We start from the raw sequence: 288,358 nt of genomic DNA, 5'->3' as shown, positions 1-288,358 counted from the left end.
TTCATTTTTTGGTTGAGGGTCATCTAGGTTGTTTCCAGGTTCTGGCTATTACAAATAATTCTGCTATGAACAAAGTTGAGCAAGTGTCCTTATGGTATGATTGAGCAGTTGAAGAGAGGGTGAAGGGATTATATGAGCAAGGGGCATCAAGATCATGATGGGGAAACCTACAGAGACAACCAAACCAAGCTAGTGGGCACTCATGAACTTTAGACCAACAGCTGTGGAGCATCCATGGGACTAGACTAGGCCCTCTGAATAAACAAAACAGTTGTGTAGCTTGATCTGCTTAAGGACCCCCTGGCAGTAGTATCTGGATCAATCCCTGATGCATGAGTTGGCTTTTTGGAGCTTACTACTTATAGTGGGACATCTTGCACAGCCTTGATGCAGGGGACTTGGACTTGCCTCTACTGAATGTCCCATGCTCTGCTGACTCCCAATGGGAGGCCATACCTTGTTGGGGGAGGAAATGGGGATGGATTGGGGGGGGGGGAGACTGGAGGTGTGGGAGGAGGGAAGAGTGGAGGATCTGTGGTTGGTATGTAAAATTCCTTAAAAAATAATAAAAAAGAAGCCTTAATTCTTTTTTTTTTTTTTTTACAAAGATTGGCTTCTGTAAATGGGACAGTATCAGATGCAGAAAGTTAAAATAATATTAATTGAATCTTTGCCATTTGAAACTGCTAATTCAAATGCAAAAGGGTGATTAGGTATTTAAATGTAAAATTCAGCACCAATAGATGAATTGATTAGAAATATACTTAATATTGAATCTAATGCTTATGATACTGCTTTGGTAGGAGAAGTAATTTCGAGAAACTTCAAGAACAATCAAAGGTCAGATGATTTAATTGTGATAAACAATACCATCTGATAAGGGATTGTAGGCAAGGAATTCCTAAAAATAATGTTTTGTTTTGTTTTGTTTTTTTATAGAGATGATACTAACAGAAGGACACAACCTTTTGAAGTATACCAGAAGGTGAGGTGAGGCAAAGGCCAGCATTGGACTGAGAAGGACTGGAATCAAACAGTATGTCTTGGACATGACAGGATTGCTACATATAAACTCACAGAAGTTGTGGTTACTTGCTTAAGATTTGCACAAGATCAACCAGTTAATATTCTAGTGTTGAGAACAAGATGTTAATTCACCTCCACCCCAACAGAGGATCTGATGACAACTGAAGACTTCAGTAGGATGGAGAGTCAGTTTTCTTTGATGGTATGGCCCTTGGTAGGTCAACCATGCTGCAGTGAATGGTCTCAAACCCAGAAGTTTGTGAGCACCAGAAATTAAATGTATTAAAGAAAAATGAAAGCAAGGTGTTGGGGATGTAATTGGAAAGGTGTGGATCTAAGAAGAGTTATGGGGAGGAGAGAAACTCAAAAGTATTAATAATATATATATTTTAAATCATTAACAGTTACCATTCTTTCACATAATAATTTTGAGCTCACAAATATTCTAAAAGGATAATAATTGCTAGATACTGAAGAAGTAGTAATTTATACTTACTTTTGAAAGGTTAAGATTTGGGTATTGTGAAAATTAGTCTGTCTTCAGTATAGGTGGAAATGGTAATTCAGACAAATTTCAAGCCACTGCAGACAGAAAAAAAGCCAACTGTGTGTGGACTGCAGAGGAAGCCTTGACTGAATGTGTAAGGAATATATGAATATATGAATACAAGAAAGTAAACTGTCTTTGACGCCACTTTTCCCCACTTGCTCCTCTGGCTACAGCTGTTTTCTGGTGGGGAGGAGGACATACACTCGGTTGCTAGTGAATTGGTATGGTTGACACAGGCACAGTCATTTGAAGGACCTTAATGATTCAGACCTATGGGAATGACAAAGCCTTCCTGTGGTCCATGTAAGAATGTTGAAAGACTGTACAGAAGGTATTGACTACAGTTTCCTCCTGAATCCTGATGACTGTATCCTGAGACTGTTCATCTACAGAGATCCCTTACTGAGATTAGCAAGACCTGCCTTTTTATTTAGCTACATACTACTAAATTCCCCCCAAATGCCTGCCTTGAGGAGATTTCTACCAGGGTCCAGAACAGAAGCTATAAGTGGCTAAGAATTCTAATCTGAGGGATATTCAATGAATCTAAGCACACTGAGTTTGTTAGTCCATTCACTTTATTCTTCTAAGTAAAATTCTATCTACACAGTTTCTTTTCTATTCTCATACTTAGCTACTCTCAGTCCCTCTTGCTCTTAGTCCCTTCTGCTGTTCTCTCATATCTATCTAATTCTTTTCAACTCTGTCCTCAACTTTGTTCTTCTCCATCAATTACTCAAGTGCTTTGAGGGAACAAGTATATATACCCAAGCAGTAATTCTTTGACAAAGCAATGAGAGGCTTTTAGTTTTCAGGGTCGCAGAGACAGGTGATAAGGATCCACACATAAAGCAATAATTGTCAGCTTTCAATTACAACCCAAAAGGGGAGTGATTAAAGGGGAGTTCTCTGGTAAGGTCAACTAAAGGCTAAGATCAATTAGGGAATTTATGTGCTCAAACTATAATCTAGAAATGGCTAGGTACAATGTTAGGGGTGAATAAGTCACAAGAAAGTAAACTGTCTTTGATGCCACTTTTCCCCACTTGCTCCTCTGGCTACAGCTGTTTTCTGGTGGGGAGGGGGACATACACTCGGTTGCTAGGCAACCTATGTCAGCGCATGTAGCATTTGGTTAATAAAAACACTTTCGCTCAGAGTAATTGTTGAGGAGAAAATCTAGGAATAGCACCCGGCTGTGGTGGAATTAAAATTTGCACAAGTAATGAAGCTTGACACCTACTGCTCACCTGGCCTTGTCAGAAATCTACTTAAGTCAGTGGAAAATAACTACCTTAACTCAGTAACTAGCAAGTGGCTAAAACATCATCCCAGGAATGTGAACAGTAAATCTCTTAAATTAGGGTATTGTATAAATAACCCAGGGTGAAGGTAAGGAGTTGAGAATTTAATTGCTAGTGGTTATTTTCTCTTAGCTGTAAGTGAGATAAGTTAATGTTTATCTGCATTTGTCCTTGGAAAAAGGGTATCTTAGCTGAAATACTCTCATCCAAAAAATGGCTCTGGCCAGATTTATGTTAATGTAAAAATAAACACAGCTGGGACAGTTATCCAATTATCCCAAATGTATAGGGAAAGTTGTGCCTAAGATTGAGAAGCAATGGTGAGATTACATGTACACATAACATAGAAATGCACAGTAAATGGGGAGAATCATAGCTGTTATTCCACAAGAAGTTTACAACAAGAGGCAGCCAATTCATTCAAAAGGCAGTAATCCCATAACACCTTGCATGATTGTTTCCTCTAACAGAACCCTAGTCCTTATAGGTAGACCTTCTGAGCACTAGTTGTCATTAGTATATACTCCCATGGAGTTTTGCTACCAGTGACTCTCAATAACATACAATAAACCTGCCTCCTGGATTCAGATGTATATCAGTGACTATTCCTGGTTTGTTGCTCTTGGTGGTGTTTTTTTCATCAGAGCTAAAACACAGATTGATTACATCTGATAGATACTTTCTAGATTATATTACCAAATGTTATTTTCTTGGTGATAGTGACCATCGACATTAGTGCCTGTTTTCCAACACCTGGTACTCTTTGTTCCTAATGGATGAACTAGTCTATTTCTTTCATTCCCTGTGATTGTCATTCTTTCCCTAAAATGCTTCTGTTGTTGGTTTTTTTGTTGTTTTTTCCTCCTCTTTTGGAGAGCCTGCCACCCAGCTCCCAAATAAATCACATATGGAGGCTTATCCTTATTTATGAATGCCTGATCTTAGCTTGACTTGCTTCTTGTCAGTTTTTCTTAACCTAAATTAGCCCATCTACATTTTGCCTCTGGGCTTTTACCTTTTTCTATTTCTGTATATCTTTCTTTCTTATTCCATTGCTGGCTGTATAGCTGGGTGGCTGGCCCCTTGCATCCTCCTCCTTCTCTGGCTACTTTTTTTTTCTCTACAATTTCTCCTATATATTCTCTCTGCCTGCTTTCCCTGCCTATCCTTTCTCTAGCCTTTCTATTGACTGTTCAGTTCTTTATTAGACCATCAGGTGTCTTAAACAGGCACAGTAACACAGCTTCACAGAGTTAAACAAATGAAACATAAACAAAAGTAACACATCTTAAAATAATATTCCCCAACATGCTTCTAAAGCCTTCTATGATTTATAGCCCTACTTCGCTATGACAGGCCACTAATGGCAACTAATATTTCCTCCATACTTCCATTCATATCTGAGGCAGCTCCAAATTATGATACTAGTCTCTTGGTTGTAATTATACTTTGCAGATTTTTCACAAGGTAAGTGTAGAGACAAGAAGGACAAAGTTAAAGGAAGAAGTCCTCATACTTTATTAATCAAATAGTTGCTTCTCACAATTCATGAAACCTCATCCCAAATGGCCATTTTTAGCAAGGTCAAATGGTGTTATAAAATTTGTTACTAACAAGGTAGTGAAGTACTCACTTTTATCTACTCAAATAAGACCAAAAAAAAAAATCCAAAGACAAAAACAAACTAACAGCAAAAAGAAAAAAACATCCTGGGAGTTTAGAGCAAGACATTTTTCACAAGGTAAATCTGTAATCTGTTGGAGTCATGGGGAATATTCTCTCTTCAACTTGGCTTGCTATGTTTCTGCCTCTTCTAGAGTTTATAAATTTATTTAAACTTTCATAGTGATTCTAGTCTCAATCCTCCTTGGGTGTGCTGTTCTTGGCCTAATAGGCAACACACTGATAACTCAAGAGTCCCAAATCACATGGAGAATAACCTAGTAATCTTGAGCAACACATGAGTATAGAAACCTCATGGAAATTTTTAATGCACTTTTAAATTAATGAAGAAAAAATTTAATATTGAAATCCTACAGGAAAATTTACACTTATTTGGAACAGACTAGAAGACACTATTTTTAATGTAATACATATTAATAGAAAACATGATGCAAATTGCTGCAGGCCGCAGGAATATATCATAAGAACTCAGCTGGTTATGGCAAAGTCACTACCTGGAGGAATCAGGGAATTCCCAAGGAGTTTTTGGTGTTACTTGGCTTGTTATATATCAGCTGTCTTCTGTTATGAAAATCATGTGTGCCTTCATAGTTTTCCCAATTGACTTTTCCCTAAGAAGGGCTAACAGTGTAGACTGATCACTCTCTGGACATACACATTCCAGGTATTTGGAGAACAGCCTCAGGAAAGGCTTTCTCTGGAATCAGATTATCTCCCTTGGCCACTTTCAAGGACTACAGGAAACACCACCCAGGTGGGTACCCATTGTTAGTCCCAGGTGGACTAACAGTGATAACAGCCCACATGCAAGTCTCCTGACTTACGGTAAATTCCACAAGGAGACACCGCCTAGGAGAGGTGGACGTTAAATAATAGCTTTACACAATTTAGCTCGGACCCTCCCTTTATATACCGAGACTTCCAGGGCACGGGAGGAGAAGAGAGAAGAGAATGGAAGAACTAGATGCCTAAGAACTTGAGAGGAACAAACTGAGATGGGGAAGAAGTAGATTGAAGGCCTACAGGAGAGTACTAGAGGAACAAGATGGAAGATGAGGAACAGTCATATGGGGAAGAACAAGATGAGGAAGAGCCAGATGAGAGAGAAGGAGACGGGAGAAGAGCTGATAGGAGAAAGAACTAGATAGATGAGAACCTAGAAGGGACAGAACTAGATGAAGGAATTAAGATAGAACATAGAGGGGATTGCAGACAAGTGTAGAGAGAAAACAGGCTAAAGATGACCTAAATATGAGAGCAGAATATAAGCTTATAACTGTGACAGAATAATAAAGTATATGGACTAAGGAGTTTCGTGTACATAGATTCATTTCTTCCCATTAAAGATTAATCATCAGCTGGTTGTAGATTCTTCCCAGACCCTGGGAGGGGACTTTCGAGGGGCTGGACCCTCATAGTCCCCAATAGCAAATCATCTAAAGGTTGGCTCAGAAATGGAAGTCTTTTGAGAGAGTTCTTTGTTTAAATATTTTGACCTTAGAAACCATTAAATTTAAAGGCTCATTGAATCAAACTTCCTTGTCACTGTGATCCATGTGCTTTTGTTTCCTTTTTAATTTGTTGGTACATGGTCCACATATCAAATTCCTCAGTCTGTGACATTTAAAAACCTATTCCAATAGATCATCCAAAAGAACATCACATGGGTATCCAAATTTCTAGTTGGTACTACTCTTTTACATAGACTTGTTTTTTAAATTATCACAATGATCTTCTTCATTCTCTAGTTAAGGTATTTACAAAGGAGATTCACTGGATGTTTAAAAATCTCCCCCTTTCTAGTTATGAGTTATGAAACAAAAACTTCAGAGCAAGATTTAGGATAAACTCTCAGTTTTGGTCAAGGAGGTCCTAGAGGCTCTTATCATACCTCTTGAATGTGTACCAGAACTATACAATGTAGATGTAACCAGCTGTCATATTAAATAAGAAACACAGAACCAATGCAAAGAAGAAAGCCAAGAGATCAGAGCTAAGAGCCTTACCCGCCTGCTGCAGCTAGCTTCTTAAGCCAAGAGACCTCTCTGAAAGAGACCTACTTCCTGTCTGTTTGTCTTTATATAGACTTTCTGTTCTTCCTTCTCATTGGTTGTAAAACCAACCACATGACTGCCTCATCACTGTCTGTTGTACAGCCCTCCAGGTCTTCTATGGTATTGAGATTAAAGGCATGTGTCTCCAATGCTGCCTGTATCCTTGAACACACAGAGATCTACCTAGCTCTGCCTATCAAGTGCTGGGATTAAAGGCGTGCACCATGAATGCCCAGCTCTGCTCTGGCTTGCTATTAGCTCTGACCCCCAGGCAACTTTATTTATTAACATAAAATTAAAATCACATTTCAGTACAAATAAAATATCACCATATTTCCCCTTTTCTATTTAATAAAAAGAAAAAAGGGAAAAGCTTATAACTAACATAATAAAAACTATATACAAAAGTACAATAACTATATACAATATATACAAGTAATAAATACCTAAACAATGTCTAGTCCATCTGTATTTGACAAATTCAGAGAAAATAATTCCATTATCTATCCTATTTTGGTAAGTCCAAAATGTATCTAATTCAGTTTCTACCCTAATTAATCTTCAACTAGAACTAACTAATCTTCAACTATAACTAACTAATCTTCAACTCCCTCAGAGACCCAAGAAGGAAATAATATTACCTAACAAAAATAAAAACAGGAAGTGCATGCAAGCAACTTCCAAAAAATTTGTGAGTACAGAAACAGCCAGTTGCCTGGACAGTCACCTGAGGTTTTTTCCGCAGTGCTGGGGCATCATCTTCAGCCTCTAGGCTTAGTGTATCTGACAGACTCATTTGTGAAGTAGGATGTACACAAGATCAGCAGGTCAACCTCACATTGAGTGAGAGCAATCCATGTACCAGAAACACCTGAATTCCACTAGTGTCACGTCATGATTCAGGATTTTAAATTCTGGAACTTGTTGATGGTTTTTGAATTCAGTTGTCCATTCTTCTTGGTTGTGTATATATGGCTTCATCTCAGCATCCCGTTCTTCTCCACATCTTTCTATTAAATGCCAGTCTACTATTGAGAGGCATGATCTTAGTTACTCTTCAAGAATAACTGTTTCAGCAGCTGTTCCATTGCACACCAGAAGCCATCGACCCACTGCCTGTTCAGCTGCCTTCAAAGAAAAGGGCATTGTACCTTTTCTGGGTTGTGAAGGCCACTTCAGGGATGGTGCCATATTGTCCTGGCCTCAGAAGATGCCTTTTGAAAAAGCCATAACAACACTTGTTTTGGCAAGAATCAGTAGTCCTTTGTTTCATGTCCTGTCTGTCCATTCTGTCCTGTTGATTTGAGGATACTTTGTTGTCCAAAGGCTAACTTTTGCCACAATGGAAGTTAACTCCATATGCAGTTTCTTCAATGGCCATATTTTCTCTGAAGTGGATTGGTACTGCCAGGAGCCGACATGTCTCATAGTCATAACAAAAAAGAAAAATTTTCTAAGTTATTAAAACATTTTAAATACCATATTCTGTAGATCTCTGAAGGGTTTGAAGATGACCTGTCTATCTAAAATATATCTGCTCAATTTTTAAAACATATCTAATATGACTGCAAGTTCTATTGTAATGTCTAACTACTAACTTTCATTTCTTTATATCCTAATAGTTGGTAATAATAACATTCAAGGATCAGAAAATTGCATTACATTGTTAAATGAATGGTGTAAGTACAATTAGAAATATACATATAGCATTTTCTAACAATATCAATTTCAATATATATAATTTGTATACAATATAAAACAATACAATCCAATGTAAAGTATTTAAAACTAGTAATTGTCATTTTCTTTTCTTTTCTTTTTTTAAAAACAAGAACCTTAAATCTAATCTCCTTTGCTTAGCCTTTTACCTAACCCTTGATAACAACTTGTAACCAACCCCCCTAAACAATGAAAATTATCCCAGACCCAAAACTCATTAAAAAGACCAAAAAATCACCCGCCCCATACCACCTCTTTGGGGATGTGGGCGTAGTATTCTTAAAATTTCTTCCTGCTGGATATGGGCGAAGTTATCTTTATCCTGAAAGAAAAATTTTAAGTTAATTGTCAAATTCTAGGAAAGGTAACTATATCCTTCGTTATCTAGTCTGTGTATAATGCCAAAGTTCAGGGTTTATCTCAAGTCCTTATTCAAGTAGTCTTTGAGACTGGATCATCTCAGCTAGCCATCTCAAAATTGCTCTGAGCACTTTGTAGTCCAAAGCTGATCTGTAGATGATGTTTGTCAGCTTAATGATATTATCATTGTCCACATGGAATTGTTGTTGTTGTGGAGCCTCATCTTCTTTCTGGAGACTTCAGTTGATGTTAGGCCTGGCTGTGATTTCCTGCAGAAAGCTGATAAGAGACTCGAACATGAAGACATATATATGCAGCTAATTGAAGCCTTTTTTCTAGAATTAGTTAGTACTCTATATGACCATTCATATTTTAATAAAGTTTAAAATGTATATATATATTAATCTTGTAAATTTTGATATAAAATTTATACTTTAAGAAAAGTTTAAAGAATCAGAATAGAATCAAAGAGTTGAGATTAGTAATAGAATAGTCCCTTAATTAATTTGGCTTTTGTCCTGTCCCATCGCAGAAGATGGCTCTTTTCTTCTGACATGATACAGGGAGTTTGCATTTTTCTTTTAAGGACATGCTTGAGTTTAAAGAAGGAGAGAGCCATTTTCCAACTCCAAAGTCAACTTTAAATTTTAATTGAATTGGGACTATTAGAAGACCAAAAGTGTTATATTTCTTTAGAGAACAGCAGAAACAAACATTTAGGAAGACTTATAAAAATTTTTAGATGATATACCCATACGCCATACCCATACGTTTCACTCTGTTTTCCTGGGATAGATGATTTGTCCCTTTTCTTCAGTTGTCTCATTTGTCCAGTGTTCTTCAGATTCCTTAACCTTCATTCTCCTAAAAGACAAAAACAAAAACCTTTCCCCAAGACTAATTTTGGGGATGTTCCTTTTTGACAAGTTATTATCTGATTAAATGAAAAGGCATATGTTACTGGTATAAGTTAGTTAAAATTGGATGTTCATGCTGGTTGATGAACTATCACCTCCTTTAATTAAGAGGTCTCTCATGTTCAAATCAAACCTTTATCAATTTTGGTGGTACCCACAGCTTATCTTCTCTTGTAGAAACAAAAGCAAAACCTCGTCCCCAACGTAACACATATCCTGGTTTCCATTCTGAGGTCAGCACATCCTTAAAGTATATAGGCTGATTTAATTCTGTAGTTTTTTCTATTATCCAATGTCTCTCTGCAGCTGTTGTTCCTTTCTCATTGACATTGAGAAAATTCAAAGTTAATAGAGCATTATGCAGTCTATTTCTATTACTGCTGAAGCCAGTCTGTGTAAAAAACCTGTGAAAGATTCTTTTGGGCCTTGTATAACCTTTGTAAATGACCCAGTTTTTTTCCTGGTTCCTCAACTCTGTCCCATGCATTCAAGGCTGCCATTCGACATCATATAAACATTGTGTTTGTACTGAAGCATATTGGTCTTCTCCAATAAGCTGATCCTGGCAGACTTGTATTCCTTTATCCCTCCATTGTTTTTCTATGTTTTTAGCCTCATCCTTGAAGCAAGTTAGCCACTGGAGCATTTGACTGGGTTCAAGAACAGCTTGTGCCAGCTCCTGCCAGCCCTGTGGTATAATTCTATTATATGTTGACCAAGAGTTTAACATTTGCTTTACATATGGGGAATGCATGCCATAAGATACTATTGCCTCCTTAAACCTTCATAAATCTAACATTTCAATTGGAGCCCAAATATTTTGTGTAGTCATTTGATTAGGCAACTGCTGTACAGTTACCAGATAAATTAAGGGTGACTGTGTGAAAACAGGCTTTCTTTCTGTAACCTTATGATCCAATCTTGAAACAACTTCACTGTTAATTTCTTCAGTCTGAATTTGAATTTCTCTATGATTCATTTTTACAGGTTTAGCAATTTTTCTAAAACTGTTATCCTGGCACTTAAATTGACTATCTTTTTAAATAGTAAAATGAGGATAAGCATAGTAATAAACTGCATAATTCAATCAACATTAATCTTTTCATATAGTTGTTCCATTGTCAGACTGCCTAAAATTTCGAACAAAGCCCAATTTTTTTTCCCAATGTACACATAAAACCCATTCTTTTTCAATGTGGAAAAAATTCTCTTTTAAATAGTTTCCTTTAAAATATCTGATATGTTAAGTGACTTACCAAGTCTGTGTAGAACAGTAGAAATTCAAGGGAATTTCAAAACAGCCACCTAGTGTCCGAGGTGTGAATCCAGAGATAGATAGATAGATAGATAGATAGATAGATAGATAGATAGATAGATAGATGATAGATGATAGATAGATAGATGATAGATATATAGATATATAGATGATGATAGATAGATAGATAGATAGATAGATAGATAGATAGATAGATGATAGATGATAGATGATTGATAGATAGATGATAGATAGAAGCCACAAATTCTGGCTAAGAGCTTAAATCCAGCCATGTGTTCCTGCTTGATCGGTGTCAAGCCTTGGCTCTGGCTTCCTTAAGATCTGACCACGTGCGTTGGCTTTACAGGCAGGGGCCCTGTTCAGCAGGGCAGGCCTGAGTTGTTTGTAGCACTAGCTTTAACCAAGTAGCTCCAGCTACGTATAACCATTTGGGGCTACAGTCAGTCCAGCCTGAGACCAAGCCGACCTGGGCCCAGGCTAGGGATCCGGCTGCCCAGGCGGGAAACTGGACCTGCCACCAAGCCAAGTCAAGCAGTTTTTAATGGATTCTTGTCACGTTGAGCACCAAATGTTGATGTAACCAACCATCTTATTTAATAAGAAACACAGAACTAATGCAAAGAAGAAAGCCAAGATATCAGAGCTAAGAGCCTTACCCGCCTGCTGCAGCTAGCTTCTTAAGCCAAGAGATCTCTCTGAAAGAGACCTACTTCCTGTCTGTTTGCCTTTATATAGACTTTCTGTTCTGCCTTCTCATTGGTTGTAAAACCAACCACATGACTGCCTCATCACTGTCTGTTGTACAGGTCTTATTGTTAAAGGCATCATGCATCATGCTTTCATGGACAAAGAAATCAAGCTGGAAATGAGAAGGAATTCTCCTCCATTCTTACTAGATTTCATATCAAAGATAGGTTCTATACAGTCTAAGGAATAAAAGATAATACTCTTACATGTTTGAGAGCACTATAAGCCACAATACCAACTTGTCAGACAAGATATGTCCACGTGTATAAGCATATCCTGATTTTGATGGGGGTATCTAACTGCTCTTAGGTTGGACTTAAGGCTTGTTCCACAGGAGGAAATTATACCTGTCACAGTTTAGTTGCTCAAGAGCTATGGCAGGGGCAGTCATAGGACTTCAGTGAGAACTTAATTCTGTTGCTGAGATATAATGGTGTTCCATCAATACATATTTTAAATACATATATGTTTATTTCCATGGACAATTGCTACTCTCAACCTTAATCACAGAAGCCTTTCTTTCCAGTGAAGTGTGATGAATGGAGATATGTATGGCTATACACAGTGTTGAAAATAAGTGATGGCTCAATGTTTATACCTAAAAAAGACACTCCCTTCAAGGTTCAGGGATCATCAGAAGACATGGAGAGTAAAGAAAAAAGACTTTTCAGAGCTTTTAAATCAAGAAAAAAAAGGCTTAAAATATCATCTTCTGAAGAATACACAGCCATTGTAATCAGGAAGTACTCTATATCAAAACTTAAAATAGACAGCAGTGTATTTGTACAAAAATAGACCTGTAAATACCTAAGGAAAGATGAAAGAAAGACATAGGACCCCTAGACCTTGCTGTTGAACTATTTCTTACAGAAAAATTTGGCAAAAAGCTAAGCCATTGACTTCAGTTGTGTACATAACAGATTCACATAGAGGCTTCAGTGGAGAGATTCCATTGATAGTCAAAGAGATGGTTCGGGTAAATGAAAGAAGTTATACCTCCAAACCAAAAGGTATAAGTCTAGGAAAGGGATAGGTAAGGATAGCGGATAAACATGGTTGGGAGATGGAGAAACAGACAGTGAGGTGGGGAGTAAGCAACAGAAGACTGCATTAAATATAGTTAAAAATGTCCAAGAACTAAATTTTTAACATACTTCCTGATTGATAATTTATATTGTTCTGGGAATCATTTGGACTACTCTATTTAACCATTTCAAAGAAGGTTTCTCATGCTTGGTACTGGGTATTTGTTATTCATTCTTCAACATGGAGTTCACTTTCCTAGTTTCTACCCCTCTTGAACCTGCTTCTCAGCATTTTTTCTTTGTGCCACTTGCTTAGGTAACCTTCCTTTGTGATGGGTATTTTCCAGATTATATCACCAAATGTTATTGTCTTGGTGATAGTGATAATTACCATCAATTTTTGGCTGTTTTCCAACACCTGGGACCCTTTGATCCTAAATGATAGTCTATTTTACTTTTATTTCCTATGATTATCATTCCTCCATTTCCTCCAATATGCTTCTAAAGCATTCTATTATTTATAGCCCCACTATGCTATGACAGGCCATCAATGGGAGCTACTATTTTCCCCATAATTCTATTCATCTCTGAGGAAGCTCTAAATTATAATGTTTTTGCCTGGCTGTAATTATACTTTGTTGATCTGTCACTGGGTAAGTGTAGAGACAAGAAGGACAAAGGTAAAGAAGAAGTCCCCATACTTTATTAATCAAATACTGTCTTCTCACAGTGCATGGCACATCACCCCAAATTACAATTTTTTTAATAATTTATTTAACTTTATTTTTTTTATGTGCATTGGTGTGAAGGTATCAGACCCCCTTGGAACTGGAGTTACAGACAGTTGTGAGCTGACATGTGGGTGCTGAAAATTGAATGAACCAGGGCCCTCAGGGTTAGCCATCTCTCCAAATTACCATTTTTAGGAAGGGGAAATTTGCTACTAACAAGACAGTGAAGTGCTCACTTCTTTTCTATTCAAATAATACCACAAAACAAAAACAAACTAATAACAAAAAGAAAAAAATATCCTGGAATTTTAGAACAAGAAACTTTTCAGAAGGGACATTGGTAATCTTTTGGGGAGATGAAGAATTTTCTCCCTGGAATTGGCTTGTTATGTTTCTGCCTCTTCCACAGTTGATAAACTTTATTAAACCTTTCATATAAATTCTAGTCTCAATGTCCCTTGGGCTTTCTGGTCTTGACACAATTAGCAGCACACTGATAACTCAAAAGTCCCAAATCACATGGAGATTAAGCAACATAACCTTCAGCAATACATGAGTACAGAAACCTCAAGGGAAATTTTAAAGAACTTTTAAGCAGATGAAGAGAAATAAATTTAATATTAAAATCCTACAGGAAAATTTACACTTATTTGGAAAATACCAGAAGAACCTAATCTTGAATGCAAATAATAATAATGGAAATATGATAAAAATCATCTAAAGATTAGCTCAGTAATAAAAGTCCTTTGAGAGAGTTCTTTCTTTATACATTTTGGCCTTAGAAAACTTTTAAATTTAAAGGCTCATTGAAGCAAACATCCTTGACATGGTAGCAAAGGCTCTTTTATTTCCTTAGTTGTGTTTAATCTGTTGATGCATTGTTCACATTTCAGATTTCTCAATCTGTGACATTTAAAAGCCAGTTCCAATAGATCATCCAAAAGAACATCACACAGATATCCAAGTTGTTTGTTTTCTAGTTGGCACTGCTTTTTTTTTTTTTTTTGGTTTTTCAAGACAGGATTTCTCTGTGTAGTTTTGCGCCTTTCCTGGAACTCACTTTGTAGACCAGGCTGGCCTTGAACTCACAGAGATCCGCCTGTCTTTGCCTCCCGAGTACTGGGATTAAGGTACCACTTTTTTACATAGACTTGTTTTTCAATTCATGGCAATGATTTTATTCATTCTTTTTTCTCTTGTGTTGACCTCATAGTTAATGGCATTGTATCACATCTCTCTGATAGAAAAAGTGTTATGGGACTAAGAGCAAATGGGTTTAAATAGGCTACTTATGAACAGTTTTCATTCTGAGACTAAGCATATATCATTCATAATCATGATATATAGATAGAAACATATGACTGTGCTGAGAAGCCTTTCTGTTATTGTCAACCACTTTGTGTCCATGGGAAGAAGATATATGATTAAAGTCTTATTGTGGTTCTTTTATAGTGAGATCAAAATATTTTTAATTAACATAAGATCTGTTACTTAATATTATTTTCATTGTCTTAATTATATTATTCTGTTTTCCATATGTAACACAGTTTAAACAATTTAAATTTATCTCAGTTGGGGGAAATTATATGGCAAGCTATCCAATCACAATGTTAATAATTTCTTATTTTTCTCATTAATAATTTTTTTCTGAAGTGTTTACAAGTTTTGGGGTTGAAACTAGAACCTGGTACATATGAACAAACCATTCTACTCTTGAGATACTTCTTTTTTCTTATAAGAATTAATTATTTTTTCTCAACTAGATCAGTTTACCCTTCTTTCCTCATTTCCTCCTCTCCTCCCAATCCCTCCCTCCCAACATCCCCTCTGGCCCCCGTCCACTCCTTCTCCTTTCTCTTCAGAAAAGTGCAGGCCTCCTATGTACATCGCCAGCCATGGCATATCAAGTTACAGTAAGACTAGGCATTTTCTCTCCTATTAAGGCTGGAGGAAAGGGTTGCAAAAGCTTGTATCAGAGAATATATATTGCCATTTATAGGTACTGATTACAGGCTGGTAACATGTAGCTAAAAAAGAATGTACCTAAAACAGAAAAAGGCAAAAATAAAAAGTTAATTAGATCCAAAGTGGTACAATAGTGGACAAGATTTTAGATAAGGATCTTTGTACCTGATAGAGTTAGAGGAAATTTTTTACTCCATCTGAATTGAAGTAATTTAATATTGTTTCATGAGTTCTCCATAAGGGTCCTTATCAGCATGTACAGGTTGATTTCTTGCTGTGTTGTTAATTATTAAATTTATAGTATCTAACATTAAATCTAAAACTCCTTAAAGTTATATTTTATTATGGGGACAAATATGAGTGAACATGGTTAAGGAATATAGATTAAGATTATGTCAATTACTAATGCTCCAAGAGTTTCAAAAACTTTTCATTGTAAAAGCAGAAAGATTCATAAATTAAGGCACATTCAAATACATTGGTGGAGATATGTCCTCCATATTTTATTACATTCTACACTATCCAAATCCATTTAAGAAATCTATCCTAGACCTGTTCAGAGAGGCTTCTGGACTATTAATGGACTTGGGTAATCACTTATTCTAGTGCTGTTTACTGTCTTGAGCCTCTTATAACACCATTGCTGGGATTCTGTATAAATGTGAAGACAATTTCATGATTAAAGTTAAAGTTTATCCTCCCAGCCAATTCCTTTGTGTAAATGTTATTAAGGGAAAAAAATAATTTCTGCAGAAATTAGTCTTATTTTAGACACTATGAATTGACTCTAGTTTTACATTGTTGTATGAAATTTGACCACAGAAAATCCTTCATACAAATTTACATTTTCAAATATCTTTCAAAATGATTTTTAAAATTTAATAACCATAAATAGGCACCACCTGGCTCATGAATGTTTCTCACAAATAATGCACTTATTTAAACAGTGCTGTAAAGTAGACATTTAAATATTTCACCATAAACAGAAGTATCAATGAGCCTCAATTCTTAGAAAAGTCACACAAAATTAACATGACAAATACTATAATCAGTCTTTTTAAGTTAACCATTTTAAATTTACTAAAAGTAGTTCATTCAATGAAATTCTAAAACTATTAACATTAAAAAAATACCCTACAGACTACATTTCAATTATGATCAATGGTCACATGTAAACTGTATTCTTATAATATTGGTTTTTCTGAACTGTGTCAAATCTCTTCCTACAAGACAAGTTTGTCCTCTGACTGGAACCAAGATTTCAGCCTTTCTTTTCTCCATCATGCAATTCCTATGAAGATTTCTCTTTCTTTGGGTCTATTATTAATGAAACAGCTAAATCATGGGTGTATGTGTTTTTCTTTAGAATGTTTTTGCTTGTGCTAGGATGGTTACAGGTTGATTGATTGTCAGGGAAGTGATTTTGAATTTGGACTTCTTTTACTGGTCAAGATTGTGCTGGTCAGTGAATTTTATGAATGTAAAAAAACTCTGGTAAATTCTGCTAAGCCTGACTTTGCTTTCCCTTTGTGGCCTGTGTATTAGTTTGAAAAGAGGTTTGAGACTCAAATAGATACATTTCAAAACTGTCACTCTCCAGATATTAATTTCCTGAAGTTATTTGGTTATGTGACAGGAATTCATATTCTGCTTGGAACAGGGCTCACTCACTCATCTCTATAATTTGGCTTAAACAGTAACTCCCTGTTTGTCATATGAAAGACATTTAAGCGCACCTTAGTTCCCTTTGCAATACGAGAAGTGATGATATAAACTATCTCCACTCTCTAAGGCTTGAAAAGTTATTTTATGCCATTTTGATTTCATTGTAGGATAAAGGTCTCAAGCACAATATTTCCCATGAACTTGTTTGCTTACATTTCTGCTCATTTAGGATGTTAAAATTATTACCTTCATAATCATGGAACATATCATCTAAACTAGATCACCAACATAAGGTGCATTCAGCCTTCAAACCTCAGATGGAGTTGATGATAGTTCAAACATTTGTTTGTGTAGAAACAATTCTTGGTTATATCAACCATGGTTTTCATCAGAAAATGTAATATTTCTTCCTAGTATTTGCATTTCATTTATGCTGACAAAACTGTGAAATTGTTTAGGATCTCAATATTTCACTTTTCCTTCCACAAGTAAGTTGTCCTGCCTAGCACACTATGAAGCTCCAATTCCTCTTGATATTAATTACTACAGTATGTGTCTTTATCATAAGCCATGAGGTCAAGTCATAATTACAGAGTATTTCATTATAGAATCAAGTATGTATTCCAGTACATGTTTTCTAGAAAGTGTCACTCTGTTCACAGGTGGTAGTCAAGATTTATTTTTCCTCAATCTAAGAATAACTCACAAACATGGAAATTGGCTTTTGATTATAATGTGAGAAAACAGCCCATGACTATAAACATTCTAAGAACAAAGGTTTATTTTGTGGATACCCAATTTTCTTTCTTGTGAAAAAAGTTGTGTGTGTGTGTGGGTATATTCACTGAGTAATAGAGCATATTATGCCAATGTTTTTACAGTGTGCTCTACTATAAAATGAAACACTTTCTTCTGCTTCTTTAGAGCATCAACTTTCCATCAAATCCAAGAAATATTTAATTTGGTGAGTCTGAATAGTTTCAACATTTTACTACTTTAGCTTTACAAATCAAGCTTTCTTCATCTAGCCTCTAACACTTTTCATTTCTTTAGCATTTTTAAACTGTAAACTGAATAAGACAATGATTTGATAACAAGATATGCATACTACAGGCTGCATCATATTCCTACCACCTTAACATAACAACAATATTCTAACTGCTATCTGATGCTTGAAGACAATATTTCCATGAAGTTTAAAGTAATTAATTTAATCACTGATATTAAAAGTGTGAGTAAATAGCTTTATCAATGTTTTAAACCATGAAATCTTAAAAGTATGTCATTTCAAACATCTAAGTATTTCCAAGACAAAACAGGAAAAAAAGAATGTGTTCTAAATCATGTCTAGGAAGATAGAATAAATATTAATTATGAGCATTTCCAAAACATTAATATTAATGTGATCTTCTTACCTTTGCAATTTGGGTAGCTCAATCTGCCACCCAAATAGAGTAGTAAAAAAAGATAAAGTGTCAAGGCAACCAACAATACAGAGGATCTCTCCAGCAAATTCTCCATAAGAAAATGCATCAAATGAATGTCTAGAATCAGGATGTTTTATTTGAGGTGATTATCCCACTTTCTATTTCTTGTGGAATTGAAAAATTGTATAAAAAAGATACTCTGTCTCTCACTATTGTCAACAGGATAAGCTTCTTGAAGAGACAGTTGTTCATTCATGAATGATTGTTTTAACAGTAAATTCATATTTGTAGTTATTGAATCATAACCAATATTTTTAAGTTTTTCTTTTCTAAGTAATATAGTGTCAATAAAAATGAGAAAAAATTCTATCTATAGTTTGGGTACATTGGATTTGTTTGAAAATGAATTACTGTAAACAGTGTGATAATGAAATATATGCACACCTCTCACCTTGGCAATGTCTTTCACCATGTCTTTGAATGAAACCATAAAATACATAAGGATTGGTTACTGGGTTTTGAAAGTTAATAAAATTTTTAATATATGTAGGACAGTTGTGTAGGAGCAGAGAAAATTTTTATATAGTGTTCATTGAATGTAATGCTAGGAGCAAAGGACAGATCCAACAGCAACACAGAAGAAAGCTTGGGGAAACAATGAAATGACTCATGTAGGAACACTGAACTCATTATAGTTAAATACAAGAACATCTATTCTCCCATTCAAGCTGAGGTCTAGATTCTGGACTATCTTTCCCAAGGAAGCAGAAAGTTACAGTGAGAAATTGTCTAGTCTCAAAGGGAATTTTATCCAGGTACTGAATTTTGTAAGGTGGAGGAAAAAAAAAAACAGAAATAATGAGAAAATTTTTGTTTTGCTCTCACTCAGTATCTTCAGATTTGTTTCTTGCATAAACTTTTATCAGAATTTGTGTAATGATGGAATATAAGTTGGAGACTTAACCTTTGTATTAGTGATTAAAGAAGATTCTGAGATGCCAAGTCAAGGTGTCTATAATTTTAATAGTAATCAAATGACTGAGGAAATGTGATGAAATCATATTATGGTAGCAAAGAGTTTGGGTTTTCAGTATAAATCAGAAGATAATATGAATGACCTTTAGAGAGCAAATGCATGTACACTGTGTGTACATGTATATGAAAGTGTATATATATATATATATTTATAATGTATATACATAAGTAACATATATAAAGTCATGTGCTTTCATATACTCTGATGTTCCCATATGCATATTTAAATGTATTTCTAGATATATGTACTCATACAAGGAAGATATTTTAGGAATACTATAGGATAATCAGTAGGGTGTGAGAAACATTGTCTAACTACAGTCAAAAACTCATCTACTATGCAAGCACTGCAGAGAGATGATTTAGAACAAGTGCCTGGCTCACGGACATGTGCTCAACTCATAGTACCAACATTTATTTATGATTTCACGTGTGATACAATCCAACACTCACATTTTTGTGGTTTTAATTAAAATATTGGTAAGTAACTTTGTGTCTGAATATGGAATTAACAGTATTGAGGTGGCTTACTAGTATAGATAATGTACAAACCCCTTAATTTATACTTAAACGATAATGAGGAACAGAAATATCATGGATCTACACTTGTTTCTTTCTTTCTTGCAGGTAGAGTCTCCATTGTTTTATGACATATACATTCCAAGAAATCTAGAGCTACTTGACCAAGCTCATTCTGTACTCGAGTTGTGCCCATGTTCTACAATCAAAAGTATTTACTACTTTGCACAATAACATTTCAACTTGTCTTTGTATTCTTTTCCAACATCCCTACAAATGGTCATGGAATAGTTGGTCTATCCCTCCATGAATTTTGTAACTGATTTTAAAATAAAATGAAATTAGGCAAACCATTGAAAATTATCAACTTGAAATGTGTTGCTGTGCATAAAGAAACCTTATGAAGAAATGTACCTATGAACATGTATTTACATGGAAGCTTGAGGTTCACTTACACTCCTTACAGTGAGATGAAGGAACTGTCACAGCTAGTAAAACAGGGACAAGATTTGGTTCTTAACATGAAAATGAAGCCTCCCAGGATATGGGCACTTAAGATGTGAAATGTCCAATATCTTATTTTAGAAAGAAGACTCTTCTACAGAGAAGGTGATGTCTTACAGTAAACTATTTTGTGCCTGCTGTTTACTTTACTTGTGTACATAGAGGTAGATCTCCTTTTACAAAGGACAGTTTTCATGTCCCTGACTGTGTCTTCAGCAGTCTGTAGTCTGTTAAGAAATGTCTTCTGGGCCAGGCGGTGGTGGTGGTGGTGGCAGCAGTGGCGGCGGCACACACCTTTAATCCCAGCACTCTGGGAGGCAGAGCCAGGCAGATCTCTGCCAGTTCAAGGCCAGCCTGGTCCACAGAGCGAGATCCAGGACAGGCACCTTATTTCTCCAGCTAGTATTTTGAGCAAATTGTTGAAAAGGAGTGGGTCATTCCCTACTTTGGTGTGATTGCTTGTAGCTTTTATCTATTTAGAATGATGTCACATTAGTTTTCTCATATATAGATTTCATTTTTTGGGGGGGATGTCCCCCCTAACTCTAGATTATAGGGGATGTTCATTGTGAAAGCATGTTGGATCTTGCCAAAGTCTTTTTTAATAACATGTTGAGATAGATGATCATGTATTTTTCTGTCTTTAAGTGCATTTATATGGTTCATTACATTTACTGATGTTTTTAAATTAATTTATTTTTATTTTATGTGCATTGCTGTTTTTCATGCATATCTGTGTGAGGGTGTTAGATACGCTGGTACTGAACTTACATACAGTTTTGAGCTGCCATGCAGGTGTGGGAATTGAACCAGGGTCCTCTGGAAGAACAGCCAGTCTTCTTAACTACTGGCTTTTAAAGCTCCAAGGGTAAAGTCAAATTGTTCATGATGTATAACATTTTTGGAGTGTATCTATATTCTACTTACAATTATTTTTTGAATATTTTGGAATCTTTGTACATCAAAAATATTGCCCTTTAGATTTTTTGTTTCTGTGCATATGTAAGTGTGTGTGTGTGTGTGTGTGTGTGGTAGGAGGGTAGTTTTTGTCTGAATCAGGTATTAGAGTAATACTGGCTTTGTAGGAGTTTGAGAGTGCCCCTTCAGTTTAGGGAGGTTTGGCTATAGGACTTCTTTGAAAGTGTGGCAGAATTCTGCTGGGAAGCCATGTGGCCCTGAGTTTATTTAAGCTGTAAGAATTTTTATTAGATTTCAAAGTCCATTTTTATTACAGATCTATTTTGAAAGTTTATCTCTTTTTGGTTTCATTTTTGTGGTTTGGCTGAATCTAAAAATATGTCCCTTTATTTATTATTTAATAAGTTTTCTTGCTTATTGGAGTAGAAGTTTTTTTGTTGTAATATTGTGAATTTCTTTGATGTCTGTTGACTGTTCCCCTGTTTATTTCTAATTCTATTAATTTTGGTTCTCTCTCTCTCTCTCTCTCTCTCTCTCTCTCTCTCTCTCTCTCTCTCTCACTAGTTGGTCCAAGGGTCTGTTTATCTTGTCTATAATCTCAAAGAACCAGCTCTTAGATTTTTTATTTTGTTTGATTTCTGCTTTAAAAATTTAAACCTTGCTCTTGAATGGGTTTGGATTTACTTGTTTTTCCAAATATGTGGTCTATTATTTAAAAAATTATGTTTGTTCTTTCTAATTTTTATCCCTTTTTTAGTTTTTGAGACAGGACTTCTCTGTATAGCCTTGGCTGTCCTGGAACTCACTCTGTAGACCAGGCCGGCCTTAAATTCAGAGATCTGCCTGCCTCTGCCTCCTGAGTATTGGGACTAAAAACAGATGCCACCACTGCCTAACTTTTTTTCTTATTTTTTTAAATGAATACACATAGTTCTATAAATTTCCCTTGTACAGGAACATATCTAAACATAATAAAGGCAACTTACAGCAATCCGACAGCCAACATCAAATTTAATGGAGAGAAACTCAAAGTGATTCCACTAAAATTAGGAACAAGACAAGGCTGTCCACTCTCCCCATACTTATTCAATATAGTACTTGAAGGTCTAGCTAGAGCAATAAGACAACAAAAGGAGATCAAGGAGATACAAATTGGAAAGGGAAGAAATCAAACTTTCACTATTTGCAGACGATATGGTAGTATACATAAGTGACCCCAAAATTCTACCAGGGAACTCCCACAGCTGATAAAATCCTTCAATAAGGTGGCAGTATACAAGATTAACTCAAAAAAATCAGTAGCCCTCCTATATACAAATGAAAAAGGGGCTGAGAAAGAAATCAGAGAAACATCACCCTTTACAATAGCCATACATAATATAAAATACCTTGGGAGTAACTCTAACAAAACAAGTGAAAGACCTGTATAAGAACTTTAAGTCTCTGAAGAAAGAAATTGAAGAAGATACCAGAAAATGGAAATATCTCTCATGCTCATGGATAGGTAGAATCAACATAGTAAAAATGGCAATCTTACCAAAAGCAATATACAGATTCAATGCAATCCCCATCAAAATCCCAATACAATTCTTTACAGACTTGGAAAGAAAAACACTTAACTTTATATGGAAAAACAAAAAACCTAGGGTAGCTAAAAGAATCCTGTATAATAAAGCAAACTCTTGAGGCATCATGATCCCTGACCTCAAGCTCTGCTATAGAGCTATAGTAATAAAAACAGCTTGGTACTAGCATAAAAATCAACATGTGGACCAATGAAATCAAATTGAAGACCCTGACATTAATCCACACACCTATGAACATATGATTTTCAACAAAGAAGCCAAAACTGTGCCATGGAAAAAAGAAAGCATCTTCAAAAAATGGTGCTGGCATAACTGAATGTCAACATGCAGAAGATTGCAAATAGATCCATATCTGTCACCATGCACAAAACTCAAGTCCAAGTGGATCAGAGACCTCAATATAAATCTAGTTACACTGAATTTGATAGAAGAGAAAGTAGGAAGTAGCCAAACGAATTGGCACAGGAGACCACTTCCTAAATATAACACCAGTAGCACAGACATTGAGAGCGACAATTAATAAATGGGACCTCCTGAAACTGAGAAGCTTTTGAAGAGCAAAGGACATGGTCAATAAGACCAAACGACATCCTACAGAATGGGAAAAGATCTTCACCAACCCCACATCTGACAGAGGGCTGATCTCCAAAATATATAAAGAACTCAAAAAGCTAGACATCAAAATACTGAACAATCCAATTAAAAAATGGGCTACAGAGCTTAACAGAGAATTCTCAATAGAAGAATCTCAAATGGCTGAAAGGCATTTAAGGAATTGCTCAACAACCTTAGTCATCAGGGAAATGCAAATCAAAACAACTCTGAGATACCATCTTACACCTGTCAGAATGGCTAAGATCAAAAACACTAAAGACAGCTGTGATGGAGAGGATGTGGAGAAAGGGGAACACTCCTCCACTGCTGGTGGGAATGCAAGCTTGTACAGCCACTCTGGAAATCAGTATGGTGGTTTCTCAGAAAATTGGGAATAAGTCTTCCTCAAGACCCAGTTATACCACTCTTGGGCATATACCCAAGGAATGCTCAATCTTACTACAAGGACACATGCTCAACTATGTTTATATCAGCATTATTCATAATAGCAAGAACCTGGAAACAACCTAGATGTCCCTCAACTGAAGAATGGATAAAGAAAATATGGCACATATACACAATGGAGTACTACTCAGCAGTAAGAAACAATGATATTATGAAATTTGCAGGCAAATGGATGGATCTAGAAAATATCTTAAGTGATGTAACCCAGACTCAGAAGGACAAACATAGTATGTACTCACTCATAAGTGTTTACTAAATGGGAGGGAAGGGATGGCCAGACTGTAACCATCAACTCCAGAGAGGCTAACTAACAGGAAAAGACCCTAGGAGGGACACATGGATGATCCTGTGAAGGAGAAGTGGATTAGATCTACATGAGTGGACTGGGCGGGGGATGGCAGAGGGCAAGGAGTGGGGGATAAGAACATAGGGAAATTGGGAGGTTCAAGCTGGTACAGAGACAGAGTGGGAAGGCAGAGAGGAAGATACTATGATAGATGAGGACATCATGGGAATAGGAAGAGGCAGGGTGCTGGGGAGGCTCTCAGGAATCCACCAGTTTGACCCCACCTTGGTCTGCTGGCAGTGGTCCAGAGGGTGCCTGGACTGGTCTACTCTGGTGACCAGCCTAGCAAATAACCTAGCTATCATCATAGAGCCTTTGTCCAGTGACAGATGGAGGCAGATACAGAGGTCCATGGCCAGGCACCAGGCTGAGCTCCAGGAATCCATTTGATGAGAGAGAGAAGGGATACTGCAGGTGAGGGACGTTGAGATCATGATGGGAGGACATGCAGAGATGACTGGCCACACTAGTGGAAGCCCATAAACTGTGGACTGGTGGCTATGTAGCCCCCATGGGACTGGACTAGGCCCTCTGGATATGGAAGATGGTTGTTTGGCTTGAACTGTTTGGGGGGTACTCAGGCAGGGGGATTGGGATCTGTCCCTGGTCTATGGGCAGGCTTCTGGAACCTGGTGCCTGTGGTGTGACACCTTGCACAGCCTTGGTGCAGTGGGAAGGGGCTTGGACCTGCCTGGGCTCAGTGTGCTGGGCTTGCTGACTCCCCATGGGAGACTTTGATTTGGGGGATGTGGGGATGTGGGGTGGCTTGGGAAAGAGGGCTGTGGGGGGTGGGAGGAGGGAGGAGGGTGGGTCTGTGGATAGCATGTGGAGTGAGTAGAAAATTTCTTAATAAATAAAAAGGAAAAAATTCCCTTGTATTACTGCATTTAATGTTTCAAAATTAAAATATTAACAGTGTTTTTGTCATGCTGTGTTTTTAATCATCATTTGGTTTTGGAGTTTTGTTTTTGTTCATTTATTTTTGAGCAACTCATCATTCAGCAATGAATCAACTGTGTAATCTCCATGGGTTTGTCTATTTAGAGATTTTACTGCTGTCCATCTTAAGTTTTATCACTTTGTGGTCAGATATGATATAAAGAGGAATTTCAATCTATTTTGAATTTGTAGTGTTTCAATGTGTGTCCCTGGATGTGGTTTATTGAGCAATAACTTCCATGTGCTACTGAGTAGTGTTTGGGTAGAATATTCTGTAGACATTTGTTAAGTCAGTTTGATATGTGATGTTAACTAATTCTGATATTTCTCTTCTTATTCTTTGTTCAGATATCCTGTTTATTGGAGAATTTAGGATATCAAAATCATCTACTATTAATGGATTGATGTTAATATCTCTTTTTGTTCCAGTAACATATGTTTTATAAAATTGGCAACCAAGTATTTGGAATATGTATGTTTAGTATAGTAATGTCTTCTTGGCTAACTGTTTGCTTTATTAGAATAAAGTGTCTCTATCTTTCCTGATAAGTTTTAGTTTGAAGACTCTATTATCAGATATTTGTATAGTGACTCCTCTTTCCTTCCTAGTCCCATTTGATTTGAATATTTTCATTCAGCCTTTTACTATGAGTCAGTGCCTATATTTAAAACTGAGATGTTCGGGAGGCAGAGCCAGGTGGATCTCTATGAGTTTGAGGCCAGCCTGGTTTACAGAGCGAGATCCAGGAAGGGCACAAAGCTACACAGAAAAACCCTGTCTTGAAAAACAAAACAAAACAAAAAGGAAAGAAAGAAAGAAAAAAGAAGAAAAAAAAACAAGATGTAATTCATGTAGACAACTGACAGATGGATTTTGCCTTTTGATCCATTCAGTCAATCTATGTTTTTGATTGAAGAATTGAGGCCATTGAAATTTAAAATTATGAATGTGTGTGTGTGTGTGTGTGTGTGTGTGTGTGTGTTAGTAGTGTTTATTATGTTTTTGATTTTTGGTGTTATTCCTTATAGTCTCAATGGTAATTTCTGTTTTAATTTTGTGTTATGGTTTCATATTTCTTTCTGTACTCCCTTGGCTATGCTCATTTTTCCTTAAGCCTGAAATAATGCTTCCTGTATTTTCTTTACATTTTGTTTGTTGAATATAATTTTATTTAGTTTTTATTTCTCCTTCAATTGTTTCAGATAGTTTTGTTGGATGTTAGTGTAGGTTGGTCATCATAGTCTTTGAGGGTATGAAATGCCTTGTTCTAGGATCTTCTGGCTTTCAACCTTTTCTTTTCTTTTCTTTTCTTTTATTTTACAATAAAATTCAGTTCTACATATCAGCCATGGATTCCCTTGTTCTCCCCCCTCCAGCTGCCCTCCCATTCCCCCCAGCCCACCTGTAATTCCCAACTCCTCCAGGGAAAAGCTTCCCTCAAGGACTGAGATCAACCTGTAGATTCAGTCCAGGTAGGTCCGTCCAGTCCCCTCCTCCCAGGCTGAGCCAAGAGACCCTGCATAAGCCCCAGGTTTTAAACAGCCAACTCATGCAATGAGCACAGGATCCGGTCCCACTGCCTGGATGCCTCCCAAACAGATCAAGCCACTAGACTGTCTCACCGGTTCAGAGGGCCTGATCCAGTTGGGGGCCCCTCCGCCATTGGTTCATAGTTCATGTGTTTCCATTTATTTGGCTATTTGTCCCTGTGCTTTATCCACCCTTGGTCTCAACAATTCTCACTCATATAAACCCTCCTCTTTCTCACTAATTGGACTCCCAGAGTTCCACCAGGACCTAGCCATGGATCTCTACATCCAGTTCCCTCAGTCATTGGATGATGTTTCTAGCATGACAATTAGGGTGTTTGGCCATCCCATCACCAGAGTAGCTCAGATCGGGCTGTCTCTTGACCATTGCCAGCAGTCTATTGTGGGGGTATCTTTGTGGATTTCTGTGGGCCTCTCTAGCACTTTGCTTCTTCCTATTCTCATGTGGTCTTCATTTACCATGGTCTCCTATTCCTTGTTCTCCCTTTCTGTTCTTGATCCAGCTGGGATCTCCTGCTCCCCAAGCTCTCTTTCCCTTGACCCTCACCCTTCATTACCCCCACTCATGTCCAGGTTGTTCATGTAGATCTCATCCATTTCTCCATCATTGGGTGATCCCCGTGTCTTTCTTGGTGTCCTGTTCACCAGGTAGCCTCCTTGGTGATGTGAGTAGCAGTCCAGTCATTCTTGTTCCACATCTAGTATCCTCCTATGAGTGAGTACGTACCATGTTTGTCGTTCTGAATCTGGGTTATTTCATTCAGGATGATTTTTTCTAGATCCATCCATTTGCCTACAAACCTCATGATGTCATTGTTTTTCTCTGCTGAGTAGTATTCCATTGTTTATATGTACCACATTTTTTTATCCATTCTTCAGTTGAAGGTCACCTAGGTTGTTTCCAGGTTTTGGCTATTACAAACAATGCTGATATGAACATAGCTGAGCAAGTGCTCTTGTGGTATGATTGAGCATTTCTTGGGTATATGCCCAAGAGTGGTATAGCTGGATCTTGGTTCCCAATTTTCTAAGAAAGCGCCATATTGATTTCCAAAGTGGTTGTACAAGCTTGCATTCCCAGCAGCAGTGGAGGAGAGTTCCCCTAGCTCCACATCCTCTCCAGCATAAGATGTCTTCAGTGTTTTTGATCTTAGCCATTCTGACAGGTGTAAGGTGGTATCTCAGAGTTGTTTTGATTTGCATTTCCCTGATAATTAGGGATGTTGAGCAATTCCTTAAATTTTCAGCCATTTGAGTTTCCTCTGTTGAGAATTCTCTGTTTAGTTCTATAGTCCACTTCTTAATTGGACTGTTGGGCATTATGATGTCTAATTTCTTGAGTTCCTTATATATTCTGGATATCAGTACTCTGTCAGATGTGGGGTTGGTGAAGACCTTTTCCATTCTGTAGGATGTCGCTTTGCCTTGTTGACCGTATCCTTTGCTCTACAAAAGCTTCTCAGTTTCAAGAGGTCCCATTGATTGATTGTTTCTCTCAGTGTCTGTGCTATTGGTGTTATAGTTAGGAAGTGATCTCCTATGCCAATGCGTTCAAGACTACTTCCTACTTTCTCTTCTAGCAGGTTTAGAGTAGCTGGATTTATGTTGAGATCTTTAATCCACTTGGACTTAAGTTTTGTGCATGGTAATAGATATGGATCTATTTGCAGCCTTCTACACATTGATATCCAGTTATGCCAGCACCATTTGTTGAAGATGCTTTCTTTTTTCCATTGTACACTTTTGGCTTCTTTGTCAAAAATTATATGTTCATAGGTGTGCGGATTAATGTCTTCAATTTGATTCCATTGGTTCACATGTCAGTTTTTATGCCAGTACCAAGCTGTTTTTATTACTGTAGCTCTATAGTAGAGCTTGAAGTCAGGGATCATGATGCCTCCAGAGGTTGTGTTATTGTACAGGATTCTTTTGGCTATCCTGGGTTTTTGTTTTTCTATACAAAGTTGAGTATTATTGTTTCCAGGTCTGTGAAGAATTGTGTTGGTATTTTGATGGGGATTGCATTTAATCTGTAGATTACTTTTTGTAAAATTGTCATTTTTTACTATGTTAGTCCTGCCTATCCATGAGCATGGGAGATCTTTCCATTTTCTGAAATCATCTTCAATTTCTTTTTTCAAGGACTTAAATTCTTGTCATATAGGTCCTTTACTTGCTTGTTTAGTGTTACCCCAAGGTATTTTATGTCATTTGTGGCTATTGTAAAGGGTGATGTATCTCTGATTTCCTTCTCAGCGTCTTTGTCAATTGTATATAGGAGGGCTACTGATTTTTTTTTTACTTGATCTTGTATGCTGCTATGTTGCTGAAGGTGTTTATAAGCTGTATCAGTTCCTTGGTTGAATCTTTGGGGTCACTCAAGTATACTATCATGTCATCTGCAAATAGGGAAAGCTTGACTTCTTACTTTCCAATTTGTATCCCCTTAATCTCCTTATGTTGTCTTATTGTTCTGGCTAGAACTTCAAGTACTATATTGAATAAGTATGGGGAGAGTGGACAGCCTTGCCTCATTCCTGATTTTAGTGGAATTGCTTTGAGTTTCTTTCCATTTAATTTGATGTTGACTGTTAGCTTGCTATAAATTGCCTTTATTGTGTTTAGGTATTGTTCCTTGTATTCCTGATTGCTCCAAGACCTTTATCATGAAGGGGTGTTGGATTTTGTCAAATGCCTTTTCTGCATCTAGTGAGATGTTCATGTGTTTTTTTTTCTTTGAGTTTGTTTATATGGTGTATTACATTAACAGACTTTTGTATGTTGAACCACCCTTGCATCCCTGGGTGGATTAATTGATCATGGTGGATAATTGTTTTGATGTGTTCTTGGAGTCTGTTTGCCAGTATTTTACTGAGTATTTTTGCATCAATGTTCATGAGGGAGATCGGTCTGTAGTTCTCTTTCTTTGTTGTATCCTTGTTTGGTTTAGGAATCAAGGTAATTGTAGCCTCATAGAAGGAGTTTGGTAATGTTCCTTCTGTTTCTATTGTGTGGAACAATTTAGAGAGTATTGGTATTAACTCTTCTTTGAAGATCTGGTAGAATTCTGTGCTGAAACCATCTGGTCCTGGGCTTTTTTTGCTTGGGAGACTTTTAATGACTGTTTCTATTTCCTTAGGGGTTATTGGACAATTTAAATAGTTTATCTTGTCTTGATTTAACTTAGGTATGTGGTACCTATCCAGAAAATTATCCATTTCTTTTAGGTTTTCCAGTTTTGTGGAGTGGAGGTTTTTGAAGTATGACCTGATGGTTCTCTGGATTTCCTCAATGTCTGTTGTTATTTCCCCCTTTTCATTTCTGATTTTGTTGATTTGGATTCTCTCTCTCTGTCTTTTGGTTAGTTTGGATAAGGGCTTGTCTATCTTGCTGATTTTCTCAAAGAACCAACTCTTTGTTTCATTAATTTTTGTATTGTTCTCTTTGTTTCTATTTTATTGATTTCAGCTCTCACTTTGATAATTCCCTGGTTTATATTCTTCCTGGGAGACTTTGTTTCTTCTTGTTCTAGAGCTTTCAGGTGTGCTGTTAAGTCACTAGTGTGAGATTTCTCCAACTTCTTTATGTGGGCATTTAGTGCTATGATTTGATTCCGCTCTTAGCACTGCTTTCATAGTGTCCCATAAGTTTCAGTATGTGGTGTCTTCATTTTCGTTGATCTCTAGGAAGTCTTTAATTTCTTTCTTTATTTCTTCCTTAACCCATTGATGATTCAGTTGAGCATTATTCAGTTTCCAGGAGATTGTAGATTTTCTGTAGTTTTTGTTGTTGTTGAAATTTAACTTTAAACCATGGTGGTCTGATAGAACACAGGAGGTTATTCCAATTGTTTTGTATCTGTTGAGATTTGCTTTGTGGCCAAGAGAAGGTTCCATGGGGTGCTGAGAAGTTACATTCTTTTTTGTTAGGATGGAATGTTCTGGAGATATCTATTAAGTCCATTTGAGTCATGACATCAGTTAAGTCCTTTATTTCTCTGTTAAGTTTCGATTTGGGAGATCTGTCTAGTGCTGAAAGTGGGGTGTTGAAGTCTCCCACTATTCATATGTGGTGTTTTATATGTGGTTTAAGCTTTAGTAATGTTTCTTTTACATATGTGGGTGCCCTTGTGTTTGGGGCATAAATGTTCAGAATTGAAACTTCATCTTGGTGGATCTTTCCTGTGATGAGGATGAAGTCTATTTTGCTGGATATCAGGGTGGCTACACCCACTTGTTTCTTAAGACCGTTTGATTGGAAAATCTTTTCCCAGCCTTTTATTCTTAGGTAGTGTCTATCTTTGAATTTGAGATGTGTTTCTTGTATGTAGCAGAAAGATGGGTCCTGCTTTCGTATCCATTCTGTAAGCCTATGTCTTTTTATAGGTGAATTAATTTCATTGATATTAAGGGATATTAATGACCAGTGATTGTTCATTCCTGTTATTTTTTGGTGGTAGTATGTGTGTACTTCTCTTCTTTGGGGTTTACTTCTGTGGTTTTATCTATTGCCTGTGTTTTCGAGGGTGTATCTGACTTCCTTAGGTTGGAATTTTCCTTCTAGTGCTTTCTGTAGGGCTAGGTTTGTGGATAAGTATTGTTTAAGTATGACTTTGGCTTGGAATGTCTTGTTCACTCCATCTATGATGATTGAATGTTTTGCTGGGTATATTAGTCTAGGCTGGCATCCATTGTCTCTTAGTGTCTGCATTACATCTGTCCAGGTCCTTCTGGCTTTCAAAGTCTCCATTGAGAAATTGCGTGTTATTCTGATGGGTTTGCCTTTATAAGTCACTTGGCCTTTTCCCTTAGCTGCTCTTAATATTCTTTCTTTATTCTGTAGATTTAGTTGTTTAATTATTATGTGTCAAGGGGACTTTTTTGGGGGTCTAGTCTGTTTGATGTTCTATAGGCTTCTTGTATCTTCATAGGCATTTCCTTCTTTAATTTGGGAAAGTTTTCTTCTATGATCTTGTTGAATATATTTTCTGTGCCTTTGAGTTGGTATTCATAGGTATGGTCTTTTCATGGTGTCCCAAATTTCTTGGACATTTTGGTTCATGACTTTGTTAGCTTTAGTGTTTTCTTGGACTGGTGAATCTATTTCTTCTACTGTATCTTCAATGCCAGAGATCCTCTCTTCCATCCCTTGCATTCTGTTGGTTATACTTGCATCTAAAATTCCTGAACTTTTACTCAGATTTTCTATTTCCAGCATTCCCTCTCTTTGTGTCTTCTTCATTTTTTCTATTTCCCTTTTCAGGTCTTGGACTGTTTCCTTCATTTGTTTCATTGCTTTTTCATGATTTTCTTTCAGTGCTTTATTGTTTTCTTCCAGGACTTTATTGTTTTCTTCTACTTTATTTGTCCTTTCCTCTAGTTTTTTTATAGCGTTCTTCCCATTTTTTTTTGTCTTTTCCTCTATATAAGCCTCTACCTTCTTCATGATGTTATTCATAAGGTTTTTTTTTCTGCTTCTCCAAATTTTTGATGTTCAGGTCTAGATGTTGGAGGAGAGCTAGGTTCTGGTGATGCTGTATTGCTCTTCATTTTGTTGTATGTACTTCTTCCTTGATGTCTGCCCATCTCATTGTGGTTCGTTCTTGGTCTTATCAGCGCACTTGGTTCAGACAGAGCTGACAGATGCAGCAAGTCTCTCTCTTTTGTCCAGATTGGAGCTCTCTTGTCCTAATGGAGAAGTCTGGGGCAGAATAGGAGCTCTTGTCCAGGAGGGAAGTCTGGGCCAGGATGGGAGCTGGGGGCCAGTTTCTAAGTCTCAAGAAGTGGCTGGGATCTCTCTTGTCCAGAAGGGAAGTCCAGGGGCAGGATGGGAGCTGGGGGCCAGTCTCTAAGTCTCAGGAAGTGGCTGGGGTCTCTTGCAGATGGGCATGGGGGCAGGGCATGGAGATTGTAGGGTCTGCCCTTGGTCTTGGAGAAGGGGAGCCTTCCTGTTAGGGCTAGAAGGGAACCTGCCCAGTGGCCAGATCCTGGGGCCAAGTTGAGCAGGTTTCCCCGGAGTGGCTGGTGCCCAGGGATGGGGTCTAGGCTGAGCCCGGACACTCACTTCTGGTCCAGAAGGGAAGTCCGGGGCAGGATGGGAGCTGGGGGCCGGTCTCTAACTCTCGGGAAGTGGCTGGAGTCTCTCTTGTCCAGAAGGCTTTCAACTCTTTCAACACTCAATTTTTGTTAACATTTCCACTGGGAAATCAATTGCTGTTCTGAAAGAAGAATTTTCTGCCTATGGTGTCTCGCCTGACTGCTTTTAAAGACATAACTGAGACCATTAATGGCAAGTCCATATGAAAGGGACAAAACAAATAATTAACATGACGAAAGAGTTTAGAAACAATGAATGACATGTTTTCTTTGCAATCAAGTTAGAAAAATATGTTTGAATTGGGAAATGATAGAAATCATGTGTGACCACAGTATCAGTCATGATTGTCTACAGTCTATCACATTAGTACTTGAATTATGGTATTCAAAGATATTACTGAGACCTGTTCCATTCCTGTGAAGTTCTTGTAAAATGGAATGGGTATCAGTGTCTCAAATAGAAAAGACATCTCATCTCCTTTTCACTTTCATATGGTTGAACCTGGGTTTGATCCACATAAGTTAAAGTGTCACTAGTAAATCATAATGGTAACTTCGTGTTTCAATTTTCTGTATTTCCTAGCCTTGATTTTCCTGTCTTAATAGGACTTTGTTGTAACATAAATCTTAAATGGTCTTACAATAAAAAACCCAGAGCTAGATATTTGGGTGAAAGCTGAAAGATCAGAGAAGCAGAACAAGCCAGCCACAAGTTCTTACCTCTAGGAAATGCTCAGTCTCAAGAAAGTGAGTTCATATTTCCTCATGCCTTATATACCTTTCTGTGTCTTGCCATATTACTTCCTGGGATTAAAGGCATGAGTCACCACTGCCTGGTTCTGTTTCTCTCATGTAGCCTAGAACTCACAGAGATCCAGATAGATCTTTGCCTCCTGAGTGACAGAAATAAAGGTGTGTGCCACCACTGCCTGACCTCTATGTCTAATTTAGTGGCTGGTGTAGATGTAACCTTCTTATTAAGTAAGAAACACAGAGCCAAATGAAGAGTTAAAAGCCCAAGAGGTCAGAGCAGTAGCTAAGAGGTGATACTAAAAATCCTTTCCTATCCTTCGCTGCTGCTGTCATCCTTCCCCTGAGCAAGAGGCCTACTTCCCGTATGTCTGTCTTTTTTTTTGGTTTTTCGAGACAGGGTTTCTCTGTGTAGCTTTGTGCCTTTCCTGGAACTCACTTGGTAGCCCAGGCTGGCCTCAAACTCAGAGATCTGCCTGCCTCTGCCTCCCGAGTGCTGGGATTAAAGGCGTGTGCCACCACCGCCCGGCTCTGTCTTTTTATTGACTTTCTGTTCAGCCTTCTTATTGGTTGTAAACCCAACCACATGACCTCCTCATCACTGCCTGTCTATATAGACCTCTAGGTCTCCATGGTTGGTATTGAGATTAAAGACGTGTGTCTCCATGCTGGCTGTAACCTTGAACACACAGAGATCTGTCTGTCATGTGATCAGGATTAAAGGTGTGCACCACCACCACTTGGCTTCTGCTATGGCTTGCTATTAGCTCTGACCCTTTTCCCTCCAGGCAACTTTATTTATTAACATACAAATAAAATCACATTTCAGCACAAATAAAACATCACCATAGGCTGGCTCTGTCCTCTGATTGCCAGGTAAGCTTTACTGGGATACACAATATATCACCACACTTTGTCTCCCAGTTTAAAGGAGTATTAAAAAGCCCCATATTAGAATCTTGTTCTAGATGAAGCAAGACAGTAATAGAATCAAGTTCAAAGTTGATTGTGCAGCTGCACAGAATATTAATTTTGTTTCACGTACTACAGGCAGGAAATTATCCTCATTTTTGAAATCTGAATGGATCTCCATAGATAATTCCATAAGGGTTCAAATGTAGAAAAGTCTGGGGAGCCCCCCTTATGATGCAAATGCAACAAGCAAACCATGTTTCTAGGATATTCTAGACCATCAATCTGCAGCATGGCTAGAATAATTGTTAAAGTATGATTGAATCAGATACATTACTCACTACTGCAATAAAATACATGAAAAAAAAAAATCCAAGTCAGGAACTGTTAATTTATGATGAAATCTGAGTGAAGAGTTCATCAGCATATGGAAATCTGGTGGAAGGAGCTTGGGGGAGTTGGTTAAAATGCATCCACAATAAGGAAGAAAGAAAATAAATATTTTTTTCTTTGTATGCATTATGGTAATCTAGCTCATGGAATGGTGCCACCCTCCATTAGGGAACCCTTTCTTATCTTGATTATCCTAATCTAGTTAATGCATCACAAGCAAGCTATGATGGTTAACACTGACTGACAACTTTAAAGGACCTATACTCATTTAGTGAGCAATGCTAATGACTTTATTTTCATGGATTATCTACATTAATTTTTTCTCATGTAATGCCTGTACATATAGTAATTACATAAATAAACACACTCAAAAGTTTAAAAAGGTACCGTTTTGGAAAAAAGTAGGTATATATTGTTACAAGTAGATTTCTTCCCTTTCTCACTGTACTTTGGGTAAAGTCACAGAGCACTTGCTATTCCTGACTAAAATCCTGTTGAAGTTTTCTTTCTGGACACTCATCATAATTTGTTCTGATTGACTTTTGAAGATCATAATATGGATTCTTAATAATAGATGTCATGTGTATAGTTTGACCTTGTGAGTTTGCCACATTTCATTTGTGTTCTGTGACAAGCTATGTAAATTAATGTTCCAGTTTTTCAACTTCTACCTAAATCACTGTTGATTGATATTCATGGTATTATCTATTAATTTTATACCTGAATTTTTAAAATGATGACAACTGTGTAGGGCATTGGTGGTGCACGCCTTTTATCCCAGCACCCAAGAGGCAGATGCAAGCAGATCTCTGGGAGTTTGAGGCCAGCATGGTCTACAGAGCTAATTCCAGGACAGCCAGGGCTACACAGAGGAATTCTATCTCAGAAAAAAAATTATGATAATTTTAATCTTCTTCAATATCAAGATTTGGTCACATTAATTGGATGGAATGTCTGAGACAATATTTTCTGGGATGGAAATGGGCCTGGCCAGAGTCCATCAACCTCACCAGTATTTAATTAAAGCTTGCTTCAAATTTGACTTTAAATTGTTGTAGTGGTCTTGTTTTTGATCAGTGGGATTGACACTGCCTACACCATGTAGTACAACCAGGCTCAAAATGAATGATCAGTGTGTTTCTTTAACATTCCTCAGGGATAATATTTAACTATCTGAGATGTTATTTTGATATCTATTACTCAGGAATGATTCTCTTCTTGATAACACTCTTTCTTGAAAAGTACTTCTCACAGCCATTGTGGGATGACTCATCCCTAACCGGCTTGAGGGCCAGAAGGCCCAAACAAGTAAAAAAGATACTTTCTGAGAGCCAGCCTGGGTCTGCCTGATGGTCTTAGCAACAGCAGCTGAAACATGATCTGGAGATGATCTGGACCAATGAGAGGCAGCCATGTCACACCAGCAGATGCATATTTATCAGACCTCCCCCAAGGGTGGTGTGGGGAGTATATAAGGCTTGCCTCTTCCTGAATAAACTGAGCTTGTTGTTTCGACATTCTCCTGGAGTCTGTATGGTTTGACTCTGCTCCTACTTGGCCCCCACCCCCAAAGGGAACAACAGCAAGGCCCTGCTACAAGCCATCATGTGACATCCTGTGTCATAATATAAGGGAAGTGTGGGAGGGAGAGAAAATTATTATGTATCTGTTTTAGGATCAGTCAATTTGAAGAAAGCCCAGATAATTGATTTGCCCCAGTCATGTGAATATGTCCAGATCCAGTCTTGAACTTGTTGAAATGGCAGGAAGCTGGGTGAATGGAGTCCTCTTTCTGTTAGTGTGTGTTATCAACTTCATTACTGTGCGAGCCCGTTCTCAGGTTCCTCTTGGCTTAACTCAGCAGATCTGCATAGAGAGGATGATTAGGACCATGGGCCTGAGTGCAGGTGTCTGAGATGGTCTGCACTTGGCTGTGCTGGGCAGAGGTCTTTTGCTCCACCCCTTGGTGTCTCTATAAATACCCTGGAGCAGAGACACTCAGGGCTCATAGGTTCCAGGCCCTCTCGAGGCTATCCTTTATTTTCTATCTGTTTATCTCCACAATCTAAATCCTTCTAATATTTCCTGCTACTCACAGTGAAATATTAGATATTTAAATATTGAGTGTCTTCAATGCCCATCCTCCTCTCTGAAGTAAATCGGTGCTGCCAGGAGCTGACATGTCTCATTGTCCAGAAAGTCTAAATTTTTAAAACATTTTAAATGCCATATTCTGTAGGTCTTTGAAGTGTTTGAAGATTACCTACCTAATTGAATTATATCTATGTATACCTAGAAAACTATAAGTTTGACTATCATAGAAGACTAATTATTAATCTGTATTTCTTAATTATCCATTAAAATTTAAATGAGTTACATAAACATAATACCTCAAATGAGAATAGAAATATATATACAGTATAACAAAGTTAAGTTTAAACTTGTATCAATAAACTAAAATCTATAGCAATGTAAAACATTTTAAACAAGTTGCTCTTTAAAAGTAGATTCAATAATCTACTCTTTCATCCTATCTTATCTATATTATACCCCCCTTTTTTCTTTAGAACATCATGATCTTAGGAGCTTGGGAGCAGAGCTTGAGAGCCCAGAGCTGGGAGCTGGGAACAGGGAGCTGAGAGTGCAGCTGAGTGCAGCTAGCTGCTGGCCTTTGTGGGACCCAGTGCTTAAGTGGAGCAGAATGATGCTGAGCCCAGACTTCAGAACAGGCACACTTGGGGAGCTCTGGCCGCCCCCTCCACACATATATTCCATGGTTGGCTGAGGGACCACTATGGTGGCATTTTATTTGTACTGAAATGTGATTTTATTTGCATGTTAATAAATAAAGTCAGAGCTAATAGCAAGCCATAGCAGAGCCGGGCAGTGGCGGTGCATGCCTTTAATCCTAGCACTTGGTAGAGGAGCTAGGTAGATCTCTGTGTGGTCAAGGATACAGCCAGCATTGGAGACACATGCCTTTAATCTCAATACCATAGAAGACCTGGAGGGCTGTACATACAGGCAGTGATGAGGCAGTCATGTGTTTGGGTTTGCAACCAATGAGAAGGCAGAACAGAAAGACTATATAAAGACAAACACACAGGAAGTAGGTCTCTTTCGGAGAGGTAGGGCCACTGCAGGAGGAAGGGTAAGGTTTTAGCTCTGAGCTCTGACCTCTTGGCTTTCTTCTTTACATTGGTTCTGTGTTTCATATTTAATAAGACGGTTGGTTACATCTACAGACCACGGCTTGCTGAGGGGCTAGCTAGCAGCAGGCACTGTTCATACACTGATGGAATACATCAAGCAGGAAGCCTCTTGGAGGCTGTGGAACAGGCAGGGGATAGTGGTGGCAGGACACTAGGCTCCTGGGACCTAGGGACTCGGGGATGCACTTGTATAATGTGTGTAGGCACTGGGTCTGCTGCTACTCATGCAGTGCAACCCAAGTGTGTGGGGTAACCTCCCACTGCAGCATTTAACCCACTATCGTGTGGAGAGAGTCTGTGCAAGCCTACCACCTCTCCTGGGGGAGCAGAGGTCAGGATGCTCCACTGGCTTCCTGAGAAGGGACAGAGAGCAGCCAATTGCAGGTGGGTTATAAGATAGCCCAAGCTGGGATCACTTGGGCAGCTATGGATGAGCTATGCCAAGTTAAGAGTAGGGATTGTAGAAAATAGGGCGGGCAGAACCAAGCAACAATGGAACCTGTAAACTGAGAGGGTACTGTTGGAACCAAGTGATTTGTGGATTAGTGCAGGCCCTGGTACTGCAGAATGCAGGCAGGTACATGGTAGGAGAGGCGAGAATTTCAAAAGACGGAGTTTCCACCAGAATCGGACAGCAGGTAGGGCACCTGGCTGCTGCCCCATTTAGGCGGCCATTCTGTTAGCCACAAATATTGGGCGCCACTTGTTACGCAAACTCAAAAGTGTCTGCTTAAGGATCTCAAGAGTTTATTAAGATATAAAATGGCAATGTTACACTCAGAACGAAATAAACACCACTACTTTTCCAGCTGTCTTTGTCCTCTCTTCCACCCAAGGGTGATGAGAACCAACTGCAAGCTGCTTCACGCTACCTGACCTTGTCTTTGCTACCCAAGAGAGGGCATAACCCCTCTCTCTCTCCTCTTGAGCAGTCACATACACAGACAAGACCACAGCCATTGGGTCAGAAACCCCAAACGTCACTGGTTGAATGGGATGAATTTCTACATTATTGTCATATATTACAAGAGCAATACCGTCTTGCTGTTAAGTTCAATTTTCTTGGAATGTCTTGTTATGCTTCTTTCTACGTGTATGTTTATCTTTGATATTTCTTCTTCCCATTATTATTATTTTTTCTATTCTTAGTTGCTCATATAATGTCCTACATAGTCACATAGTTATGTGTTCTTTCTATTCAATGAATAGAATTCCTTTAAGTATCTTTTGCAGTTCTGGATTTGTGGTCATGAATTTAATTTCTGTACATCCTGATAAGCTATTGAATATTGCTGGAAAATTTTGCTGTTAGTAGTAATCTAGGTTGCCAGTTATTGTCTTTCAGACCTTGGAACACGTAATTCTATGTTCTCCTGACTTTTATGGTTTCTGTTAATAAATTTGCTGTAATTCTCACTGCTTTGCCTTCATAGGTGGCTTGTTCCTTCTCTTACAAAACTTTCAATTTCTTTTTTGTATTTACACCTAGAGTTTAATTTTAACCTGATACAGGTAGAGGGGTTTTTTTCCACTGATTTTTTTTTTTATTTGGTGTTCTAAATGTCCCTGTAGATTTTGGAAAATCGTGCTATGCTTTCATTGTAACAAATAATAATAATATATGTATATTCTTCTCTCATGATTTATAATATAACTTTTAATAATGTCCCAAAGATGTCACATATTATTTTCATAATTTCCTTATTTAAAATTCAGAATTAATTAGTCTATTATTTTTTATTGCCTTTAAAGCTGTTTTTTCACAAGCGATTGCCAGCTACCTGACATAGGTGTGGAAACAAAACTCCATGTCCACTGAAAGAGGATTAACTGCTTTTAACTATTGAGCCATCTCTCTAGTCCCCAAATTTCTATAACAATTTCAATCTCCATATGAAATTCTTTTTCGATGCCATCTATTGAAATCCTTATTCCATTTAAGTGCTTATTTGTATTCTGTAAAAGTCCATTTTTAAGTTCATCTTTATTTTTGTTGATTAAACATTCTTTCAATTACACATTTTAATTCATTTTTTATAACTACTTCACTCTCATTATAATTCATGACTGTAGAATTGGTATCTTTAGGAGTCACAGGGCTTGAGTTCTTCTGTTTTATGTATTTCCACATTGAGTCTGGCTAATATGTGGCTATTTTACTTATTGGAATGTTTTATATCACCCATATTCTGGCAAATGAATTATCTGGAATGTTCAATTGAAACCAGACTGTTCAAGTATTGTATATTGTACTCTTTGGACTGGGGTTGTAAGGTAGAAGCTAACACCTCACACCATGTGCTCTGTTTGCTTATCACAATCCCTAATACGACTCTGAGAGCACATTAACTCTAGAAGCCACTACAGAAAATTGAGATACCCATTGTTCAAGTTGTGGTGATATATTATGTACCCCAATAAATGTTATGTGGGGATCAGAGGACAGAGCCAGCTACTAAATTAGACATAGAGGTGAGGCAGTGGTAACACATACCTTTAATCTTATCACTTGGGAGGCAGAAATCCCTCTGGATCTCTGTGTGTTCAAGGCCACACTGGGCTATGTGAGAGAAACAGAAACAGTCAGTGGTGACACAGGTCTTTATCCCAGGAAGTAATATGGCAGGACACAGAAAGGTATATAAAGCATGAGGAAACAGGAACTCACTCTCTTGAGGCTGTGGATTTCATAGAGGTAAGCTAGTTGCTGGCTGTTCTGCTTCTCTGATCATTCAGTTTCCACCCCAGTATCTGGCTCTGGGTTTTTTATTGTAAGACCTTTTAAGATTCATATTCTTCCACTCATCACCATGAAGCTCCTAGTACTCTCTGTGATGATTTTTGTGTCTACTACCCTGGTCTCTTGCTGTAAGTAAAGATTCTTACTTGAATTTAATTTTGTGGTATAGTATATACAGTTCCCTACTCTGTGGGGCTTGAATTATGGGTGCCTACAATATTTGTACTTCCTGTTCTCTTGTTGGTATCTTGCTACATCTCCATTTTTAATTTAAAAAATTTCCTTATAATTATAATAAATAATAATAATAACCACTGTTTATTATGTTTATATATGTGGTGACTCAAACATACCAAACACATGTGAACAAATGAGACAACTTACAGGAATTAAACATATGACAAGAATTGATGAATTCAAAATAAAAATGAAAATGTAAGCCTTAGTGGCACCAGTATCATTCTAAAAAAGAGTTGGTATTCCACCTAGGTCTGTTTCTCCTCATTTCAGTTGCCTCTGAAGAAAGCTCAGTTGATAAAAGCACCATTATGGCTGATAAAGTACCCACTAGCCCTTCGAAAGAGACAGAATCCACTGAGAAACCCAAATATCCCGATGAAAGCTCTGTGGAATGTGCTAATGGCAATGTGCTAGCATGTGAGTCCTTTACGTGGCTTTTGAAATCCCTAGGTTGCCCATGGCCACAGAGACTTGTATTTTGGGGAGTAAAGGAAAGGTGGAACATCAAAGAACAGGGGAGGAAAGAGTTGAAGGAAGTTTTAGGACTCTCAGTTCATTCACCTTGCTTTTATTTATTTTTTTTAAATTTTATTTTATTTTATTTGACAATACCATTCAGTTCTACATAACAGCCACAGATTCCCTTGTTCTCCCCCTTCCTGCCCCCCTCCCCTTCCCATCAGCCCACCCCCCATTCCCACCTCCTCCAGGGCAAAGCCTCCCCCGAGGACTGAGATCGACCTGGTAGACTCAGTCCAGGCAGGTCCAGTCTCCTCTTCCCAGATTGAGCCAAGCGTCCCTGCATAAGTCCCACTTTGGAAATCAATATGGCGCTTTCTTGTTCACCTTGCTTTTAAATATTTGTGCTCTTCCAAATTAAGCTGATATGTAAATGTCAGGAAGCCCAGAGGTTGAAGAACCCAGGCTGTCAGTTTTAGCAGCATTGCTTTTGCAATATTAGGATTATAGAAAATTAATATATAGTAGAGATCTTTTAAAGCACAAAAAATTTCTATGTAGCATGGTAAATGCATGTGGCTTTTCTTTTTCTTTTTTCTCTTTTCTTTGCAGACTGTTCAGGCTTTATCTACAGTTTTGGGGGTCACAAGGATTCTGTTACTTTGTGAAGATAGTTCCCCAAAGAGTGAATCTAAAGACATTTTCTTTCTGGATGCTAGATTACCCTGCAGTCTTCCTTAGAACCATGTGAATGCCAAGGGAAGGATTAACTAAATCATACTTTGCCCATGAATTTAGGTTTGCCCTTGAGGCAAGCTTTATAGGCCAATCTGCATAGCAATACCTCCCCATTTCTGTTTATGTACCAACATGGTCAGGTAGGCATGCTTCTCTAGCTTTAGATTCCTTGAATGTTGATGCAGCCTATACTTATCAACAAAAGAACAGTATCTTCAATTAGAGTAATAACACCAATCAGGACTTTTGCAGTTTGAACATGAAGGAGTTTAAAGGGAATTAATTGCTAAAGGGTTTCTTGAAATGTATTAGTGAGTCATTGTTTAGAAACAGTAGAAAGGTGAGAATATTCTAGCATTAAAATCTTTTGATGAAATTTATTTAGGTTCAAATACTATTCTTTGGTGGCCATACAGCTTCCAGATGATTTATGGCTTGTTCCAAGGTATAATCATTTTCATTATACTTCAGTGCTGACATACACGTGTAAGTATGATTATAAGAACAATGGATGGCAAGGCATTATTTAATTCCCGAACCAATCAACACTATTTTAAAGTTTGTCGAAGATCTATTGAATCAGTAACAATATTTTCTCGAACTTTTTCAATTTTTAGAACCATTTATGACTAGTTTGTTTTTAAACTGAGATCCTTGCATATTTTGCTTTAATACTAAGTTCCAACTGTGTAAGTTGAAATGGTTTCTATTAAAGTAGGTATTTCAGCTATCAGTAACCCAATGAAGCTTTTAAAATATTTTTATAAAACTGTTAATTTTCCAAATATTGCATTGAATCTCTTTCGTAAAACCCTTTTTCTAATTTTACTGGAACCCAATAAAAGGCAGTTTGTTGAACTACAAAGTACTATAAGTTGTGCTGTTAATGTCTTGAGTTAATTATCAGGTACTGTATGTTAGAAGGCGGTTGCCTCTGCTGGATTGCAGAGTGGTTGTGCCTGAGAGTGCACCTGCTTTTCTGGCTACATGCCTCAGGAACTCTCGGCCCTGGTGCAAGGAGTGCAAAGATGGAGGCCAGTGCCTGGGGACTGGGTTGGCAGGTTGCATGGGTGGGTATAGGCAGCCATTGGCCGCCAGGTAAAGAACTCATGGGAATGTATTACCTTTTATTAATAGGTAAAATCTGTGCAGAATAACTACAAGCCAAGTGAGGAATCTAGTCACTAGCTGTTCCCATTAGGGGCCCAGCTCTCTGCTACTGCCGCTGCCACTTCTTCGTTTCCCAAAGAGGATGGGGAATCTAACCAAACCATGCTTTCTCCCATGGCTCACTGCCAACCACTCTACTTTCCAGGAGTGTGCTTCACCCCGCCCCAGCTTTTTATTTGGGGATTCAGGTCATGTATCCTCCAATAAAAAATCTGCCCTTTGGGCCAAACTGTTACTTAAAATCAGCTATTGGACCAATGACAGAATTCAATTTACAAGATCCTCTGGAACTGGAGTTACAAAATGTTGTGAGCAACCACGTGAGTGTTGGGAACTGAACCTGGATATTCTGGAAGAGTGGTCAATGGCCATCTCTCCAGCCCTCATTTACATTTTTAGTACATTTTTTAAATTAATTTTTTTCATTTATTTTACATTCTGACTCCAATTTTCCCTCCCCCATTTCTTCCCATTCTTTGCCCTGCTTCCCCTCTGCACACCCCCCACCTCCACATCCACTCTTCCTGTTTCTCTTCAGAAAGGGGAAGGCCTCCCATGGGTGTCAACAAAGCATGGTATATCAAGCCAAGTATGACTAAGCTCCTCCCCACTTACTTTTGACATTAATCCCCACTCCTGTTTAGATTACTTGCTTCCTTCCACTGTGACAGAGCAAACTATTATCTTACCATTCCAAGAAGACAGGAAAATGTCATTTCAGCAAGTTTTCTTCTAAAGCAATTCAAATGTTACACACACACACCAAATGCTTGCATTCTAGTGTGGAAATCAGCTCTCTTCTCAACCTGCTTCCCCAGCTCACCTGTCCAGTCTTCTAGGTAGAGGCAGAACAAGACTGTCTTAGGGTTACTATTACTGTGCTGAAACACCACAACCAACTCTATTCTTACGACAACATTTAATCAGGGGCTTGCTTATAGCTTCAGAAAACATCATCATCATCATGATGGGGAGCATGGTGACAGGCAGGCAGGCATGATGCTAGAGAAACACCTGAGAGCTACATCCTAATCCACAGGCAGTTTTCGAAACCACAAAACCCACTCCAGTGATACACCTACATCCAATTCTGCCTAAATCACACAGAAATCTAAGATATGCACATATATTAATCAATAACCTTACTGACCAGTTACATCTTCTTGTGTGTGATCATTTTCATCTAAAAAGTACAAGCCAGAGGATTTTCACAGGTGACTAAATCTAAATACTTGTATTTAATTTTAATTTCAATATTAAAATATTTTCCATTACTATATAAAGTTCTAGAATTTAAAAATTGCATTAAACTAGCCAAGAAAAGTTAAAAGTATAAGGACTTTACATTACAATGAATTTTTTTCCCTACACCAATGATAGAATTCTAAATGAAGTGAAAAGTCACAGGTCAATTTAACCTTCATAATCTCGAGAAAGGTAGCATTATACTCAAATCACAGGTAATTCAGAAGTGGGAGAGGTTAATTGGCTTTCCTAATTCCACAAGGGTGGAGCAAGAAAAAGAACCATGAAGTGAGACCAGCGTCCCATACAGGTAGTGTCCCCCTACCCTGACACAGGGCACCTCCCTCATACATAGCTCAGTAGGCTGTCTCTGCTCATAACCTGCAAATCAGTGCAAGCTCATGTTTTGGACTCACTTGTTATTCTTGTTCCCATCACTTCATGAAAACATATCACTTTGATGTAAGAAATTTAAAAATTAATTTTGCATAAAATTTATATTTTTATAATATATGCTTTCTATTCAGTGCAAAAATAAGTAAAAATTAAATACAGTGACCCCCCCCTACCCCAAAGGCTTTAAATTCTCTGTTCATTGATAATGAAAATGAGAGGTCAGGATAGTATTGTGTCCAGGATTGTAATTTAGTAATTCAAAATTCAAATCCAGTTCTAACTTTAAACTTTGTAGAAAAGTTGAGGCATCCTTTTGGAGAAAAAAATATAAAACAAAAACAAAAACAAAAAAACTCCAGGCTTTATAAAACCAAAATACACTAGAAAAATAGGTGTTAGGGAATTGGTCTACAAGGAATTAAGCTACAATTTACTTCCAGGACTGCTTAAAATCTAAAATTGTGTTTCTGTAATTATAATAAACTGTTTTAATAAAATAAAAATATTGCATGAAATATTAGTTGTAGCTTCTGATTTTTTATAGAGAATTATTCACGTGGCAAACTTCTGAAAAATAAATATTAAAGGTAGCAATTATGCAATCATGTTTTAAATTACTTTATTTTAGAAAAACAAAGGTTTGCAATTGATGCTATAAGGCAGAGTATCACAATTCAACAAGTTAGTAGTAATACAGACTTTCAAAAACCTTTATAGCTTAGTCCAAACTATAAAACTATTCAGAAACATTCAGAAAATATATATATATATTTGTAAAGATAAAATGGCAAACTCAGTCCCTCCACTCAAATCTTAACATGTTACACTGGTTTAACAGTTTCTGCATAAGAATAGCTGAGTGATTTTTTTCATCCTGTCCATTTCATCAGGAAACACTGATGAAAATATTATTTTAAAATCAAGAGCTACCAAGTCAAAATATCAGAAACATCATGGGCAATAAAATTGACTACACAGAAACAACAGACACAGTTGCTTCAGCTCTTCAAGAGTCCTTTCCATAACCTTTACTCATTTGGCATTTCTAAACCACGTTCCAGGAGTCCTTAGAGTGAGGAAGAAAACAAAACATGTATATCTAATAAATCTCAAACACGCTTCACACAATAGAAGGTATGAAAATATCTATGTACACGATAAAGAAGGCTTTCAGAAAGAGATGCTGAAGATGCTGGACTAAGCATGAACAATCTCTGGAGTACTCTGAAATGTTGTTTCAGCACCAAAGAGCTACATTTTTGGATTTCAGAAATCAGAACTTTATACATGAAAGAAAGGGTGGAATTCCAATTTCCTGAAAGGATTCTGTTGTTGGTATTTAACCATGGGACTTACCATTGAATTAGAGGATCAATATTTTCCTAGATTATGAAGAGAGCTGCCCTGATTCTAAAGTATGTTCTCCTGATAAGCAAACAGAACAATAACATATCAAAAAACACATGAATGAAAAAACTTTAAATTTTGTTATGTGAACAACATGACAATGCAAATAAAAATCTCAAGAAGCAAAAAGTAGTTTAATACAAAAAGAAATAAAACTATTCACTTACAAACTACTTACACATTTTGTTTTTCCCAATGAACACATTTTAAAAGTACAAATTGAATGAGAATCAGCATATAGTTGTTTCACAACAGAAAACCAAAGCACTCATTCATAAAGGAAAGTATTGCAAGCCCCACCCCCAAAAAACAAAAAATACCTCTGCGCTTCTGTTTCCTGATGCAAAGCTGTGCTTTATCTTTTTTCCTACTGAGAACTTATTTACAAGTTTTGATTGATAAGAAAAAATACACATAACATTTGATAGTGATGAACAATATTAAAATATATTAGTGGTACTTCCTATTTCCTCAGATCTCTCTTCTTACCATACAGTATCACAAATGAGGCATTTATATGCACTTCAGGTCTTTCCTCCTGCAAAAAGACTTGACCATTGGGACAACTATCATGAACCTTCCCAAAGAGTCTTCTTTATTCTTTGGAGGAGTTTACTTGTCACAGCAACTATTAACAGTGCTTATCTCCAGTTTCCAATTGAAAATATTCTTTTATTTTCTGAAATTCCCTGTGACTGTATGTTTATACCATTATCAATAAAGTTAACAATGGGTGATTAAATATTAAAAATGGATTTTTTTAAATATGAAAAGCACACCTAGACACAAACTATGACTAACAATTCCCTGACTCTACAGATACACAAGTTTTAGTTCAGAAACCAGAAGCTCCCCTGGTAACCAAAGCAGAAGCTTAAGTAACATCAGTGTTAGAACTGAAACTATGTTTACAAATGCTTAGTAGATCCTTTCAATAAACCCTAAACTACTCAAACAGTAGCCATCTAAATGTTACTTAATAAAAATTCTGAAATTAGCTAAAATGAAGGCCTCAAAATTAACAAATTAATGTGTCGTAAACATGTTATGTTCATGACATCTGAGTTTAACATGCTAATTATATAACTGACATGTCATGGTCTCCCACAATAGAGGTGTGGCAGTAAATTTTAAATTATTAGTTTATATATCATAAAAAACATGATTTATGTTACTTCTGAAAACATTCTTAATTAATAGAAATTTTAGAAGTAATGCCAAGCTATAAAATAAAAATAAAACAAAACAAAATACTAGGCTGCTTTGGCTAAAAGGGAGGTGTACTAATAGGGCCTCTCTTTCCTACAGTGATGGACAGTGTGCCCTGCTGAGCAGCATAAGGCAGGGACTTAAGCCATCACTCCCCGAATACCCTGGTCATTTGTAAAGGCCAATTACAAGATTCTTCCCCCACTTCATGGGACCATAAGCCAATATCATAATAATGCAACTGAGTATAAGTAAAAAAGTAACATTTCTCCTTTAAAAACAACTAGTAAAATAAAATCACTATGCTATATAAAAACCACATGATTTTTAAACTCAGAATCTGAAATTTGATACATGGAAAAATTTACTAGTTACTCTTAAAACATCTAAATTTTAAAGACTTAATTTGTTCATATAAACTTTATCCAAAATATAGGAGAATTGATATAGTCGGTGAAAGTACTATTTCTCTCTGCAAAACCACGCATCTTCCACCCCAATGGTCAAGATAATACTTTGTCCAAGTTTTTAACTTTGTCATAGAACATGCACATAGAGGAGTGTGCACAAAATGGGCATCTGCAAGGTAAACTGACACAATGATCTGGCTTGGTTTTGTACACACTCTTCATCTCTCTGTTCTAAATATCTTCCCACTTATGGAAGGATTACTTTAATTCATGCAGTTGTTATTAGCAAAATACAAATAACATGTTCTCTTCTGTAAATAGATCATGATTAAATCTCTAAATTCAATAAATATTCTTTAATAACCTGAAATCCTATCAAATATTTTTTATCTGTGAAGTCTCAGTCTTTCTTCTTTTCTAACACATCCTTGGGCTCTTGCACAGTAGGCACTAGAGATCCTCCACAGATGGACTCCTGCTCTTTGCTCTCCTCTATCTGCTCCTGGTTTTCCATCTCACTTCTGGACACTTCATACCGCTCTTCTATGTAGCCTCCATCTGTGTCAGCTGTGTAGATTCCATAGCACATGATGCTGATGACACCAAGTGGCAGGCCAAAGAGAAAGCAGCCCATAAGTGGAGAGCTCTTGAATATAGACTGGGGAGAGAAGTCGGTTGCACTTGAACAGAATTCTGACATAAAAAGCATGATGTAGATATAATGCCACAATAGATTTCCACTCACTACTACTGAACTTAGTTTCAATGAATACATGTCAATACCTGAGCAATACCTACCATGTTAAAGATTCTAAGATTAAAAACTCTATGCTCATACGTGCACATGTGAGTGTGCTTGTGTGTAGAACTGGCTACGGGAATAGGAAAAGAAACCAAATAGATTAAGTACTTAATAAATACCCTTCTTTTTCTCATATTATCTATGATCTCTTAGATGATTACTGTCTATGTCTGAACTCTAGGAAGTTGCTTTCCAATAAAGAGTTTATATATATATGCTCTTATAGTGTTGTTTTTTAAAAAAGATTTTATTTAATTGTGTGTGTGTGTGTGTGTGTGTGTGTGTGTGTGTATGTGTGTGTGTATGTATGTGGTGCCTGGAGGCCAGAGGTATCAGATCCTCTGTAGCTGGAGTTACTCTGTGAACTGGGAACTGAATTTGGGTCCTCTGTAAAAGGCACCAGCTCTTAACTTAGAGCCATCTATTTATAGTCCTATATGTATTTTAATATATGAGTCATCTGGTTGCTAGTAAAGCCACATTAACTTACTAGTTTCTTTTATGTTATGTGGTATTTCCTCAGCTCTCAGAAAAAAATTTTTTTACTGAATCAAGTTTACCACTAAGACATATTTCATGGATTGGGTCTACTAATCGTAAGAAAAGTTCAGAGAACAAAAAGATCATTTTTTGATTGATTCACAGAATAAGGGGTGGAAATTTAAAAATGAGTGAGAAAGAGGCAGAGGTAACATGTGACCACTAGCAGTGATCCCTAGAAAGCCTCAGCAATATATAAAAGCCAGTAAGGAAAGTATTTCAGATGAATGGGGTCTTCTCATATAAATCGATGGAAAAAGAAAGTGCTCAGAACTGATGGCTGTTGTGACATTGTGCAGTAATATAAAGAATGGATTGAAGACTGGTGAGAGGGACTGTGGACCTGGATGAAAATGAGGGCAGCTGGCAGACAAAATAAAAAGAAGCCAAATGTGACTGAAAAAACAGAAGGATGCTAGGTATGGGATAATTCTGATGACTCAATTTTACTCCTTACCAATAAAGAAGGCTAGCTACATTTTCATGGTGGCTTAGGCCTCAACAAATGAAAAATGACATAGAGCAGTTAGCAAGACAGCTGGAATGAACAAATAAATGAAGGAAGACATTGTTAGAGAATTACTGTTACCTTTTAATTCTACAATTTAGTCTGCCATTTAAAGAAATAAAGTACAAAAGAAAGGAAGACAAGTGGAAAGAAAGAGAGAGGTGACTGAGAACACCCAAATTTTTTAGTTATCAAGGACACCAAATTAACTGTCAGAACTTACCACAATTGTAGATTTGGCATCAAATACTATTCTTTTCAATCTCTGCAAAATGCTATCACCTCCTTGGGCCTTCAATTTAATAAGAATAAAATATGTTATGTACATACTAGTACTCCATTTTATGTTATATAATCATGTAACTGGCAGTCATAAAGTTGACTTACAAAATATTACACACATCACCCCCTAAATTCATGTTAAATATTTATACCCCCTTCATGTCCTATATTCCTATCTTATGCTAACACACCCTAAAAACTCATCTTCCCTTACTCATGATCCTTGTGGCTTGGGATGCTGGCCCCCCTCCCCAGGCTTGTACAAGCCTTGATTTTCTATGAGCTGCTTAGCCACACTATGGCAGAAGACTTTCCTATAAGTAGGGACATCCTCCTGCAGATGGAGCTCAACAGGGAGTGTTGAGAAGCCAAGAGAGTTCTTGAAGAAATCAAACCCCGGCATCCAGGCATCCCAGAAGTCTTGCCCATTCTTTGAATTCCTAGGTTATAGGACCAATGCAATCTGTTATAAAAGTCTCATCAGGTTTCACTAAATCACGAACAGAAGGGCTCTCACTACTACAAATGAGTTTTTTTCAATGAAAATATCATTTCTACTTATATCATATTGCTACTATATGACTACGAGAGCTTCCCCAACTTATTGGCTTCAAACCAAGGTAGGTACACATGTTGGCTTTTCAAAGTTTGAGTAAAACTGAAACAAAAATATAAGAAAACAATAAATATTACTGAAGCAACAAAGACCCTTCCTGAATTTTTTCAACTAATTAAGATGTATGCTATTGACTCCTGATCTCTACCTGAGCAAGGTTTCATGACTATTATTATGGGCTGCAACCTAGTTTGAGAAATAACTCAATAGGATTTACAGTAACAAAGAGAACAAAAAAGAAATTAAGATCATGTAGTCTTTATGACAATTCTTTCACAAAAGTATTTTTAGAACTCTTTGCTGGAGTTATGATTCTCAATACATTCTTGATCACTTAGAAAACTAATGTTTTTCACAGCTTTAAAAAAAAATCGTTATTTCTGGTAACTTACTTCAGTTATCCTTAATTCAACTGACCAAAAAGGGTGTTACATGCCATGAAAATTCTCTAAAAAGCATTATTCCACATCACAAACCTCTTAATATCTCTAATCTAACCCTAGAGGCCAATAGCACTTTTCCCATTACTGTGACAAGCAAGGTATTACAGATAACTCTTTGAAGGACATTTGTACCTATGAGCCTCTGCCACAGAAGAATGTGCTAACAGACTGGGTGAGTGAGACAGGAGAATGCAGTGGGTGGAAGCTGATTCTCTCTTCTCTCTAGGCAATAGCTACCTATTTTCCTCAGGATCAGAGGTATAGATTTGCTAACGTCTCTTCAGCCTCCTCCCCTTCATCCCTCTGGAATGGATCTGAACTACTCACTGGTATTGTACCATCCAAAATGCTGTTAATGAACTGGACCATGTCACTGGCATCCTTAATATGTCTATCTAGTAAAAAGTATTGTTGATTTGAAGTATTCAGTACAACTATGGTTGGGACTGTCAATTCACTAAAAAAAAAAGAATAAAAATTTATGTTAAGTACAATAATAATAAATACCTTAATTATCATTTACATCTTAGTAACTATAGCTAAGGAGGAAAAGAGATTTTTAATATCTTTATCCCTATGGTCTACCTGAATGTAGTTAAGAGTTTTTCTGCCTTGTCCATAGTCAGGACAAATCTTTGTCACCCGCCAGTCCCACAGCTGCTCAGACCCAACCAAGTAAACACAGAGACTTATACTGTTTACAAACTGTATGGCCGTGGCAGGCTTCTTGTTAACTGTTCTTATAGCTTAAATTAATTTATTTCTATAAATCTATACCTTGCCACGTGGCTGATGGCTTACCGGCCTCTTTACATGTTGCTGGTCATGGCAGCAGCTGGCAGTGTCTCTCTGCCTCAGCCTTCCGCTTCTCCGAATTTTCCTCTCTCCTTGTCCCATCTACTTCCTGCCTGGCCACTGGCCAATCAGTGTTTTATTTATTGACCAATCAGAGCAATTTAACATATAGACCATCCCACAGCACCTGAACCTTTCAAATTTTTAATCAAATTTACTACTAACCAAGAATGTATGAAAATATTCTAATAATCAACACCTGAGCAACAGTGATTAAATATATTTATATTATAAATTATTATAAATTTATATAATATAAAATATAAATATATTCATATTAAATATAAAATAGAAAGTATAAGTTTCCGCACAGTATTATACAAAACACTAATAACATTCACCCTACCTCAGATGGCACTCAAAAACCCACATAGGCAAGAGGATGGTCTCTGGAGTCACAATGTGTTTGAATATGGAGCTTTCTCTTAACATTACAGAATGTCAATTTAGCTTCTTACATGTAAAGTTTTTTTTCTCATAAAATAAGGAAACCAATAGTACCTAACTTGCTAAACAATTACATGAGAAAATTCAAGCTAAATATTCACATGGTACCTTGTATATGTTGAGTTAACATATTAAAAACATGTTGAATAAACACTACTATGAATTCTCTGTAGTTTCTTCCCACTCTATCCAACAAGAGGATACATGTATTTTCCAACATACTTAAAAATTCATCAAAGCAGGCCATATCTCAGCACATAAAGACATGTTATTATAGCTTGAATATAAAATGGCCTGAGGTTCATGTGTGGAAGCCTTGGTCCCCAACTGGTGATATTATCTTGGCAGATAGGGGAATCTTCAACAGCTAAGCCTAGCTGGATGGACCAAGTCACTGGAAACACGCTCTTGATGCTTGGTCTCCTTTTCTCTTCCTCATCTTTTGCTTCTTACTCATCTAAAGTGAGGAGTACCAGCCACATACTCTTGCTGCCATGATGCTCTGCCTCCTTTAGACTGAAAGCAATGGAGCCCACCAACATTGAGACTTATAAACCAGAGCCAAAATAAATCTTACCTCCTTTAAAATCTTTCCCTCAGGTATTTGTCAGAGACAAAAAAACTAACATACCCTTCAAATGTAGCAACTTAAGCTAATTATGTTCTCCTGATTCTAATTTGAGCTCAGATTTTCTACTATCTAATTAAACTATGTGTTAAGAAATGTGGGAGTCAGCCAACAACTCAGGAATGGGGTCTTCCTGCCACCTTGTGGTATACTGGGATCAAACTCAAGTCGCCAGACCTGTATGCAATTGCCTCTACCCAGTGAATAACCTTACCAGCCCATAACTACGTATTAAAATGATTAAAGTAAGAATTATAAAAAACCACAAATATATATGTTGTAAAATGATTTAAAGATATATCTATATCTATAAATTATATCCTTAAATCATTAAACTATAAGTTATAATGTTGAAGTGGCAGATAATTTATAGTAAAGAATAAAACTGAATCTCAATAAATTCAAAATAAAAGGATTTATAAACTAAAATAAGACACTAGAAAATGATGTGAGTTTTTTTTGTATCTTTTTCCAAGCTAATTAAATCTTTTCCCATCTCTCAAAATCAGAAATATCAAAGAGGAAAAACTGCTGGTAAAACCATTAGCACTTTACTTACTCCATCAGCAATGTGTTTATGTAGTCATTTCCATCCATATGGCCAAATTGAAAATCTCTATCCGACACCAGCAACAACAGAGAGAAGAGAAAGAACACAAAACTAGATTTAAAAAAAATGTACACAACACGAACATGACCTTGGTAAGCACATAAAATTTCAATACTGAACATGGAAATCCCTGATATGTACATAAGTGTGTGCTACCAGGCTTTATAAACAAGTACATGAGCAGTGGCAACAAACTCTGTGACATTTCACATGTTTAAAAGGCAGGTAAGAAAACATGCTCCAAGGAAAATGGATTTAAGGAAAGCTAATATACCATAAAATAGGATCACTCAGAAGAGGTCAGCTACCATGTATCATGCTGCACAATGAACTTTCAGTAGATTTGAAATATGAAGAAAATAATGAATCCTGTAAGTTCCTATTGTTGTTTTTAATGGCAGCAACAAACACAAAAATTTGCAATACAGCAAACATTCTCATTCCTAAGTAAATTGTTATATTTCATTAATGTGAATATCTACCTTGCCATGTGACTGTTCATTAGAATTGTTTCAAATTTGTTAGTCTATGGGCATATTTTCCTAACATAAAACACATATCAAACACTCTCAGGAAGCATGAATGGAATAAATTATAAATGACTGGATGCATCTTCTCTAACTTGTAAGATGTGACATTTATCCTCATGCTAACCTGAAGCTCCAGGTCATTTACTGGAACTCTTTTTTGTTTGTTTGGTTTTTCGGGAGATGGCTTCTCTATATAACAGTCCTGGCTGTCCTGGAACTCGCTTTGAAGACCAGGTTGGCCTTTAACTCACTTCGCCATTACCACCTGGCTATTCACTGCAATTCTTGATTCACCTTTCTAAGTGTGAGATGGACTCTCTTTTCTAAAAGACTGGGGCCAGAAGTGCTTCACATTTCTCCAAGTTTTCATGGTTTGGAACATTTGCACATAAACAATGAGCTCCCTAGGGCAGGACCCAAATGTTAAGTACAGAATTCACTCCCCCCCCCCCATATATACCATATCCTGAAGGAATTTCATCCAGTTCTTTAAATGTGACTTTGTACTCTGACCACTATCATGTGAAGGTAGCTGTGGATTTTCTACTTAGTATCATGTCACAGCCCTTCACTTAGACCTTAGGGCATCTCAGATTTCAGACTTAAATTTTAGAGATTAGGGATACTCAATTTATCTGTTTTAGATTTACTTCATTGTAACACCAAGTTACACAAAGACAACCTTTCAAACAAAGACAACCTTTCAGAACACAGGTACATACCTATGGAAGTGGTCTCTGAAATCTCTAGCAACTTCCTGAATAACCGACTTTAATCTGTAGAAGAACAAATACATAAATATTTCACCTCTTCAAGTTAAAAAGTTTAATTATCCCATTATCACATCTATTGCCTTATCTAAATGCTACAGGCAAAACAAGATCTGGATGACATTTGAAGCTTAAATCATTTCAAAGCAACCATACCTGGTATGTTCAAGTGATGTGTTTTTCTCATCAATAACTGCAATGGCCACAAGCTTTCCTAAAATTAAGAATAATATCTTTCATTTCCTGGAATTGAGAATGATATAACTCACATTACACATGCTTGTCAAATATTACTTCTGCTGTAACTGGGAACTATAAGAATATGTTTTTAGACTTTAATTTCAATCATCCTTCACATGTTACACAAAATTAAGCCAATATATTATGGTACATTGCTTGTAGCCTGGACCAATGAATTAGTCAATTATAAATGATAAATTTCCTCTAGGAGGTAAATAATAAATTTGCAGTAATTTCTCTATTAAAATTGTTTTATGCAACCCATAGACTGGTACAGTATTTTGTCAAAAGCTGAACCATAAAGATGTTGATTTTAAAAAATTTAATAAAAATTGTGGTACTAAAAAAGCAACTGTTTATAACACAAAGGAGATGCTTTTTGTGTGGCCATTTCCTCTATTACATCCATTACAATGGATCACCATTCACCAGTAATGACGTATAGCATCAAATTTAGTGAAACACTGTTTCTGAGGCATAAGTGAAACAGTACTCCATATGCATACTAATAATGTTCGGGAGGGTAGAATGATGTAATAACAGAACAGTGGTGCTCTGGTGGTGCTGATGTGGGTTGAAGGTGTTATGTTCTCAGCACTATACTAAGCCCTGGGAGAACACAGGTGAGGCACCACTGTTTACTAGCTTAACTTCAAGAAACATCCATTTATTTTAGGAAAGCAACAGTTTTTCAGAGTTATGAGGAAAGTTAAATGAACTTATATACCTAAACATACTGGAGCATTATTTCTCAAGGGCAGGAACACAAATGTAGGATTAATCAAACAAAACAAAACATATCATTCTATGTTATTTTGCTGCTTTTCCTAATCTTGCCCTACATAAAACATCTCTAAAAAAATACATCTATACAATCTTAACTCACTGTTTTCTTTTTGTTGAAAACATCAGTCTATAAGGATTATTTCATTTCTTGAAATATTTCATGCTTAGTTTTTATTCTGTATTAATTTAATTTTCAAATGCCTCTTCTCTATAGCTGCACTTCTATCCCAAGACCATGAAACTGTGAGAGGAAATACATGTGGTAACAATAAATAGATATTTCACTTAAAATTGGGTCTAAATTTATACAACACTTTCTCCTAAAAAAGATAAGTGTCCTAGAAGTTTTGAACTTTCTATTTATATATAGTTACTTTCTATTTATTTTCTTGCTTTATTTGTAATTTTCTATCATATGATCTTAAGAAATGAACAATATGACAGATTCCTACTTACAAGTAAAAGCAGATCTTAGAAGACTGTAAGAAAAGCTTCATTTTAACTTGTAGTTTCATATTTTGTTTTTTCCCCCCCCTCATTCCTAAATCATCCAGGATCCTTGTCTTCCTCATCACCACTAGCTATTAGAAAAACCCTTTCTTTGGCTACACTGATCCTCATATAAAGCACATATACTTATATATGTGGTATGGATATGTAAGTCTTAATTGTTAAAAAGCATAACTAATAAACATAAATCCATTTTAATTAGTAAATGCAGCTTTAAAATAACCAGTAATTAAGTATCGAATCAAAGAAAAAATCTGTAATGAAATAGAAATGGCCATATGCTTGTTACCTGTGTCTCCAAGTTCATACAACAGGAAGCCATCCATAGTAAGATAGTTCTGAAACCTCTCCCTGCTGATCCATGCAGATAGATCACCATCTTCATACTCTTGAAAACAAAGCAAATGAAATACACCAGAGTACAAGATAGCTGTAATGTCTCAATCCAGCAATGTGAATAAAATATCTAATACAGTATCATAATTTTAAAACCTTAAGCTGGTTCTTAGGTAGTTTATTCTACTCAATCAGATATAGAACACAATTAATGAACAATGCAATTATTTACTATAGTACCAATAAAATTAGCAAAAAATAATTCAAATAAAATAATTCAAATGCCCTAAATCAAAACTGAATATATTTTATAATATGTTAAAAAAGTCCATTTATAAATTTAAAAATAACTTATACTACAGATATCACTATATGAACAGTTATTACAGCCTGACTATTCATTTAAAAATGAAGTTGGAAGGATAGTTATACACTGATCAATTAAAAACATATTCTCCTACAATGACATCCTGTTAAAGGTGTTACCTGGTTCCTATCATTGTAGGTAATATGTACTGTAATTTCTTTGCTCCTGTTTCTTAGATTTTTATCTTAGTTCATAATTGTTTCTCATATGTACAACTTAAACACAAGCATAAAACACAGTTCATGAGCTTTATTTCAACATCAAATACATCTTTTTCTAGGCTGACAGGAAATACAATGTTTTGGGGAAATATCACATCCTGATTAAATAGAGTTCTGAAATACTTTTGGAAACACAATAATGGCATGAAGAAACCATTAAAAGTATAGGTCTTTGCCGGGTGGTGGTGGCACGTGCCTTTAACCCCAGCACTCAGGAGGAAGAGCCAAGCGGATCTCTGTGAGTTTGAGGCCAGCCTGGTCTACAGAGTGAGATCCCAGATAGACACCAAAATTACAGGGAGAAACCCTGTCTCAAAAAACAAACAAACAACAACAAAAACAAAAAACCCCACAACAACAAAAATATAGGTGTTTAAATGCCTATCAGTGTGTTTTGATTATATTTTTAAGCAATCAAACCTATAGAATAAATGCCAATTTGAAAGTACTTATGGAACTGAATTTAGAAATTACAACACTGAACCTAAAACTACAAGTTGATTACTGGGCAAGGATTGTAATTCCATGCCCAGAGCAAATTTCCTAAAGACTGCACAATGCAATAAACTTAAATCTCTTCAGAAAACTGTCCCTGTAGCATCCTAATGCTTCCAGACTCATAAATACTCAGTAGCAGAGTAAATATCTGAGGCATTATGGGACCTGTTGTCCACATGAAGGCTTCAGGCAGGTTCAAAATACTGTCTGTAAAATGGCAGCAAAGCTAAGCTGGACATATATACAACACCCACAGAAACCGCACCTACTACTTCTGTCTCCAGCACAAAAGACAACTGAAGCAGGAAGCAAGGTGAAAGGAGGGGAACTTTCTTAGGCAGGTAAAAAGAATATATAAAATACAAACAGATATGACCAGTTTTCTTTTGTTTTATTTTTTTGTATTTCTAAGAAAGTAAAAAAGGAAGCTGTCTGAGTTAGGGACTTCTTAGCAGGACTAGAGAAAGAGATTTGAAGGCTGAATTTAGATACTGTTAAGCATTTTAACTTGAAAGAAAAAAACCCCACTCTACTTTAAAAATATATAAAATAGTAACAATGGTTAAGTACATACTGAGCACTTCTAGTAGCTATTCTGTCATCAAAAAGAAGGAAGGTAAAGACACAGATATGGGTTATTTCTTTTCTTTTTTTTGTGTGTGGGGGGGTGTTCTCAAGACAGGGTTTCTCTGTGTAGTTTTGGTGTCTGTACTGGATTTGGCTCAGTAGATCAGACTGGCCTTGAAATCACAGAGATCCACCTGGCTCTGCCTCCGAGTGCTGGGATTAAAGGTGTGCACCACCACACCTGGCTCTTTTCTCCTATTTTTATGTGTGCAAGTTCCTCTCATGTTCCTTTGATGGCAAACTTTGACTGCTTGGAGATAACTGTAAACGTTAAATAACTAACCCCTGAATGAATGAGCCTATGAACTGACTTACTATTTCACTGTATAAATTTCCTTATCTAACATTCTAGTGATGTAGGACATTCATGTATCTGCCATACTATCCACTGCATAATTCTTTAAAGGATAAAATAACAATGCAACATTAAGTAGGTTAACACAGTATACCTACAGCATGGTTAACTGCATGGACAGAAGTGATAATTATGTATCAAGAAATTAAAGTTAGTTCAATTAAACACAGTAAAAAAATAGAGATGCTTAGTTTTCTCAGCACAATAACCAAAATAATATATTCTTTTACTGAAGCAATAAAAAAGCTGTCTTTTGTGGGCCAATAACCAAGTGGCTACCTAAAAAAAAACCGTAGCCCACATTTTCAAAAAGAAGAATAATGAAACATAGTGACAAAATACCTTTATGACTTGCTCTGAAATGCTGCAAAGAGAAACAATAAAACCAAAGCAAGTGCAGTAAGGTTCGGTTTGCCATTCAATATTACTGTGAGTACCAGAGTTCTATTATGCCATTCTTTTATGATGTATGGGTGATATCACAATACAATTTAGCTGAAATGAAGTATTCACTTCAAGGAAGTGCTTTCAGACAGAGGGGGAAAATACTTAGAAAGAGTATAGGGTTCCATTCTGCTGAGGATGTTTTATTTTATCTGTGTGTGGTGAAATGTTAACTATCCCCTTAAAATTGATTCTGAACATTTTAATGCACAGAAACCACATATAGCTTATTTCTTAAACTGGCAAATAATTTCACACCACACAAAATCATTGGAAGCAACTGAAGATGAAAGCACACTGATGGAAAAGCTACTGAAGGTTAAAAAATGATTTACCACAGGAGCTATGACACTGGCAGCACTTATAAAGTCTTCTATAAAGACCTCCTTGTAACAGTGTAATTACGAAAGGCTTATATGAGTTAAAACTTTGAAACTTACCATCATAAACAAAGTAAGTGTCGTCTTTGAAAACGAGTACAGCAGGAATCTCTTTCAGTGTCACATACTGCAGAAAAACACAAAAGTTTAAGTTTCAACAATAGCAATACAATTAGCACCTACAACTTCAAAAGCACTGAAAAAAAACTCAGAAACACATACAGACAACAACAAAAGACTAAATAGAGTACAATCTTAAGTTCAGCCAACTTTTCTATCTGAATATTTTCAAATATTTCCCTGGAATCATGCTGTTTGACAAAAAAAAAAAAAAAAAAAAAAAAAGAGAAAAAACAAAGACTACTCTTAAGAGTTTCTAAAAGACCACAGATGGCATTCTGGGTAGGGAAAGATGGAGAGTTCTGGAACACAGAACAGCAGGACCAACACTGCAACAGCCAACCTAAGGTGTCGTTCCCCACTAGCTATGTGATATGCAGCCACTTTATCTAGGGAGCCAACTGCCTCATTCTAGAAACACAAAGTCTGTGACATCTACCTAACAGGATAATTATGAGTTGTGGTGATATTGTGTTCCCCAAAATATTGTGTACCCTAATACACTTATCTGGGGTCAGAGAACAGAACACCCACTAGATACTTAGGCTAGAAAATGGTGGCATTCACGCCTTTAAACCTAGCATTCCAGAGGCAGAAATCAATGTGGGATCTCTGTGAGTTCAAGGCCACATTGGAAACAGCCAGGCATGGTGACACAAGCCTTTCACCCCCGGAAGTGAGCCTTTAATCCCAGGGAGTGATGGCAGAAAGGAAATATATATATAAGGCGTGAAGACCAGGAACTAGAAGCAATTGGCTGGCTAAGCTTTCAGGCTTCCAGCACAGTTTAGCTGAGAGCCATTTGGATATGAGGACACAGAGGCTTTCAGTCTGAGGAAACAAGATCAGCTGAGAAGTTGGCCAGGTGAGGTTAGCTGTGGCTTGTTCTATGGTGGTATTCTATTTGTACTGAAATGTGATTTTAATTATATGTTAATAAATAAAGTTGCCTGGGGGTCAGAGCTATTAGAGCCATAGAAAGAATGTGGCGGTGGTGGCGCATGCCTTTAATCCCATACATCTCTGTGTGTTCAGGGATACAGCCAGCATTGGAGACATACACCTTTAAGACCTAGAGGGCTGTACTTACAGGCAGTGACGAGGCAGTCATGTGTTTGGGTTTACAACCAATGAGAAGGCAGAACCGAAGGACTATGAAAGGACAGACACACAGGAAGTAGCTCTCTTTCGGAGAGCTAGGACCACCGCAGGAGGAAGGGTGAGATTTTAGCTCTGAGCTCTGACCTCTTGGCTTTCTCTTTTACATTGGTTCTGTGTTTCTTATTTAATAAGACGGTTGGTTACGTCTATAGTTCTGTCTCTCTGATCTTTCAGTGTTCACCCCAATAACTGGCCTCAGGTTTGATTTTATTAATAAGACCTGTTAAGATTCCTGCTACAATGAGTGACATAGGAAAGAACAACTCTCTAAAATGCTTTTTAAACACATTTGTCATTCATAAGGAATCACCTAAAAGTGTATCCTATTTTGCATTTATTTCAAGAGTAAAATTATGACTATCAGAAGACAAATAATTTGGCTAAGCAATTACTCATGAACACATGAAACATGAAAATAACAATAAATAAAGGTATCTAGGTACATCTCAGCACAGAGGCAATATGATAAATGTTCTTGATACATTGTAACTAAAAATTAAACAATATCATGAAAAGAACTACCTTAGGCAGTGAAAAAGCTCTCAACCATGACTAGATCCACCTGTTCTTGGCAACTCATCCACAAAAATGATACAAAAGGTTCTACTTTCCCTTTCAAAGCAATAAAGTAGCCCTTCAGCAGAGAATCCAGTTCCCTATCAATCTGTCTCCTACATTCCTTGATGTTCACTATCACATTGCAGGAGGTACTGGTTCTGTTATCTATCTTTTTAGTTTTTGTTGTTGTTGTTGTATTTTAAATACAAAGTCTTATGTAGCCCAGGCTGGCTTGAGCTCCTCTTTCTATCTTTAGGTGTATAATATCCTGCCCAGATAATTCTACAGCTTCAAAGATGTATTGGTTACACAACTATTTGCATTCGTCAAAAATCATATACCTGAACACCAAAATGAAAGGGTCTGACTGTAAAATATAAACACCAATACTTAGATTTAAAAAGGAGAAATGGCAAATTAAGGATATTAACATGATCTTCTCTGAAAAATAACATGTCTTATAACTGGTATAATAGGTAAACTGGAGTGGATTTAGACTGGCAAAAATAGAGGTTCTTCAACAAACTGAAATCATTTCAGAATTTCTATTATAAGAACCTAGATATGTACTAGAGCTGTGGTTCTTAACCTGTAGGTTGTTACTCCTTTGGGGTCAAACTACTGTTCCACAGGGGTAGTATATCAGATATGCTGCATTTCAGATATTTATATTATAATTCATAACAGTAGAAAAATTAGTTATGAAGCAACAATAAAAATAATTTTATGGTTGGGGGTCATGACAACATGGAGAACTGTATTAAAGGGTTGCAGCATTAGGAAGGTTGAGAAGCAATGTACTAGGTGAACACTCTAAGTTATTTCATATTCCCCTGCTTTGTTATTGACTCCCAAGCTCAAAGGTCAACTGATCTCTGGATCTACTTTCACACTTGTTCAATTCATTGTGCTCTTAGTATTTTCAAATGAACTTCAACCTTATTAAACACACTATGATGTATAAGACAAGATCTGCATGTTTCTATCCCCTTCTCACTGTACTATAGGAGCACCTGCTACTGTGCTGTTTCTCAAATAGGCAAGGTATTCTCTTGTCTTGGGCATCTGTAAGATGTCTTCCTTGTTTCTGATACATTCTGTTCATAGAATTATGTGAGGCTCTTTCACAGCAGGCCAGTTTCAGTTCAAATATTTTTTACTCAGACCTCCCTCCCTCCCTTCTTTTCTTCCTGTCTTTATTTTTTGGATCAAAAAATGCATAACTGTTGTCCACCCCTACAAATCCCAACACTCAAATTGCCCATTTACTTTGGTACATCAATGGAAACTTTGTTTCTGTAATTATTTACCACTGGGTCCGAGAGGTCAGAAGAAGACTGCATTTGCAGCATACACATAACTTACTACTTATAAGCATCTTTGGAGTTTCATGTATATCACTGCTCACCAGTATTATTTAACAGAGAAAAAAGTCACTAATGTGATAACTGCAGTCTCTTTGTGCCATGATCATGGATGTACTGGCTTATGAATTATAAATAGTCTGACAACAATAGTAAAAATTTCTCTCTTTTCATACAACCTTATGAATAAACCAGGCACATAAAATCAAACAGTAATTCTTAAGAATGAATTTTTATCATTAAACCAGATATTAAATATTACCTCAGGAACCACATCTTCTGAGGCAGAAAAGAAGTATGTATATACAATTAATTCTGAAGCAGCATCTATGTATTTCTCCTATGATAATACAAAAAGGAAAAAGACATCTTGAATATCAAAGACCAAAATTTGGTTCTCATTTAACAATCAAAGCTATTTATAAGCAGTGCAAGAATTTCTTACCATGTCACCTTTCATTGAAAGGAGAGAATATAACCAAACCAAATATACTGTTGTGAAGGCAAACAATCACATCAACTAAGTGTTCCTATTCTCCCCTTAAAGAGTTGAGTTATAACACAAAGACAATTCAGGTTATTAACGGATTAACAATGATGAATAATGATGATGGTGATGATAGTAGAAAAGGTATGCATAAACACATATACATTATGTAAACTTAGGCACAGTGTTTTGCTTTAAAAAGGTAACATTTCACTGCAATTTCCATTCTTTCACTTAAGGTGTTTAAAAGTGTTAAAATTAAATAACCTGGTTAGTACCATAAATATTACTAAGACAGGCAATATTCACCCAAATTTGTTACTCACTTCAATTTCATAATGGGAAATTTAGTAAGGAAGGTCAAATACAGTATTTTCATTGTGAAAAAATACTTAGATAAGCTAAAATATTTTGCCTTAAAGTTTTTGCAAAATCATAGCTGTATACCAAATAAAATTACACTATGTCTGTTTATGTGGAAGAAAAGGATAATTTCATACTTTCAAGGGTGATTCTCCGCCAATATAAACAAAAAATACACGATGCCTCTTCCGTACATGGTCGAACATTTGTTGACTTGGAAGTGGCCGAATCAGAGCCCTATTTGAAAACAAAACAAATGGGTCTGAACTAAAAACAATGCACAATTCATTCCAATTTATGTGACAGCTGATGATGTTAAGGTGTTAACAATATACTATCTGCACTTAAGTATATCCCACATACACCAAAGTAAAATTTCACCCTATGGTGTTTGTGTAGTACCCAGAATTAAATCTGACAGTTCCAAAAACATTTTCTTTAGATACCATCAATAATATTTTTCATTAGTGAGACACAGAATAATCACCCATTTACAGTCCTTGGCTAAAAGCAAGACAATTTACCTGAGAAATCTTTCCTTTTCAAAAGCATTATTTACAGAAACAGATCATGAAAAAGTATCTAGGAGTCAACAAGAGTTATTATTTATATAAAATGTGTCAATTTAAATGTTACATACTTCTTAAGTACTCTATGTAGGTCAAAGCCTCAAGCTTCCAATTTATATTATTACTATTTATTTTTAAAAAAATAGAATGAAGGAGAGTTCCCCTAGTTCCACATCTTCTCCAGCATAAAGTGTCTTCAGTGTTTTTGATCTTAGCCACTCTGACAGGCGTAAGGTGGTATCTCAGAGTTGTCTTGATTTGCATTTCCCTGATGATTAGGGAAGTTGAGCAATTCCTTAAATGTCTTTCAGCCATTTGGGATTCCTCTGTTGAGAATTCTCTGTTTAGTTCTAAAGCCCATTTCTCAATTGGACTGTTGGTCCTTTTGATGTCTAATTTCTTGAGTTCCTTATATATTCTGGATATCAGTCCTCTGTCAGATGTGGGGTTGGTGAAGACCTTTTCCATTCTGTAGGATGTCGCTTTGCCTTGTTGGATAAAGCACCGGGACAAATAACCAAATGAATGGAAGCACAGAATCTATGAACCAAAGGCTGAGGGGCCCCCAACTGGATCAGGCCACCTGAACGGGTGAGACAGTCATTTGGCTTGATCTGTTTGGGAGGCAGCTGTGCATTGGTGCCAGGTCCTGGGCTCGTTGCATGAGTTGGCTGTTTGAATCCTGGGACTTATGCAGGGACACTTGGCTCGGTCTGGGAGGGGGGAATGGACCTGCCTGGACTGAGTCTACCAGGTCAACCCCGGTCCTCGGGGGAGACCTTGATCTGGAGGAGGTGGGAATGGGGGGTGGGCTGGGGGGAGGGGTGGGCGAGAGGGGGAGAACAGGGGATTCTGTGGCTATTATGTTGAACTGAATGGTGTTGTAAAATAATAATAATAATAATAATAAAAAAAAAATGCCTGCTTCAAAAAAAAAAATAGAATGAAGCAATAGTTACACTAGTACAAAAAGAAAATAATTCTACGAGATTTATTATAGCCATTTTCAAAACCAAATGAATAATGAATTGCCCTAAAGGTTACCATAAAACATATCACTTATAAAACACAGTTAAGAAAAGAATAAATTCTTTCTTCTTTTAAAATGGTATAGATTAGCATACTTTTAGTCTTCAAAACTTACAAAATGAATAGAACCTATTTTGCAAAAGCAAACACTTTCAAAACACACAGTTCTTAAGGTCATTGCATCACTCTCCCTAGTCTCTGCTTCAATCCTTCATAATTAACCAGTAAGTGATGCAACTCTAGGATTGAGTCATGAAATCTCCCCTACTCCAAAAGCACCTTTACATCAGAATTCCTTCTTGGGGTTAAAGAAAAATGAATTTGTAACTGATAAATATAAAGCTACCTGAAGCCACAGGGGAGTCAAGTGCATCCCACTAGCACTCACCTCCAATAAAACCATTTCAAAATATATTTATTCACAATGTAAATGAAATATGCAATCGCAATAAGAAAATACAATGGAAATTACATATAAGCATCACAAACTTTAACAAAGATTATTCCTAATTTTGTGCATTTATACAAGTATTTTGAGGCATCATTTTTCACAACAAACTATCCTGTTTTAACTTAAAGCTATATATAATTACCACTATATCTTGCCAAGCTAATAAAAGTCCCTAGAACTTTAAAGCCAATATAGATTAATTGATCTTGACAAATGTTCTTCAAAAGAGATATACACAAACATATTATAAATATATAATTATAAATACTGATATTCTCTACACCTTGGCAAGAAATGTGTAGAACGTTTCCTTTTTGAAAAATCACATTTAAATCAGTAAGAATTGCTTGTGGAAGGATATACTTCCTGACCAGCAATAAGTCAAAGAACTGTCCATTCAATGCAAATGGCTCACTGGGTTCTAACTATGTCATCTGGTAAGCAAATACTGCCAGAATACTTTGCAGATGGCATAAAATGTGATGGTAAAGAAAATTAATTTGGCTGCATCTAAAAAATATTTTCAGAACCACAAACTAGGGATAGAATCCCAATGTCTATCAGAACAAGAACACTCTGGGCTTCTCCTAAGACTCCAAAATGAGAGAACAAAAAATATAAGTTGATATAAGGCATCACTACATAAGGAAAATGTTTTTAAAAATTAAGATTCACAAAACTGCTAGAGTAATCCTCCCAATTTCATTTCCTAAGTTTCCAATTACCCATAACAATTATGGTCCAATAATACTAAACAGGAACTTCCATAGGAAACAGTCCATAAGTTAAACTGTGCACTGTTCTAAGTAATATGAAACCTATTTTCCCTCAAAGGGTACATAGAAAGCCAATGAATCACCCCTTCGATCAGTGTATGCATATTGTCTACACGACCTGCCCATTAGCAATTCTATAGCCCTTTGAGTTACCAGACTAACTTATGAAGAAATTGCAGGACTTAAGTGCAAGTAATCCTGACTTTGTTTAACAATGGATTCAAAGTGCAGAAGTTAGTGACATTGGAAATCCAGATAATAAAGAAAGGAAATCAAGTTCTTCTTTTAAGTGAAAAGCTAAAAGTACAAAATATTTTAAGAGAAAGAAATATGGCATGTTCAAATGATCTGGTACCAGGCACAGTTCCAAGAATCGGGGAGTAAGGGGTGGGGGCGGGGTGAGGTGTGGAGCTTAGGATATCTTTTATAAATAGGAAAGACTGTTGTGTAAGTAATAAAAAAATGAAAATGTATTAAAATTCATTGGAGAAAAAAAGGTTCTTCTAAACATAAAATGGCCTTAAACACAATACGATATCTCTTTACAGAATTTCACTGCATGTGCTACATAATCTTATATTTTTCATAAATGCATACAACACATTTCATATCTAAATTAAAACATGTCCAATATGGTCAACTAAAATATATTTTCTTTCAAAGATTAAAATCATATATTAAAGGCTTTTTCAACTTACCCAGACACTCTGTGAGCAAACTCAATTATATCATCTTTAGTCCGTGGTCCTCTGTAATTATATGCCAAGTCCCCCTTTAAACTTAAAAATAAAAGGTAACAATTGGAAATTAACTGTCTTCATATTTAATCTCAATCCTCCTTTATTGAAATATAAGTTTAAAATGTACAAAGCACTAAACAAGGGGAAGCTTTACGAGTAGCACACTTGTGTAAATAGAGTATCCAATTATCTACTGAGGAACAGCACCTTAAGATTCATAAGAAAAGGCTATACTCCACTCACACAACAGGAATATGTTTTACTCTGTTGTACAGAGTTTTAGTATTTACTGTCTAAAAAGTGAGTAACTGCACATTTACAGTCAAGGGCTTAAATCAAAGTAGTTTTAATTTGACTCTCTATCAAGTAGGAAATAAAAGAGTACTTTGGTGATGGCAAAGCGTTACTTGATAAACCTTCCAATATGTATCATGAATCAGACATAAAAATAGCTTTCCTAAAACATAGATTATCTTCCAAGAAACCTGTTAATAAAAAGTTATATCTAATTGACTGTACAGATAAAAAACAGAACTCCTAATAACAAAGAGAAAGGATCATTAACACACACATTAACATCACACTGTACTGTAAAATTACAGCATTTTAAAAAACAAAAGAAAAATGCCAATACAAAACCCCAGAAAAATATATTTACTCAAAATTGTAAAGTTTGGGGTTTTAAAATAATGGGGGCAAGGGGATAACCTTGAAAACAACTGTTTAGCTCCTCATAGTGCCAAAATAAGGTTAATGAAAATAGTAGGAAAATGAAGCAAAATCATTACAAAACAATTCCCTTTAGAATAATCATACCATTTTTCTCACTTAAATTCTCTCAAGACTTGATCAATACTCATTGATTAAAATTAACATCTATCAATTTTCCTTCTCGATTTCTTTTTTCTCTGATGAAGTTAGACTCTTTAATTATATAAGAATGTATAATTAATGTTAGATGTGATTTGCAGTTGTAAAGCAGAACACAAACTGGGGCTCCTTCAGAGGAGGGAGACCTTTCATAATTTATGAATATATACCTCGTCCTATAGGTGCATGCTACACAGTAAGTACTCAGAACATGTTTACTGAATTAGCTGTACACTACACACTTAAATATGAAGAATATATAAATATAAAACACTCAACTTACAGCTTAATTGTTGGATAACCTCGAACTCCAAACTCTGAAGCAATGCCTTGATAAGAAAAAGAATAAATATTTCTAAGTTATTTTTAAACTGAGAAAACTAGGTAACATGAGCCTTTTACTTTAAAAAAAAGTGTATTTATACAAATCTGAGTGAATGTTTTTAAGTATTAAAATCTCAGACATGAAATTTTATTATAATTAGTTAATAATCTCATATATGAATTTGAGAAAATACTCTAAAAAGATAAAAAGTGAATGTCAAAATAATGATTACACTTTGTTCTTCCCCCTCTTCTATTATCTTCTTTCCCTCTCATTGTCCTTCTTCTAGTTTCATTATCTATAATCCCTATACATATATCAACAAATTGAAATTCTGAAGGCTCATGAGAGAAAGTGTGCAGAAGGATTTTTAAATGAACACATACAAGGGAAAATATCTACTACACAGACTAGCACACAGAACTCCATAATTGAAGATCCAGTTCCTGACCCGATCCTGACCTCACTGCTGAGAGATATCTGATGGCACACCACAGCACACATGCTAATATATACCGAGGTGGAATAGTTGTAACTGGCTCTAATATTGTTTAAATGTAGCTCAAAATAATTTTGTGTGAGGAAGAAGATGGTTCAATCTCAGATACAACAGAACTTTGGAACACTGGGGATCTTGTTTGAATGAAAATATCAATTAGCAGGCAAGAGTGAAATAGAAACTCAGTCTGATAGACTTGTTTTTCTTCCAATACTAAAGAAAAATGGTTCACATACAAACTTATGTGGATTCTGGGCCTAACTTGGCCTTTAATTTTGGCCTGTGAGATCAGTCTTTTCACTTTGTTTATTTACCTTCTGTTACTATCTCTGAACAAAAGGGGAGGTAGAGTTAGGAGCTAAAAAAAAATACTATTTTTCTTCATATTTCTTGTCACTTTATGAACAACATGGAAAGGGCACACAAATAGTGATTCTCAGGTAAGTAAAGATGCTTTTCTCGCTCATATAAACCCTCCTCTTTCTCACTAATTAGACTCCCAGCGCTCCACCCGGGGCCTAGCTGTGGATGTCTGCATCCAGATTCCTCAGTCCTTGGATGGGGTTTCTGGCACAACTATTAGTGTGTTTGGCCATCCCATCACCAGAGTAGGTCAGTCCCGGCTGTCTCTCGGCCATTGCCAGCAGTCTTTTGTGGGGGTATCTTTGTGGATTTCTGTGGGCCTCTTTAGCTCTTTGTTTCTTCCTTTTCTCATGTGGTCTTCTGTGGTGATATTTTATTTGTACTGAAATGTTATTTTAATTTTATGTTAATAAATAAAGTTGCCCTGGGGTCAGAGCTATTAGAGCCATAGTAAGAGCGTGGTGGTTAGAAGAGCTAGGTAGATTTCTGTGTGTTCAGGGATACAGCCAGTATTGGAGACATACGCCTTTAAGACCTGGAGGGCGGTACTTACAGGCAGTGATGAGGCAGTCATGTGGTTGGGTTTACAACCAATGAGAAGGCAGAACAGAAAGATTATTTAAACAGGGACACAGGAAGTACCTCCCTCTCTCGGGGAAGCTAGGAGCACTGCAGGAGGTAAGATTTTATCTCTGAGCTCTGACCTCTCGGCTTTTCTCTTTTACCTTGGCTCTGTGTTTCTTATTTTAATAATACGATTGGTTACATCTACAGTCTTCATTTACCATGGTCTCCTATTCCTTGTTCTCCCTCTCTGTTCTTGATCCAGGTGGGCTTTCCCACTCTCTTTCCCTCGACCCTTGCCGTTTATTGCTCCCACTCATGTCCAGGCTGTTCATGTAGATCTTATCCATTTCTCCATCATTGGGTGATCCCTGTGTCTTTCTTGGGGTCCTGTTTTCCAGGTAGCCTCACTGGTGATGTGAGTAGCAGTCCATCATCCTTGTTCCACATCTAGTATCCTCCTATGAGTGAGTACATACAATATTTGTCTTTCTGAGTCTGGGTTACCTCACTCAGGATGATTTTTTCTAGATCCATCCATTTGCCTGCAAACCTCATGATGTCATTGTTTTTCTCTGCTGAGTAGTATTCCATTGTTTATATGTACCACATTTTATTTATCCATTCTTCAGATGAAGGGCATCTAGGTTGTTTCCAGGTTTTGGCTATTACAAACAATGTTGGATAAAGCACAGGGACAAATAGCCAAATGAATGGAAACACATGAACTATGAACCAAAGGCTGAGGGGCCCCCAACTGGATCAGGCCCTCTAAATAGGTGAGACAGCTGATTGGCTTGATCTGTTTGGGAGGCATCTAGGCAGTGGGACCAAGTCCTGTGCTCATTGTATGAGTTGGCTGTTTGAAACCTGGAGCTTATGCAGGGACACTTGGCTCAATCTGGGAGGAGGGGACTGGACCTGCCTGGACTGAGTCTATCAGGTCGATCTCAGTCCTCGGGGGTGGCCTTGATCTGGAGGTGGTGGGAATAGGGGGTGGGCTGGGGGGAAGGGGAGGGGGGCAGGAAGGGGTGAACAAGGGAATCTGTGGCTCTTATGTAGAACTGAATAGTATTGTAAGATAAAATAAATTTTAAAAAAAGATGCTTTTAATCTACATACTGGCAGAGGAGAAAGACCTGGGATGTAAAGAGGCTTTTCTTCAATCTAGGTCAGAGATAAGGTGCTGCTAAAAATTCTAACAACAGTGGTGGCGCACACCTTTAATCCCAGCACTTGGGAGGCAGATCCAGGAGGATCTCTGTGAGCTTGAGGCTAGCCTGGTCTACAGAGCAAGATCCAGGACAGGCACCAAAACTACAAAAAGTAATCCTGTCTCAAAAAACAAAAAACAAACAAACAAAAATTCCAACAACACATGGAAAACAACCTGCGCAGCACACACACACACACACACACACACACACACACACACACACACACACACACACACATACACAGAAAGCCAGAAAGAGACAGCTAGTCCAAAATGTCAATAATACAAGTCTGAGAAACCATGAACTATAGTTCACAGATTAAAAAGAGTTTGTAATCAAGAAAGGAAATTTGCAAAACTAATGCTTTAAGAAGAACAAATAATAGGAATGGTACCAGCCAAACACCAGTGCAAGTTTATTCATGCAAGTGATGCAGAGGATTCTGACTGTACAAGGCTATATGCAGGATGTAGAGTAAGCAGAGTTTAAGGAACTCCACAATAGAAATAAATATACTACAATAGGGGAAACTATACAATTTAACTTCTAAATGAGAAATAGTCTTAGCATTCATCCCAGGAAGAATAGATCTCTGTGTATGTATAGATGTCATAAAACTTGCTTGACTAACTACTAATTAAAACTGCATAAAATATTTGGCACAATTTCAACACAGAAAAATAAGTCATGATATTTCAAAGTTCCTCTTCAAAAGCTCTATACATTGGCATTTGTTTTGTTGAACCTGATGACGTTTGTTTCAGCCACAATTACAGCTGAAAGTAAGCTACCGTTAAAAAGAATCTTAGAGACTTTTTCTACACTTGACTGCTCTGAATAGTCTTTTCTGAAATCAAACCCAAATCATGTAACTACACACCAAAATATTCTATTTTATGGTTCCTCAACTTAAGTTCTGCAGTGAAAGTATGTGAATACCTACAAAACTATTCTCATAACCCAGTCTGAAAGATCTTCATGATAGGACAGTGTGGGCCTCTGGAGTGAGTACTCAGGTAATCTTAATGCAGGTGCACAGTTTTTGGACCAAATTCTGAGAAACACACGAGTGTAATGTGCATTGGAGAGATTATCTATGAAACAGCCAAATCTTTATTATTCTACAGTCAATAAACAGAATAATATGGACAGGTAGCTTGAAAAAATTCAACGTTTAACTCTAAATTCCATTAAAATGTTTCTATTAAAAGTTTTGCAGTATTTAAGGAAGCACTGAGAATTATAGGACAAAACTCTGTCTATAACCTCTAGGCAGTAGTTTATGACTACTTATCAATGATTTTCTGCATTTTTTTTCTGCATAGCATAGTAGGGACATGTATTTACTGAAAAAAAGCTATTTATATTTATTTGTTATTGTTTCTTTTCTAAATTGTTTATGTTCTGTAAGACCCCACAGTTTCTCTTTTGTTCAGTGTTATATGACCAATATCTAGAATGTACCTGGCATGTGTCAGCATATAGTGAACACTCATTAAGTTATTATCTAGGTAAATGAATGCTGATTTTGTAACTTTTCTTCATAAGAATGACTTTTGTAATAGATATTTGGTCTATTCAAGCAATAACAAGATTCACAAAAATGCATTACTATTCAGGCTGGGCTATAAGTTGGAAGGGAAGAGTGGAGGAATTTCAGTGGTCTGTATCCACAGAGTATATTACAAAAGGTGTATAAAGAATTCATGACATACTTGGCAGTTAATATGCTCCATATGTATGAGTTTCATTTTTCCCCTCCCCAAAGTTACATGGTTTGTACAAGATGATGTGTTAAATACATGTTTCTTGTATGGCTACCTCTACATAACAAAACTATATGAACAAGAAATATAAATTGTAACAATCACAACATCTATGAAATTAAAATGTCCCAATATAGAGTAACTAAAAAGAAAACTATGAACAAATTCATAGCATATAAAACACTTTCTCACCTGAATTATAAACAAAACTTACTGGCTTTATATATTCCAGGTAAGTGCTTTACAGTTGAGGAACATATCTAACCCTTATTTTGGTTACTTTTTCTAATCACAGAACCCCTTTAATAGGGTCACTTAATGAATACAAAATTTAATATATCAAGGGATCAGACACTGCAAGCTTTGAGTTAATGTAAATATCACTGAGGCATCACAGTTTATCTTTAAAATATGTACAATTTAAATGCTTTACATGTACTATATGTATGCATTTTCCCAATGACTTTCTTAATAGTTTCATTTTATTTTCCACTAAATGATTCAAATGATCAATAAATCTACCATTTTTCCAGACTTTTTGGCACTTACTAGTTTGTGTCTCCTTCTCTCTAAAAGGCTATAAGTATTTGCTGGCCAAGTGAAACTTGTTGGCTTTTCAATAATCTCTAAAGACTAGAATATGAGTTCATAAAGTCAGGAAATGAAATATGATTGAGTGAATAAGTGAATGAGTACATCCATAAATAAACATGTGTGAAGAGTAAATATGCACAGCTGCATATGTAATCGAGATGTGACTAGTGACAAGAACTTACTTTAATTGGTTATCACTGAACACACAAACTTCAACATTGTTTTTCTTTAAGATTTATTATTTTATTTTGTTTTTAAGTGTTTTGCCCTCAGGTATGAAGATGTACCATATGTGTACAATGCCTTCAGGAATCAGAGGATGCTGCCAGATCCTCTGAAGCTGGAGTTAAGGATGGTTGTGAGCTACTATGTAAGTGCTGGGAATCAAATCCAAGTCCTCTGCAATTGTAGCAAGTGCTCTTTACCAGAGCCACCTCTCCAACCCCTTCTAACACTGTTAAAAACTAATTCAAACATACCAATCCAAACAAATTATTCTCCCTCTCCTCCACAATGGCCTGTAAGTTATCTTATCTCACTCAGGAATTCCAGCTCTAACAACTCGACTACATTCTAGATCACTGATTCATTAATATCAGTAATCTAAAAGATTGCCAATTTAGATTAGCTGACAGCTTGAACATAAACAAAGAAATAAACATGCTTTGCCATATAGCAGTGGTGATGCTCAGAAAGTAAACTAAGGATTACAGTGCCAATCTATCCCATCTGTAACTTTAGCCTTGCAAATGACTATCAGCATTGTTTTCACGGTTCTGCCACTACCATTCAAGCCTGAACTCCGAGCACCCAACACAGAATAAATACAAAAGTTCACATAGATGACCTTCCTGTATGCATTATTCTTCTCTTTCATCTTATAAGTTTCTACCAAAAACATCTGGATCAAGTCATTTGTGTAGCTGAGAGTTTTCCTGTGTCCCACCTGGTCCGCAGCCACTCAGACCCAAGTAAACATACAGAGGCTTGTATTAATTAAAACTGCTTGGCCATTAGCTCAGGCTAACTACCGACTAACTCTTACATTTAAACTCATCCCATTTCTATTAATCTGTATGTCGCCACATGTCCCATGGCTTTACCTGTGTGCTGTTACATGCTGCTCCCTGGACAGTGGGCTGGCGTCTACCTGACTCAGCCTTCTGTGGCTGAAGTTTTACTGTGTCCTGGCTTGCCAGCAGTTGGGACAAATCTCTCCCACTTGCATCCTCCAAGTAAACACACAGAAGCTTATATTATAATTGCTTGGCCATTAGCTCAGGCCTACCAATGACTAGCTCTTACATTTAAACTCAGCCCATTTCTGTTAATCTGTATGCTGCCACGTGTTCCATGGCTTTACCTGAGTGTCATTACATGCTGTTCCCTGGACTGTGGGCTGGTGCCTAACCTTCAGCCTTCCACTTCCCAGAATTCTCCTTGTCTGCTTATCCTGCCTATACTTCCTGCCTGGCTACTGGCCAATCAGCATTTTATTTATCAACCAATCAGAGCAACACATTCACAGCACATAGAACTTCCTACAGCACATTTACTTTCCCTCAAATGTGTTTTCTCACAATTGACAAATGATAAAATGTACAGCACTTTCATCTGGTAAACTCATTAACAATATGGTACCTTCTGCATCATCACATGCACTAGCCACTGAACCAAATAGTTTTAAGTATGAAACATTATATAATCATCATCACATTATCACTCTGACAGATTCAATAACTAAAATTTGGTTATGTATCCCACCCAAAGCCACAAAATAGGACATAAGAGCTGAGATTAAAAACAATGGGTCTGTCTTGACCCAAAGTACAATCTAGAACATGACTTTCTTAAAAAAAAAAAAAAAGCACAGTAAATAGCAGGGTGTGTTGGTAGTTCATACTTGTAATCCTAGTACCTGGGAGACAGAGGAAGAACACTGGTATGAGTCCAGGGACTTTATAGAATGTTCTAGGCCAGCCTAAACTACAGGGAATTGTTTTGTTGTAAAGAGAGCAAGCATGCATATTGCCACATAACATACTTCTACTTTCATAAGTAAAAGACAAGAGAACCCATCTTATTGGATATGAAGAATTTAACAAGTGTCATCACATCATTCAAACTTCAAAATAGCCAGTAAAAGAAATGTCACAATTAAATGTTTGCCAATAAAGCCAAAGCTTAGGGCCTTTAGAAGCCTTCCCAGTGTCACACACAAAAGCTACAGGCAATGCCAATATTACTTTTTTTGAAGCCATGCTCTTTCCAAGTTGATATGTCATCCCATACTTCTTTAAGTTTAACTGTAGTAGAATATTATTTTAAGGGGTGTTACTTTTGCTTATGTTGCATTTGCTTAACTCTGTGAAGCTGTGTTACTGTGCCTGTGTAAAACACCTGATGGTCTAATAAAGAGCTGAATGGCCAATAGTGAGGCAGGAGAGAGAAATAGGTAGGGCTGGCAGGCAGAGAGGATAAATAGAAGGAGGAATCTGGGAGGAGGAGGACTCCAGGGGCCAGCCACCCAGCTAGCTACACAGCAAGTCACAGAGAAAGGGCAAGATTTACAGAAGAGAGAGACTGGGAAAAGCCCAGAGGCAAAAGGTAGACAGGATAATTTAAATTAAGAAAAGCTGGCTAGAAACTAAGCCAAGTTGAGGTCAGGCATTCATAACTAAGTATAAGCCTCTGTATGTGATTTATTTGGGAACTGGGTGGTGGGCCCCCAAAAACAGCAGAAGCAAACAACAACACTTAACTTCTTTTATTATTTCCCCTAAGACACTTGCTAGTAAAGATTTTCTGAAATGGCAGCTAGTGAACATTTTAGGTTATGGGGATATGTAGTTCTGTCCCAATTCAGTTTTGACAATGGAGCATGAAAATAGATTATATAGCAATAACCAAATGACTGTGGAAATAGTCCAATAATTCTATTTACAAAAACAGGCAGCAGGGCAAGTTTGGCCTATGGGGTGCCATCGTCTCAGCTTCATTTAGTTCTCTGTACCACTCATTAACTTCATTTTCAACTTTCAATATGTTCCTAATCCTCACTTACATTTTTCTAACTCAATTCATCCTTTAAGTGCCTACTTATTTCCATATTATGCTTCCTCAGCTTACACTTACAAACTCAACTTTTCTGTAGTTGCTTCTTATAAGATTATCAATGTGGACTCAACTAGGAGCAAATAATGGTTAATAATGGTTTACATGTCTATGCTATGCTTAAGATTAACACATGCTGTATATTAAAAATTTAATGTCTAATTCATTTAACTCAAAGTATACAGCCTTAACTTTACGTGATAAAACATCTCTTCTCCTACTCACCCTGAATATTGTTATAATTAAAATATTTCCATTATTAAAACAATAAATAATTAACTATGAGCTTACTAGAGTAAGAAGTAGCATCCATCTTTCCAACTTTAACTGGAGAACCAATGCTTTTCATTTCAAGTCCAACTTCATTCCAAATTGGTTCCAGTTTTTTACAATGGCCACACCAGGGTGCATAAAACTACACAAAAAGAAAACACACTAAAATGTTGTACCACTATGAAGCTCAACCATAATATTCAAAGAATTTATTTAAGCAATCTAATATTAATCTATTTCAGACAAGATAGATTTTAAGTGGCAATATAACAAAATAAAATAAAACATATGAATCTAGACCACTTACCTCTTCGGGCGTACCTCAAAACTATTATTTTAGTTTTATTTTAATTGACTATCAATACCTATTTAGAATAGAAGCATGATTGATTCAAAGTCCATAATTCTGTGCAAATGTGTCCATGTTCTACATAAAATAAAACCGCTAAATCAACATGCATGCACCATACCACAATGCAACCTGTATTCATAGAAAATATCTGTTCCTACTACAAAAATTTAACACAGAGGTAGGTACATTTGCTGAGTTCTACTGTTTTCACTCATAGGATTTTGGGTGATCATTGAGAGGTCTGACACAGGGAAAAGTCAGGTTGATTATAACCAAAGCCCTTCCCATTTCAGAATCATTAAACAGAGTTTACTTAGAAACTCAGTTACATGGTATTAACACAATATTTATGTATTTTCATGAAATGAGACTTATTTTTAAATGTGATTCCCTCGAAATGTTCAAACATAAATAAAAGGAGGAAGAATTAAACAAGATTCTCAGGCTCTATTTTCTACTCTCAATAGTAACTAACTCTCTGTTCTCTTGTTCCATTTTGTGGGTTATACTTTATATATGTTAACGCAAATCCCAAATTTAATTTTGCTCAGTATTGGGATAAAAGTATGTTTGGTATTATTGTATATTAAGATAGATCAATCTTATAAAGGAAATGAAGGAACAAGGGTGAAGTCTATACTGAAATCATAACACAATCTCCTTAAGATATAATCCACAACCTCATTATTAAGAAATGGTCCCAGCTTCCTCCTAGAGTGACCCTACTCCCAGCATTTCATCGAAAATAAATTCCTTTGCCAGAAGCTTGAAAGTTCTCAGGGTCATTTAAATATAAAAAATCTAAATAGGGGCAGGAAGATAGCTGAGAGGGTTAAGAGCATGCCACACACTTCTAAGGACCAGAAATTGGATCACCAAAACACAAGTACAACCCTAGGCAGGTAACATGCAACTAAGACTACATATCTTAGTCCACAGGAGGAAGAAACAGGGAATCCCCAGAGCAAGACACCTAACCAAAATAGAGAAAATTTTGAGTTCCATCTGGGATCAGTGAGAGAGCCTGCCTTACATTATACAAGGTGTTGAGCAACTGAAGAAGACACAATATAAACTTTCAGCCTTCACAGGCACAGACATATACCATGCATTCATTCACATAAGTGAATGTACACCTGGAAATACCCATGCATACATACCACATGCACATACATTAGAGGGAAAAAAAAGTAGCAATTTCTGAGAAAACAAACTGGTCTCTTTGCATAGAAGAGACCAAAAATGATATTAAAATTTACATACTCACATCAACAAGCCAAATGTCATCTTTTCGATTATCTTTAAATCTAAAAACAAAAGCAAAAATAAATCTGATTTTGTATTTATGTTCACAAACAACATCCCTACCAATAGTATTTATTACCATAACTAGTATAATTTATTTAAGAATACTGAACTGATCAATATAAGGACCCAAACAAATGCTCTGAATAAAAGTTTCATATGAAATTTTTACTTAGTAATTGCTAAATCTTATCCTATTTAGTAAACATTTTAAGAATTAAAATTGAAAACGGTCCAAAGAATTGAAAAACTCCAATGAAAGAAAGAATATTTGGGGAAAACCACAAATGTAGTCTGCTTCTTTTATCTGGTATTCCACTTGGAACAAGGGGCTTCTCTATTCTGAATAAATAATGGTTTTCACTTCTTTATTACATTAACAAAACAGCAAATGTATTTACATTATGCTTTGTTAGGTGTTACACAAAACCTAGGGATAAGTTAAAATACATAGAAGATGTGTACAGATAAATGTAAATAAATTACCATACATATAACGTCCTTGAGCATCCAGACTTTGTTATCTACAGAAAATCCTGGAACTAATCTCCATGAGTACTAAGGGATGATGATGTATTTCCTAACCTCTTCTCTTCTGTATTCCATTTTACATCCATGCAAAAAATTAATGTTGTGGCCCAAGGTTATTTTTAGAAAAGTCTGCTTACAAGATTGGCCCCTTGTTTGTATTAAGAGTGAGGATTTTAGGAGGAGTCTCATCATTTCCTGGTAAAGAATGCAGTTCTCATAAAATATTTGTGAAAAGCAACAAATCTAGAATTGCTGTACTGGGACCAAAGGTCTGAGATTCATATTCCAGGGTATAATAAACTAGTAAAATGCCATCAGCTAGTTAGGCTTGTCCTTTAACTGTGTATCTTAACACTCACCTAGTCCTGTGGATATGTGTGACATAGCATAGGATTAAATGTATTCCCCTGAATGAGCCCACTATATATAGGCTAATTCAAAACTCCAGGGCCACCATCAAATGCTCCCCTCTTAGACAACCTCAATAGGAAGCAAAATGGCACACATGAGCTCGACAGAGTGGGTCAAGTGAGCACAAGGCATGGGGATGATTAAGTAAACTCAGTGACACATCACTGGCAGTCAGGTCCAGAGGAATATTAAGACGACACAAGGGGTCCAACATGTTCCAATGGTGAGAACAGCATGACTTGAGCTTCAGCAATCTCCCTGTGAGATATCTTCACCGGGATATGAAAAATGGAACTTTTTTTTCATGCCGCTCTGGTGCTTTTTCACAACGGAATTCCCTGCTCAGTCTGGAGTCATGTCTAAATTTTGTGGGTATGAGTGGCAACATCTGCTGGCACTGCTACAAGATACATTTTAGTTTTCTCATTTAGCCAACAAGCAAGGTACTCTATCATTAATATTCCCCAATGGAAGAGCCTTTCAGGTTGAACATCCACATAAGGAGCAAAGTGATTACTAGAAATGAAACTCTCCTTACGTAGAGTTACTATTATTAGAGCAGTGTGAAAAGGTGGCTGATGTTGACATATCCCACAAGACACCATTGAGTTAAATAAAGCTACTTTCTTGTTATCAAAGAGTTTTCCTCAAAATCAGTTTCTATAAACAATTTCAAACATACCGCCAAGGCTCATTACTATGACTATGACCCATGTGATGTTCCATACTTCTGGCTAATTCATCTGAGTACCTGTATTCAAATGATCATATTACTCACTACAGCAATTCAATCACACAGTCAGGTGGCAAGGTGGTTGATGGGGACAAGGAACAAAATTGAAATTAACTGTCTGTAGAAATTGTTCAGTGAGTAAGAGAGTTTTTTGTGCAAGAAAGAGGACTTGGGTTTAGAATATAGCACCCACAACAAAGCTAACACCATGCCTGCAATCTCAGTTTACAGGGGTAGAAACAGGAAGAGTTCTGGGGCTTGCGAGATATTGGCCAGCACCAGGTTTAGTGACAGATCCTATTTCAAGGGAGTAAGATGTAAAGCAGTAAAGCAGAACTTACAGAGTGATGGTCTGTCCTTTGTACATGCATGTAAAGATTGTGCTCACACATGTGCACACATGCTACAAACTACAAACAAATACCTATATATACGCTACACACAAAAAAAAAAAAAACTTGAAGTAACAAGTCCTGATTCATCCACTGTTAATTGTGAAATATATGAGAAAAAAAGGATGGTAACTCCTTGGATGGGAGTTGTTTGTTTCTGTTATGAAAACAGTACCATACAAACATCAGGCAGATGTAATTACACACAGACAGGGAAATCCATCTTACTGATAAGAAGCATAGAAGAAAAGACTTCTGCCTCTCTGTAAGTGGGAAAGTAACTAAGTTAAAGACCTCAACAAGAACATTTTAGTAGTAAAGTATATGAAAAAGGTAAAGCCACCAATAATGATCCAACAAGTAGGCTGGGAGTGCTCGTATATTTATGAGCTTGGTTGGCATGGGAGGTCTGAGTCCTTAACTACAAGTCCCTCCAGAGACTGTACACCAAATCTGGTGTGGGAAAGGCACCCATGTGGCCTGCCAGGGAAAAGATTGTTATCATGTGCCGTCAAGGCAGAAAGACTGACCTCGAATTTTGCAATAAACTTAGACTTCTTACCTATTGTGAGCAAGGTCTTGTGAACAAACCTGTTATACTACAGATTAAACACTGAACTGTGTATGATTAAACAAAAAGAAAGGAAACAATATAGAAGCATTTGCTGGTTTTTCACCTTACAACTATTAGCAAAACTCTCTGGTGCACTCCTCCATTTAGCATGCAAATGGCACTTAAAACAACTGAAACAAATTTGGCAATATGCTAACGTTGGTCACCACTGTACCTATTATTAAAAAGTTAGATTCCTGTGTAGATATTTGGATGTCATTTGAGTTAAATGATGTTAAATAGTATTTAAGACATGTACGTATACTCACGATTCATTTAGATCTTCTACAAATCCTTTACAGACAGCCAGGTCAAGTAAAATAACTGGAAGGACAAAAGGACAAAATGCAGAAGATAAATGATTTATCACTTTGTTTTTATCTTAAGTCTAAATTGCCTATAAAATGTTGGATTTTTTTTTTTTTTACTATTTACCAAAAAGCTCAGCAATGATCCCCTACACGGTGTTAAGTGACACAAAAGCAAAGTAGTTCACCCACTCAGTAAAATTTACAATGCATGTAATCGTACTGCAAAGGGCAAGCACTATGTAGGTGAGTACACAATACTTGTTACTTGTATTGTTCTACATATTTCCACTCCCGTTTTATTTTTCCTTTTCACTAACCTAATTTTCTGGCCTAGAGATAAAAATAATTTCCTTTTTCCTCTAGTAACATTTATCCCCTCGGTACAAAATCTAAATGGATTTTCCCCAAAACTGGGCTTCCGCTCTAACACTTATTACAGGGCAGTGCCTGGCTCACAGAGGGTTCTAAATTGGTGGCCGGCCAAGTCAGGAGTGAACCACCGAGAACCCAAATACTCCATGCTGACAGCTTAAAAGACGATGGGTCTTTCTTCACAACATAGTCTTGGCTATCTGACCAGGGTCTGCCCTTGGGCATCATCCCTTTCTTAGTTTGTGAAAGAAAAGCCTTCCACTGTAACATGACTCAGAACCTACACCAAGTTGGGGCTCAACATCCTTGTCAGTCTATCAGTAGAGTCAAGGAAACTTCCTGATCGCAGAGAGGATAGCAGTACCCTCTTGGCGTGTGACCGCAGAGCCCCACTGAGGAAGCCCGGCCCACCAAGGATTACTGGGTATCCCAGGGACCCTGCGGCGCGGCCCCAACCCAGCTCGGCTCCATCCCCAGCACAACCTCCCACCGCTCCCCACCGCTCCGCTTGCTCCTCACCGGCAGCGCAGAGCGGGAAGGTCGCCCAGCTCCTCCGCCCCGCAGCTCTGGCCATGGAGCGTGGCATGGATCCCGCCAAGAGCGCGAGCAGAGATACAAAAACGCCGGCGCCAGGCACCTGCCTGCCGGAAAGGGAAGCGAAGACGACCCGGCACGCAGAAGAGCTCCAAGCCCGGCCGGGGCGGGGCAGGGTGGGGAGGCCTCCCTCAGACCCCGGTGGCCCAGCGGTTGTAACTTCTGAGCATGCACCGGATGCGACGCATGCGCCTGAGCAGTACGCATGCGCATTCGGGTTCCCACGGCGCCCTCGGAGCTCAGAAGAGGATGGGAATTCGCGCGGGGTACTTCCTGTGAAGGCGCGAGTGTGCCTTGGGACTCTTCCCGGAATGCACGTATGGATTTGTCGGGTGAATTTAGTGCTGGAAGTGAGGTAGGGTCCGACATGCACCCTTGAGTTTTGTCACATTTTTAAAACTTGTCACTTAAGTCCAGGGAACACACTTGTATACTGTGATAGTATATAAGTAAGTGGGAAGTCATGCTTTAAAATAAAAGACTGGATTGTTGAGCTCTGACACCCTCTGTGTTAAAATCTATTTAGAATATTATAAATTGGTTCATTACTATTCCATTATGGATGGGAGAGCTATCAACAGTTTATGGTTGCTCGGATGGGATGTGTGATATTTTCTTAAGTGGTAGGTTGCCATGCTCAGGCAAGCTGCGACAAGACATTGAAACTCAGTGCATCACCACCCCCCCCACCACCACACACACACACACACACACACACACACACACACACACACGAAAGTACATTTAGGTCTTCAAGAAAAGTTTTGATACCACAGGGGGACGATAGAGTCATGAGAAGAATCAAGTTCATCATAAACACGTTTGAAAATGTGAAAGAATGAAAATAAGAGAATTGCTTCTTCTGCAACTTAAAAAAAAAAGTTAACTATATTATCTTGGTTGTGTTTTTACTGTTTTCTGGTTATTTTTGGACCGAAATCCTTACTATAAAATGTTTGTGTTGTAACCTACAACCTTCCCTACAACACAATGATTTATAAAAACAATACACTTTTTATAAGTTGGTCTCTGTGGCAGTCACTGAGTTAGATGAGATGCCTTAAATAGGAATGAGGTACCAGAGGATTTGGGTTAAACCAGTTCTTAGAATTTATGTTATGAAAACAGCATGCAAAGGCAGAGGAGTAGAAGTGGGAAAAAAGGATAAGAAACACATACTTAGCAGAAAAGCATGTGAGAAATGTTTGTAGTAGGACTGATTGTAAATGTTTAAAAGTAGAATATATATGTTGTGTTGTTTTCCTACAGTAAAATACTATATATAACAATTAGAAATGATTGAGACAGGCAGGGTAAGCCCATGTTTGTAATTCCAGTGCCCAAGAACCTGAGCAAGGAAGACTGCTGTGAATTCAAGGTTAGTGTGGGCTACACTGTAGGACCCTGTTCCAAAAGCTAAGAAACAAATACATACAAAACAAAAACGAGTTAACTTTTATGAACTTATTGGATATATACCATAAATGTTGAGCAAGAGAAGTCAAATAAAAAAATGGTACTCGCTCTTTTACTTTCACAATCTCAAAAATAACCAAGAGCTTAACTTAATGCTTTCTGCACTGTCATGAGGACCAGAGTTGAGATACCAACATCCACCATGTAACATGCTCTGTATTCCCTGAATGCCTATAACCAGTCCCTACCCCAACAACTTTAAACAAGTTAACCAAGACTATACAGATAAATATTTTATTGATCTGGTATTACTTATAAAGATTTCACCTTGTGAAAATGAATTTAAATTTCAGTGTTAGGTTTTAAAATATTTGAAACTAAAAATTAAACAAAAACCTATGTTTATTGTTAGTGGAAAGATAAAATATGGAACATTGCTTCTCAAATTTTATAAACACGAGTTACCTTTGTCCAGTTTATATGAGAAATGCCCTTCACAGGCTCATGCATTTGAGCAGTTATTCCTTAACTGGTAGTGCTCTTTTGGGGAAGTTCTAAAACTTGAACATGGGGCCTAGCTGGCTGAAACAGAGCCTTAGGATAAGGACTTCCATGTTTCCATCCACCTGAGCTCTCTGCTTTCTCACTGCTAGTGTAATCAGTTGCCCTATACCTGCCTCTGCCTCAGTACCTTCCCCAGTCATATTGTATATACCCTTTCTAACCATTAAAAAAATAATTCAATTGCTTTTCTCAAGTTTTTTTCCCAGCTATGAAATAGGTAATTAACACAAACTATATGTAGCATAAATTAATAGGATGAACAACTTTATTAAGTTGATATTAAAAATAAAGAAAAAACATTAAAAAATGAAATTGATTTTAGAATTAGCCTTTAGAAAAATTGAAAAATTGATTTAGATTTGAAATCATTCTATAAAGAAAACAGTAGGCTGGGCGGTGGTGGCGCACGCCTTTAATCCCAGCACTCGGGAGGCAGAGGCAGGTGGATCTCTGTGAGTTAGAGGCCAGCCTGGGCTACCAAATGAGTTCCAGGAAAGGCACAAAGCTACACAAGAGAAACCCTGTCTCGAAAAACCAAAAAAAAAAAAAAAAAAAAAAAAAGAGAAGAAAACAGTAGATTCAGTTTCTAAAATGTGCTGATATATTATCCGTTTTTATTTAAAAATCAGTTATTACTGATAATTTTCCAGCAAAACAAAACCAGTAGGAAAAAATTTATCGGGGGTGGTTCACAAGATAAACAAGTCCCATGATCTGAAGGTGAAAACCAGTGGTATAATTCTGAAGCCTAAGAACTCAGGTCAGACAGTAGCAACAGTTCTAGCACATTGTGGATTACAGTTCCATCACCTTTTTGTTTTATCAAAGATGACTGTGAGTGATGCCCATCCACACTGAAAAAAACTGCCTACTTTCCTAAGTTTCTTATTCAGTCAATCTTTTCAGAAATATTTTCATAGACACAGAGTAACATTTTAACACCTTTCTGAAAATGCTTTAATGCAGTAATTTAGCACATGAAAGTAGCTATCAAATTGTTTCATATTTCTTAAGAATAGGAGCAATAGAGAACATTCACCAATTCATACAAGGCCAGTAGAAAGTTAATACAAAACCCAGAAGAGGCAAATGTGAGAAAGAAAATTATACAGATAATTCACTTAAGAGCAAAATAGAAAAGATGTTCTTAAGGAAAGACCATAGGCTCATATATTTGAATGTTTGGCCCCCAGTTGGTGGAATTACTTGGGAAGGATTAGGAGGTATGGCATGTTGGAGGAGGTGTGTCACTAGGGGTAGGCTTTGAGGTTTCAAAAGTCCACACCATTCCCAGTTAGCCCTCTTTCTGCATCATGCTTGTGGTTCAGATGTAAGCTCTCAGCTACTGCTGTGGCATCATGTCTGCCTGCCTGCTGCCATGATCGCCACTGTTACAGTTATGGACTCACCCTCTGAAACTGTAGGCCCCCACTTAACATTTTCTTCTACAAATTGTTTTGGCCATGGTGTATCTTCATAGATATAAAAGTAACTAAAACACACAGAGACCTACAACTGATCAAGGTGCAAAGAATGAGAGACTGTGCAATCCTCATTCCTAAATGGGAGATTTATATCCCACTTCTTCTTTCAGTCCTCAGGTGTCATTACAGAAGTTGGGGAGGAAATACTGTAAGATCAAAAGGTTGAAGATAAACACAAAGAAACAGTGTTTTCCAAACAGGATAGGAAAGTTTTACTGTGAAGTCACAGATGTTGTAATAGCATGCACAAAACCTCTACAAACTTATTCCTGAGAAAATTCCAACATGGAGAGGAGAGGCAAGCATGATGCCCCACCCTGAGCTGTTTGTAGAAGGAGAGTGAGTTTTCTTTAAGTTTGTGACTCCTTGGAGGCCAATCATACTCTAGTGAATGGCCATGCACCCTAGGGTATATGTGTAACACAAATTGGACTTGATGGGTTTAAAGAAATGATACCAAGCTATGAAAGCAGGGAGGTGGTGTGGATCTTGGAGGAGTTTAAAGGATTATGCTGTGTAGCTAGAGTTTTCCTGCCTGGCCCACAGTCAGGACAAATCTCTATCACCTGCCAGTCCCACAGCCGCTCAGACCCAACCAAGTAAACACAGAGACTTATATTGCTTACAAACTGTATGGCCGTGGCAGGCTTCTTGCTAACTGTTCTTATATCTTAAATTAATCCATTTCCATAAATCTATACATTGCCACGTGGCTCATGGCTTACCGGCATCTTCACATGCTGCTTGTCATGGCTGCAGCTGGCAGTGTCTCTGACCCAGCCTTCCACTTCCGAGAATTTTTCTCCGTCTTGTCCCACCTATACTTCCTCCTGCCTGACTACTGGCCAATCAGTGTTTTATTTATTGACCAATCAGAGCAATTTGACATACCATCCCACAGCACTTCTCCTTTTCTCTCTCTTTCTTCCTTCCTTCCTTCCTTCCTTCCTTCCTTCCTTCCTTCCTTCCTTCCTTCCTTCCTTTCTTTCTTTCTTTCTTCCTCTCTCTCTTTCTTTCTTTCTTTCTTTCCTCTCTCTCTCTCTCTTCCTTCCTTCCTTCCTTCCTTCCTTCCTTCCTTCCTTCCTTCCTTCCTTTCTTTCTTTCTTTTTTTAAAGAAGAAGGTTTTAACTTTTACACATCTCCAAAGCCAGCTTGGTGTATTTGGGAATTTGGGCGTAGCTTCTCTTACTACTTCCTGCTGGAGGGGGGCGCTGTATCTTATGGGGACACAAAGAAAATTTTAGGATTATGGAGTAGTGTATTGTCTGAGCCAGTTGCCTTGAAATGGTTCTGGATGTTGGATCATCTGGGCCTTGGTGTCATCAGAGACCTTTCAGGGGGTCTTGGCTGGTCAAACCTGATGTATCTTAATCTGGAACAAATCCATAGCCTCTGGCTTTCTGTGGAAACAAAAGCAGAGCCTCCTTTCCAAAGCACCATGTCCTTATATCCAAATTTTGAAGTCAAGGTACCTTTAAAATACACATTTTGGCATAACTCAACAGCTTTTTCAATCAAATGTTTTTCTTCAGTTACGACTTTCAAAGAGAACATAATCCAGATTCTCTGTATGGTAGCCATCTTTATGTGGCTTATTTTTTATATTATCTTGAGCCTATTGCTTTAAACTGCAGCATTCCAAGACTGAAACAGCGCTATGGCTGCTGGCTCTGCCCACCTCAGCTTCCTAACATGGCAGTGGTACATTTTTCGCCAGCTCTGGGAGCCACCAACTCTCAGAAATAGTGGATCTATGCTTCTATCAAAGCAGTGTGTAGCCCAGAAACTTCTTTTTTTGTTTTGTACTAGCAAAGGCTAAATCACCACACAGCTTAATGTGCCACTTGCAGAGGCCTCATTCCCGCCATACTGCAGGTTGAGCGCACACACCAGGAACCTGCCATAGTAGCTCAAACATGCATGCTACTGCTAGCTTGAAAGAGACAAGTAGGAACTGTTTTTTAGCTCCGTTTTAGAATCCTTTTACTCAGGTTTTAGGTGGAAACTCTTGCCAACACATTGGGCACCATTTGTAGCTAGAGAGTTTTCTCTCCGGGTCCCGCCAAACCCTGGCAGTCCGACAGCCCACTTATAAAATAAACACACAGACGCTTACATTATTTAAACTGTTTGGCCTAATGGCTCAGGCTTCTAGCTAACTGTTCTTATATCTTAAATTAATCCATTTCTATAAATCTATACCTTGCCACGTGTCTCATGGCTTACCGGCATCTTCACATGCTGCTTGTCATGGCTGCAGCTAGCAGTGTCTCTGACCCAGCCTTCCACTTCCCAGAATTCTTCTCCTCCTTGTCCCACCTATACTTCCTCCTGCCTGACTATTGGCCAATCAGTATTTTATTTATTGACCAATCAGAGCAATTTGACATACAGACCATCCCACAGCAATACTGTATCCTGTGCTACTTGGGTTCTGTAACCCTGGCCAGGGTCAGCAAAGGAATGAAAAAGACAGAAACACAAACACACATGCAATGAAGCTGGCATTAGGTAAGGGTTCTCTAACCCCTATGGCCAGAACCTGGAACCTCAGCCTGTTCATTAAGTGCAGCACAAGGAGAGGGGTTAGGTAGTCTTGATAGGACATTTCAGTATACTGGCAGTATCAGGTAGTAAACATCCAGAGGAAGCTTCAGTTGCTGGTCTTTGCACACACTGATCAATCATTCTTAACCACTCTTGAGGGAAGTGTTGCCATCCCTCTTGAGCCTGGCACATATGAGTAACAGCTTTGAAAATTTATGATGGGTCTATTGGTCTTGGAGCCCTCAATGGGCTGGACTCATGTCAAATCACACATTTCCTCAGGACTTCACTCACTCAGGACTTCCTTAGGAACCTAAAGGAGGGCCTGAAATGATCAAAATACATTGTTTGAAATTCTCAAGGAGTTAATATAAAGAGAAAAGATAATGCTAATAAACTAAATAACAGTGAAATGCTGGTGTAGTGGTAGTTGCCAGGCTATATAGTTTGGAATAGTACATATTCTGGAGTCAGCTACAGATAAAAAACATTTACTTCAAGAATTATATCAGGTTTATGAAAAATACAGTTCTTCTTTTCAGCCCTGACATAAGTTAAATTCAGTTCAGACTCTCCTTCAGTTGAGCCTAATTTAGCAGTGTGAAAATTGAAAGCAAGTTCATTTAAGTTGCTGCTTGCAGAATTAGCAAGAGTCAAAGTAAGTTCATACTCTCTTTGGTTGAGCCTTGAAGTCTCCAACTTTCAAATGGAACCCCAACCAAAGAGACCTAGACATCTTTTGAAGAGGCAGCTAACACTGTCAGTTACACCACAACGTAGACCATCCACAAATGAGAAGTTGCCAATGAAAGACATGAAAGAATTATTCTATTGAAGTCATTTTGCAAAAATGCTATAGACATGGTGTTCATGAACCTCTGCTAAAATAACTCCTGAGAAATTTACATAAATAATTTATATCTAAGTTGAGCCCTAATAAGTTAGTAAACGTGTAACTGTACCACCCTGTGTCCTTCATTGGCTGCTGTCTTTGTGGTTTGTCCAATGAGAAGTACAATATACAAGGATGACTGACCCATGCTGCTTTCCTTTTTATTCAAATTGTCTATTGAAGAATCAAAAATTTCTCCCATGCAAAATGTACTGGACTGGCATGATGGTGAAATAAATCTCTGTGGCGTGCCCCTCGGGGCAATGATGGATTTTGGATAAAATAATCCACCAATTCTAACCCCACACATAATTTTGTTCTTTTAATTAGAAGAGGGCACAGGAATAGTTTTGAATTTTATTCCAGATTCCATACATATCAGATTTCAAGATAATGAAAAGGCTATAGTTACAGATGAAAGAGGAAGATCAAAAAGAAAAGGAAGAGGAAGGGGTGGGAAGAACTGAAATGTAAGAATTTAGGATGGAATGTTGTGGAAATTTTTACTTCAAGTAGCACACAAAAGAAGGAATTGGCAGATTGCCCACCAAAACCTTGAGGCAATCTTATATGAAGTCAGTGAAAATTTATAGCATCCCTTCAACTTCCCGGCATGTAAAAAAATACCTAAACAGAGATCTTAACTTGCCCAATATTAGTAGAATTTCAGAAAGAGAGAAGTTTATAATGAACCTCCAATGTGGAATTCTTAAATGATTCTATTTAGTACTTAAATGATTTTATTTAGTACAAAGGCTAAAAGTACTATTTGTTTTTTGTTGGTGAAATTTAAACAGCTCACATTTGTGATTTCTACAGATTAGAAAGCCAAAGAAACTAGCAAGGCCTGTGGGTTCACAGAAACAAAATCAGGGTGTAAGAAACCCAGCTTTTTTCAGGAGGTTCCACAAAATAATGTGCTTCCAGACTTCTCCAAGTTGCCAGTGAAGTTCTCTTCCCTGAGGGTATAGAACTGAGGGCCTTGCTTCTTTAATGGCTGTTAGAGGGTACTAGTTCTCAGCTTCTAGAGACACATTCAGATCTAAAATATAAATGCAGTCAGACTAAGATGTAGCCAGAAGTTTTCTCTGGTTCCTCCTGGACCTGAGGTCTCATGTTTCTCTGGTCCCACCCCATGGTCCTGTAGCCATTTATAAAATAACCACTCAGAGGCTTAATATTATTTAATATGTCAGGCCTCTTGCTAGCTAGCTCTTATATCTTAAATTAAACCATTTCTATTAACCTATGTTTTGCCACATGTTCCCTGGCTTTACCAGTCTACTGGCATGTTGCTCTTTAGACTTCAGGCTGGTGTCTCCAGATTCTGTCTTTCTCTTTGCTGTCTCTCTCCTTGGATTTCCCACCTGCCTGTAAGCTGCCTTGCCATAGGCCAAAGCAGCTTATTTATTAACCATTGGGAACAACATATACTCACAGTGTACAGAAAGACGTCCCCCAGCACTAAGATTCTTTTATATATTTAATACTGAATTCTAAGTAGGCTCTTGAGTGCATGATTCAGAAAAGATTCCAGGCTGTCATTACAATAAGCGAGATGCCTATACATTTAGAAAATATGAAAATTTTAAAATATTATCACTATTTTCTTTTTAGTAATTTTTAAATACTTATTTCTAGGTCACTCTGGACTTGAAGATGCTAATCAAAATTTGAGAGGGATCCCAGGGAAATAACTTAGATTTTAATCCAATGTCCTGAAGAAACACTTTAAGCCTCATTTCTTGTAATTTTTTTCCATAATCTTCGTTTTCTCTATCCATATAAGTTTACAAGTTTATGCAAATCAAGTAGCTGGCTAACACATTACTGATCAACAGTGCTAAAATTTTATGATCTTTTCTTCTAAATGTTAAGAGCTTATAAACATATAATAGGTCATTCATATTTTTGAAAGTAAGTTCATACTAGTTTAAAATGATAGCTGATTGTAATTGTCTTATATATTTTATCTGGATAGAAAGCACAGGGATGGAGTAATTCTGTTGAGCCACATTATATATACCATCTAAGTGATACATACAATGCTGAGTGACTGTTCTTTATTGGTGGAATAAATGTATGGACATACCACAAGGACTGAGTAATAAGATTTCCTAGGAAATGTTCTGATCTCCCTAGCTTCTTCAATATATATCTTTTTTTATTCACAGCATTGACTCAAAACCACAGGAAACTCAATATATTTGTGTTATCCACAGACACCATTGCACGTGTGATGCCCATATTATCACAGTCCAAGCCCTATAATTTGTTTTCTATGTTCTCTCTTACTTTAATTCTGTTAACTCTTTAAAGAAAACCTTAGCTTCTTATATAAGAACTAACACATTTTCTTAGATTATTTTTTCATTGATCTAGACTTACCTATCTTTCCAAAAAATCTTGAGCTCCTTTTCTTGGAAAATTAATTTTAGGAGCTATGCAAGTGAGTTCCCTTTATAAATTAGGTTGGACCATTTAAAATGTCATTGAATCTAGATTATTGCAGTGGACATGGAGATGAACAATTATATTATTTACATTAGTAACCATTCATTCCTGTATTGATTACATATTAGATAGTGGGTGTATAGTCTGCTAGAGAATATTGCTAATTCAGGTATGTGCTAATTGTTAAATGGATTTGGAGGGATGCTTTTCAAATGCTCTTCAAATTTTGAAATTTCAGTACATTTAATAAAAGCATAGACTATTAAAATCAGTACAGCTCAAAACTTTCTAAGAAAACTTTTATACTTACTATAAAACTGTGATTATATCTAATATTAAAGAAAAGTAAACATATTCAGATGCCTTAGAATCAACTAAATACTTCTCAAAAAATAAAAGTAACTTTCAGATTATCAGTCACCTAGTTTTACTATTTTAAGATATTTCTGAGAAACATTTTCCTTTAAATAGTCATTAAGGTTTTCTACTTTCACTTTCCTAGGCACAATTAAATATTTCATTTCTCCTGATTCCCCTAAGGTATATGGGTCTTTGGGACGAACTTTCTGTCAATAGTTGTAAACAAGACACAACAATCAGTTGTAGGGTAGGATAATCAAGAGTCAGTGTGTGTTTCCTACAGATGTTCCTCTGTTTTCAAGGAGAAACTTGAGAGTTAAGTTGTAAATGGTGAAGGTACAAGGAGTTACCCTCTATGTCCTTTCTTCACCAACTGAGGGAACAATCCATAAAAAGTCTACCTGAGCTATTTAGTATTGAGATATTCCTTTACACTTTGGCATTGTATTCAATATGGCTTTAGGTAAAGAATGAGGTGTGGAACTTCTCTCCATGGAGATTTGACATATATTCAGAGGCCAGGGCTAGGCCTTCACCATTCTAAGAACCTATATGTTCCAGTTTCCAGTTTCCAAGGTCTCCCAGGCTGTGAAAGGCAGCCCTCTGAAGAGGTTTGCATTGAGCCCAGTGATAAATATAGAGCAGACCTTGGGTTTGTAGGGTCTACTCAGGGATGCTCCTCCATCTCAACCCATGCTCCATCTGAGGCTACACTTCAGACAGCACTGAAGATGGTTACTTGGGCCCAGGCCTAGACTTCCTCCTAGCAACAATAGGTGATGGGGGGGGGGGTCAGTGAAACCTCACTGAAGTCTGCAAAGTACACAGTCTAAGGCCTCAATTATCCCCTAACTCCTCACCTAGATTCAGCGAGGCCACAAACAGTCACCCAAGGGGATATTTGCCTGAGTTTTAGCTGGCTTCTCCTCTTCCCAACCAGAATATATTGTCATGTCACTTCCCAGCAGGACATATGAGTAGTTAACATATATAAACCCCACCATTTGTAATGCTGAGGAGATTAAGAATAGGACACAATTAAGGTTACTAAACAGATATTTTCTGAATCCTGTCTCAAACAGACAGAGCTTTTTTTTATCCTGCTCCCTCTACCCAAACCAGAGAATCCTAGAACCTGGACACAGCCAGCTTGGATGCTAGGGTTTATGTTGGACAGGAGATGTAGGCCCTGAGACTAAGGCATGAGACCTGAGAAACTTTTTCTATTTGATGCCATCTTAGTTATTTGAATGTGAACATCCATAAAATGGGATAACTAATTTCAATGAAATACACTGATTCCTAAAAGATATCTTGATCTCTGTGTGCCAAACAGCACCAACAGTATATTGTGAGTATCCTGTGTTTGGGATATTTTTAGTACTTCTATGGAGGATCCGACAAATGGCCCAAGTAATAGTAACTATATCTTGAAATCTTATTCTTCTTCAAGGATGTTTTGTATTTCTCAAAGGCTTTTTACCAAGTGACATTCAAGTTATTTGTGCTATAACCCTCACTGACCACAGATAATATGGCATCATCTCCATCTAAATTTTTCTCTTAAATTTCAGGATATCATGTATGGTGGTTTGAATAGGTGTGGCCTCAATTGAATGCTTGGTCCACATGAGTGGTACTATTAGGAGGTATGGCCTTGTTGAAGTAGGTGTGACCTTGTTGGAGGAAGTGAGTCGCTGTGGGGTCTTATGTGCTCAAGTTACACACAGTGTTGCACACAGTCTCCTGCTGCTGCCTGTGGGTCAAGATGTAGAACTCTCAGCTCCTTCTCTAGCACCATGTTTTCCTGCATGCTGCCATGTTCTCTGCCATGATGATTATGTGGACTAAACCTCTGAACTGTAAGCCAGCCCCAATTAATTGTTTTCCTTTATAAGATTTGCCTTGGTGTTGTTCAAATCTTAGATGGTCTTTTAATAAAAAAAAAAAAAGAAAAGAAAGAAAGAAAGAAAAAACCCAGAGCCAGATATTTGGGTGAAAGCTGAATGATCAGAGAAGAGCAAGCCAGCCACAAGTTCTTACCTGTATAGGAAATCCTCAGTCCTTAGAGCATGAGTTCCTGATTCCTCACACCTTATATGCCTTTCTGTGTCTTGCCATATTACTTTCTGGGATTAAAGGTGTGTGTCACTACTGCCTGTCTCTGTTTCTCTCATGTAGCCCAGTGTGGCTTTGAATTCACAAAGATTCAGACAGAGCTCTGCCTCCCAAGTGATAGGATTTAAGGTGTGTGCCACCACTGCCTGACTTCTGTGTCTAATTTAGTGTCTGGCTCTGTCTTCTGATCCCCAGGTAAGCTTTATTGGGGTACACAATATATCACCACACCTTGGGCATGGTGTGTCTTCACAGCAATAGAAACCCTAACTAAGACATCATGGTTCCCACAACTATAGATATCAATCTGTATTTTGAGTCATCTTTGCAATGTCAATTACAAGGTTATAGATCAGGCCTTGCCAGTTGAATAACACATGATGGCATGGGGCTGTGCTTTTAATTATTTGACCATAACCCTCTTACAGATTGAATAAATAATGTAGGGGCAAAAATAAGGCATGCAATTTATAAAAATAACTACAGAGGAAAAATGTAAGAACTGAGGGAAAGGTGTAGAGGGCCAGAGAAAATCACAGGCTCAACATACCCTGTTTATGATCTATGGTTGATATACTGTTCACCCCAATAAACTTACGGGGGGGGGGGTCAGAGACAGAACAGCCACTATATTAAACATAGGTTTAGGCAGTGGGTAGCACACACCTTTAAACCTAGCATTCCAGAGGCAGAGAGATCTGTCTGGATCTCTGTGAGTTCAAAGCCACACTGGAAATAGCCAGGCATGGTGACACACGCCTTTAATCCCAGGAAATGATGACAGGAAGCAGAAAGGTATGTAAGGCGTGAGGACCAGGAACTAGAGTCTGATCCATTCAGATGAGGACTCAGAGGCTTTCAGTCTGAGGAAACAAGATCAGCTGAGGAATTGGCAAGGTGAGATTGGATGTGCCTTGTTCTGTCTCTGTTCTTTCAGGGTTCACCCCAATATCTGGCTCCTGTGTTTTTTATTAATTCATCTTACAATGATCCTTATGTGAATTCCCAAGTATTGCAAAACTTAAGTAACTTGACATGGTATCAAAGCAAGCAGGTGATCTCACACAGGGCAAGAGACAAGGAGGGATGCAAACTTTGTCTTTGTAATGGAGTTTAAGAACACAGCTCTAGAATTTACAGTAAGTGTGGCTTACCAAGAACCATACAGAAAAAAAAGAAAAAGAAGAGGGAAAAAATATGAATTGAGGCAGGTAAGGTTGAAGCACTGGGCCACCTTAAGCAAACAATGAGCTGTGACATGCACAACAAGTGCTCTGGTCAGAGGAAACCTGGCCCATAAGCTCCAAACCAAAAAATGATGATGTGCAACCCAGGGCCAACTGCTGTGGGATGATCTGTATGTCAAATTACTCTGATTGGTCAATAAATAAAACACTGATTGGCCAGTGGCTAGGCAGGAAGTATAGGCGGGACTAACAGAGAGGAGAAAAAAAAGAACAGGAAGGTGGAAGGAGTCACTGCCAGCTGCCGCCATGCATGTGAAGACAAGATGCTGGTAAGCCATGAGCCACGTGGCAAGGTATAGATTTATGGAAATGGATTAATTTAAGATATAAGAACAGTTAGCAAGAAGCCTGCCACGGCCATGCAGTTTGTAAGTAATATGTCTCTGTGTTTACTTGGTTGGGTCTGAGTAGTTGTGGGACTGGCGGGTGATAGAGATTTGTCATGACTGTGGGCAAGGCAGGAAAACTCTAGCTACACACTACAGAGGAGGTACTCTAGTCCTTTAATGACCATTTTGTGGAACAAAAATGTTCCTCACTTTCCCTCATCTCTTTCCTGCCTTATGAGGAACATACCTCAGACGGGGAAGAGAACACTTCACAGACAGATCCACCTCCCCACAAGAAACTACCCAGGAAATCTGTCCTTAAGGATGATGAACCATGATGTACTATTTATCCCTGGGGTGTCTTACAGGATACCTCCCTAATCTCTGCTTCCCATTGCCCCTCAGGGATAACTGAGACCACCACACCTCAGCTTAAATTCTCTGGTTATCATCCAACAAATCCTTTTGCATTTCCAGTTAATGTTGGCACCATTGCAGTGGTTCCTACCCCTCTAGCCGATCTTTCCTTGATCCATAAAGCTGCCAGTGAGTCAGGCCCCAATTCCCCATATTTTGAGCAAGTACTGCGACAGTGGGCAATGCACTTTCAAACCTGTTATGACTGCTATCATTTGATGAAAGCAGTGCTTGAACCCACCATTTTTCATAACTAATGGGCAGCCTATGATAATCAAGCTGAAGTACAGGCATGCCTCAATATACAATATAATGTTGCTATTTCCCTAGAGATGCTGACTGGCTGGGGCCAATATGTTAATCTTGTGACTCAAGCCCAAATTGGCCTGCATGCCTATTTTCAGCAGGTTTCTGAACTTGTAAGTAAAGCCTTGAAATCCTGCACTCCAAGAGATCTGACTGCCTACTTCCATAATATGATACAACAGCCTGGGGAATTGTTTACTGACTTCGTAGCCCAAGTCAATGAGGCAGTGGAGAAACAGGTGGATCCTGGCCCAACCAGGGAGATGCTCATTATACAATGTGGGAAGGGCTCAATGCCCTTACCTGCCATGCAATTGTGGTGGTGCGTAATGAGGACATTCATAAATAGGTGATTGCTACTCATGATCTCAACCATGGGCAGGGTCCATAGCAGCCCTTACTGCCTCTGTCAACCCGCTATTAGCTTACAAAGATAATGATTATGGACCCACCTAACCATTCTTGTTGGGGCTGTGGTCAGTCATATGCCCTTTGTAGAGACTACCCTAAAGACTTACCCAAGACCCAAATGCCCCAAATGCCAAAAAGATTTTCATTAGGCGTGTGATTGTAGAAGCTCTCCCCAGTTGCCTTTAAACTTAAAGAGGGGCACCCCTCAGCCTGGCAAACAAGAGGAGATCCCCTAAAACCAAAGGTTTTCTGTATCCTCCCTATATTTCCTCATTCTCCCATGATGACTATTTATCTGGATGGCAGACCCACCAATGGTTTGGTAGATACTGGGGCAGAAGCCACTGTAATATCTCTTGATGCCTGAAAGGACCAAGCAGATACCATAACAGGCTGCTCAGTCTTCTCTCAGAGATCAGTCCTCAATTTCAGTTTCCTGAGACTTAAACAAGCAGTTTCTGGGAGGGCTATGAATAAAAGACATAGTCCTTGCACTAGCTCACTTTCTGCACGAACTCTGACTGCTCAAAGTTCAGCCAGTTGTTTACTGTCTGGGACCCCTCACCAACTTAGAGCTGTTTGTGAGTCAAGGACAGAGCCTGGACCACTGAGCCAGCCCCCATAGTCAGTACGTGCTAGGCCAGCCAGCCCCCATGGCAACTCAAGGACAAAGCCTGGGACTTGTCCCAGACAGCCCCCAAAATGATAATTGTAACTCCCAACCAGTAAATTTAAAGGTTACATACCCTCACCCAATTAAAAGAGAACAGATAAGAATAAAAATAAGAATAAACCAATCACAGTTGCACCCAAGACAAACCCCCAACCACCCTGAAGGGCTTGTGATTTTTGCCTTTAAATAGCTAGCCTCACAAAGAAAGAGCAACTCCTCCCTGCCTCACTGTATTGGGTGTAGGAATGAGTTCCCTGTCTAGACTTGTATCTATAGAATAAACCTTGCTGTTGCATTCTGGACATCCACGGTCTTCAGTGGTCTCTTTGGGGTGGCAATCTGGGCATAACAATGCTCAGGCCTTCCCACATTGGAAACTTAAAAATCGCCCAACCATTACTAGGATAGGAGGGGGTAAGCCTTCTAAAACAACCATTCACACGGTTCACTGGAAGGACCTCAATGCAATCAGGGGCGATTCTGCCCTGTTATAGCTGAAGCACTCTGTACTCTTTGGGGTCACAATCTATTAGAGGAAATGGGGGCTATGCTTACCACAAATGATAAGGCCATTATGAGGATATAGAAACATATATGACAGGTCAATCTGGTAGAAATTCTAGCCTTCACTCCCAATTCTAAGGGCTACTGCCCCCCCCCCAGATATAAATATTCCAAGGCCCATACCATTAAATTGGACATCACAGAAGCCTGTGTGGGTAAACCAATGGCCTATTATAGAACCTAGACTACCAGCATTGAGAGAGTTAATTGAAGAGCAGTTGTCACCGGGCCATATTGAACCTTTCTGCAGTAGGTTTAACACCCCCATTTTTGTAATTAAGAAAAAGTCAGGAAAATTTTGCCTTCTGCAAGACTTAAGACAAATGAATGCACAAATGGAAAAGATGGGCCCCCCTTAAGCAGGGCTACTGCACCCAGGTGTTATTCCACCAGGATGGTATATTCTTGTAATTGATATTAAAGATTGATTTTTCTTAATACCACTGGCTCCAGAGGACAGAGAGCCCTGTGTTCACTGTCTGGGAGCCCAATGTTCAAAAGCCTGCTTCCCATTATTACTGGAAGGTTATGAAAAACAGTCCAGTCATCTGCCAGTTGTATGTTCAAAAGACCTTAGCTAGGGTCCCCAGTAAGGTATTAATGATCCACTATATGGATGATATCCTGTTGGCCCACCTGAAGAGACAGAGACTTCAGGAGTTATTGCCCCAGCTCCTTGAGGACTTAGGAGTCCTTTGCCTCAAGGTGGCCCCAGAAAAGAAACAATGGCTATCCCCATTTGCTTTTTTGGGCTACCAAATCAGCCAAGCCATCCAATCTCTCAGTGCCTCTATAATAATACAAGAGTCCTACTCCCTTACAGACCTCCAGGAACTTTGTGGCACCATTAATTGGCTCAATTTCTCCCAATTCCTGATGAAAACATGAGATAATTGTTTTCCCTTCTCAAGGAGAATTCTTCCCCCTCTGCAAATGTATGATTGACAGGGGCCAGAGATCTCTTAAAGAGGGCTAGTGAACTTGCCTATAATGCCTCTTTGAGGAAACATGATCCAAAGGCTCCCCTGATAGTTCTAGTCCTTTGGACTAAAGGCAGCATACTGGGAGCACTGTGGCAATCAGGCTCCCTAATCTGGGTATATCTGTCACATTCTGAATTATCCAGTATCACCTTGAAGTTTGTTATTACCTTTGAGATAGGCATTAAAGCAAGAGCAACTGCTAGGGGAATCATGGGCCATGAACCAGACAAGATTGTCCTCCCCTTCCCTGTCCAAAATACCCAGCACTTATAAGCAGACTATCTTCCCTTTCAAAAAATGATTGTAGATTAATTTCTAAGTGGTCTTATTAAATAAAAATTTTGCAGCCAAATATAGGGGTGAAAGCCTTGGAAGTCAGGGAAATAGGAATAGCTACCAGCTAACCTTACCTCATCACACTGCAGCTTCCAAAGTGTGCTACTTCCTGTCTACCCATGCCTTTAACACCTTGCTGTTCTGCCCTCTCATTGGCTCTTAGCCCAGCTACCTCACTTCCTTGTCACTGCCTGTCTGTACAGACCTCCAGGTCTCTAGGGTTGGTACTGGGATTAAAGGCATGTGTCACCATGCTTGGCTCTGTTCCCTACTGTGGCCTTGAACACACAGAGACCTTGCCTGCTAAGTGATAGGATTAAGGGCATGTGCTACCACTGCCTGACTTTTGTGTTTACTTAAAATGGCTTGCTATTTCCTCTGATCTCTAGGCAAACTTTATTTATTAACATACAAATAAAATATCACCACAAATGATGATGGGTTTTTCATGGACCTTGGATAACCAATTTCTCCAAGATAAATGTTTTTCAGCCTTGCCACTTCTTGAGTTAACTTTAAGCCCATATGCTAACCCCTTGAATGTCTCTCTTCCTCAAGCAGCTATAGCCTTTAGAGATGCCTATAGAACAAACTTTTGACAATTAATCACAATGCCCAATAGCAAAGAAATAACTCATACCCAACTTCACCCAGGCTTTGTCCAAATGGGAGAACTCCTGGCCATCCTTATGGTACTGGAGTTGAGCTAATCAGTACCCATAAACATTTTTCAGACAGCTGATATATGACCCAGGCATGCAAGCTGTTGTCCCTTGCTAAACTAAAAACCCTTAGAGATCCCATCTCCATGACCATGAAAGCAATAGAAGACATGCTAGAGAATAAGGGGCATCCCTGGTATATAACCCATATCTGATCTCATTTGAGGTTGCCAGGAATACTTACTTGAGGCAATGATAAGGTTGACAAGCTCATCATGGCAGTAAACCTGCCCCTATTGGAACAGGCTAGATTATTCCATCAACAATTTAATTTGTCCCCTCATAACTTGCACAAATTGCTGCCCAAATGGCCCATAGCACAATGCAAACATCTAACCCAGACTTGCACCACTTGTGCCCCTCTAGCTCCCTTGGGACCATTGAATAAACAAGCTGTCAACCCCAGGGGCCTTGTTTCCAATGTGCTCTGGCAAATGGACATTACCCACCATTCCGCCTTTGACAATCTTAAATGCATACATGTGATAGTGCACACATGCTCCTCATTTACCTATGCCCTAGTACAATAGGGGAAAAGGCATCACAAACCATCAAGGCATTAAAAACCACTATGATGGTCATGGGAGTGCCTTGGGCCATAAAGACAGATAACAGTCCTGCGTATACCTCCTATGAGTTCAAGGATTTCATAAAGGACTGGAATATTGACAACACCACAAGTGTTCTATATAAACCACAAGGACAAGTGATAGTAGAAAAGAAAAATCATTCCTTAAAAGAAAATCTACAAAAATTATCAAAAGAAACAAAGAGGGACCCATATTTGGCATTGGTAGAAGTTCTGTTTAAGAGCAATTTCCTATCATTTGTTGATAAAGGCCTGAGTCCAGCATATAAGCATTGGGTCTCCCTCTCCAAAGAAATACCACTCCTCCTGGTCAAATGGAGAGACCTTCTATCCAATGCCTGGCAACCTCCCACTCCTTTGTTAACAAGGGATGAAGGTATACTTGTGTTTTCCCACAAGATCAAACGAAGCCAATATGAGTGCTGATCTGGGACATCAGATCAGCAACAGATCAGGAAAACATCCCTGCTGTGGATATTGCTCTGTATGCTGTGAATGTGTTGCTCTGATTGGTTAATAAATAAAATGCTGATTGGCCAGTAGCCAGGCAGGAAGTATAGGTGGGACAAACAGAGAAGAGAATATCTGAGAAGAGTCAGGAGTCGCCAGCGAGACACAGACGAAGCAAGATGTGAAGGAAGAACTGAGAAAAGGTACCAAGCCACGTGGCTAAACATAAATAAGAATTGTGGGTTAATTTAAATGTAAGAGCTAGTCAGTGGCAGGCCTGAGCTAATGGCTGAGCACTTTTAATTAATATAAGCCTCTATGTGTTTACTTGGGTCCAAGCGACTGCAGGACTCGTAGGTGAGAGAGATTTGTGCTGACCATGGGCCAGGTGGGACACAGGAAAACTTCAGCTACACATCCTTTCATCTATGTCATTGATGTCATTGTCATTCTCCTCCTGTCATTGGAGATCATAATAGATAATTGTCATATTCCAAACAACCAAACTTGGCTTATTGTTAATACAGAAACTGGAAACTTGGCCAACAGGACCAACTCCAACTTATATCTTCCTGGGACTTGTTTCCCTGACCTATATGTAGACCTATGTGACTTAATAGGAGAGACCTGGGACCCATTTGACCAGGAACTGTTCCTGGGGTATGATTGTAATTCCCATGGGAGACAGAGTAAAACTAGAAATTGTGGATTTTATATATGCCCGGGATACTTCCAAGACAAAAGAAATGCAGGGGCACTAGTGACTATTATTGTGCTGCCTGGGAATGTGAATCCACAGGATGGATCACCTGGAGCCCCCCCCCCCAAAAAAAAAGGGGATTTTATTACTGTACAACGTGCAGGTGACATGAAAATGCCTGGCACGAGCATCTGATACAAGGGTGAGGAAAGAATAAATTGTGGTCCCTGCTAGGACAAGGAAAGGTTTCCTAACCTTCCTTGGGCCACCCCAGGAGGTAAATGCAATCAGTTGATCATCAGGTTTATAGAGGAAGGCAAGAAGCAGATCAGACTACTGTAAAACATGGGGGCTGAGATTATACCATTCTAGGCATAATCCTGGCCTAATGTTTACCCTGAGACTCACACAGGAGAACATCAGAATGGCAGTCAGACCTAACACTGTACTTGTACAACAAAGGGAACCCACACTTCCTCCCCCAGCAAGAAAATCTACTCCCTCTCTGGGGACTGCCCCATGTCAGCAACCACAAACACCCCTTTTCACACAAACCAGAGTGAAATAGACATTTACACAATATCACAGTCTAAAAAGTAAACAACTACCATCTCTCCCCATACACAGATTACTGCCAAAGCTCATGACATTAACCACCTGATAGATCTGGTAGAAAAATCATATAAGGTTTTAAATGCTTCACAGCCTGAATTGACCAATGCCTGCTGGTTCTGTTATGATATGGCTCATCCTTACTATGAAGGCATAGCCACACTGGGAAACTACTCTACCAGCAATAATTCAGAGCAATACCGATGCATTTCCAAGGCATCACTTACCCTGCAGCAGTTAAGTGGAAATGGGCTATGCATAGGAACAGCTGCTACTCATTATTCCCTCTGCAACAAGACCCTTCTCTTAGCTACCATGTCCAGCTACCTTGTATGATACTTGGTGGGCTTGCTCCATGGAACTGACCCCCTGTGCTCATATTCAGGTTATTGCCAACAGAAAGGGATGTTGTTTGCTAGTTAGATTAGTTCTCAGGCTCCTCTATCACTCAGATGAAGAATTCCTTACTAGATGGAGCTCAGCTTTGGGAAAGAGGATAAAAGGGAACCAATGACAGCACTCTCAATTAGTCTTCTATTGGGTGCCCACCTGGCTGGGCTAGGAACAGGGGAGGCCTCCTTGATCTCCAAAGAGAAACACTATTCCAATCTGAGGGCCACCACTGATTTAGGTATTGAAAAGCTTGAGAACTCCATCTCCCACTTACAGGAATCCCTATCAGCCCTCGCAGAAATGGTACTACAAAATAGCTGAGGACTAGACAAGCTGGGCTATGTGCAGCCTTAGGGGAAGAATGCTGTTTTTACATAGATAACTCAGGATTGTCCAAAGATTCCATGGAGAAGGTCAGGGGAGAACTCAATAGGAGTTAAAAACAGAGAGAAGTGAATCAGAGCTGGTTTGAGTCCTGGTACAATCATCTCCTTGGCTCACCACCCTAATCTTGACAATATTGGGACCTCTTATGATAGTGCTCCTTATTCTAAAGTTTGGACCTTGCCTATTCAATAAAGTGATGGCCTTTATTCAGAACAGGATAGCAGCCATCAAAGTTCAGAACATGCAGGTAAAATATCAGAGAGTCCAGCATCGGGACCCAGAAGATGCATATGATATGAGGACATTATATGATGATATTGCTTAATATTTGTCAGCTTCTGTGTTTCAGAAAGGATGGTGCATGGGGCATGGCCCTATGGTGAATCAGAGCATGTACAGACAGTCATAATCTTTAATGACTGAATACTAAGACCAACACCCATGGTGCTTTCCAGAGGAACCACCCTCTGAGGGCTGGTAGCCAGAGATGGGTAAGAGCCTATTAGGCAGACCAACCTAAGACAGGCACAGTCACCATGTTGGGGGACCCTTGAGGTAGGGACAACAAGATTAGAGCAAAGAACTCTAATTCCCACTAACAGCCACAAAATAAAATAAAAAGGGTGATATGAGGCAGGCAAGGCTGAAGCACTGGGCCATGCATTAAGCAAAAAATGAGCTGTGACATAAGCAACAAGTCCTCTTGCCAGAGGAAACTTGACCCATAAGATCTAAACTGCAAAGTGATGATGTGCAACCCAGGGCCATGCTGTGGGATGTTCTGTATGTGCTGTGGGAGCCCTTCTTGGGTTCTTTGTGGCGTTACCCAGCAGGTCCGTATAGAGGATGATTAGGACCATGGGCCTGAGTGCAGGTGTTTGAGATGGTCTGCACTTGGCTGTGCTGGGGGATGGTCTGTATGTCAAGTTGCTCTGATTGGTTAATAAATAAAACCTGATCGGCCGTGGCTAGGCAGGATAAAAGGACAGAAAGGCAGAAGGAGACGCTGCAGCCGCCGCCATGACCAGAGACGCTGCAGCCGCCGCCATGACCAGCAGCATGTGAAGACGCCAGTAAGCCACCAGCCACATGGCAAGGTATAGATGTATGGAAATGGATCAATTTAAGATAAAAGCACAGTTAGCAAGATAAGGACAGTTAGCAGGAAGCCTGCCACGGCCATGCAGTTTGCAAGCAATATAAGTGTCTGTGTTTATTTGGTTGGGTCTGAGCGGCTGTGGGACTGGCGGGTGACAAAGATTTGTCCTGACTGTGGGCAAGGCGGAAAAATCTAGCAACAGGGCCAACCAAGAAACACTGTGGCAGCTAGAAGCAAAAGCCTGCTAACAGCCCCATATATATACCCCAGCCTTTTGTGATATTTAGCAAAAGAAAGGAAAGGCAATTTTAGTTGCAGAAGTTTGAAAATTATAAAAAGAACCCTTTAAAAAGAGGCATGGAAACACAATTTTGATGGAATAGAGTGTAAGAGTGCTTTTCTAGTAAAACATTGAAGATGCTGGATGGTGGAAATTATCCTATTTAAAACACTCACAACCATCAAATTTAGAGTCTGTGTTCATGATAGTTTGCCTTGACCAAAATCCCTATACTCTGGAAACAAAACACATTTGAATTGGACAAATGGCACAGGTTATAAAAATAACACCTATAACTTCAATTGTAGTGAGTTGACAACCCTTCCTTATAGATAAGTGTGCTGGCTGGTTTTGTGTGTGAACTTGACACAAGCTAGACTCATCAGAGAGGAAGGAACCTCGGATGAGAAAATGCCTTCAATGATATACAGCTTTAAGGCATCTTCTCAATTAGTGATCAATGAGGAAGGGCCCAGCCAATGGTGGATAGTGCCATCCCTGGGGTGGTAGTCTTGAGTTCCAAAAGAAAGCAAGCTGAGCAAGCCAGGAGATGAAAGCAAGCTGGTAAGCAGCACCTGTCTATGGCCTCTGCATGAGCTTTTGCCTCTAGGATCCTGCCCTGTTTGAGTTCCTGTCCTTGACTTCCTTCATTGATGATCAGCAATATGAAAGTGTAAGCCAAATAAACCCTTTCTTCTCCAATTTGCTTTTGGGTCATGGTGTTTTGGGGCAGCACTAGAAACCATAAGATAATAAGTTAACTGAAATGTAGAAAATTAAAAACCACCAAAAAATGGCCTCAAATGAGAATTTATCTGAGGCCTTTCATCTATTATTATAAGGGAATGTATACAGGAGAATTTAAACTAGATCACATGGATATACTGTGTTTATATTGTGATGACTTTTGCTAAAACCTTTCTATAAAAACTAAGTTTGAAGTCTAGAAGTACTTATTTTTTTTTGTTAGTGACAAGAATGGTGATGTGTCAGAATTACATGCTTGACATCAATGGTTCTGACAAAAGGCCTGCATCTCTTTTTGGAAGGGTTACAAGCATGCAAGTAAAATGGACAAATGACAGAATTTATGCTTTATTTAAAATAAAAATTGAGTTTGGACAAAGCCAAGCTCTTCCAAAACAAGATTTTCAGGACTGGTGGCACACAGAATAATATTTTGCAAAGAAACCCACACTAAGCTTAAAAAGTCAGAGAAAGCAGTTAGCTGTTGTTGCTATGGTAGCTGATGTAAACCTGTCCTCTGGGAAGAACAGAATAGTTTCCTTCCTCAAGGGATGCTGTTTTTAGGGCTTATTAAGAGACCGAGGTGACAGGAGGTGACTACCTTTGAAAAGCCAATTAGTCTATCTGTAAGTAAGCATGCACTTTTATCATCTTTGGGGCATAGAGATTAGCTTAAGTGGCAGAGTACATTTACCCTCCCCCACAAATCCAGACTGCATTTTATAGTCAGCATGATACAGGATGTTTTGAATACCATATTAAGATAATATCAAGGGAATATTATTGTCATCACTTTGCCTAGGGAGACATTTTGTGCACTGTATATATTTAAACCACAAATAGAAATCCATAAATGACATGGGGTTGTATTTACAGTGACTCAATTGTTACAATTTTGAGTCTATTTCAGATTTAAAGCAGTGCTTCCTAATTCAGCATTACAAAAATGAGTACCTTATTAATTCCTCTCATAGTTTGATGAAAGTCAAGCTTTTCTGAATATTATCAGACTAAAGATCACAGTCATTTAACTAAATTTCTTGAAAGAATACTTGATAATTCCAGCCATCATTCATTATACACTTTCCATTGCATTATCAGCAGCTTAGCAAAAATGTAAGCAATGTGTGTGTGGCATGAATATATGCCCCGGCCAGTAGGGCTTCAACGGGTTCTCGACCACCCTAAGGACAGAATGTTAGGGACAGGAGACACAAAGGAATACACCAAGACAAGATTCTGATCAAGGTGCAAATTTATTTTTCTCCAGGAGGGTTTATATAGGGTAGGGGGAGCAAGAAGCTGTTATCTGCATAGGGTGGGGCAAGCTAACAGGATGTTTGTATAGGATGTTTACAGGGTGAAAAGGTCAAGGGCTCTGACTCAATGTCCTGTTGCTAGGCAACCTGACTGTAAGATGATCTAGTTCCCTGTCTTATCAGGGGTCTGTATTTTTCCACTAACTAGAGATTCTGTCCTTGTCCCTGACATCTCCCCCTTCTTAGTAATAAATCTAAGGGCCAACATAAACCAGGTTTGAATGGTCTAAAAGAAGGGCTCTGAAAGAGACTTTGCATGGAGGATTACAGAGGACCTATCCCTCTAAAGGTTGTGAGAAAAGGTCTGAGAGGGAATGTCTCTCCAGACTCAAGCACCATGAGCATCCCCATAGTTCAGGAATCAATGGACCATGCAGTTTTTTGAGGGAGCAGAAATGGGTAAGCACAAGGCTGCTACTGCACAACCACTATGCAACAGGGCATATAATCCAGGTTCTCGGGATTTTGGGGTACTATGGTCCCCAGCCTGTTCAGTCCCAGCTGTACTCATTCATGCCTAGAGTGAGCCTTTTTCCCACACACAGGTGCAGCCTCCCCCAAGTGAAGGGGTCTGTGTGGGGCATCTCTCGTCAGGGGAAATTTCAACCCCGGAGTCCTGCATATCAAGGCAGTGGTAATGGACCTGGATCTGCCTGGCCTGCAGGTCTGTTATTTGGCTTCAAATGAACGGAGTGAGCCAGGAAAGTGCCCATGGCCCAAAGGCAAGGACCAGGAGCAGGCCTACAACAGGTCCTAGGAGGGAGGGAAGAAGGGTCATTAGCCAAGGGGAGGCAGAAAACCAATTCTAGAACCACCCAAGCTCTTGTTCTCCTTTTTCTCTCTCTCTCTTTTTTTTTTTAGTCCTTTTCTAACCTTAACCATACTGTCCCTGACTACCCCGGTGTGGTCTGTAAGGAAGCATTTCTCTTTGAGCACAGTACAAAGGCCACCCTGTTGTAGAAAGAGGAGATCCAGGCCTCTCCTATTCTGTAAAACTACCTCAGCTAGGGAGGAAAGGGATGACTCGAGGGCAGAAATTACCCGTTCAAGTTGGGCAATATCCTCATCTATGGACAGTTGAAGTTCAGAGTAATGTTGGTTGGACAGGACCAGAGAGGCAATCCCTGTGCCTGTTCCTGCTGCTCTGACTCCCAAAAGGACTGCTAAGGTGATGGCAGTAACAGGTTCCTGTCAAGGCAGTCATCTCAGTGCAGCTTCTCTTCCTAGAGATCTAGGAATTGATCTGAGGAATTATAGGTTAGTCTAGGTGGAAGGAACCTAAGTGCCCTGAGTGAAACACAGCGACCCGACCCAGTGATCTGCAGGTGCACTATGTATGATGGGACTGGTGGGCTTCCTCTGCCATCAGTGTTACAGGATTTTTTAAAAAAGAGTATCATTATAAGCAGAAGGTTAGAATCAACTGAGCATGTGCCTAGTACAAGGCATCTTCTACCATTGCATCAATGAGGATGATGAGGGCTCCTGCCCTGACTGACCATCCTTGCTCCTGCTCCTACTCCAATGACTGTACCCGACGGTCCTTCATGTGTACCCTGTCTCTGGTGCTACCCTGTTTGCTGTGCTACCTGCCAAGCACAGGCTGTGTCAAGCTGGCCCAACACGGCTATGACTGCCTGTGATACCAAGGCCAGCAAGTCCAACAAGCCTTTCTGATACTTTAGATGAAAATTCAGCACTGCCCTTGGAAACATGGCCACTGCTGTCAGACTGGATTTGTGACAAGCAGTGCCCCTGCTCAGGCCAGAACGTGATTGACTATGGGACTTGCATGTGCTGTGTGAAAGGTCTCAAACACAGTTTGCTGTAAAGTTTCCACTGTCCCCCCACAGGAACTCTGAAAAGTCAACATAGCATTATTAATCAGTAATAAAGATCGTTTCTCCATCTTTTTTTCCCACATGCCATTCTGACATGCTTGCTAAAGCTCAGCCAATGGAACTCCAAGGAAAGGGAATGGAAGTTGGTGACCCACATACTACATAAGCTAAATCAACAGCCATTCTTTTCATAAAAGGGTGGAGCAGAGTGATAACAGAGCTAAAGGGCTGGTGCGGGTTGCTGAGGGCTAGGATAACAGCCTGGAGGGCTTGCTAGAGGGACAGCATTTGAAACAAAAGTTTCCTCAGGAGAGGGGCTATCTCTCCTGGACAGATCAGGTATATTTACAGCACTAACCAGGCATTCTGGTAACCTTCTGGGAGCAGAGTGTATCTCTTTTATGGCACCATTAACAGGATTTAGTCTTTCTGTGATGATCAGCAATGGTGTTAATGCTGAATGTTCTCCTACCTCACATCATGAGAATCAGAAGGCTGCTGGCCTTCTCAGACTTTCCTTCTTTCTGTTGGTCTTTCTGACTCTCTCTTCATGATGAAGGAGTTGGCAGGTGCCAAGTTGGAAAGGCCTTCCTTTCCATTCTCCATGGCCTCACAAGCTTACCTCCCTCCAGTGCCACTAAGACTTGACCTACAACAGCAAGCATCTGGTCCTGCCAGCACTTCAGTTTTGGGAACTACTTCCAAGGCTGGTTCTGGCTTCCTTCGTAAAGACAAACCATTGCCAATACCTTCTACACTTCGAGATCTTCCACCACCACCCTGCCAGACCAGCCTTACCCCGTTGGAGCAGAAACACGACCTCAGAGACGGTCCCTGCCTTGTACACCAGGCGATTGCCCATCTAGAGACAAACTGCCCCCTGTTCCCTCTAGCTGCCCAGGGGACTCCTGGTTGCCTCAACAAATCCTGAAAGTACCAGTAGCTACCCCAAGCCCTAGTGATCCTTGGAATGGAAGAGAACAGGCTAATTGGCACTCACTTCCATTTTCATTGCCTTCACAATCCTAGAGGAGATGTTCCTAGACTTGAAAGCACATTTAGTCTGGATATGTCCATGACTATGAATTGCAGTCCAATAGTAGGTCCAGAGAGTGAGCACCCAAAAATCAAGCCTTCCTCATCTGCCAATACCATTTACTCTCTGGCTGCCAGGCCTCTTGCTGTGCCAAAACTTCAAAATAGGTACTTGTATTTTCTAGCCCAGTGATGACCCTTGTTGCAGTGGGGGCATAGAGTAGAAGGCAGGGTTTGTGTTTTCAAATGGCAAGTGTTTAATGAAGGTAATTTTGTTTTTGTCGTGCCCGAACAGTCTCACGGCTGCATCATTTAAGTGAGAGACAAAATTGCTAAAAGGTTCATCAGGGCCCTGATGAATCTTTGCCAATGAGGTGGTGTTATGCCCAAATTGTGACCCCCCAAAGAGACCACCAGGGATCTTGGGTGTCCAGAATGCAACAGCAAGGTTTATTCTGCAGATACAAATCTAGACAGGGACTCATTCCTACACCCAATACAGTGAGGCAGGGAGGAGTGCCTCTTTCTTGGGGAAGTTAGTTTTTATAGGCAAAACCCATAAAATTTCTTAGAGGGGAGGGGGTTAGTATGGGTCCATCCTTGATTGGTCAAGTTTTTCCCGGGCGTGGACTCGATCTTATTTTATCTTATCTGTTTGCCCTGTCAGGAGTTTTACAACTCATCTCCGGGGTCTGGTCTTGTTATCTCTGGAGAGGGGCATCTCGTGGTTAATTGGTTACCATCAGACATCCTGACTCTGTTCTTTTGTTCCTGGGGCTGGCGCCATCATTTCTGGGGACTTGAAACTGGCCTGGCCTAAATCACAGTCCCCAAAGCCCCCACTGAAGACTTTAGGTACAGAATGCAAAAGTAAGGTGTTTTCTAAGTTTACAAGTCTCCAGGGAGGCTCTTCCAAACCTCTCACTCACAGCAGGGAGGTGGGAAGGAGCTCTCCCCTTTCTTTGTGAGGCTAGTTCTTAAAGACACAGACCATATAATTTATTTTAACCCGCCTCCCTTTTTAGTCTTTTGGTCGAATATCCTGACTGTTTTCCAAAGTCCCTGTAGCAGATACAGCCACCTGGGAAAAGGGGTCTAAGTTCTTATTTACACTTAGAAATCCTGGTTTAAGCTTCTCTTTGTCTGTAGGGGATGGAGTGGGGGGTTTTACTGAGGTATCACAGTGGCAGCTGAACCCTTTTGGGGCAGGCGTTTCCAGGCCTGGACCCCAGCGTTTTGAATCTGGACCAGGAGGCCAGGAGGGAATTTTGCCTGTGTTGCATTTGTATCATAGGGGGAGTTGCTGAGAAGTTTCTTTAGCGTCCAAGTTTTTGAGGACAGCTGTTCAAGTGAAGTAGTGGGAGTAGAGAAGGAACAAAGAAATCTATAACTGGTTGTGATCAATTAGTTGTAAATACCACTACACTTGGACCAACCCTCTAGGGAGGCCTCCTCGGCGGGGTCTAGAGGGAAGTTAGAGGTAAAATTAAGAGAGGGATAAAGATGGGCAGGGGTGGACTCCTGAGGATTCTTAGGTTTAAAAGTCATGAGTGTCCCTTCTTCCATAGAGTGTAGGTCGTGATCTGAGGGACAGACTGAAGGAGGATGACAAAGCACTCTGGGGTCTTAGGATAGGTATAGGGGGAGTGAAAGGCTTCTTTTAAGATTTTTTTCTCCTATATTAATAACTTCTTATATGTCAGGGGAATGTTTATAGACCCTAAGAATGTCAATAATAATCAAAAAAGGCTTTAAAGTCTTTTTTCTTTACCCTAGTTCCTTGTGTCTTGAGGGGCTCTTTTAGGCCAGAATTGAATAAACCTTGTGATGAAGTTGCCTGTCCCATGGCTCATCACTTTCTTACCTGTGTTGCCTCCGCTCTCCTCTGAGATCACATCCTGAACCAGGTGATTTCAGGGGGATCCAACAACTTCACCAAGGCCTTGATCTTTCCTCTGGGAGACGACATTCCAAATCTTCAAGAGGTGGTTTCATCCACATTGGACGCCAGTTGCCCTGGCCAGCAGGTCTTCAATGGGTTCTCAACCACTCTAAGGATGGAATGTAGGGACAGGAGACACAAAGGAATACACCAAGACAAGATTCTGATCAAGGTGCAAATTTATTTTTCTCCAGGAGGGTTTATATAGTTCCTGCAGGGTGGATGGGAGCAAGAAGCTGTCATCTGCATAGGGTGGGGCAAGCTAACAGGATGTTTGTATAGGATGTTTACAGGGTGAAAAGGTCAAGGACTCTGACTAATGTCCTGTTGCTAGGCAACCTGACTGTAAGATGATCTAATTCCCTGTCTTATCAGGGGTCTGTATTTTTCCACTAACTAGAGATTCTGTCCTTGTTCCAGACAAATATATATTTTACCTTCTTCCTCAACCTGCTGATATTTTCTAAAAATTTATACCAAGTTTACATAGTCTTTCTTTTAATTTCTTCAACAATTGAAATTTAGAACACAAAAATATGATGTCTGCTGCAGGCCACAGATGTATGAAGTGGAATTCAGCTAACTATGACAAAAGCTATTGCATGGAAGATCAAGGACTTTCCAGAAGAAACCAAGGCTCAAGGAGTATTGGTGTTATTTGGCTTTTTGAATGTATCAGTTGTTTTCTGCTATGAATTTCATGTGCATTATCATAGCTTCCCCAGTTGATTCTTTTTCCTAAGAACTTCTAAACAATGAGGATTGATCATTCTTCAGGCATATACAATTAAGGTATTTGGATAACAGCCACACAGGCAAGGCTTCCTGCTTCCAGACCTTTTGTTTCTCCTTTTTAGCATTAGAATCAGATATCTCCTTTAGCTACATCCAAGGACAAATGATAGACAGAATAAGCATTTCAGACCACCTGCTAGTCTCCTGAATTAAGGTAATATCCACAGGGAGACACTGCTTAGGCCAGGCATGTCAGGTCCATAGCTTTGTTTCTTAGGCAAATTAAGCTCAGATCCTCCTTTCTTACACAGCTTAGTGGCACCTCCAGATTTCCTCTCCAACAATTAACTCAGAATAAAAGGACTTTTTCATTCCAGGTCCATTCAAGTGGTGAGGCAGGTTTCCTAGCAACTGAGCAGATTTGCCATGCCAGACCAGCAAGTGGCAGGACCAGACTATTGCTGATTGTAGATATAGGGAGATGGGTCACAGTGAGAGTAGAGGAAGGAATGAAGGTGGGGTTAGAAATGAAGACGAAGATGAGAACAAGATGGAAAGAACTTAGAACTACGAGAGGACAGGAGGAGAGACAGAGAGGAGCTAAGTATGTGAACAGAATTGAAGCTTTGTAGATAGAATTTTGTCTCCGAAGAATAAAGTGAATGGACTAAAGAATTTTGTGTAAGGAGATTCATTAAATATCCCTCAGTAACCCCTGCTGCTTGTAGCATCTTCCCCAGGACTCTAGGAGAAATCTCCAGGGCAGGCACCTGGGGGGCTTTTGATAGATGTCATTTGATCAACTTTACTTCTTGCATGTCATGGAATAAGTAATTTTATTATTTACTGCATGAGTGTTTAGAAAAGATTTTATATACATGCATTTCTGAAATATTGCTAGATAGGTAGAGATTAGTGGTGTGTAATATACATATTTCATTTTTAAAAGGACATTTCTGTCTACACTTAATTTTATGTCTAACACTCTTTCCTCCAACACATCAAAACATTCTTCTTTTCTTACAATCATTTCACTGTTAGTTTTGTCTGTTTCTAATCCTTTTTTTTTTTTTTTTTTTTTTTAAAGATGATCTGGTTCCCTGCAAGCTCTATAATGTGTAGTTCTTTGATATATCTAAATTTCATCCTAGCATTTCCAGGCATGGAGACTTCTTTGTCCATCTTGTTTGATAGAGAGAGAAATCTGGCAATGAAAACCAAGTGCATATCCACAGTGGTATTCCTCAGAACTCTACAAATAGTGATTCATTTTTTTTTATGTCTTGTGAGACCATGTATAACTTTAGCAATTAGAATTAACTTATGTTGCAAAACCTGTATTGTCCTGTTCTAACTAATTAATTTTATCCACAAAGTATGTCTTTTGAGTCTTCTGTCTTCCATACTTAATAACCTTGCCTTGGAGAGACCCCATGTGGCAGTAGGAGGTGGTGCAGACATTTCCCTTTTATTACTCATTCAATTCTCCCTGAAGAGATGATCTAATCACATGTACCTTTTCTGGCATTTAATGTCAAATACCACATTTATCACAAAATAATATTTTTATTGAATAACATTGCCTTAGTTACATGATTTCTAGGATTATTAGAAAATTGTTTATAAATAAATATAGGGATGAGATTCAAAAGGCTGCCTTAGGACACAGACTAATCAAAAGTACAAAATCCTTTAGTATGTGACATTTTTTAGAGTGACTGGAATGTAACATCATTCAACATTGGAATCATAGTCACATTTGCAGTGAGGAAGCTTTTAGAAAATACATGAATTTTTGTTCCTCAAAAAGAATGATGGTATCCTTAAATATTGAGCTCCTAAATAGCTCTTTGAAAGAAACAAAAATAACTTTCTAACTTGACAGTGCTTTAATGTTAACTGAGTTAATATAAGACTTCTATTTATTTTTGTTTTAGCTTTTAGGGTCTTAGGTAGTCCAGGCTCATCTTGAATTTGCTGGGTAGCCACAGATAACCTTGGCTACTTGTCCTTTTTAAAAAAAAATTTGCTGTCTTTTAAGCCGTGGCTGTCCAAATCAGCAACTCTAACTCTGCTGCTACCAGCAGTGGTTTGGCCACAAGAGTGGCAGCCCAAGGGGATTCTGTTCCCTCAGGCTCCAACACTTTCAAAGCTATGAAGTGAATATCTTAACTAAATCTCTATTCTGCTAAAGAGCTCAAGATTCACAGGTTGAGGTGGAATTCTGCTTCTCAGAGAGGCTGAATAGCAAGTAGCTCACCTTCTCTCCTTGCTCTTATCCTCCAAAAAGTCCCCTACCCCCATGCTTCTACTTGCCCCTCCTTAAAAGCCCCTTTTCACTTGGCTTGTTCCTACTACTTCCTGTCAGCTAGTTGCTGACTCAGACTCCTGACTGCAGGTGAATTTTATTTAATCCAACACATCTTTGCATCATTAAACAAATGTTCCAGAGCATAAAAAAGCAACACACTTTAAAATAATATTCTACAACAGCTACTAATTCCTCTACTTCCATCTCTCAATTATGACATTAGAGAACATCACCATGCTTGGTGTTATGTGTTGCTGCAGATCAAACACAAAGCTTTGTTCATGGTAGGCAAGTACTGAACAGTGGTGCTATATCCTTAGCCAAAGATTTATATGTTGTACTTTTCTACTTTTGTGGTCAAACTCATTATTGTCACTGTGCTGTGTGCATCCCTTTATCGTTGAGTCCCAATTCTGTGATTTAGACATGTTTTGTTAGATTTTTTATTTATGAAACAATGTAGCTCCATTGTATTTGTGATATGTTTATGATATGTTTTTCTTTTAACAATTTATATTCTATCCAATATGTGTAGAACACTGAAATCCAAACTTAGAAAATGTGAAATATTTTAGCAGAGAAGGAGACAGAGTTCTTGTAGAAGTGATTTAGTAAAGGATTGTTCTCAGGAGAAAAGCAATGGGGAATGAGGACAAGATATGGGAATCTACTCTAACAAGAATGTGCAGGTGTGTGTGTGTGTGTGTGTGTGTGTGTATGTGTGTGTGTGTTTGTGTGTGTGTGTGTGTGTATCTTCAATTAGATCTCACCAGGAGAGCTCTGGGGCAATACTGAACTGTAGACATATATTGAATGCCACACAGTAGAGCAGCGATGTTTTTACTATCTAATCTACACAAAGTGAACAGGAATGACTAAATTCAGCATAATTTATTGTTGGGATTTCCACAGGTAGTCAGAAATTTCCAGGGACACCAGAGGGAGCATCTATACATCTTAATCAGCACTTCCAGATGCAGAGCAGAAGAAAAATATGGGAGGTTAAAAACCTGCCAGTAGTCTAACATCACAAAATAAAGTCAAACTACATAGTGACTTCCTTGGCTTAACAAGTCACCAACAATAAGCTTAAAATGAAAACATTCTTTGTCATCACACTCCTGGAAACTGGAATTTAATACTAAATGGCCTTCAGGGCTAGTTATCTCCAAGAACCAAGAGAAAGTTAACTTTATCTTCCCTTCCTGCCTCTGCAAGGCTGTAGTGCTTGGCATTCCTTAGCTTATAGTCACCTCAATCTCCACTTCTGTCTCTACCTGGAATTAATTTTCTGTCTACCCCTGTGGGTTTTTTTGTTTGTGTGTTTGTTTTTTTGTTTTTGTCTGCTTCTTAAAATGATTCAACATTTTTTAGAGTTGAATAATATTTTGATTTTTGTATTTGTCAATGCTGAGAAAGCTGCTTCATATAACTACACAGTATAAATGATAGCAAAGGTATGTTCAAGCTCATTTAAGAAATTATTAGAAGTGCAGTTTTAACCCACATAAAGATCCATTTAATGGCTTAAAAAAAAAAGAAAAGAAAAATAAACTCAAATCAGAATCTAGAATAGAAAATTTAAAAATCCAACATTCTGACATAATTAAAAGATATACTCAACTGATACTTAAATGCTGAACAGAAATGGTAGAGAAATACTAAAAGCCTTTTCTTTTCGAAATTCAGCCATTTTGTTTCTGTAAGAGCAGAAAACACTGTAATTACAGCCAAAACACTGCCATTCTCGGCATGTAACAGCCTTAATCTGAACTCAGGTGTTTCAAGTAGTATTTATTCATTGTTATTGCATGGCATAATGGCTTGTGCAATGCAAAGGGCGTATTTACTGCTTCAGAACCAAGGCTACAAGGCTTGGACTGTCCCAAACACTCTAGATTAATCATGCATTTGAGTTTGAGTTAATTTTTATTTGTCACATGTTCAGATAACTTTTAAAAATAACATTTTTACTTTTTGAGATTATAATATAATTATATTATTTCCCCTTTCTCCCTATGTTCCTTCCAAGCCATCCTATGTATCCTCTTTCTCTTTTTTTAACATTCATCATTCTTTTTATATAATTGTTGTCATATCTATACTTGTATATTTATATGTATTCATGAATACATAAGAACAACCTGCTTAGTCTGTATAATATTTCTCATATGTATATGTTTTCAGAACTGACAATTTGGTAGTGGATAACCAAATGATATGTTCTTCCTTGGGGAACACTTTTTCTCCTGATTCCAGCATTTCTTAGTTGTTTATAGGTTTTATGTAGGATTAAGAATCAGAACCACATGAACATGTCACTGGAACTCTGCATTGAGCTCTTTGGAGGCCTTGATGCATTTACACACTATATGGAGACAGCACCTACATACCTCAAACCCCCAATGCTTGCCTGAACTCTATTATTTTATCTAAAGGGATCCTATTGGTTGGCATGTGCCTCATGGAGCCTTAACTTTTCAGTATCTGAACTTGTTATAGTATTTGCAGAGGTTGATGGGTGGCTTGGAATTGAAACTGCTGAGACTTCACAGAACTCTAGCTATTTTGGTAAGGAATTCCTGTTTTGTAGCTCATGTAAACCATTCAAATCCTTTCAGACGTTAAGAACTAGATAGTTTTTTTAATTTAAACAAACAGAAAAAGAAATTGGATAAAACAATAATTTCTTTGAAATTTTAATTTACAGGAGCAAGATTTTTATTTTGGATATCATATCTTTGTATTTTGAGGCCTTTGGACTTGAACACTTCTAATATTTGCATTTAATATTTTACTGGAAATATGACTAATGGGAAATTATAATCATGAAATGTGGGGAGCTGATCTATTTTGTTGGGGATTTTATCTGAGTATATTTAGAATATATTATATATATTTACTATCTGAATATATTTTTGTCATTTATTCTTCATGAAGTTCTTCCAGTATGGTCTCTTGAACTTATTAACTGGACAGAGTTGATATAGAATACAGGACAGGGCTAGTTTACAACTTGATAGGAAATTTGCCTTGGAGCATATCAATATATTCCCATTTTTCTTTTTTTAAATTTTTGTGTGTTTGCTTGCATTTTGATGTTTTTTGACTCATGTAGCCCAGGCTGGCTTCAAACTCTTACTAAAGTAAAGCATGACCTTGAAAAACTTACCATTGTCCTCTATCTCCCAAAAGTTGGGATTATAGATTGGAGCCAGCAAAGTCTTCTAACCAATTTCAAATCCTGGTGGGACAAAACAAATGCTAGCAGCTATTAGGTTATGGCAAGGCATCTGAAAGACCTTTGGATAATCCCTTTATAAATTGGAGGTTTATTTTTTCCTTTTGAGTCTGGGCTCATTTAGGAACTTGTTTCTTAAGAAAAGAATGCATCAGAAGTGAAATACCTGACTTCTGTGGCTGAGTCCCAAAAGGCCACATAGCTTCTTCTTCCTTCTCTTAGGACACCTTGTTTTCAAGCCTTTAATTGCTATATAAGAAATCCCACCACCCTGAGCTCTTCAGGCTGTGAAGAGGCCTAGACCACACACTGGCAATATGTAGGTGTTTGGCCCACAATACTAGTTGACATCTTCTGCTGTTAGAATCACCCAACTGGAATCACTCACTAGGCATATTCATGAAGATGCTTTCAGAAGATTTCTCTGCTATCTAGTTATCCTCAGCTGTTAAATCATGCTGGCAAGTACCCAGAGACTCTGAAACAAAGACAACACATCCACACTCTTTTTATGCGAGCACTAAAAATAATTGTTCTATATTATTATATTTTTATTGATTAGTTATATAGTACCATAACTTGAGCATAGGCTCAGAAGTCTACTCACAGAGCAGTAGTTGGATTCCAGTGTGTAATTCAGTCAGTGCTGAAAGTGGGCATCCTTACTGAAAAGCGTTTGCTTTCTTAAGAAAACAAGCATGGTTTTGATTTGCCATTACATTTGTAGAGAGCAAAGGGAATGAAACTCTTTTGTTGAAACAGTATTGTTGGCCTGACTTATTCTTCTCCACTTCTGTAATTGGTGTTCTTTTCCTCTCTGTCACTCCCCATAGAAGTAGGAGGGGATGTTGCTGAAATAATATACTCCCCATAAATTAGAGAAGGAACAAAGTATGCCTGATTCAACTACTATCCTTCCAGTTTCCCTTTTGGGAAACATTCTATTTTCAGAGAGCAAACATTCTCTGCTCATCTGGCCATGTTAAATGTTTAGGCCTATAGCTAGCTCATGTGGGCCAATCAGATGGTATTCTATCTTTTTCTGTGATTTGTTCTATATTAGCTATCTCCCTTAACCATATGCAATTGCTCTTCAACACTTTTTACACCTTAGTTTGTGAATAATTAAATACTTCATCCTCTAACAGCTTCATTTTTATTGGAGGTAAAATTCAGGGTGTGGAGTATCATTTATTAGTTCTGTGGCAGTTTGAATGTGGGCCCTACAGTTAATGTGTTGGAAATTTGGTGCCCAGGGCTCTTATGGATTATCTAGTTATGTAAAATTACTATTGCAGGATTGGAGAGAAAGAGAGAGGGAGAGAGAGAAGCAGAGGGAGGTTAGAGGAGAGAAAGGGGGAGGTAGGGAGAGAGAGAGAGAGGGAGTGAGGGAGGGAAGGAGAGAAAGAGAGAGAAAGACCAGTTTAGAACCTTGTTGCTTTCTAATTCTTATCCTTTCTTACCTTGTGCCTTCTTCCAGATAATGCTGTGTCAGGGACAAGGACAGAATCTCTAGTTAGTGGAAAAATACAGACCCCTGATAAGACAGGGAACTAGATCATCTTACAGTCAGGTTGCCTAGCAACAGGACATTGAGTCAGAACCCTTGACCCTCTCACCCTGTAAACATCCTATACAAACATCCTGTTAGCTTGCCCTACCTTATGCAGATGACAGCTTCTTGCTCCCCCCCACCCTGCAGGAACTATATAAACCCTTCTGGAGAAAAATAAAGTTGCACCTTGATCAGAATCTAGACTTGGTGTATTTCCTTTGTATCTCCTGTCCCTACATTCTCTCCTTAGGGTGGTCAAGAAACACGTTGAAGCCCTGCAGGCCGGGGCAACTGGCGCCCAATGTGGATGAAACCACCTCCTGAGGATTCAGAACGTCGTCACCCCGGGAGGAAAGACCAAGGCCTTGGTGAAGTTGTTGGATCCCCCTGAAATCACCTGATTCAGGATGTGATCCTGGAGGAGAGCGGAGATGACACAGGTAAGAAAGTGATGAGCCATGGGACAGGCAACTTCGTCACAAGATTTATTCATTTCTGGCCTAAAAGAGCCCTTCAAGACACAAGGAACTAGGGTAAAGAAAAAAGACCTTAAAGCCTTTTCTTTATTCATGACATTCTTAGGGCCTATAAACATTCCCCTGACATTCAAGAGGTTATTAATATAGAAGAAAAAAATCTTAAAAGAAGCCTTTCACTCCCCCTCTACCTGCCCTAGCGCTTTTTCGTCCACCTTCTGTCTGTCCCTCGGATCACGACCTGAGCTCTATGGAAGAGGGGACACTCATGACTTTTAAACCTAACAATCCTCAGGAGTCCACTCCTGCCCGTCTTTATCCCTCTGTCAATAATTTTACCTCTAACTCCACTCTAGACCCCACCAAGGAGGCTTCCCTAGAGAAAGGGGAGACCCGTTACCATAATCCAGACTGGCCCCCCTGCAAAAATCTCCCCTTAAAACAGGAGTCCTTGGGCCCTTTTATACCACCTCAAAAATCTCCAGTGGTTCCCCCTTCCACAATGCCTCCTCCCTATGTTTCTTCATCTTCCCACTTTTGCGGGCCTGTTCTTGATGAGTTGGCTCCCCCTGTCCCAGATCTTGCCTCAATGTGATGGGCCCTCCAGGCTCACAGGGAACATGTTGAATTGAAAACTCTTGACAAAGAACTTAAAGATCTTGACCTTGAAGTGGTGGCTCCCGGGCTGCTAAAACCATCTCAAAAATCTAATAAATCAAAAAGTAAGCCTTAGCCTGTCCTGGCATTTCCTGTTACCCAGAGCCAGACCTCTGGGGACTCATTTGAGGCGGCAGCCCAGAGGCCCCTCAGGGGGTTTGGAAGATCAAAATGAGGAGGAGGAGGAAGAGGGGGAGGAGGAGGAGCCATCATCAGAGGACCCCCGCCAGGACAGACTTATCACAAATTAAATTTCCACCTTGTTGAAAAGCTGAAATCTGCCTGTGCTCAGTATGGTCCTACGGCCCCTTTTAGCCTTGGTGAAAACCAGAGCGAACACTGGTTAACTCCTAATGACTGGTATTTTCTTGCCAGTGCGGCTCTTTCTGGGAGTGACTTTGTCCTCTAGAAAACAGAATTTACAGAAAATTGTCGAGAAGTTGCTCAAAAAAATATTGAACAGCCGTCCTCAAAAACTTGGATCCTAAAGAAACTCCACGGCAATCCCCCCTTATGATACAAATGCAGCACAGGCAAAATTCCTTCCTGGCCTCCTGGCCCAGATTCAAAATGCGGGGGTTTGGGCCTGGAAACACCTGCCCCAAAAGGGTTTGGCTACCACTTCATTAGCAAAGATTATTCAGGGGTCTGATGAATCTTTCAGTGATTTTGTCTCATGCTTAAATGATGCAGCTGAGAGACTTTTTGGGCCGAACGAACATGAAAACACCTTTGTTAAACACTTGGCCTTTAAAAATGCTAACCCTGCCTGTCAGGAAGTCCTCTGTCCTCATAAAAACAGAGCAGACCTGTCTGAATATGTCAGACTCTGTTCGGGTGTTAGTGCCACCCATGCCATGGGATTACCAATAGGTGCCGCCCTGAGGTCTTCACAACAGCATGGAGCCCACACCTGCTATTTCTGTAAACAACCCAGGCATTTTGCTGGGGAATGCCCCCAGAAAGGTCACAGCCTTGCGCCCTTAGCCCTGCCTGCTCAGGAGGCTGCCTCTATGAGGCCCCTGCTTTCCACTCTCTGCCCCCGGTGCAACAAGGGCCGTCATTGGGCTACAGAATGCAGGTCAAAAACCAATTATCTCGGTCAGCCCCTTCCTCCGTGGGTGCCGGGAAACTTCCAAAGGGGCCAGCCCCTGGCCTCAATGCCTCCGAGAGCGCACCCTGGGGCCTTGAGGTCCACTCACCTCCTGCTTCTCCAGCCTCAACAAATTCTCCCGCCCCAGTTCCATTATCCTCCCTCCAGAGAGCAACTCCAGGCAGTGCCAGATTGGACTTGTGTGCCGCCACCAACACAGTATTAAACTCCCTTGAAGGAGCTCAGGTCCTCCCTACAGGGGTGACAGGGCCCTTACCTCCTGATGTTTGCACACTTGTCCTTGGCCATGCTTCTGCGGCCCTCCGAGGGGTCCAGGTCTACCCTGGCATAATAGATAGTGATTTCACAGGTGAAATTAAGATTCTGGCCACTGCTGTAAATGGCATGGTCACGATTCCTCAAGGTATGCGCCTGGCACAGCTAGTTCCTCTACCCTCATCTGTTTGTGATAATCCCTCAATTACAAACACCCCTCAGGGGTCAGCTGGATTGGGCTCCTTGGACGCCTACTGGGTCCAGCCTGTTACTCAGGATCACCCTATTCTCACCCTTACTATAGAGGGAAAGAAGTTTCAGGGTATCTTGGATACAGGGGCAGATACCACAGTCATCTCTCAGTCTCACTGGCCATCCGCTTGGCCACTGGTTCCATCCCTCACTGATTTAAAAGGAATTGGTTAGTCTAATAATCCTTTAATTAGTTCAAGGACACTTTCCTGGAAGGACGAGGAAGGAAACCAGGGGACTGTCACTCCTTTTGTGGTTCTGGGCCTGCCTGTTAATCTCTGGGGAAGGGACATACTTTCACAAATGCAAGTAATCTTATATAGCCCAAACTCTACAGTCATACAACAAATGCTACGGATGGATTATATCCCTGGCACAGGCTTGGGCAAGGCAGCTCAGGGGAGAGTCCAACTAATTCAGCCCGTTCCCAAGGAGGTTAGACATGGGCTGGGATATTCGGGTTTTTAGTAGCGGCCACTGACCCTCCTGTACCCCATGCAGACAAAATTACCTGGATGACCCAGACCCCTGTCTGGGTGGATCAGTGACCCCTTACTCAAGAAAAGCTACAGGCTGCTACTATGCTTGTACAGGAGCAGCTTATGGCTGGCCACATTGAGCCCTCCAACTCCCCTTGGAATACACCTATATTTGGTATCAAAAAGAAGTCAGGAAAATGGAGGCTTCTTCAAGACTTAAGGACAGTAAATAAGGTAATGAGGCCTATGGGGGCACTTCAACCTGGACTGCATTCACCTGTAGCCATTCCTGCTAAATTTTACAAGATGGTCATTGACCTTAAAGATTGTTTCTTTACTATTCCCTTGCACCCCGAGGACAGAGCCTATTTTGAATTCATCCTTCCCCACCCCAATTTTCAGGGACTTATGCTTCACTACCAATGGAAGGTATTACCCCATGGCATGGCCAACAGCCCTACTCTCTGCCATAAATTCATGGCTCAGGCTGTGGATCCTGTTAGACTTAATTGGCCCCAGATATATATCTTACATTACATGGATGACCTTCTCCTCGCTGCACCTGACCCCATCTCCCTTGAGCAATGTTTTTCAGAACTCAGTAGAGCTCTTAATGGATTGGGACTATAGATTGCTCCAGATAAGGTCCAAACCCAGGACCCTTTCAATTACCTGGGGGTGGAACTCCATTCAAACTGGATCCTCATTCCTCGCGTCCAGTTACGCACTGCCCATCTCCATACCCTAAATGATTTCCAACAAATGCTTGGCCATATCCAATGGCTTAGGCCTTATCTTAAACTTCCTACAGACTCTCTCCTTTCCATCTATGAGATCCTCTGGGGTGATCCTGACCCCACATCACCCTATGTGCTTTCCCCTGCAGCCAACGAGGCTTTGATTCAGATAGCCATTGTCATTAACCAACATTCTTGTTTTCAGATTTCCTATGCCAGACCTCTGTATTTTATAGTTCTGCCCACACCACACACCCCCACAGGAGTCTTTTGGCAACATGCTCAAGAACCAAAACTTAAAGGCAAGATACTCCTCTGGGTCCACATGCCTTCTGCCCTTTTGAGAGTCATTTCCATCTTCCCCCGAACAAGTGGCCTCACTCATTATGAAAGGATGACAGACCTCTCACCAATATTTTGGTAAGGACCCTGATATCATACTCACACCCTATCCCAAGGATCAAACCCAGTTTTTGTTCCAAACCTTAGATAAGTGGGGTGTTGTGTTGCTGGAGGGCTTCTCTCCAGGTTCCCCAAGCCCCGCAGTCCCACAATCCACTTATAAAATAATCACTCAGACGCTTATATCACTTATAAACTGTATGGCCGTGGCAGGCTTTCTGCTAACTGTTCTTTTATCTTAAATTAACCCATTTTTATAAATCTATACCTTGCCACGTGGCTGGTAGCTTACCGGCGTCTTTACAGGTTGCCTCTCCTCGCCGTGGCTGCAGTGTCTCTCCCCTCAGCCTTCTGCTTCCCAGAATTCTCCTCTCTCCTTGTCCTACCTACTTCCTGCCTCGTCACTGGCCACCAGTGTTTTATTTATATAGAACAATATCCACAGCACTTGCCCTTTTTTCTTTCTTTCTTTTTTTTTTAAAAAAGGAAGGTTTTTACTTTAACATGGTAAAATTATATATAACAAAACAATTACCGAGCAAGAATTATAGTTACAATATTAAAGAAGATGTCCTATCTATCTTATATTTGTGAGTTTAAGGTTTTATATCTAACTTATCTTTTATCATAACTGAGGAAATTACAACTATCTAGTTTTCAACCACATCAAAGACCTGAGAAGGAACATAATGGTACCTGAGAAATGGTAGATGGATGCAAGCAACTTTCGGGAATCTTGCAAGAGTAGACCAAGACAGCTGGCAGCCTGGACAGTCACCTAATGTTTCTCAGCATTGTTGGTGCATTCAGATTGGCTACAGGCCTAGAATATCTGACAGACCATTTTCAGAAGCAGGAATTTTGAGAGACCATCTTACCCTGTCTTGGCAGAGTACAGTGGTCACTTTCCTTGTGTCCCGCTTGTCCAGAAAGGACAGCATTGCATTTGTACTGTCAGCCATCAAGGCAAGGGCAGTTCTTTGCCCAGTAGGCCATTTTGTGCCAAAAAGACAAACTTCCAAATGGAAATGTCTTAGAAGCCCAACATTCTCTCGGGATCAATTGGTGCAGCCAGGAGCAATTGTGTCTCACATCAACAGAATTTTAAGTTATTTAAATGCCATATTCTCTAGGTCTATGAAGTGTTTGAAGATTACCTATCTATCTGAAATATATCTATGTATACCTAGAAAACTTAACTAACATGGCTACAGATATGATTATCATAGATGACTAATTATTAATCTATTTTTTAATTATCCATTGCAATTTTAAATGAGTTACATAAACATAATACCTCAAACAAGAATAGAAATATATATATACACAGTATAACAATATTAACTTCAAGTTTGTATCAATAAACTAAAATCCATACCAATGTAAAACATTTTAAACATAAACTAAAATCTATACCAATGTAAAACATTTTAAGCAAGTTGTTAATTAAAAGTAGGTTAATTAATCTATCCTTTTATCTTATCATCTCTATATCCTCCTATATATCTATATTATATCCCCTTTTCTTTTTTAGAAAGAGATCACATTTATAATTAATCTGTTTTAAATAAAAATATTGTTTTTTCTCTGTCCCACATCAGAGGGCTCTTCTGATTTGGGACACAAGAATCTGTTAACCATTTTTTTTTAAAGCAATATGTCTGGGTTTAGAGGGGGAGTGAGCCAATTCCACCTCTAAAGCCAGCTTGGTATATTTGGGAATTTGGGCGTAGCATCTCTTACTACTTCCTGCTGGAGGGGGGCGCTGTATCTTATGGGGAAGCAAAGAAAATTTTAAGCCTATGGGGTAGTCCTTGAGGCTGTATTGTGTGAACCAGTTGCCTTGAAACCGCTCTGGATGTTGGATCATCTGGGCCATGGTGTCATCGGAGACCTTTCAGGGGGTCTTGGCTGGTAAAACCTGATGTATCTTAATCTGGAACAAACCCACAGTCTCTGGCTTTCTGTGGAAACAAAAGCAAAACCTCTTTTCCAAAGTAACATATCCTTAAATCTAAATTTTGAAGTCAAGTTACCTTTAAAATATACATATTGGTTTAATTCAACATCTTTTTTGATCAAATGTTTTTTTGCAGTTAAAAATCCCAAAGACAACACAATCCAGATTGTCTGTACACAGACAATAATATTCATCTTTACGTGGCTTTTTACATTAATTTTTTTGTCTCTTTCAAGCCTACGTATATTTTACACACATTGTAAACGATGTTATCTGAATCAGTCTTTTTGTGAGCCTATTGCTTTAAACTGCATCCTTCTAAGCCTGAAACAGTGCTGTGGCTGCTGACTCCGCCCACTTCAGCTTCCCAACATGGCAGTGGTACATTTTCCGCCAGCTCTGGGAGTCATCAAGTCTCAGAAATAGTGGGTCTAAGCTTTTATCAAAGCAGCATGTAGCCCAGAAATCTTTTTTTTTAAAAATACTAGTAAAGACTAAATCTACTACACAGCATAATGTGCCTCTGGCAGAGCCCTCATTCCCACCATACTGCCGGTCAAACGCACACGCCAGAAACCCGCCAGTGTTCAAACCTGCGTTTTGCGGCGTCTAGCTGCTCATATGAGACAAGAAGCAGGAACCTGGTTTTGGCTCTGTTTAGAATTGGTTATTAAATATTCTCAGGTTTAAGGTGGAAACTCAAGCTGTTGGGCGCCATTTGTTGCTGGAGGGCTTCTCTCCAGGTTCCCCAAGCCCCGCAGTCCCACAATCCACTTATAAAATAATCACTCAGACGCTTATATCACTTATAAACTGTATGGCCGTGGCAGGCTTTCTGCTAACTGTTCTTTTATCTTAAATTAACCCATTTTTATAAATCTATACCTTGCCACGTGGCTGGTGGCTTACCGGCGTCTTTACAGGTTGCCTCTCCTCGCCGTGGCTGCAGTGTCTCTCCCCTCAGCCTTCTGCTTCCCAGAATTCTCCTCTCTCCTTGTCCCACCTACTTCCTGCCTCATCACTGGCCACCAGTGTTTTATTTATATAGAACAATATCCACAGCAGTGTTGCCTTGGTAGGGTTTATGGGGACCTTGGATAATCACCTCCCAGATGACCCCTTGCTCCATTTTGCCCAACTACATCCCTTCATCTTTCCAAAAATTACAAAAACTGGTCCCATTTCTTGTGCACTTACAGTCTTTACCAATGGTTCCGCTAATGGTGTTGCAGCCTTCTTGGCCCAAGGCCACCCTACCTCCTTCCTAACGCCTTTCCGGTCAGTGCAGTTAGTTGAACTTTCAGCAATTTTAAAGGTTTTTCAGACCTATTCTGATCAACCTATTAATATCTATACAGATAGTGCCTATATTGCCTTTTCCATCCCCTTGTTAAAAACCTCTCCAGCCATAAGGCCTACCTCCAATACCACCCCACTTTTCTTCCAGATTCAACAGCTTGTTCTGACTTGCCAACACCCATTTTTTTATAGGACATATTAGAGCCCATAGTGATCTTCCTGGACTGTTAATCAATGGCAATGCACAGGCCGATGCCACCACCAGGCTAACTTTCCCTGTCATGGTTGGCTCAGTCCTACAGGCCCAAACTGCCCATAAAATCCACCATTTAAATTCTCAGACCCTCCATCTTTTTTTTAAGATCTCTAAACAACATGTCCGAGAAATTTTCAAACAATGTCCCTCTTGTGTTGTTTCTCACCCTGCCCCACACTTGGTAGTCAACCATCGAGGCCTCCTTCCCAATCAAATCTGGCATAGGGATGTTACTCATTGCCCTGAATTTGGCAGACAAAAATTTGTCCATGTCTCTATAGATACCTTTAGTGGCTTTATCTTCATCTCTCCTCATGCTGGGGAAGCTACAAAGGATGTTCTTTCTCATCTGATTCTTGCCTTTTCTGCCTTGGGAAAACCAGCTAAGATAGAGACAGACAATGGCCCCACTTATACCAGCACAGGCTTCAAAGAATTTTGTGATAGTCTACAAATTATTCATACCACAAGGATACCTTACAATCCCCAGGGACAGGGCATGATAGAACGAGCCCACCAGACCCTAAAGACCTGGTTAGCTGGCCTCAAGTCTTCTAACCTTCATTTTACCTCCCCCATAGATCAATTGAGCGATGCTCTGTTTGTTCTCAACTTCCATATCTTAGATGCTGCAGGGCACTCTGCTGCTGACAGGCACTGGCACCCTTCTCCAGATGCTACCCGGCCACTAGCCATGTGGCAAGATCCCCTCATGGGGCGTTGGAAGGGCCCTGACCCGGTCCTTATATGGGGACAAGTTTTGGCTTGCATTCTTGACCAGATACATTCTGCTCCCAGATGGTTACCAGAACGCCTGGTTAGAGCTGTAAATATACCTGATCTGCCCAGGAGAGATAGCCCCTCTCCTGAAGAAACTTCTGTTTCAAATGTTGTCCATCCGGCAAACAATCCAGGCTATTGTCTTCACCCACAGCAACCCCCACCTGCCCTTTAGCTCTGTTATCACTCTGCTCAGAGTTCCTGTGGGGGGACAGTGGGAACTTTACAGCAAACTGTGTTTGAGACCTTGCACACAGTATACAAGTCCCATAGTCAATCATGTTCTGGGCTGAGCAGGGACACTGCTTGTCACAAATCCAGTCTAAGAGCAGGGGTCATGTTTCCAAAGGCAGTGCTGAATTTTCATCCAAAGTGTCAGAAAGGCTTGTTGGACTTGCTGGCCTTGGTGTCACAGGTGGTCATAGCCATGTTGGGCCAGCTTGACACAGCCTGTGGCTGGCAGGTAGCACAGCAAACAGGGTAGCACCAGAGATGCCACTTGGGGCACTTAGGTCCCTTCCACTTAGACTAACCTATTATTCCTCAGATCAATTCCTAGATCTCTAGGAAGATAAGCCGTGCTGAGATGACTGCCTTGATGGGAGCCTGTTACTGCCATCACCTTAGCAGTCCTTCTGGGAATTAGAGCAATGGGAACAGACACAGGAATTGCCTCTCTGGTCCTGTCCAACCAACATTACTCTGAGCTTCACCTATCTATGGATGAGGATATTGCCCAATTTGAATGGGTAATTTCTGCCCTTGATTCATCCCTTTCCTCCCTAGCTGAGGTAGTTTTACAGAATAGGAGAGGATTGGATCTCCTCCTCTTTTACAGCAGGGTGGCCTTTGTACTGTGCTCAAAGAGAAATGTTGCTTCTTTACAGACCACACCGGAGTAGTCAGGGACAGTATGGTTAAGGTTAGAAAAGGACTAAAAAAAAGAGAAAAAAGAGAACAAGAGCTTGGGTGGTTCTAGAATTGGTTTTCTGCCTCCCCTTGGCTAACGACCCTTCTTCCCTCCCTCCTAGGACCTGTTGTAGGCCTGTTCCTGGTCCTTGCCTTTGGGCCATGGGCACTTTCCTGGCTCACTCCGTTCATTTGAAGCCAAATAACAGACCTGCAGGCCAGGCAGATCCAGGTCCATTACCACTGCCTTGATATGCAGGACTCCGGGGTTGAAATTTCTCCTGAGGAGAGATGCCCCACACAGACCCCTTCACTTGGGGGAGGCTGCACCTGTGTGTGGGAAAAAGGCTCACTCTAGGCATGAATGGAGTACAGCTGGGACTGAACAGGCTGGGGACCATAGTACCCCCAAATCCCGAGAACCTGGATTATATGCTCTGTTGCATAGTGGTTGTGCAGTAGCAGCCTTGTGCTTACCCATTTCTGCTCCCTCAAAAAACTGCATGGTCCATTGATTCCTGCACTATGGGGATGCTCATGGTGCTTGAGTCTGGAGAGACATTCCCTTTCAGACCTTTTCTCACAACCTTTAGAGGGATAGGTCCTCTGTAATCCTCCATGCAAAGTCTCTTTCAGAGCCCTTCTTTTAGACCATTCAAACCTGGTTTATGTTGGCCCTTAGATTTATTACTAAGAAGGGGGAGATGTCAGGGACAAGGACAGAATCTCTAGTTAGTGGAAAAATACAGACCCCTGATAAGACAGGGAACTAGATCATCTTACAGTCAGGTTGCCTAGCAACAGGACATTGAGTCAGAGCCCTTGACCTTTTCACCCTGTAAACATCCTATACAAACATCCTGTTAGCTTGCCCCACCTTATGCAGATGACAGTTTCTTGCTCCCTCCACCCGGCAGGAACTATATAAACCCTTCTGAAGAAAAATAAAGTTGCACCTTGATCAGAATCTAGACTTGGTGTATTTCCTTTGTATCTCCTGTCCCTACATTCCCTCATTAGGGTGGTCAAGAACCACGTTGAAATTCTGCAGGCCAGGGCAATGCTGCAAAGTGCCCTTTTAGCAAAATCACATCCACTGTCATTGGATTTCCAAAGCCTTCAAAAGTGTAAGGAATAATTCCCCATTATTCATAAATTATTCAGTCTTGGGTATTGTTCACTATGGCATAAAGCATACTTAGGCATTGGCTTCCTTAAGATGACAAGGACAGTACTCAGCATTATTACCAGACATTCAGTTATATTATTTGTACTATCATGTAAATTACCTTGTCACACAGAGTAGACTTTGGATTTTATTACTAACTTATAGCACATTAAAAGATACACAGTTTCTAAAATCCTGTTGCAATCTTTATACAGATAGATTCCAGGTGTGTGTTTGGAAAACAATTTGTTATTATATTGCAACCATATTAAGAGTTTATTGCAAAAACCCTAGAAAAATATATAATTTCTAGACTCTTAAATTTATAACCTGACATATGAGAGGTGAAAATATATTTGCAGATTACCAAAATACAAATAAAAACAACAAAATCCCTGTAATGAGTCTTTTTCTGTCCTGCCAGCCAGCTCCCAAATGACATGGAGATTTGTTATTAATTATAAAATCTTGGTCTTAGCTTAGGCTTTTCCACTAGCTCTTATAACTTAAATTAACTCTTTTATTTTAATCAATGTTCTGGCACATGGCTTGCTTACCTCTGATCTATATCACTCATGATATTTTCTCTGCATCTGGCTGGTGACCTTGCCTTTCTTCCCCTCCAAGTCTTCTCTGTCCTCAGAAGTCCTGCCTAAACTCTTCCTGCCTAGTTATTGGTCATTCAGCTCCCTATTAAACCAATCACATTGATTCATCTTCATACAGTGTAAAGGAATATTTTTCAACAAACCCCAATTGGAATACTTTCATATGGGAATTCTCTTCTATAAAAATAAATTTTAAAAGACTGTTAATGATGTATTAACCTTTTCTGAGAAAAGAATCTTAAATGGTTGCTAACCAATGTGATATGTTCCCTCATAACTCAAACCATGCTAAGATTCACAAAGGAACAAAAAGTTCTCTCATGGTAGAATTACAAATGAACAATTGTATTATTGCATTAGAATGAGGAATAGCTTTCTATCCCCTTTGATCATTGGAAAAGCATAATCTTTCATATGCAAACATTTTATTTCAGTTTTTCCTTTTAATTATCTATTTTTATAGTCTAGTGATACAATTCTTTCCTGGTAAATTACTTACTATTTTTGTATTCAATTACATCAATTATATATCATTATTAGGTTGTAATCTTTTGAAAAACCAACTGTAGTTAAAAGTTTTCTTAGGTCCTGCAGCCACTTAGAAAATAATCACTCAGAGGCTTAAACAGTTTACAAACTATATAGCCTATTGCAGGCCTCTTGCTAGCTAGCTCTTATATCTTAAATTAATCCATTTCTAGTAATCTATATTTTGCCCCATGTTCCTTGGCTTTACCAGTCTGCTGGCATGTTGTTCTTTGGGCAGCAGGCTGGCATCTCCCTAGACTCCACCTTTCTCATTACTGTCTCTATCCTTGGATTTCCTGCCTGCCTCTAAGCTGCCTTGCCATAGGCCAAAGCATCTTATTTGTTAACCAATGGGAACAACATATATTCACCACAGCATACAGAAAGATATCCCCCAGCAACTAACATTTTCATTGGCATATAAAAATACATATATTTAACATACATAATTGGATAAGTTTGTATACAGGCAAATACCCATGAAGTCATCATCATAATCAATATGCTAAATCTATTTATTACTTCATGCCTACTTTCTTTTTAAAGTATGAATACTTAACACAGCTGAGATGCTACTTTAGGTGCATTACTCATCTTCACTAAATGTTGGCTTTGTGTCCTACAGAGGATCTCTAGAACATATTTATCTTTCTTAACACATCACTTATATTCATTGATTATCTTCTCATTTCCTCTCCTCAAGACTCTGGCAACTTCTGTTTTGCTCTTCAATTCTGTGAATTTTACTACTTTAAATATTGCACAAAATTGGAATTTATGCATTGTTTGGAATTCTGTAAGTGGCTTGTTTCATCCAGTGTCCTCTGTGTATACATAAGTCACATATGGCAAAATGTTTTTTTTTTTCTTTTTTTGGAGAGAGAGAGAGAGAGAGAGAGAGAGAGAGAGAGAGAGAGAGAGAGAGAGAGAAAGAGAGAGAGAGAAAGAGAAAGAGAGCGCCAGACTGGTCTAACACTTTGTATGTGGTGAAGAATGTCCTAGAACTTCTGATCATCCTGCCTCCCCCTCCCAAGTGCTTAGATTACAGCTATACACTGCCATGTCAGATTTATATGGTACTAGATTTGAAATCAGGGCCTAGTGCATGGATAAGCAAGCACCCTACCAACTCAATAACATCCCTAGGCCCAAGATTCAACATTTTTATAGAGACTTGACAAAATTTTGTTCTAGACATGTGCTATCCACTTTCTGTTACTGTGTGTGACACTGTATGTAAGATAATAACTTATAAAGAGGAAAAGTTTGTTCTGCTCAATAGTTTGTGAGATTTCACAGTGTGGCTGACTTTGTTGTTTAGAGCCTGTGGAAGAACAGTGTGTGACAGAGAAGAGAATGATGAAAGAAGCTGCCAATCACATGGCAGGAGTCTTAATCTCTATTCAAGAATAAACTCCCACAGATCCCACAGATTTCGAATTGGGCCAACATTTAAGTTTCTGTTCTCAATAGACCCATGGTTCAAGACTGAATCTTTAAAATTTGGGAATTTAGGAAATATTCAAGGTCCAAAATTATAGCAATATAAATATTTTATTTTCCTTTTTGTTCATCTATTGATGGACATGGCTGCAATGGTCATGAAAATACAAGTATCCCTTGAGGATACTGATTGAAATTCTACTGGATATTTACCTGCATGTAGGAATGTTAAGTAACAGGCCAGTTCTATTGTTAGTCACTGGAAGAAACTTCATACTGTCTTTCATAGTGGATTTAACCATTTGTAACAGAGGTTCCAAATTCTCTGTCTTCACCAACACATCTTTTTAACCATCAGTTTACACATACAAGGCAGTATCACATTGTGGTTTTTGACTTGCACTTTCCTGATAATAATGATGTTTAACTTTTTTCCTACTTTGTTTTTTTCAGACAGGGTTGTTCTGTGTGGCCTTGGCTGTTTTGGAACTTGCTCTATAGAGCAGGCTGGCCTAGAACTCAGAGATCTGCCTACCTTCCCCTCCTGAGTGCTGGGATTAAAGGTGTGAACCACCATGGCACAGCTAACATCTTTTCACATATTCCATGACTGTTTTTATGTTTTTCAAGAAATAGCCAATACTTTATTTAAAAATTAGTTTCTTGGAATTTGATTGATAGCAAATTATAGAATTCTCTTATGAATTTTGAATATTAGCTCTTTATTTGCCTGCCTGGACTACAGTCAAAATGTGAATTCTTTCTTGTTATTTGTAACTGGATTAGATAGTATCTTAGCATACAGGATTGAGCTTGAACTGGTTGAGTGCCAGATACCCATTTTATTAACTGGCACTTTACAAAGTGTGTGTGTGTGTGTGTGTGTGTGTGTGTGTGTGTGTGTGTGTGTGGTGTGTGTGTGTGTGTTGCTTGTGAGCATGTTACAAATGCCCATCCATGCCTGTTCATATGCATCTGGTGGACAGAGTACATGAAATATTTTCCTTTATCATTTTCCACCTTATTTTAAGGGGAAAGAGTCTCATTGAAACTGAAGCTCAACTTTCTGGTCAGACTAGCAGGCCAGCTAGGTTCCTGGAATCTGTCAGTCTCCACTTTCCAATACTTAAGTCACATGGGCAGCCATGTCTAATTTTTACATAGGTACTGGAGATTTGACCTGAGGTCCTCTGGCTTTCACTGAGCCATCTCACTGCTCTACCTGACACATTTTTGGCCAGGAGTGGAGACAACATTTCTTTGTTTGGCAGCCTCCCTCTGGTCAGCTATATACCTGGCTGACAAATCTGTAGCTAGAGTTTTCCTGCCTTGCCCACAGTCAGGACAAATCTTTGTCACCCGCCAGTCCCACAGCCGCTCAGACCCAACCAAGTAAACACAGAGACTTATATTGCTTACAAACTGTATGGCTGTGGCAGGCTTCTTGCTAACTGTTCTTATAGCTTAAATTAATCCATTTCCATTAATCTATACCTTGCCACGTGGCTGGTGGCTTACCGGCGTCTTCACATGCTGCTGGTCATGGCGGCAGCTGGCAGTGTCTCTGCTCCACAGCCTTCCACTTCCCAGAATTCTCCTCTCTCCTTGTCCCACCTACTTCCTGCCTGGCCACTGGCCAATCAGTGTTTTATTTATTGACCAATCAGAGCAATTTGACATACAGACCATCTCACAGCACAAATCTGTATTTCTTTAGTCCTCAATAGTGGTAGTGGATCCTCAGCAGTAACTTCTGGCAGCAGGAATAACATGTCCCTTATAGGCTCCATACCAATTCAGAGGCACAGTCTAAAGATGGTCCTATCCCTTTTCATTCTGCATTCTTTTTATATGCAGCAATTAACTTCTTGCTTCAGTCTAGTAATAGGAGGTTCTGTGTTTTGTGTGTTTATCCTCACTGGTAAGTTGCCTATGTAGTAAGCATATAGGAGCATACATAGGAATGAAAATTCCAGATTCAGATGATGGTTACTATGGGCAGTATTTTCAGAGGAGTAATAAGAGTGGGAACTGCATAACAGCTATATTTTTCTTTAACTTTTATTTCTTAAATGGGTAATTAATAACTAAGTATTAAAATGGCATTATTTATATATGTTATATATAAGAAAAAATCCTCAAGATAATCTGACGGGACACTCCTTGGGACTGTGTGGCTGTGTTTGTCTCCTTCTTTAGCAGAAACAATATTTTCTTTTAAAAACTTGGATGTTCCTAATATGAGATAAGAAAATAAGAGATAAGAACTGGCTTTTTTTTTTTCCAAGACAGGGTTTCTCTGTGTACCTGGAACCCTGTAGACCAGATTGGCCTTGAACTCACTAAGATCCACCTGCCTCTGCTTCCCAAGTGCTGGAATTAAAGGAGTGCACCACCACCACCCAGCTTTGGTTCATGTTTTAACGTGAATCATCTCAAACAAGAAAATAAAACATATGAAGTTCTGTTTACTTACAGTTAATATTAATATCTTCACTTTGAGGTTTAAAAACATAAGTGAGTTTTTGTTTTTGTAAGTGTTAAGCTTGTGAAATCTCATTTGAAACTCCATTCAGCCTCCTCTTATGAAAGCATCTTGATTGTAGGCAAAGCTGTTAATATCACTGTGTAGTGGTTCTCTTCTTTGGAAAACAAAAATATTTGTTTGTCTTATGAAAGGAATTATTTAGTTGAATGTTAATTATTCTGCAAAGGATTTGAGAAGGTTTACAACTAAAACCACAATGAAAACAGAGAATATTTCTTTTTCTCCAGTCTTTTGAAATCCTATTCAGACATGTAGTATATCAAAAATGGAAAAGAAAAATTTGCATGTCCTCTGTAAATAAAAAGAGAGCATATTCTGCATTACAGGAACCAGAGAAACAGCTACTAAATTTAGTATGTATATGGCTGAATTTAGCAGGCTCCACGCATGGACGAAAAAACTCCTGTCTGAGCTAAGGTTGTACATACAGAAGTGGTGTGGTAAAGGCCACTTTTTTTGGGGAGAGGGATGTTGACTAAATATTTATATCCCCCTAAATTTATATAAATATGGAAACATGTTGGAGATAGGGCTTTTAACATGTGATTTGTTCATGAGATAAGAACTTTGTGAATGAGACTAATGTCCTCCTTAAGAAACCCCAATGAGCTTTCCAGACCCTTCACCAAGTGAAAATTCAGGGAGAAGCTAGGAGTCTGTAATACATGTGAGGTTCTTGACAGTTCTGAATGTGCTGGTGACTTAATATTGAAATTCTGAGCATGAAGGGTCACTTCAAACCTGCTTCTATTCAGAGTTACCACCAGCAGAAAAAAGCACATGTAAGAGGTAGAGACACTGCCACAAACCGTATTCAAGTCCTTGTAGCAACATTGTTTTTGCCTTTTTTGACTCTAGACATAGACATAGACATAGACAGGTTCTTCTGTGACTGATGTGAGCATGGCTTTATGCTAAACTCTGACAGAATCAGTTCCACAGATGAACTTAGAGAACAATTACAGAAGCCATGAAAAGCTCCAAACTTCAAAAGTTCTCTCTTCCTAATTCTGAAGGGGACTTGCTTCTACTATATATGTTATATGTTTATTGTGGGGAGTAGAAGAGAATCTGTATATTTTAAAAATTATGATATCCAGAGCAAATATAAAAATTACAGTTTTTTATCATGTTGAACATGACATAAAACATGTAAAGTAAGAAATGCCACAAATTTGTTAGTAATTTATTGAAATGGAATATAACATGACTATGTTATTTTTCCACAATAGATTTAATAAAAAACTTAGACTCTAATGCTAAAAATAATTTAATGTATATGAATTAAAATTTAAATTAATTAGTGTATATCAATGCAAATTTTATTTAGATAGTTAAATTACTGAAGGCAATAGATTCTTTATCCAGTATGGAATGTATATTTAAATGGGTCTGGATAATCCTACTTAGTACCCTAATGATAGGTAATGAAAATGAAGAAAGTTTTCTAAGTACTACTTTCAGGGAAGATTCAGAAACTAAATGTCCTAGTTTGTTTTCTGTTGCTGGAATGAACACCATGACTAAACACAACTTGCAATAGTAAAGTATTTATTTACATTTACCTTACAGTCACATCATAGAGGGAAGATAGGGAGAGAACCCAAATAAGAAGCCTGGAGGCTAGAACTGAAGCAGAGACCATGGAGAAATGCTACTTATTGACTTGCTCCCTGACTTGCTTAGGTACATTTCTTATTCAGTCCAGGCCCACCTGCCCAAGGATGGGCTTTTGTACATCAATTAGTAATTAAGAAAATCCCCACAGGCAAATCTAATTGACACAATTCTTCAATTGAAATATCTTCTTCCCAGGTATGTCTATATTTGTGTCATGCTGACAAAAGCCATGACACCAAGTGAGTCAATACAACATTAGGGGATAATGCATATAGACTTAGAATTTCAGAGGCCAAGTTATATACCACTTATAGGTATGTCTCATTAATGCAGGTGTGTACAGTATGCTTATGGCTGTGAATGTTGCATGTACAATATGTGTACACAATTCTATGCATACAAATGTCATCCATCTGTTAAGGTTTAAAGATGGGATGTTCCCCACAGGCTTCTGTGCTGAATACTTGCTGCCAAATGATGGCAGTTGGTATTTTGGGAGTTGGTTGGATCTTCAGGAGGCCTGGCCTACCAGAGAAAGTAGGTCCCTGTGAGTAGACTTTTGAAGGTCATAGCTAGACTATGGACCCTTTTCTTACTACTTCCTATCTAATATGAGATGACAAGCCTACTCCTCACCATGTCCAGGTGCCATGATGTGATTTCCTGCCTCACCACAGGTTTAGAGTCAACAGTGACAAAGACTATAGATTTAATACTAATGCTGTGAGCCAAAAAATATCTTTTAAGTTGTGTCAGTATTTTGTCACAGCTATAAAAAAGGTAACTGTTGATTAGAGTATGCTGAGTGTTAAGGAGAAACAGCTTCCATATCTCAGCTTCAAGGTTAGTTTTGTTTTTGAAATAAGCTTTTTATTAATTTTCCATCTATAATTACATCTCTTCTCATCAAATAGCCTTAATTATTATTAAAAGTCTGATTTTAACCCTCAAATTGAAATTATTTCTCTTGTGTCCTAATGATGTAATACCTTGGCATTTTTTATTTTTATTTCTGGCATTTAAAGATATAATGTTTATGCTTATATAACAAAGATTTGTATCAACTAGAATGAAGAAAAAAAGCAAGAATATCTTCAGTGAAACTATTTTTCAATGAAGTCTGTGATTCTATGATTGAGTATTGGCTTTCTTGCCACTCCTAGGACTCCTTAGGAAATGAAATGATGCTGTGGATATCACTCTATATAAATAAAACTCTGATGGCCAGTGACCAGGCAGGAAGTATAGGCAGGACAAAGAGAGAGGAGAATTGGGGAAACAGGAAGAAGGAGGAGAGACACTGCAGCCACCGCCAGGAGAAGCAGCATGTGAAGACGCTGGGAAGCCACCAGCCACGTGGCAAGGTATAGATTTATAAAAATGGGTTAATTTAAGATAAAAGAACAGTTAGCAAGAAGCCTGCCACGGCCATACAGTTTATAAGTGATATAAGCGTCTGAGTGATTATATTATATGTGGATTGTGGGACTGCGGGGCTTGGGGAACCTGGAGAGAAGCCCTCCGGCAACAAATGGCGCCCAACGGCTCGAGTTTCCACCTTAAACCTAAGAATATTTAATAACCAATTCTAAACAGAGCCAAAACCAGGTTCCTGCTTCTTGTCTCATATGAGCAGCTAGACGCCGCAAAACGCGGGTTTGAACACTGGCGGGTTCCTGGCGTGTGCGTTTGACCGGCAGTATGGCGGGAATGAGGGGTCTAAGACGCCAGAGGCACATTATGCTGTGTAGTAGATTTAGTCTTTACTAGTATTAAAAAAAAAAAAAAGGTTTCTGGGCTACATGCTGCTTTGATAAAAGCTTAGACCCACTATTTCTGAGACTTGATGACTCCCAGAGCTGGCGGAAAACGTACCACTGCCATGTTGGCAAGCTGAAGTGGGTGGAGCCAGCAGCCACAGCACTGTTTCAGGCTTAGAAGGATGCAGTTTAAAGCAATAGGCTCACAAAAAGACTGATTCAGATAACATTGTTTACAATGTGTGTAAAATATACGTAGGCAGCCGGGCGTTGGTGGCGCACGCCTTTAATCCCAGCACTCGGGAGGCAGAGCCAGGCGGATCTCTGTGAGTTCGAGGCCAGCCTGGGCTACCAAGTGAGCTCCAGGAAAGGCGCAAAGCTACACAGAGAAACCCTGTCTCGAAAAACCAAAAAAAAAAAAAAAAAAAAAAAATATACGTAGGCTTGAAAGAGACAAAAATATTAATGTAAAAAGCCACATAAAGATGAATATTACACAGACAATCTGGATTGTGTTGTCTTTGGGATTTTTAACTGCAAAAAAACATTTGATCAAAAAAGATGTTGAATTAAACCAATATGTATATTTTAAAGGTAACTTGACTTCAAAATTTGGATTTAAGGATATGTTGCTTTGGAAAAGAGGTTCTGCTTTTGTTTCCACAGAAAGCCAGAGGCTATGGATTTGTTCCATATTAAGATATATCAGGTTTGACCAGCCAAGACCCCCTGAAAGATATCCGATGACATCATGGCCCAGATGATCCAACATCCAGAACGGTTTCAAGGCAACTGGCTCCCACAATACAGCCTCAAGGACTACCCCATAGGCCTAAAATTTTCTTTTGCGTCCCCATAAGATACAGCGCCCCCCTCCAGCAGGAAGTAGTAAGAGATGCTACGCCCAAATTCCCAAATATACCAAGCTGGCTTTAGAGGTGGAATTGGCTCACTCCCCCTCTAAACCCAGACATATTGCTTTAAAAAAATGGTTAAGAGATTCTTGTGTCCCAAATCAGAAGAGCCCTCTGGTGTGGGACAGAGAAAAACCAATATTTTTATTTAAAACAGGTTGATTATAAATGTGGTCTCTTTCTAAAAAAGAAAAGGGGATATGATATAGATATATAGAGATGATAAGATAAAAGGGTAGATTAATGAACCTACTTTTAAAGAACAACTTGTTTAAAATGTTTTACATTGGTATAGATTTTAGTTTATGTTTAAAATGTTTTACATTGGTATGGATTTTAGTTTATTGATACAAACTTGAAGTTAATATTGTTATACTGTGTATATATATATTTCTATTCTTGTTTGAGGTATTGTTTATGTAACTCATTTAAAATTGTAATGGATAATTAAAATAGATTAATAATTAGTCACTTATGATAATCATATTTGTAGCCATGTTAGTTAAGTTTTCTAGGTATACATAGAGACATTTCAGATAGATAGGTAATCTTCAAACACTTCATAGACCTAGAGAATATGGCATTTAAATAACTTAAAATTCTGTTGACGTGAGACACAATTGCTCCTGGCTGCACCAATTGATCCCGAGAGAATGTTGGGCTTCTAAGACATTTCCATTTGGAAGTTTGTCTTTTGGCACAAAATGGCCTACTGGGCAAAGAACTGCCCTTGCCTTGATGGCTGACAGTACAAATGCAATGCTGTCCTTTCTGGACAAGCGGGGCACAAGGAAAGTGACCACTGTACTCTGCCAAGACAGGGTAAGATGGTCTCTCAGAATTCCTGCTTCTGAAAATGGTCTGTCAGATACTCTAGGCCTATAGCCAATTTGAATGCACCAACAATGCTGAGAAACATTAGGTGACTGTCCAGGCTGCCAGCTGTCTTGGTCTACTCTTGCAAGATTCCCGAAAGTTGCTTGCATCCATCTACCATTTCTCAGGTACCATTATGTTCCTTCTCAGGTCTTTGATGTGGTTGAAAACTAGATAGTTATAATTTCCTCAGTTATGATAAAAGATAAGTTAGCTATAAAACCTTAAACTCACAAATATAAGATAGATAAGACATCTTCTTTAATATTGTAACTATAATTCTTGCTCGGTAATTGTTTTGTTATATGTAATTTTACCATGTTAAAGTTAAAACCTTCCTTTTAAAAAAAAAAGAAGAAAGGGGAAGTGCTGTGGATATCACTCTATATAAATAAAACTCTGATGGCCAGTGACCAGGCAGGAAGTATAGGCGGGACAAAGAGAGAGGAGAATTGGGGAAACAGGAAGAAGGAGGAGAGACATTGCAGCCACCGCCAGGAGAAGCAGCATGTGAAGACTCTGGTAAGCCACCAGCCACGTGGCAAGGTATAGATTTATAGAAATGGGTTAATTTAAGATAAAAGAACAGTTAGCAAGAAGCCTGCCACGGCCATACAGTTTATAAGTGATATAAGCGTCTGAGTGATTATTTTATATGTGGATTGTGGGACTGCGGGGCTTAGGGAACCTGGAGAGAAGCCCTCCGGCAACAAAATGACTCTTTCATTTTCATAAAATAATTTCAAAAATTATCTAAAACAGCTGTTGACATTGACCCAAAATGGCAGTGAAGGGAAAGGAGGACTAATGGTTAGGTGGGGCTATATATAAAGACTGCTCTACCAGGTGGAAATTTGAATTTACTTATAAGAAGGAAGTTTTCATTTTTGCACATATGAGTGGTTGCTTTTGAATACAGACACAAGTGATCATACAAATACACATCTTTTAAAAATGAGACTATTCAAGATGCATGTTTGTTAAGTTTGATCAGGCTATTTTGAGGCAAATGGGCTGTTTGATTTTATAGTGTTTTAGAATTGTTGCAAGATCCAGTTGTTTGTGTCTTTATAATCCCAGTTTTAGATATTTCCAAGGTTAGTGATAAATATAACAAAATTCAGCGTCAAATGAAATGAAGACAGAACCAAATACTTTTGAGATTTCAGCCAAAAATCCAAGAATTCTTCACTCTAATTTTAAACAAATTGGTTTGACTATTGAAAGCAGAGACTATAGAACATTGGTTCTCAGCCTGTGGGTGATCCCTTTGTCAAACCTCTAGCTCCAAAAGTATTTACATTGTGATTCATAACAGTATAAAAATTACAATTATGAAAATATTTTTATGGTTGAGGGGTCATCACAACATGAATCATATTAAACGGTTGAAGGATTAGGAAGGTTGAGAACCACTGCTATAGTGTCAAGTACCATCCATAGATTAGAGATTTGTTTGCTCAGATGGATTTATTTTGCTGAAATCTTTCAGGATGTCAGCAAAGATGAAATGAAAACTTGGAAATAATTCTGAAAAGCTTGCCAGCCAAACCAGATAACAACCAATCATTCCCAGCACTACATTCTTAGAACTTGTAGGGCACAAATTAACTGCAGCTGCCAAAATCTTCTATCTAAGCAATAGGTGATATTTTCCTTTCTGATCCAAACTGTCTGTGTTGACTCTGTGAACTCTTAGCTCTATTTTGTATTGAGCTTTGTGCTTTACAACTAATGATGTTTTAATTTTGTAAAATAAATCCAAGATATTTATCAAGTCTTTTTAATTCAACAATGTATTTATATCTCTTCATATATTATGTAAGCTAACAAAACATTACCTTCCTGTTTATACGGAAATTATGATTTAGAAATAATTTGTCCATCCAAAAGAAAATAAAGAATGCTAACAGAGAAGGATAGCCAGATTTTTTTTTTTGGTTCTTCTAAGTGGAGCTAAGGAAAGCTTTAAAGTTTTCTTTGAGAAACATAGGTGGTAGTCGTTCCCCGATATTTCTATAGTTTAACTGAAAAATATCAGAAAGAAAGAATAACAGAGAATATTTTAAGGATTAATTGGAATAACTTTAAAAATGAGAGTGTATAAAGGAAGTGGAATAGGAAGTTGGTCTATTTTTATAATAATTTAAAAAATATATAATATAATTATATCATTTCCTCCTTCCCTTTTTCTACTCCAATCCCTCCCATGCATCTCCTTTCTCTCTTTCAAATTCAAGGCTTCTTTATCTTATTATTACATATACCTATTTCTAAATATATATGTAAATACAACTTGCTTAGTCCATAAAATGTTACCTAGTATATGTATGATCTTATGACTGATGACTTGGTATTAAATACTAATTAGGAGTCTCTTCTCTGAAGAAAACCATTTCTCTTGTTTTCATCATTCCCCAGTTGCCTGTAGTTCTTTGCCTATGATTGAAGCCCATGAGTTTTCCTCCTACCACATCAGCATGTCCATTGTTGCCCTTGCTGTTCAGGTCTTGTTTAGGCAGCCATGTTGATGAGATTTTATGACATTGCCTATCTGACATTTCTAGGAAACACAATCTCACATCAAACTCCCTAATTCTTTGACTCTTAAAATCTTTGCACCCTCTTTTCCACAATGATTCCTGAGTCTTAGGTGCAGGAATTGTGCTGTAGATGTTTCATTTGTGACTGTGCTTCATATGATCTCTTTATGTTTTGATAGGTTATAATTTTCTGAAATAGTCTCTATTGAAAAAAGTTTCTTTGATGAGGGGCAAAAACAACACTTATCTGTAGATAAAAGGGTAAATATTTAAAATGTAGTTAGGAATTATACTTGTTTATTAAAGTGGTAGTTGTAGGTTCTCTTCCATCATCCATGACTTTATTAGCCGTTGGGGGTTGGCTAGGTTTTAAGTACCATGCACAGACTCCCTCCTGCTGAACAGACATTAAGACCAATTAGAGAGCTGTTGGTAACTGCTAAGGTATTCTTGGTACTATAACACCCTGAGGCTTATTGTGCCACACTGGTCATGGTTTTGGTTTATAGGCGTCAAAGATGGATAGGACTATTATTGATTGCTTTATTCCTTTGGAAATGTGCATGGGGCCTTCTGGTACAATGAAAGCTAGTCCCCAAGAAGGAGGCTTTCAAATAAAATCCAGCTCAAGCCATCTTGGGTCTTGTGTCTGAAGTACATGGTTTCTTCAACAATAGGTACTTATCTTCTACCTCTAGGAGGCAACTAAAGCCAATAGCAATAGCCTATAATGTTTTGAGAGTCTTTTGGATAACTCTGACCAACAGCTCAAAACTGGGCTTCTCATGCCTAATATTGGCATTTCTGGCTCTGCTTTTTGAAGGAGCACTGTTAGACCAGACGGGAAATTTTCATTTAAATTATATATGTGTATGTATACACAAACTTATGTCTATTATATATAATTTTAGATAGATATTCTTATGATTACTTACTGTTAATTTACTCACTTTCCTCTTGCATTTATCCCACTCCTCATTTGACACCCCCTGTTGCTGGAGGGCTTCTCTCCAGGTTCCACCAAGCCCTGCAGTCCCATAATCCACATATAAAATAATCACTCAGACGCTTATATTACTTATAAACTGTATGGCCATGGCAGGCTTCTTGCTAACTGTTCTTATATCTTAAATTAACCCATTTCTATAAATCTGTACCTTGCCACGTGACTGGTGGCTCACCGGCGTCTTTACATGTTGCTTGTCCTGGCAGTGGCTGCAGTGTGTCCCCTCCTTCTTCCTGTTTCCCCAATTCTCCTCTCTCCTTGTCCCGCCTATACTTCCTGTCTGGTCACTGGCCGGCCATCAGTGTTTACCTCCCATTTTCCTGTTTCCCCCTTCAAATCACTTGAGGCTTTTGTTTGATGATTTCATTTTCTGTTCTTGATCTTTGAGACATACTATCTTCATGTAGCCCATATTGGTCAAAATAAGACTCACTTTGTAGCACTGTTTGGCTCCTTGCATCAGCCTCCTGCTTTCTGGGATTACACTAAGTTTAGATTCCTATGTTATAAACCATGGAAAGTGGAAACATTACCAAAGGCGATACCAATCCTCACTCAAAAATACATCATGAGTCATAAATGAATTTATCTAAAGTGACAAAATTTACTTTTATTCTCGGAATCAAACTGTTCAAAACCAGAACAGACAAATTCCACAAGAAAGGAGTTGGTTGAATTTCTCCCTTAAATATTAAGTCTGGCCATTGTTAATGTTATAGGCTATCTATAGTTGTAAACGATTTGATCTCTGACATTTATAGGAATGAAGCTTATTGAAATACCAGCTCCACTGGAGTGGGGTCAGGGAAAAAGGGACTGTTGATTTGATATGTCCTACAGAATAAAAAAATAGTGTTCTTCATGTGTGACAAGATAACATTTATTGAAAATGAAGGTTTGAAAGTTAATTTTCTTTCTTTTTTAAACATTTATTTTATGAAAAAGAGTGTTTTGTTCACCTATTTCTCTCTGTAAAACATATATGCCTGATGCTCTTAGAGGCCAAAAAAGTCATTGAATCCCCTGGAACCGGAGTTACAGACAGTTGTGAGATACCATGTAGGTGGTGGGAATAGAACCTGGTCTTCTGAAAGAATAACTGCTCTTAACCTTGGAGCCATCTCTCTAGCTACTGAAAAATGATTTTGTCTTTTTAATTTTTCTATGACATTTTGATTTAATGTGCCTACTGGGATTTTTTAAAAAAGTGATTAGTATCTGTGCTATAGTGCATCCTTATGTATATTTATCCAAATTGTAAAGTAATACTAAAATATGAATTTTATTGCATTTTTATATGATTGTGAGTTGGGAGGGTAAAAGTGCCATAGCAAACACATGAAGGTTGAAAGACAACTGGGAGGAGTTGGTTCTTTATTTGCCAGGTCAAAAATATATTATAGATAGCTTGAAATAATTTTGCATCTTAAAACTGAATATATTTTTCTCCTTAAAGTACAAACCATTATGTGACTTAGTGGCTATTATATTAGAGGTGAAGGTTTTAAGAGATATACAAACATTCTTCTTTTTTTCCTTTTATTTATTCTATGTGTCTTTTACATCAAGGATCTTGATTCCATTCACTTCCTCGTCCCTTTGCATCTGCCCTCTGCCCGTGCACTCCCCCATCTCAAATAAAACAAAATTTAAGAGAAAAAGGAAAGAAAAAAAAGGAAAAAAATTAAAAATCTTGTCATGGAAGCTGCAGTGTAACACAGTGAGTCATGCAGTAATCCTCTTTGTCCATATATCGTTACCTGCAAGTGTTCATTGCAAAGAGTCATTGGTCTGTTTTGAGGCCTCTGGTTTCTACTACACTATCAATGCTAGGCCCTTACTAGGACTCTTCTTGGATATCCTGTTGCTGCCTTGTGTTGTGGAGATCCTGTAACTTTGGGTCTGCAGGTCAGGTCCCTTCACATGCTCCAGCAGATCATAGATAGGGTGGATGTTGGGTTGGGCCAAGTCATAACCTTGGTTCTGGGCCTGGACAGCCTGTTCTTCCCTGTCCTCACCACCAGGGTGAGCTCTCTAGCACAGTCCCAGCTATCTCACCTCTTGTAGCAATGATTGAGTGAGGCCCATTCTCCTGCTTTCATGCCCTCAGGGTTGGCTCTCCCACACCTCTATCATTAGGGCCGGCTCTATTTTGTTGTTCAGGTGAGATACAGGGGCTGCTCTTCTGAGGGCTGCAGCTGGTGTGGGGTAGGATGTGGAGGCCCACAAAAGTTTCCTAGTGAGATCTGAGCTTGCTTTACCCAGAAGAGCTGCATTAATAGATTGTTTGACCATGTACCTGTTTTCCTGGTGATTGGAAGGGTCTAAACTTGGCTGAGCTAGGGGGAGGTCTTTTTTTATTTTCTTATTTTAATTTTTTGTTCTTGTTTTTTTTTAATTCTTTTTTTAAATTTTTATTTATTTTATTTTACAATACCATTCAGTTCTACATATCAGCCACGGGTTCCCCTATTCACCCCCCTACCACCCCTTCCCCTAACCCCCAGTCCACCCCCCATTCCCACCTCCTCCAGGGCAAATCCTCCCCCGAGGACTGCGATCAACCTGGTAGACTCAGTCCAGGCAGGTCCAGTCCCTTCCTCTCAGCCTGAGCCAAGTGTCCCTGCATAAGCTGCAGGTTTCAAACAGCCAACTCATGCAATGAGCACAGGACTTGGTCCCACTGCCTAGTTGCCTCCCAAACTGATCAAGCCAATCAACTGTCACAACTATTCAGAGGGCCTGATCCAGCTGGGGGCCCCTCAGCCTTTGGTTCAGAGTTCATGTGTTTCCATTCATTTGGCTATTTTTTTTTCAATAATTGAGTAAAACCAAATTTATTATAAGCCACAGTCATCCTAGGGACCTCCATGCTATATATATATATATAGCCTCCATGGTTCTATGGGTTGTGGTCTGATTGTTCTTTATTTTATATCTAGAATCCACCTATGAGTGAGTACATCCCATGACTGTCTTTCTGGGTTTGGGTTACCTCACTCAGGATGATTTTTTTCTAGTTCCATCCATTTGCCTGCAAATTTCATGCTTTCATTGTTTTTCTCTGCTGAGTAGTACTCCATTGTGTATATGTACCACATTTTTTTGATCCATTCTTCCATTGATGGGCATCTAGGTTGTTTCCAGGTTCTGGCTATTACAAATAGTGCTGCTATGAACATAGCTGAACATGTATCTTTATGGTATGAATCAGCATTCCTTGGGTATATGCCCAAGAGTGGGATGGCTGGGTCTTGAGGTAGTTCAATTCCTAATTTTCTGAAAAACCGCCGTACTGATTTCCACAGTGGTTGTACAAGTTTACATTCCCACCAACAGTGGAGGACTGTTCCCTTTGCTCCACACCCTCTCCAATATTGACTGTCATTGGTGATTTTGATCGTAGCCATTCTGACAGGTGTAAGGTGGTATCTCAGAGTTGTTTTGATTTGCATTTCTCTGATGATTAAGGATGTTGAGCATTTCTTTAAATGTCTTTCAGCCATTTGTAGTTCTTGTTTTGTGAATTCTCTGTTTAACTCTTTAGCCCGTTTTTTAATTGGATTGTTCAGTATTTTGATGTCTAGTTTCTTGAGTTCTTTATATACTGTGGAGATCAATCCTCTGTCAGATGTGGGGTTGGTGAAGATCTTTTCCTATTCTGTTGGCTGTCTTTTTGTCTTATTGACTGTGTCTTTTGCGCTGCAAAAGCTTCTCAGTTTCGAGAGGTCCCATTTATTAATTGTTGTGCTCAGCATCTGTGCTGTTGGTGTTTTATTTAGGAAATGGTCTCCAGTGCCAATGCATTCAAGAGTGCTTCCTACTTTCTTTTCTATTAAGTTTAGTGTAACTGGATTTATGTTCAGGTCTTTGATCCACTTGGACTTGAGTTTTGTGCATGGTGACAGATATGGATCTATTTGTAATCTTTTACATATTGACATCCAGTTATGCCAGAACCATTTGTTGAAGATACTTTCTTTTTTCCATTGTATAGTTTTAGCTCCTTTGTCAAAAACCAGGTGTTCATTTGTGCATGGATTAATGTCAGGGTCTTCAATTCGATTCCATTGGTTCGTATGTCGGTTTTTATACCAGTACCAAGCTGTTTTTATTATATAGCTCTATAGTAGAGTTTGAGGTCAGGGATGGTGATGCCTCCAAAGGTTGCTTTATCGTTTAGGATTCTTTTAGCTATCCTGGGTCTTTTGTTTTTCCATATAAAGTTGAGTATTTTTCTTTCCAAGTCTGTGAAGAATTGTGTTAGGATTTTGATGGGGATTGCATTGAATCTGTATATTGCTTTTGGTAAGATTGCCATTTTTACTATGTTAATCCTACCTATCCATGAGCATGGGAGAGCCTTCCATTTTCTGATATCTTCTTCAATTTCTTTCTTTAGAGATTTAAAGTTCTTGTCAAAAAGGTCCTTCACTTGTTTAGTTAGTGTTACCCCAAGGTATTTTATATTATTTGTGGGTATTGTAAAGGGTGATGTTTCTCTGACTTCTTTCTCAGCCCTTTTATCATTTGTGTATAGGAGGGCTACTGATTTTTTTGAGTTGATCTCATATCCTGCCACTTTACTGAAGGAGTTTATCAGCTGTCGGAGTTCCCTGGTAGAGTTTTTGGGGTCACTTTGAAAGACCCCCGAAGGCAGTCTTCCCTCTGGAGAGACCCTCGCCCAGAGATCACACCGAGACCACAAGTCAGATGCAAACAGCAAGAGGCTTTATTCAGGAACACGGGTACCCGGGGCAACACAGTCCCTCAAGAGGCTCAAGAGACTGGCGCGCCGACGGGCTGGAGTGGAGGGTTTTTATAGGGTCGGGCAGCAGGAGCACGAGAAGCATGGTTTACAGGGTTCTGATTGGACGATTCAAATGAGGCCAGGTTCAAACTCAGGACAGCTCGTGGTTTTTCCCCGAGCTCGACACGCCTGCTGACTTGGTTACAAGTTGTTTTTCTGACCTATAGTACCCTGTTCTGGGGCCAGGTGGCCGACCGTAGATACCCCGTTTGTTCCTGTGCCCATGTCCTCTAACTGAACTTTCCCCGTACTTTTCAGGCCTTGCTCAAAATGGTGTTAGGCTAAGCAAGTATGCTGGGGTCTTTCATTCCCCCATTTTCTTATCTCAGGGAATGGAATCCTCCATTCATGGAGAAGAATAGGGATGTGGCTCCATTTCCACCTGGTTGAGTCATTGGTATTGTTGGGTCAATACCAAGGTCTGAACAGTAGAAACACGTTCCCTGATGAATTGGACAAGTCTGTTTAGGATGCAGGGCCCGAGCGTCAGAAGGAGCAATAAGATCAGAAGGGGCCCTATAAGGGTGGAGATGAGGGTGGTGAGCCATGGAGACTTTTGAAACCAATTTTCAAACCAGCCTTGTTGTTCTTCAAAAAATTTCTGTCTTTGTTTCAGTCTTTCTCTAAGTTTGGCCATACTGTCTCTGACTATACCTGTATGGTCTGCATAAAAACAGCATTCTTCCTTCAAGGCAGTGCATAACCCTCCCTCCTGTAAGAATAGAATGTCTAGTCCTCTTCTGTTCTGGAGCACTACTTCAGAGAGGGAGGTTAGGGATTTTTCTAAGGCACTTACTGATTCCTCTAGAGCCTGAATGTCCTGGTTCATGGCCGCTTGGAGCTGTCTGAATTGTTGGGTCTCCACTAGGGCGGTGGTGCCAGTCCCTATTCCAGCTGCTATTCCTCCCATAGTAAGCCCCCCCAGCAATAGGGCCAGAGTGAGAGACGCCGGCTCTCTCTTATACCGATAGGGTCTTATCTCAAAGTGTGGGTAAATCTCCTCTGGTGTATGGTAAACAATCTTTGGATATAACTCAATGAGCACACAAAAATCAGAAGTAGCATTGAGGGCTGAGACCGAAACGCAGGGGGTGAGCCCAGTATTACATGCCTAATAGGTACCATTAGGGCCAGTGACATAACCAGAGGCAGAGCTTATGGTCAGGGTTTGGTTACATAGGTGAGCGTGGGAGTGAGCTTATGTTGGGCTGTCCCTAGACATTGGCTCGGAGGGGAACTGTGTGTGTTAGTATAATTACCCTGTATTGCTATCCCCTCGTAGTAGGGAGGTTGGGAAACCAGACATAGCCAACATTTTTGCGTTCTATTTGGGTAGGTTACATTTAGGGCCAGGTAAGCCCCTTTCAGTAGGTCCAGGAGCCGATCTCCGGTTCCTGGCCGGAGTGGCTTAGTGGTGGCTGGGGTTGCCGGAGTCGCACTTGGGCAAGTAGTTAGGTTAGGTCGAAGGGTAATCCTCGGGGGTGCTGGAGCAGGTAAAGAGGGGCGCTTTTGGTCAGAGAGAACCTGGTTGGGGCCTATAGAGGCGGAGGGCTCCTCAATTTTAAGTTTAATCATAAAGGTAAATCCCTGGTCCTGTCCTGTCATGAAAAATCTAAGTCCCCATGCTTTTCCTTTAATCCAATCTTGTGCCGTCCCCCTTCCTTTCTGAGTAAAGGATATGTTTAGGGGGTTGCAGGTGAAGTTTATACAGGGGCCCTCCCCCTCCCAGTATGTACTAAGCTCACCTGGGAAACCCCAACAATGTGCTCGGGTGAGTGGGCGCCATGTGCGGCTTTCCCCTTGGGTAGTCCTTTTTACCCTAATGAGGTCCCAAGTGGATGAAGGCTTCCAATAGGTATTACCAGTTGTTTCACATCCCCATGCTTTACAGAAGTAACTTTCATAACCCCCACATTGTCTAATCATCTTTCTGTCCCTACCATCCCGGGGGCAGACGTAGAAGGATAGTTGTGACAGGGCTGCCCTGGTTTCAGGGTGACCACATCCGTATCTCCCGTCACTACATTTGCAAGTTCCCTTACCATCCTGACAGACGTCTGGTGCTCTGGGGTTCATGGGGTCAGTGGTAGGGATGTCCCAGTCCTCTGACCCTGCTGCTAGTTGGCAGAGATCTGGATGCAAGTTAGGCCACCATGTAAAGGGGGTGTGAAGGGCGGTCGTTTGCCAGACCGTCTCCCCAGTTTGTGAGATGACCTGCCAAGTGAGCCTCTTAACTAGGTGCGGGCTCTCTGCCGCCCTAGTCCCCTGGGGGTGAGCAAAGATTAAGAGGAGGGGGAGGAAGAGGAGCCGAGGGCCAACCTTATTTTTAGGGGGTTTCGTGTGTGGCTCACTGTCCATGTTGACTTTCTGGATCCCGCTGGGTCGGGTTCCCTGGCAGCCTTCACATGAGAGGCGTGGATCCATGCAGCAATCCCGTCGACCTTGAGTGCAGTGGGGGTGGTCAGCAAGACAGTGTAGGGCCCCTTCCACCGTGATTCCAGGTTCTTGGTCTGGTGTCGTCGGACCCAAACGGAGTCCCCGATCTGGAAGGGGTGGGGCACCACCGGCTTGTCTAGCTGCTCCCGATAAGCCTTGCCAGGGGCTTCCAGATCTCCCTCTGCATCAGTTGGAGGGCTTGAAGATATGCCTCTAAAGTAGGGGTGGTGGCAAAAGATGAAATATCAGGATGGAGAAAGTTTACAACAGGAGGTGGGGCCCCATACATAATCTCAAAAGGGGTTAGGCCGTGTGGGCCAGGAGTATTTCGGGCTCAGTAGAGAGCCAAGGGAAGTAGGAGCACCCAATCTCTAGTGCCAGTTGCAAGCGTTAATTTGGATAAAGTCTCCTTGATTGTTCTATTAGCTCGTTCTACCTGTCCTGAGCTCTGGGGGCGGTATGCACAATGGAGTTTCCAATCGATCCCCAGTAGCCTGGCCACCTTCTGACTTACCTGGGAGACGAAGGCGGGCCCATTGTCTGACCCCAATATCTGGGGTATTCCATACCTGGGAAAGATGTCATCCAGGAGTTTCTTGGTTACCACGTTAGCGGTCTCCTTCTTGGTAGGGGAGGCCTCTGTCCATCCATGATGTAAGCTTGTCGCTCGGAGCTCCATTCCGCCCCCATTTTCTTTGCTAGTTCCTGGTCCTCCGGGCTTTCGCCATCCGGAGGGCCTGGGTCAGCGTGATCAGCTCTGCCTTTTGGGCCGATGTTCCAGGTGGCAGTGGTGAGGTCCAAACTACCTCCGATTCGGTGGTGACGGCTGCTCCGGCCCTCCGTTCTCCTTCTTGGAGGAAGCTGCTCCCATCGGTGAACCAGATAAAATCTGAGTTCAACAGCGGTTGATCTGTTAGGTCAGAGCGGGTGCCATGGGCCTCCGCCAGAATCTGGAGGCAATTGTACTCCTTGGATGGGTCTGGCAAGGGCAGCAGGGTTGCGGGGTTGAGGGAGACAACTGGTCCGAACACCACTCGGTCTGTGTCTAACAACAGAACCTGGTAGTGGGTCATCTGCCGGACCAGAGCTTCCACCGCATGGGAGGATAACACAGTTAATGGCTGTCCCAAAGTCAGTTTCCCTACATCCTTGAGCCAAACAGCAATGGCGGCTACCATGCGCAGACAGGGGGGCCATCCTGCAGCTACCGGGCTTCCATGGCCCCAGTCTCTGTACCAGCATTCCTTTTGCAAAGCCTGAGTTCTCATCCACGAATAGTTCAAAGGGCTAGGACTTGTAGGGGGGTCCCTTTGGGTCCTGTCCAGATGCCAGCTGAACCTTTTTCTTGGTGGTCCATCAATACCTCCTGCTACCTGTGGCCCCCTGGACCAAAGCTGTGTGGTCACTGAGAGAGCCTCCGGTATGGCTCAGGACTGAATGTTGAGCCCCGATGTCCACTAGGAAGATCACTGGCTGCCCCCCAATTTTGAGAGTTATCCTAGGCTGGGGGGGGGGCTCCTGGCCGTGACCTCCCTAATCCTCCAGATTGAGGAGGTCCTTGGCCCTTGGCTTAGTTCTCCAAGACCCTTGAGGCTTCTTTGATCAGTCAGGAGCCCAATGTCCTCTCTGTTTACAGTAAGCACATTGGTCTTTGTCACGCGGTGTCCTTCTTTGATCTCCCGTCCTAACTCCCTCTCTGACCTGTCCCTGAGACATTACAGTGGCCAGGACTTTTTTCTTTTTCTTTTTTTTTTTCTCGTTTTCCCTCTCCCTCCGTGTCTCTGTTTCTCGCCCTCTTTTCTCTCTCTCACTTTTTCTGTCTCATTAAACATTTTTCTGCCTCTCTAAGTCTTCCCAAAAACGCTGCCGGCGTCTCTTCCTGGTAACCTGAGCCGAATTGGTAGGGGGTCTATTGGCCCCTCGGAGACCCGCTAAGAGCAACTGGTGATAGAGACGTAGGTGCTCCCTACCTTTGGGGTCGCGGAGTCCCAGTTCGGGCGGGTGAGGGGAAAGGCTGCATCAATGACCCTCGCAGGCGACCGGCAATTGGGGAGGGAGCCGGGACCTCTCTGTAGAAGCGGTTCGGAGGCCGCTGCAGGAGCCGCCGGTCCCTCCAGTGCTGTCAGGGGGCCGTAACACTCTGGGCGGGGTGACTCGGCATCCACAGGTGACGCCGCCCCCGAGCCACCTTCCCCACACCGGGCCCTCCCAGCCGTCCCGGAGCCGGTCGCGGCACACCGCCACAGTGGAAGTGCGCTCGGCAGCCGGTCGCCAGCCGGGGGGCAGTCCCCCGCCGACTCCATCCCCGGCCCCGCCTGCGCGCCCCGCCGCCGGTGCCTGATCTGTCCTGTTCTTCTTTTGCAGACCTCCAGAGTGAAGATGGGTGACTAGGTGATCTGAACGATGGGGCCGTGCCTCACTGTTATTTATTGCTGGTTTTCCTGGGACAGCTGGAGCTGTGTCCCTTAGCCTCTCCTGGGCTTGGTGTTCAGGGCCCTCCTGCACTCACCTCTGGCTACCTGTTGACTCGGAAGGCACTGCAGTCCAGACTGAACCCCGGTGTGGGGAGTGGGCTGCTGATGGTGACTGTGTACAGCTATGCACCTGTGTCCTCTACCCCCCATCCTCCCATCTTCCTAGTATTTTTGAAATAAACTTGTTATTTGTCCCGGTCATGGAGGCTTCTGTTGGCCCTTTGCGACACCTCACACAGAGGAAGGGTAGGGCCTGTGCCCTCACATCAACCTCTTGTAACTTTCTATCTCTGTACACACCATCTCTGCTCTGGACAGTGCTAGCCCCTGGGTGGTGAGGGCAGGGCGCTAGGCTGACTATAGCAGGGAGCCTCTTCCTTGAAAAGTCTCAGCTCCAGGATCTTCCTAGCCCTATGCCCTTGGACCCTTATGCACTGGACCCAAGTGAATTAGCTAATTCGTTCACCTTTCAGGCTTTGAACTCCTGAGACTCCCTACAGCTTGTTTTCCTGGAGCCCAATCTTTATCTTTTCTTTATAGTCCTGTATGAACATCTAAACTCTTCCAGAAACCTCTTCTCTGGTCTCAATTCCTGGGGCCCTGTTCAGTCTGCCCATACCTATCCAATTTTAGATTGTTTCCTAATCTTACCCAACCTGCTCCTACCCCAGTCATTTTTAGTCAACACCTTCAAGGGTCTTTGCCAGCAGGCAGCCCTGGTCGGCTGATCTTGAATCCTGCACCCATGAAAGAGTTGGCAAGGCCCTAACCCCGTGTCTGAGTCGCCCACTATCGAGACCCCGTCCCAGCGAGCTGAGGGGAACCTAGCCAGCAGGCTGTGCACTATCGAGACCCGGTCCCCACGACCTGGGGGGAACCTAGCCAGCAGGCTGTGCACTATCGAGACCTGGTCCCCACGACCTGGGGGGAACCTGACTGATTCCCGCGCCTCTCCTGGGTCTCGGGCATCCGCATCAACGTCTCTCCGCTGCCTGGGCCGTGCAGGGCCAACAGCAGGGACGGGTGGTGGAGCGGCGCGCGGCGCGTGCGGGAGCGCTGGAGGCGGGGGCCGCGCGGGCCTGGCCTGCCCCTCCGAGGAGCCGTAGCGCGGGAGGGAGGTGGCAGCGCAGTGGTCCGTCGGTCCGCCGGTCCGCGGGTCTGCCCGGCCCCGCCCTGCCTCCCGGGGCGGCTCGGCTCCATGGCCCGCGGCGGCGGTGGCAGCGGCAGCGGCAGCGGCGGCGGCGGGAGGTGGCCCGGGGGCCTCGGGGACCGCTGACCGGGCGGTGGGGCCGGACCATGGGGGACGGAGCCATCCGCAGCTGCCGGAGCCGGTATTCCTACCCGAGCTGGAGTGGCGCACCCTGCTGAGCCCCGAGCGCTGGGTGAGAGGAGGAGGGCGCGCGCAGCCCCCAGCTCGGGGCCCCAACATTCCAGACCCAGCCCCACTAAGGGGCCGCCCGCGCGCCGCCCCAGATCCCAGCCCAGGACCTGGTGATCGAGGCGCCGGCGCTGCCCCTGGCCTGACTGCACCCCAAGTGTGTCTAGCTCTATATGTAGGTCTGGACGGCCGGGGAGAGCGGGGAGCGAGGAGGGGAGGCCCCCCCACAGCGCCGCCCCGGACCCCCGCAACCGCGCCGCGGCTGCGCGGACGGGAGGAGGCACGGGGCGCACCGGCGCCCGCCTCTGCCGCCGCCGGAGCGGCGGAACGCGGGGAGAGGAAACGACACGCTGGTGGAGGGGTCGGGAGGAACGAGGAGCGGGAGAGATCTGCCGATCCGGCTTCCTATGACTGTTTCTAGGAGGAGAACGGTTAAACAGAAAACACAGAACGACAGACAAACACAAATGAGACTAACACGCGCTGCGCGGCTTCGGTTCCAGACCGAAAGCAAAACCAGACCGTGCCCCAGAGGGGACTTCAGACCGTGCCCCAGAGGAGACTTCAGAGACCGTGGAACGTCTTCCAGGGTCGCAGTGGCGAAGTCCGAGCTCGTCAGCTCCTTCAGCCCCACTGACTTCAGCCCGATTCAGGTGCGCAAACAGACAACATTCAACATTCAGACAAACCGACAACACTCAGACAGGACAGAGATGACATACACCAAGGCCGGCCGGCTTACCTCCTGACAGTGGGTCGGTGGTCCCGAGGCGGGGGGGGTCTCCGATCCCGGACGAGCCCCCAAATGAAAGACCCCCGAAGGCAGTCTTCCCTCTGGAGAGACCCTCGCCCAGAGATCACACCGAGACCACAAGTCAGATGCAAACAGCAAGAGGCTTTATTCAGGAACACGGGTACCTGGGGCAACACAGTCCCTCAAGAGGCTCAAGAGACTGGCGCGCCGACGGGCTGGAGTGGAGGGTTTTTATAGGGTCGGGCAGCAGGAGCACGAGAAGCATGGTTTACAGGGTTCTGATTGGACGATTCAAATGAGGCCAGGTTCAAACTCAGGACAGCTCGTGGTTTTTCCCCGAGCTCGACACGCCTGCTGACTTGGTTACAAGTTGTTTTTCTGACCTATTGTACCCTGTTCTGGGGCCAGGTGGCCGACCGTAGATACCCCGTTTGTTCCTGTGCCCATGTCCTCTAACTGAACTTTCCCTGTACTTTTCAGGCCTTGCTCAAAATGGTGTTAGGCTAAGCAAGTATGCTGGGGTCTTTCAACTTATGTATACTATCATATCATCTGCAAATAGTGAAAGTTTGACTTCTTTCTTTCCAATTTGTATCCCTTTGATCTCCTTTTGTTGTCTTATTGCTCTAGCTAGAACTTCTAGTACTATATTGAATAAATATGGGGAGAGTGGACAGCCTTGTCTTGTTCCTGAATTTAGTGGTATTGCTTTGATTTTCTCTCCATTTAATTTGATGTTTGCTGTTGGCTTGCTAAAAATTCCCTTTATTATGGTTAGAAATGTTTCTTATATTCCTGATATTTCTAAGTCCTTTATCATGAAGGGGTGTTGGATTTTGTGAAAGGCTTTCTCAGCATCTAATGAGATGATCATGTGTTTTTTTTCTTTCAGCTTGTTTATGTGGTGTATTACATTGACTGATTTTCGTATGTTGAACCATTCCTTGCATCCCTGGGATGAATCCTACTTGGTCGTGATGGATAATTGTTTTGATGTATTCTTGGATTTGGTTTGCCAATATTTTGTTGAGTATTTTTGCATCAATGTTCATGAGAGAGATTGGTCTGTAGTTCGATTTCTTTGTTGCATCTTTGTGTGGTTTGGGTACCAGGGTAATTGTAGCCTCATAAAAAGAGTTTGGTAGTGTTCCTTCTGTTTCTATTGTGTGGAACACTTTGAAGAGTATTGGTATTAGTTCTTCTTTGAAAGCCTGGTAGAATTCTGCACGGAAACCATCTGGTCCTGGGCTTTTTTTTGGTTTGGAGACTTTTGATGACTGTTTCTCTTTCTTTAGGGGTTATTAGTCCATTTAAATGGTTTATCTGGTCTTGGTTTAATTTTGGTATGTGGTATTTATCCAGAAAATTGTCCATTTCTTCCTGGTTTTCCATTTTTGTGGAGTGCAGGTTTTTAAAGTATGATCTGATGATTCTCTGGATTTCCTTGTTGTCTGTTGTTATGTTTCCCTTTTCATTTCTGATTTTGTTAATTTGGGTGCTCTCTCTTTGCCTTTTGGTTAATTTGGCTAGGGGTTTGTCTGTCTTGTTGATTTTTTCAAAGAACCAACTCTTTGTTTCATTGATTTTTTGTATTGTTCTCTTGTTTTCTATTTCGTTGATTTCAGCCCTGATTATTTCCTGGCATCTATTTTTCCTGGGTGAGTTTGTTTCTTTTTGTTCTAGAGCTTTCAGTTGTGCTGTTAACTCATTGGTATGGGATTGCTCCATCTTCTTTATTTGTGCATTTAGAGGTATAAATTTTCCTCTTAGCACTGCTTTCATAGTGTCCCATAAGTTTGGGTATGTTGTACTTTCATTTTCATTGAATTCTAGGAAATCTTTAATTTCTTTCTTTATTTCTTCCTTGACCCATTGATGTTTCAGGTGGGCATTATTCAGTTTCCATGAGTTTGTGGGTTTTCTATAATTTTTGTTGTTGTTGAGGTCTAACTTTAAGGCATGGTGGTCTGATAAGATACAGGAGGTTATTCCAATTTTTTTGTATCTGTTGAGATTTGTTTCGTGGCCAAGCGTGTGGTCAATTTTTGAGAAGGTTCCATGGGGTGCTGAGAAGAAGGTATATTCTTTTGTGTTAGGACAGAATGTTCTGTAGATATCTATTAAGTCCATTTGAGTCATAACATCTGTTAGGTCCTTTATTTCTTTGTTATGTTTCAGTCTGGTAGATCTGTCTTTTGGTGAGAGAGGTGTTAAAATCTCCCACTACTAATGTGTGGGGTTTGATGTATGTTTTAAACTTTAGTAGTGTTTCTTTTATGAATGTGGGTGCTTTTGTATTTGGAGCATAAATGTTTAGAATCGAGACTTCATCTTGGTGGATTTTTCCCGTGATAAATATGTACTGTCCATCCTGATCTCTTTTGATTGATTTTAGTTTGAAGTCTATTTTATTAGATATTAGGATAGCTACACCAGCTTGTTTCTTAGGTCCAATTGCTTGGAAAGCCTTTTCCCAGCCCTTTACTCAGAGGTAGTGTCTGTTTTTGAAGTTAAGGTGTGTTTCTTGTATGCAGCAGATGGATGGGTCCTGTTTTCTTATCCATTCTATTAGCCTGTGTCTTTTTATAGGTGAGTTGAGACCATTGATATTGATGGATATTAATGACCAGTGATTGTTAATTCCTGTTATTTTTTTGTGGTTGTGTTGTATTTTCCTTCTTTGGTGTATGTTGGTGTGGGGTTATCTATTCCTTGATTTTTCATGGATGTGTTTAGCTTCTTTGGGTTGGATTTTCCCTTCTAGTGCTTTCTGTAGGGCTGGATTTGTGGACAGGTATTGATTAAATCTGGTTTTATTCTGGAATATTTTGTTTACTCCGCCTATGGTGATTGAGAGTTTTGCTGGATATAATAGTCTGGGTTGGCATCCATGGCCTGTTAGTGTCTGCATAAGATTTGTCAATGATCTTCTGGCTTTCATAGTCTCTATTGAGAAGTCTGGTGTTATTCTGATGGGTTTGCCTTTATATGTTACTTGGTCTTTTTCCTTTGCGGCTCTTAATATTTTTTCTTTGTTCTGTGTGTTTAGTGTTTTGATTATTATGTGGCGAGGGGACTTTTTTTTTTTTTTTTTTGATCCAGCCTCTTTGGTGTTCTGTAAGCTTCTTGTATCTTCATAGGTATTTCTTCCTTTAGGTTAGGAAAGTTTTCTTCTATGATTTTGTTGAATATATTTTCTGTGCCTTTGAGTTGGTATTCTTCTCCTTCTTCTGTCCCTATTATTCTTAGGTTTGGTCTTTTCATGGTGTCCCAAATTTCCTAGACGTTTTGTGTTACGACTTTTTTGTCTTTAGTGTTTTCTTTGACTGACGAATCTATTGTGTTTTCAGTGTCAGAGATTCTCTGTTCCATCTCTTGCAATTGGTTGGTTATGCTTGTTTCTGTAGTTCCTGTTCGTTTAGTCAGGATTTCTATTTCCAGCATTCCCTCAGCATGTGTTTTCTTTATTGTCTCAAATTCATTTTTCAAATCTTGGCATGTTTCTTTCATCTGTTTAATTGCTTTTTCTTGGCTTTCTTTGATTTCTTCCCATTTTTTATTCGTTTTTTCTTCCATTTCTTTAAGGGAGTTTTTTATTTCCTCTTTAATGGAGTTTTTCATTTCTTCTTTAAGGGAATTTTTTATTTCCTCTTTAAGGGAATGTTTTATTTCTTCTTTAAGGGCCTCTATCATCTTCTTAAAGTCATTTTTAGGGTTGATTTCTTCTGTTTCTTCTGTCTTGGTATGTTCAGGTCTTGCAGGTGTAGAATCACTAGGTTCTGATGTTGCCATATAGGTCTTTATGTTGTTGCCTGTATTTTTGCACTGGTGTCTACTCATCTCTTCTTCTGCTAGGTGCAGGTGGTGTCTGTGTCTGAGAGTGCATCCCTGTTCTAATTTTTAGTCTTGGTTCAGGAGGAGTTCTTGGTTAAGTTGGTGCTATTGGGCTGTTTCTTCAGGGGCAGCTGATCTCAGCCGGTGAAGTATATACTTATGATTCTGGTGATCTGGTTTGGTGGCTGGGCAGCACCTTCTGTGTTCCCAGGTCACGTTTTGTTCATTTGTCAACTCCTCAGCTGATCTTGTTTCTTCAGACTTCAAACTGTAGGGATCTGAATCCTCTCCTGGATGGATTTCAGCTGAGCAGGGTAGTCTCACTAACACCTCCAAGTTGTTGGGTTTTGCAGGATCAGCAGCTGGGCTCTGGGTTGTCCTCAGATGGAGTGTTCAGATTCGTTCTGGTTCTGTCCCACGGAGATAGCTTCTTCCCGGGTGTTGGGGTTAGAGGTGTCCCTGCCTCTGCTTGTCACTGCTTCCTGGCTCATGTACCTCTGCAGGCCACCGCTGGGCCTGTATGTTTCTGCTGGCTGCTGCTGCGGGCCTACCTGCCTCTGCTTGTTGCTGCTGCCGGGGCCTGTCTACCTCTGCGGGCTGCCGCTGGGCCTGTATGTGTTTGCCAGCTGCCACCAGGCCTGTATGTCCCTGTCAGCTGCTGCTGCTGGGCCTGTCTACCTCTGTGGGCCACCGCTGGGCCTGTATGTCTGTTCTTGTTTTTTTTGAGACTGGGTTTCTCTGTGTAGTTTTGGTGCCTATCCTGGATCTCACTTATAGACCAGGCTGGCCTGGAACTCATGGAGATCTGCCTGGCTCTGCCTCCGGACTGTTGGGATTAAAGGCGTGCACCACCACCACCTGGTCTTAGGAGGAGGTCTTTTGCTTCACCCCTTGGCATTCTTATAAATAGCCCTTTAGAAGAGACTGGAGAGGCTGATGGATAAGGATCCAGGTCCTCTCGAGGCTATCATGTATTTCTATCTGTTTTTCTCCCCTCTATCCTTCTATCTAAATCTCTTATCCCTCTCTCCACAAGAGTACCCTAGGGTAAAATGTGGGAGCTGGTCTCCTAGCTGGTCTCCCACAGTAGGGATAGCCCTTTTGCTCTTACAAACCCAGGGCCAGTTCCTCCATCTGTCTCAGGCATTAATGGGCAGAAGTTGGGGGGAGGGCATTTCTCCTCTGCCCATATGACCATGTGTCTGATGAGTAATGAGGACAGCTTTGCTCATAATATACAAACATTCTTTAATTTGTAAGATAACTGAGCATAAGTATATTTTTTGTTGAGTGATATTAAAATATTTGGATAGCATAGCTAATTTTCATACAAGCACAATTATGTCTAAGTGTTATTCTCTTTAAAAATTTACTTCTTTAAACAATAATCAACAATAATACCATAATTATCTGAATATCTTCTAGTTACATCACAAAGTTTCCTAATGGTGAAATTTGTTTTGTTTTTAAGAGAAAAAATACTTTGATCTTTTAAGGAAAAACTCTCATGTTAAAGAATTGCAGGAAGATTAGAGGAACAAAGAATGGAATTAATTTGGTACTCTAGAGTTTGTATAAGGGTGTTAATTAAACTAACAAAACTTAACAAAAGAGGTAGCTCTAAAAAATGATAACCATAAGCCAAGACCAGCACTTATTGTCTAAAAGTGAAATCATAACTGTACAATTTGATGTACTTGGAAATCTTGGTAGTAGTTGACTTTTTCCTCTACTAACTGTGTTAGCAGTTAATTAAATGATAACAAAAGCTATTGATTAATAGGCCACAGGTTTCCATTTATAAGCAAAGGGAGTGTCTTGATTAAGTTTCTAAATATGTCATCTTTTAGGTCCTTCTAAGATTTGATATTTTCTTTTCTCAACCATCTTTCTTTTTGTGAGTTAATACTGAATTTGACATACCTTTTTAAATTTTAATTTGGGGGGAGTGGTATCTGGTTGTCAAGAATGCTTTCTTATGAAAGTGTGAGAAGGGTCTAGTTTTAGCTTGCTAATTCTGCATTCATTGTTGATTCACTAAGGAACCTGACTTTGGCTATTTGGGCCGTGTGTGTGTGTGTGTGTGTGTGTGTGTGTGTGTGTGTGTGTACTTTATATACAAATGCTAATAAATATATTAATATAATAATATTTAAAACTTAAATGTAAATTAACAAAGTCACTGAAATTGAAAAAATTCTCCCTTAAGTAAATCACTTATTTGGTTGAAATATGTTTTTAAAAAACAATTCTGAGATGTCTAAGTAAATTATACACAGTAAATTATACATATGCTGGGCAGTGGTGGCATACTCCTTTAATCCCAGTACTCAGGAGATAGAGGCAGGTGGATTTCTGTGAGTTCAAGGCCAGCCTGATGTACAGAGTGAATTCTAGGACAGCCAGGGCTATACAGTGAAACACTGTCTTGAGAAATCAAGGACAGCCAGGCTGGGAATAGAGCATGGGAACTACTCTGAAGTAATTTACAAGTTTGGGGAATAAGGATCATAGAAGTATTGTGTAGTCATCTTGTGTTATTTGTGTTTCTGGTCTCCTATAGGCACTACTTATGATGTACATAAAATACTAATATTTAAACAAAAACATATTTAAGTTCCCAGAAAATTAATAAAAGGAAATGAATGGATGGACTGAATCTTGTTGGTCAAGATTCTTTATCTGTAAAATAATGATGTCATTACATTAGTTGTTTTTCTAAATGCTCCTTTGAGTCTGAGACCTCCATATATAATCTCCAAGGTCCATTGTTAGAGAGAGTTAGATGTGAGAGAAGTTTCCAAGTGGGCAGATATCCCAAGTACTAATGGAAGAAATTTCACTTCTGGCATAGAAGACTCCTTTATAATATACATTTAAAATACATCTTGAAGAAAGCACTTCATTTTGAAATACATTATTCTATAAAGATGTCTAAGTTTTTATTGCCAAAATATTATATTACAATTATCATGTCATTTTTCCAGTTGCCTAGAATTTATATAAGTTTTCCTGTTTAATTATTTAAAAAATAAATGGAAAAAATGTTAGGTTATAGGTTTTACCAGTTTTTAAGTTGGACTATTGCTATGTTCCTAAAAGCACAACTATTCTGAAGGCAGAGAGATAAAAGGATCACAAGTTTAAGGTCTATCTGAGAAGCAAAGCAAGCCTAAGGCCAGCCTGGTCAACTTAGTTATTTTCTCAAAATAAAAAACAACAAAAACTTTGGGTGATGTATCTCAATGGTAGAGAACTTACCTAGCATTCATGAGGGTATAGATTTAATCACCACCCCAACCCCCCACAAAACCCAGAAAAGAAAAAAAAACCCTTGTATTAAGATACATTGTCTTAATTAAGATAAAAATAAGATTATTTTATCTAGAATGACAATATACATTGATTATAATTTTAATATCTAAAGGCTACTGAATAGAATAATAGATAATGATATTTTTAGAGGGTTTCCAGACATCAATGGGGAGAGTATAACCGTTGAAGCTGCCTTTCTTTTGGCTATTATGATTTCTACTATTTAAGCACATACTTATATTTTGTCTGGTTTCAAATGATAAGAAATGACTGTAGGTCTGTGTGGCAGTTTGAATATAGTTGGCCCCCATAGGGAGTGGCACTATTTAGAATGTGTGGTGTTGCATGAATCTATGATGATATTTTATTTGTGCTGAAATGTGATTTTATTCGTATGTTAATAAATAAAGTTGCCTGGGGGTCAGAGCTAATAGCAAGCCATTTAGCAGAAGTCTGGCAATGGAAGCACATGCCCTTAATCCTATCACATGGCAGGTAGAGTCTGTGTGTTCAAGGACATAGCCAGCTTGGTGACACATGCCTTTAATCCAAATACCAACCATAGAGACCTGGAGGTCTGTATAGACAGGCAGTGATGAAGAAGTCATGTGGCTGGGTTTACAACCAATGAGAAGGCAGAACAGAAAGTCAATAAAAAATATAGACACACAGGAAGTAGGTCTCTTCTCTCAGGGGAAGGATGGTGACTGGTAAGCTAAAGGCTATTCACTAGTGCTCTGACCTCTTGGGCTTTTAACTCTTTATTTGACTTTGTGTTTCTTATTTAATAAGACTGTTTAGAATTACATCTATAGGAATGGTCTTATACTAAAAGCCCAGAGCCAGATATTGGAGTAAATGTTGAAAGTCAGAGGAAATAAGTCATAGCCACTTCTCACCTTTCCAACTCCTCAGCTGATCCTGTCTCCACGAATTCTCAGACTGAATGCCTCAGCCAAAAGGGTCTTGAGTTCCTGTCTCCTTATGTTTTATATTCCTTTCTCTGCCCAGACATTTCACTTCCTATCTCAGCCTTCTTAGTGCTGGGATTAATGGCATATGTGCTTCCCAAATACTGGGAGCAAGGCATGAGATCTGATGTGCTAGGATTAAAGGTGTATGCGACCACTGCCTGGCTCTGTTTCTCTCTTAGACTGAACTAATCTTGTGTAGTCTAGGGTGGCCTTGAACTCACAGAGATCCAGATGGCTCTCTGCCTCCCAAGCTAGGATTTGCCTGACATCTATATTTAACTCTGTGGCTGGCTCTGTCCTGTGCTATTTAGGCAAGCTTTATTTCTTAGATTACAAATATATTACTACAATGTGGCTTTGTTGGAGTAGGTATGACCTTGTTGGAGGAAGTATACCACTGTGTGGGTAGGCTTTGAGGTCTTTTGTATGTCTAAGCCATGCTCAGTGCCACAGTTGACTTTCTTTTTTTTTCTTTTTGCTTAAAATGGCTAATTTTATATGAGTTCTATCTCAATACAAATAAATAAATTACAAAGAAAAAATACATAAAGAGATGCATGTAACCATCAGAAACCAAAAATAAAATAAAGGGAACTGGGATACAGTTGAGAACATTTTCCTAGCATGTGCAAGGACCTGGGTTCCATCCCTGATGTAATGAAACAATCAGAAAAGAAATTTAAAGGGGAGGGAACTGGTTGGTCTTAAGAATTCTATCACATGTATATTAAGCTCTCCAAATCTTATAAGCTACAGCTCTCTATAGTTGTGCCTGCCATCTGGTAAGGCCCTACAGTACTGGACTCTAAATATCTAACATCTTCAATGCTAGAGCTCCAGCATTGCCTTGTGCTTGCCTGTCCTAGCAATCTCAAATCAGAGGTCTATGGGTTTAAGTGCCAAGTCTATAAACCAAATTTAAGCCACAAACCCTGGTCAGTACCAACTATTTTCACAGGGACGGTAGGTAGATCGTGTTTGTTTGGTTTTTTTAAATCCAAGCTATCTGGCTGTTGAAACTATAGTCTTCTGAACAACTCTGTCAGTAAGGGATTGAAAGAATTCAGTCCCCTATATATCCCTATGTAGAGAAATAACAACAAAGAGAACTTGATATTTCATGCAACAAAATATTTTCAAAGAACTGGCCAGCTGGAATAGGCTTCAGTAATGTCTATGGCCACTGGTCTGGAAGGATTCCTGCTCGGAGGAATGCCTATGCTTTTTATGCTTATGGGACTTATCCAGAATCCTACTTCTATGACTCAGCCCTTCAGAATGGCCACCATGCCTGCTGGAATGAGTACCTGAGCTCCTCCCTCTACCCCTCTCTCTGCTCCTTTCTTCTTTCTCCCTCCTACTCGAGGACTTATGCTCTCTTTGGCTTCCACTCGAGGTCCTCTGCTCTACCATAAAAGGAACTCCTGACATCAGGGGAGCCTGGGTGCTTCGGCCTCCCCTCTCTGGATTCAGACTTCTGGGCTTTCTCTGTGTTCTTGTTGCTGTGCTTCTTTGGCTCATCCTTTTCCTTTACTGTCTTGCTGCTGGAGGACAAAGAGCAGGATGGCAGCTTTGCTTGATATTGGTGAAATTATTAAGGCCACTCCACATAGTTAGAAGGGAGATTTATTTAGAGGAGTAGCATACAAATGAAGAGATAGTTAGGCTGCGGGTTCTGGAAAAGACAGTGCAGTCTGGCAATGTTCTCTGGAGAACTCTCCTCGGTCTACCTCTAGTGTCCAGGGTCCAGGAAACAAGAGAGATGTGGCACATCCAGATCTCACATCATCAGGGCCCTCTCTTGGCCCTGCCTTGTAGGCATGATAGTTACTGAAGCCTCAATAGGGGTTGGAACTTCCAGACCAAAGCTGGAATGGCTACCCACTACATCTCCCCCTTTTTGTCTAAATAAGAAGGTTCTAAATTAATACAAGACTATATACAAAGGAATGGTTATCAAATATTGTCCAGGAGTAATGAGGGATAATGACCTAGATAAGATGGAACTACAATTAATGTAAACAATATCAAGTAAGAAACACATACTAAAATCCAGAGAAGTCTAGAGCGTAGGTAAATGGTATGTTACAAAGATCATTCCAAAAGGTGTTCTATCCTAAAGAACCTGAAACTAATTCTTAATGTTCTATCTAAGATTATGTATATATATATATATATATATATATATATATATATATATATATATATATATATATATACTAAGTTGTAACTATAACTGCTAGTCTTCAATCCCATCAAAGACCTGAGAAGGAACATAATGGTACCTGAGAAATGGTAGATGGATGCAAGCAACTTTCGGGAATCTTGCAAGAGTAGACTGAGACAGCTGGCAACCTGGACAGTCACCTAATGTTTCTCAGCATTGTTGGTGCATTCAAATTGGCTACAGGCCTAGAGTATCTGACAGACCATTTTCAGAAGCAGGAATTCTGAAAGACCATCTTACCCTGTCTTGGCAGAGTACAGTGGTCACTTTCCTTGTGTCCCGCTTGTCCAGAAAGGACAGCATTCATACTGTCAGCAGTTGAGGCAAGGGCAGTTCTTTGCCCAGTAGGCCATTTTGTGCCAAGAAGACAAACTTCCAAATGGAAATGTCTTAGAAGCCCAACATTCTCTTGGGATCAAATTGGTGCTGCCAGGAGCAATTGTGTCTCACGTCAACAGAATTCTAAGTTATTTAAATGTCATATTCTCTAGGTCTATGAAATGTTTGAAGATTACCTGTCCATCTGACCTATGTATCTGTAAATCTGGATAACTTAACTAACGTAACTATAGAGATGACAAGCATAGGTGACTATAAATCTATAAGTCTTATCTACTGAAATAACCTAAGGACTAAGGCTTCATGTAAACAAGTAAACAGTCTATAAGCAAATGTATGGTAAAGAACGATGACTTCAAAATTGTGACAATACACAAGATATTTATAACAGAGGTAGGAATCTATAGTGCAATATGCAATATGACAATAATCTTAAATACATAGCAATATACAGAATATCCTAAACAGAAGTAGAACATACATAAAGTATGACGTATAAATTTACATTTGTATCAATATACAAATATTTCAAATAATATATGTAGAAATATATGTACATTATAACAAATATAGTTCTGTATTTGTATCAATATACAAATTATCTTAAACAGGAATATAAAAATAGTTTACATTTGTTTCAACATATAAGAATCCATAACAGTGCAAATTACAGTGCAAATTATCTAAGGCTGCTATTTTACTAAATTTGTTTACTAGTATATACAATAATCTATCATAATATCTTATACCTATCCATTTCTTTTCCCTTTTTTAAAGAGAATACTGAGTTTAATATTTTCTTCTACCCCCAAACCTATAACCATCATCCATAACCCTGAGAAATATGAAACCTTAGGGAGAAGGGGTGTCGTTTTCTTAGAATTGCTTCATGCTGTTTTGGGGGTGATAGTATCTCTTTTGGGTATTGTGAGAAAGCTCAGATAGTTGAATCTCAGTTAGACTAACTGTAGATTCCGCAGCAAGTTTTAGAGTAATGGGTAAAATTATCTGAAATTCTAGCAAGAAGTGTAGTATGATGATGATTACCATGGCATCATTCTGGATTGGGTGTTGTTGTTGTTGTTGCTATTGGAAAAACTTATTTTTTATCAAAATGGAAAGTTTGAATATAAAGAAGACATAACATGTAAGAAAGGATTCCGAGAAATCAAGGGTGAGCATGGAGAGAATTAGAATCTTGAAAACAATGGTCCCTTTTTATTACTTTCCAGAGGGCTCTTCTGATATGAGACTAAAGAATCTCTCAACCTTTTCTTTTAGCAATATGCTTGGGTTTAGAGAAGGAGTCAGCCAATTCCATCTCCAACACCAGCTTGTTTTATAATTGAATTGGAGCCACAACTTTTCTAGATTGATAGAGATATAGATGTTTAACAGTGAGATTTTACCCTGTGTAGATTGGTACCAATAGATTCTTTCTTTCTGCTGTAAACATCCAGATCTCCAAGGTCTTATGATTTCTGGAAGATGGGTATTTCCATTATCCTGAAAAGACAAAAACAGCACCCTACCCCAACCTTTGATTGTTAATTTTTTCTTACAACTTGTAGAGATGTCACATTGGTGGATGATCTTTTACTTCTCCTCATCAAGGGTTTTCTCCTGTTCAAATCGAATTTTTATTAATTTTGTTGCTATCCATAGCTTTTCTTCTCCTGCAGGAACAAAAGCAAAACCCCTTCCCCACCGTAGAACATATCCAGGTTTCCATTCTGTAGTCAGCAATCCTTGAAATAAACCGGTTGGTTTAGCTCAGGAGTTTTGTCTGTCATCCATTGTCTCTCCGCAGCCATTGTTCCTTTCTCATCAGCATTGAGAAAATTCAAGGTTAATAAAGAACTATGCAGTATATTTCTAGGAGTCATTGTTACCTGTTGCTGTTTATTTAACATATCCTTTAAAGTTTGTTTGGATCTTTCTATGACTGTTTGGCCTGTGGGATTGTGTGGTATACCTGTAAAATGCTTTATATTGTAATAAGCAAAGAATTGTCTCATTTTATTGAAGACATATGCTGGGGCATTGTCTGTCTTAATTTGTACAGGTGTTACCGTGATGGCCATAACTTCTAATAGGTGTGTAATTACAGAATCAGTCTTTTCAGAACTTAAAGAAGTTGCCCATTGAAATCCTGAATAGGTGTCAATGGTATGATGTACATACTTTAATCTTCCAAATTCTGCAAAATGAAACACATCCATCTGCTAAATTTTATTTCTTTGTATACCTTTTGGATTGCTCCCTGCAGGTAATGGAGTCAGGATATAAATGGAACAAGTAGGACATTTTTTTTTTTACAATATCCTTAGCTTGTTGCCAAGTGATGGAGAAATCCTTCTTCAAACCTTTACTATTTACATGGTATTTCTGATAAAATTCTGAGGCTTCTAGCACATTACCTATTAGTAACTGATCAAACTCATCATTACCTTGTGCTAGAGGTCCTGGCAAATCTGTATGGGATCTGATATGTGTTATATATATAGGATGTTCCCTTTTTCTGATGATTTCCTGCAATTGTATGAATAATGAAGTTAATTCTGTATTATCAGGAATAAATTCAGCAGTTTCAATATGTAAAACAACTCTCTCTGCATATTGAGAGTCAGTGACTATATTGAGGGGTTCTGTGAAGTCCATCAGTACCATAAGAATGGCATACAGTTCTGCCTCTTGTACAGAGCTGTATGGACTTTTTATACTTTACTTAAGTTTCCTGATTTATATCCCACTTTCCCTGATTTATTTGCATCAGTATAGAATGTGAGGACTCCAGAAATTGGCTTTTGTCATACAATGTGAGGAAGGACCCATTCAGTCTTCTTTATGAATTCTATTCTCTTGCTTTTGGGATAATGGTTGTTAACCTCTCCCAAAAAGTTACTGCAGGCTCTCTGCCAGTATTCATTATCTTTCCATAGTGATGAAATTTCCTCATTAGTTAAAGGTACTACAATTTCTGCTGGGTCCATTCCTGTCAACTGGCAAGTCTTAATTTACCTTTTTGAATCAAATCAGAGGTCTTTTCTATATAAGTCTTTAATTTCTTATTTGGTTTATGTGGTAGGAATATCCATTCCAATATAATATCTTCCCTGTGCATCAAAATACCTGTGGGGGAATGTCTGGAGGGGAATATGACAAGAATGCATTTAAGTTCTGGATCCACACGATCCACATGTGCTTCTTGAATTGTCTTTTCTACTAGAGCCAATTCCTTCTCAGCTTCGGCTGATAATTCTCTTGGACTATTTAATTCTTTGTCCCCTTCTAGAGTATTAGCCAAAATTAGTATTTTGTAGTCCATCTTTGGGTATTCCCATGATACCCAGTAAGTTGGAAATGCTTCCTAATAACTTTTGAAAATCATTAAGAGTCTTCAATCGATCTCTCCTTAGTTGTACCTTTTGGGGTCTAATTTTTTGTAGCTCTATCTTATATCCTAAGTAACTAATAGAATCTCCTCTTTGTATTTTTCAGGAGCAATTTGCAGTCCCCAGCAAGGCAAAACATTTTTTACTTCTTCAAACATGCTTTCTAATGTGTCTAACTTTGGATCAGCTAATAGAATATCATCCATATAGTGATAAACTATGGATTGTGGAAACTTTACACGAATTATCTCCAATGGTTTCTGCACAAAGTGTTGGCACAAGGTAGGGCTGTTTAACATTCCCTGTGGGAGGACCTTCCATTGATATCTCTTGATTGGCTGAGAATTGTTATAATTAGGTACTCTGAAGGCAAATTTTTCTCTATCATTTTCTTGTAAGGGTATGGTCAAGAAACAGTCTTTTAAGTTAATAACTATTATAGGCCATTCTTTGGGTAGCAGAGAGGGCAAGGACATCCCAGTCTGTAGGGAGCCCATTGGCTGAATTACTTTATTAATAGCTCTCAGATCTGTCAGCATTCTCCAATTAACAGAATTTTTTTAAAATAACAAATACAGGAGAATTATAAGAGCTGGTAGATTCTTCAATGTGTTGAGCATTTAACTGCTTTTGAATCAGCTGTTCTAAAGCTTGTAGCTTCTTGTTTGTCAAAGGCCATTGTCCAACCCAGATAGGTTTATTAGTTAGCCATTTTAAAGGTAAGGCAGTTGGTACTTCTGAGAGTTCAGCAGCAGTTGTGCTCTGTTTGTATACAGCCTGAATGGTTGATGACTGTTTTTTTTTTTTTATAGCATGTCATGATACTATTCCTAGAAACATGCATTGGTCTGTATTCCTTTTCTGAGAGTGGAGAAATTTTAATCTGGGTATACCACTGTTGTAACAGATCTCAGCCCCAAAGATTTACTGCTACATTGGCTACATATGGCTTCAGCCTTCCTCTCTGTCTTCTGGCCCTATGTATCAACACATCTCAAACTCCGTTTTATCTGAGATAGGGTGCCAATCCCTAAAAGTTGGACATCTAACCCTTGAAGAGGCCAATTTGGATGCCATGATTTTGGTGTAATCATAGTCACATCCACACCTATGTCTACCAGGCCCTCTAGAACCAGGCCATTAATTCGAATTCTAAGCTTTGGTCTTTGTTCATTTATGGAAGTCTGCCAAAATATTTGTTTTATAGTGTTCTTTGTAAACTGTGATCCATCTATCAGAGCTGTTTTATTATCCATTACAGTATAGATTTTTAAGTTAGGCATTGGTTTATTCAGTTGTCCTGGAGAGGAATTTCTTCCACAGTGGCTGGGAATGTTCATACTACGTTTGATTTGGGGGCCTGCAAGAGCCCCCCTGAGGCATTTCCCACCTGTAAAAGGTTGCCTCATATATCTATTTTTGATCTGCACTCACTGGTCCAATGTCGGCCTTTGCCATACCTTCTACATAATCCTGGAGGTGGTTGGGGTCTCCTGTTTAGGCTATTCCTAAAAGGAGTATTTTTCTAGGAGTACCCCATGTACAGTTTTTACTTATATGACCTGGTGTAGCACATTTAAAACATTTGGTACCATGGGGTCTTCTTTTACCTCTCGGATTTGTCTTTCCTATTCAAGCCTCTTTACTGTAGTTAAGAGACTCAACACCATTAGTATACTGAATCCATTCTTCCAAAGGAGCTGATCTGATCTTTAATGGTGTAAGTATTCTTCTGCATTCTGCATTAGTATTATTGAATGCCAAGGACTCAGTTAATACTTTTCTTAATTCTTTATCTGACACATCTCTTGTTATAGACCCTTCAAGCTTCAGGTGAAAGCATATAATTTATTTGGATTATTACCAAAATGTCTTATTCTTTTGTCAGTTTGGTAGACTTGAAAGTTTATGAAAAACAGTCAGCACAGAGGTCTCTATGTCCATATATGTAGATGTAACCGTCTTATTAAATAAGAAACACAGAGCCAAATACAGAGTTAAAAGCCCAAGAGGTCAGAGCAGTAGCTGAGAGCTGAGACTTAAAACTGCCTTTCTAAATCTCTGACAGGGATGTCTAAGCTTCCTTTTCAGTGACTTTTTGGTCTTCCGCTTTTTTTTTCCCTTCCTTTTTCTTTGTTGTTGCTGCCCCCAGCCTTCCACGCCTGCATGGGGCCGGTTGTCTCCATTCTTGCCTCTCTGGTGCCCTGCTGGGTCCTAGGTCACCCGCTGGAGCTGGGCCTCGTGTTGTGGGCTGCTCCTACCTTGGCCAGCTTGGGTGGCAGCTCGGGCCTGGGAGCACATTGGCGGGCAGTGCCGCTGGGACTTGCTCGGCCCCTCGGTGTGGACGCTGGTAGGAGAATACATGTTCACCTTCAGTGAACAAGAATGTGTTCCCAAACTCAGTTTTGGGTTGTCCACCCTTCACTCCAAACCACCGACAGCATAATAACTTCTTTGCTCTCTCACCAACTCTTTATTCACACCAGCAACTTATTGATGCACAATACAACTTTCAAAATATAGACTTGTCTAGAGCTGTGACCTTACAGCCCCTGACATATGGAACTGTCAGCCCAATACAGACCTTGACATCCCCATTATTTCGAGGAAGGAAGAGAATAAATGATGAAAAAAACTTTCCTCTTGATGGTAAACGGCAGCATTTCCATTCACCCCACCAAGAGCTAACTATAATTAACCAGAGAGTGCCTTTATCAGGTGACTGAAGATATTCCATGCCACCATTGTTTCACAAACACTATGTACCAGATATAGTACAATGCGTTCCACCTCTTCGAGAAATTCCACTGTTAGAACCTAGAGAAATCACACTGCCTGAGGCCAAAGATAAGTTGAGTCAGCAGATACTAGAGTTGTTTGAAACTTGTCAGCAGAAAGCAAGTGACTTGAAGAAGAAAGAACTCTGTAGAGCACAGCTGCAGAGAGAGATCCAGCTGCTGTTCCCACAAAGCAGACTTTTCTTGGTTGGATCATCTTTAAATGGATTTGGTGCCTGGAGCAGTGATGGCAATTTATGTTTAGTTGTTAAAGAAAAACCAGTAAATCAGAAGACTGAAGCATGCCATATACTCACCTTAGTCCATAAACACTTCTGTACTAGACTTTCTGGCTACATTGAGAGACCTCAGCTGATTCATGCAAAAGTGCCAGTTGTAAAGTTCAGAGATCAAGTCAGTTGTGTGGAATTTGACTTAAATGTAAACAATACCATTGAAATTAGAAACACATTCCTTCTCAGAACTTATGCCTACCTGGAAAATTGAGTTTGTCCATTAGTGCTGGTGATTAAGAAGTGGGCAAGTCACCATGATATAAACGATGCCAGTTGTGGTACTTTAAGCAGCTACAGTCTTGTACTGATGGTTTTGCACTACTTACAAACCCTACCTGAACCTATCCTTCCATCCCTCCAAAAATTTACCCAGAGTCTTTTAGTACTTCTGTATAGCTGCACCTTGTACATCATGCTCCATGTAATGTTCCTCCTTACCTCTCAAAGAATGAATCCTCAAGTCTTGGGGACCTCTTACTGGGCTTTCTTAAATATTATGCTACAGAATTTAACTGGAACACTCAGATGATTTCAGTTTGTGAAGCCAAAGCCATCCCGAGACCTGAAGACATTGAATGGAGAAATAAATACATCTGTATTGAAGAACCTTTTGATGGAACTAATGCCAACAGAGCTGTGCATGAAAAGCAGAAGTTTGATATGATCAAGGACAAGTTTTTAAAGTCCTGGCAGAGATTGAAAAACAAGAGAGATTTGAACAGTGTTCTGCCTTTGAGAGCTGCTACCCTGAAGAGATAGCTGGCCTCTACTTCTTAAACTCTTCCAAGAAATAAAGAACAATAGTTACATCCCAATGCATTTGATTACCTCCATCATGTTTTATTTTTAATGTTGTTCTTGTTTTTGTTTTATTTTTAAAAGGACATACTTATATAAAGATTACACATTTTATTATGACATTTCCTAATAAACTCTTTGATTTAAAAATGTGTTTTTTTGAAAATGGTTACATTGATGATTATTAGTAGTATTATGGCATGACTTTTCAGCATAAAATATATTTTGAGAAATTACCTGAACTAATAAGGTTTTGATATAATTTTAAGTACTTGTACCACATGTTAATACTGAAGAAGCATGTGGAATTTTGCAAAGGATCTAAGTAATATATATTTACAGTGTAGCTGGCAGTAGACAGTTGTTCAGCTCAGTTCTAGTCAAGGGAAGATTCAAGTCAGTTATCGAGTTACTTGAAGCAAATGAAATCTTGGACTCCATGGACTCACTGTGGAGTCCTGAAATACTGGACCATTGCCTTACGTCTTCTCTTGACTCCCTGGGGCAGCCTGTCTGTGACTATGTCTGTACCCGTGTCCAGTGAGCTCTTCACACCTTGCTTGGAGAGACTGGAGGTTGCTTTAGGTTTTGTGATGAAACAATGCATTTTGCACTGTTGTAACAGGAGCACTAACAGCAGTTAGTGACTTGCTAATGGACTGAGCCTCTGACTCAGATACTTTGGAAAAATGAAGTTTCCTATGCTTTCTGAGAGCATAGTACAGTGTAAACTGTTGCTTTATCTCTGGTTTTCTGGTTTTATTTTCCTTATGATAAAAAGCAGCAGAAAACTGAAACATCAAAGTTAAGATTATATCCTATTTGTAGAATCATATTTCTGTGGATTATAATCTAAACTGGAATTTTTAGGCAGTAAGCCACTACAAAGTGTTTTAGATAAGACAATAAAATTATAAATAAAAGTTTAATGTTTATACAAAAATCTCTTTTAGTATTTCTTTTCCACATGAAAATAGTAGCTTCAGATACAGGCTATTCTGTTTATTTAGACTGTTTTTAGTTTATGTAAGTATTTGTAAATTGGTTAGTACCTGTACATTTAAATATAAAAAGTAATCTTGAAGGCAGTTTTAACTTTTTCAAAGATTGCAGACTTCTTGTAGGCCAATGGTGGTACAGTTTGTACCACTAAACTATTTTTTGCTGACCAATTAAACTAAAATGTTCACTTTCTTTGACTTATAAAGGGTGCATATTTTCTTTTTCTTTTAAGTTCAAATTTTTGTATGCTGTCAAATGGAATAAAGTTTATACCTGGAAATAAAAACAAAAAAACAAAACCCTGCCTTTCTTACCCTTCACTGCCATTATCATGGAGATGGGGCCCCACAACAAGAATAATTCCACGTGGACAATAATAATACCACTAAGCTGACAAACATCATCTACAGATCAGCTTTGGACTACAAAGTGCTCAGAGCAATTTTGAGAGGGCTAGCTGAGATGATCCAGTCTTAATTGTATAAGAACTTGTGATAAGCCCTGAACTTTGGCATTATGCTCAAACTGGACAGCAAAGGATGTAGTTACCTTTCCTAGAATTTGACAATTAACCCAAAATTTTTCTTTTCAGAATAAAGATACCTTCACCTATACCCAGCAGGAAGCAATTTCAAGAATACAATGCCCACATTCCCAAAGAGGTGGTATGGTGTAGGTGTTTTTTTTTTTGTCTTTTAATGAGTTTTGGGTCTAGGATAATTTTCATTGTTTAGGAGGATTGATTACAAGTTGTTGTTAAGGGTTAGGAAAATGGCTAAGCAAAGGAGATTGGATTTAATGTTCTCGTTTAAAACATGGAATATTCAGATTAATATCCCTCCAATCTCAGAAACAAATCATAAACTAGCACATGTTTCTGAGAGAAATATTAGAGGAATTGATGCAAACTGAGAATAAGTGAGGTGGTCTTCCCCAGGGAAGAACATACCAATTAGTTGTCCAATGCCAAATGGTCAGCTCTGAAAACATACATACCAGTAGTATATGGACAGAACAGGTTATCTTTATGAATATATATGCTTATGCATATACACATATGCATGCAATGGTAATTAGTAAAAAAAGAAGTAATGGATTTGAAGGAGAACTGGGAGAGGCATATGGAAAGAAAGGGAAGGGAGAAGTGTTGTAACCATATTATAATCAGAGAGAGAGAGAGAGAGAGAGAGAGAGAGAGAGAGAGAGAGAGAGAGAGAGAGCACAGATGTGAAACCTTTGTTTTATAGGGACAACTTATGCTGGCTAACTGGAGTAGAGAAATTAGCCTCAATTAAGAGAACAGCAGCTTTGAATATTTTAAATTCAGAAATATTTTCTCAGAATCAGCACATAGAACCTGAAGTCCAAAGGGGCTATGATTTCATCTCATGCTGTCAGCCAAACTTGGTAGTATAAGAGTCACCAAGGTGATATTGGCTTTGAAGGCTTAAAAATGTCATGGAAAGCAGATGAGACTTGGAACTGTGTGGTAGGGCTGGAGTTCCTGAAAAGAGGCCAATGGAGACCACTACTGAAAATGCAGCCTCATAGCAGTGGAAGATCCAAGATTGAAGGAGTCATGAGGAAAAGTTGAGGCTTGGAACCATGTATTAGGATCAGAATTTGTGAAGAGAGTGAAGGAGAGACTGTTGGTGAAAGTGGAGCCTAGGTCCAGTAGGAGCCTCCAGCATTTTGGTGATGCTGGTACCAAAATGATCACCACCAAGCATAGCAACAGCAACAAAAAGGAGCTGGCCTCAGCCTAGGAGACATGTTGTGTACCTTGAATGGTGGGTCATAGTAGTACATCTAGCTACCTAAACCTTTGGAACAGAAGATTGAAGGTAGGTTCCAGACATTAAGCACTGAACTTCTACTGTTGTACTTTGGTTTTGTGTTGATTTAATTGTGACTGTGTCCTGATTCTTCCTTCTTAGAGTAAGGAAATATTTAAATTTTTATTTTTATTTTTATTTCACAGGATCCCACAGGTAGGAGATTTTGGACTTTTATAGAGATTTTGTAATTTTAAAAAGACTTTGGAACTTTAGAAAGATTTTAGAATTTTAGAGAGGTTTTAGTGTTTTAGAGAGATTTTGATTATTTTAAAGAGACCGAACATTTAAAGTGTATGAATTTGTATTCTGGCAGGATTGCTCAGTTGGATAGAGTATGATGCTAAAGTACATGAATTTGTGTATGATTTTTAACTTTTAATATATGTTTTATATTGTGATATTGCTAGTAATGACATCTTGGGGATAACAAGAAATGAAAAGTTTTGGTTTAACAGTGATATGTTTGTGTGTCAAATTAACAAGGGCTCAATTTTGCTGGTAATTTTATGTTAACTTGACACAATCTAGAATTATTTTGGAAGAGAGAATCTCAACTGAGAAAATATTACCACCAGATTGGCCTATGGGAAAGATGTGATGTATATTCATGATTGATCGTTGATGTGGGGAGACCAAGTTCACTGTGACGGTGTCACTCCTGGCCTATACTATAGGAAAGCAGACTATAGTACTATAAGTACTATAAGTACTATAAGAAAGCAGACTGAGCAAGCATGGGAAATAAGCCAGTAAGCAGCACTCCTCTACAGCCTCTGCATTGGTTCTTGCTTCCAGGTTCCTCCCTTGAGTTCCTGCCTGACTTCCCTAGATGATGAACTCAAGCTGTAAGATAAAATTAGTCATTTTCTCCTCAAGTTGTTTTTGTTCATGGTATTTTTCACAATGATGGAAACCCTAACTAACACAGATGATAAAGAGGAAGAAAAGAAGGAAAAATAGATGATTCAGCAAATAGGAGCTTTCATAATGACACAATCAACAGAAAATGCTGTGGCAGCTAGAGAATGCTCAATATTTAAATTGGTTGAATTGGGGGAAAGCCTTTAAAGAAGCAATGAAAAAGCCTCTCATAAGTTGGATTTGTGAAGTTATAAGACAGGCAGACTCAGATTGGATTGCTTTGAGTGCTATAAAATGCTGTGGGATGGTCTTCCTCTATGCTGTGAATATGTGTTGCTACCATTGGTTAATAAATAAGCTGTTTTGGCCTGTGGTAGGGCAGGATAGAAATCCAAGACAGATACAGGGAGAAGAGGGCAGTGCTGTGGATATCACTCTATATAAATAAAACACTGATGGCCAGTGACCAGGCAGGAAGTATAGGTGGGACAAAGAGAGAGGAGAATTGGGGAAACAGGAAGAAGGAGGAGAGACACTGCAGCCACCACCAGGACAAGCAGCATGTAGAGACTCTGGTAAGCCACCAGCCACGTGGCAAGGTATAGATTTATAAAAATGGGTTAATTTAAGATAAAAGAACAGTTAGCAAGAAGCCTGCCACGGCCATACAGTTTATAAGTGATATAAGCGTCTGAGTGATTATTTTATAAGTGGATTGTGGGACTGCGGGGCTTGGGGAACCTGGAGAGAAGCCCTCTAGCAACAGGGCAGAGTAAAGAAAGACACAATACAGCCACCCAGAGACCAACAAGATGCCATCAGACCAGTAACACCACAGCCACGTGGCAATATATAGATGAATAAAAATGGGTTAATTTAAGATGTAATAGCTAGCTAGCAATAAGCCTGAGCCATAGACCAAACAGTCTGTAAATTATATAAGCCTCCATATGTTTATTTGGGACTGAGGAGCTGCAGAACACAGAAAAACTTCCAGCTACAATAGAAATAGAGAAACTGAGGAATATAACTGACCATCCTTCCTGATAGAGACTTGTGCTTATCACCAATTGATGTTTCCAAGAATATCAGAGAACAGAGGGCAATAGAAATACAGACATTTCTAAACAATGTCATGAGAGAGGAGGTACTTTATTTCTAGTTCACTGATTTAGTGAACTTCCTACTATAAGCTATGACCAGGTAGATATCTGAGACCCTGAAAACATAAAGGGTAGTGCCATTGCCATTGGTTTCATGTCAAAGCTACGTAGTACATCCCTGTGGCTGAAGACAAGATATGCTTTGTCTATAGAACTAGGAAAAATCAGTTTGGGACTGAGCTGGAAGCTTTCTTCCTATTATATGTCTTTCCTAGTGCCGGAAATTACAATGTGGACTGAGGGAGAATTATCACCAATAGTTTTTCTCAAATATGGATCTTGTGTTATATACTACTAACATGTTTAGCAAGATATACCCACTGGTTCAATTGTGACATGACTGCAACCAAGGCCACATATTTATATTAGATTGGATTTGAGGCCCATTCCTCAGGAAAGCATTGGTACTGTAAAATATAATCCTATAGCTGACAGGTGATTCTTCTCAGTGGAGACAACAACTATCATTCTTTTGTTAAAGGGATGTTCTTGCTAAATTGCTCTTTAAACATTTGCGTTCCTACTCAGATTACTGCTATACTCAGCCTCAGTTATATTGAGCTAATTCTTTTCTACAGTTGGCTCCAGGAAGCTACTGAATGTTTCACGATTGACAGGTCCCCTCCCCCAAATCAAATCAGCAGTAACCATTATTGGAGAGAGAAGACTTTCCAATGTGTTGAGCTGTCTGTGAGTTGTACAAGGAGCTTGAGGGATGCATCTTTAGTGAGTCATCACAATACTGACATGGACAAATTTTTTTGTGATTTAAGAGCCTTTGAGTAATCCATGCTCCCATAAGTAACCCCAATAAACTCACTAAACTAGACTTTATTGAAATCATTTATTTGGTCCATTATTGATGCTCTATCATAAATAAATAGACATATGACTGGATATCCTCAGTAAAAAGTCTTAGAAGAGGTGAGAGGGAAAGAGAGAAGAGAGAGCCAGAAATAAAAACAAGGAGATTATTATGGCAAGAAAAACTTCACTTGGGCAGGGTTGTGAAAGTTACCAAGGCTTTGTAACTGTCAATCAGAAGGGAGGGGAGCTTATAAACTTAAAAAAACTGGATTTTTTCTGTGTATATGTTTTCAGTTTGGTTTTTTATTTATAATTAGGAGCATATCCATTGATTGACTGAATGATTGACTGATTGATTGAATGATTCATACACATATAATTGTCCTGTGTAAGTTTCTATTGCTGGAACAGAATAATGACCAAAAGCAATTTGTGGGAGGAAAAGGGATTATTTAGTTTATAGTTCAACATCATAGTTCACCACTGAGAGAAGTCAGGGCAGGAACTCACATTGGAGACAAGAACTCAATCTGGAGGCAAGAACTAAAATAGAGGCCATGGAGAATGCTGCTTACTGGCTTGTTTCCCATAAATCACTCATCTTGCTTTCTTATACAACCCAGGACCACCTGTCCAGGGGTGACACCACCCACAGTGGGCTGGGCTCTCCTGGGTCAATTAGCAACCGAGAAAATGCCCTCATGATAATGTGGTGAACATAATCCCGCAATTGAGTCTCCTCTTTGATCACTCTAGTTTATGCCAAGTTGATAAAAACTAATCAGCACATTCATAACTGGTTTTATATGGGTAATTGTTCCTTTTTCTATTGCATTAGGAAATAATAAGGAAAGAATGTTGTAGATGTAACCAACTGTCTTATTAAATAAGAAACACAGAACCAAGGCAAAGAAGAAAGCCAAGAGATCAGAGCTAAGAGCCTTACCCATTTGCTGCAGCTACTCTCTTCAGCCAAGAGAGACCTACTTCATGTGTGTTTGTCTTTATATAGACTTTCTGTTTTGCCTTCTGATTGGTTGTAAACCCAACCACATGACCACTTTGTCACTGCCTGTCTGTACACACCTCCAGGTCTTCTATGGTTGGTATTGAGATTAAAGGCATGTGTCTCCAATACTGGCTGTATCCTTGACCACACAGAGATCTACCTAGCTCTGCCTACCAAGTGCTGGGATTAAAGGCATGCACCACCAACGCCCAGCTTTTGCTATGGCTCTAATAGCTCTGACCTCCGGGCAACTTTATTTATTAATACACAATTAAACTCACATTTCAGTACAAATAAAATATCACCATACTATGCTGTTAAGTAAAAATACATGATAAAATAGTTAGTTACCTGAGAACAAACATCCAGTTTGGAAGGAGGAAGGACAAAGTAATTTGAAACAATGTGCTCATTCAAATTCACAAATAAGAGCATATTGGTTGCATTTCCTTTGTGCCTATTTTCATTTCCTTTAAACACCCTGTCTCATCCTCTTTTTTATATCTGTCACCATCCCTCATTAGAGCTCTTCCTGACAGCTGAGTTCTGTCACTGGAAAGCTATTCAATTTTTCTCTCTCTAGGGTCATAGTACTCTTGCCAAAGGCCTTGGAGACTGTGCCTCACAATTCCTGCCAGCATGACTGAGATCAAAGTATACACATCCTGTTTTTAGATCATCATAATCTGCATACTCAAATATTATGTTAACTATGATTTTTTTTAAAATCTAGTACTTTAAGTCAAACTTAGTAAATTATATTTTATTTTATTCCTATGACATGTAGTACTACTTCCTTTTAAATGTTTTACATACAGAAACTTCTAGGATCTTTGACAATTTAATTTCAGTTTTTTTATTATTATAAGGATTGTTATTAAATATTCATTATTTGTGAATTTGAATGATGAATCTTTCTTTTCTTTCCATCCCTGGCAACACATGGGTATAATAGGAAGATTTGGATAACAGTAATGCTATAAGGAACATTAAATATTATTTTATTTGGATGAACTCACTTGTGTCCCCAAAGTATGTTGTACTGGTTTTGATAAAACTCTACAATCAATGAGAATTCTTTCTGAGTGTGGGGCATCCTCATGCTGTGGTAGTCAGGTTGCTTGGGACCCCAGGGCTGCACACAGAGAGGGACACAGGAGATGACTCTGTAGTTTCCATGTGTCTGTTGCAGAGACAGGAGAGCAGCCCTGAAAGCCCAGAGGGTAAGAGCATTTCATAACCTTGTAGTTTTCTGTTTAACTAGTATGCTTTCCATGTTGGGGTGGAGTTATTCACAGAGCAAAGCAAGAGGCAGTGGCAAACAAGATACAGAGCAAAATTTTCTGTTGGTAAAGTTGGCCTGGCTTTTCTCCTTCCTCTCTCATTTTCCTACTTTGGATGTGATTTTTTTCTGACAGCTGGCCACACATTTTTCTGCCTTAAAAAAAATAGCTGCACCTAACAGAACACAGGTAAGAATTTCTAAGCTTAGACAACTGTAGAAAATGTTGATGTAGAACTATATGTGTATTAGACAATGCATCCTGCTGTTCCATGAATGGAAATAAATCCTTGAATGTCTTCTCCTCTTTTGGCTGCTTCCCTTACACTGGTTTGCAATGGGCTAACAGTCAAAGTCTGCCAAGAGCCTGGAAGCTTCTGAACCATAGCAATCATGGGAAGTTCCTCCACCTTAATAGTTGGATCTTCAGGAGGGTCTAAACTTGCTATTGTAAGAAAAGGGGTGCTTCTTCACGAGGAAGAAATTTGTAGTGTTTCCAACTTCTTACTCAAGAAGGCTACTAAATATCTCAACCCCCTCAATTCCTCCCTAACTTCTTCACACAGCTGCTGTTCAACATTCATAGTCAGGAGCAGGGTGAAGGAAAATCTTCACTATGATTCTTAGTAGCCTCTTCCCCTCATTTTGGCTCATCACCAGAATCCAATTGTTCATCATCAGAAAACTTTGTGGGAGTGTCTTTGGTGGAGCAGAAGGTTTAGTTTCAGTTTTTCTTGATTTAGGAAATAATTTTTGTCTTCAAGACAAAGGTCTAAGCTGTCCCAAAGAAGCATCCAGAGATTAAAGGACTTATTGCAGTTTTTTCTGGACCATGCTCATCATAATACCACTGTATTTTGACTCCAATATGCCCCCAAGTATATGTATCCAAGGTTCCTCACTCAGGAAGCCAAGGACAAATATTCTCTATAAATTCTAAAAACTTATGTAGTTGTTGATGTCCTTATTTAGTAATCCTAACCTTTAAAACACCTTTAAGTAAATGTACAAATAGCTATCTATTATTTCCTTGAAATGTATTTTAACACTTACTCCCGAATTACTCACCGCACTTCCACTTTTTCCAAGTGCTCTATTCACTTTCAGTGTCCTTCACTGAATCTCCTGCATTCAGCCCCCACATTTGGGCACCACTTGTCAGACCCAGCCAAAGAGTCAACTAGGGTACCTGAGTAGAGGTGTGAGGATTAAAGAAAAACAAGGGAGATAATAAGTTTGTTTCTCAGCCTGCTTTTACAAACTAAAAGGCAGAAGGAGAGCAATGCTGACACTCACATCTCCATTCTGTCCTTGAGTCAAGGAACAGGGAGTTTCATTATCTCCCACAATGTACCTCCTACAAGCATCAGCAGCTTATAATTGCATATTTAGCTAGATAATAAGTTTTTCCCATGGGCTTAATGAAGATATTCTCATGGATTCCAACACTAAAGGAGCAAACAAACTTGAACTCTCTTGATGTGTAAGTCAAGAGTCAGATTCAAAATGGAGTCACTGTTGGTTCCCGCACTCCCATCAGTAATTGAGGAGCAGCTCATCCCTAAGGTCAGGCCATGAGGAGAAAATCTCTTTTATAATTTCTTTATAATGTAGAGGGGCTCTCTCTCCATTTTAGGAAAGTATGTGACCAGATAACATACCTGAAGTTTTCTTGGATGAGGAGAGAGCCTGGCATTTCCCTTAGCTGACACATTGGAAATGGGCTCATCCCTGGAATGCAAGAACCAGAGTCTGGCAGAGCTAACCAGCTGGATGAGGTTGTTAAACATTGCATCATATCAGATACTGTGGAAAGGAAAGTATCAGGTGGTCTTGTGACTGCCTTGGATCCTATAGTAAGGTAGCAATGTAGCTTGAGTTTTTCTCTTAGGGTCCCGCCAAGCCCCGGCAGTCCTGTAGCCCACTTATAAAATAAACATACAGATACTTATATTCTTTAAACTGTTCTGCCATTAGCTCAGGCCTACCATTGTCTAGCTCTTATTCTTATAACCTATTTCTTTTAACCTATATGTTGTCACATGTTCTGTGGCTTTACCTGCTGCCTTTACATGATGCTCCCTGGATGGCAGGCTGGTGTTTCCCCTCTCTGCCTTCCTGTTCCCTCAGTTCCCCTCTCTGCTAGTCCCACTTATACTTCCTACCTGGCTACTGGCCAATCAGTGTTTTATTTATCAATCAATCATAGCAACAGATATTCACAACATACAGGATATCCCGCAGCACTTCCCTTTTTCTGTTTTTTTAAAAAGGAAGATTTTAACTTTAACATAGTAAAATTACATATAACAAAACCAATATCAAGCAAGAATTACAGTTACAATGTTAAAGAAGATATCCTATCTATCCTATATTTGTGAGTCTAAGGTTTCATATGTAACTTATATCTTATCATAACTAAAGAAATTATAACTATCTAGTCTTCAACTACATCAAAGACCTCAGAAGGATATAATATTACCTGAAAAATGGGAGAAGGACACAAGCAACTTTTGAGAGTCTTGCAAAAGTAGACAGAGACAGCTGGCAGCCTGGACAGTCATCCAAAGTTCTTTTGTAAAGTTGGGGCATCTGTTTTCAGCCCACAGGCCTAGAGTCTCTCAGTCACTTCTCTCAGTGTCCTGTAGAATGTCTGGCAGCTTCCTCTGCAGAGCAGGAATATGAAGGACTACTTCGCCAAGCAAAGTTCAGTGGCCACCTTTCTATGGGTCCTGCATGTCCAGTTGATGAAACAGTCTAGGCAAGAACAGTTTCTTGCCCAAATGGCTATTTTTGCCAAGAAGAAGACAAACTCCATATAGAGTGTCTTCGATGCCCATCCTCCTCTCTGAAGTAAATGCGGTGCTGCCAAGAGCAGACATGTCTCACTGTCCAGAAAGTCTAAATTTTTAAAACATTTTAAAAGTCATATCTTGTAGGTTTTTGAAGTGTTTGAAGATTACCTATCTATCTGAAATATATCTACATATACCTAGAAGACTTAACTAACATGGCTACAAGTATGATTATCATGGATGACTAATTATTAATGTATTTTTAATTATCCATTACAATTTTAAATGAGCTATACAAACATAATACCTTAAACAAGAGTAGAAATATACATACATTATAGCAAAATTAACTTTAAACTTGTATCAATAAACTAAAATCTATACCAATGTAAAACATTTCAAACAAGTTGTTGCTCTTTAAAAGTAGGTTCATTAATCTACACTTTCATCCTACTATATCTATATCATATCCCCTTTTCTTTTTTAGAAAGAGATTGCATTTATAATCAACCTGATTTAAATAAAAATATTGGTTTTTCTCTGTCCCACAACAGAGAGCTCTTCTGATATGGGATAAAAGAATCTCTTAGCTTTTTTTGTAATATGTTTGGGTTTAGAGAAGATGTGAGCCAATTCCACCTCCAAAACCAGCTTGGTATATTTGGGAATTTGGGTGTAGCATCTCATTACTTCCTGCTGGAGGGGGTGTTGTATCTTATGGGGACATAAAGAAAATTTTAGAATTATGGAGTAGTTCATGAAGGTGTAACATCTGAGCCAGTTGCCTTGAAACCATAATGGATGTTGGATCATCTGGGCCATGGTGTCATCAGAGACCTTTCAGGGAGTCTTGGCTGGTCAAACCTGGTGTATCTTAATCTGGAACAAATCCATAGCTTCTGGCTTTCTGTGGAAACAAAAGCAGAGCCTTATTTCCAAAGCAATATATCCTTAGATCCAAATTTTGAAGTCAAGGTATCTTTAAAATATACATATTGGCTTAACTCAACAGCTTTTACAATCAAATGTTTTTCTGCAGTTTAAAATCCAAAAGACAACACAATCCAGATTTTCTGTGTGATATCCATCTTTACGTGGCTTATTTTTATACTACCTTTACTGTCTCTTTAAAGACTTTATTTTTAAAAACTATTTCTTTATATTACTGTATATATTTCTTTTTCTCTTTCTTCCAAGCCTACATACATTTTTAAACACATTTTAAAGCATTTAAAGTCTTGTTTCATCTGAATCTGTTTTGTTGTGAATCTATTGTTTTAAACTGCAGCATTACTAGGGCTAGTAGTTTTGGCTGGTGGCTCCACCTACCTCAGCTTCACAACATGGTGATGGTAGGTTTACTGCCAGCACTGGGAGCCATCAATTCTTAGAAACAGTGGTTCTATGCTTCTATCAAAGCAGCGTGTAGCCCAGAAACCTCTTTTTTTTTGTACTAGCAAAGACTAAATCCACCACACAGCACAATGTGCTTGTAGATGCCTAATTCCCACCATACTGCCAGTCAAGCTCACATGCCAGGAACCACCACAGTAGCTCAAACCCGCAGGCTGATGCTAACTTGAGAGAGATAACTAGGAAGCTGTTTTAAGCTCCATTTTAGAATCATTTTTCTTAGGTTTTAGGTAGAAACTCTTGCCAACCCATTGGGTGCCATTTGTAGTTTTTTTTCTCTCAGGGTCTCACCAAACCCTGACAGTCCCATAGCCCACTTATAAAATAAACATATAGATGCTTATATTCTTTAAACTGCTCTGCCATTAGCTCAGGCCTACCATTGTCTAGCTCTTACTCTTATACTCAGCCCATTTCTGTTAATCTATATGTCGCCACATGTTCTGTGGCTCTATCTGCTGCCTTTACATGATGCTCCCTGGATGGTAGGCTAGTGTCTCCCCACTCCACCTTCCTATTCCCCCAATTCTCCTCTCTGCTAGTCCCACCTATACTTCCTACCTGGCTACTGGCCAATCAGTTTTTTATTTATCAATCAATCATAGCAACAGATATTCACAACATACAGGACATCCCACAGCATAGCATCATGGGCAAAATTTCATCCCTGGGAAGTTAATGGGGGTATTTACAGCCAATATGGTTTGGGGCTGGGAAGGTTCTAGTAGCAAAGCCATCCCACAAGGTCTTGGGCCAACAGACTTCATCACTCAATGTATGGAATCTGGTCTGTTTAGTCAGGTGGTTCTATACAGACCTCTCAGAGTCTGTTAATTAGAGTCAAATCTAGAGCTCCTTTGGATGCCCAGGCAACATGAAAGGAAGGCCAATCAATTTCATAGTCTAATTTGTAAGTCTTCATGTTATTCCACAGTTAGCCATAAATCCTCTTTTAAAGATGTCAGTCATGGTTTCTAGGACTATTATGGCCTCATATCAGGACTGCAAAGATCCCGTGAAGATTCCATGAGGAGAAAAGTTCTCTAACCAGGCAGGAACTGTGGAAGTTTATATGTACCTAGCAGCAGGTTTAGACCCTCCTGAAGATTCAACTATCAAGGTGGAGGAACTTTCCATGATTGCTATTGTAGATGTAACCAACTGTCTTATTAAATAAGAAACACAGAACCAAGGCAAAGAAGAAAGCCAAGAGATTAGAGCTAAGAGCCTTACCCACCTGCTGCAGCTGGCGAAGAGACCTCTCCAAAAAGGAGCTACTTCCTGTGTGTTTGTCTTTATATAGTCTTTTTGTTCTGCCTTCTCAGTGGTTGTAAACCCAAACACGTGACTGCCTCATTAATGCCTGTAAGTACAGCCCTCCAGGTCTTAAAGGCATGTGTCTCCAATGCTGGCTGTATCCCTGAACACAAAGAGACTTACCTAGCTCTGTCTACCAAGTGCTAGGATTATAAGCATACACCACCACCACCCTGCTTTCCTATGGCATGCTTATGGCTCTGACCCCTGGGCAACTTTATTTATTAACATACAATTAAAATCACATTTCAGTACAAATAAAATACCACCATATTTCCCCTTTTCTATTTTAATAAAAAGAAAAAAAAGAAAAAGGGTATAACTAACAAAAGAAAAACTATATACAAAAGTACAATAACTATACACAATATATACAAGTAATAAATATCTAAACAATGTCTAGTCCATTTGTATTTGACAAATCAGAGAAAATAATTCCATTATTTATCCTATTTTGGTAAGTCCAGAACGTATCGAATTCACTTTCTATCCTAATTAATATTCAACTATAACTAACTAACCTTCAACTATAACTAACTAATCTTCAACTCCCTCAGAGACTCAAGAAGGAAATAATATTAGCTAACAAAAATAAAAACAGGAAGTGCATGCAGAAACTACCAAAAATTTCTGAGTTGAAAGAAACAGTCAGCTGTCTGGACAGTCACCTGAGGTTTCTCCGCACTGTTAGGGCATCATCTTCAGCCTATAGGCTTAGCGTATCTGACAGATTCATTTGTGAAGTAGGATGTACACAAGGTCAACAGGTCAACCTCACATTGGGTGAGAGCAGTCCATGTACCAGAAACACCTGAATTCCACTAGTGTCATGTCATGATTTAGGATTTTAAATTCTGGAAATTGTTGATGGTTTTTGTATTCAGCTGTCCATTCTTCTTGGCTGTGTATATATGGCTTCATCTCAGCATCCCATTCTTCTCCACATCCCTCTATTAAATGCCAATCTACTATTGAGAAGCGTGAGCTTAGTTACTTTTCAAGAATAACTGTTTCAGCTGCTGTTCCATTGCACATCAGAAGCCATTGGCCCACTGCCTGTTCAGCTGCCTTCAAAGAAAAGGGCACTGTACCTTTTCCAAATTGTGAAGGCCACTTCAGGGATGGTGCCAAATTGTCCTGGCCTCAGAAGATGCCTTTTGATAAAGCCATAACCACAGTTGTTTTGGCAAGAATCAGTAGTCCTTTGTTTCATGTCCTGTCTGTCCATTTTGTCCTGTTGACTCGAGGATACTTTATTGTCCAGTGGCTGACTTTTGCCACAATGAAAGTTAACTCCATATGCAGTTTCTTCAACATGTCTTTAAGACCTGGAGGGCTGTACTTACAGGCATTGATGAGGCAGTCACGTGTTTGGGTTTACAACCAATCAGACTGAACTTCAATTTCAGCTCCCATATTTTCTCTGAAGTAGATTGGTACTGCCAGAAGCCGACATGTCTCAAAAAAGAAAAAAATTCTAAGTTATTAAAACATTTTAAATGCTATATTCTATAGATCTCTGAAGGGTTTGAAGATGACCTGTCTAAAAATATATCTGCTCAATTTTTAAAACATATCTAATATGACTACAAGTTCTATTGTAATGTCTAACTACTAACTTTCATTTCTTTATATACTAATAATTGGTAAGAATAACATTCAAAGATCAGAAAATTGCATTGTTAAATGAACAGTATAAGTATGATTAGAAATATATATATATAACATTTTCTAACAATATCAATTTCAAATTTGTATACAATATAAAACAATCCAATCCAATGTAAAGTATTTAAAACTAGTAATTGTCTTTTTCTTCTTTTCTTCCTTTCCTTTTTTAAAACAAGAACCTTAAATCTAATCTCATTTGCTTATCCTTTTTCGTAACCCTTGACAACAACTTGTAACCAACATCCATAAGCAATGAAAATTATCCCAGACACAAAACCCATTAAAAAGACCAAAAAAAAAAAAAAAAAAAAAAACCACCCGCCACCCGCCCCACACCACCTCTTTGGGAATGTGTGCGTTGTATTCTTAAAATTGCTTCCTGCTGGGTATGGGTGAAGTTATCTTTATTCTGAAAGAAAAATTTTAGGTTAATTGTCAAATTCTAGGAAAGGTAACTATATCCTTCGTTATCCAGTCTGTGTATAATGCCAAAGTTCAGGGTTTATCTCAAGTCCTTATTCAGCTGATCTATGATTTTTGTCAGCTTAATAATATTATTATTGTCCATGTGGAATTGTTGTTGTTGTGGGGCCCCATCTTCTTTCCGGAGACTTCAGTTGATGTTAGGCCTGGCCGTGATTTCCCGCAGATAACTTATAAGAGACTCAGAAAAAAAAGACATATATAAGCAGCTAATTGAAGCCTTTTTTCTAGAACTAGTTAGTACTCTATATGACCATTCATATCATAATAAAGTTTAAAATGTATATATATCTATATATCTCTCTATATATATCTTGTAAATTTAGATATAAAATTTATACTTTAAGAAAAGTTTAAAGAATCAGAATAGAATCAAAGAGTTGAGATTAGTAATAGAATAGTCCCTTAATTAATTTGGCTTTTGTCCTGTCCCATCGCAGAAGATGGCTCTTTTATTCTGACATGATACTGGAAGTTTGCATTTTCCTTTTAACAATATGTTTGAGTTTAAAGAAAGAGACAGCCATTCTCCAACTCCAAAATCAGCTTTAAATTTTAATTGAACTGGGACTATTAGAAAACCAAGAGTGTTAAATCTTTAGAGAAAAGCAGAAACAAACATTTAGGAAGACATAAACTTTTTTTTGATAATATATACCCATACACCATTTCACTCTGTTTCCTGAGATAGATGATTTGTCCCCTTTCTTCAGTTGTCTCATTTGTCCAGTCTTCTTCTGATTCCTTAACCTTAATTCTCCTAAAAGACAAAAACAAAAACTTTTCCCCAAGACTAATTTTGGGGATGTTCCTTTTTGGCAAGTTATTATCTGATTAAATGAAAAAACATGTGTTACTGGTGTAAGTTAGTTTAAATTGTGTGTTCATGCTGGTTAATGAACTATCACCTCCTCTAATTAAGAGGTCTCTCTTGTTCAAATCCAACCTTTATCAATTTTGATGGTACACACAGCTTATCTTCTCCTGTAGATGCAAAAGCAAAACCTCGTCCCCAATGTAATACATACCCTGGTTTCCATTCTGAGGTCAGCACATCCTTAAAGTATATAGGCTGATTTAATTCTGTAGTTTTTTCTATTATCCAATGTCTCTCTGCAGCTGTTGTTCCTTTCTCATTGGCATTGAGAAAATTCAAAGTTAATAGAGCATTATGCAGTCTATTTCTGGGGGGTTTTGTTACCCCTTTCTGTTTATTTAGCATATCCTTTAGAGTTCTGTTTGAATGTTCTATAACTGCTTGACCTGTAGGATTATGTGGTATACCTGTAATATGCTTATATTGTAATAAGCAAAAAACTCTTTCATTTTAACAGAGACATATGATGGAGAATTGTCAGTTTTGATTTGTTCAGGTATACTCATGATGGCCATAACTTCTAGCAAATGAGTGATTACAGAATCATATTTTTCAGAACTCAAAGAAGTTGCCCATTGAAATCCTGAATAAGTATTGATGGTGTGGTGTACATATTTCAAGTTTCCAAATTCTGCAAAGTGAAACAAGTCTATCTGCCAGATTTCATCCCTCTGAGTACCCTTTGGGTTACATCCTGCTGGTAATGGTGTTTGACTATAGAAGGAACAAGTATGACATTTCTTTACTATTTCTTTGGCTTGTTGCCAGGTTATGGAAAAATCCTTTTTTAAACCTTTACTATTGACATGATGTTTTTTTTTTATGAAATTCTGAGGCCTCCAGCTCACTTCCTATCAATAATTTATCAATCTCATCATTGCCTTGTGCTAGAGGGCCTGGCAGACCAGTATGGGATCTGATGTGAATTATATATAAGGGATGACTTCTTTTCCTGATTGTATCTTGTAATTGAATAAATAGTGAAGTTAATTCTGAAGCATCAGGGATAAATTCTGCAGTCTCAATATGTAATATCACTCTTTCAGTATACTGAGAGTCAGTTACTATGTTGAGAGGTTCTGAAAAATCCACTAATACCAACAGAATAGCATACATTTTTGATTTTTGAACTGAATTATAAGGACTTTGAACCACTTTACTTAAATTTTCTGATTTGTAACCTGCCTTTCCTTGTTTGTTGGCATCTGTATAAAAGATACAAACTCCAGATATGGGTTTTTCCCATACAATTCAAGGCAAGATCCAATCAGCTATTTTTATAAGATCAATTCTATTGCTTTTTGGATATTTGCTGTTAATTTCTCCCCCCAAAATTACTGCAAGCTCCTTGCCAAGGTTCACTTTCTATCCATAATTTTTCAATGTCCTCCTTAGTTAAAGGTATGACAATTTCAGCTGGGTCTATTCCTGCTAATTGACAAAGTCTCAATTTTCCTTTCCAAAATATGAGAGATATTTTCCACATAAGTTTTTAATTTTTTATTTTGTTTAATTGGTAAAAATATCCATTCCAATATAATATCTTCCCTCTGCATTAATATTCCTGTAGGAGAATGCCTAGAAGGTAAAATAATCAAAATGCAATCCAGCTTTGGATCAATACCATCCACATGCCCTTCATGTGCTTTCTTTTATACCAGGGCCAATTCTTTCTCAGCTTCAGGTTATAATTCTCTTGGACTATTTACATCCTTATCACCTTCTAAGGTTTTTGAACAAATTATTCAGTTCATCATTTTTTTACTCCAATAATAGTAGTAATAATCAAGTTAGAAGGTCCTCCCACAGGGAATAGCCCAACTCTGTGCCAATATTTTGTACAACAGCCATTGGAAGTGATACGTAAAAAATTTGCTAAATCTATAATTTATCATTATATGGATTATATTTTACTAGCTGACTCAAATGCAGATACTTTAGAAAGAATGTTTGAAGAAGTAAAGAAAATTTTACCTTGCTAGGGATTACAAATTGCTCCTGAAAAGATACAAAGAGGAGATTCTATTAATCATTTAGAATATAAAACAGAGATACAAAAAATAAGACCCTAAAAGGTGCAAATTAGGAGAGTTAGACTACAGACTCTTAATGACTTTCAAAGATTATTTGGAGATATTTCTCATCTGTGAACTATATATGAGAGATATTTTCCACATAAGTTTTTAATTTTTTATTTTGTTTAATTGGTAAAAATATCCATTCCAATATAATATCTTCCCTCTGCATTAATATTCCTGTAGGAGAATGCCTAGAAGGTAAAATAATCAAAATGCAATCCAGCTTTGGATCAATATGTATTTGCATATTATGTGAAATGTTTCTCCTAAATGGGGACACCAAAGATATTAAAAACTGACAAAGGCTCTAGTTATATTAGTAAAGCACTTCAACAATTTTGTTTTCATTGGAAATTGAACATAAAATTGACATTACTTATAATCCTTAAGGACAAGGTATTGTTGAATGAGGCCACATCAGTCTCAAGGTGCAACTTAACAAAATAAAAAAGGGGGAGTTATACCCCCAGTCACCATATAATGCATTGAATCATGTCTTATTTATGTTAAATTTTTTGAATGTGGATGTCTGTGAGCAATCTGCCATGGATAGATTTTGGCATAATGGCACTTGAGCCTTTCATTTTGTGTATAAGCAGGCTGAGAAATAAACTTGCTGCTTCAGTACTGACTGACAGCCTTCCTGACTCTGTCTTGTCTCCTTTGTTTTTCTTTAATCCTTACACTTCTATTCAGGTACCCCAGTTGACTAGTTGGCTGGCTCCAACATGGGAGCTGAAGCCCCAACATAGGGAATAGTCCCTCGTATCAAGGGATCAAAACAGCAGTATATCTAGAAAGGGGACTGCTTACCTTAGAGGAGAAATTAAAATAGAGATCAAATCTTCTAGATCTTCCTAGAAAATGTCTGAGTACCCAGGCTCACACAGAGTCAAGGTCAAGTGATTTGGGGAAACTGACCAGTAGGCAAGGCATCCAAACAATGTCCTTGATGAAGGCAGAGCCCTGTAGTCCCCTGTTAACCCCTAGAAAGTATGTTTACACTCACAGTGTTCACAGAGATACTCTCATATGTAGTGTGAATTCAAATTGTCCTTATTAATAAAAACCTGGAGTCAGATATCAGGGTAAATGCTGAAAAATCAGAGAAGCAGAACAGCCAGCTACTGGTTCTTACCTCTTTGAAATCCTCAGCTGAAAGAGACTGAGTTCCTGTCTCTTCCTGCCTTTTATTTCTTTTCTCCACTCAGCCATATCACTTCCTGTCTCCACCTCCCTAGAGCTGGGATTAAAGGCATGATATCCCAAGTGCTGGGATCAAAGGTGTGTGCCACCACTGCCTGATTCTATTTCTCTTTTAGACTGAATCAATCTTGTGTAGCCCAAGGCTATTGTGAACTTGAACCAGGAGTGAATAATGAGAACTGACCCAGACCAGCCTTTGAAACTGACTATCTCAAAATGACTTCAGAATGGGATGACAACTCAGCTCTTATGTTGCATCCTGATGTCCTTCCTGATTCTGTGGAAACACATTCATAGAGTCATCACTCAGTCTCTCTAACTTGTCTCATAAATTACTCTGGAGAACAATCTTGTTCCAGGGCAACTTCAACTCATAGACCCCCATCATTATAACTAACTGCCTCCCAGAGAGGTCTTTGCCTTATCTCCTTTAGTTGGTGCTTCTACTGAGAAGCAGGACACCCACAGATCATCCCTTGGATCTCATTATACTGTGATGGAACTGCCCTCAATGGTACAGTAGACTGTGATTCCTTTTGAAGATATCCCCAGTTTGTGACTGCCTCTGGATAGATGACCAGATGATAAAAGAATGATTGTAGGTTGTGGGGAGACATACTGGACATATCTTAAATAGTAGTCATTCATGGATGTCATGGTCTTCACCACAAAGGGGGGCTGAAAGGGAGCTTCCACAGAGCGACAAGGAGTTAAGGCCATAATGGGCCTTTGGTTGGGAGTTGAGGGGGGGGGCAGAGAGGAACAATATGATAATTGACCATAAAAACCCTTCACCTGGAAGATGTGTCTTTTAGTAAATTCCAGCCATGAGCTCCTTTGCCTAGGTCAGTATTGCTGGAAATGCTTACATGCAAGCCAGGCTCCTTATACTGGAAAAAGAATAGATAAACAAAGCCTGCCTCATAACACAAAAGGGACATGTTCAATTGAGCCACCTGATTGTTTATAGAAAAATGTTAATGTGTGAAAAGCCAAAGGACTATACCAGACTAAGAACAGTTACTGTTAAATGAACAGTAACTCCTAATGGTTCATCTACATACTTCATCTACCCCAATGTTGCTACTTAGCACACTGTGGTGATATATTGAATCATAATGTGATATAAAATTTACTTGAAAAGCAGAGAACAAAAAAGCCACCAGATTAAATTTAGAGGCCAGGCAGAGGTGGCACACACCTTTAATTCTAGCACGTAGGAAATAGAGATCCATCTGGATCTCTGTGAGTTCAAAGCCACCCTGAACTACATGAGATTGACTCAGTCTAGGAGAGAAACAGAGCCAGGCAGTGGTGGCACACACCTTTAGTCCAAGTACTTGGGAATTACATGCCTTTAATCCCAACACTTGAGATTTCATGCCTTTGTTTGGGAAGCACACATGCCTTTAATCCCAGCACTAAGAAGGAAGTGATGGCTGGGTGGAGAAAGGTATATAAGGCATGAGGAGACAGGAACTATGGCTTTTACAAGCTGAGGCATTCTGGAGGTAGAATGTGGCCATGGTGTGGTGATATTTTATTTGTGCAACCCAATAAAGCTTATCTGGGGATCAGAGGAAAAAGCCAGCCACTATATTAAACATAGAGGTCAGGCAGTGGTAGCACATGCCTTTAATCCTAGCATTCAGGAGGCAGAGATCCAGTGAGTTCAAGGCCACACTGGGAACAGAGCCAGCCATGGTGGCACATGCCTTTAATCCCAGCACTAGTTAACCATAGAGGGTTGGAGGTCTGGACAGACATACAGGAAGTGATAGAGCTGGGAAGAAAGAGAAAGTGTTGAAGCTGGGTGAAGAAAGGAAGTAAGATGGCAGAGCACAGAAAGAGCTATAAGGGATGAGTATATAGGAAGTAGGTCTCTTGGGCTGAGGGTTTCCTAGCAGTAGGAACTTGTGCCTGTGGCTTGTTCCATCTCTTTGATCTTTCAGCTTTCACCTCAACATCTGGCTTTGGGTTTTTTATTAACAAGACTGTTTAGCAATTCACATTACATAGTGTCTTGTTCCTTTGTCTCTCTGATCTTTTAATATTTACCCCAATATGTGGCCCTGGGTTTTTATTAAAAGACCATTTAGCAATTTGTGTTATTTCTGGAATCAAACTTTTGGGACACAAATTCACGAAAAAGCCACTTGCCTGTGGCTCAGGCCAGAACTACACTCAGGAAGAGTCCCCACGCTGCCAACTAAGTTTTTGTTGTAACCCTCTGCAGCAAACTTCATGGGTTTTTGGGCTCCCAAAACTGCAGGAGTTAGCCACTTTTGTACATTTTCCCTTGCAGATGGCTGAATCTTTCATTTCTTTTCTCTGCTGATAGGGTTTGGCTTTCTCTGTGCCTCCTCCTTGGGCAGCTGCCACAGCACCAACTGAATTGTCATTGTCAGCAGATTTGGTGAAGTCAATTGGGATTTCTTAAAGGGAGAAATTAGTTAAAAGAAAGTTTTTCCTACATTAAAACATGGGAAACATTTTTATGATGGAGGGAGTTTGTTCTATGATTGACAGTCTGAAAATATAACAATGAAATGAGAGGATAATTAATGTTGATGACATTTATGTAATGTCAATTATAAATATTTGCTTGATCATTTCTGTTTTATTAAAAAAGTTGGTTAATATGAGTGCAAAGATAAAAGTTTTAGAAAAACCTCTTAAAACAGATCATAGAGATAATCAGACCCAGAAAGAAGAATTTATAGTATAATTAATCTCAACATTGCATTATAAGTTTACATAGAAACAGCCTAAGGCTTTCAAACAGCCAATCTTAATCTTTCCAGTAACTTTATAGGAACTGCCAAATGATAGATATCCCAAAGACTGTGTAAGAGCTAAATGGACTCCTGTGAAAATGTTTGACTTGAGGATATTCAAAGAAGCAATAGTCTCATATGGCATCCATTCATCTTTCATGAAGCAAATGTTAAACTCGTGATCAACTTGAATAGAATTATCCCTTAAGACTGGAGATATTTGGTTACAGTGGTCTTAGAGGCTTGTTCCCAATTACAATGGAGGACCTGGTGGAAGGATGAAGCTAAGATCATTGAACAACAAAGTAGGGCTAGAGGTATTGAAATGTCCCAAGATCAACTTCTTGGTGAGGGTGATTATGCTGATATACAAAGACAATTTCTATATGATTACCACAAACTCAGCTTTATAGCCTTAAATGCTTAGGACAAAATTGAAGAAATAGGAAAGAAAATTGAGCCATTTACTAAAGTTATATAAGGTCCAAAAGAAACCTTCACTGATTTTTTACAAAGACCAACATCAACAGTAAATAGAAGGATACCAAATTCAGAAGCTAGACAAGTAATAATTGAATTTCCAGCTTTTGAAAATGCTAATACACAGTGCAAAAGGATAATTAGGCTATTAAAGGCAAGGTCAGCATCCTTGGAGAAATGGATCTGAGATACAATAAATATTGAATCTTATGACCATAATGATACATGGATAGGAGAAGTGATTTCCAGAGGTTTGAAGTAAAAAGTAATGTCAAATATTTCAATTGTGGTAAATAAGGACACCTAAAAATGCACTCTTCCTAGAAACAATGTTTTTGTTAAGAATAATCTCAACACCACACCCCTCCATTCTGGATTATGTTGAAGGTGTGACAAAGGCAAACAATGGACTAATGAATGTAGGGCAACAAGGAACAGACAAGTTAATCCTTTGCCTTTGCCATTGGGAAACTTCCTGAGGGGCCTCTCACAGGCTCCATGTCAAATTTGGTTCAGTTCTTTCTGTCACCATGGAAGAAATTCCTTCTCAGAGCAATTAAGGAACCTAATGCCAGGGTTGGGGATTTAGCTCAGTGGTAGAGAACTTGCCTAGCAAGCACAAGGCCCTGGGTTCAGTCTTCAGCTAAAAAAAAAAGAACCTAATGCCTATTGTAAAAAAAAAAAAACCCCACACTTCCCTGGATGATAGAAAAGCTATAGAAGAGAGAATAAAAAACTCTGGAGAAACCACAAAGTGAATTATTTGGTAAACTGCTATAAATGAACCAAGACCAAAATTAAAAATATGAATAAGTGATGTTCTCATTGAAGGTCTTGTAGACACAGATGCAGATGTAACAATAATTGCACCAGAATCTTAGCATCCAAATTGGCTTCTTCAGGAAGTAAATGTTTAGCTGTTAGGGACTGTAACATTATCCCAAGTGAAACACAGTGTGAGATGGGTTGAATGTATAGGGCCAGAAGGACAGAGAGAAAAACTAAAGCCATATGTGGTTAATATAGCTTTGAATTTATGGAGACATGATTAATTGCAGCAATGAAATACCCAGATTAACATTCCTCCAGTTTCAGAAACAAACCATTAACTAACATATGTTTCTGGAAAAAAATATTAGAAGATATAAAGAACAATCACTGACCATCCAGTTTGTACAAAAACAGGGCACAACAGCTGCTGATCTTTAAAGACACCAACAGCTCTACCTTTAAAATGGTTAACAGACAAGCCTGTATGGGTTCAGCAATGGCCTTTAACAACAGAGAAACTACAGGTCTTAGAACAGCCAGTTAAATGCTCAGCATAATGAAGAATCAACCAGCCTTTGGAATTCTCCTGTATTTGCTACTTAAAAAAATCTGGTAAATGGAGAATGGTAACACATCTAAGAGCTATTAACAAAGTAACTCAGCCAATAGGGTCTCTACAATCTGGAATTCCTTTGCCTTCTCTGTTGCCTAAATGATGGCCTCTTAAAAGACTTTCTTCTTAATACCATTACAAGAAAAAGAAAGGGAAAAATTTGCCTTCATGGTGCCTACTTATAATTCTCATCCTGTTAAGAGATATCAATGGAGGGTTCTCCCACAGGGAATGTTAAATAGCCCAACTATGTGCCAATGTTTTGTATGATAGCCATTGCAAGTAATACATAAACAATTTCCTCAATCTACAGTTTACCATTAAATAGACAACATATTACTAGCTGATTCAAGTGTAGATACTTTAGAAAGAATGTTTGAAGGAGTAAAGAAAGTTTTACCTTGTTGGGGATTATAAATTGCTCCTAAAAATACAAAGAGGAGCTGGGTGGTGGTGGCATATGCCTTTAATCCCAGCACTTGGGAGGCAGAGCCAGGCAGATCTCTGTGAGTTCGAGGCCAGCCTGGGCTACAGAGTGAGATCCAGGAAAGGCACAAAGCTATACAGAGAAACACTGTCTCAAACAACAACAACAACAACAACAACAACAACAACAACAACAACAACAGCAACAAAATACAAAGAGGAGATTTAACTAATTATTTAGGATATAAAATAGGTGTACAAAAATTAAACCCCAAAGATGCAAATTAGAAGAGATCAATTACAGACACTTAATGACCTTCAAAGATTATTAGGAGACATTTTGAAAATACAGACCACTATTGGGGTAAAAAAATGATGAACTGAGTAATTTGTTCATAACCTTAGAGGGTGACAAGGACTTAAACAGTTCAAGAGAATTATCAGGTATAGGAATCATCCCTTATATATAAATCCCATATGGGCCTGCCAGGCCCTCTAGCACAAGATAATGATGAGACTGATTAACTATTGACAGGAAATGTGGTGGAGGTCTCAGAAATTCATAAAAATTATTATGTCAGTAGTAAGGGGTTGAAAAAGGATTTTTCCATAATCTGGCAAGAAGCCAAGGGAAGTATAAGGAAATGTCCTACCTATTTTTTATACAATAAAACTCTACTACCTGCAGGAAGTAACTCAAAAGTACTCATAGGAATGACATCTAGCAGATGGATGTGTTTCATTTTGTAGTATTTGGAAAATTAAAATATGTATACCACACCATTGATACCTATTCAGGATTTCAATGGGCAACTGCTTTGAGTTCCAAAAAGACTGATTCTGTTATCACACATTTCCTAGAAGTTATGGCCATCATGGGTATACCTGTAAAAATCAAGACTGACAATGCTCTAGCATATATCCCTGGTAAAATGAAACAGTTTTTTGCTTATTACAATATAAAGAGTATTACAAGTATACCACACAAATTCTTCAGGCCAAGCAGTCATAGAAAGATCAAATTGAACTCTAAAGGTTATGCTAAATAAACAGAAAGAGGTAACAACCCCCCCCCAGAAATAAATTACATAATTGTGTATTAATGTTAAATTTTCTAAATGCTAATGAGAAAGGAACAACAGCTGTGGGGAGACATTGGATAATAATAATATATAAAAAACTACAGAATTAAATCAGCCTGTATATTTTAAAGATATCCTGATGTCAGAATGGAAATCATGGTATATGTTCCTTTGGTGAAGAGGTTTTGCTTTTGTTTCCATTGGAGAAGAAAAGCTATGAATACCATCAACATTGATAAAGGTTCAATTTGAACAAGAGAGATCTCATAATTAGAAGAGGTGATACCTCATCAACCAGTGTGACCATTCAATTTAAATTAACTTATGTAACTAACAAAAGCTTTTCATTTGATCAGATATAACTTGCCAAAAGGGAACCTCCCCAAAGTTATGATTAGGAAAGGGTGCTGTGGGATGTTCTGCTTGGCAAATGTGTTGCTCTGATTGGTCAATAAATAAAACACTGATTGGCCAGTGGCTTGGCAGGAAGTATAGGCAGGACTAACAGAGAGGAGAAAAAGAACAGGAAGGCAGAAGGAGTCACTGCCAGCCACTGCCAGGACAAGCAGCATGTGAAGATGCCGGTAAGCCATGAGCCACATGGCAAGGTATAGATTTATGGAAATGGATTAATTTAAGCTATAAGAACAGTTAGCAAGAAGCCTGCCATGGCCATACAGTTTGTAAGCAATATAAGTCTCTGTGTTTACTTGGTTGGGTCTGAGCAGCTGTGGGACTGGCAGGTGACAAAGATTTGTCCTGACTGTGGGCAAGACAGGAAACCTCTAGCTACAGAAGGGTTTTGTTTTTGCCTTTCAGGAGAATGAAGGCTAAGGAATCTGAAGAACACTGGACAAATTAGACATCTGAACAAAAAGAACAAATCATCCAGAAAAAATATCCCATGAAAAAGGTTTTCTGCTGTGAACTATGACCTGCCTAGCAGCAAACATTGACATCTCCAAAAAGATGATGGGATCCCACAACAATGAGTCCATCAGGACAATGATAATGCCACTAAGCTGACAAACACCACCCAAAGATCAGTTTTGGACTTCAAACTGCTCAGGACAATATTGAAATGGCTAGTTGAAATGACATAGCCTCAGAGACTACTCCAATCAGGACTTGACCATAATACTAAATTTTCTTTGTGTCCCCATGAGACTACCAGTGCCTCCAATCAACAGTAAGTAGCCTAGAAAACTGTTCCCACATTCCCAAAAAATGGATTATGGATGTTTGTCCTTGTTAGGGTTGGTTAAAGATTGTTATTGGTCATAGTCAATCTCTTTCTAAAAGAAGAAAGGAGGATGTGATATAGAAATGTATTATATAGAAATGATAGGGTAAAAGGGTAGATTATTGAATCTACTCTGAAAAGAAAAAAGGGAAGATATAGTTATGATAAGATACAAAGGTAGATTATTGAATCTACTTTTAAGAAGTAATTACTAGTTTTAAGTTTTTTACATTGGATTTTTGTATATTGTATACAAATTTTGTATATTGATACAAATTATAGATTAATTTTGTTAGAACATTCTGTACATATACTTCTAATGTTATTTAAGGTATTGTACTTATACAGCTCATTTAATAATGTAATGCAATTTTCTAGTCCTTGAAAGTTATTACCAGCTATTTAGGATAATAAATAAATGTAGGTTAGTTGATAATGACCTATTACAATGGAACTTGTCAGGTTAGGTATGTTTTCAAGGTCAAATGGATAGATTTTATATAGACAGGTCATCTTCAAACACTTCAGAGATCTATAGAATGTAGCATTTAAGATGTTTTAATAACATAGGTTCTTTTGTTAATGACGATGATACGTGTCTGCTGCTGGCAGCACCAATCTACTTCAGAGAAGGTGATGTGCATCAAAGAAGCTCTATATGGAGTTTACTTTCTTTGTGGCAAGTTAGCCACTGGGCAAGAAAATTCCCTTGCCTCAACTACTGACAGTATGCTTTTCAAATGGATAAGCAGGACACACACAAAAGGACTGCTGACCTTTTCATGTGGTCTTCATTTACCATGGTCTCCTATTCCTTGTTCTACCTCTCTTTTCTTGATCCAGCTAGGATCTCCCACTCTTTCCCTCGACTGTCGCCCTTCATTGTTCCCACTCATGACCAGGCTATTCATGTAGATCTCGTCCATTTCTCCGTGTCTTTTTTTGGGGTCCCGTTTTCCAGGTAGCCTCACTGGTGATGTGAGTAGCAGTCTAGTCATCCTTGTTCCACATCTAGCATCTTACTATGAGTGAGTACATACCATATTTGTCTTTCTGAGTCTGGGTTACCTCACTCAGGATGATTTTTTCTAGATCCATCCATTTGCCTGCAAACCGTGTGATGTCATTGTTTTTCTCTGCTGAGTAGTATTCCATTGTGTACATGTGCCACAATTTATTTATCCATTCTTCAGTTGAAGGGCATCTAGGTTGTTTCCAGGTTTTGGCTATTACAAACAATGCTGATATGAACATAGCTGAGCAAGTGCTCTTGTGGTATGATTGAGCATTTCTTGGGTATATGCCCAGGAGTGGTATAGCTGGATCTTGGGGGGGAAGCACAGGATCTATGAACCAAAGGCTGAGGGGCCCCCAACTGGATCAGGCCCCCTGAACGGGTGAGACAATCATTTGGCTTGATCTGTTTGGGAGGCAGCTGTGCATTGGTGCCAGGTCCTGGGCTCGTTGCATGAGTTGGCTGTTTGAATCCTGGGACTTATGCAGGGACACTTGGCTCGGTCTGGGAGGGGGGAATGGACCTGCCTGGACTGAGTCTACCAGGTCAACCCCGGTCCTCGGGGGAGACCTTGATCTGGAGGAGGTGGGAATGGGGGGTGGGCTGGGGGGAGGGGTGGGCGAGAGGGGGATAACAGGGGAATCTGTGGCTATTATGTTGAACTGAATGGTGTTGTAAAATAATAATAATAATAATAGTTAAAAAATATATTAATATTGCACTTAAAAAAAAAAAAAGAAAAGGACTGCTGAACCTTGCCAAGAAAATCCTACTTCACAGATGAGTCTGTCAGATATGCTAGGTCTGTAGGCTGAAGATGAATGGCCCTATGTTTTAGAGGTACCTTAGGTGACTGTTTAGGCAGCCAGCTGTTTCTGCTATTTCTCACATTTTTGGAAGTCACTTGTTTGTACTTCTTGCTTACTTAGGTAATATTATTTCCTTCTCAGGTCTCTGAGGGTGTTGAAGACTAGATAATTATATAGTTTTCTTTATTAACAAATTCAGAAAAAGAACCTCATTTGAGAGATGTAAAGTGTATAAATTTGAAAGACATCAAAAGATAGTTTTGGGTTGGTAATGCAAGTTAGGATAGAAAGTGAAATAGGTACAACACTTTGGATTCAACAAAATAGGATAGATAATGGTGTATTTTCTCTGAATTTGTCAAATGCTTATGGACTGGACACTGTTAATGTAATTCTTGACTATACATATTGTATATATTTATTGTATGTAGTTTTTCTTATATTAGTTATAACTTACTATTTTAGACAAAAAAGGGGAAATGTGGTGATATATATATATATATATATATATATATATATATATATATATATTATTATGTACCCTAATAAAATTTGCCTGAAGATCAGAGAACAGAACAAACAACTAGATTAAACATAGAAACCAGGCAGTAGTGGCACACAACTTTAATCCAAGTATTTGGGAATCACCTGCCTTTAATCCCAGCACTTGAGAACTCATGCCTTTGCTTTGGAAGCACACATGCCTTTAATCCAAGCACTAAGAAGGAAGTGAAAGCTGGGTGGAGAAAGGTATTTAAGGCATGAGGAAACAGGAACTGAAGCCTTTTCAGGCTGAGAAGTCCTAGAGGTAAGATGTGGCAGTGGCTTGTTCCTTTATCTCCCTGATCTTTTAGCATTTACCCCAATATCTGGCTCCAGGCTTTTATTAAAAGACCATTTAGCAATTTGTGTTACAAGCACACAGTTACAGACTGGTATTCTTGACCCCTAACTTAGATGTGCTTCCAGAAAGTGAGGTCTAGCAATATTTACATCTCTTAGATTCAAGATATAAGAGAATGCCTGTACTTTTACCAGTCCTGCTAGGGATGGCACTGACTGTGTTCATGACCAGTGCTACCACTCCTATAGGCATCCAACAAATTCAACATAACCAGCTGTCTACTAAGGTCAAGAAAAGCTTTACTGTTCTTTCAGGAAAACAGTCACTGTTCAGAATGAAATAAATTCATTGGCAACATTGGCCCTCCAAAATTTTAGAATATTAGACTTGATTACCACTTTAAAAGAAAAACATATGCAGATCACTAATACTTGACTAAAAGCAGCATATAAAAAAAGGATGTGTATGGCTTTTGGCTGACTTGATGTGTAGTAATGAGAAACAAGTCGTGTTCAAGGTCACACACACAAGATGATGTGGCGAGCAAGTGCAATTGTGTGCTGTGCTATTTCACATTCAAAATAAGCAAAGTAGTGATTTCATAAAGCTCTCAGAGTTCCATAGTGGTCAGACTATCACTGTACTGCTTTCTTAGAAAAAAATGAAACATTGTAAGTGTTGCTATACTTTTATTTCAGTTTCTTGTTACTTTTATGAATTGTTTTTAGTCATATAGTCATATTTTATCTGAGAATTATTTTCACTTTGCCCCATACAGATAATGTTAATGCATAAAAGGAATTTGAGTATGAGCTTGATTTTTAAATTTTTTTTTTTTTTTTTTTTTTTTTTTTTGGTTTTTCGAGACAAGGTTTCTCTGTGTAGCTTTGCGCCTTTCCTGGAACTCACTTGGTAGCCCAGGCTGGCCTCGAATTCACAGAGAGCCGCCTGCCTCTGCCTCCCGAGTGCTGGGATTAAAGGCGTGCACCACCACCGCCTGGCTGATTTTTAAATTTTATTCAGAACTCTGTGGGAAACTTGGGGCTCCAAGATAAGTTTTGTTTTATGTTGTTAATGATTGTTAGATATTTAATGTAGCACGTCTTCTATGCATACAATAAAAAAGAGGAAATTAACATTGTAATTAAGCCTTTTCTCATTTTTTTAAAACTTTTTCTGTGTTATTTTTAGAATTTGAATAGGAAAATATTTATATTGACTCTGTTTTCATGTGTTTCAATGTTTTGCAAATGGGAATGTATTTAAAGATGAAGGAAGCAGTTGTTTTTCTTTATTTCCTTTAAGTTCAATTATCTTTGCATTGTTAGCAGTATTTTCATAAAAGATTCACAGAATCTGTATTCATACCTATTTAAATTAATCATACTTATAACTGGAAAATAGATAGCTAAGTGGAAATGTTAAACAAGAAATGGTAAGATTTGCGTGCGTACAAGGGTGAACAGCTGTCTTGATTCTGGTAAAGGCTAACTAGTTCATTTGCTTTTACTCATGTGTCATTTCCAATAAGAAAACGTATGTTTGTTAATAAAATTCAGGTAATGTGAACTGTTTAATTACTATTGATTTCATATGACAAGAAAATACATAAATAATTCAGGTGGGTATGTCCTCTTGTGCAAAGAGTTGAATGGGACAGAGCTAAAATTTTAAATAAATATACATGTTATATTCTCAAACTTTATCATTCTTTGAGGTGAATTTATTATTTTAGATTTTATGGTTATTTGAAAATCAACATAATAAATTATAATATAAATAATATAACTATGACTCATTGAGTGTGTGCCTTGTATTGTCCTTTGGAGGAGCAGGTCTCATCTCTGTTCAAACAAAGCTGATTTACATTCTGCTGAGGACCAGGAGCTGCATGGGTACACTCCATGCTTTAATGATTTTCTTCCTCATGAATGTTTAAAAATGTCCTTACTCTTAACACTTTCACCCTGATCACCAAAAGAGGAACTTGTCCTCTTGCCTAAAGTCATGTGAGGACTGTTGGTGTTTACATGGTGTTACACATTGCCATATTATGATGATGTTCTTTTTATCACATTGCTTGTTCTGTCCAATGGATAGATTTTCTGAAAGCAAGAAATCTGAATAGATGTAATTGTGAAGACAGTGTCTGAAAAGTGGTTGCTTCCTAATTATATAAATGATGAAATTCATTGTAGAAGGCTTCATGTAAACATTAATAAAATGAAACACACACAGCTCAATAAATTTTTCTAAAAGGAATGTGTTCATTCAGCCATTGCCAGAACTTTGTTAACATTCTAGAAGCCTCTTTCAGGTCTTCCTGTCTGTATCATTCTGTCCAAAGATAAATACTAGTATAGTCTTTAGCTTGAGTAGTTCTATCTTTTTAAGCATTTAATTCATATATACAGAATATATTAATTTGTGCCAGCTCTTTAAATATAGCACTGTCTATGAAATTAACCCATCTATGGCCAGAGCTCCTCAATTATTGTTATAAATTATGCAATTGTAGCCTATGTAAAATTATGAATCCATTTTAAATTAATGGATAGTTTATACATTCATTTATAAGCTACTAGGAAGAATGTTGCCATAATAATTCTTACAGTTAATAGTTTTCCATTGTACTTTTCATTTGTATTTTCTTTTCTTTTTTTTTTTTTTTTTACTCTTTCACAACTGAGACTTTATTGGTTGAGTACACAGACATTTCAATTCTTAAAACATGGACCCAAATTCTAAGAGTCATACATTGTGTTCACGTACCCAAAAGAGCCATGTATTATTGTTTCTTTGAACTTATTCCAGTGATGTTCCATCCTAAGCTTGGCAAGTTTTCCCTAAGACCTCACATAACAATCAAATGCTCACAATCCTTAATTCCACTGACTCACAATTTTATGCCACCATTTGTATTTTCTTAATACTGAATTGTATAAGAACATCCACATGCTTATTTTCTATGTGAGTCTTATCTTTCATAAACTACACTTTCAATTCTATATATGTTATTTAAACATTATCGTTTTAACTTTACTTGTTAAATTGTGCTTACTGATCCTCAATGAATGCATGTATGGTTGGTATCTTTTCTCATGACATTGTTTGCATTTTAATTCTGTTGATAATATTTGCTCATAAACAGAAATTCTAAAGTTAAACATTTATAAATAATTTATTTTATGGCTAATATTCAGTATCCTATTGAACTATCTGCCTATTGCAAAGTCAATTATTTATTTTCTCATTGAACTTCTTGGAGTTTCATTGTTTTGTCTTATATTCTTAGTTAAATACTGTCTTTGGTAAATATTTTTTATATTGTGATGTAGTAGTTAGTTTTATATGGATAAATTTTTGAGATAGTACTTTTTGTTGAAAGGGAAAATAGTTTTTTTTTGTATTGTCACACATCAGATGCAGAGATATATGTCTATCTTTCTATCTATCTTTATATATATAAAAAGACATATATATCTTTCTCTTGCATTTCCATGTTTGTCTTTCTAGGTGGCTCTATCTTACTGCCTCAATTACTGTAGCTTTATACTATTTTTATATCTTCTAACTTTATAAAAATATAGTAAAAAATCTAATGTTTTGTTACCTTGTATGTCCAAGTGAGAAGTAATTGCTTTTTAGGGAAAATGTGGGGGCCCATAGAGGTTTTCTAGTGAGATCTGAACTTGCTTTACCCAGCAGGGCTGCATTAAGGGATGGCTTGACCACGTGCATGTTTACCATATAATTGGAAGGGTTTACACTTGGTTGTGCTAGCGGGAGGTCTTTTGCCGTGCCCCTTAGCATTCCTATAAAAACTCATTTGAAGAGAAAAAGGGATCTGGTGGATCTTGATCCAGGCTCTCCTGAAGCTATTGTGTTTCTGTCTTTTTCTCTCTCTACTATATTTTTATCTAATGTTTCTTATCCATCTCTCCTCAAGAGTACCCTGGGGGGAAATGGAAAAATGTGGGAGCTGGCCTTCACAGATGACACCAGAACATGGGACACAGGTTCAAGGACCCCACAGAACAGAAATTTAACTAGGGACTTGGTGAAAAGAGAAAGGGGACATTGTGGAGCAGGAGGGCATGCCTGTTCTATCTCCTTGTCACTTTAATACTTTCATCTGTTTTCTCTAGTCTTATCCCTGGTTATTCTAGTCTTGTCCCTTGTTACTCTAGGTCTGTCTTCAGGTCTCCTCAGTCTTGTTCCCTGGTTTGTCTAGTCTTATCCTCTGATTTCTCTAGTCTTGTCCTCTGTTTGGAGTAATCTGGTTGCTTGAATCTAACCCTTGTTTTTTTTTTCCTCCAGAAAAAATCTACTATTTTGCTGTTTCCTTCATCATCTTTACTACCTGTACCCCGTGACATTTGGAGTGAATTAGAAAATGTTCATTTTATCCTGATTTACACATTAAAAGACTAAATTTTATTTTTTGTATGATCATCATCATCTTACAGAAATTTAAATCCCAAATCTTAAGGATAAAAAAAGAAAATTTACACACACGTACACCTGCACAGACATCATAAAATATCTGGTTCAGAATATGTGTTTTTCTCTTAATTTTTTTCATATAGATACATTTAACAAGTTTGAATTAGTAATACAAAAACTTAATTGGTAAAAAAAAACATATTAAAATATGTTTTGTTTTTGGATAAAAATTATAACAGCTTTTTAAATACAAATATGACAATTATTTGGGCTTCGCTCTTCAAATTTCATTATTAAGGCAGAGAAAACTTCCAGTTAGCTGAAAGCATAGTTCGGCACATTTCTTTAAAATAGTGTGAGAAGATGTCTTTGAATCATACTGACATCAAAGTACCCTCTGCCCTCCTTAAAGTATAATGATATCTGTGAAGTTCAGTGGATCTTCAGCATACACATAATCTTGGAAAATGTTGATCAAATTTATCTTTAGGAAAGTCAGTATTTTTAAAAAATATGTAGATCCTTATGGACTCCACAACCTGTTGTGGTGGACTCAGCTTTTTACTGCAGACCTTCTCAGCCTTCCCATATAGCTCATCTTCATTCCTTTGTGTTATATGCTGATACCTAAAAATGCTTCCTACCTGGGACTTCCAGTGGATACACCAGTCTGGGACTCAGATAGGCAAATTTTACTACCCTCCCTCTTTAACATTAAGATCTATGTAAATGCAAACTTCAACCCTGTACCAGCCTGCTTGCAAATGTTCCTTCTCCCACCCCAACTCTATCCACTAGAGATTCTACCTCTTAGTACAGACCCTGTCCTTTTTGCCTTTTCATCCCTATCTTTCAAGACATGTTCTTTTTCCAAATGCAATCTACTTGCAGGAGTTTCTCCTCCTACCACACTGACAACTCCCTAGAGATCTGGCCTCTTAGAGTGGACAAGATGCCTGTAGCTCTTTCGCACAGCCCTTCAGCATTTTCTTGTAGCTATTTCTTTTTTCTCTCTGCTACCCATTCACCTGCAGAAGCACTATTAGGGAAACTATAACCACCAAGCTTTCCTAATATATATAGAGAACAACAGAAACCAAGAAACTTAACATTCACTCAACAAGGACAAGACTATATATCAACACCTAGAATTATTTCAATCATAACTCCAGATGCCTTGACATCAGCATGAAAATAAATATATGAACAACAAAGACAATATGCCTCTACTAAAACACAGTAACACAACTATAGTAGGTCCTGAGGAATGCAATATAGCTGATGCTCAAGATAAGGAGTTCAAAATAGCAATTTTGAATATGTTCAAGGACCCTTTTATAACTTGTCCTCTGATTTCTCCAGTCTTATCCTCTGGTTTTAGGGATATGAACAATCCCCTAAGAAGACCATAAAAGCACACACAAAAAAAACAGTTGAATGCAATAATGAAAACAATTCAAGATGTGAAAATAGAATTTAACATAGAAATAGAACTACTGGAGAAAAACTGAAAACCACAAATGAAACATTTAGGAAATCAAAGAATAACCTCGGCAATAAGTATCAGCAACAGATTATAGGATAAGAGAACATCTCAGGCATTGAAAACAAGGTTAAAAAGTGGATACCTCAGTCAAAGAAAATGTTAAATCTTTTAGATTATTAAAAATAAATCCACACACAAGACATCCAGGAAAAATTTGAAACTATGAACATACCAAAACTGTGGATACTAGGAATAGAGGAAGGAGGAGAAAACCAGGTCAAAGGCACAACAAATATTTCTAATAAAATCATAGAAGAAAATTTCTCCAACCTAAGGAAGGAGATGTCTATCAAGATACAAGAAGCATGTAGGACACCAAATAAACAGGACCAGAAAATTTCCCTAGGACACATCATAATAACCAAAACATTAAACAGAACAAAGAAAGTATATGAAAATCTTTGGGGGGGGAACAGATCAAATTACATTTAAAGGCAGGAACATTAGAATACCACCTGACTTTTCAGTGGATACTTTGAAAGCAAGAAGGACCTAGTCACTACAAACTCTAAGTGACTACAGATGCCAGTCAGACTCTATACCCAGAAAAAATATCAATTACAATGGATAGAGAAAGAAAAAGATTCTGTTATAAAATTGAATTTAATCTACCCTGTCAACCAGTCTAGTTGTATGGAGAGGAACAGAAGAAAAACTTTAGTTTGAAGCAGTTAACCACAAACAAGATGAACAAAGAAATAAATAATCCCAGAACAGTAAATCAAAAAGAGGGGACCTCACACCCACCAAAACAGCAGTAATTAAATAATGCTCATAGGTAACTCTCAATATCAATGTTCTCAATTATTCAATAAATTATTTATCTTTGTACTGTACCTAAGAAACACACATCACCATCAATAATAGATATCACTTCATGGTAAAAGATGGGAAAAAGTATTCAAGAAAATGGACCCAAGAGGTAAATGGGCATAGACATTTCAATATCTGACAAAATACACTTCGAACCAAAACTAACCAGAAAAAGATAGGGAAGGATATTACACATTCCCTGATGACTAAGCAATCAAATATATGAGCCTTTAAGGGCCATTCTTATTCAAAACACCACATTCCACTCACTAGTTCCCATAGGCCTATAGTCATATCATAATACAAAATGCATCTAGTCCAGCTTCAAAACTCTCCATAGTCTACCACAGTCTCAACACTTTAAAAGTACAAGTTCAAAGTGTCTTCTGAGATATATGGCAATCTCTTAAATATACTCTTCTATACAATCAAAAACCAAAGTTCAGATCACATACTTCTAACATACAATGGTGTAGAATATACATTACCATCCCCAAAGGGAGGAAAGGGGGCATAGTGTAGATGAAATTCTAAATGGTCTTATCAAATAAGAAATACAGAGACAAATACAGAGTTAAAAGCCCAAGAGATCAAAGCACTAGCAAATAGCCTTTAGCTTACCACTTGCTGCCATCCTTCCCCTGAGAGAAAGACCTTCTTCCTGTGTTACTGTCTTGTTATTGCCTTTCTGTTCTGTTTTCTCATTGGCTCTAAACCCAACCACATGATTTCCTTGTCACTGCCTGTCTATACAGAACTCCAGATCTCTATGGTTGGTACTGGGATTGAAAATTTGTGTCACGGCTTAGCTATGTCCTTGACCACACAGAAACTCTGCCTGCCATGTGATCAGATTAAGGGCATGTGCCACCACCACCAGACTTCTGCTAAATGTCTTGCTTTTAGCTCTGATCCCCAGGCAACTTTATTTATTAACATACAAATAAAATCACATTTCAGCACAAATAAAATATCATCATAGCACAATGAGGAAATACTGGAACAAAACAAGTCCAAAAACCATCGGGACAGACTCCAAATTTTGCATCCCCATGTGTGATGTCAAAGTGCTTTACAGAGCTCTAGTACTTCAGGGTAGATCCCAATACTAGCAGCAGATGGCAAACAAAAAAGGAACTCAATGGTATTTTGTAGACTTTTTATTTCATGTTGCTTTGGGCAAATTTTGTCTTACTGGCGTTTTGCTTGTATAATATGGTCCTCAATTTTGTATAGTGTGTGTGTGTGTGTGTGTGTGTGTGTGTGTGTGTGTGAGAGAGAGAGAGAGAGAGAGAGAGAGAGAGAGAGAGAGAGAGAGAGAGAAATAGAGACGTTTCTTATATTTTCCCCTTTGTTTGTGTGTCTTGGTTTGCTTTTTTGTTTGCCTGTTTTCTGAAGAGAAAAAGAAAGGACAATGGGTTGGGTGGGGAAGATCTAGGGGGAGTCCAGGAAGGGGAAACATGATATCAAAATATATTGTATAAATTTTTTATTTTTTATTTTTTATTTTTTTTTGAGACAGGTTTTCTCCATGTAGTTTTGGTGCCTGTCCTGGATCTCACTCTGTAGACCAGGCTGGCCTCAAACTCACAGAGATCTGCCTGGCTCTGCCTCCCGAGTACTGGGATTAAAAGTGTGAGCCACAGCCGCCTGGCATATAAATTATTTTTTAAAAAGAAAAATATATGTATCTTTTAAATTTAAAAAAATAGTTAAATGGTCAAAAATCTTATCTTGAAATCATAGTGCCTCCTGCATAGTTCTACATAATTTGTAATAGATATACTAGGAATCAGTGTTATCCACTTTTGCATTATAAACTGATGACTATAATGGGAAGCATTTGTAACAACTTCTGTTTTGTTTTGTTTTTAACTGATGATGGGACCACTTATAGTGTCATTGTTATTTAATGTCCCTAAGTTCATAAATAACAATGTTTACAAAATGATATAAATAAACTCTTATTTCAGAATTGTCTGTCCTAATTTAGACAGTGGTGGACCCATGGTAATTACTGCCTATGCTGAATTATTTGCAATAAGATATGAATTGTATCAGCTAAAGGTAGTCTATAAAAGTATGATTCTATGGTATGGTATAGCTCCAGTAAAGTTAAACATCATTTTCATTTCGGCTTAGGGAATTTTACTTATTTGGAACAATTAAATTGCACTACATTACAAATGAAAATTGGAAAAGTTATGGTTCTGCTCACTGAAACCTCAAAATAGGGTTAATATTTAAAAATGCTAATGCTTTGAAGCACCAGAGCTTCATCCTAATTATATATATGTATTCACATATATAACATATATATTTTTTTCTTTATGCATTTGAAATATACTTAAACCGTCAAATCAAATCTTACATAAAATACCTATTTAAAAAACTTGTCCACTGGTAAGAAATTTTAGAAATACTCTGATTTTTCTTGAGTTTGTTTGGTACTTCAAGTATTACATAAGACTGGTTAAATAATGTATCCAAGAAATTCTAAGTTGGTGGAAACTAAATTTATACTTGGCAGAGAAGAACTCTAAAGACTTTAAGATAAACTTCCTGCCAGGAATCAAGAATTACATTTATTCCAGATTTTTTGAAAATTATACATTGGCACGTTATGAAGTACCTTAGACTCTGGATCTGCATTCATGTCACTATTAATTTATCTGAGGAAGTTATCTTGTGTCTCTGACATATATGGTTTTTATTTTTACTTTTGGCTGAAATCATTATCAAGAAGCATTTGTATTTTATCATTGTTTTTCAAATATTGTTAAATTTGACTAAAGGAAAAAATCAGGTTCATTGATTATAGCAGGTTACAGTAAAGAGATTAAAGAGATAAGGAATAGTGAGGACACAACTAATAAAGGACAGAGCTTCCTGTATGAATTTTACATCAGTTCTAAAAAATAAAGATATTGTCTTCCTGAACAGATCATATATTTCCTAATTTGATTATGACTCTAGGCAAACAGAAGTATATAAATCTTTAAATTGTATGTTTGTGCATATTTCTTGTAATAATGTTTTTGAAACTTAAAATGTCTAAAGCTTTAAATAATTGACATTGCCTATGTTTGCTTTATATTATTTACTTCCCTATCTTGTGTAACTATTTTTTTTTGCCTCTTTATAATCAAAATCTCTTCTTTGCAGAAACACAAGCTGTAACTGCACCTACATTATACTGTGGTGATATATATATATATCCCCAATAAAGCTTTCTGGGGAATCAGAGGACAGAGCCAGACACTAGATGAGACATAGAGGCGAGACAGTGGTGGCACACACCCTTAATCCTATCACTTGGGACACAGAGATCTGTCTAGATCTCTGTTAGTTCAAGACCACACTGGAAAAAGAGCCAGGCAGTGGTGGCACACACCTTTAATTCCCGTACTGGGAAGCACACATGCCTTTAAACCCAGGAAGTGACATGGCAGAGCACAGAAAGGTATATAATGTGTGAGGAAACAGGAACTCACTCTCTTGAGACCGTGGATTTTGTAGAGGTAAGAACTTGTAGCTGGCTTGCTCTGCTTCTTTGATCTTTCAGCTCTCACTCCAATGTCTGGTTCTGGATTTTCTATTAATAAGACCTTTTAAGCATAGTATTACAGTTTACCATAGTGTAATGATTTTAAAAATTTAATATTTAACCATTTATACCTAGAACACAGTGAAGTAATGCTGTGTGGCTATTCATTACACTGGTTTCACTTGTCATTGTAGCAAGGTTCATATTTTCCATCCCACCTTTCTCTACATTCTCCAAAATACATTCTTTTCTGATTTAAATACAATATGTCTGACTTCATACCTATTTGTTGCAATGTTTAACAAGTCCCCTTTTAAAACATAATGATTTTCTCTGAATATTAAAAACAACTTATTACTTTGCCATTTTTAAAATTTTTTTATTTTTTTTATTTTTGAGACTATTGCAATTCCATCATTTCCTCCTTCCACTTCCCATATCCAAACACTCTTATATACCCCTCCTTGCTCTCTTTCAAAATCATGGCATTATTTTCATTAATTGTTACATGCCTTCACACACACACACACACACACACACACACACACACACACACACACACACACACACACACATTCCTAAATGTAATATACTCAGTCTGTATATTGTTGCTTGAATGTACAATTTCAGGACTAACCATTTGGTACTCAATAACCTATTGATTTGTTCTTCTGTGTGAGCACAATTTCTCCCACACTCAGCATTCTTTAGTTACCTATAGTTCTTTGTGTAGAGTTGAGACCCCGTGGCCTTTCCTATTATTGTACTTGATATGGAATTGTAATCTCTCCAGCATTGTTCTTTGTATTCATGATTATTTTAGCTACTCAGTGTCTTTTGTGATTCTATATGAATTTTAGGATAGTTTTTTTAAATTCTGATTGATCACATTGAATGTGGAAATAGTTTTGGTAAAATGGTCATTTTTACATGATTAATTCTGTGAATCCATTATAATGGGATATCTTTCTAGTTTCTAATGTCTTCCTCTATATCTTTTTTTCCAGAGGGTTAAATTTTTAATTGTACAGGCTTTCACTTCCTTGGTTAGATTTAGTACAAGATATTTTATTGTCTTTGAAGCAAGTATAAGTAGGAATATGTCCATAATATTTCTCTGTTTATTTGTTGTTGGTGTATATAAAAGTTATTGGTTTACACAGGTTGAATCTGTATCCTGCCACATTACTGAATTTTTTTTAACACTTCTAGTGGTTCCCTGGTTAAACTTTTGAGATTTTTAATGCAAATAGGAACAGTTTGACATCTTTCCCTATTTGTATCACTTTAATTTCCTCCTCTTGCCTTCTTGCTTCAGTTAGTACTTCAAGGGCAATATTAAAAAGGACTGGGAATCCTTGTCTCATCCTTGACTTCAGTAAAAAGATTACTTCAAGCATTTATCCATTTAGGATGATGTTGATTGTGGGTTTATCAAGCATACTTTTTGTTATGTTGAATCATGTTCCCTTTAGCCCCACAGTCTCTAGGACTTTTATCTTGAAGGCATGTTGGATTTATCAAAGGCTTTCTCTTCATCTATTGAGATAATCCTGTGATTTTTGTCATTCAGTCTACATGTATGAGTAATACATTTATTGCCTTGCACATATTGAATCATCCTGTATTTCGGGGATAAAACCATTGGGAATACACCTTCTGTTCCTATTTGTTTGCAGGCTTTAAGAAAATTTACTGTAGATCTCCTTTGAAACTCTGTATGAATTGTACTATGAATCCATCTGGCCCTGGGCTTTTCTTTTCTTCCCCTTCCTTCCTTCCTTCCTTCCTTCCTTCCTTCCTTCCTTCCTTCCTTCCTTCCTTCCTTCCTTCCTTTCTTTTTGAGCAGAAAAGCTTTGTATTACTATTTCAATTTCTTCATTACTTACCAGTCTTTTTAGGTTGCTGACTTCTTGATTTAATTTTGGTTGTTTGACTACCTCCAGAAAATGATTCTGTTTCTTTAAGGGTTTGTAGCTTAATGAAGCATAGGTTTTTAACATATTCTTTTGTAATATTCTCAGTTTTTATGTGTGTCTGTTTTCATGCTTCCCTGTTCATTTCTGCTCCTGTTATTTTGGGTCTTTTCTTTCTTTCTTTCTTTCTTTCTTTCTTTCTTTCTTTCTTTCTTTCTTTCTTTCTTTCTTTCTTTCTTTTTCTTTTTTTCTTTTTGGTTAGTTGGGCTTATGGTCCTGTAATCTTATTTATCTTCTCAAAGAACCAGCTTTTAGATTTGTTGATTCTTTGCATCATTATTTTATTTGGCTCTATTCCTTTGAGTTCTGCTTTGATTTTTATTATTTCTTGTCATTGACTGGGTTTGGATTTGTTTAGTTCTTGTTTTGCCAATTTTTTTGCTTTCATCATTAAGATATTTATTTGTGGATTTTTTTACAATATAATACTTTATTGATTTCAGAATTTCAAATCATGCACCCAATCCTGCTCACATCCCAAGCCTTCCATATCTTCCCCTCACCCCTGCAGCTTCACCCTAAAAGAAACCCCCTAAATCAATTAAAAACAAAACAAACTAACAAAAAAGTCCACCTTATTCCTCTGTCTTTCCAACACCTCTTTATTTATCCTTGAGGCATTGGTGCTACAGTGTGTCACATAGAATACCCTCTTGTCCAATAAGCCCCACCCACAAAATGTTCATGCAATGAGTCATTGGTCTGGTTCAAGACCTCTGGCACACCATCATCACTGAACCCTTACCATAACATCTCTTGGATATCCTGCTGTTGTCCTGTCATGGGTATCCTAGGACCAGTCCCTTCATGTACTACAGCAGGTCATAGATGGGGTAGATATTAGGGTGGACCAACCAAAGGCCCAGGATGTGGGTCTGAGTGGTAGCTGAGTTAGTTGATCCAGTCACTGGGACCGCCCACCTTAGGCAGCAGAAGCATGGGAAAGGGGCATCTCTCCAATTGGGGTCAGGTCCAGCATCCCTCCAAGGGCAAGCCCTGCTATCCCAGAGCCAATAATGTGTGGGGCCAGCTCAGCAAGGCCCTCAGATTTCAACATGCATGGTTCCCATGACTCTCTATAGCAACACAGGACAGGGACATCATCACAGACCCCAGCTGCAGCAGGAACATGGACCCAGACAATACAAAGGAAGCATGTTTGCAAGAATGTACAGGATCAGAATCAGCCAGGTTGGCTCCAGCATAGTGCAGGACATGGAAGTTGCAATACAAAGAGGAGGTTGAAAGGTTGCAGTTCCTTTAATTTATGAGAAAGAGATTAAATGAGATTCAAAGAGTAACAGGATTAGTAGATTTTATTGTGTGATCTAGAGTGTACTGGAGCACAAAGATACCCTTAAATGTAAGTATATTCAAAATCTGTTTCTCAAGTAATCTAAAAGTCCATCTCATTGTCTTAAAAATAATGTTGAAGCCTAGATTTTATAGAAGAGGAACTAGTAGCCACTTCAAAGTCTCTTAATATAAAATATTATAATGTAAAATTCAGAGTACACTTGAAATTTCTAATTTTCCCTCCTGCCCTATTTTACATACATACAATTTATTTTCAAAAAAGAGACTAGATGGAGGGAAGGCTGGGGGTGGGGTGGGAGGAGGGAGGACAGGGAAATCTGTGGCTGATATGTAAAATGACTAGAAAATTTCTTATATAAAATTTTTTAAAAAGTTACATTAGACCAACAAAAAAAAGAGAGAAAAGAGTGAAAAAAATCACATGATACAATAGTTCAAGGTGGCATTCATCTTAATGACTTCTATGTCATAAAAATGTAGAACTGAATGGTATTATAAAATAAAATAAAAGGAAAAAAATTCAATAGTGTGCATAACATGCTTTTTCTGACTCCATTAATAAATAAATATACTGAATAAAAGACAGATTTTTCAGTTTTCTCAAGATCTTCTAAACATATACAAAGTAGAAGAATAAAAAACAGAACCAACTAAGTCTGGAACCCATCATCATTGGTCCTCTTTGGGAAGAAATATAACAAGAAGTAATGCTACATTGCATTGAGGACCCACAACATATTTATTTGGCTATGCACTATATTCAAAATATTTTCTGCACTGACAGTAACCTCATTTATTCATCTGTACAATGCATGAATCACACAAGTAACCAGAAAGCCAACAATATTAAAATATTTTCCTTTATAACAAATATTTGTGCTGAAAACACAGCTATATGAATTAAATGAAGAGGTGTATACACACACACACAGAGAGAGAGAGAGAGAGAGAGAGAGAGAGAGAGAGAGAGAGAGAGAGAGAGGGAGAGAGAGAGAGGGAGAGAGAGAGAGAGGGAGAGAGAGAGAAAGAGAGAGAGAGAGAAAGAGAGAGAATAAGCAAGTGAAGTAATATATATAAATATATTCATTCTTAAGATCTTTGCTTGAGAAAATTCTTTATAACAGGAAATACTATTCAAGTTCAAGGAATGAATGACTAAACCCAACTCATTTTATTTAGTCAAATGTGAAAAAATAATTATAGCTAATTGATATGCAAGATCTCAGTGCACCAGATTCCAATTATGAAGCCCTCAATATACTAGTGAATAAAAGTTAGTGAAACATTTTTAAGTATGTTAGAATTTTATGATATTTTTTTGAAAAATGGCGAAGAATAAACTCAAGTTAGAGATGCTGAAGCATACATATAGGGCCTGCTTTTAATTAGGATTAGCTTTTGTTTCTTTTTCTTTGTATTACTTGTGGTCTCAGAAATTTGCCCTCAGAATTACAGTAAATGAAAAGAATATTTATTCAACTCAGCAATAATTCAATGGTGGTCACATGCTAATGTTAAGAAAAATAATTTCAACCTTGAATCTATATTATTATTAATTGTAATTACCTTAATAAAGAAAGAATTGGCTTGACATATCTGCAATGCACTTAATGTGTCTCCCCTAATCTAAAATTTGATATTGTAATATGGTTATACAGTCTTTTAATTATATAGTCTTTATGTTATATAGCATTTTCCTTCAGCCGTACTTGCTTCTTGTAGAACCATGTATTTTCCAAGCAGGGAGAAAACAGAGCAATGAGGCTTCCTCATCCTTGTGCTCTGGTTAGTCACTTCACATCACATGAGCCACATGAAATTATATGATAGCCTTGAGCCTAGAGTGCTGTGGGATGTTAATGTATGTCCTGTGGGAGCCCTTCTTGGGTTCCTTGTGGCGTTACCCAGCAGGTTTGCATAGAGGATGATTAGGACCATGGGCCTGAGTGCAGGTGTCTGAGATGGTCTGCACTTGGCTGTACTGGGGGATGGTCTGTATGTCAAGTTACTCTGATTGGTCAATAAATAAAACCTGATTGGTCGTGGCTAGGCAGGAAGTATAGGCGGGACTAACAGAGGAGAAATAAAAGAACAGGAAGGCAGAAGGAGATACTGCCAGCAACTGCCAGGATAAGCAGCATGTGAAGATGCTGGTAAGCCAAGAGCCGCGTGGCAAGGTATAAATTAGTAGAAATGCGTTACTTTAAGATATAGGAACAGTTAACAGGAGGCCTGCCACGGCCATACAGTTTGTAAGCAATATAAGTCTCTGTGTTTGCTTGGTTGGGTCTGAGCAGCTGGGGGACTGGTGGGTGACAGAGATTTGTCCTGACTGTGGGCAAGGCAGGAAAACTCTAGCTACACTAGAGAATAGTTGCTAAGATGGAGCTTGTCATGGAAGATATGAATGACCTATGATTTAGCCCCTGTAATTGGAATACAGACCTACTCATCTGTAGCAATAGTGTCTACTTTCTATCTCACATATCAATGTTAACTTAGCATGGAAAAACAAACAATTATGTAGTTAGTAGACAGCAAATGTTAAAATTTTAATTTTGTGACAGCATCATGATAAACATTATCTAAATATAATTGGGTTATTGAAACAAATATTCAGCTCATATATTACCATCATTGTGTTGCTATGTTTTACCTTTTGCTTACTAGAGAATTATAAATGAATAAATTCAAATATCTATTTATCCATCTATCTATATCAATCAATCAATCAATCTATCTATAATTTATTCATCTATCATCTATTATTTACCTATCTAGATATGTGAGAGTCTCATGTAGTACTAGCGGTGTCAAACTCAGTATGTCAAAAGGACTGATTATCTCAAACTCTTTATTCTCCTAGCTCTAGCTCTACTTTTAATTGCTGGAATTATAAGTATGTGCCATCACTCTTGGGTTTTCTGTGTTGGGACTCAAACCTAGGATTCTGTGTATACTAGACAAGGACTCAATTGAGATAAATCCCCATCCTTCTACAATTTCAATTACAGTGGAAAGTAGAATTTTAAAAAGTGGTAAAATTGCATTGTTTTATATATATATATTCAATATAGGATTTGATCTAGTAACTACAAGGGAAATTCAAATGTGCCATGATGGCCTTTTTCTTTCTGTGGGCATTACAAGATAAATATTGATTTTGACTCTATTCATTGATTAATTGAGAAAACACATATATTCCAGATGCAGTAATCATCCATTAAAGCTTACTGTGATGTGGTAGACTCTGCCTTCTCCATTAAAGATGACTGTAATTTCTGCTTGCCATTATACGGAATAGAACCTCTTGTCATCCACAATAACAGTGCTCACTCACTCTTCACTAGCAAATGGGATATTTGCAAAGAACTTTGCTTGAGGGAGTTAGAAGAAGTTAAGGCCAGAGCTGCTCAGATGGAAAAGACTGAGATGGTGGTCAGACTGCAGTGACAACTAGAGGGAAAAGTGGAGCAAAATCAGAGCTGAAAGGAACAGTGCCAGGGAGGAAGGAAGGCAACTGAGAATAAGATTAGAGATGGCAATGATAGAACTGAGAGTGCTGAAAAAGAAGCAGAGACTGATACCTCAGAAGCAGCTTTCTGAAGCTTGTGCCTTTTAGGAACTGGAGCTTCCTAGGTGCTTAGATGCATCCTATGATCAGAGAGACTGCAATTCATACAGGGATGAATCTGTCAGAGAGTGCTTCATAAAAAGACCATTTCCTGAGGAATTGAACACAGATAGTAACATAAGAAAAACATCCGTAGAGGAGCCCACAGAAAATGTGCATTTTGAATGATGTATGAGGTTCTGGGAAGATAGGGAACCCTAAGGTGCAGCACCACTACAATAAAGTCCCACAGTTTGGTGGCATGGGCAACAGAAATGCACCTTTTATTTTGTTTTATAATTAGTGTACAAAGTAATGGGTTTCATACAGCTATGATTTTGTTGATCCTTCTTCCCCACTCTGTTCTTTCTGTCTCTCCTGTTAGCAGTCTTCTGCTAAATAGCACCTCTTCTGTTTCCTTGCCTCATGTGGTCTACTGCCCTGTTTCCCCTCTTAAAACTTCATTCCAGCTTTTATGGTCCCTTTTCTAGTCTCATGATCTGTACCCCTTAAACATAAATGTATACTGTGGATATCACTCTATATAAATAAAGTGCTGATTGGCCAGTACCCAGGCAGGAAGTATAGGCGGGACAAGCAGAGAAGAGAATTCTGGGAACAGGAAGGCTGAGTCAGGAGATGCTGCCAGCCACCATGAGTACCAACATGTACGATACTGGTAAGCCACGAGCCATGTGGCAAAGTATAGATTAATAGAAATGTGTTAATTTAAGATAGAAGAACTAGATAACAAGAATCCTGCCACGGCCATACAGTTTGTAAGCAATATAAGTCTCTGTATGTTTACTCAGTTGGGTCTGAGCAGCTGCTGGACTGGCGGGTGAGAGAGATTTGTCCTGACTGTGGGCCAGGCAGGACTGGAGAAAACTCCAGCTACAGATGTATACACTAATACACAGATTAAATCATAGTATCTATGTATGGCAAAAAAAGAAAATCCAAACATGTGGCACTTGACTTTCTCTGTCTGGGATACATCCCTTAACATAGTAATTTCTAGTTCCATTTGTTTTCCAGAATATATCATGATTTAAAGTTTTCTTTAAGGCTGAGTAAAATTCTAGTGTGTGTGTTACCGTATAGGATATTGATCGGGTTTGTTTTCTCTGCCAGTTATAGAATTAAAAGCCAAAAAAAAAAAAATATTGAGTGTAACACATAGCAAGGGAGAAATCTTAAACAGGATCAAATGGGAACCTACTAGAGGGAGAAAAAGGCCCACAAGGCTTTGTTTTAAGATGATGAACTTTTGCATGTGGTCAAGAGAATGAGGAAGAAGCGAGCTATTGTAGAACTTTATCACCTGTATTACCTAGCCATGGCCCTTTTTCCTGTCTGTTTATCTACCAGGGAATCTTTCTAACTCCCAGCCTATCATATTCACCACATATTCCTTATTTATTCATCTAGTGATGGACATCTAACACAATTTTTGTAGCATCAAGAGATCATGGTATCACCAGGATTGTTTCTCTTGAAGTTTCTCTCTTTTATTTGTAGAAATTTGCCTTTTCCTGGTTTCCTTCTTTTACCCTAATCTCTAAGTATGTTTGTGTTCAAATTTCCTCTTTTTACACAGATGGCATCATACGGCCCACTGTAATATCTCCAAGTTAACTTTCATACCACTTTACCAGTGTTGTCTTCAATGACATTTGAGGAATTTTTCTATACTAACTCTGAATCAAGTTAATAAATGTTTCCTGGAGTATTTTGAATATTTCCTAGATATTACACTTTGGCCTCACAGTTATTTATTTATTTTTTAACAGGGTTTCTCTGTGTAGCTTTGCGCCTTTCACGGATCTCACTCTGTAGTCTAGGCTGGCCTTGAACTCACAGAGGTCTGCCTACCTCTACCTCCCAAGTGCTGGGATTAAAGGTGTGCACCACCACCCGGCCCACAGTTATCTCCTTAATCAATGGTACCTCAGACAATTAAGAGAATGTTTCATCTGACCCATATTTGGAAATTCTTGTTGTAATTAGAATCTTGAAGCCTCTGATAAATACACACAGACACACACAGAGACACATACACACCCTACTTTATTTAATCTAACAGTCTTCCTTTTAGATAAACTTCCCCTCCTTTCATCTTGCATGCTTTCTATGTTAAGGAACTCATGTACATACCATTCTTATAAGAATGCTATGCTAAAATTCAGCTTCTGCTCATGTCACAATACCTATAACGGTCTTTTTTCAGAGACATTGACAGACACCCTACTGAGGCATTGTCTATGAAGAATTGTCTTCATCATATTGGCTTGTGGCCATGTCTTTGAAGCATTTTCCTGATTGTTAGTTGGTTCAGAAAGACACAGACAACTATGGGGGAGTCCCACTGCTAGACAAGGAGGCCTGAGGTGTATAATGTATAAGAAAGGTACCTGAACAAGTCAGGGTAGCAAGCCATTATGCAGCTTTCCTCCAGGGTCTCTGCTGTAGTTCCTGCCTCCAGGTTCTTGCCTTGGGTTCTTGTCCTTCCTCTGTGATAGACTGACTTGTGAGCCAAATAAATCCTTTCCTCTTCTAAGTAACTTTGGTCAGTTTTTAATAACAACAACAGAGGAGTCAAACTAGGACAACCCATGTCTTATTTGTTTTTAAAAATAGTATGGATAATTGTAGTATCAAGTTTGGAAAAATTAAGAGATGAATACTAGACAAATTGGCATCTGCATAGTACATTAAAAATACAATATCAAAAATGAAATAGCATAAAGATTCTATTAAACTATGATTTATTTATTTACATCTCTTAAATCAGGGCAAATTCTATGAAGTTTGTACTAATGACAGAATTTCTGTACAGTGTGCTATTTTCCTAATTGGTGTCTATTTTATTAAAATAACTTTGGGCTTGCATTTGAAATTCAGCTAGTCAACTTAAATTCAAATTAAAAATTGAAATATTGTAGACCTCCCTGAAAATTATATCTATGCTGTTTATATTTTTATCTTGACATAAGTAGGGCCATCTGGGAAGAGGGAACCTCAATTGAGAAAATGCTCCAACAGATTGGACTGTAAGCAAGCTTGTGAGGCATTTCCTTGATTAACCTAAACTTCTTGATGTGGGAGGGCCCAGACCACTGTGGGATGTACCTCTTTTGCCAGGTGGGCTAGTAGAAGAAATCACGCTTAGAAAGTAATGGGAAGCACACCAGTAAGCAGCAGTTTTTCATGCACTCTGCTATAGTTCCTGCCTCCAGGTTTCTGCTTGAGTTATTGCTATGACTTTTCTCAGAAGTGGACTGTTACTGATGGGGAAATATAAGTCAAATGAACCCTTTCTTCCCCAAGTTTTTCTTTTTTTTAGGTCATGGTCTTTATCATAACAATAGAAAGCAAACCAGGATACTCCTCAGTGTTAGTCACTGTTCTAATGCTGTGAAGAGATAAATGTGGTGATATATTGTATAACCTAATAAACTTGCCTGGGGATCAGAGGACAGAGCCAGCCACTAGATGAGATATAGAGGCCAGACAGTGGTGGCACACATACCTTTAATCCTATTGGTCAGGAGGCAGAGATCCATGTGGATCTCTGTGAGTTCAAGGCTACACTGGACTACATGAGAGAAAAAGAACCAGGCAGTGGTGACACATGTCTTTAATCCCAGGAAGTAATATGGCAGGACACAGAAAGGAAACAGGAACTTGCTCTCTTTAGGTTGAGAATTTCGTAGAGGTAAGCTAGTGGCTGGCTGGCTGCTTCTCTGATCTTTCAGCTTTCACCCTTTCATCTGGCTCTGGGTCTTATTATTATAAGACCTTTGAAGATTCATGTTACATTTGGCACCCAATTTTTGTGGCACAAATTCATGAAAAAGCCACTTGCCTATGGCCTTGCAGGCCCCAGCTCAGTCCTGAGCTGCCTGAGACCAGAGTTTCCACCACATGTGGACCAGAGTCTCTAACTAGATGGATCCAAATGGCTGGATTTTTTACTTCTTCATGCCTGGTGGGTTGTGGGCTCTCCATGGATTCATCTCATGCTGCTACCATACTAGATAGCTGCCTTGGCACCCACTTGGGCTTCTACTGTTTACATAGTCATCAGAGTTAGTGAGTCAATTAAGATTTCTTAAAGGAAAAATTAGTTAAAAGAGAATTATTTTTTCTACATTAACAAATGGGAAACATCTTTACAATGCACGGTGTTTTGTCTCTGTTTGATAACACATTAGGTAGTCTGAAAATGGACCAACTAAATGAGAGGAAAATTAATGTTGATGGGATAGATGTAATGTCAATTATAAATACTATTTGTTTGATCATTTCTGTTTTATCATTTAAAAAGTTGGTTAATGTGAGTGCCAAAATAAAAATTTAAAAAACATTAAAACAAATCATAGAGAAACTCAGATCCAGACAGAGGAATTTAAAGGTGAACCAATCTCAGCATTGCATTATATGGTTACAGAGAAACAGCCCAAGGCTTTCAAACAGTCAACCTTGATCTATCCACTAATCATACAGGAACTGCCAAATGTTCAAAGCTGTGTACAAGCTGATTAGACTCTTGTGCAAATGTTATATTTGAGATTCAAAGAAGCTATAGTGTCATATGGTATCCATTCTCTATTCATGAAGCAAACATTAAACTCGTAGTCAACTTATAATAGAATTATCCCTCAAGACTGTAAATATTTGGTTACAGTGGTCTTAGAGGCTGGTCCCCAGTTACAATGGAGGATCTGGTAGAAAGATGAGGCTAAGACCATTGAACAATGATTCAGGGCTAGAGGTATTGAAATTTCCCAAGATCAACTTCTTGGAGAAGGTGATTATACTGATATACAAAGACAATCTTTATATGATGACCACACTGTAGCATGAATCTTCAAAGTTCCTATTAATAAAAACAAACCTGGAGCTGGGTATTGGGGTGAATGCTAGAAGATCAGAGAAGCAGAACAAGCCACAGCCATCTCACCTTGCCAATTCCTCAGCTGGGCCTGTTTCCCCAGACTGGATGCCTCTCAGCTGAATTGTGCTGCTCAAAAGCCTAAAAGCTTAGCCAGGCTAGTTCCTGGTTTTCATGCCTTATATACCTTTCTTTCATCACTTCCTGGGATTAAAGGCTCTTGTTACACACCTGGCTGTTTCCAGTGTGGCCTTGAACTCATAGAGATACAGGTGGATCTCTGCCTCTGGAATGCTAGGATTAAAGGCATGTGTGCCATCATTTTCTGGCCTCTGGATCTAGTGGCTGTTCTGTTCTCTGACCCAAGATAAGTTTATTAGGGTGCACAATATTTTGGGGAATACAATATCACCACATTTCCCCTTTTTGTCTAAAATTTAAAAAAATCTTATAACTGATACAAGAAAAACTATATCCAATAAGTAGATATAATATATACAGTCAAGAATTACATTAACCATGTCTAGTCTATTAATATTTGACAGATTCAGATGAAAAACTCCATTAATATATAACAGTTTCCAGTCCAGTAACATTTGATAAACTCAGGCAAAAATTTCATTACTTATCCTATTTAAAACAAGTAGTTGCTTTTTAAAAGTTGATTCAAAAATTGACCTTTTTGTCTAATCATATCCATATTCTCTTTTTCCTTTTCATAATAGATTCAATAATCTACCTTTTGTCGTTTTTATTTTTATTTTTATTTTTTTATTTTTAATATCTCAAGCTATTCTTTTCTTTATTATGAACCATGCTTCTCCAGGAGCAATACTTTAAAGGTCTATTTTCAGTTTAGATTTCAGGAGAAATCTCCTCTCTTGTAAAGTTTTTTAAAACTTGAGGATGAACCAGCATGGAGGTTCAGTGGTGAAGGCACATCCTTCCTGGAAGCCCAACAGCCAGAATTAGATCTTGGTACCCCACATGGTGGAAAAAAAAGAATTTCCTCTTGATATCGTTTTGGAACCTCCTTGTAAGTGCTGTGGCATGCATAAAATAGTTTTAAAATGTATTAAAAAACTAGACTGGTAACATACAGAATGAGCAAGGAATGAGTGTGCTTTCTGAGCACTGAGATTACATGTAAATATATTAAAAATATTGTGCACTGATTTAGTGTCAATTGAACTAGGGCTCAGGTGACTAATCTGAAAGAGTAGCTCGTTCTTGTGTATTACAAAGTGTTTTGGAAATGATAATAATGCAGGACTCACATAAGAGATTCCCACTGGTCAGAAGGCATGTGACCTCGCTGTAGCAACTGTGGATTACTGTGTTATTAAGTGAGGAGAAAATGCTGGGGGATACCAAGAACATCATATATGACCTATTATTTACAAAGTATGAAGACATCATATTTTGTGTGCTTCTTGATATTCAAGTACATATAGCAAACAGTCTACAGTTATTTTAGAATATACGTTTAATTACTTGACACAAATTCTGTCATTTCTCTAAAAATTTCAGAGTTGAAGCAGCCCTTGCTCATACAATTTGAGATTTTTTTCTTTTTTCTTTCTTTATTTTTTAAATTACACTCATGATATTAATCAGGTTTGTGGTATTCATAGATTACATTCGCATTATTCATTCAAATATAATTTTAAATGTCGAATGTCATTTCTTGAAGGGGGTAGAAGGTCTTAATTACAGGCTTACAGCACAATGGGAGGACCCCGGAGGGCAGAATTTCGCTACTGATGTTTTACAATCTTGTATCTAAGCTGTTGATGCCCATTATTCAGGATACACAGACAAGGAACTTCCCTTAAGCATTCAGGAGGGTGGAACCTGGCAGGGAATTAGCATTGGGAGGATATCAAGGTCAAGGTCCGCAAGCTAGGGAACAGTTACCCAAAACAGGGGCCAGGGCCCTGCAGGTCCCCCTTTTATTAAAAAATGAGCTTCTCACTTGGGTTGCGTGGGACATCAGCAGGTCAACTTACCTATCATGGAGACGCCTGCCCAGGCCACACAGGTGCTGTGCCTTAGGTTGATGAGTGCCCCCCAGGCATTACCCATCGCTGAATACTCATTATCATACCGGCTCAATTGTGTGTGAGCTGCATGGTTAATTGCTGCCAAAGATCTCAAAGTGGCACTGGACTTGCAATCTGTGTGTTCGATACAGAAAAGACCAACAGAGGTTCTATCTCACCCATAGCCAGTAGGCTAAAGGCAACTGAGCCATTCCCTTCCTCATCGAGCCATACTGTATGTTGGAGTCCTTGTAAGATAGTATCACAAAAGCAACTGGAACTTGAGTTTATAAATTTATAATTTTCAAAGCCAATCGAGATGTACATAACTACTGAATTGAATTTGTCATGCCCAATAGAATGAAAGATTAACTAATTGTGGTAGCTACTTTTGTTGCCAGGGTCTCCACTGTGCTGGCTGTAGTAAGCAGTTATGAAATGGTAATCCCAGAAATAGTAGCAGTGGTGTGAGCCATTGTTATAACAGCAACAGCAGCAGCAGCAATGTCAAATTCTCTTCTGGATTGTGTGTATATCCACTGGCATGGATACAACTCCAGGAACACAAACTGCCAAGGCCCGTTTTTCTTGAACCAAGCATAACTTTGGCTGGCAGCTCTTCTGGAGAATCCAATCTCATGGCTGCAGTTCCTAGGCTTACATTAATGCTTGCCAAAGCTGGCCATATTGGGCTCTCGATCTCCATTGGCATCAGAAGGGTAGATTTTTTTCCATGATGACCCATTAGGTCTATTGTGGTCTTGTGGTCATGTTGGGCTTCAGCAGCAGCCACAGGGCCCATTCAGTGTTCAGGAATCCAAAGGAACCTCATTGTCCTGAGAAAAGACATAAACCAAATTCTGGGGCCACAAAAACCATATGTCGGTTTTTATACCAGTACTAAGCTGTTTTTATTACTATAGCTCTATAGTAGAGTTTGAGGTCAGGGATGGTGATGCCTCCAAAGGTTGCTTTATCATATAGGATTCTTTTAGCTATCCTGGGTCTTTTGTTTTTCCATATGAAGTTGAGTATTTTTATTTCTAAGTCTGTGAAGAATTGTGTTGGGATTTTGATGGGGATTGTATTGAATCTGTAGATTGCTTTTGGTAAGATTGCCATTTTTACTATGTTAATCCTACCTATCCATGAGCATGGGAGAGCCTTCCATTTTCTGATATCTTCTTCAATTTCTTTCTTTAGAGATTTAAAGTTCTTATCAAGAAGGTCCTTCACTTGTTTAGTTAGTGTTATCCCAAGGTATTTTATATTATTTGTGGGTATTGTAAAGGGTGATATTTCTCTGAATTCTTTCTCAGCCCTTTTATCATTTGTGTATAGGAGGGCTACTGATTTTTTTGAGTTGATCTTGTATCCTGCCACTTTACTGAAGGAGTTTATCAGCTGTCGGAGTTCCCTGGTAGAGTTTTTGGGGTCACTTATGTATACTATCATATCATCTGCAAATAGTGAAAGTTTGACTTCTTCCTTGCCAATTTGTATCCCTTTGATCTCCTTTTGTTGTCTTATTGCTCTAGCTAGAACTTCTAGTACTATATTGAATAAATATGGGGAGAGTGGACAGCCTTGTCTTGTTCCTGAATTTAGTGGTATCGCTTTGATTTTCTCTCCGTTTAATTTGATATTTGCTGTTGGCTTGCTATAAATTGCCTTTATTATGTTTAGAAATGTTCCTTGTATTCCTGATCTTTCTAAGTCCTTTATCATGAAGGGGTATTGGATTTTGTGAAAGGCTTTCTCAGCATCTAATGAGATGATCATGTGGTTTTTTTCTTTCAGTTTTTTTTTTTATATGGTGTATTACATTGACTGATTTTCGTATGTTGAACCATGCTTGCATCCCTGGGATGAATCCTACTTGGTCGTGATGGATGATTGTTTTGATGCGTTCTTGGAGTCTGTTTGCCAGTATTTTATTGAGTATTTTTGCATCAATGTTCATGAGGGAGATTGGTCTGTAGTTCTCTTTCTTTGTTGCATCTTTGTGTGGTTTGGGTATCAGAGTAATTATAGCCTCATAAAAAGAGTTTGGTAGTGTTACTTCTGTTTCTATTATGTGGAACACTTTGAAGAGGATTGGTATTAGTTCTTCTTTGACAGTCTGGTAGAATTCTGCACTGAAACCATCTGGTCCTGGGCTTTTTTTAGTTGGGAGACTTTTGATGATTGTTTCTATATCTTTAGGGGTTATTGGTCTATTTAAATGGTTTATCTGGTCTTGGTTTAATTTTGGTATGTGGTATTTATCCAGAAAATTGTCTATTTCTTCCTGGTTTTCCATTTTTGTGGAGTGCAGGTTTTTGAAGTATGATCTGATGATTCTTTGGATTTCCTCATTGTCTGTTGTTATGTCTCCCTTTTCATTTCTGATTTTGTTAATTTGGGTGCTCTCTCTTTGCCTTTTGGTTAATTTGGCTAGGGATTTGTCTATCTTGTTGATTTTTTCAAAGAACCAACTCTTTGTTTCATTGATTTTTTGTATTGTTCTCTTGTTTTCCATTTCGTTGATTTCAGCCCTCAATTTGATTATTTCCTGGTGTCTATTTCTCCTGGGTGAGTTTGTTTCTTTTTGTTCTAGAGCTTTCAGTTGTGCTGTTAATTCATTGGTATGGGATTGCTCCATCTTCTTGATGTGTGCATTTAGAGCTATGAGTTTTCCTCTTAGCACTGCTTTCATAGTGTCCCATAAGTTTGGGTATGTTGTACTTTCATTTTCATTGAATTCTAGGAAATCTTTAATTTCTTTCTTTATTTCTTCCTTGACCCATTGATGTTTCAGGTGGGCATTATTCAGTTTCCCTGAGTTTCTGGGTTTTCTATAATTTTTGTTGTTGTTGAGGTCTAACTTTAAGGCATGGTGGTCTGATAAGATACAGGAGGTTATTCCATTATTTTTGGTATCTGTTGAGATTTGTTTTGTGTCCAAGCATGTGGTCAATTTTTGAGAAGGTTCCATGGGGTGCTGAGAAGGTATTTTCCTTTGTGTTAGGACAGAATGTTCTGTAGATATCTATTAAGTCCATTTGAGTCATAACATCTGTTAGGTTCTTTAATTCTTTGTTAAGTTTCAGTCTGGTAGATCTGTCTTTTGGTGAGAGTGGTGTGTTAAAATCTCCCACTATTAATGTGTGGGGTTTGATGTGCCTTTTAAACTTTAGTAGTGTTTCTTTTATGAATGTGGGTGCTTTTGTATTTGGAGCATAAATGTTTAGAATCGAGACTTCATCTTGGTGGATTTTTCCCCGTGATAAATATGTAATGTCCATCCTGATCTCTTTTGATTGATTTTAGTTTGAAGTCTATTTTATTAGATATTAGGATAGCTACACCAGCTTGTTTCTTAGGTCCATTTTGCTTGGAAAGCCTTTTCCCAGCCTTTTACTCAGAGGTAGTGTCTGTCTTTGAAGTTAAGGTGTGTTTCTTGTATGCAGCAGATGGATGGGTCCTGTTTTCTTATCCATTCTGTTAGCCTGTGTCTTTTTATAGGTGAGTTGAGACCATTGATATTGATGGATCTTAATGACCAGTGATTGTTAATTCCTGTTATTTTTTGTGGTTGTGTTGTGTTGTCCTTCTGTGGTATATGTTGGTGTGGGATTATCAATTGCTTGATATTTCATGGATGTGTTTAGCTTCTTTGGGTTGGATTTTCCCTTCTAGTGCTTTCTGTAGGGCTGGGTTTGTGGACAGGTATTGATTAAATCTGGTTTTATCCTGAAATATTTTGTTTACTCTGCCTATGGTGATTGAGAGTTTTGCTGGGTATAATACTCTGGGTTGGCATCCGTGGTCTCTTAGTGTCTGCATGAGATTTGTCCATGATCTTCTAGCTTTCATAGTCTCTATTGAGTAGTCTGGTGTTATTCTGATGGGTTTGCCTTTATATGTTACTTGGTCTTTTTCCTTTGCAGCTCTTAATATTTTTTCTTTGTTCCGTGTGTTTAGTGTTTTGATTTTTATGTGGTGAGGGGACTTTTTTTTTTTTGGATCCAGGCTATTTGGTGTTCTGTAAACTTCTTGTATCTTCATAGGTATTTCTTCCTTTAGGTTAGGAAAGTTTTCTTCTATGATTTTGTTGAATATATTTTCTGTGCCTTTGAGCTGGTATTCTTCTCCTTCTTCTGTCCCTATTATTCTTAGGTTTGGTCTTTTCATGGTGTCCCAAATTTCCTGGATGTTTTGTGTTACGACTTTTTTTGTCTTTAGTGTTTTCTTTGACTGATGAATCTATTTTCTCTATTGTGTCTTCAGTGTCAGAGATTCTCTGTTCCATCTCTTGCAATCGGCTTTTTATGCTTGTTTCTGTAGTTCCTGTTTGTTTAGTCAGGATTTCTATTTCCAGCATTCCCTCAGCATGTGTTTTCTTTATTGTCTCAAATTCATTTTTCAGATCTTGGAATGTTTCTTTCATCTGTTTAATTGCTTTTTCTTGGTTTTCTTTGATTTCTTCCCATTTTTTTGTTCATTTTTTTTCTTCCATTTCTTTAAGGGAGTTTTTTATTTGTTCTTTAATGGAGTTTTTCATTTCCTCTTTAAAGGAAGTTTTTATTTCCTCTTTAATGGAGTTTTTCATTTCCTCTTTAAGGAAAGTTTTTATTTCCTCTTTGAGGGAATGTTTTATTTCTTCTTTAAGGACCTCTATCATTTTCTTAAAGTCATTTTTAGGCTTGATTTCTTCTGTTTCTTCTGTCTTGGTATGTTCAGGTCTTGCAGGTGTAGAATCACTAAGTTCTGATGTTGCCATATAGGTCTTTATATTGTTGCCTGTATTTTTGCACTGGCATCTACTCATCTCTTCCTCTGTGCGGTGCAGGTGGTGTCTGTGTGTGAGAGTGCCTCTCTTGTTCTAATTTTTAGTCCTGGTTTAGTAGAAGTTATTGGTTAAATTGGTGCTATTGGGCTATTTCTTCAGGAGCAGCTGATCTCAGTCAGTGAAGTATATACTTATGATTCTGGTGATCTGGTTTGGTGGCTGGGCAGTGCCTTCTTCTGTGTTCCCAGGTCACGATTTGTTCATTCATCAACTCCTCAGCTGATATTGTTTCTTCAGACTTCAGACTGTAGGCATCTGAATCCTCTCCCAGATGGATGCCCCAACATTGCAGAGAAACCTTGAGTGACTGTCCCAGTAGCGCTTTTTTTCATTACTCACTTTTTTTTTTGGAATCACTTTTTTGCACTTCCTCCTTACTCAGTTAATATTATTTCCTTCTCAGGTCTCTGAGGGAGTTGAAGATAGATAGTTATAGTTTTCCTCATTTACAAATTCAGAAAAGAAACTCACTAAAGAGGTGTAAAGTGTCTAAGTTTGAAAGACATCAAAAGATAAGATAGTTTTCAGTTGGTAGTACAAGTTAGGAAGGAAAGTGAATTAGGTACAACATTTTGGACTCACCAAAATAGGATAAGTAATGGAATATTTTCTCTGAATCTGTCAAATGTTAATGGACTGGACACTGTTAATATAATTCTTAACTGTATATACTTATTGTATATAGTTTTTCTTATATTAATTATAACCTTCTTTTATTATTTTAGACAAAAAGGGAAAATGCAGTGATACATTGTGTACCCTAATAAACAACTGGGATCAGAGGACAGAGCCAGCCACTAGATTAGACTAGATAGTGGTGGCACACACCTTTAATCTCACCACTTAAGAGATCTGTCTGGATCTCTATGAATTCAAGGCCACACTGGGCTACATGAGAGAAATAGAATCAGACAGTGATGATATATGTCTTTAATCCCAGTAAGTAATATGGCAGGACACAGAAAGTTATATAAGGCATAAGGAAACAGAAACTTGCTTTCTTGAGGCTGAGGATTTCATAGAGGTAAGCTAGTAGCTGGCTGTTCTGCTTCTTTGATTTTTCAGCTTTCACCTCAATATCTGGCTCTGGTCTTTTTTTTTTTTTTGTTATAAGACCTTTTAAGATTTGTGTAACAGATATAATTATCAAGGCAACTTAAAAAGAAAACAATTAATTGAAGGCTTTATTAAAGTTTCAGGCATAGCACTGGAGCAGTGGCTGAGAGTTTTTTATCCTGATCCTCAGTCATCAGGATCTGAGAAAGAGGGGGAGGGAGGGAGGGAGAGAGAGAGGGAGAGAGGGAGCGAGGGAGAGAGGGAGAGAGAGAGAGAGAGAGAGAGAGAGAGAGAGAGAGACTGAGATTGACTGCTGGGCTTGGATGGGTTTTGCAACCTCAAAGCCCATGCCAGTGACACACCTCCTCCAAGGCCAGGCCTACTATTCCAAGAAGGACATACTTCCTACCCTTCTTAATTCCACTAACTGGGGACCAAACATATGGGTCTATGGAGCTTATTCTCATTCAAACCACAACATTCTACTTTCTAGCCTCCATAAGACTGTATTCATATCATAATGCAAAATGCAGAATAAAGTTCATCTTTGGAAGTTCTTGTAGTCTATCATAGTCTCAAGACTGCTTCAAAGTCCAAAGCCTATATCTCTTCTTAGACTCAAGACAATCCTTAACTATAACAATGTGTAAAATCAAACAAAACAAAACAAGATCACATGCTTCCTATACACAATGACACAGAATATACATTACCATTCCAAAAGGGAGGAAAGGGGACATAGGGGAGAAATACTGGAACAAAGAAAAAATAAAAAAACAAAAAAAATAGCAGGGCAAACTGAAAATTCTGCTCTATGTCCAATGGCCAAGGGCTTCTTCCAGCTTTGCTGACTGTAACACACTTCTCTCTTTGGAGCTGGTACCACTGAATGAAAACAATGAAATAAAAGGAGGAGGACATAACTACTCCTAAAGTATGAAGAAGATTTTTATTGTAGATATAAGGAGAAAGCAGGCAGAGAGACGAGTCCAGGCTGAACATGACTGGTAGACTAAACTGGACCATGAAAGGGGAGGGTGAATGGGAGAGCAAGAGAGTAACTCCTGAGCAAGAGGAACTGGGGCCAAGAGGCCAAGAGACTGGTATATGGGGATGGGCACATGGAACTGAAACAAGAGTGGCTGGGTTATATAGGGATCAGGATAGAGGAAGGGCAGTGAAAGCTCAGACTTTGGGAATGAGAGGTTTAGGGAAAGAGCAGGATGAGAAATGGTAGGAGGAGCTATAGGTACTGAGTGATGTTGGGAGAGCTGGCCAGCATCTGCTTTGATATGTTAATAGGCACCCCAGTTAGCCATTTGTCCTGGGTTTCTGAGACTTAACAACCACAACCTCTTTGCAGCTCTCTTTGGCTGATATCCATGGCTCTAGCATCTCCAATATCTTGGGGTTTCCTACACAATCCAGGTTTCACCTTTACAGCTTCATGCAAAGGACCTTCTGAACGCTATACAGGGACTCCCCTGCCTCATGCCTAGACTCAGCTTCTTATGTTAACCCTGTATCCTTTTTGACTCTAAAGTCAGAACCACTTGGCCAAAGTTACCCTGTAACTTGAATTTGCATAAGCTTTGTCTTTTTTATGGTATTTCTGGCCAAAGAAATTCCTTAGGCTTTTTCCTTTCACAGGTTTTAGGATGAGCTAGGTAAGGTTCTCTTATTCCATTTTGAAACAATCTTTTCTGTAAACTTTTCATCTCTTTGAACACAAGACTTAGCTCCCACATTACAGTTTCTGGTGCTTTTTTTCTCCTCAAACTATACCTTCTGGTATTTTTCTTCATCCTGCTTGTTCTTTTTCTTTGTAGATCTACTTAATACTTAATACTAGGCTGTGTTGAAGTCTCCTCTGCCAATGAATGACCTTAATCTAAAACTTTTCAATTTAGCCTCTTCAGAAAGCAGTCACATTCTTTGCCAAAATATTACAAGAATAGTCTCCAAGACACTTATTTCTTTCTCTCTAAAACCGATTGAGTCACATTGCCCTCAGCATTCTTATCTGCCACGCACCCCAGCATTACCAGAATGTCCCATTAAATTTTGTGTGCAACCACTTTTCTAGTTCAAAGTCTCAAAGTCTTTCATATTCTTTCAATAATAACCATTGTCAGACCTGTCACAGTAATACCTCAGCCATTAGTATTAACTTCTGTTGCAGTTACTGTTCTATTGCCATAAGAGACACCATGGTTAAGACAACTTATAAAAGAAAGCATTTGATTAGAAGCTTGACCACAGTTTTAGAGGGTTAGTCCACCATCATCATGACAAGAAGCAGACTGGAGCAATACCTGAGAAGTTTATATATTGATATTCAAGTTACAGGGAGAGAGAGAGACAGAGAGACAGAGAGAGACACACACACAGAGAGACAGAGAGATAGAGACAGAGGGGGACAGAGACAGAGAGAGAGGCAGAGAGAGAGAGAGAGAGACAGACAGACAGACAGACAGACAGACAGACAGACAGACAGACTGGGCTTGGCATGGGCTTTTGAAATCTCAAAGCTCCCCTCTCCAAATTCCCCAGTGACATATCTACTCCAATAAGACCACATGTACTCCAACAAGGGAACACCTCTTCATCCTTCCCAAATGGTTCCACTAGCTGAGACCAAATATTTAAGCACATGAGCCTATGGGAGCAACTCATTCAAAGCATCACATACTCTATCCTCCAAATTAGTTAGCTCTAGTTTGAAACTCTGAGGGCTAAATGACATTATAAAGTATAATGAATTCATCAATTTATTAAAAAAAACTTAAGAGATATTCAGGATTATTTTTATCTTTAATTGGTAAAAAGGAAGAAGAATTAAAAGTTAAAGCAGACTTTGAGCTGTTATTTTATTATTACAAAGTAGAAAATAGAAGTAAAAATAAATTTGAAGAAGAATGCCATTTACTTTGACCAAATAGTAAATTCTACTGAGTGTTAGTGGAATAAAATACAATCTGATGCTTGCCATTGCATTCTGCTCCTTTTTAAAAAAATATTTTTTCTTGATTTTTCCTGTGACTTTTATATATTCAATAATTGTTTTATATTTTTCTTTTCAGGAAGAGGATGTGGCTATTGATCCACCAAGAATAAATGAGGCAATAAAACCCCACCTACACTTTAGAGAGTCATTCAAGAATGATGGTTCACAAATCTGTGCAGTGACTCCAGAGCTCAAGCTACAAGGAGTGAATTTGCTCTTAGAGAAGGAAGTAACTGAAATTTCACCCTTATAGGCACACTTGGCTAGCTTTCAAATTATCTTAAGGAAGGAAAGAGAATAAGTGTTAATCATTGCCTCCTATAATCAAGCTTGAGGCTCAAAGCTCTTAAATTCTTACCCATTATCCCCTAATAATATATTTATCTGTAGTTATAATAAGTTGTATGTATTTATAGTGAGTTATAAGATTAAAACACAGTTTGACATATATCCATATTTTGAAATTAAAAATAATAATAATTGGTCAGGTTTTATATCATTTTAAATGTTTTTCTTTAAACCACAAGCCTGCTTCCATTATCATATTAGTATTGTTTGTGATTCAAAAATTTACTGTATTATGTAGCTACTATAACTCCTGAACTTCAATGACTCTACAAAGAAAAAAAAACATGTTAAATTTATTATTGCACAAGTCATAGTTTGGAGAAGTATTTATCACAAAAGTAGGTATTTATATACATTGTCTTATAGAACAGAGAAAAGAAAACTAAACATATGATTTAATATTAAACATAGTTACTCCTCTTCATTCTGACATATTCATGTCTATTATACTGGACTGCTGCCTCAATATGAAAATATGGACACTGATGTTACATACCTGTGATATGTTGTTTAATTATAAATTTTTCTAAGGTATTCTTCATTAAGCAGCAACCACCATGAGTTCTTTCTATGAATCTTGAGCCCGACTCAGCAAGAATAGCTCCCTTCTCTCATTTAGCTTGAGCATTAGTGGCCCAAATGCTGGAGCTGAATATGAGTTCTTGAAGGAGAGATCTGCTGTGCGACGTCACTCTGTATGCTGTGAATGTGTGTTGCTCTGATTGGTTGATAAATAAAATGCTAATTGGTGAGGAGCCAGGCAGGAAGTATAGGCGGAATAAGCAGACAAGAATTTTGGGAAGAGGAAGGTTGTGTCTGAGTTGCCAGCCAGACACAGAGGAAGCAAGATGACAAGGCAGAACTGAGAAAAGGTACCAAGCCATGTGGCTAACCATAAATAAGAATTATGGGTTAATTTAAGTGTAAAAGCTAGTCAGTAATAAACCTGAGCTAATGGCCAAGCAGTTATAAGTAATATTAGCTTCTGGGTGATTATTTTATAAGCAGGCCACAGAACTGCGGGGCCTGGTGGGACCGGAGAAAACTTCCAGCTACATTTGGCATACCAATGTGAGGGCTCTTGAATTTCCATAAGGCCTAAAAGAGTTTAAAAAGTGCTATAGCCTGCAGGAAAATATTATAAGAACTCAACTGGTTATGGCAAAGGCACTACCTGAAAGGATCAAGGAATTCCTCCAGAGGAAGCCAAATTCCAAGGAGCATTTGGTGTTATTTGGCTTGTTATATATCAGCTGTCTTCTGTTATGAAAAACATGTGTGCCTTCATAGTTTTCCCAATTGATTTTTCCCTAAGAATTGCTAGCAGCGTGGACTGAGAACTCTTTGGATATATACATTCAAGGTACTTGGAGAACAGCCTCAGGAAAGGCTTCCTTCCCCCCAGCCCATGCATTTTTCCTTTCAGTAGTGGAATCAGATATCTCCCTTAGCCAAATCCAAGGACTAACAGAAATAACAGTCCAGACCACAAGGAGACACTGCCTAGGTCAGGTGGACCTTAAGTAATAGCTTTACACAATTTAGCTCAGACTCCCCTTGCTTACAGTCTTACTAACTTTATAGACCTATAACTCCTTACATAACCACTTCTAGAAACATTTAGTAAACCTTCTGTGCTGACAGTTATGCACAGCCAGAACCCCAGTTCAAGCCTCCCTGTAATTATCATCATTGGCAACATCCAGCCAGGTCTATCCCCAGATGGAGGAAAGTACCTTATCAGAGCTATCTCTGTACTCTCTAAGAACAGACTTAAGGATCCAGACTACCCATTTGAGAAGGCCTGGTGGATGTGCCAATTAAGCTTAACTTCCTCTTTTCCCAAATCTTACCTCTAGTTCCAGATCTCCCTTTAACTACCACCAGAGGCATCCAGCTATATGCAGGTTACCTAGCGACCAAGCACACTTTCCTGCTGTGGGACGGTCTGTATGTCAAATTGCTCTGATTGGTCAATAAATAAAACACTGATTGGCCAGTGGCCAGGCAGGAAGTAGGTGGGACAAGGAGAGAGGAGAATTGTGGGAAGCAGAAGGCTGAGGCAGAGAGACACTACAGCCGCCGCCATGACCAGCAGCATGTGAAGATGCCGGTAAGCCACCAGCCACGTGGCAAGGTATAAGTTTATGGAAATGGATTAATTTAAGATAAAAGAACAGTTAGCAAGAAGCCTGCCACGGCCATACAGTTTGTAAGCAATATAAGTCTCTGTGTTTACTTGGCTGGGTCTGAGCGGCTGTGGGACTGGCGGGTGACAAAGATTTGTCCTGACTGTGGGCAAAGCAGGAAAACTCTAGCTACAAATGGCGCCCAACGTGGGGCAAGAGTTTCTACCTAAAACCTGAGAAAAGATTCTAAAACGGAGCTAAAAACAGCTTCCTAATTGTCTCTCTCAAATGAGCAGCAGCCTGCTGGTTTGAGCTACTGGTGGGTTCCTGGCGTGTGCGCTTGACTTGCAGTATGGCGGGAATGAGGCCTCTGCAAGTGGCACATTAAGCTGCGTAGTGGATTTAGCCTTTGCTAGTACAAAACAAAAAAAGAGGTTTCTGGGCTACACGCTGCTTTGATAAAAGCATAGACCCAGGAGGGCTCCCAGAGCTGGAGGTAAACATACCACCGCCATGTTGGGAAGCTGAAGTGGGAGGAGCCAGCAGCCACAGCGCTGTTTCAGGCTTAGAAGGCTGCAGTTTAAAGCAATAGGCTCAAGGTAATATAAAACATAAGCCACATAAAGATGGCTACCACACAGAGAATCTGGATTATGTTCTCTTTGATATTCGTAACTGAAGAGAAACATTTGATTGCAAAAGCTGTTGAGTTATGCCAAAATGTGTCTTTTAAAGGTACCTTAACTTCAAAATTTGGATGTAAGGATATGTTGCTTTGGAAAGGAGGCTCTGCTTTTGTTTCCACAGAAAGCCAGAGGCTATGGATTTGTTCCAGATTAAGATACATCAGGTTTGACCAGCCAAGACCACCTGAAAGGTCTCCGATGACACCATGGCCCAGATGATCCAACATCCAGAATCATTTCAAGGCAACTGGCTCAGACGATACGGTCTCACAGACTACTCCATGATCCTAAAATTTTCTTTGTGTCCCCATAAGATACAGCGCCCCCCTCCAGCAGGAAGTAGTAAGAGAAGCTACGCCCAAATTCCCAAATATACCAAGCTGACTTTGGAGATGTGTAAAAGTTAAAACCTTCCTTTTAAAAAAAAGAAACGGGAAGTGCTGTGGGACGGTCTGTATGTCAAATTGCTCTGATTGGTCAATAAATAAAACACTGATTGGCCAGTGGCCAGGCAGGAAGTAGGTGGGACAAGGAGAGAGGAGAATTGTGGGAAGCAGAAGGCTGAGGCAGAGAGACACTACAGCCGCTGCCATGACCAGCAGCATGTGAAGACGCCGGTAAGCCACCAGCCACGTGGCAAGGTATAAGTTTATGGAAATGGATTAATTTAAGATAAAAGAACAGTTAGCAAGAAGCCTGCCACGGCCATACAGTTTGTAAGCAATATAAGTCTCTGTGTTTACTTGGTTGGGTCTGAGCGGCTGTGGGACTGGCGGGTGACAAAGATTTGTCCTGACTGTGGGCAAAGCAGGAAAACTCTAGCTACACTTTCCCCTACCCTGCAGAAAAATGGGAGATAACTTGGACAGATAGGAGCCACAGGAAAAAAGAAGACAGTTTTATTTTCTTCCATTGACCTAACAACTTATAGGTTCTTAACATTTTCTACCAATCACACTTAAGATTATAGTTGAGCACCTAAGATCCCTCTTCTAGGATATTACCCGAATTTAGCCTTTAGTTAATTCATTCCCCATCAGTCACTTCCCTTTTGGGCTGCAAATGATAATTACCAATTACTGCTCCTCTATGTGATTCTTATCACCCCTCCTTTTGACCCTGGAAACCTGGCTTTGCACAACCAAGAGATTACTGCTTGTAAGTATATATGTAATGGGACTCCTAGTGTGCAGGAGGATGGAGAAGAAGATTTGGAAGAATAAATGACTGGACTAAGAGCTAAGTGTGCTGAGATTCTATTTCCTAAAAATAGTCCTCACCGTTCATAGTTTTCTCTCCTGAGCCCCTGGGATGTATAATATTAAGGCTGGTCCATATAATATTATATAAGAAAAAAAGGCTTCTAAACACATAATAACAGAGCCCCAAATAGCTTTTTATTTCATGTCTTATGCTGGTCGAGATATAGAGACGTCAAGGTACAGAGACATTGTGGCATGTGTACTTGAGCTACATTATGCTGGGTTCATGGCATATGGGATTGAGTGCAGCATGGTGGATTCTTGCCACTGTACACAGTGGTGTCTGCAAGCCACACAGCATGGTGCATGGTAGATATAGCTTTTGCTAGTACAGACAAAAAAAAGGAAAGAAAGAAAAGGTTTTTTGGGACTACATGCTACTGGATGGAAGCATAGACCCACTGTTTCCCAGAATTGGCTGTGAGCATGGTTCCTAGAGCTGGTGGTAAATGTAGTTCCACCATGTTGGGAAGCTGAAGTGGGCGAAGTCAGCTGCCAAAGCTGCCATTTCAGTCCTAGTCATGATGCAGTTTAAAGGAATAGATTTACAAAAAGACAGATTCAGATGGAATAAACCTCTAAATGGTTTACATTATGTATAAAAATGCATGCATGTAGGCTTGGAAGAGAGAGGAAGAGGATAGACAATTATATAAAGAAATAGAAAGTTTTCAAAAATAAAGTCTTTAAAGAGAAAGTAAAAGTAATATAAAAGCTAAGCCAATAGAGATGGAAATCACACACACAGTCTGGATTATATTGTCTTTGGGATTTTTAATTGCAAAAAGATATTTAATTATAAAGGCTGTTCAGTTAAACCAATATAAATATATATTTTAAAGGGATCTTGACTTCAAAATTTGTGTTTAAGGATATGTTGCTTTGGAAAGGAGGCTCTGCTTTTGTTTCCATAGGAAGCAAGAGGCTATGGATTTGTTCCAGGTTAGGATACATCAGATTTGATCAGCCAAGACCCCTGAAAGGTCTCTGATGACACTATGACCCAGGTGATCCAACATCCAGATCAGCTTCAAGGCAACTGGCTCAGACAATGCAGCCTCACAGATGCCACAGCCAAGATTTAACTATAATTCTTAGTCAGGATCCCTATAAGACCAGCGCCCCCTATCAGCAAGAAGTAGCCTAGAACACTACACCCATATTCCCAAAAAATGGATTATGGATGTTTGTCTATTTAGGCTGTTGGTTACAAATTGTTATTGGTCATAGTCAATCTCTTTCTAAAAGAAGAAAGGGGGATAGAATATAGATATGATAGGATAAAAAGGTAGATTATTGAATCTACTTTTAAAGAGCAACAACTTGTTTAAAATGTTTTACATTGCTATAGATTTTAGTTTATTAATACAAATTTAAAGTTAATTTTCCATACTGTATTTATATTTCTACTCTTGTTTAAAGTGATTTGTTTGTGCAACTTATTTGAAATTGTAATGTATAGTTGAGAAATACAGATTAATAATTAGTCATCTATGATAATCAACTTACAATCATTTTAGTTAAGTTTTTTAGGTATACATAGATATATTTCAATTAGGTAGGTAATCTTCAAACACTTCAAAGACCTGTGGAATATGGCATTTAAAATGTTTTAAAAACTTAGGCTTTCTGGACAGTGAGACACATCTCCTCCTGGCAGCACTGATTTACTTCAAAGAGGAGGATGGACATTGAGAAACTCCATATGGAGTTTATCTTCTTCTTGGCAAAAATAGCCATTTGACAAGAAACTGCTCTTGTCTGGACTGCTGATAATATGTTATATAAACTGGACATGCAGAACTCATAGAAAGGTGACCACTGAAATTTGCAAGGTGAAATGGTTCTTCAGATTCCTGCTTCACAAAGGAGACTTCTAAATTGTTCACAGGACACAAGGAGAAGTGACTAAAAAACTCCATGTCTATTGGCTGAAGATGGATGCCCCAGTGTTACAGGAAAATTGGATGACTGTCCAGAAAGGCAGCTGTCTCTGTCATTTCCAGAATTTTGGAAATTGCTTTTCCTGTTTACTTAGGTAATATTATATCCTTCTGAGGTCTTTAATGTAGTTGAAGACTAGATAGTTATAATTGTCCTTGGCTACAGTAAAAGATAAATTAGATATGAAATTTTAGACTCATAAATAAAGGATAAATAGAATATTTTCTTTGAATTTGCCAAATATAGACTAGAAATTGTAGCTAATTCTTGCTTTATAACTATTCTATTACATGTAATTTTAACTATGTTAAAGTTAAAACCTTCCTTTTTATTTAAAATGAAAAGGGGAAGTGCTGTGGGATATCGTTCTGTATGTTGTGAATATGTGTTGCTCTGATTGGTTGATAAATAAAATGCTGATTGGCTAGGAGCCAGGTAGGAAGTATTGGCAGGATAAGCAGACAAGAAGAATTCTGAGAAGAGGAAGGCTGAGTCAGGAGTCACCAGCCAGACACAGAGGAAGCAATATGACAAGGTAGAACTAAGAAAAGGTACTAAGTCATGTGGCTAACCATATATAAGAATTGTGAGTTAATTTAAGTGTAAGAGCTAGTCAGTAATAAGCCTGAGCTAATGGCCAAGAAGTTATAATTAATATTAGCTTGTGAGTGATTATTTCATAAGCAGACTGTGGGACTGTGGGGGCCTGGCAGGACTGGAGAAACCCTCCAACTACAGAGATCTAAAGACTCACACTCACATATCTGGTGGCTGATTTGAGTTGAGTCTTGGCATCTGTTACAATACTTGTATTTGACCAGTATATTTTGCAGTCCTGCTGCCTCAGAGTGTATTGATCAGGTTGTAAGGGACTGTCTTAAGTGTACACAGAGAAGCAATGTTGTTTTAATGGCAGTCAGTCCCTGTAGAAAATACACATTACACTGTTATCAAAGATAAATTCCTTATAAAGACAATGAATAGTTATATAAGAAAGGATATGGCAGGGTGGTGGTGGCACACACCTTTAATCCCAGCACTTGGGAGGCAGAGGCAGGCAGATCTTTGTGAGTTCAAGGCCAGCCTGGACTACAAAGTGAGTTTCAGGACAGGCTCCAAAGCTACACAGAGAAAACCTGTCTCAAAAAACCAAAAAAAAAAAAAAAAAAAAAAGAAAGGATATAGTTGAATGGGTTTTCAACTGCACATATTAACAATTTCATCTAGATCTAGAACTCTTAGTAATCTTTAGACTTCTGCAATTTTATTGCTTGAAGAATTTAACTTTATGTGTAGCATTTTCTGAGATGCAACCATTTCCTATTTTAACATTCCAGTTTTAATAATATACGTATGTTCACTTTTAACATTTACTCCACAAGTGTATATACAAAATCCATTTAATTTTACTTCCCATAATGCACTGAAAATATTTAGAGTAAGTGAATTCTCTAGTTCTCAGAAATTTCACTTTAAAACACAGATAGGATGGAAAATAATAGAGGGAGGCTTTTTTTTTTAATCTCATTCCATCTCCCTACTGTCCTCCTTAGAAACAACGCCATAGACATCCTAAGTGAAGGTTCCATGTCCCTAGATCAGTGTCTGTATGCAGTCCATATGAACCAGTGACAGATTTTAATATCACAAGAGAATTGTTCCCTAATTGTATAATGTTATCATCAATCTGTCTAATGTTTAGATATTCCTCAAGGAGTCCCAGTGAGTGTGTGGCTTCAATGGAGAATATGTGAATCCATTTTTCTCTATGCTCCCACCTAGCTACACTGTTCTCTTGACAAGTGCACAATAAAAGAAAACTCAGGAGACCATTTCCACAGTTGTCCATCACCAGCAGAATCTCAGAAAATGTACTCAAATTGTTACTATTACTTTCAAAATTTTTGAAAATGTGTATGGGTGTTTTGCCAGCATGTATATCCATGCACCACATGTGTACCTGGTGCTAGCAGAGGCCAGAAGAAGGTGGCAGGTCTCCTGGAACTGGCATTAAAGACAGTTGTGAGCCACAATATGGGTGCTGGGAATCAAACCCTAATCCTCTTAATGGCAGCCAGTGTTCTTAACTGCTGAGTCATCTCTCTAGCTGCCCCCTCGCCCCCAATATACTAAGCTTTTGTACTCTTCACGTTCAGGGTATTGTTTATAGTGTTATGAGCTTTCAAAGTTTGCATGAGGAAGCTCTGCACTGAGATGTCTGTGTTTCTGATGACTAGAAGTATGAGTCAGAGACTTCGTGCTCTTAGTGATCTGGGTGCATCTAAACTGTTGCTGGAGGGCTTCTCTCCAGGTTTCACCAAGCCACACAGTCCCACAATCCACATATAAAATAATCACTCAGACGCTTATATTACTTATAAATTGTATGGCCATGGCAGGCTCCTTGCTAACTCTTCTTATATCTTAAATTAACCCACTTTTATAAATCTATACCTTGCCATGTGGCTGGTGGCTTACTGGCGTCTTTACATGCTGCTTGTCCTGGTGGTGGCTGCAGTGTCTCTCCATCCTTCTTCCTGTTTCCTCAATTCTCTCTCCTTGTCCCGCCTATACTTCCTGTCTGGTCACTGGCCATCGGTGTTTTATTTATATAGAGCGATATCCACAGCACTTCCCCCTTTTTTTCTTTTTTTAAAAAGGAAGGTTTTAACTTTAACATGGTAAAATTACATATAACAAAACAATTATCAAGCATGAATTACAGTTACAATATTAAAGAAGATGTCCTGTCTATCTTATATTTGTGAGTTTAAGGTTTTATATCTAACTTATCTTTTATCATAACTGAGGAAATTACAACTATCTAGTCTTTAACCACATCAAAGACCTGAAAAGGAACACAATGATACCTGAGAAATGGTAGATGGATGCAAGCAACTTTTGGGAATCTTGCAAGAGTAGACCAAGACAGCTGGCAGCCTGGACAGTCACCTAATGTTTCTCAGCATTGTTGGTACATTTAAATTGGCTACAGGCCTAGAGTATCTGACAGACCATTTTCATAAGCAGGAATTCTGAAAGACCATCTTATCCTGTCTTGGCAGAGTACAGGGGTTGCTTTCCTTGTGTCCCGCTTGTCCAGAAAGGACAGCATTGCTTTCTTACTGTCAATAGTCAAGGCAAGGGCAGTTCTTTGCCCAGTAGGCCATTTTGTGCCAAGAAGACAAACTTTCAAATGGAAATGTCTTAGAAGCCCAGCATTCTCGCCGGATCAAATTGGTGTAGCCAGGAACAATTGTGTCTCATGTCAACAGAATTCTAAGTTATTTAAATGCCATATTCTCCAGGTCTATGAAGTGTTTGAAGATTACCTATCTATCTGAAATATATCTATGTATACCTAGAAGACTTAACTAACATGGCTACAAATATGATTATCATAGATGACTAATTATTAATCTATTTTTAATTATCCATTACAATTTTAAATGAGTTAAACATAATACCTCAAACAAGAATAGAAATATATATACAGTATAACAAAATTAACTTCAAGTTTGTATCAATAAACTAAAATTTATACCAATGTAAAATATTTTAAACATAAACTAAAATCTATACCTATGTAAAACATTTTAAACAAGTTGTTCTTTAAAAGTAGATTCATTAATCTATCCTTTTATCTTATCATCTCTATATCCTCCTATATATCTATATCATATCCCCTTTTCTTTTTTAGAAAGAGATCACATTTATAATCAACCTGTTTTAAATAAAAATATTGTTTTTTTCTGTCCCACACCAGAGGGCTCTTTTGATTTGGGACACAAGAATCTCTTAACCATTTTTTAAAGCAATATGTCTGGGTTTAGAGGAGGAGTGAGCCAATTCCACCTCTAAAGCCAGCTTGGTATATTTGGGAATTTGGGCATAGCATCTCGTACTACTTCCTGTTGGAGGGGGGCGCTGTATCTTATGGGGACGCAAAGAAAATTTTAGGCCTATGGGGTAGTCCGTGAGGCTGTATTGTGTGAACCAGTTGCCTTGAAACTGCTCTGGATGTTAGATCATCTGGGCCATGGTGTCATCAGAGATCTTTCAGGGGGTCTTGGCTGGTCCGACCTGATGTATCTTAATCTGGAACAAATCCATAGCCTCTGGCTTTCTGTGGAAACAAAAGCAGAACCTCTTTTCCAAAGTAACATATCCTTATATCCAAATTTTGAAGTCAAGGTACCTTTAAAATTTACATTTTGGCATAACTGAACAGCTTTTATAATCAAATGTTTTTGTGTAGTTACGAATATCAAAGACAACATAATCCAGATTTTCTGTGTGATAGCCATCTTTATGTGGCTTATTACCTTTACTGTTTTTTTTAAACACTTTATTTTTAGATACTATTTGTTATATAATGGTATATATATATATTTAAGCCTACGTACATTTTTACATGTATTATAAACTATTTCATCTGAATCAGTCTTATTGCGAACCTATTGCTTTAAACTGTAGCCTTTTAAGCGTGAAACAGCACTGTGGCTGCTGGCTCTGCCCCCTTCAGCTTTTCAACATGGTGGTGGTACATTTTCTCCAGCTCTGGGTGTCATCAAGTCTCAGAAATAGTAGGTCTATGCTTTTATCAAAGCTGCGTGTAGCCCAGAAACCTCTTTTTTTTTTTTTTTTTTTTTTTTTGAGACAGAGTTTCTCTGTGTAGCTTTGCACCTTTCCTGGAACTCACTTGGTAGCCCAGGCTGGCCTCAAACTCACAGAGATCCTCCTGCCTCTGCCTCCTGAGTGCTGGGATTAAAGGCGTGCACCACCACCGCCCGGCTACCTTTTTTTTTTTTTTTAAATACTAGTAAAGACTAAATCTACCACACAGCATAATATGCTGCTGGCAGACGCCTCATTCCCACCATACTGTTGGTCAAACGCACATGCCAGGAACCTGCCAGTGTTCAAACCTGCATTTTGCGGTGTATGAGACCGCTGCAGGCTGCTCTAGCTGCCTGTATGAGACAAGAAGCAGGAACCTGGTTTTGGCTCTGTTTAGAATTGGTTATTAAATATTCTCAGGTTTAAGGTGGAAACTGGAGCCGTTGGGCGCCATTTGTTGCTGGAGGGCTTCTCTCCAGGTTTCACCAAGCCCACAATCCACATATAAAATAATCACTCAGATGCTTATATTACTTATAAACTGTATGGCCATGGCAGGCTTCTTGCTAACTGTTCTTATATCTTAAATTAACCCATGTCTATAAATCTATACCTTGCCATGTGGCTGGTGGCTTACCAGTGTCTTTACATGCTGCTTGTCCTGGTGGTGGCTGCAGTGTCTCTCCCCCCTTCTTCCTATTTCCCCAATTCTCCTCTCTCCTTGTCCTGCCTATATTTCCTGTCTGGTCACTGGCCATCAGTGTTTTATTTATATAGAGCAATATCCACAGTACTTCCCCTTTTCTTTTTTGTTAATTTAAGATATAAGAACAGTTAGCAAAAAGCCTGCCATGACCATACAGTTTATAAGTAATATAAATGTCTAAATGATTATTTTATATGTGGATTGTGGGACTGTGTGGCTTGGTGGAACCTGGAGAGAAGCTCTCCAACAACACTAAACATTTAGGAAAATATGTTTAGTCATGGAAGGTCATTAGTGAGATAGACTTTTAGGTAAAATATTTTCACCAGTCATTTTGAAGTAAAGCAATATTCTTTAAATTCAACAACAAACAGCTGAATTACTTGTGTAAAAGACTTGCTTTGTATCACTCAAAGTAAACTTTAGTCCTATTTGATTTCCTGAATTTGTTTTTTGTTTAGAAGTAATATGCTTATTGTCTTTCTTTACTTCATCAAATATTGAATTTTTTCTTTAAAAATGAGATTTAGGAACACTGAATAAAGGTACAGCTAAATAACAGCACTTCAAAGATTAACATATGCTTTTAGAAACATGAATTTAGAAAAATATTTATTTTTTTGAATCTTCATTCAACTATCACAATGTGAAATAGTATGAAAATCAGCTTACTCTTGTTTAATGTAATATTTAAAATTAGATAGAAGTCCTAGTTCCTTCATGTACTTACAGTCAGTATTAAAATAACCAGTGTACTTTTATTCTATATTGGCTTATTGTGTGTTAGGGCAATCCTCTATCTCACAGGATGGTATATTTCTCTACACAGATTAGGAAAATGACTATTTTCTTACCACACTCTTCCTTTTAATGAGTTGCCAATGATCTAGGAGCAACTACTTTAGGTAGCCATCTTAAATTTAAGAAGTAGATGTAAGGAAGGGGATAAAGGCAGAGCAACATTTTGTTTCTTGAGTCGGGAGAAGCCTCTGCTTCCCAGGGTCACCACCCTAAATTACTAATTCCTGGTCTTGAGGGCTATGTGGGCTTTGTGGACCTTAGGGGAGGCTCACTGGAATATTTCTTTGGTGTTACCATCAATACTTTTGAATCTCTGACTTCTCCATTTTTCTTGTTTGTCTTTCCAAAGAATTTTCAAGGTATTAATATTTGTGGTTTTGGTTGCTTCAATTAAAGGGTGTATTCATACATGACAGGAATGCAAATACAAGATGATATATTGTTTATTAAAATATATTTGCATAAACTGTTATCGATGATGATAAAAACACTAGATTTTAGACTGTTATGAGAATAGATAGTAATTTTCAATTGGCAAACATTTTGATTTTTGTATAAACTTTCAGAAAACTCAAATTAGGTACTTTTTCAATGATTTTTTTCACAGTTTAGAGTGATCAGAATTCTCAGATATGAATGTTACAAGACCTTTAATCCCTGTGGGTTATTTTGAAATCTTCCTGCTAGATATTCAGATTACATTTCTAATTATTATGAGATGATAATAGATAACAAATTCTTCAAATTGACAGAAATAATATCATAGTTTTTCACAGAATAACTTTTGTTCATAGCTTACCATTTACAGCCTGAAATTTTTATGTATTTTAGTATTATGGTTTTTAAAGCTTATATTTCCATATTAAAGGTATTATTCTTTGGCTTTATCTTAATAAGTTTCTTATTTATTTATTAATTTATTTTTAATTTTTCAAGACAGGGTTTCTCTGTGTAGCTTTTGTGCCTTTCCTGGAACTCACTCTGTAGTCCAGGCTGGCCTTTAACTCACAGAGGTCCGCCTGCCTCTGCCTCCCGAGTGCTGGAATTAAATGTGTGTGCCACCACTGCCCGACAAGTTTATTTTTAAAATTATGGTATGAAATATACAGCATCTTTTAGGTTAAGTATTTTTCTTTTACTTTCTTGTAATTGAAATCACACCCTTCATACTATGCATTTCAGATAATATATTCAACTATAAGAGTAATTAAACTTAAAAACTTCTCTGAAATAGAAAAAATCATTACAATAGAAAATTAGCCGGGCGGTAATGGCACACACCTTTAATCCCAGCACTCGGGAGGCAGAGGCAGGCGGATCTCTGTGAGTTGGAGGCCAGCCTGGGCTACCAAGTGAGTCCCAGGAAAGGCGCAAAGCTACACAGAGAAACCCTGAAACCCTGTCTCGAAAAACCAAAAAAAAAAAGAAAAAGAAAAAAAAGAAAATTAAGGATTCATAGAGTCCCCTCTGCTGCATGCAAGCAGATGTACAACATCTTTAAGGTACTGCACTCAACTTTATTTAATTGGGCTTTTGTAAAAGTGTTCAGGTACTCACTATCATTTAGTAAAGTTTTATTAATTACCTTTCTTATAACTCTGTTGACCAGGTTGCAATATTTCACATAATAAAAATATATTATTTTGAAGAAAACTGGTTATAACAATTAGTTTATTTATCATATATATATATATATATATATATATATATATATATATATATCACTGTATTTTAAGTGTTACTAATGCACTTTAAAGAAGTAAAGAAATCATAATAGTTTTCAATTTCATTTTGCAACATAATTTTTTATTTCATGAAATTACTTTAGATATTTTACTTATATATTCAATTCTTAACTTCCTATTTAATGCATTCATTTATAACCATATGTAAATATATATACATATATGTATATTTACATTTGTATACACACACACACACATATATAGTAACTTTGGGTTACCTACATACATAACAAATTCAAAGTTAATATATACTTTGAAATTGTTTTCTTGAAATTGTTATAAACTCTCTGAAAATATTACTGAAAGAATTTTATAACATTATTAGGGTCAATATTTATTTTAGGAATCATAACATTTTTAGATTAAGGTGAAGTTTCTCTGAAAAGCTTAGACTAGTTAAAAATTTTAACTATTAGCCGGGCATTGGTGGCGCATGCCTTTAATCCCAGCACTCGGGAGGCAGAGCCGGGTGGATCTCTGTGAGTTCGAGGCCAGCCTGGGCTACCAAGTGAGCTCCAGGAAAGGCGCAAAGCTACACAGAGAAACCCTGTCTCGAAAAACCAAAAAAAAAAAAAAAAAATTAACTATCATTTGAATTATTAAATAACAATGTCAAAACCTCATGCTTTCAATGCATCAGTTTTTATGCAAGTATTAGACTGTTTATTATTATGGCTCTGTGGTATAACTTTAAATCAGGGATGGTGATACTCCAAGCAGTTCTTTCATTGTTCAACTTGGTCTTGGCTTGTGTGTGTGTGTGTGTGTGTGTGTGTACATGTGCGTGCGCATGCATGCATGTGTGTTTGTATGTATGTGTTTCTATCTAAAATATTTTTTCAATTTCTGTGAAGAAATGTATTTGAATTTTGATTGTGTTGAATTTGTAGGTTGCTTTAGGTAGAATGGACATTTTCACAATATTTACCCATCTGGCCAGATTTTAGGACAACTTGACACAAGCTAGAGTCATCTGAGAAGAAGGAACCTCAATTGAGAAAATGGATCTATAAGATGGGTCTGCAGGCAACATTATAGTGCATTTGTTAGTGATTAATGTGGGAGGTTCCAGTCCCTTTTGGCTGGGGGCATCTCTGGGGTGGTGTTCCTGGTTTCTGTAAGAAAGCAGGCTGAGCAGGCCAGGAAGAGCAACCCACTAAGCAGCACTGCTCCATGGCCCAGTATTAGCTTCTACCTCCAGGTTCCCATCTGGATTTGAGTTACTCCTTCCTGCCTCGACTTCCCTCACTGAACTATGATGTTTCATCAGAGTAATAGAAGCCATAATTAAGACATAGACTGGCCGGGGAGATGGCCCAGCACTAGCTGCTCTTCCAGAGGACCTGAGTTCAATTCCCAGCACCCACATGGCAGCCCACAGCTGTCTGTAATTCCAGTTCCAGGGGATCTTCATACCAATGCAAATAAAATAAAATAAATTAAAAAAAAGACATAGACCATTAATAATGAGAGTCATTGAATAGGTTTTATCAATTCTTATTTTCTTTTTGTGGTGTTGTTTTCTTATTTTGAAGAACTACTATGGAATTGTTTATTCTTTACACCTTCCTTTGTATGCTTAATATTCTATTTAAACAGAATTATTACATTTTTTATAGATATGGCTTATAAATTCCTTAAATAGTTTTTTTTTTCTGCCATAGATAGTTTGATAGGTTTTCTGGGTGTAGCAGTCTAGCTTGGCATCTATGTTTTTTCAGAACTTGTAGACCATTAGTCTAGGTCTTGCTTGCTTTCAAAGTCTTCATTAAAAAAATCAGGTGCTATCCTTATAGGTTTGCCTTGATATGTAAAGGGGTCTTTTGTTATTTTATTTTGCAGTTTTCAATAGTGTAGCTAGAGAGTTTTCTCTCTGGGTCCCACCAAGCCCTGGCAGTCCAACAGCCCACTTATAAAATATGGTGATATTTTAATTGTACTGAAATGTGATTATATTTGTATGTTAATAAATGAAGTTGCCCGGGGGTCAGAGCTAATAGTAAGCCATAGCAGAAACTGGGCGGTGGTGGTGCATGCCTTTAATCCCAGCTCTTGGGCGGCAGAGCTAGGATCTCTGTGTGTTCAAGAATACAGCCAGCATGGAGACACATGCCTTTAATCTCAATACCAACCGTACAGACCTGGAGATCTGTACAGACAGGCAGTGATGAGGATGTGGTTGGGTTTACAACCAATGAGAAGACAGAATAGAAAGTCTATAAAAAAAAGACAAACAGACAGGAAGTATGTCTCTTGCTGAGGAAGATAGTGGTGGCAGTGAAGGGTAAGGTTTTTAGCTCTTAGCTATCACTCTGACCTCTTGGGCTTTCATCTTTGCATTGTCTTTGTGTTTCTTATTTAATAAAATGATTACATCTACACACTTATATTATTTATAAACTGTATGGCCATGGCAGGCTTCTTGCTAACTGTTCTTATATCTTAAATTAACCCATTTCTATAAATCTACACTTTGCCACATGGCTTGTGGCTTACCGGTGTCTTCACATGATGCTTGTCATGGCGGCGGCTGTGAGTGTCTCCCTTACTCAGCCTTCCACTTCCCAGAATTCTCCTCTCTCCTTGTCCCGCCTATACTTCCTGCCTGGCCACTGGCCAATCAGTGTTTGATTAATACAGAACGATATCCACAACACAATAGCCTTTCTTTGTTTTGTGCATTTAGAGTTTTGATTATTAGGTGATGTGAGAAATTCCTTTTCTGGTCTTGTGTATTTGTCATTTTGTATGCTTTTTGTATCTTGACAGGCATCTCTTTTCATTGGATTTGGGGAATTTTCTTCTATAACTTTGTTGAAAATATTTTCTGTGACTTTCATCTAAGTTTCTTCTTCTATACCTATAATTTGTAGGTTTAGTCTTTTTTATAGTATCTGAGAATTTATTCATTTCTATCTTTTAATGTAATATTTTTTTGACTGAGAGAATCAGGTCTTCTACCTTGTCTTTAAGACCCAACAGTCTCTCTTTTCTTTGATCCAATTCATTGGTGAAACTTTCCTTTGAGCTTTTTGTTTGAGTTGCTGAGTTTTCCATTTCAATTTTTATTTCACTTTTTCTTTTCTTCAGAGTTTCTATCTTTTTATTAAATTCTATTTTCATATTTTCTTATTTTATTCAATTGCTGTGGCTTTGGTCTCCATTCCGGCATTTTTTTTAATCCTCTGAGTTTAGTAGTCATTGACTTGTGCATCAGCCAAGTTGTTTTTTTCAGGGAACATTATGATAAAGGTGCTAATTTCTGGAGGCCTTGTAGGTATACTGGTTTTGGAGTTCTGTACCTGAGGTCCTGGATATCAGGACTCAATGTGGTTTTAGAGTGGCACAGTGGATGCATTGGTTTGAGAGAGGATGGACTGGCTCTGGAGAAACCCTATTTGCATTCCTGATTGCTTGTATTATAGGCACATGTCACCTTGATGTCTTAAGAATGGACTTTTAACACTAAATAAGAAGCACTGATTCATATTCTGTATCAACTAGAGGGATTCTAATCCACAGCAGGCAACTGGATTAAAGACCACATTAAAAGAATATGGAATATTCTTCTATGTATAGAAATATACAAATGAGAGAAAGATAGGATATATAGGAGAAAGCAGGCAGAAAATCAATACTAACATTTACAAATTAAATACATTTAAAGTAATACAAAGCTAATAAAGTACAAATCATCGTTATTGGTTTTTTTTTTTGAGACAGGGTTTTACTGTATAGCCTTGACTTGCCCAAAAACCAGTCTGTAGACCAGGGTGGCATTGATGTCACAGAGACCCTCTGCTTCCCTGGTGCTGGGAATAAAGGTGTGTGGCACCACTGCCCATTAATCACGTCTTAATAATTTTATATTTGAATAGTTGGAAAAATTTTTATATGATAAATATAAAAAGTTAGAGAAATAGAAAATTTTTGATGGATTCTTAAAGTTATTTAAAAGTTCTCTGTATTTTGTTCTATTTCCTAAATTATTTAGAATATGCGCAGCTTTGGAAAAAGAAGTAGAACAACTGGAGGCAGCTTTGTCTCTATGGAAATGGAATTATGAAGAGCTGGAAAAAATCCAAGATACCAAATGTGAGAGTGGTGTAGGGAGATTTGGTAGAAGGGAGCTCGGGAAGGCAGGGTTTCCTCTCTCTGGACATAGCATAAAGGGAACAAGTTCCAGGCTATACAGACAGGAAAATGGATGCTAAAAGATCAATCTCATCTAAAGGAAATCTTTGAAATCACTTACAAATGGTGAACTTAATAAAATCCAGAACAGGACACAGAAAACCTGGATCTAAATGATACTGGTTTCCTAGTTTTATTTTTTGTCTTTCCTACCCTTCCTTCTTTCTCTTTGGACTTTTGTGACAGGGCACATTCATTTTGTAGCCTACTGATCACAGAGTACTGACAGTTCTCCTAATTCAGCCTCCCAAGAGCTGACACTAGAAGCATGAGTGACTAGGTCCAGCTCTTTAGTTTCTTTTAAGTTTCTCTTGTAGAAGTTTGAGATGTACAACAGATGCTTTTGGAAACATACTAATGGTGAAATATTTAGTGGCCACAACTACATAAAATAATTAATCAGCCATTCTGGCCACCTAGGAAGGTGTTATCTTGTTGTTTTCTACCATCTGTTATAGAGTCTTTCATATTGATTTATGAAATTGTCTGAAAATATAAATTTATTTCAAGTGCATTCAATTATTCAGGAAAACTACTTGCTTTTATACTGTTATTTTTATTATTATCAATTAAATTCTGCCACTGACATTATTATAATATATTTACATTCAAGAAGTATAAACATGAAGATCTTGTTACTTATAATAGTATGTATAGAGCTAGAGATCATTATGGTAAATGAAATAAACCAGAGATAGAAAGAAAAGGACTTCAGGAACCTCATTCATAAATTTAACTAAAACAAAAAAATGACCTCATAGAAATTAAAAACAGAATAGTTATTATGGGATGATAGGAAGGATCAGTTGGGAGAAGGTTGTGCTCAGATGTGGAAGAGCAGTGAAGACTGGGAAATTCTGTGTGCTCTTCATAATATAGTGACCTTAGTGATGACAATGCAATGTCTGTCTGATAAGCTGGAAGGAGTAGAGCGAAGCAGCAGCTTAAGAGAACTGTGAACTTTAACTGGAAAGAAACCCACATGTATGTGTCATCTCTTGCCACTAGTGTGCAGTGCAGACCTGATAATGTTCTCCTTTCTCAAGCCCTTTTATTCAGTAACTTAACTTCTACATAACAGTCATTTTGGTGAAAAACTGTGGCTTTAAGTTGGTTTACAAAATGTATGTGTTTTTAAAAATATGTTTTCTCTTCAAGTATTATTTTTCAGTATCAAATCTGAAAATACACTCTAAATTTCTCTGACAAATATGAGAACAATAAAACAGTATTTTATAGTATGAATTGAGTCTATACTTGATGATCATAAATAGTTATATTTCAACATACATTTGTATAATATATTAATACATACTTGATGGTTTTATTAGTTGGTATAGTTTGCTTTTTAAAATAGTATATATGCAAATACCCTAAATTTTGTTTAACATCTGAACTACTAAAAATGCGAACTAATGATACTTAGCCACACACATTTATTTACATATTTGTTATTTTTTCTAATGTATCATAACAAAATGTAACCAAACAATGATTTTATACTATATGTAGAAATGTATTGTAGAGTTACTGGAAATGAAAATACAGTGGGTCACCACTCAGAAGTAAGAGAAATAAAGAAATAAATTGGAATCTTCATATAAATTACACTTTCTTCATTCCTTTCTCCTAAAATCTTCAGGTAATGCTTTGTCTTTCACCATAGCTCTTTATATAAGGAAATCTCAGAACGCAAACATAAAATTTAGATGGTTGAAATTCCTAAAGCAAATATGTGCCCTGTGGCCATATTTTATTTGTGCTTTAACAAATAATGGGGAGAAGGTTTTTATTGTAGATGAGAGAGAGAAAGGAGGGGAGAAGGGAGGAGGAGGAGACAAACACACACACACACACACACACACACACACACACACACACACACAGTTGGCGGAGGGAGAGAGAGAATATCTAGAGGCATCTGGAAGAGTTCAGAGTAGAGCGAAAAAGAAGCAGATTGGACATGGCTAGGGCTGTCTCTCTAGTGATAATGGCAGGCAGAGAAGCTTTGCTGATTTTTTTTTTCCGAGACAGGGTTTCTCTGTGTAGGCCCGAACTCACAGAGATCCGCCTGGCTCTGCCTCCCGAGTGCTGGGAGTAAAGACGTGCACCACCACTGCCTTGCTGATTTTATAGCAAGCAGAGAAGAGAGTGAGCTGGAATCTGGGACAGCCTGGGAGCTAGCATAGTGGAGGAAGTACAAAAAGCCAGAATGCTAGATAGCTTAGACTTTGGTATATGGATAGGCACAAGTATGCCACTAGATTGCCTTATGTCCTTTTTCCCAGAGGCAAAGGAAAATAATGAAAATGGCTCTTTTTAGTGGACAGAAAACCCATTTTACAGGTTCCTGAGGAATGCTACATGTGAGTTTTTATCTTTCTGCCAGCAATCCTTCTATGGTCCCCCTTAAGCTGAGCAGGTGATCATCTTGCACTAAACGTGTGCCTGCTCTTTGGGGTGCTTGGGCTTTTTCCTTTGAACCTAACAGTCTGAAAATGAAAAATAAAAACTATTTGTTTGTTTGTTTGTTTATGCTTCTCATATATGTTATATCCCAACCACAGTTTCCCCTCACTCTGCCCCTCACAGTGCCTTCTCTGACTTCCCCCAGGTTCATTCCTCCTCTGTTTCCCTTGTGAAAAGAGCAGGCCTCCAAAGAATATCAGCTGAATGGAGGCATAACAAGTTACAATAAAACTAGACACAAACCCTCACTTCATGGCTGGACAAGACAACCCAGTAGGAGGAAAAGGGTTCCAAGAACAGGCAATAGAGTTAGAGACACTCCCCACTTCCCCCATAGGAGTCCCACAAGAGCATCAAGTTATACAACCATGACATATATGCCGAGGACCTAGGTCAGACCTATGCAGGCTCCTCCTTGATTGTTACTTCAGTCTCTGTGAGCCCTCATGAGCCCTGCTTAGCTGATTCTGTGGGCCATATTCTTATGACATCTTCCTCTGCCTCCTATATCCCCCCCCCCCTTCCACAGGGTTCCGTGAGCTCCGTTTAATGTTTGGCTTAAGTCTTTGCTTCTGTTTCTGTAAGTTGCTGGATAAAGCCTCACTGATGATTGGGCTAGGCTCCGATCTATGAGTATAGCAGAATATCATTAGGAATAATTTCTTTGACTTTTTTTTTTCTTGGCCAGTTGTGTTCAGTAACTTAAAAAAAGGTCTGTTATTTTACTTGATTGCTTCTTCTGGATTTTAAAATAAATCTTAGATATTTTGGAGATAATAAAACTATGTCTAAAAACTTGTCAGGTCCAAAGGAAAAATCCATTTTTCCAAATTCCAAAAGACAGAGGACAAATGGTTATCTGTGATGCCTATTAGCATACCAAAGTGCATGCTGACTTCCAGGCTCCCTCAGTATCACAAGTACCTGTAACACATTTCAAAACCCATGCTAGTGTCCTGGCTCTTCTTACCTCCTTGCCACCCTAAACTCCTTCCAGCCCAGCTACTGATTCTCCTTATAATCCTATTATTTCTCTCTCTCTCTCTCTCTCTCTCTCTCTCTCTCTCTCTCTCTCTCTCTCTCTCTCTCTCTCTCTCTCTCTCTCGTTCTATCTCTTTCTCTCTCTCCTGCTATTTCTCCCTCCTTCTTTTTCTGTCTCCTCTGCACTCTCCCTCTTTCTATGTTCCTCTATCTCTCCTTTACTTCGTTTCTGCTCTGCTGTCTTCATGACCAGGTCCAGCCTGTTTGCCATGTTCAGTTTACTTTCTTTTCTCTCTGCTCTGGATTCTGGCTGTTCTCTCTTTCATATCCACAGTAAAAACCTTCTCTAAAACATACCATGGAGAGGTCATGGATCTGCCTGTACACGACTTATAACCTGATGTTATTTTATAAATACTTGTAAAGCCTTGCATCTGGGACCTCTTTAAGGTACTTATAGCTTGCATTAAAGCCTTATTTCCAAATGTTTGAAAGCACTTTTCCCAATTTCCTGAAATAGATGATCAGAACTATTAATTATGTGTAACTAAATTCTCTCCCTGTACTTTTTCTTTTAGGAGAAATTGTCATCTGGGAGATGTTCTATACAAGTTAAGAAACAGACCTTAAGTATATTTTAGACACAGCCACACAGTGGAATATTAGCACAGTTCTGAGTTCAAAGCTAATTTTGGAAAGCTCTATCATTGTTATTCTTCATTCCAAAGGAGAAAATGGAAACAATCCATTCTTTCAGTCATCCCTCCAAACTCCATTTCCTATCACTCTTTCCAATTCTTGCTGTTTCTCCTGGCAGAGCCATCATAATTTCTTACTCTGCCTCACTCTCCAGTGTCCTTTAAACACCACAGTTAATCTATTTTAACTCATTTTCCCCTGCCAACCAAGGTGATATTTCTAAAACCTTAAATTAGATCATATTATCTCCTTGCTTGTAGCACTTCAATTACTTCACTGTGCCTAGAGTAATAGCTACCTTCCAAATAATTTAAAGCACCAGGAAATCCAAATCCACTGAGCTAACCAATCGATATCGACAGTTGATGGATGCTCAGTAATGGTGCCACTCATTTCTACACTAACTGCTCCAATAAGCAGTAACAAAATTCAGTAAATAGTGCCCAGTAGGCAATTATTTTTTACTTATGTACAATATCCACATGTGTTTGGATGGCAGCTTCCTGTCAGTTCAGTGATGCTTTTGTTCCCTGAGTGCTCAGAGATCCTTAACCTGGACAATAGGCTTTAAGTCAGGGCAGGAAAACAAATAGAGAAGGACCATAGGGAGATGAGTTATATGCATCAGATAGTTCAAACTGTTTCCTCCCTTAAAACTCATGTGAATGCTCACTGGCATGGTAATGCAAACTTCAACAGTGTTGAGAAATAAGCTCAAGTGGGTTGTCCACACCTTAAGAATTTGATATTAATTTGAACTGATTTTTGATATGTAAATTGACATATCCTAATATAGCTATAATTACAATATTAAACCATATTAATATATCAATTATAATATTGTTTTTGTTATTACTAATTGTTATTGATAGAACATTGTAAAAACTTCACTGATATTTATGAGAAAGGGATTTCTGATCTTGAACTCTTATACTAAGACCTTGACTTCCTTACCATAGGCAAACTGCAATGGAATAAACTTTGCTTTTATTTTATTTTATTTTTTTTGTGGGGTAGAGGATCCCACCTCTCCACATTGTCTATTCTTGAGCACAATTGAAAGAGTTAGAGAAATGGCCTAGTTGATAAAGTGCCATTAGTGTAAGGATCAGGACCTGGATTCTGATCCCCAGGACCCATGTGAAAACAACACAATGTATACTTGTGATCTCAGTACTGAGGCAGGTGGAAAGACAAAAGGCGTATCTTATTTGCTAGCTTAACTGAATTGATGAACTCATGTTCAGTGAGGAACATTGCCTTGAAAAATATAAGGTTGGAAATGACCCCAAAAGGCACACAATGTCTACCACTGACATGATATACATGGTCATCTGCACAGAATTGTGTATGCACCCACATGAATACATTCATAACACACGCCCACACAAACAAATATATCATACACAGATAGATAGAAAGATAGATAGAGATTGTGGAATCTATGATTCTTGCAGATCCCTCTTTCTTCAAGAACTAGGATGAGACGAAAAGGAAAAGAGCTTTATGTGTCCAATATCCTCTTTTAAATCTCCTACCAAATAATGCAACCTTGGTGGAAGAATCAATAGTTAGAGATAAGGAAGGAGAACAGGCTGGATTGTAATGTCTGAAAGGCTTTGCCCCAAATCCCAAAATTAGCATATGCAAAAACTCAGATCAGCTGAACCCAGTCACTGATGGTAGTGTAGAGGCAGTGTAGAGAGAAAAAAGTGACTTATGGCTCATTCTAATACTAAAACACTTGGCCCCTAAGTGGAGATTTAAGATGCTAATTAAATGTATAATGTTTTAACTTTTATTAGTAATTACATGTAATAGAGAGAAAACCCACATTATGCAAAGAGTCACAAAGCACATTCTATGTGATACTAAAACCTCCTCTATTCTTTATGCAGTGAGCTACTGATCTTTGTTTTTGCTCCTGGCCACTTCTCTTGGAACTGTACCTATTTTGTTTTTATAAATATCTTTGTTTCATGCTGATTTGCTCAATTTGTTATCAGGTGGTACAAGAACCAGGAGCCATCTGAATTCTGATATTGGCTAATATCAGAGAGACACTTGAAGTCTTAGATGGATAGATGGCCATGCACAGGGGTGGACACTTTGAGTAGGAAGTATTTACACCTTTTTTTAAAAAATCAGTTTTTATCACCTATGTAGCTCGCTTTATGCAAAGCTTCCCATGATCCTTGGTCATTTGTGCTACCCACACTGACCTCTGTCAACCCCAGCATTCATTCATTTCATCATATGAAGTATTTTCTGCACAGTAGCTGGTTCTACACCACATATTCTGTCTATCTAAAGGAAACTCCATATTCCCAAATTCTGGGGTTGGACAAAAGTTGGCATTCCTCAGGAGAATCTGAAGTCAATTCCCCTCTAATAAAAGGAGTCATTTCCCTTATCACTAGCAGAAACTTCTGCTGATTCAGATGGCTATCTGTGGTATCTACCAGCATTCCAAAACACATGGAGGCCTCCAGACTCCCTCAGTATCACAAGTACCTGTTATACATTTCAGAGTCCATTCTAGCATCCTAGCTCTTCTCACCTTCTCCCCTGCCCTAAGGTCCCTCCAGCGCAGGAGTTTCCCTCCCCCTAGCTACTCATTCTCATAACCTTGCTATCTCAGCTATGCTGCCTCCTCCTTTTCTTTTGTTTGCCTCCAGTCTGTTTCCTCTTTCTTTACTTCCTCTCCCTTTCTCTGTTTTCCCTCATTCTCCCTCTCGCTGTGTCTCTCATTCCCTCTCTCTGCTCTACTCTTATTTCTCTCATGGCCACATCCAGTCTGTTGGTCATGTTCAGTAGGCTACTTTTCCTCTCTGCTCTGGACTCTTCCTGATGCCATTGACTGCTTTCTCTTTCATGTCTACAATAAAGACCTTCCCCTTTATTGGAAATGGTCTTTACCATGGAGCAGTCATGCTTAAACACTATCCAGCTGTAACACATTGCTCTTGCCTCTCTTTTCTGCTCCTTGTCATGTACTTGCCTCAATTCACACAACACTTTGTCAAAGTAGAATAATTTCTGTACAAGGCATGCTTCTTTCCTAATTTTTCCACCAAGTGTGAAAACTTAAGACTCTATCAATACCTATGGTAATGTTTGCTTTCTTACCCTTTAACTTTCCCACTGAACTGTCAGATTTATTCAACCCTTACATCTAGTAAAGAACAAATGTGCTTAATCACTAGTGATGAATATAAATGGAGTGAATCTGTGTACTAACACTTCTTACTAGCCTTAAATGCATCTGTTTCTCAGCAGTGGCTGTAACTGTGGAATGAACAGCACTTGAATCCCTAGATGTGTATCATTAGTTGGTGATTCCACCTCTCTCACCATGTAAAGCTTTTAGATTTGCCAGCAGAGTGGAATAGCCTTCATCCCTGAAGTCCTATCCATCATGAAAATCTGTTCAGCTTGAACTTTGAATGACATAAATTAGCATATCAAACTACTGGTAAGGCAGACAAAACATCATATTAAAATTCTATGAATGTAAAAGGAAAATGAAACATAAGGGACCCACTTTGGTGATATAAGTACCTTCAAGACCTTTTAAAACAAATGTAATTAAGATGAATATAAACACTAAATTATGTAAGTCAGAATTAATTAAACTACTAGAGGATAATTTATAGGCATTGCGAAGGTAACCCTAAGCACAGGGAAATGACTTTCTTAACTCTGCAACTGCTGTGGGGACCATGAATGCTGTTTAGGATCTACAGAGTCTACATTCTTTTTTTTTTTTTTTTTGAGACAGAGTTTCTCTGTGTAGCTTTGCGCCTTTCCTGGGACTCACTTGGTAGCCCAGGCTGGCCTCGAACTCACAGAGATCCACCTGGCCCTGCCTCCCGAGTGCTGGGATTAAAGGCGTGCGCCACCACTGCCCGGCCAGAGTCTACATTCTTATAGAAACATAATAAGAGAAAGAAAAAAATGGGTTAAAAATTCAGAACTTTTAACATATATATACATATATATATATACATATATATGTTAAGCAATTATATTTTAAAATATATGCAATAAAAGTAAATCAGCTAATAATTAATCTGTGTAAACTGATAGATTTAGAATAATGATCTAATTAGTCTAAATAAAAGAGCATATACTGCTTTTGCAGAGAATCTATGCTCTGTTCCCAGTATCTACATCAGGTGGCTCACAAACACCAGTACCTCCAGCTCTAGAGGATTCCATGGCCTCTTCTGATATCCACTTGCACTCATGTATGCACTGTGCATATAATTAAACAAATAAAATAATTGACTTTGGAGGTGACTTTGCTGCTCTTTCAGAGGACCTGAGTTCCATTCCTAGGACCTATGTTGGGCAGCTCACCACTTCTTGTAACTTCCTCTCTAGGCAACCTGACACCTTCTCCTGGCCCCTGAGGCACCTGAACATGTGGTACACAAGTGTACACACACATACACACACACACACACACACACACACACACACACACACACACACACACACACACACTAAAAATAAACCTTGGAAAAAATAGATCTAAAAGGATCAACACTATCTCTAAGTGAATTATATAGTTATTAAATTGCCCAATATGTTGACAGTGTCTTGATGTGGAGAACAAGAATCTCATGAAATATCTCTACTTTGTATAGATTTTCTAGTTGTCAATTTATCATCCCAGAGGTTTCCTTCCTTCCTTCCTTCCTTCCTTCCTTCCTTCCTTCCTTCCTTCCTTCCTTCCTCCTCTTTGTCTCTGTCTCTCTCTTTCATTTTATCTTTATTGTTTAAATAGGAAATTTCTATGTAATATCAGGCCAAAGAGAAGGATTCCCCTTTTAGTAAATGCCATTATTCTTTTGTAAAAATTATTTTTTAATTGAAAGAGAATTACATAATTTCCCCCACTCCCTTTACTCCTCTAAACTGTCTCAGGTGCCCTCACTCCAGTTCCTCCCATGTTCTCCCCCAACTCTCAAGCAGATAGCCTCTTTTTCTTTAATTATTATTATAACACACATATTTTATCTCCACATATGTATGTATGTATATGCACTAGCATGTACGCTTAACATAGTGACATATTTTTGTTGCTTATATGTATATAGTTTCATTATTCTCTTCCTTTTAGAGATGAATTGACATGTTGAAAGGGACTGGACCCTGATTTTGACAGACAGCAATATGTAAAACTGAGCATGGTAGTGTGTGCCTATAGTCCCAACACTCCAGAAATGGAAGAAAGAAGACCAGATGATCAAAACTGTTCTCAGCTACATAGAAAGTCTGAGGCTAGTCTTTGGGACATAAGATTGTAGCTAGAGTTTTCCTGCCTGGCCCACAGTCAGGATAAATCTCTGTCACCCTCCAGTCCCACAGCTGCTCAGACCCAACCAAGTAAACACAGAGACTTATATTGCTTACAAACTGTATGGCCATGGCAGGCTTCTTGCTAACTGTTCTTATATCTTAAATTAATCAATTTCTATAAATCTATACCTTGCCACTTGGCTCATGTTGCTTGTAATGGCGGCGGCTGGCAATGTCTCTCTCCACCTTCCTCTTCTCTCAATTCTCCTCTCTGTTAATCCTGCCTATACTTCCTGCCTGGCCACTGGCCAATCAGTGTTTTATTTATTGACCAATCAGAACAACACATTTGACATACAGACCATCCCACAGCATAAGATCCTGTCCCTAATACATGCATACACACACACACACACATACATACACACATATATATTCACCTACAAAAGTATTTTTATATACACATATATATTTGATGTATCTGTAACTTTACATCCTGCTTTGGGTATTTTTTATTTTATGATTACTGTTTTTTCTCAGATAACTATAGTTTATAAAAGCATTTTTTAAATTCAGACCTGCTACTTTAAACTACCAGATCACAAAGCTAAGAGAAATCCTGGACACACCGCAGATCACCTATTTTGTAATGTGAGACATCAACTTGAAGACTGCCCACTTACTTGTTCACACATGATTAATGTGAATGTCAATGCATTTTTGATGACGCTAACATTTGGACCTATAGACTGAATAATGTAAATGATTCTTCCCAAGGTGAGCAGCTCTGATTCAATAAAATTAAGGACTAAATATAACAAGATCCTGCCTATCCCATGAGAGATACAGGATTCCTTCTGCCTGACAACTTCCTGATAGGACATTGGATCTTCTCCTCCCTTCCTGTGTCTCCAACACAAGCAAGTTTACTCCTCCATAAATGTGATTTTTCCATGTGTCTGTCTGTCTGTCTGTCTGTCTGTCTGTCTCTGTCTGTCTCTGTCTCTGTCTCTCTGTCTGTCTCTCTCTCTCTCTCTCTCTCTCTCTCTCTCTCTCTCTCTCTCTCTCTCTCTCTCTCTGTGTGTGTGTGTGTGTGTGTGTGAACACCTCTCCACACATCTAGTTAGTTCTGTTTTGTGCCTGGACAGTTGTTTGAATGTCACCAAAGAGCTATCTGTGTTGCTAGTCATTAACTTCTACTTTTAGATGAAAAATATACTTGACTTAAATTATCAGTTATTTTGATTATATTTTAAAATGATTGTACCTGTTAGTATAATAACTATTATTTATTCATTTTTCAATGAAACTATTCAGAATATTGTCAAGTTACAGCTGTGACAGGATACATATGGTTTATCTACACTGGAACAAGTTTTGAGATTTTCTTCTCATGTGTATGAAGTCAACATGGAAGTTCCTACAAAATATTTGATGATTCACTGAACTTTTCAATGAAGTTGCACAGAACACTAATTTTAAGATACCCATGGTTATGAGATACAAGCTTTAAAAACTGAATATTTGGAACACCAAATAGGTTTGGATGTCAACATGATGAGCTCATTTACTTTAATCTCATTCATGAAAGTCAAACTATTCATATCAAGAGCTGATCAAGACATGTAGGTAAAGCTGTAAAAAAAGTATTATTATATGTAGTCATCATGTTTATTTTGAATTAATGCCACTCGTGTTTTTTCAGCTTTCTGAAATTTTTGAAGTTTTGTCTTTCTCATTCTGAATAAATATTCGCGTTCTTTCCCAAAGTTTTTGTTCCCAAACTGTAAAATCTGAGTTTTTTTCCTTTACTTCCCCCAGAGTGCACTAGGTGGCGCCCTTTGTCACCACATGGTTATTGAAGTGAGAACACACATTTTGGTATGAAGTACATGATTTCACCTGTTTGTTTGCACAGTATAGTCACTCCGACAGTAGAAACAATCACTGCTTCTTCTTGTGGGCTCCTGTTCTACCTGAGGCTATGACAATTGGAAATGATCAGTAGATATACACACACAGGCTCAGTCAGGGTGCGAAATGAAGGCTGTGGGTGGGCCTAAGGAAGAAATAGTACAAAAAGCAAAGTCACTGACTTTTGGCTTATTTACAAACACATCCTCCAACCCCACTAAATATGCAGCTTTTGCTGCTTCTAGATATCTGCATTTCTTACACAAAATGGCACAAAGTCTCAAAGAAGAAAAGGGTTTTTGTCAGCTATTTGATTATGGCAAAATCTACAAAGGTCAATCTCCTCTTCAAAGATTCTAAAAATTCTGTATATTAAATGAAGAGTAATAGGTCATATTAACAAAATTTAAGCTGCCAAATTAGTGAAAATCTTGTAAAATTGAGCATATCAGGAGTAATTTATTTATACAGAATGCAAGCAGGATTATGGCTACACCTTCAAGTGCACATTTCCACATTAACAATTTGAGAACTGTGAAATTCCTGGACTCTGAACCTCATTGTCAGGGTTAAAATTTACAACACATAAAGAAGTGGGTGAATTTTGCATGCTTACTAAAAAAGGATGTCAATGAGATGACTAAGAGTGTAGTGGCTTATGACTATAATTCTAGCATTTGGAGTTGGAGGCTGGAGGATCAGGAGGTTAAGTTCATCCTGTTAGTTGAGCTCCAGGCTGAGAGACTTTTTTGAGTTCTTCAGAGAGTTCTTTGGGATTTTAGGAAAATTAGCAGGCATATGCTGCTACAATATTTTTGACTAAAATAGTCATTGCTTCATAAATACTCTAGTAACCCACTGAAATATAGTCCACTTCTCATATAGTTCACTCACTGAAATTATGTAACCCACTGGCTTGTAACATAAGCAGTGTAACATCACTATAGTCATTGTTTGAGCATTTTTATCGAGCGAAAAAACAGCCCAGTGTGCATTGGAAGTCATTCTTCATTCCTTTCTAGGGTTATGGCTGCAGACTAATTTCAGTCAGTGTGCTAGAATTCTGAAGGAGCAAAGATTGTTTTAGTCATGAGGACTGCAGCAGTTATTTATGCTCTCTAACTTTGTTGAAAATGATGAAGAACTTTTGTTTGAAGGTTTGCAAGATTTATTTTTTTACTCATTTATTTGTTTATTTACTTATTTAGGTTACTGTTAGGTAAATTTGAGCTATAGGTTTGCCTGTTTTGAACATATCAGATAATAGAAAGACGGACGGTTTCTTTATGTATGTTTTTAATTACAGTTTCTGCAATCTGCTACATGGTACCTTTTTCTGTACAGAAGAAAAAAGGAACATGTGATAATGTTTTTAAATGAAAAAAATTTAAATTTTTTTTGTGGTCTTTTTCATTGAGTTATGAGACATTTCTTCTTTATCCTTTCAGTTCTTTTTTTAAAAAATTTATTTTACAATACTATTCAGTTCTACATAATAGCCACAAATTCCCTTGTTCTCTCCCTTCCTGCCCCCCTCCCCTTTCCCCCAGCACACACCCCATTCCCACCTCCTCCAGATCAAGGTCTCCCCCGAGGACTGGGATCAACCTGATAGACTCAGTCCAGGCAGGTCCAGTCCCCTCCTCCCAGATTGAGCCAAGCATCCCTGCATAAGTCCCAGGTTTCAAACAGCTAACTCATGCAATGAGCCCAGGACCTGGTACCACTGCCTAGATGCCTCCCAAACAGATCAAGCCAATCGACTGTCTCACCTATTCAGAGGGCCTGATCCAGTTGGGGGCCCCTCATCCTTTGGTTCATAGTTCATGTGTTTCCATTCATTTGGTTATTTGTCCCTGTGCTTTATCCAACTTTGGTTTCAACAATTCTTGCTCATATAGACCCTCCTCTTTCTCACTAATTAGACTCCCAGCGCTCCACCAGGGGCCTAGCCGTGGATGTCTGCATCCAGATTCCTCAGTCCTTGGATGGGGTTTATGGCACGACTATTAGGGTGTTTGGCCATCCCATCACCAGAGTACGTCAGTCCTGGCTGTCTCTCGACCATTGCCAGCAGTCTTTTGTGGTGGTATCTTTGTGGATTTCTGTGGCCTCTTTAGCTCTTTGTTTCTTCCATTTCTCATGTGGTCTTCATTTACCATGGTCTCCTATTCCTTGTTCTCCCTCTCTTTTCTTGATCTGGCTAGGATCTCCCGCTCTTTTTTCCTCGACCCTCGCCCTTCATTGCTCTCACTCATGTCCAGACTGTTCATGTAGATCTCATCCATTTCTCCGTGTCTTTCTTGGGGTCCCATTTCCCAGGTAGCCTCACTGGTGATGTGAGTAGCAGTCCAGTCATCCTTGTTCCACATCTAGCATCTTCCTATGAGTGAGTACATACCATATTTGTCTTTCTGAGTCTGGGTTACCTCACTCAGGATGATTTTTTCTAGATCCATCCATTTGTCTGCAAATCTCATGATGTCATTGTTTTTCTCTGCTGAGTAGTATTCCATTGTGTATATGTACCACAATTGATTTAATCATTCTTCAGTTGAAGGGCATCTAGGTTGTTTCCAGGTTTTGGCAATTACAGACAATGCTGATATGAACATAGCTGAGCAAGTGCTCTTGTGGTATGATTGAGCATTCCTTGGGTATATGCACAGGAGTGGTATAGCTGGATCTTGGGGGAGATTGATTCCCAATTTTCTAAGAAAGCACCATATTGATTTCCAAAGTGGTTGTACAAGCTTGCATTCCCACCAGCAGTGGAGGAGAGTTCCCCTAGTTCCACATCTTCTCCAGCATAAAATGTCTTCAGTGTCTTTGATCTTAGCCATTCTGACAGGGGTAAGGTGGTATCTCAGAGTTGTTTTGATTTGCATTTCCCTGATGATTAGGGATGTTGAGCAATTCCTTAAATGTCTTTCAGCCATTTGAGTTTCCTCTGTTGAGAATTCTCTGTTTAGTTCTAAAGCCCATTTCTCAATTGGACTGTTGGACATTTTGATGTCTAATTTCTTGAGTTCCTTATATATTCTGGATATCAGTCCTCTGTCACATGTGGGGTTGGTGAAGATCTTTTCCCATTCTGTAGGATGTCGCTTTGCCTTGTTGACCGAATCCTTTGCTCTACAAAAGCTTCTCAGTTTCAAGAGGTCCCATTGATTGATTATTTGTCTCAGTGTCTGTGCTACTGGTGTTATATTTAGGAATGATCTCCTATGCCAATGCGTTCAAGACTACTTCCTACTTTCACTTCTAGCAGGTTCAGGGTAGCTGGATTTATGTTGAGGTCCTTGATCCACTTGGACTTAAGTTTTGTGCATGGTGACAGACATGGATCTATTTGCAGCCTTCTCCACGTTGATATCCAGTTATGCCAGCACCATTTGTTGAAGATGCTTTCTTTTTTCCATTGTACACTTTTGGCTTCTTTGTCAAAAATTATATGTCCATAGGTGTACGGATTAATGTCAGGAATTTCAATTCGATTCCATTGGTCCACATGTCGGTTTTTATTCCAATACCAAGTTGTTTTTTTTTTTACTGTAGCTCTATAGTAGAGCTTGAAGTCAGGGATTGTGATGCCTCCAGAGGTTGTTTTATTGTACAGGATTCTTTTGGCTATCCTGGGTTTTTTGTTTTTCCATATGAAGTTGAATATTATTCTTTCCAGGTCTGTGAAGAATTGTGTTGGTGTTTTGATAGGAATTGCACTGAATCTGTAGATTGCCTTTGGGAAAATTGCCATTTTTACTATGTTAACCCTGCCTAATCATGAGCATCAGAGATCTTTCCATTTTCTGATATCTTCTTCAATTTCTTTTTTTCAGAGACTTAAAGTTCTTGTCATATAGGTCCTTCACTTGCTTGGTTAGTGTTACCCCAAGGTATTTTATGTCATTTGTGGCTATTGTAAAGGGTGATGTATCTCTAATTGCCTTCTCAGCCTGTTTTTCAATTGTATATAGGAGGGCTACTGATTTTTTTGTGTTGATCTTGTATCCTGCTATGTTGCTGAAGGTGTTTATAAGCTTTATCAATAACTGGGTGGAATCTTTGGGGTCACTCATGTATACTATCATGTCATCTGCAAATAGGGAAAGCTTGACTTCTTCCTTTCCAATTTGTATCCCCTTCATCTCCTTATGTTGTCTTATTGCTCTGGCTAGAACTTCAAGTACTATATTGAATAAGTATGGGGAGAGTGGACAGCCTTGCCTCGTTCCTGATTTTAGTGGAATTGCTTTGAGTTTCTCTCCATTTAATTTGATGTTGGCTGTTGGCTTGCTGTAAATTGCCTTTATTATGTTTAGGTATGTTTCCTGTATTCCTGATCGCTCCAAGACTTTTATCATGAAGCGGTGTTGGATTTTGTCAAATACCTTTTCTGCATCTAGTGAGATGATCATGTGGTTTTTTTTTCTTTGAGTTTGTTTATATGGTGTATTACATTGATGGACTTTTGTATGTTGAACCACCCTTGCATCCCTGGGATGAAGCCTACTTGATCATGGTGGATAATTGTTCTGATGTGTTCTTGGAGTCTGTTTGCCAGTATTTTATTGAGTATTTTTGCATCAATGTTCATGAGGGAGATCGGTCTGTAGTTCTCTTTCTTTGTTGCATCCTTGTTTGGTTTAGGAATCAGGGTAATTGTCGCCTCATAGAAGGAGTTTGGTAATGTTCCTTCTGTTTCTATTATGTGGAACAATTTAGAGAGTATTGGTATTAACTCTTCTTTGAAGATCTGGTAGAATTCTGCGCTGAAACCATCTGGTCCTGGGCTTTTTTTGGTTGGGAGACTTTTAATGACTGTTTCTATTTCCTTAGGGGTTATTGGACTATTTAAATAGTTTATCTGGTCTTGATTTAACTTAGGTATGTGGTACCTATCCAGAAAAATGTCCATTTCTTTTAGGTTTTCCAGTTTTGTGGAGTAGAGGTTTTTGATATAATTCTCTGGATTTCCTCAATGTCTGTTGTTATGTCCCCCTTTTCATTTCTGATTTTGTTGATTTGGATTCTCTCTCTCTGTCTTTTGGTTAGTTTGGATAAGGGCTTGTCTATCTTGTTGATTTTCTCAAAGAACCAGCTGTTTGTTTCATTATTTTTTTCTATTATTCTCTTAGTTTCTAATTTATTATTTTCACCTCTCACTTTGATAATTTCCTGGCATCTATTCTTCCTGGGAGACTTTGCTTCTTCTTGTTCTAGAGCTTTCAGGTGTGCTGTTAAGTCACTAGTGTGGGATTTCTCCAACTTCTTTATGTGGGCATTTAGTGCTATGAATTTCCCTCTTAGCACTGCTTTCATAGTGTCCCATAAGTTTGGGTATGTGGTGTCTTCATTTTCATTGATCTCTAGGAAGTCTTTAATTTTTTCTTTATTTCTTCCTTAACTCATTGGTGATTCAGTTGAGCATTATTCAGTTTCCATGAGATTGTAGGCTTTCTGTAGTTTTTGTTGTTGTTGAAATCTAACTTTAAACCATGGTGGTTTGATAGAACACAGGAGGTTATTCCAATTGTTTTGTATCTGTTGAGATTTGCTTTGTGGCCAAGTATGAGGTTGATTTTAGAGAAAGTTTCATGGGGTGCTGAGAAGAAGTTATATTCTTTCTTGTTAGGATGGAATGTTCTGTAGATATCTATTAGGTCCAATTGGTTCATGACATCAGTTAAGTCCTTTATTTCTCTGTTAAGTTTCAATTTGGGAGATCTGTCCAGTGGTGAAAGTGGGGAGTTGAGATCTCCCACTATTAATGTGTGGGGTTTTATATGTGGTTTAAGCTTTAGTAATGTTTCTTTTACATATGTGGGTGCCCTTGTGTTTGGGGCATAAATGTTCAGAAATGAAACTTCATTTTGGTGGATCATTCCTGTGATGAGGATATAATGCCCTTTTTGATCTCTTTTGATTGATATTAGTTTGAAGTCTATTTTGTTGGATATCTGGATGGCTACACCCACTTGTTTCTTAAGACCATTTGATTGGAAAGTTTTTTCCCAACCTTTTATTCTTAGGTAGTATCTGTCTTTGAATTTGAGATGTGTTTCTTGTATGCAGCAGAAAGATGGGTCCTGCTTTCGTATCCATTCTGTAAGCCTATGTCTTTTTATAGGTGAATTAAGTCCATTGATATTAAGGGATATTAACGACCAGTGATTGTTCATCCCTGTTATTTTTGGTGGTAGTGTGTGTGTACTTCTCTTCTTTGGGGTTTACTGTTGTGGCTTTATCTATTGCCTGTGTTTTTGAGTGTTTATCTCACTTCCTTCGGTTGGAATTTTCCTTCTAGTGCTTTCTGTAGGGCTGGGTTTGTGGATAGGTATTGTTTAAATCTGGCTTTGTCTTCGAATGTCTTGTTCCTTCCGTCTATGATGATTGAAAGTTTTTCTGGGTATATTAGTCTGGGCTGACATCCATGGTCTCTTAGTGTCTGCATTACATCTGTCCAGGTCCTTCTGGCTTTCAAAGTCACCATTGAGAAATCGGGTGTTATTCTGATGGGTTTACCTTTATAGGTCACTTGTCCTTTTTCCTGCTCTTAATATTCTTTCTTTATTCTGTAGATTTAGTTGTTTATTTAATTATTATGTGTCGAGGGGACTTTTTTGGAGCGTCTAGTCTGTTTGGTGTTCTACAGGCTTCATGTATCTTCATAGGCATTTCCTTCTTTAAGTTGGGAAAGTTTTCTTCTATGATCTTGTTGAATATATTTTCTGTGCCTTTGAGTTGGTATTCTTCACCTTCTTCTATCCCTATAATTCGTAGGTTTGGTCTTTTCATGGTTTCCCAAATTTCTTGGACATTTTGGTTCATGACTTTGTTGGCTTTAGTGTTTCCTTCGACTGATGAAACTATTTCTCCTACTGTATCTTCAAAACCAGAGATCCTCTCTTCCATCTCTTGCATTCTGTTGGTTATACTTGCATCTGAAGTTCCCGATCTTTTACTCAGGTTTTCTATTTCCAGCATTCCCTCTGTGTCTTCTTTATTTTTTCAATTTCCCTTTTCAGGTCTTGGACTGTTTCCTTTATTTGTCTCATTGCTTTTTCATGATTTTCTTTCAGTACTTTATTGTTTTCTTCCAGTACTTTATTGTTTTCTTCTAGTACTTTATTGTTTTCTTCTAGTACTTTATTGTTTTCTTCCAGGACTTTATTGTTTTCTTCCAGGACTTTATTGTTTTCTTCCAGGACTTTATTGTTTTCTTCTAATTTGTTTGCCCTTTCCTCTAGTTGTTTACAGCGTTCTTACAATTTTCTTGTCTTTTCCTCTATATAAGCCTTTACCTTCTTCATGATGTTACTCATAAGGCTACTTTCTTCTGCTTCTTCCAATTTTTGATGTTCCGGTCTAGATGTTGGAGGTGAGCTAGGTTCTGGTGATGCTGTATTGCTCTTCATTTTGTTGTATGTACTTCTGCCCATCTCCTTGTGGTTCCTTCTTGGTCTTATCAGTGTACTTGGTTCAGAAAGAGCTGACAGATTCAGGAAGTCTCTCTCTCTTTTCCAGATGGGAGTTCTCTTGTCCAAATGGAACTCCGGGGCAGGATGGAAGCTCTTATCTGGACTGGAAGTCTCTGGTCCAGAAGGGAAGTCAGGAGCAGGATGGGAGCTGGGGGCCGGTCTCTAAGTCTCAGGAGGTGGCTGGGGTCTTGGGCAGATGGGCGTGGGGGCAGGGCATGGAGATTACAGGGGCTGCTGGGGGGCTTGGAGAAGGGGATCCCTCCCAGTGGGGCTAGAAGGGGACCTGCCCGGTGGTCAGAACCTAGGGCCAAGTTGGGCAGGTCTTCCTGGAGTGGCTGGTGTCCAGGGATGGGGTTCGTGTTGGGCCCGGATACTCACCTCTGGTCCAGAAGGGAAGTCAGGGGCAGGATGGGAGCTGGGGGCCAGTCTCTAAGTCTCAGGAAGTGGCTGGGGTCTTGGGCAGATGGGTGTGGGGGCAGGGCGTGGAGATTACAGGGGCTGCCGGGGGGCTTGGAAAAGGGGATCCCTCCTGGTGGGACTAGAAGGGGACCTGCCTGGTAGCCAGAACCTGAGGCCAAGTTGGGCAGGTCTTCCCAGAGCAGCTGGTGCCTAGGGATGTGGTCCGGGTTGGGCCCGGATACTCACCTCTGGTCCAGAAGGGAAGTTGGGGGCAGGATGGGAGCTGGGGGCTGGTTTCTAAGTCTCAGGAAGTGGCTGGGGTCTTGGGCAGATGGGGGTGGGGGCAGGGTGTGGAGATTGCAGGGGCTGTCGTGGGGGGGGGGCTTGGAAAAGGGGATCCCTCCCGGTGGGCCTGAAGGGGACCTACCTGGTGGCCAAAACCTGGGGCCAAGTTGGGCAGGTCTTCCTTTAGTGGCTGGTGCCCAGTTAAATTTCTTTTTGAAAATTTCTTTAGAAAATGAATATTAGATAGTGTTTACCATAACAATTGCTAATATTTAAGTGTCTTATTTATGTCTTGTGTAAGAGATAATATTTAAAAATATGTTTATTCATATGTGATAATTGTGGTTTTGACAAAAGTATAAATCATGGTAACACATTTGTCAGAGGAGGAAGAAGTGAAAAGCAAAGAGATGCTGTTCTGCATCTAAAGCCACACTCAAGCATCTCTTTTATTATGAATGAAATTTAAATTATTTTTTAATTTGTGCAAGTTAAATGATATACTTCAGCATTAATAAAATACATTCAAACATAAACACTTGATTTTCTCAGCTTTTGTATTATAGTTACAATGTGTAACTTCAGGAAATATTTAAAAATTAAATAGCACCATCTTTTAGAAAATGTTGGTTTATCTATAAACAAACATAAAAGTTTTTCCTGCAATAAAATTTTCTATATTGAAACCTTAGCAACTTTTCAGCTATACAATATAGTGCTATGGATAAGGGGGTATCTTAAAGAATAAGTTTATAAGTAATAAATTGAAATTGAATCACTTAGATATATAGATGCTGATGCATGTCATTTTCCTAACATCACAATATTGGTTTATTATTTTATAGGTATAATTAATTAAAATAATACAAATAAAGAAACCTTGTATGGAATATATACTCATGTATCTCTGGACTCATCTTCATCTTCTATTGTTACTTAATATAACAATTTGATAACAATGTTTAGAAGGCTTACAAAGTAGCATACTTACTCCTGGTTACTTGAGAGATTAATGAGTATCAATCTCTGTAAGCAGAAAATAAATGGCAGCCAAAAGAACTCTTTCCTTTGATAAGGAAGAACAAGGAAACTTCGGGCTGTATTCATAGGGGGAACTGCTTCATGTTACAGACAATTGTATTGAGAAATAACATAAGGATTAAAATAAAATTAACAGATAATTATAAATTAAGGAAATGATCCATTTTTATGTCTACTTTATTTTTAAAATACAAATATTTCATTTACATACACATTATAAAAATATACAGATATTCTTACAGTGTTTTAAATTTTAATGTAGAATTTATATTTCCACAGACATTACTTTCTATGTCCTAGACTATTTGTCCTATGTCACTTAATTTCCAAGGTTCTCCCTTATCTTACTATATGTTTTTAAATAGATCCATTTACAGAGTTTTACATGGTGGTAGCCCTTGGAGGCTAAGTCAGAAGGAACATGGGTTTAAAACAACCAGCTCACAAACAACAATAACAACCTCCAAACAATATATAGGATACATAGTATGTAGATATGTATGCTAACCATATTTTTATAAAGCACTTGCAATTTAAACTCTGGGTCACATTATAAATGCTTATTCTTCACTTTCAGTGCTTACTCAACACCTTATGGACAAAACATTAAATCAACTGATGCAGAGAAAATTCAAGTTCCTAAAGTCTACAGAATGTTTCACAGTGTGATGGTTCCATAGTTTAATTAGTTCTCTAATGATACACATTATCTCTTTTCAGTCTTTGCTCTTCTGAATAGTGCTGCAATGAAAAACCTTTCCTTATACTATTATCTACTGATGCTCTGATGTTTAGCCTGTTAATCTGATTAATACACTTATGCTGATTTGGTTCAGGAAATGTAATCTTTTCAGGTTTCAATTTAACCCAGTTGTGATCTTTGTCCTTCTATTTTTCCACTTCTGAGTACTTCATTAAGTGTGAAAACTATATTACTATAGCCTTGCCTGTATCTAGTTCACATATTTCCTGCAATTTCTGCACTGGTGTGGTCCTTCAGGCCACTACTGAATAACAGCCTGGCACCTTGGTTTAGTTTGCACAGAGCTGAACATAAGAGGAGCCCCACAGATTTCACTCTACTGTCAATCACCCTTTGTTCAGTTTATATATTTGGAGGACCATCTTTGGTGTGTTTCTCAATGTTTCTTTTCTCTGGCTGTTTTAAAGGGTTTTGTTTTGTTTCAATAACTGGTTTTTAAACTTCTTGTTTTGATGTGTGTTAGGATGGTCTTCATTTTTTTGTGTGTTCTTGGAGCTTGCTTAAATTCTAGAATCTGCAGTGTATACTTTATACTACATTTGAGAAACTTCTGATAATTACTTACTTGATTTTCAAATAGATCCTGCCTTTGCTTAGAGATTTATTTGCAGATAGATCACATAGCTTTATATTGCCATGCTATTGACTTATATATAACTTAACCAGGTGAGCTATTGAAACAGTGGGAGAATTTAGGAAGGTAGTTTGGTCAATGGAGTTTTTGATCAATGTGAGATATACTTGGGTTTTCTAATGTCATTTTCTTTGGGTAGGCCAGCTCTGTTTGCTAACTGCGGCTCAATGAAGTTAAGTCTACCTTCTCAAGGACAGCTGGGAATTGACCCATTTAGTGTTTGTTTCAAGGAGATGGCTTCTAGGCTTTAAGAAGATTTTTATGACCAGCAAAAGACTATGTTTCACAGGATCAGAGATAAATTTTACAAATACCAGTTTATGGAAAGTTATTTTTCCAAGAAAAATGAAGTCAATGTTCTATAATTACAAAGCCTTCTAAGTTTCATCTAGCTAAAGGGAAAATGAAAGCCCTCTTGGTCACTGCTTATTATGCATTATTATTCTGAGTGAATTTAAAGAACCTAATTTTACCCTTACTATGGGTCATATTTTCTAATTTATTTGCATGTCATGCAATTCTTAGGAAATTCCTCCTATTAACTATATGTTGTTGCATGGTGAATGTTTTCATAATTCTATTAAAGATTCTTTCATTTTAAGTGAGTGTTTCTGTGTGTGTGTGTGTGTGTGTGTGTGTGTGTGTGTGTGTGTGTGTGTGTATACCACATGTATGCCTGGTGCTAGCAGATGGCAGAAGAGGCCATTAAATGCCCTGGAACTGGAGTTAAAATGGTTGTGAGTAGCCACAAAGGTACTGGGAAATGAACCTGGATCATCTGCAAGAGCAGCAAGTTCTCCAAACTGCCAAGCCATCTTTCTAGCTCAAATTCTATTGTAATTTTGTAATTATGTTCAAGCTTTGCTGTTATGTCTAATTTTATTATTGTGGTAACAATGACACAGAAGTAGGTAATATAAATGGCCACCTACAGGTGTATATCCTGAAGTCTCAGGGTTCTCTTTATGAAGATCTGCCTTTTAGGAGCTATGCTTTGACATACCCCACCCTCATGGAGTCTGAGTTTCACCATTTGGAGAAAGCACTGACTGCCTGCTTTCTTTGCTCTGTGCATGCTATAGATTGAAAGCACCCTACAAGTGGAGGCTGAGTAATTTCACATCTATTTTGACTTGTTTCTACATATCCAAGTACAGCCCTATAGTCAGTGTGTTCTCAATGGTTTCCTGTATTTTTTCCTGTCTTTTGGAAATTTGGTCTCTTGTGACTTTATTTTGGCTAGCAGTTATTGTCATTTGATCATATATTAAAAGGACAGTTTTCTTTTGTGTTTCCTTTAAAATATGACTTTAAGAACCCTAAAACTAAGTCAGTATTATATAGCATGTATTTTATATGTAATATGTATTGTGAATGTTTTAAAGAGCTATGAAAATATCTTTGCATTTTTGAAATATTGATTGGTTGATTAAGATAAGGTTTCAGGTTGCCAAGTCTGGCCTTGAACTCATCATGTAGCTGCGAATGACCTTAAGTTTCTGATTTCCATGATACCTCTACTTGTTCCCCTCCATTAAGTGTTAGGATTACCAACAAATACCACCATACCAGGCTCCGGAAGGCATTTTAATTCTTTCTCTAGTTAGCAAAGTTTATTATCTTCTTTCATTCAAAATTTTACGTTTTACTTTGTTTCTATGACACTGCTCAGTCTTCTGACTTTCCAGTTATTGCCAGGTGTAATTTCAACTCCTCTTTCATTGATAAGTTTCTTAGGAGAAAATGAATTGACATAATTTTATAAAGTTGAATAAATTTGATTTTGTTCTTTTTGTGTTTTATCTTAGTCCCTTTTTTTGTTGTGAAGAGACACTATGATCAAGTAAACTTATATGAGTTTATTGGGACTTATAGTTGCATAGAATTAGAGTCCATGATCATCATGGACAAGAGCATGGCAGCAGGCAGACAGGTCCAGACCTGGAATAGTACCCTAGAACTTATATCCGATCCACATGCATGAAAGAGAGGAGAGAGAGAGAGAGAGAGAGAGAGAGAGAGAGAGAGAGAGAGAGAGGTTAAGAGTGAGGTGAGAGTGAGGAGAAACTAATTAGAAGTGGAATGGGGTTTTGAAGCCTCAAACTCAGCCCCCAAAGTCACCTCAAAACACCTCCACCAATTGAGGATCAGCTGTTCAAATATGTTGGCCTATAGGAGCCATTCTCATAAAATAGTCACATGTAGTACTATGTGTACATGAACTAAGATATTCAGATAGTTTCAACTCCTTACCCTATTATCCGTACTAATTTTTGAAGTTAACATCTTATGAGATCAGGTACACCTTCATATTGTTTGCTGAGCACAGCTGACACAGTTTTAGTCATGTTTTCCAGTTTCTTTATTCTATGGAATGATACATACCTGGATTATCCTGGTTTGAATATGGGATAAGCCATTGCATCAGAGTCTAACTTTTTGTTAACAGGACCCATCACATCTTATACATGCTCTGTGTGAAGATATATATATATATATATATATATATATATATATATATATATATATATATATATATATATATATATATATATTGTTACTGAGATGGTCAGTATTTCTAAGGCCTATCAGTGAAAGTCTGAGATATTTACAAATATGTTAAATGTTCTTTGCCCCTTTTCTTTATCACAGCTGCTAAGACTATTTTAAGTATTTTATCTTTTAAAATATTTTTATATGCACAAATTTGTTTATTTACTTATTTATTTGTTTATTGTATATGTGTGTACACTAGCACACAAATACACATGTGTCATGGCATGCATCTCCAAGTTAGAGGACAACTTGTGGGAGTCAGTTTTTTTCCTTCTACCACATGGAACCCAGGAATGGAATCAGGTTTTCAGGCTTGACAGCAGGTACCATTAAGTACTGGGGTATCTCATCAGGTTCAAAATGTCTTCCTTTTTTTGAATCTGGCATTTAATTTCTTCTCATGTTCTCTGAATATATTTTACTTATTTGTTCTAGTTTATCTTCTAATTTATTCTTAAATAATTTTTCTTTTCTTTGTGTATGTCTTTAATTCTAATTATTTTTAACACAGTAAATACAGACAAGTATAAGTTACCTAGAGACAACTGCTACATGGTTTTCATGGAAACTTGGTTCACTGATATATTTATGTTTTGGTTCTAATATTCCACATTTTTAAAATTTTCATTAGAATAAAAGGTTAAGTGATTTTTCTTTTATTTCTAGTTGTTCTATGATTTTTAGTCTTATTTTTTGGATATTTATCATTTCATTAATTCTGATCACAGTATATTAAAAATTTAGGTTCTTCACTTCCATCTGGGGTATTTCTAGAATGATCATTATCTGCATTGCATTTTCATTGTGTATAAGAACACTGCTATATATCCTTTTATAATAATGCTACTCCATACATTTTTACTTGAAATAAAAATTTATTAGAACAAGAAACAATGTAAGGACTAGCTTCCCTAGGTCTTCCCATATCTAGTCTCTAAAGTGTGTGAGCTCTGACTCATGCCTCACTTTTGTCTGGATTTATCCTTTCTGAGACTTCTCAATACAGATTTTCCAGGATGTTGATTCAAAAATTTTAGAATTTTACCAGATCAGGTTATATTCCATTAATTGTGTTAAGTAGATGTTATTATACTGAAATTCATGGTGTCATTTCATTGTTTTAACCTACTTTTAGTTTAAGATTCATAAAAACAAATTGTCCCACAATTCTGTAGATAGCCATAGGGTTTTTAAAGTTTTGTAAACCTTATTGTTTATGGATACTTCTGCAAATTGATCACCACCATCAAACCACAGCCTCTGTTCTTCACAGGAATAGTCACATGACTTCCAACCCCAGATTTACACATTCCATATATGGTCTTTCACAAGTCAATCTGTTTTAAGAACAGAGGTTTTCAAGCATACTTGCCTTTCCCACGTAACTTTCTATTTGCTTTTTATAGATGGTTATAAGTATTTCCAACTCCAGTATTATTTTGATGCATGTTGTCAGCCTGGGTAAATGATGGGGGTACCAAGGATATATTTTGAAATATTGATTTTGAGAAACAAATTCAACATAAGTCACAAAATATTTGGCATTTAGGTAGTTTCTAATTTTTCTTTTCACAAAAATACTTGGAACAAGACCATCTGGATCAGTAATCCTATAGATGAGAATAATAAAGTTTGTTATTACATTGAAATATAGCTTTGGCATATGTCTAGGAGATTAAAAACAAAACAATGACTGTGCTCCTTCAAAATATTTTCCATTTCTTCATAACTTATAAAATAATATACCACTCTAAATATCAAGATTTCTTTTAGAATGTGCTATTAATAATTATTATGCTATGCAGTTATTGTAAAACAGACACCCTAGTGCATATTTGGGTAGGTGTCTATTAAATATGAACTCATCATTTACAGGAAATGCATCTCTTAATGAGATTGATGAATAGATTCTTTTCAATTAATTTGTGTATCCAAGGATGAAATTGTTTATTGATAGAATAAGATATAAATTGTCCCTGTTTTAGTTATACTTTTGTTAGTGAAGGCAGTGAAAAGATTATTTTGCAAGTTATAAATGGAAAATATTTTGTAAGAGCACAATCTTTTTTTGTTTTGTGTATTTATTAGATAAATTATATTAATTGTATTATATAATATTACATAGTTTGAAGTATGAAACTATATTACAACCTGATAAAATGGAGGAAATGAAATTGATATATAATTTCAAGAAGTAGCTAAAAATATGCTTTTTTAGTAGAAGATAGTATAGACCTTTACAGTTTTTAACATTATTGTTGATAGAAAATGTGGTATGTCATCTTCATTTTAAAATATTCAATTATAATCTAAATAAACTATTTCAAGACAAACTTTAAAATATAAAAGAAAGATGACAATAGGAATGGAGTCCCTTGAGACTGTCCCCATTCATGTTGCTCTGCAAAGTGGTCATTATTCAAGTCTCATTTAAGCAGCTACATTGTTAAGATTTCATGGTTGCATTTTTCCCTGTCATATATAGGAGACACAATTTTACACAGACTCTTCGGTTCTCTGACTGGTACAATTACCCTGTCCTCCTCTTCCATGTTGCCTACTGAGTCTTCAGTATTGGGATTGTGTTGTAGATGTATCAAATGAATCTTTCTCTTTCCCTCCAGACCCTAGACTATGATATGGATGTTGCACGAATCCTAAATGGTCTGATAATAAAAACCTGTGTGTCTGTCAATGCTCACATTTTTTTGGAAGCCACTTGTTTGCACTGCCTGCTTACACAGTTAATATTATTTCCTTAACAGGTCTCTGATGGGGTTGAAGACTTAATAGTTAGAGTTATAGTTTTCCTTGTTAGCAAATTCAGAAAAAGTGGTGGAAAGTGTGTAAGTTTGAAACATCAAAAGATAGTTTTGGGTTGGTAATACAAGTTAGGATAGAATGTGAATTAGGTACAACATTTTGAACTCACCAAAAATAGGATAAATGAAGGAGTATTTTCTCTGAATCCTCAAATGTTAATGGACTGGACAATGTTAATGTAAGTCTTGACTGTATATATTGTTTATACTTATTGTACTTATTAGATATAGTTTTTCTTATATTAATTATAACCTTCTTTTATTATTTTAGACAAAAAGGGAAATATGGTGATATTTGTAATCTAAGAAATGAAGCTTGCCTGAAGAGCAGATGACAGAGCCAGCCACAGAGTTAAATATAGAGGTCAGGCAGTGGTGGCACACATATTTAATCCTAGCACTTGCGAGTTCAAGGCCACACTAGGCTACATGAGATTGATTTAGACTAGGACAGAAGCAGAGCCGGGCAGTGGTAGCACACACCTTTAACCCCAGTATTTGGGAATCACACATGCCATTAATCCCAGCACTAGGAAGGTTGAGATAGAAATGAAATGGCTGAGCAGAGAAAGGCATATTAAGACATGAGGAGATGGGAACTACAGAAGCTCTTTCAGCTGAGGATTCAGGGGCATTCTGTCTGAGGATTCATGGAGACAAGATCTTCCCCTTTTGACTGAGGAGTTGGCAAGGTGAGAAGTGGCAGTGGCTTGTTTCCTCTGATCTTTCAGCATTTAACACCCCATCAAAGTGCTGTGGGGTATGTTTCTGTATGCTGTGAATATATGTGGATCCCATTGGATAATAGATAAAGCTGCATTGGCCTACGGCAGGGCAGGATAAGGTTAGGTGGTATATTCAAACTGAAGATGAGATGAAAAAGGGTGGAATTGGGGGAGACACCAGCCACCACCCAAGGAGCAACAAGATGCCAGCAGACCAGTAATACCACACCCACTTGTCAACATATAGTTTAATAGTAATGAGTTAATTTAAGATGAAAGAGTTAGCTAGCAAGAAGCTGAATCCATAGGCCATACAGTTTGTAATTAGTATAAGCCTCTGAGTGATTATTTTATAAGTGGTTACAGGATCATGAGTGGGAGAGATTTATCTAGACTGCTGGGCAAGGCAGGACTGGAAAAATTTCCATCTACACATGGAGGGTTTTTTTTATCATTTATGAATGCTCAGCCTATAGCTTAGGCTTGTTTCTTACTAGCTATTAAACTTAAGTTAACCCATTTATATTAATCTATGTCTGCCATGTGACTCATGTCTATTACTCTTCTCCTGCACATCTTGCTTGGTCTGTGTCTTTTCTTCCACCCAGAGTTCTCTATCTACTCTGAAGTTCCACCTATACCTCCTGCCTAGATATTGGCCATTCAGCTTTTTACTACACCAATCACTTCAATACATTTTCACACAGTGTACAAATATCCCACATCAAATAAAAAGGAATGGTTTTAACTCTAACATAGTAAAACTATATATAGTAAGAATAATTACCATGTAAGAATTACATTTGCAATGTCCAACCCATTTGTATTTGGCAATTTCAGAAAAAATACTCTATTATCTTTTCTATCTTTAGGATGAATCTAAAGTTTTATACCCAAACCACTTTTTATCATAACTTATATGACCAACCCAAAACTATCTTTTTAGACCTCAAAACATTTTCCTAAATAAACAACTTAAGCTCTTATGTCTCTCAAACTTATACAATTTATATACTTCTTTTGTGAGTTTCTTTTCTGAATATGTTAACAAGGAAAACTGTAATTATAACTATCTCATCTTCAAGTCCATCAGAGACCCAAGAAGGATATATTAACTGAGTAAACAGGAAGTGCAGAACAAACAACTTCCAAAACTATAGAAATGACAGAAGCAGCTGGCTGCCTGAACAGTCATCCAAGTTTCCTCTGCAATGTTGCAACATCCATCTTTGGCCTACAGACCAAGAATATCTGACAGACTTTTCTGTGAAGCAGGAATTTTAAAGGACTATTTGACCTTGTCTTTGCGAAGTTTGGTAGTTTCCTTCTTTTGTGATCAGCTTGTCCAATTTGGACAGCATACTGTCAGCAGTCAAGGCAAGGGAAGTATCTTGCCTAGTGGCTAACTTTGCAACAAAAAGGTAACTCCATATGGAGTTTCTTCAATGCTCAGCATTCCTTTATTTAAGTAAACTGGTGCTACCAGGAGCAGATGTGTCTTATGGCCATGAAAAGCCTTATATTATTAAAACATCTTAAATTCCATATTCTGAAGGTCTCCGAAGTGTTGGAAGACCACATATCTATCTAAAATATATCTCTGTCTAACATTGAAAACATATGTAACGTAACTGCAAGTTTGATTATTAAGTCAACTAAGTACTAACCTGTATTTATTAATTATACTAAATAGCTTTCAAGGACTAGAATTTTACATTACATTTTTAAATGAGCTGCATAGGTAAAATATCTGAAACAAGAGTAGAAACATATATACAGTATAACAAAAACAACCTTAAATTTGTATTAATATACAAAAATCCATACCAATGTAAAATATTTGAGACTAGTGTTGTTCAAATTAGACTCAACAATCCACCCTTTTATCTCATCATGTCTATTCTATCTCTTCCTTTTTTCCATTCAAAAAGAGATTCCTGCATCTAATCTTTTTTTAGTTTTTTTTGACCATTACCAATAACAACTAAATGATAACAAACATCCATAACCCACTGAATGACCAAAAACAACTGATATTACCTCTTGGGAATGTAGGCATTGTGTTCTCTAGACTGCTTCCTGTTGTCTGGGAACAATGACATCTTTAGGGGACCTGAGAATATTGGGATAATGGTTAAGTCATGGGAGAGCTAATTAATCATTTATTGTCCAGTCTCTGTGTAGTGGAAAAAAGTGTAGAGATTATCTGAAGTTCTGGTAAGAGTAGTTTGCAAGGCTGAATCATCTCAGCTAGCAGCTTTGAAGTTGTTATGGATGCAGAGTTTTGAAGAAACTGTAACAGAGGCATTCTGAGAAGCTGGATTACCTGGACTATTTGTCTTTATTGGTATTTGATCCTTTCTTTTTCTTTCTGAAAACACACAGACTTTTAAAAGTAATATATATATCTGCATTAACACAGGTATGGAATGTGTGGTATGCACATCAGTTAAAGATTTTTTTCTCTATAAGTCTATTTGGACTGTATAACCAAACCTCTGTCCATTCCATATGAAAGATGGCATGTAATAATAAGTCATGAGGACTCTGTAGCCAACAAGATTTGCTGTGGGATCGTCTGTATGTCAAAACTGTTGCTCTGATTGGTCAATAAATAAAACACTGATTGGCCAGTGGTTAGGAAGGAAGTATAGGCATGACTAACAGAGAGGAGAAAAGAAAGAACAGGAAGGCAGAAGGAATCAATGCCAGCCACCACCATGACAATCTGCATGTGAAAATGCCAGTAAGCCATGAGCCATGTGGCAAGGTATAGATTTATGGGAATGGATTAATTTAAACTATAAGAACAGTTAGCAAGAAGCCAGCCATGGCCATACAGTTTGTAAGCAATATAAGTCTCTGTTTACTTGGTTGAGTCTGAGCAGCTGTGGGACTGGCAGGTGACAAAGATTTGTCCTGACTGTGGGCAAGGCAGGAAAACTCAAGTTACAAATATTTATCATGTCTCATCCAGTCTCAGAGTTATTCTCATGTCAAAGGATCAGCTTATATGTCACCTGTCTTGTAGTCTTTCTTGGCTTTTTCCAACATGTCTGCAGCCAAGGTCCTCAGGAGGTCTCCCCAATCAAATCTGATCTTTATTAATTTTTTTGTTTTGTTTTTCGAGACAGGGTTTCTCTGTGTAGCTTTGCGCCTTTCCTGGAACTCACTTGGTAGCCCAGGCTGGCCTCGAACTCACAAAGATCTGCCTGCCTCTGCCTCCCGAGTGCTGGGATTAAAGGCGTGCGCCACCACTGCCCGGCCCCTGATCTTTATTAATTTTGAAGAGATCCATTGCTTTTCATTCCTGTGGAAATAAAGACATAACCTTTCCTCCAATGAAACATAATTTTTAACTTCCATTATGAAGACAAGATATCTCTAAAGTGTACAGGTTGGTATAATTCAGCAGTTCTTTCCATAATCCAATGTCTCTCAGCAGTTGCCAGTCACTCACCAACATTTTAAAAATTAACAAAGCACTATATAAGGTCCAAACTCCTTGTGTTATAGTATTTTCCATCCTTAGGTGGCGTTTTTATGTTATTTTACTCTCTCTATACAGACTTCATTTTATTATTTTTAAGGTATTTTTTTCTATGACTGTCTATCTTCATTTTTTATTGTATCTGTTTAAAGGTTTTCTAGGTCTAGACTACTTTATTGCATGCCTACAGCCTTCTCTGATCACATGAGCCATAAACTCACCACATGGCTCCACTCATGGCAATGGCTGGCTTAAGCCCACAGGCAGTCTGGGAGCTGTGTCTCTGTATGCTGTAACCTCTCTGAGAGACTGCAGGACTTGGAAGCTGTGTCTGGCTCTGTGTTTGTGTGTTTGAAACTTTTTTCCTTTTTTTAAAATTTTATTTTATTTTACAATATAATTTAATTCTACATATCAGCCACGGATCCCCTTGTTCTCCCCCCTCTCATCCCCTCCTTATCCCCCCAGCCCACTACCCATTCCCATCTCCTCCAGGGCAAAGACTCCCCCGAGGATTGAGATCAACCTGGTAGACTCAGTCTAGGTAGGTCTAGTCCCCTCCTCCCAGGCTGAGGCAAGCGTCCCTGCAAAAGCCCCAGGTTTCAAACAGCCAACTCATGCACTGAGCACAGGACCCAGTCCCACTGCCTGGATGCCTCCCAAACAGATCAAGCCAATCAACTGTCTCACCTATTCAGAGGGCCTGATCCAGGTGGGGGGCCCTCAGCCATTGGTTCATAGTTCATGTGTTTCCATTCATTTGGCTATTTGTCCCTGTGCTTTATCCAACCTTGGTCTCAACAATTCTCACTCATATAAACCCTCCTTTTTCTCGCCAATTGGACTCATGGAGCTCCATCCAGGGCCTAGCTGTGGTCTCTGCATCCAGTTCCCTCAGTCATTGGATGGGATTCCTAGCACGACAATTAGGGTATTTGGCCATCCTATCACCAGAATAGGTCAGTTGGTGCTATCTCTCCACCATTGCCAGCAGTCTACTGTGGGGGCATCTGTGTGGATTTCTGTGGGCCTCTCTAGCACTTTGTTTCTT

The 288,358-nt window shown here is 38.4% G+C and overlaps 2 protein-coding genes and 1 pseudogene across 4 annotated transcripts; 2 read left to right on the top strand and 1 right to left on the bottom strand.

The window, feature by feature from the left end:
• Positions 1-46,778: 46,778 nt before the first annotated feature.
• Positions 46,779-112,163, bottom strand: Tmx3 (thioredoxin related transmembrane protein 3). Of its 2 annotated transcripts, none has more exons than XM_076555670.1 (16): positions 112,034-112,163; positions 81,887-81,941; positions 78,900-78,939; positions 77,299-77,422; positions 68,849-68,894; positions 67,654-67,734; positions 64,268-64,367; positions 63,543-63,620; positions 60,138-60,204; positions 57,139-57,237; positions 55,470-55,527; positions 55,266-55,319; positions 53,963-54,019; positions 51,801-51,930; positions 50,356-50,424; positions 46,779-48,940 (listed from the first exon to the last, which is right to left on the bottom strand). In XM_076555670.1, exons 4-16 carry the CDS (start codon positions 77,354-77,356, stop codon positions 48,683-48,685), a joined length of 1,155 nt encoding a protein of 384 aa, XP_076411785.1. In that variant the 5' UTR covers positions 77,357-77,422; positions 78,900-78,939; positions 81,887-81,941; positions 112,034-112,163; the 3' UTR covers positions 46,779-48,682. The 2 variants fall into 2 exon arrangements, with proteins under 2 accessions (XP_076411785.1, XP_006990021.1); XM_006989959.4 differs by lacking the exon at positions 112,034-112,163 and adding an exon at positions 82,820-83,077.
• On the top strand, positions 83,043-175,859 carry LOC102913121 (poly(A) RNA polymerase GLD2 pseudogene; annotated as a pseudogene). The gene is made up of 2 exons (XR_013046224.1): positions 83,043-83,249; positions 170,586-175,859. The product of XR_013046224.1 is annotated as a poly(A) RNA polymerase GLD2 pseudogene (transcript).
• Positions 175,860-183,818: 7,959 nt separating this feature from the next.
• On the top strand, positions 183,819-256,300 carry Ccdc102b (coiled-coil domain containing 102B). The gene is given in 6 exon segments (XM_076554693.1): positions 183,819-183,878; positions 221,008-221,285; positions 221,287-221,468; positions 237,249-237,607; positions 251,452-251,458; positions 255,553-256,300. Coding segments are annotated over 6 exon segments (1,095 nt in total). The 3' UTR covers positions 255,762-256,300.
• Positions 256,301-288,358: the final 32,058 nt, after the last annotated feature.

Source organism: Peromyscus maniculatus, chromosome 19, assembly GCF_049852395.1.
Source record: "Peromyscus maniculatus bairdii isolate BWxNUB_F1_BW_parent chromosome 19, HU_Pman_BW_mat_3.1, whole genome shotgun sequence".
Taxonomy (NCBI): Eukaryota; Metazoa; Chordata; class Mammalia; order Rodentia; family Cricetidae; genus Peromyscus; species Peromyscus maniculatus.
The sequence above is the reverse complement of the archived record's forward strand: the minus strand, read 5'-3'. Positions and strand labels throughout refer to the sequence as shown.

What these genes read in the sequence shown, in the direction of transcription:
- Tmx3 (XM_006989959.4), bottom strand. Translation starts at nt 82,886, where the DNA reads ATGCCACGCTCCATGGCCAGAGCTGCGGGGCGGAGGAGCTGGGCGACC. An exon ending in TTTGCTCACAGAGTGTCTGG is followed by an intron (nt 64,368 to 67,653) that starts GTAAGTTGAAAA and finishes GTTTTCAAATAG; the next exon opens with GGCTCTGATTCGGCCACTTC. An exon ending in CAGAAGATGTGGTTCCTGAG is followed by an intron (nt 60,205 to 63,542) that starts GTAATATTTAAT and finishes GTTTTTCTGCAG; the next exon opens with TATGTGACACTGAAAGAGAT.